The 288,358-nt window shown below is 39.5% G+C and overlaps 1 protein-coding gene and 1 non-coding gene across 5 annotated transcripts; one reads left to right on the forward strand and one right to left on the reverse strand.

Annotated features, from left to right (window-relative positions):
• Positions 1–257: 257 nt before the first annotated feature.
• On the reverse strand, positions 258–230,123 carry LOC134546249 (SNF-related serine/threonine-protein kinase). Of its 4 annotated transcripts, XM_063388939.1 has the most exons (9): positions 229,715–230,123; positions 110,990–111,150; positions 18,041–18,242; positions 17,123–17,522; positions 16,525–16,666; positions 15,674–15,880; positions 15,146–15,286; positions 13,518–13,626; positions 258–9,959 (listed from the first exon to the last, which is right to left on the reverse strand). In XM_063388939.1, exons 3-9 carry the CDS (start codon positions 18,233–18,235, stop codon positions 8,085–8,087), a joined length of 3,069 nt encoding a protein of 1,022 aa, XP_063245009.1. In that variant the 5' UTR covers positions 18,236–18,242; positions 110,990–111,150; positions 229,715–230,123; the 3' UTR covers positions 258–8,084. The 4 variants fall into 4 exon arrangements, with proteins under 4 accessions (XP_063245009.1, XP_063245010.1, XP_063245011.1 ...); XM_063388940.1 differs by lacking the exon at positions 110,990–111,150; XM_063388941.1 differs by lacking the exons at positions 110,990–111,150; positions 229,715–230,123 and adding an exon at positions 87,124–87,143.
• Positions 230,124–260,689: 30,566 nt separating this feature from the next.
• Trnak-cuu (transfer RNA lysine (anticodon CUU)) lies at positions 260,690–260,762 on the forward strand. The gene has a single exon. It is a non-coding gene; the product is annotated as a tRNA-Lys (tRNA).
• The last annotated feature ends 27,596 nt before the right edge of the window (positions 260,763–288,358 follow it).

Here is a 288,358-nt window from a genome sequence, read left to right on the forward strand (position 1 = left end):
ATAGATGTCAGGAGAAGACTGGAAATGGCCAAATTTGAAATTACAAGACCCTTCAATTATGCAAATTCTTTTCAATTATGTACTTATCAACTATCCCCAGCCAGCAGTGCCGACACAAATTTACTTAAGAGGCAAACATATCATAGTTTACTGCATGGGAATAAGCTGCTAACATAAATTATTCTTTAGCTCACAAAATGAACTGCCAGTACTACAGAACATAAATATGAAACAGTGTTTCTGTAATAACAAAAGCATTTATTAGTTATCAATATTATAATGTACTTTATTTATACATCACAGCAAGGCCAGCTTGACAGCAAACAAAAATCAATTTTAAAAAATTAACTATTGTAACTTATTACATTTTTATAGAAAACAAACTTGTACACAGGAAACACTCAATACTTAAAACTATTAAAAATTACATAATACAATACAGAATTATTACAGTTCAGTTAATTTCAGGACCACTCTCATAAATTGCAATCACACATCTTATACGTATAATGATTGCACTTTTTCATGATTTGCTCATATTAGATACATGATGCATAATCTACTAAAAAACTAAAAAAACTTTAATGATATCTTAGCAACAGTCCATGAAACTACTATAGCTTCCAAAATTATACATGTTCTAAGAGAAAGATTTACATTAATAATATGAAAGCTGATTTGAAATTAAACTTAAACTATATCTCAAAAAAAAAATCCTAAGTTCTTCAATAACAAAAAATTACTATTTTCCAACATGGAAATAACTTTCACTGTAAAATTTAATGCAGAATGTAAACAAACAATGCTGTTCAAGAACCATCACAGTATGTAAAGAAAAACAAAAGTAATTATTTATGAGTACTAATGATAATGATCCTTATTAGAATGAGCACCTCCAATTAAATAACAATTATTGTTTGTGAAAAAACTTAACTTTGCAATTAGGTACATAAAACCAGTGAGGGTGGAATCAAATACAGCATTGAACATCTAATTTTCTACAAAACAAAAATACTTATCAGAAACTATGGCCACAGAAATCATCTATAACATGAATGAATTTTACACAAAATGTGAAATTTTTAAAACAACTGGTAGTAATTACTGCAACAGTTAACCAGTTATTGGACTAGATAAAAATACAGCTTTCAAAGATTTCTGCTTCCAAACAATTCCAATATATTTGTGATATTAAATTGAATTCAGCTTGACTAGTTATAATGAAAATCATAAATGATATTCACTGACTCTCTTAGCAAATGTTTTCAGTTGAAACTCCTAAAAAAATTCTAGATTGACACAAAAACAATAACTTACGTGTACAGATGATGAGTAACTTCATGGAATTTAGTGACAAATTTCCTCAAACGACTATAATGAGCATCACAACTTACTACAGGCTAATAATTTGCACTAGTGTGGAGGAGGGAACAATTATAATTGAACAAACATCACAGTAAATAAACTGTTGAGTCAAGAACATCAAAATCAACTAGTACAATTCCATAAACAACAAATGATAAAATACACCCAAAGTTACTGCATATGCTGATTTACAATTTCGATTATTGCTTAATGACAAATTTTATGCAGTAATATCAAATGTTGACGTTAAGCATTTCAATTCCACAAGTCAAGAACATATTTGGAAACTTCGACAAACATAACAAGAGTGAATTTATCTGTCTTGCTATCAACTAAGTGAGAACTTACCCCATTGATTTCAACACTACAACAAACATTACCTTGCATATTTACAGAATAAATATATTAGAATACATGTCTTACATTCACAACACTATTATTTGCTATTTCGACATACAACGGGTACATGCAAACTCAACAACCAATCAATATCGCTTTAACAATTTAATTTAAATATTACTACTACTACTACCCTATGTCACTTTTTTGGAGGAGAAAACAATGATGTATTTCATCTACCAAACTTTTCATCAATGTTACCATACTTTAAAATGCTCAAAGACACATTTTACATTTAAAATATCACTATTTCATTTTTAAATACTTGACATTAAAATTAAATTTTATACACTCAAGGAAACAAAGACGAGTCCAAATGAAACTGGTCTCTAGAGTTTATTTCACAAATAAGTAAAAGCATTTCAGGCTGAACAACTGTGGATACAATGATCTTACCATGCACTTTAAAATGCACAGATAAAACACTTTTGGCACAACCCAGTATATAACCTACATGTAATAGGGCACATATCTACACACAAATTTATACTTATAAAAATCTACATATTTACGTGATACATGCGCGAGCTTTTCAAAACCAGTGCTTGGACAATTTTCAATGACAAATGGAAGACGCATCCCACTTGACAGACTTAGACAGCACACTGGTGACCAGTCTTTGATAGATCATCATCATCCTTGTCTTTTGTTTTATCATTTTACAAACACAGTTTCTGAAACTTTCAACCATCTAAAAACCATCTTTGCAACACCAAAACAATTCCAAGAGTACCAAAGTTGATTGGATTACCAATACGTTTTAGAACCTTGCTTGTATGTGAAACACCATGAACAGATCACCCATGTCCTTATAAACTAAGTGTAGTGCACAAGGGGGGAGTAGGAGGGGACACTAGCACCCAAACACAAAAACTCAAATCCTTTAAGACTGCATTTGAATCCCTGACCATCCCACAAACGAGTGAACTAACCTGACCGCTAGAGAGCATAAAAACTCCACAATTAAAATCAAAAACGTTTCATACAAGAACCTTATCAGCTGACTGCGTGGTAACTCCTCATTGCCAAGCCTGACAGCTGGCGACGTACAATGGACTGCGTGGAACTAAAGTCACAGCGAAACAGTTTGCAGTCCAGTCAAATGTAAATATGATTTTAGATGCAACTGCTGCAACATAAAAAACATATATTTTTGCTGAATCATGCAAGTATCTGAGTAGAAATTTTTCACTTCATAATATGATTGCTGTTTATGCTTCTGCCTTCTACAAACCTGCTTTGTGGCAGTCAGTCCATATCAAGATGTCAACAGGCAGATGTTATGTTACGAAACTGTGGTATAGTAACGAAACCCGGTTTGTATCACTGGAAAAATGTTGTTTAGTTGTAGAGTTCTTGGAAAAGTTGTTAGTATTAATGCTTAAAGCTAAAGTAGGTTTCCATGTAGTAAAAAAAAAAACCTTTTGCCAGGAATGGAATTGTGTATTTAGTATGCATGAATAAATTTCAAAAAAAATTAAGTGAACGAATGATAAATAAATTTATAAAGAATTAACGTATCATTGAAATTAAGATCTTTAGAGGCAATAAAAGGTGATGAGATGAAAATGGAGCATTGACGGGATGGATGGATGAGAAAACCCACGAGAGACTGCAACATCAGCCTAGTTTCCCAATTGCCAAAAATTCATAGTTCAACCCCACCGGTAGTTGAATCTGAATCCCCTTGATGGGATACATGTAATTAACCAACTATGTAACAGAGTTGACTAATAAAAACAAATACAAATTTTACACCCATTCCTTACGTGGGACTCAAACCCAGAACCCCTTGCGCTGAAAGACACATGCACCCAATTGCGCAACAGCTCTCAACTACCGTGGCTTCTTTAAATGTACTTTTAGTGCACATGTATTTATTTTTGTGATATGTTAACCTATTTATTAACTTAATTCAGATTTGTAAAAAAACATTAACATGTTTGGCATAAAATATTAACTAGATGATAACTTGCATACAAAAGTTAGTAGTATATTGAATAATGTGATATAAATAAGGTGTCTACTTTGTAATGTATAAATATGTGAATTTGACATGAACGTTAATTCAAAAACTACCAATGCATAAAAAATAGCCCTAAATATTCTCTCGTAAAATACGTGAACAAAAAACCCAAACCTTATAACATACCTACCCAAAAATTACAGAGGGTTAAGTGGCCACATAGTTCTGAGACCCTGCATTTAGTACAGTACTTGTTATACAATAACCATAAAAGTTAAAAAATTTTGTACACAAAAGTGATCTATGGAAGTTTAGCATGTAGATTTTTTGGCGTGCATCTGTTAAGAAACACTTACCCTAAACTTATAAGTGCAACATGGTAGTGGTGAACCCAAATGGTTTTCGACCTATTCAGATTGTCAAAGCGAATGTGTTGATAAGCCTCAAAACAAACCAACATTGTTCAAAATGCTGCACGTTTCAGAAAATTAAAACCTTATGCAGTCAACCTCACCAATTCAACATTTTGATTCTGCACATTCTATAATCCGACATGGATCACGCTTACGTTCAAATTTTTCCAGGTGGATTGGGCATTTGTTGACCTTGAACTCCAGGTCACGCCATTGCGCTGCCCACGTTCTTAGTTCGCTCATCAATGATGTGCATTTTTTTTTTGCCACAGCAGCAGCTTATTAAGTTGCTTAATTATATATATATATATATATATATATATATATATATATATATATATATATATATATATATATATATATATATATATATATAAAATGGTGTTGTACTTTAATTTCTTTGCTCTTCCCGTTAAAACAGTATTTACGTTTGATAATCCAGTAACATTGCTAATCCAGCATGGCCATGCGCTCTAACGTGCTGGATCTTAGAGGCTTTACTGTATTACACTTGAAATTTAGTAATACACATGCAGCATAGTTAAATCCATATAGCATTGATATTAAAAATGTTGGCTCTTTTGAGCATAGCACGTTATTTGATGAAATGCCTTGGCATTAATAGTGACTGAATGCTAAAACCAGTTTCTCCTGTGAAATAACAATTGGTGTTTAACATTGAATGATTTTTTTTTCTACACATGTAATAAATATGTCAATAGACAGTATTTATTGATCTTTAAACAGTAAAAAAAGTACACTTAAAAATATTAAAACTTAACAATGATATACAAAAATAAGATTTTTAACGTTAACAAGCCGGATATTATCAATCATTTACACTATTGTGAAATTCTTGGAAAAGTCGTTTGATAGAAATACTTAAAGCTAATGTAGGTTTCTGAGCAGTAAAAAAAAAGCACTTATTGCAGATATGGAATTGCATATAATATTATGGATAAATAAATTTTTTGTCCTTAAATGTTTACTTCGTAATTAATAAATATTTGTCAATTAATATTAAGGGTCCAAATTAAAATCTTGATAATGTCCAAAAATAAAAACGGCATAACACTTTGTTGTTTACATGTGCCTACTGGCTGACTTAACTCTGCCTTCTCTTCTCCCTCCATACTTCTCTATCATGAAAGTTTTGGTGAATTGGACTCTAGTATTTCCTCTTTAGTTGCAATGTGGCCGTTCAGGATTGATGGATTGATTGATTGATTCATTGATTGATGGATTCATTGATTGATTGATGGATGGATGGATGGTAAAAATAAATTTGTATGCACATTTTAATAGCTACTATTTTATTGAGACCTAATTTTAATAAATAAAGTAAAATTAGTAAACCTCGAACATTTAAAGATTTTCATTTTACTTTTTCTTTGTTTGAATATTCTATTTTCATGGGTTGAAATTACACTACTATGCTATGCCACAGAAAAATTAGAAGGTGAGATAAATAATTATATTACAGTCATCAGTATTTTTCTGTGAATTTATTTTTAAAATTCATATTGAATTTCGAATGAAATAAATTATTCACGAATGTAGAATATTTTAAGAATCAAATTAAACATAGAGTGAAACTTTTTCTTCAAATTTCACAGGTGTCAGAGGAAAATTAATGCAAAAATTGCAAAATATACAAAATACAGTAAATTTAAAAAGAGCGAAACTATAATAGTATAATGTCAAATGAAAGAAAATAAAGTGACAACTCATTTTCTTGAAACAGTAAAATTTTAGGTTTGAAATTTATTTTGTTGAACCAAGTGACTACATACATAAAAAAAAAATATTTTTAATAATTTTTGATAAAATCAAAGATAATTTGTTGCATATAAAAAGTATACACAGTTTGCACTACTTGCAGAAAACAAATACAAATTTCCCAATTAAGCTTCTTGGCTTCATTAATGTTACACTATGTTCAATTAAATGTTTTGTGTACTAGTCCCACTTGCTGTAGGAAATAATCAAAAAAATTACTTGTTTTGAAATATTGAATTGAATACAAATTATTCATGAACACAGAATAAATGTGGAATATCGTAGCCTGCCGGATGTCGCGCAGTCTCACCAGTCAATGACGACACAGTTTACCGACATGCAGCTGTAAGAACTGATGAGTGATGCATGTATGAGGCCCATGAATAGTGACATGCACCAAAATTTCAACTATTATGATGCTAATCACTTTAATGTTTCCAATTTTCCTACATAATTTCAAATGTAACAAGCATGGCTGCTATAATATTACAGTTTTTTTTAGTGAAGGCCTTCTTTTCTCCAACATCAAAATCTCAGGGCTAACATGTGCGGCGAATCGTGGGTTGGTGTTAACTTTTTAAGATGTTTGAATTTATGTCTACACATTTGGTGTATTAATTTCACAGGAGCATGTCTATATTTCAAATCATTACATTAACTAATAAAAAAAGCTTATTTACTCTTTAAATAGGGTATAACTGTATTACACAAAACACATGGTGGGTCATGGCCTGTCTTGAGTTCACAGAAAATACTGGTTTAAAACGAGTAGTTTTTATGATACTTTGTGCAGGATTAGGATATTGACAATATATTTCAGATTTTGATATATAGAAACTGCAATTGGCTCTGCTTTACAATATGGTCTATAAATTTTGTTTCATTTATTCAATTAAAATTATGTATTTCATTAAATTTCAATAAAAAATTGCTAAAATAAAAAAAAATTATATTATACACAAATGTTAACACAACAGTCATGAAAAATGTTAACATCTGCTGCATAGCGATACAATCCTGTTGCAATGGAAACAATCTCAGCTGATCTACTTTCAGAACTTTCAGAAAAGTGCTCTCTTTCATGGAATGGACTGTATGGGCATTTGTTAATTGAGGTAATTATGATGATGAGAAAGAAACCATTACATGTCCACATTAATTGCAATTCTATGCAAAATCCTCACCATCCTAGTCTTTTCAGACAATGTTTAACTATACAACGAAATTACAGTAGTTTAATTAAAAGCTGCTTATATGACTATTGTTCGCATATTTGGAAATATTTCTGGGTTCTGATATAAATGGTTAGATTTCATTCAACAATTTTTCACTCAAACTTAAAAAGTCAAGAGTTCGTATTCACCTAACAGATAACTTAAAAATTTCCAAAAAACAAAAATGTGAAAAAAAATGTTCAACAAATCCCAACTATGATTTTCAAAACATCTTTCTGAAGGTCTTGCCATTGATTGAAGACAAAAGTTTGTACATTTTTATGGGATGATTTTCCTTGAAGGTACAAGCAAAAATGTGCACAGTGTTTACTTTACGCTACATTCAGAAAAATCATAAAGCTGATGGAATTGTCTTTGTATGTATTTTACTGAACCCTATGTACATTTATTTACCCAACACATATCAACAGTTTTAAATCATAAAAATTTGACTTTCTTTCACTTGTAAAACTGGAAGCATAAATAGTGTACATAAGATTTAAATAAAGTCCACATATCTTTCAATCATTTTCTGTTAAAATGTAGGAAATTAAAGAAATTAACTTATGCTTAACCAGAGTCAAGCATACACAATGTAACAAAATATTCCTATTTTAAATTTACATTACATTTATTTGAATACGTAAAAAATATTTATGACTAGAACATGCACACTTGCAACACTGCTTTACTGCACCAGACAACTAACCTCCACACACCAGCTTTTAATTAAATCACATCCTAGCCTCTTAGTACAAGTAACGGACTTAGAAAACAAAAGAACTTAAAATTTTCAAGAGAGACTAGCCAAATATACCCTACATTATAGGCAACTGGAAATTACAATCTTCTGGCACTTGTACAGTAACAAAATAGTAACAGATAAATTTCAACACTTAAACTTTGTCAACACTAAACACGTTACGGTGTGGAATGGTGGTTTTCTAGTCAGCAGAAGTTGCAGCACTTGGAAGCATTGCCCAGGTGAATGTGGCACATGCCAATGCCCGAGTTAGCAGCAGCTATGCCTTCAGTCGCGACAATGCCCACGTTGCGGTTGACGTCTTCCCCATCATTACTGTTGCCTTGGCCCGCACTGCCTCTGCCCACGTCAGTCTTCCCGGCCATGTGCTGCCATCTGTCGTCCCCGCACAACAGCAACGATGCGGCCGGTGGAGGCATCACCCGATCCCGCACGATCGATCCACACGACTGAGCTTTGTACAATCGACCACGGCCGAAGAACCCGGGCAGAGGGATGCACAATTTCTTGTGAACTTGAAAATAGCGTCCAAGAAGCCTCACCTTTTTTCCACTACCTTCCTGGTGCTTATCCCTGAGAGATTTTGACTTCCCAGACTTACAAAAGTTTTCTTTCTCTTCTGCACAACAACTCAAGACACCTGAGCCAGCATTTTTTGAAGGCATGCCGCCTGTTCGACCATGGACAGTTGCGAGTTCCGGGCCTTCGGTAGCAGGACTGGTCGGGACTTTGATTTTCTCACGGTCGTTTCTAGAAAGTAAACTGCCTACCTGCAATGGACTGTTTTCGGCAGGCACGTTACCTTTTTCTTCGAGAACGGCCGACTTACGGCTACCAGACGTCAGAGACCAGCTCTGCAGCAGCCGAGCTCCAAAGCCTTTGATCTTAGGCGATGGTCTGGCGGCGGAGGAAGACGTGACCGCGCCAGAATGGGCATGAACATTCTGCACCATCACGTGTTCTGCTTCCTGCACCTCTGTGATGCGGTTGAGAGACTGACTCTCTCGCAGGCGAGTCTCCCCCGAGCGCCGCCTGCCCGTGCGGTGCCGCCGACCCAGAGGAGGGTTCTGCACAACCCCGGCACACTGCCGGCCCCCGGTCCCACCGCCAGACATCCGAGAACCCTCCGAGACTCCGGCCACGCGGGTGGACGAAGTGGGCCCCCCACCAGACACAGCATTGTTACTGGCATGCCCTCCGCCGCCGCCAGAGCCCCCTCCCGTACCTCCTCCGGGGTCCTGGGAGTCGCTGGAGTCGTCGTGGGAGTCCCGGCGCTGCTGCAGTGACTTTCCGGCGGCACTCAGCTTGTGGGCACGCTTCTTGCGGCTCTCACTGTCGTCGTCGCTGGCGTCGGACGAGCTGCAAGAGGCGGTGCGGGCCTTGTGGAACTTGCTACAGCGCTGCTCGTACCCGCCCCCACGGGCCTGGGGGCGGCTGATGAAGGCCCTTGTGCTCGGCGATTGGCCCACGCTGTCCCCACCGGGGGTCCCATCTACCTCCTCGAATATCTCGTTCAGAGCCAGCTGCGGAGTGCCGAGGAGGGCATGGGGGGGCCTTGTGGGAGAGGGCATTGTCTTGTACTTGGGCAGCAAGGGCGTACCCGGCTTGGCGGGTCCTGACTGCACTGGTATGGAGATTGTGGACGACTGGGTTATTATCGACGTGGTGGTGGTGGTGGTCATGGGAGGCCTGGCCACCGGCAACACACTCTGTTTCGCTACGGGTAGTTGGGTAGGAGGCCGGGGCTTCGTGTTTCGGCCGACAGGGGCTCGCTGGTTGCTCCCCGCAGTGACGGGCCTGTACTTTATGTTGATGGGCACCGCCTTCACCCAGCCTGCCTTGGTCTTGGCAGTGTCGTCTCTGGTGGGTGCCTTCTCCTTGCGCCGCTCCGACTCCGCTAGCCGCTCCTGCAGCGCGAGGTTGAGCTTGCCCTCCGAACGAGATCCTCGGCGGTTGAGCGAGCCATGGGGCGGAGCCAGCTCCTCCCGGCCCGAGCAGCCACTCATGTCGTCTTCGTCCTCCTCCTCCTGCACGATGCTGCACTTTCTGGCTCGGTAATTCTGCAAGTGAAGGGATGCCTTTAGATTTATGATTATGAGACATTACAGTTGCTCATTACTTTCAATATTTCATTTAAACTACCAATAAATATAAATCTCATCCGAGGTGATGAATCACATCACATAATTTAAATTATATCAATAGCTGCAGAACCAAAATATTAGGGTAATACAAGTACATATTATGGATTGTGCTCTCTATTTAGCAGTTCAGACTGTTTCAGCAAAACAATCCCCACTAATAATATGTGCATTTTAAAACACCTCAAGAGCTTCAATTTTTCCTTGTTAAAATATAAAAAAATTATAAAATTGAAAGAAAAGCTATCAATTATAACTCTTATTGAAATTTGAAGCTGCAGTTTGTGTTTCTCTAACATAAATTTTCAGTTGGAAAAAAAGGTTTGTCTAACAATGCTCGACTGTCATTTGAAGTGACACATTTTTATATGACTTTACATGCTTAAGGAGAGGGAAAGAAGAGGAATTTGTTGTTGTTTTTTTTTTGGGCTAGTAACATGAAGAACTTGGGGGGAAAAATTGACAATTTAAAATCATTGCTATACAGCAGATTTACTATTTACATGTAATTATTGCTACATCAATAGTAGTAACTCATTATAAAGGTGGTATGTTTCAAACAAATAAACGTAAATATACAATTTCTTCAAGCTATTCCTTGTATTCTGCCTGAAAATAAACTAAGTCGTCAAAGAAAAAGTGCAAAAGAAAAGACATATTTTTTTGCGCTCCAATGGTACAAAATAGAATGTTACAAACACATAGCTAGAACTACGCACAAGATCAAAAGCTAGCAGTTTGTCTAGTGTGGTAAGTTACCTTCCCCACTTGGATTTTTGTAGGTTCCTGTTGAGAACAGCAGACACTACAAGGAGTATATTACTACTTGTTAACAATGTTAACTACATAATTTAATCACCCATTATAATATAGTATAAAATAAAAACTTTCTTTTTGACATTTATACACATATAATTTCTTAATGAAATATACTAAACTGATAGTTTATGGATTAACTATTTGATCAAATTCAGCTTCAATGATGCCACAATTTCTAATGACTACAGATAGATGTTAAAAGAAGCCCAAACAAGAATGCCACATTTTCCCCAATGGCACACGAAAAACACAATGCATGCTAAACTATCTTATAAGATTAGCGTATAAATGAGATTTATATTGAATCTGCTTAAACAGTAGGAGAGAAATAAAAATAAACAAAAAGAGAAAATATACTTCATGACTGAGACAGTGAAAAATGTGAACTAGCACTAGGAATTCCTTGACTGCCACGTGTAGCCACAGTGATGCATCACAAACCTAACCAAAATTACATGGCTCAATCAGCTGACACACAGTGTCTCTTCGTGTGTGCGGTGTGGTGTGATATTGTGGTGTTGCGTGGAGTCAAGTGAAGTGTGTAAACTTTGTAATATTATGCTGTGCTACATACAATAGTATAACCTGATTCAATGTGAGGCCACTTGCTGGGCCTCATTCTTTCTGCACCTTTTAAATAATTTCTTTTATATTTTCTTTTTTGTTTTAAATATTGTTCTGATATTTTTCTTGTTCTTATTTAGGTCAATTATAATTTATTTAAATATGTGTGTAATTCTTTTATATTATATTTTTGTTTTGATGTGAGTCAGTTTCTTTTATACGCTAATACGCAATATCGATACTGTTTCCTCGGGCGGCCACTGCGCGCGGTGTCACCGGCGGCTACCTGACGTCACGATTACCGGACGAGAGAATGGGGAGTCTATTGCCGGCGGGGCTGGAAGACACGTCGTGGGACGGCTCCACGCGGACGCGAGAGCTCTCGCCGGGTGGGCGAGCAGAATGCCTGCGGAGATGGAGAGGCCCTTTTGTATAAGATTTTTGATACTCATCTGTATTATCTGCTACTTCTATAATTTTAATGTTTGTAAAGTTTTTTTTTTAATATTAGATGTTTTAGCTATCTATCATTAGCTTCCATATGAGGCGTACTGATAATTATCCTATTTTGTACTAGTAAACCTTATCTAGTATATTTACTTTAATTTGTTTTACGTAGGTAGTTATCCAAGACTAGCCCTTAATACCTTTACCTGCATTTTATGTTTACGCCCGGCTACAGCGGGCTACAAATGAACTCGGAAATTAAAAATACTGGACCAATATAAAAAAGCAAGTGTAAAGAGGTAATAAGAAATATAATATAGGCTTTTGAGACAAAGAAAAAATTCTGAAAACTTTTTTTATCTGCTTGGGAGAGCCAATAAACACGCAGCAGACACTGCAGAGAAGTCTGAAAAAACTGTTTCCAGAATTCAAAAAGAATCGCAATGAGATGATGCGATTGGTAAGAAAATGTAGACATTGGGCAAGAAACTGAAACAAAATCCAAAGTTACGGAAAACAAAATTGAACAAATTTTTGTTCAGCTAGGCGGGGAAGACAGCTCCAAAGGCGATGTCAAAATAAAAATGACTGTGTTGAGGCTTTCATACAGCAAATTTAGGTTTTAGCAGTTTTTTGTGTTTGCAACGCACTTTCATCCTAGAAAATATGTACTCACATAATTCAATATTATGCCCAGTTTCTTGTTATAATTTTTATTCTTTATTTAGTGAGGTGATGAAAATATTGGATCAGCAGTGTTTCAAGACAATGGTTGGCAAGTAATATTAATCTTAACATCTTCCTTTTTTACATTCTTTTAAGACATTTGTAGTGTAATATGGCAATGGCAAGGCAACATTTAATTACAGAAGGTATTAAAGTTACATGTGGCTTAATATACAATTACTATAACATATTCTGAAACAGGCTATACAAACAAAATTATCATTATTTTGGCAACAGCATGCCATAAAGTCTGTGATGGCATTAATTATAGGCACAATAATTAAAGCATTCCCATTTCACTTAGAACTGCAACGTATTTGTAAGCTTGTGCCATAGTATTAACTCTTATTTCCACCTATCACTTCCAAGTGAAACACTACCGTGTCACATTAACTCATGCTACACCCTACACATTTCCCCTCCATATGGCTCATCTGCCCTCCACTCACTGACACACACACCTGAGTCACTCCCCTCCAACTAGACATTATATTACACAATATCTTTTGAAAAAGCATTGTACATGCCTACTTGTAAAGAAAAAATTGTACATGACTTCACAGGAGCATAAAAAGTACTGGTGTGGCATAATTATGTACAGTTATACAAGGCTCTCCCACATGACATGGTTTATTATTTAATTTTATTGTAATTGTTACTAGTTAAGTGCTATTTCTGTAAATTCAACAACACTCTCTTGCATTTGTTGTTCTGTTTCAAATTTTTAAACTGTTATTTACAATGTGTAATATATGGGTGTAAAAAAGTATTGCAAAGTGACGATACATAATTACGAACAATACACCCACTCTATTACAATCAGTGAGACCACACCTCAAGAATATAAATGATGAAGTATGCCAATTACTTGTCCATGCAGCACACAACTACGAGGACATGCAGGTGTGTTGTCCTACTGACCTGAGCCACCTCTCCCGGTGTTCTCGAGACAGTCAGAAGAGACTGATTGACATTGGGTGAGGAATTTTCCTCTTCCATAGAACTGTTCTCAATCTTCAGGTACGGTTTCCTGATTGGAGAAAACCACACAGTGTGTGCCAACACATCACTACAAGCACCCATGCACATATTGCCTAATGCCAGAGACTATAGCTTTACAGCAATTAATTAATCCCCAACATGTAACTACCCATGTCCCAGACATTAACTCTACATAGAATACTATTAATAACCTGCCACAATACAATGTGTAATATATGGGTGTAAAAAAGTAACGCAAAGTGACGATACATAATTACAAACACATTATTAACATACATCATGAATAATATTATATATTACTGAATAAACACCATAAGCAGTTATCTTACAGTTTATAAAATTTGATGATATATTTTAAGGTAACTATTTAATTCTTTAAAATATTACTTGCACAGAAATTTCTGTTTTCTGTTTTTGTTCTGAACACACACATTATGTAAACAAATGGTAGGGCTGTTCTAGGTTTTAATTTGGCATTATTATAATTACAAACATTAAAATATACAATTATATTTCATTTATTACTACATTTCATTATTAATTGGACTAGTTTAGTGCATAATTTATTTTTGTAATATTTTATTGGAATAACTTTTAAAAAATAATATTTTATTAGTTTTGAGTACAAAATATACAAAAATAATGTAACCATAATAAATATTTGTTAAAGACAGTTAAAGTATCACGAAAACATTAACTTAGTTGTACATACATTACTTAGCAGTCAAAGGAAATTTTTCTAAACTTGAAAACAAGGGTTTTGACACATAAAAAAAAATTTAAATTGTATCGACAGAGAAGGTGTAAAAATTACTGCTAAAAATTTTGCTGGCAGATAGAATAAATGGTTATTTTAACAGACACATGAAAAAAAGCTTCTAAATCGAAAGCCTATAAGTCTATCACCCAAGCTATAAAAGTACAGTGGAACACTTGCATGACCTTGCAGCCTATGTAGTTTTCCTGTGCAGTCAGCTTCAAGACAGTGAAAAGTTTCACTAACTAATTACAGACAGTTTTAGCTTCAGCTTGCAGCAACCACCAGCGAAACAACAGACTTACAGGATCTGTATCCAAATCCTGAAGCAGTCATCCTCGTTTTTATTTTTCACAGGTTCCCAAATAATATTGGCCTAATTACCTATTTAGTTACTCCACCGCACGAACTTCTAAATTATTATATTTTGCTCATTCTCTCTAACAAGTCTCTTAATAAGGTACACTATTCTGTGCCTTAGTGTTAATAGTTCTCAATGAAAGACAAGGAAAAAAATAAGACTAAAGTTGCATCTAGATTTCAACAGTTTTTTGGACAAAACAATTTTCTGTCAATTGTTAAAAACTTGACTTTGTTAAAACACAATGTATAACTTAGCGGAATTCCTGAATATAACATTGATTGAATGGCTGATACAAATAGTTTCACAAGTTAAGTCATTGGCTTTAATACCAAATGACTACAGAGTGTTCGACTGTACTCCTGAGCCACAGCTGCGCTCGAGAGAAGGAAGGAACGGCAGTCCCCGACAGCGAGGGGGGGCACTCACCCGGGACTGATGTCGCTGGGCGCGACGAGCCCCTGCCTCAGGCGCTGCTGAGCCTGCTCCTGGCGGTGGGCTCGCAGCTTCCGCTCCGCCAGCAGGAAGTACGTCGCCGTGATGTGGTTGTACTCGTTCTTGTCCAGTGCACTGATCGTAACACACACAGCTCTGCTCACTCGCATCGCCAGCACGACTCGTAAACATTCATTCTTTAGGGCATCGCACACATCACAACATCAACACTATCTCACTTCTCGTTACAGGACATGAAGTCATACTAAATGTGTTGGGTTGCCCATAAGTGGTTTTGAATTCTCAATCCACACAAATACTAATGCAGTCACTGAACATGTACCTTCACCATTACCTACCTTTCATGGTGGTAGCCAGTAATTGGCATCAAGCTGGTATTTATTTATCATTATTTACATAAAAAATATTTCTCGCTTGCTATGTTCCACCAAGCTCTGCTTGAATTTGCAACCCAAGGAGTTAATCATAATTATTTAACAAGTTTTGGTGAACTGGACTCACTCTAGAATTTCCTCTTTACTCGCAATGTTGCCATTGACCATCTTCTGGATGATGAGGGCGTGGTCATCCTCGGACACGTGCTCGCGAGATATGAGGGGCAGGAAGTCTGCTGGCTGGGAGTTGTCCTCCCCGAGCCAAGGGTCCGCCGCTATCTGCTCCAACGTCGCCCTCTTCTCGGGTTCTCGGATCAGCATCCGAGCGATCAGTCTGAAGCACAACAGTTGTTAAGCTATTTCAGCAGAACTGTTAGTTTACTTGCATCACAGAGTTCGATTATAAGTGATGTTACATATAATTGGTGTTTATGCATAAATTAGATGAACTGAAGTTGCCCAACTGAAAATATCCTAATTTACTCATTGAAAACAAATTTCGATTTTTACTTTTTTCCAATTTTTGCCTTAAAACTTAAGCATTATGTCAACGGCCCTGCCTGTATCACTTTTCACTAAACATTAATTGGCCTTACTGCAGTTTATTTGTATTTACTAAAATTTTAACCTAAACACTACGATAGAAGTTCCTTTTTCCAACACCATATTTATACTTGAATTGTTGTTAAAATTAGTTCAGTCATTGTACAGAAAAATTATTTGTAGTAATATTTAAAAGAATATGTCAGCAGTGCATTTCTCTCTTTTAAGACTACAACTTAATAAAAAAAAATTGTCATAAAAAATTACTCATAAAATAAATAATAAATTCTAAACATTAATGAAATTAGCATCCTTAAAATAAACTAAATATAAATATGACAAAATTATATCAGTGGTTTTGAAATTCGTGACTTTTCTATAGTATAAATGAAAAACTTCAGTATCGGAAGACAGTACAGGGGTGTTGGGTTGTACCTTTTGCAGGCGTCCGAGACATGGACGGGAATGGTATACTTGCAGTCCATGATCATAGTGAGTGTTTCACTGTCGTTAGCCTCTTGGAACGGGGCCTGCCCGCATACCAGCATGTACAGGATCACCCCCAGCGACCACACATCTGGACAACCACCACAAACATCATTCTAGCATCAGGTTTGTGGTGACAAATCTTCCCTAATCAAAACAAACTACAACATCTTTGCCAAAACATTTGCAATGCCATCACAAACTCTTTAAAACCAAGTTTCCTACATTGAATCTGTTGCTGAGTGTTTTACGTTACAGAATACATGAGAAAACAAGGTCTGATCACACATCATAAATGTAGACAGATATTACTAATGGTGTAGCAGGAAAACAACTTTAACTAGTTATGATCTAAATGGCCCAGACCATCGAGGGTTACGTCATAACTCAAAAATTGCCATTTGTATAGGAGAGGGGAAAAAAAGTCTAGAATTATTTGTAGATCGACATTTGGACACAACATATTCATAATGTATATAACTAAATATGTAAAGATTGGACTTGATCTTGTGCACATCCTGATGTGACACAACAGAGGAACCCTCACCGACAGCAGGGGCGTCGTAGGAGTCCCCTAGCAGGATCTCCGGGGCGGAGTACGCCAGGGAGCCACACGACGTCTCCAGCTTCTGGCCAGGGTTGAAGCGGTTGCTGAAGCCAAAGTCGGTGAGCTTCACCATGCCCAGCCGCTCAAAGAACACCACATTCTCCGGCTTGAGGTCGCGATGCACGACGTGCAGTCGATGGCAGTACGAGATCGCCCGCACGATCTGGCGGAAGTACTCGCGGGCCTGATTCTCATCCAGGCCCGCGTCATGCCGCATGATGTAGTCGTACAGATCGCCCCCGTCTCCCAACTCCAGGATCAGGTACAGCTTGGTCTGCGTGTCGATCACTTCGTACAGTCGCACCACGTTGGGATGTTGCACCAGTTTCATGCACCTCACCTGCTCAATACACAGATCTTCATCAACAAACATTTGTACATACCAAATTTTCAAAAAAATATGCCTTTTTTAAAAAAAATTATTTTTAGAATAGGTTTCTAATGGGAAAATCTTCCAAATAACACACACACTTTACAAAATTGTACAGATACTATTTTTTACAGTAATAAGTAAAAAAAGAAAACCTCAAAAACAAAATACAAACATTCTTAATAAAGCACTTTATTCTTCTAGTGACTTATTGGAGCAGCATTTATTTGGGTTCTATGTTCTGCTACCTCCTCCCTTTGACTAGAGTAACATACAAACGCAAGACTTATGAAAAAAAATGTCTCCCATGACCATATGTAAAACTGAGAAGCATGTTTCTTTTACCATGAGAATAGTGAAAAAGAGGACATGTATACAGTATAAATATTCTTGTCTATGGTGTCCGTGGTCTGAACTTCAGAGCAAACTGCTGTCCTATATTCTGGAAATGTAAAATTAATAAAAATAAAGCCAACAGTATGACCAACCTCTTGGAACAGATGAGCTCTAGAGACCTCATCTAACTTGGTCTTGTCAATGACTTTGACAGCCACCTTCTCCCCGGTGAAGACATGGCGTGCCAACTTGACGACTGCAAAATGCCCTCGCCCGAGAGTCTGCTCCAAATCGTACAGGCCAGCAATCTTCCCATCATAGCTGTGGCGACTTGCACCACGGTGCATCCTGGGTCTGTGAAAATGAGCGTTAAATAAATCATCGAAGAGTACATCAATTTCAATTATACACAATTTTCACACGTGTTGAGAATTTTAAGAAGAGGAACTGCGTACATAATACAAAAAAGATACAAAGACGAGTTAACATGTGTTATACCCATACAGTGAATATATATTTAGAATGAGCTTAGGCTTCTGCGCACTGTGCCAAGATATAGGAAAAACATAATTTTTATACCTTTACACATGTTTGTAAATCCTGAGTCCAAGTATGAGAAACTAAGGTAGTTCCCAGATTTGTGACCCATATTTTTATAGAAGTTATGTTTTTGTAGATATAATTGCTAATGAGTATATGTGAATATAATGGGAAATAATAAGTTTGGGACATTTTTAAAGAATATGTTTAAGTTTTGTTGCTATGGTCATGATTATACAAAGATTTATGGTATTTATTTTCGATGGGGATTAGTCAAAGAAAAGTGTCATGTGGCATGGCAAATACCGACTATATAATTTTGCTACTACGCAGCCCCATCCAAGCTCCACCACTGAAGTCACTCTCGGTAACCCCTACGATGCTGGACGGAACCAACTTCCCTGCCACAGGGACAAGCCTGTTGTTCCCATCAGCCTGCAGGAGGGGCCAGGTGAGACTAGGTACAGTTGGGATGGTAGTGGCAGGAGGAAATGGAGTGCCCCGAGAAACCCAATGGCCCACTGAAACATCCACCCTTCGCTACTGCCAAAAATCTCAGTTCACATAAGCGAAGATTGGAAACTGGTTTCCTTTCGTAGGATGCAAGTGGCCTGATCATTTCAACACTGTGGTACCTGACCAAGTGTAAATGATCCAAGAATATGTTTAGTTTGAAATTTTAAAAGTTTCAGAGGATGATTTAGTCAGACAGTTTTGTTTATCAGCAATAAACTTTTTTCTTAACTTTAAACTTTTTCTAAATTAATGGAAGATATTATCAAACAGTAATCCAAATTTAATCATAAACAAATATAAAAAAGAAATTTAATCACTGTTTGTTAAAATTAAAGTTTTATTTTTCTAATCCAACAAAAAATGTAATATGTTTTTCAGCCATTAAAAATGGAAAAAGTAATGATTTTTGAAATCATCAGAAATACAATGACTATTCGTTTATTTGGAATGTGAAAGTTATACGAGGTGAATAATAGGCTTTAATTCAATGCCGTATTTTAACTTCAACTTCCGAGAAAAATTCAAACATGTTATAGGTATTAAAAATAGTCCCTTAAATCATTATGGCAATTCAAACAATGAAAAGCAATTATTAGGTCAAATTTTAAATTACTTTTTTCTTTGTTTTCTGTACTACTCCTTTCACTATTGAGCTCATTTTGTTCTAGTGTTTTGTTTACAAAACCCACCCAGTCCAATGCATCAATCACTGACTCAATGATCAGTAGTAACACTTGCGTAATAACTCGACAGAAAAAGTTATTTTTTACAAGGGGAAATTCTCTAGCAAGTTTTAAACACTAACAATCTCTACCCCGAGCCAGGGGTGGTCCTTATCACATTATTCACTTTCAGCCAATTGAATGCATTCTCGCGCGTAACATCACCTCAACCTTCCTCCTTACCTCCAGCTGGTGCACGCGACCTTGCAGCGCAATGACAGTTCAACACAAAACGTAACACCAGCGGGCTCTCACTAGACAGGGCCAATGCTGCTGCTCTAAATGTTTATACCAACATCCATGCTCATTCACATTTAAAGCTGATTATGTGTGTGTGTGTGTTGGTGTGTGTAAATGTGTGTAGGTGTGTGTGTGTCTATATGTATATATAATGTGAAATGATAATTTATGAATCTGATTAATTTGACTGATACAACATTTTAGTGTTAAGGAAAACATTTTAAAAGATTTTTTCTTTTTAAATAAATGTGTAAATGAGCAAATATTACACCATCAGGTTGGTGTCCTTTATATAAATTTCATTTTGTCAGAGATAGATGGGTTTTACATGTGTCTGCATGATGTATTTAAAATTATAAATAGGATGCATAACAATTCAATAATATGTAAGGACCCAAGAAAGTATCGGGAGAGTTCAGTAAACATTAATGTTAAAAAAAAATAATATTTTAATTTTTGTGTGCCCATGTGTGTTTGAATGCAAGTGTTAATTTTTTAAAGATGCTAATTATTAAAACATTGTACATACATATTTATGGTACTTATAGCAATCACTTTAAAATAAGCCAATTTGTGTGTATTGTATTAGACGGGCATTTATTTAAATAAATTAATATCACTATTTTTGAGGCCAAATGTTTAACATAAAACAAATAGGTCTAGGCCTACCTGAAAATCTTAGTTCAGCATCATTAATGAACACAACTTTTTTTACCTTTTGAAAATCCTTATTTTTTTATATGCCTAACAAGAATCAAAATACAAATTACACAGTGTTTTACTAAAATGTCAAAATTTATTTATGATGGAGACATTCTGACATCGCTCAGGACAAAACTAAATTCCTTTAAAAAAGAGAGAGAGAGAGAAAGAAATGTTCAACTTTCGACTGAAAAAACTCTGTTCAATTCTATGTTATTTGCCTAGCACGATATAGATAAAAACTCCACGTTTGGTTGGTCTGTGGTTAAATTACAAGTTTTGAAAGCTCCAATCAATTTTTTCTCCTCCAGTTGTTAAGACGTTGCCCCGTTGTGTATCCTTGCGCCACAATGGACTGGCATCCAAGAGGGAACTGGTTTTAATCCCAGTCTGGCCATGACAATTTAAATATCACATGATCTCCTGAAATCACCCCGTGCAAACCCATTCACCCTTGTCCCAAGCTTCACAATGGTTAGCTCATTCCACTGTCCTCTTCTGGGCAGCGCTACCCACCAGGCTGCACTCCCTCAAAGTTCCATCACAACGCAAATGTGTAACTAAGTGTACCACTGCCATACCCAACCTTAAAAGATGTACCAAACACTATAAAGAAAGAGGTAATTTTTTTTTACCATTTTCTTTTATGAGTTGAAGTTAATTCAAGATAATGAGGAAAAAAAAAAGACAGAATCAACCAGAAATTATTAGTGAACATTTTATTATAATAATAATCAAAAGGAAATTATGAACATTTAACACTTAATTATTCTAAAGACAATCTATTTATATATATAAAAAAGTACTATGTATGCAGAATTCTATTTATTTATTTTTTTTTGGGGGAGGGGGAGGGGGGAATTAAACCATTTTTCATGCTGTTTGCTTTCAAATTATTTCCCTTTGTTGGTGGGAGTAAAAGAATTTTTAGAGTTTTATCTCCCCTCCTGCAAATGCCTCTTATCTGAGTAGCATGTGTCTGTGGCAACTTTATCTTGAACACAAAATAGCTTACAAGTATGATTTCTGCATGCATAAAACTAGCAAGCTACTACAGAAAGAGAGCGAGATTGGCTGTATGTGAATACATACGGTTGTGTCCAAAGCACACACATCTCTACATACCTTACAAATGCAGCCATGTAAAAGGACACATTTTTAAGGGACGGATGGTATCCGGATACTTTTACTCTTAGTACCATCTGTTAACAGTTGGTCGTACTAATTTGCACACAGCCATTTTGAGTCGTAGTATTTACGAAGATTCAGCAAACCGCAAATAACAACGGCCATTGGTAAATACAAATACAAAATTTTAACATACTGTTGATGTTAGTAGTAATGAAGATAAATATTTTATAATGAATCCCAAATTATTAAAAATACTTATAATGAACTTTAAATACCCATATAAGTTGAATTTCACTAATAGATAATACTTTTAATACTTATATTTAATTTTCATTTGTCTATATTTCAGTTATAAATTCCACTATTTATGTTTTCAACAAATGACAAAAACACTGAAGCAACAAAACTATTCCGGAGCTAATGGACGAAAGGACACTTCAGTCGATGAAGGTTGTCACATCCCTAGAAGTATCGAGTTTGGTGGCATCTTTTGTGATAATTCGGAAGCAATGCAAAAGATGGCCACTAACGGATGCAGCCAAAACAACAGTCACAAAGCAAGGAAGATAAAAGAGTCGCAACTCTATGCTATAACTAACAATGTTATTTCTTTGGAAATCAGCGAACTGTAAGGTATTTATAAGCAATCTAAAACCTTAAAAGTCGTTAAATTTCCATAAGTAAAATTTTGGCAACCGTGATTTTTTTTTGTGGTCGCTCGTAGTTGAGAATATTCACGATATATGTTTAGGATTATCTGTTTTTCAATATGGAACAACCAAAACACAATGTTAAAATGATTCATCTTTTGTTTGAAAAATTAAAAATTGCATAGCCACGAAGTATGAATGTTGAAAATCATAACCTCAGTTTCAATGAAGAAAAAAAACTTACACACGTGCACACATCTCCACATGAACACATGGCAATCATGCATATTTTATTGCTACCAAGGTAATTCAACATTGTCAAAAATTATTCATCGAAGTATAACATTTTGCAATTAAAATCAAAAATCCACTCCGTTAATACAGCATTCTATAAATTCTGAACTAATAATATTTGAAAAATTACTTTTATTTTATTTAAGCTATGTCTAAGAAAATTCTATTTTTGACGTGACAACGTCTAATAAATCGATGAACGCCGGCTGCACGCACGAAAAAGTGTCCTGTTACGCACATTATCCCACTACGATGTGTCCCGTTACGCTCATTGTCTTCCGCGGAAACCAGGCACTCGTTAATACATATTTTCCTTTGTTTATCACGAGGGGCGTTATTATTAATGAATTATAAATAAAATTTCGTGCCCGGGGCCACAATTGCATATCATTTTGAGCACTGGAAGACATAAAAACGTAAAATATTCTCGACGAATTTTAATCTCTGTCCCAGCGCACCACGAGCGTCTGGGTTGAGATTAAAGCCGAAATTCTTTCTTAAACTTACTAATACTTTTTTATTAACTGCAAGGGCATTTTTATTAAATTCTACGTTAATTTCACGACGAACAAACTTCGTCGTTGAATGTGTAAATGCGAAAAAGCGTAAAACATTCTCGACGATCTTGAAGTTAGTATAAACATGGCGGCCGACTTGCAGCCGACAATATATTTTAAACCACTATACGAAATAAACATAGCGGACTACATACGTTTTTAAAACTTTCACAACACAAAACAAAATTTTTATAAATATATATACAACATCTGAAACTATTATTTCCAATATGGCCTCGTGGCCGTGCGATTAGCATCGCTGACTACCAATCCAAAGGTTAACGGATCGAATCCCCGCCACCGCAAAACCTTCATTTTTGTACTTGTAAAAATAAATACGGCGCGCGCGACACTACAAGAGTAATAAACATATTTGAATTAATGAGTGTAAATAAAAGTAAATTCATCAATTAAACTGTAGATTTCATTTCACTCCTTCTTTGTATCCTTACAAAATAGTGATGATTCAATTTTATTCATAAAAGTATGCAGAGGTAGATTTTATCATACAAAAGATAGAAAAATGAAGAAAAAAATACTTCCTCAAAGAAAAACATATTTTAAATGCCTAAATAGTTTGGTTGCAAAAACCTATTACGGCTCAGTCTCAGGCCGAATTGGATATTTCATTTTCTTCTGGATCAATAATTTCATCAATGTTTTGTTGTCGCGTTAAACTATCGTCCGTAAACCGACTTTACAGACAACCAATTTTTTTTTAATATTAAAAACTTAATTTATGCTGTTGGCATTTCCAAACCGCACAGCTGCGCCCCTGGAATGCGGCACACCGCCCGCGGCTTGGCACGGCGCGGTTCCCCGGGTGCTGGCGCCATCCTCCCGAATAGCTGGCCCTCTGCCCTGCCCTCTGCCCCGCCGCGGGCTCGGCCTCGTGGGACCCTTTCACGTCACTCCGTGATTCACCCAAACAGTACATCAGGTACATCTTTTGAGTTTGTTTTTATTTTTTAAACTGTAGTCACAGCGGTTTGATATTTTTTTATGTCCTTCAGCCAATGTTTCAACAGTCTTTGCCGGTAATGGCGTGTCAATCGATACTTGATGTGCTTAAAATGTTTTTTTTTTTTTTTACTAACATTACATACAGATTTTCATCGCGAATATTTCATTGGTTATAATTAAAACCTAAGAATTACATTGTGAACCGATGACGCACAGGACGTGTGCATGGTCTGCTATGCGCTCGCTTATGTTTTTTTTGAACTTATACTTCTTTAGAAGCGTTATGAAAAAATGTTGAGTGAATTTTTACGATTGCGTACGCACCACGTAACGATTTTTTCTAAGGATGAAAAAAAAGAGTACATACAAATAATATATATATAATATATATTATGTGTGTGTGTGTAGGTGTGTGTGTGTGTGTGTGTTCTTTTAACTTTTAGATCATATACTCTAGTGATTTATATTTAATACTGTTCCATATTATTAAAATCATTTATTTATGGCGAATATTGAAGATAGAAATTGTGTTCATAATTTTTTTTTAAATGTACTTATATACGTGAGGTTACATTCCCGTATGATTAATTTATTTTTATTATAAATTATTACATTATTATTTAATAGATAATTAAAATTAATAGATTTGGATAAACATTCAGCATATTTATTACTTTATTTAATTTTTATTAAATTTATACTTTGCTAACCGTATTTATAATATCACTCCAGTCTTTTCATTATTTTATTTCTATTAATTTTTGCATGCAAAACTTAAGTTAGTTAACGCGCGTGCAGCACTAAATAATGGTCTTACCTCAGATACCATGTTGGTCAATTCATTTTCATATCGCTGTTAACTAGGAAATTTTTCTGTTTGTTCCTTCCGATAACTCTCTTGTATCAATTTTCGGGTCACAAATTATAGTCACTAAGACATTTACTGAACGTTATTTTCGATCAGTAAAGAGTCATGCTAGTTATAATAATTACTAACACATGTGCAACTTTTTATATGATATGATCATGTTTAGTATGCAAATGCTAGGAAATTTTGAGGAAAAACATAATAACATAACAGGAGAAAAGCTTTCAGGTAATAGTAATGACAACTCGGCGAGTAAGACCGGAATAGCCCGATGTTTTTCATGTTTCGTATTCTGTTATATACAGATATAATCACGAAGAAATAAATTTTATAAATGTAGCTACAAATGATTGGAACGCACTGCCCATTTGTGGAAACAGAAGCGATGAGCTTTTTAATGAGTCACCACGAATGAATTAGTCAAGTAAAAATATATTAAGGCTCCGTCTCCTACGCCATGTTGATTTTTTATTTTTTTTTACTACTTCTATTATTATTTCTAAAATTTTAACTCGGTAAATCCCTTCTTCGTTGCATTTTTTTGTTCTGCCACAAATATTTTCAACAGATATTCACTTAGTGTGGTATCATGGGTGTAAAAAGGCGCACGTTTTCCTAATTATCAACAGCATACATTTTCACATCCTTTATATTACACTAAGTGAATATTTGTTCAAAATATTTGTGACAAAACAAATGCTAGGTACGTATAGAGATAAAATTTAATAAACAGCCCTTAAATAAAAGTAAAAGTAAAACGAAAACATTGGAAAAATTGCGGGTAGTAGTAACACGCCACAAAAAATATGTGGAAAATAAAGGTGTTACCCTCAATTTTTTAATAACTAATTTTTCTACAGCAACAAAATTTACAGTGGTAGTAGAACTTATTAATTCAATTAACAATAATCCAGATGCTCAGTGTCCATCTTGATACTTTTATTATCCTTACTTAATATTGTTACGATTGACCGGGTTCGTAAAGGATAGCCCAATTAAAGATATTATCACTACACAGTTTTATTTATTGCCACTACTTATGTCACTTACAAACAATCTTCTAAAATACCAAATAATCAATTACACTTTTAAAAAAATGTTGCTTCCCCAGTCACTCGTTTCTTACAATCCACACACCTCGCTGGGCCGCACCTCTGGCGCAACTCTCGCCGCAGCACCCCTCGTGGATCTCCGCCGCGGGACTCCGTCGCCGCACTCCGCTGCTGACTACACACTTGCCTTCGCCGAGGATCCGCTCGACGCCTCTATCGGAACTTAGCTCGGGACTCCGCCGCGCCCACGACACTATCGCCCGGAACTGAACTCTCTGCCCTGGAACCTTCATCCAGGGACTTCGCCGCTCTATCGCCTGGAAAATCCGCCGCGGGAAAACTCCCGACTCCACTGAACTGACTCACTCCCTGCCCTGGAACCTTCGTCCAAGGACTTCGCCACTCTGCCGCACCCGCGGAACTATCGCTCCCGGAAACTCCGCCGCGGGAGAACTACCGACTGAACTCCGACTCTGAACTGAACTCTGAGGCCAGCGTTCTCGTGTTATATATCAGCCCAGGCACCTTCTCGAATTCACGAGCGCGGTCGGGGCCAGTCGCGTCATTCCGCGCCGACTCGATGGCAGAAATCTCTCGAAACACGTTTCGGCGACTGCGTAACTCTGCAGCTGTCAGTTGTCAGATGTCTAGCTATCAGAGCCGCGCGGGGAGCGGAGGGAAGGAGGGGGGGGGGAAGCAACAATCCTTGTAATCTTCCAGGCGCGCGCGGCGCATCTCATGTTGCGGCGGCCGCCAGCCAGCTCTGCACCTGCACGTGTCGCGGCCTTGCTCACGTTCGTAACAATATTATAAATGCGAAAGTAACTCTGTCTGTCTGTCTGCACTCTGAAGCGCGGTGGTCTGGTCAAACTACCGGCGAACAGTCTGCCGATGAGACCTAAAGTTGGCTGGAGTACTGGAAAGACCTGGATGACTAATGGGTAGCAGTTTGCTAAGCATGTCCGGCGACTGTGGGGCTCGCTGGACTGTGGAAGCACCTGTCTTGAACCCTTACCTGCATGTAGCTCCATGTGGGGATTTTGGTCTACAGGTCCCTAAGAAGCCACTATGTATGTAGTGGTGGAGGGGACATGTTTTCCTGGATCTGGAAGTTTCAGTGGAAAAGAGCTCTGTATTCTTCAGATCAGTAAGCAGACTCCCAATCTACCCTTAAAGGGCGCACATTTGGGAGGGGTGGTAGGCGGGTGCGTTGGCCTTCGGGCCCTCGAAAACATGTCTGTCTGTCTGTCTGTCTGTCTGTCTGTCTGTCTGTCTGTCTGTCTGTCTGTCTAGCGGGAGTGGACCTGACCCTGCGGTAAAGGTGATTGTCGTCTGAGGTGTCGGAACTGTTGCCTGTTCTAGTATCCGAGACATGATCCAACAGGTTCGCGGAAAGGGTGCAAGGATGCGAATATATAGCCTCTCCGCACCAAGTGGCAATCCTCTGCCTCCACGTGGCCACCGTTGCTGGGGGCGAATGTTGGGATGGGTAGCCTCAACCTCTGGTCATAGCATCGCCTTAACTGAAAAGGACAATGCCGGGCGTAGCCCTGCCGCAGTGCATCCTCAATTGCATGTATGGGACCAGAAATGGTGGATTGGTTGAATCTGCGGGCAACAGCAGATGCGATTGAAACCTTTCTGGGGGGTTCGACTGCCGAGCCCCGGCGTTTCGGCCCAAAGGGCCCCCATACTGAATGGTTCAGGCCTATCGGTAATGGAAGGACTGAGTATGGCGCTGCGGTATTGCGTGCACCTGGGCTTAATAAAAAAGAGCTGTAAACCGCTCGACTAGGTGTGATACATTCCCCTAGTTCAGTGGTCGGGGAAGTAAACGAGGCAACTCCCGAGGCCCTCCTGACCAGCACCGTGGTGTCATTTCTAGTCAGGGCTTCCTGAGATCGTCGCCAGTTGAGTTCAAGCACTTCCGGGCCTTAATCGGCTGTAAATCTGCCGGGCCGAGGTACGGCAGGTCGGAGGGTAATCCGAGGAGACGAAGACATCCTGTGGAGTAACTCTGAAGAGAGGCAATCGGTTAGTAGCTGGCGAACAGTCTGCCGAATCAACGCCACGTTGGTAGTAGTACGGGAAGAATCCATGAGAGATTGAACGGTGTCCCGCTGAGGTTTCCTACAAGGCCCTGGATTCTGATTGGGTAGGACTCGTACTTCGTAGTGGTGCTCCGATCGCTTGGAGCAGGCTCCAAGGGTTCCCTAGCCCGATGCGGAGTCGACGTTGAGAGCGACGACACAGCTCCGGTATTAGCCTGGACAGCTAACCGAGGTTGGATAGGCCTCCACCAGACCACAGGTTCACTGGGTGTTATGAGGGGTCCCAGTGTGATGTGGGAGATTGGGGAAGGCGCCAGCAGTGCTGAGAAAGTCTTAGGGCACAGGACACAGCCAACTGTCTGGTTAGCTGGATGTGGTAGAGGGACTGAGGAGGCGACCATGCTGGTTTGGGACCCCAGCCCTGGTCGTTTCCAAAGCTCTAATACCCTCCCAATCAACAAATAGGGAGCGATCCCTTGCAGTTCTGTATATTTAAAAAACTCTGGAATGTTTTAAAGAAAAGAACTGGAAGATACTCCCATACTAGCCTTCAAGGGCGCACATTGGGAGGGGATACGTGAGCAACGTCGGCCGAAAGGTCGGAGTACATCTGTTTGTCTGTCTGTCGCGCTTTCACGCCAAAACTAATGAACCGATTTAAATTAAATTTGGTACACAGATAGTCTAGAGCCTGAGAAAGAACATAGGCTACTTTTTAATGCGAAAAAAGAGTTGTAAGGAGTTGAAAGGGGGGGGGGGGGGGTCAAAGTTGTATGGAAGTATCGTCAATTTTAGAGCTAGAAGCTTGAAACTTATTGTTTAGGCTATTGATTCGATATAAATAAATATGACATTCAAAGTTTGTAAACGTTTTACCCTCAAGGGTGTAAAATAACAATAGGGAATATGGGATGAAAATTTGTATGGAAATATGTAAGGTTTATGTGAATGTTTTATAAGTTTGCGACAAGAGACAAAATATTAGGGCTATTCTGATGTAACATTTACGGAGTCATTACAAAATGCGAAACTGAAGTTAACGCGAGTAAGAAATTGCCAAGCAACACGCCGTACACAATGAGCGCTGTGTTGATGACCAAGGAGAGGGGGGGGGGGGGGGGGGAGGGCGGCGTGGTACGGCGCGGTGTAGGTGGGGAAATATGCCTAGTGTGAAGTGTGCTTACCCGCACGGGCAGACACGTGAGGGCAGACGACTGTGCCACACGCAGGGATGGGAAAAAAAAAAACAGTTTTTTTTAAAAAAAAATCAAAAAACATGTTTTTTATTGTTTTAAACTGTTTTTTTTTGTTTTAAACAGTTTGTCATGTTTTAAAGAGTTTTTTTATGTTTAAACTTTTTTTTGTTTTTAATATTAATTTTAAACAAAACCACCACAATATGTTTTGCACATATTGTTTCAGCAGAAGTCCCATCAGGTGTACGGTATATTGCTACACATTTTTGAATATGGAATTCCCTGACTTTGCCCGGTTTTCCCTGACTGTAGCAACCCTGATTGAGAGGGGAATGTGGTAACTGTAATGCAGGGAATTTTTTTGTCCATATTGTTGACAGTTGAGATGTCTGGTTTGTTTGTATTTGTTTATGTGCCCAGTAGTGAGTGATACATTTTATTACTTCATAGTGTCAAAAAGTGTGAAAATAAAAGTAGTAGTATATGACATAGTGTAATAATGAGTTCAACTGGTAGAAGAAAGGATCCAATATGGCAACATTTTATTGAAACAATAAGTACTGGTAAAACTATGAGGGCAAAATGTAAGTTGTGTAAAGAAGACATGGTTGGACTAGTTGAGATGTCTGGTTTGTTTGTATTTGTTTATGTTAATTATAGTATACGTAAGAATTGTATAGGTTATGTGTAGTACGAAAATTAAGTGTTGATTTTCTTATAAACAGTTTTACTTTCTTTTTTTGCTGTTTATGGTCATACTATCACTTAACACTTTTAAGTTTTCATAGCAATGAAAATTACCGAAGCCAGCTACTATCCAGGTTTAATAATAATATTAATTAAAAACAATCCAAATTGAGGTCATGTTGAGTTGCAGTGGAATTTTATGAGAGAAAATTAATTTTTAAAAACATTTTAATGTACCATACTACCATAGCCAAGTTATTAAAAAAAATTGTTTTAAAAAATACACATTACATTCAGTCTTGTGTGTCACAGTTGGACTGTGATCAGTGATACAGATGTGAGAGTTTTGTCAGAGCACAAAAATTTCATATAGTAAATGAACAGGATATCATGTATGCTAATGTATTTTAAACTTTTGTTTAATATAGGCTACGTTATAAATTAAATGTTGCCTTGGCAATTTTGAGTAGGTGTAGCATAAAATTTACAAAATGACACTTATTATTAATAAAAAAATTTAATCCCAACTGAGCAGGCACATATTGACAGCTGCTTGTTTTGTTCAAGGACATGTTACAATCGAAATAACAGTAACCATACCAGTGACAGTAAAGTGATAAATCCTTATTATACAAATAGAAATTGCTACAATCCCAAATAACAGCAACCTTTAAAAATAATGTATGTCACATACTAGCCAACTTAAACAAACAAAAGTTGGTCCATGAGAAAACTGATTGGATATGGAACAAAAACTATGCTATTTTGATAGGTAGCAAGTTATTTTTTATGGCTATGCACATTGGTATCAACATTGTCCCTAACCCCACACAGTATTCTGGCAATTCATTTATGTGTGTAATGCTGTGCCTCTCGAGTAACAAAGTTGAATATTTGCCCCCACTGTAAACCACTCCCGCTCCCACTCTCTACCCTTGTTGATAGGGTACGAAAAGCGAAAACTACAACAATGGGGTACTTTATGTTTGTTACAGATAGAGAGAGAACATCAACACTTGGTTGCAAAAGTTCTATTTTATCAAGTTTAGAAAGTAATCTGTCTTTCTCGACAGTAAGTAGTGAAGAGGATTCAACTGTAGGATCTCGAGCTTCTTCCTCTACACATGTACCACATGGATCTACTACCTTGATGGATAGGTTTACCATACGCACCACAGTAAACGTTAAAAAACAACTAGATTTGCAAATAGCTCGCTTCATATTCGGTACAAACTCAGCATTCAGGCATGTCGAACATCCTGAGTTTGTAAAAATGGTTCAACTTCTTCGCCCTGGCTACAAACCCCCTAACCGAAGGCAAGTTTCAAATGAACTTCTAGATGAAATTTACTCTGAGAAATGGATGGAGGTGAAGAAAAAACTATCCGGAAAATCTGTGTGCATGGCTCTGGATGGTTGGAGCAATGTGCACAATAATCCAATTGTGTGTGTGTCCGTGAGTGATGTGCTGGACCAATGCACTCATCTAACTGAAACCATTGACACTGAAGATAACAGTCATACTTATGAGTACCTGTTACAGATAGCAGAAAAATCAATTAAAAACTGTCAACAGTATGGTTGCCGAGTTCGAAGTTTCGTTACTGATAATGCTGCCAACATGGCGAAAATGAGGGAGGAGCTGGCAAGAAAAGACATAAGAGATGTTATAACGTACGGTTGCTCAGCTCATCTCCTCAATTTACTAGCACATGACTTGCAAGTAGACAGCATTATGGAACATGTTAAGCAAATAGCAAAGTATTTCAGAAACACCCACTTTGCAGCTGCTAAGTACAAACTGGCTGGTGGAACAGCTCTCGCTCTCCCTACGGATGTTCGCTGGAATTCTTCAGCTGATTGCATAGAGTCTTATTTGAACAATTGGCACATCATTGCCAAAGTCTGCTCTGAAAATCGAAGTGCCATCGAACCAAACATAAGTGCGAAAGTGAGTAATATTGTATTGAAACAAAATGCACAAGACTACCTTAAAAAACTCAAAACTCTTTCAGTCTCTTTAGATAAGGTGCAACGTGATGATTGCACCATTGGTGAAGCAGTTGAAGTTTGGCTTGATCTACAGGATTTTTTCAAAAATGATAATGATTGTAACTCCAATGAACTAAATTGCTTTATGAAGCGATTTAACTTAGCTGTGACTGATGCCCATCTCCTAGCTAATCCATAGACCCACGTTTTCGAGGGGAGAGATTGAGTGAGGAGCAACTTCACTCTGCAATGGAGTATGCTTTAACATACCACCCAGATGCCATGCCGGATATTATTAAGTACAAGGCAAAAAGTTCACCTTTCAAGGAGTACTTATTCAGTCCTGTAACACTAAAAGAGATTAAACCTCTAGTATGGTGGATGGCTTTGGAGAAAAGTACTCATCATGCAACTCTGAACCTGGCACATCAGTTACACAGTGCAGTGGCTTCGTCAGCTGGTATTGAACGGCTTTTCTCCACATTCGGGTTTGTGCATAGTACTGTAAGGAACCGGCTAGGAACAGAGAAGGCTGCTAAACTTGTAACTGTTTTCCGTGCACTTAACTAACAAAAACAAATTTTAATTAGGTTAGATGAACTTAGTGGAACTGTGACCCTAAGATATGACTGGTTTGACCCCAAGCAGTGCTGGTATTTTATGTTTACGTGAGGAATGTGTTTCACTTCAAAACTTCTCATCCTAGTCTGGATATTTGGATATTTATCACAATGGGGACTTACAATGAGACAGTAATGCTTGTGATGAAAATGTCAATCTGCAGTTTTCGTTTTCGTAAGAAATAAAACTTGTTTTAAAATACATATAAAAAAATATGTTTAGAACAGAATGTTTTAAACATTGTGTTTTAAACTTGTTTTATTCATTGTGTATTGTTTTAAACAGTTTTGAACATATTGTTTTAAACATTTTGTTTTAAACGTGCCAACCCTGGCCACACGCATGCGAATACTAATTTTTTCCGCTGCAAATTCATTATTAATCACTACAAATGGATTACAATTAGATTTGCTTAAACGATTTTTTGTTTATTTAATTAATGTTCTTCGTGAAATACAAATAACTTTAAGTTTTTATGTAATAACATCATTATAAAAATGTACTTAAATAAACTCATATTAATACTTTATACCTTATGTACTAATATACTTAAATAATTTAATAAGCTCTTTGCAGTGAAACACTGCAAATAGTTCTTTAAAGTACTTATACGTATGTGTCTTATTTGTAAAATAATTAGCATAAATAATTAAAAATGCTACCCAAAGACACTATTCCACGCGGACGAAGTCGCGGGCACAGCTAGTTAACAATAAAACATTTTCTTCAGCTCCAACTTCAAAGACGTACACTAACACCAGCCTTGGGAAGCAATTTTGACCATAAGTCGTACAGAGGTTTTCAACATTTTGTTAGTCGGTAGAGTTCACTCTTACACTGTATAAATAGTGAACCATTCGTAGACACTGTCCTGGAACTAAACCAATGATATGAAGCTGCAACTGCCCGACTTCATGGGCGAGGCGGAGCATGCAGAGGCATTATTCACATCTTGGTGTTTTCAAAAACCTAAGCCACACTTGCAGTATCTACAGCTCTTGTATTATACTTTCCCTTGCGCTCGAAAAAACGCAGGAGGCCCCATCGTTGAATACAGTATAATTCAGTACTCGTGGACTATTGTGATTGTATTGGCAGTTTCAGTCACAGTATATAGAGACAGCGAAGTCACTTCCGTGTTTAGTTTGTTCCTTTTGTCATAGTAAATTATAGTCGCACATGTTCAAAAATAAATATATTTTTAAGGAAATGTTGAGCAGCATTTTCATTGATTTCTTTTTCTGACGAAGTAATACTAAACTCAACAATATTTACTCGTTTCGGGTATGTTTTATTGTTTACAACTCACGCCTACATATCTTCCGACCCATTATCGTTTTCCGAAATGAATTCAATTACAATTTTCAAGTAATCTTGCAACAAATGCAACAAAAGTATATACAGGAGCACGACTATAATGATTATTTTGACACACTAAGTTAAATCTAAGTAGCTGTATTGCCTTCAAATTTTATACATAAAAAAATAAAGCTATTTAAGTTGTTGGAGGTGGTGTGTTAATTCTTATCAAAAATAAAAATTCGACTATCGTTGTACTATAAAATAACTGCAACATTGTGTTTATTTTTCTTCTTATTTTAGTATTCTTCCCAGTGGCACGTTCGCACGTTTGACACAATATAGAAAATTTGTTTATCAGTGTGACAGTTTCACATGTGTTTTGAAATACACCTTTGTGATATATTTTTGTGTATTACATTTGCCTTTGTTCGATTTAACCCTAATTAAAAAAAATCAAGACCATGTGAAAATATTGGGCGTGGGCGATTTGTTTTTTATTTGGTACCTACCTTGTCAAAAATATGAATGCAATATACCAAATTACGAGACACGTTCGGTTTCGTACATTACGCGGCTGCTTAGCAAACAAATTTTCGCCAGTCAGCTTGTGTGCGAATTAACTTCTCAAGACGAAAACTCGACACGCAGTTGTAAATCTCGAGCTGGTGGCGCCGGCGTGGTGAGGCGATCAGCTGTCGAAGCTCGGCTGAAGGACTTGCCGCGCAGCGCTACAGGCGGCTGCTAGCGACGAGCATTAAGACATGGCATTAGCGTCACTTAGCGCAATAAGCATCACGACCCATTCCCGCACACATCACGGCACGTAGCCAAGCCGCTGCCAACAAACTACACGAGGGAGAAGAGGGGGGGAGAGAGAGAAGAAGAAGCGGTACGGAGGGAGAATGTCTCATGCTAATGTCACATCTAATAATTACTTACCAAAAAAAGTAACAGGTATTAACACCCTTCTTTGCAGTTACCTTGGTTGTCGTTGCTACAGTGAGGTATTAACGAATGATTCATCTATAAATTAGTTCCTACTTTAAATGACAGTTTTTTAAGAGTTTTTTTTTAAATTTAAATAAATGAGATCACGTGAGATAATACACGACTACAAACTTTCCGCCCTCTCATCCTAAACCTTTACAATGTTTGCGTTTGCACGTTCGGAGACACTTTGCATCCAAGCATCCATTGCGTAACGTAATTCCATTACATCCATCACATAATGTTACGAACAGAGACGGATTCACGCACGTTTGTGGAATCAGGCGAACACTTTGTCCGCTCAAGCGGACAACCCCCCCCCCCCCCCCCCAAAAAAAAAAAAACCCTAGACCATCCCCATATCCCCAGGAACTACCATTTATTTATATATATTTTTTAAATAATTTCCGTTTTACGTCTCTTCGACAACAACACCATTATACATTTTAAAAAATTGTACTTTTACAAGGAAGGAATGGAAACTGAAGTTGCCAACGATACCACTTGTAAAATTGCAAGACATAGCTTTGTACCATTTGGAAATTTAGAAAGGTCTGCCTTGCAGTTTTACAAGCGATATCGTTGGCAGCTGGGTTTCCAAGGATTATCCTTGTAACAAGTATGAAATTTGTACAGTTTGTACGTCGTATGGAGCTGTCTACATTGTACATTGAAGGCGATAAAACTTCTGCTGTAATTGGTGACGAATAATAAGTGTTATGACTTCAGTCCGGTTATTTAATAGCCATACATACCTTGTAAACTATGGCTGATTGTCCTCCGGAGCCTCTGAGCCAAGGGGTCCGGTTGAGTATCAAAATATTTTTATAATGGGTGAGTTCATTGTAATAGCAGGAAGAAGTGTACATGTATATTGCCAAGACCCTGACATACTGTCAGATTTTGTCGCTTACTATGTTTGACAATAGAGTTGGAGGGGTAGTATTGGACGAAACATGGCTTCCAATTCTCTCCATCAAACAAACGTGGACAGATGACCTAAAATATGTTTTAGATAATGTCACACCATCAAAGTTAATTTTTGTTCTGAAATTTCTAAAACGTTTCAATTTTAATCACTTTTTCTATTAAATAACACAAGACAGCTCTGGAGATAAATTTATAACTTGTTATACTTATTTTGCATTATTTAACATCTATAAATATAACTATCATTAATACTATACACATAATAAAACAAAGGTTCTGAGATTTTAGACAAGTTATTTACAAATCATTTGTTTTTAGCATATACAATTATTTTTCATTCACCATTAACATTATTTTAGTTATTTCACCATTATAACCTCTATAATCCAAAAAAAAAATCGCCATTTTAAAGATTGTGACGGAAACGATACGTCATTTCCGTTCTCACTAAGCACGAATATGATTGCCTGATTGCGTTCAACATATAACATAATTTAGAACCCATCCAGCATGCAAAATATTTTATGGAAACTGAAGTCATTCAACTCGTTAAGAAAACATGGCCCCGCTAGTGACGTTTTCGGTGACATCAGAACCATCCAACATTATTTGACAAAAAAAAAAACATATTACAAGGCGTTGTAAGCGAAATGTTGAACTTAAAATTTAAGTGATACGCACAGTTACGGGTTTTAAAAGCAAATTATATTATACTAGCTGTGCCCGCGAATCCATCCGCGTGGAATAGTGTCTTTGGGTAGCATTTTTAATTATTTAGGCGAATTATTTTACAAATAAGACACATACGTATAAGTACTTTAATGAGATATTTGCAGTGTTTCACTGCAAAGAGCCTATTCAATTATTTAAGTACATTTTTATAAACTACCTTATTACATAAAAACTTAATGTTATTTGTATTTCACGAAGATCATTAATTTAATAAACAAAAAAGCTTGTAAGCAAATCGAATTGTAATCAATTTGCAGTGAATAATAATGATTTTGCAGCGGAAAAAATCAGTATTCGCATGCGTGTGGCACAGTCGTCTGCCCGTTCGGGTAAGCACACTTAGGCATATTTCCCCACCTACACCGCGCCGTACCACGCCGCGCTCAACCCCCCCCCCCCCCCTACCGCCTCGTGCCTGCACAGCGCTCATTGTGTACGGCGCGATGCTTGGCAATTTCTTACTCGCGTTAACTTCAGTTTCGCATTTTGTAATGACTTCGTAAATGTTACATCAGAATAGCGCTAATATTTTGTCTCTTGTCGCAAGCTTATAAAACATTCACATAAACCTTACATATTCCCATACAAACTTTCATCCCCTATTCCCTATTGTTATTTTACACCCTGGAGGGTAAAACTTTTACAAACTTTGAATTTCATATTTATTTATATCGAATCAACAGCCTAAAAAATAAGTTTCAAGCTTCTAGCTCTAAAAATGACGATACTTCCATACAACTTTTCATCCCCCCTTTTCAACCCCTTACAACCCTTTTTTCGCATTAAATAGTAGCCTATGTCCTTTCTCAGGCTCTTACTGTGTACCAAATTTAATTTAAATCGGTTCAGTAGTTTTGGCGTGAAAGCGCGGCAGACAGACAGTTTCGCATTTATAATATTAGTAAGGATTAATAACTTTACAAGGCCGAAACAGCTAACAAAACAAAAAAAGGCAGTACAATATTCCACGAACTTGTGCTAAAAACTTCTCCATCTCACGCAAAGGACTGTTTATACTCTCAACACTCTACAGCCTATCATAAGCTTATGTAGAAGTGTCGTTCTGAACTACCTTGCCAACCTGTTTAGGTTAATGAAGTAAACAATGAAGAAAGACCGCAGTGTGTGCTCTGTTTGAAAATTTTATCAACCGAAAGTATGCTTCCAAGTAAGTTAAAGCGACATCTCGAAACCATTCACCCGGCTATGGTTGAAAAATCGCGTGCTTTTTTTTAATAGGAAATTACAAATTTAAAAAAAAAAAAATATGTGTTTACTCAACAAGCCTCAGTACCTAACAACGCGCTGTTAGCATCCTTCAAGGTAGCTGTGTGACCGCACGCTACAGTTGAACAGTTCAGAGTCCCGTCTATGGGCGTGCGCACGCCAATGGGGAGGGACGACCTGTCAGCAGCTGACGAAGACGACACTGCGGCCTGCCTACCCGCTCGATGTGCGACATGCGATGTCAACCGGCCCGTATCTTCACGGAGATATAAGTACATAGAGCAGGTGTCTGCTCCGAAGTTAACGTCACTCCCGATCAGCAATTGGTTAGCGCAATAAACCTCAATATGCCTCAAAGCTAGAAGTTTGTTGAAGGGACCCGAGCAGTCAGGGGTATATGTGTTGGTGAGGTGGTATTATAACGGCGACGTTCGCTGGTGATTCTAGCATGGTATCTATCGTCTCTAAGCGCAAGGCTGTGGACTGGCGAGCAGTCTTGTCATCATGCATAGGGAAAATATGCTGTTTGAGCGGTACACATATGATGAAGAAATGAAGGCAAAGGTGTAATGCACGTACCTAAAGTTCTTTCAAGAATCCGTAACGGATGTTTCATGCCAAAAATTACTCTAATAACACGCGTTCCAGCCATTTTCACCCTTCCAAAAATACAGTTTAAAAACTAAATACTGAAATAAAACTACTCATCCTCCTTTAGCGTATTCTAAAATGATTTTCGTCAACAGACAAACACCCCCCCCCCCCCCCCCCCCCCCCCGAAGTCGCATATCTTGAGCAGTTTTCAAATAGAGTGTTTTTTTCTGAAGTTCTGCAAATCGTATGTGTGTAACGCGCTAGAAAAAAATCAAACGATGCCATCATTATAAGAGTATTGTTAAACAAACATCTTAAACACATCAGCAAGTAATTAGCATAAAAATTCACTATAACATTAAAAAAGTTTGATGTCCAGATAAAAAAACATGGATGGGGGAGGCAAAATTTTCACACACAACTCCATAACTTCTTACCTTAATGAATATTTTAAAACTCTATTCAAAATCATCACAGTAAAAACGAAGTAAAAAATTTGTATTTCGATGAGACTTTTTTTAAAGGTAGTTCGGCATGTAGAGGGCTACGCGTCACAAGGTAGACACAACGTATCTCAAACTATGACACTCCCTTAAAAAATTGCCATGTGTAACATCTTAGCTCTCGGTATAAGGAATTTGGTGGGAGTAATTACGTGAATGCGACAGAAGTCGCATGGAACGGAAATATGTAAGCATGGTGCTGCCATCTGTGGTGATAGTGCAAACTAATTTTCACACAGCCAAAGGGAAAATTTAGAGTATTAACTGTTTAATAAATTTTAACAAGATGGTCAGTATTTTTTTAAAGTCAATTCGCTTTTATCGAAGCCGTCTCATTCTTTATTTTAAAATTTGGCTATGCAAATCGAATGATTCAATAGTCAACGTGACTGTTCCGGCAGCGAATTCTAGCGGCGGGTGCGGAAAATACGTGAGATTTGAGTCCAGATAAATAGTTGAAAATACGATTTATTATATTTATCACGCTCGGTATTACTTTAAAGAATTATAGGTTATATCTCGTCACTGAGTTTCGTAATGTAAGTATATTTGCAACATAAGAACACACGAATTTGCACCTTATCGAGGTTAGATGTTACACATCACTGGCGAGTATTAAAAGACTCTCTCACTTTCTTTTTTTGGTCATGGATATTAACAATGAAAACGCAAATGAAACGAAACCCAGTCACGAATGTTTGCACGGTGACATCGAGGTCAAGAGTATCACCGAGACCCATCGTCGAACTCTCCTTCAACCATGAGCGTAAACAAATTTTCATTTCCGTGGGTGAGGAGGGGGGGGGGGGGGGGGGGGGCTAGAACAACTTTCCCCACTGTTTACTTTTAAATTCTTTCCTTTTGTTGGGAGAATGGTAGATATTTTTTTTTTTGCAATGTGGACCCCCTCCTCCCTTCTTACCCGCAATGAAATTCTACGTACACTCCTGGTGGCAAGATCTATTTCAGACTAACACGGTGTCGTTTTCTCAAACAGAGGCACGCTTTGCCACCACCAGGTAGCGCGACTTCAGGTAAAAGGGTTGGGGGGGGGGGGGGGGGGAGAGAGAGAGAGAGAGATGAGGGACGATGTCCCTTCAGAGTCAGAATTGTATGATTTTGTTTTATTTTTGAGGGAGTAATTTAATGCTTACTTAATACGTCCATTCATGTGTTAAACTTTTCTTTCATCGAAAGTAAAGTTCAGTGTTTGAGACGAGGAATTCGTAATTATTCCTAGGCCAAACTCTGACTTATTTAATGCCGTGTTCTGCAACTGCATCGTTCCTTTGTAGTTTGTGGCACAGCAACACTGGGCGGCGCTGGCCCCGAACCAGGCTCAGCTACGTCTGTAAGATGACAACGTAGATTCCTGACCACGAGTTGAAGTGAAGCTTTCACTAAGGATGTTTCAAAATTAAATTAATTCTAGAAGAAAACATTATAATCAACCCGTTTTTTTTTGTTTTTTTTTACGAATATTGTACCGTTTCCGCAAAAAATTTGAAACGATGACATCTGTAATTTCTTAACCTGAAATGTTCGACAGTGAATAGTCGGAACGCGTTACCAAGAGATCGAAAGAAAAGAAAATGAATTATTTAAATGTTTCGAGCACACTCCTCGGCCACCGATTCTTCGGCTGCACTTCGCACATTCGCCCAGGAACTGCCGTGCTGCTGGACAGTGATTGGCTTCCGACGTGGCGTTCCATTCCATCCCATACTTCGTTGGATCGCGTCGAAGCGTGAAGTACTCTGCGCTATTCGTGTGCTGTCTGTAGTTAATTAACGCCGCGCGCTCCAGAGATCAAACTTCAGCGAGGAGGTGGATGTCCAGAAAATAAAAATAGCAGGGATAGTGATACTTTGCTATTATTTATTTTTTATTATATTGTAAATATTATTAAAGGCGTAGATCTATATGGATTAATTTGTGAAATAAAAACAATAGAAATATACAAAAATGTGGGGGGTACTGTCCACAGTTATGCATACAGGTACATCCGTACCCATCCTAACTTGACATAGGTAGTGAATGTGATCCTATTTAAAAATCTTTTTAAGCATATTCAGGTACGAGTGTGTGTGTGTAGTTGGCCTATGCATTTTATGTGACAAGTTAATTAGTTGAATATGTATGGTTAAATAATGATTTTTTTTTTTTAGTTTTTAAAGTAATACTGTGTAGTTTACATAAGTTTTTCTTTGTAAATTGTTTTGGTTCTTGTTTGTGTATCTTTTTTAAATTTATATTGTGTACTTTTTCAATGTAAGAAATAAGACAATTTAATAGCACATATTTAAAATCAATCAATTAATTAATCATACATTTTTCCGTAGATTAAGTGTGAGCTATTTTCTTAGATTAATCATTTATTAAGTGATCACTTCTTTATATTTCTATTTAATGTTTAGTTTTCTTTGTAAAAATATATTTTTTTAATCTGTGGTTAAGTGAAAGACCAGGCAGTGTCCACGCCGCAACTTCTCCACATGTAAAAATTAGACAAAAGTAAATAAATAAAACTACTATACTTTTATCCACGAGCCCCGAGCTCTTACAAACACGGCACGAGACGTTTTGAAATTGCACTGTTAGAAATAGGAGCAAATGTACGGACTTTACAACGAGGAATTAATCTGAAAGAAACGAAGCGTTCTTCGTGATCTCAGGTGGCGGGATCTTCGTAGAAATTACGCAGATTCCGAATTCTGAGTTCTGCGTTTATTTGTAAACAAAGTAAAAACACACACGTGGAAGAAAAAAAATGTTTTCGCTGTAAACAAGTTTTATAATGTTTTGTTACACAATAATATTATTATTGTTGATTCATGTCCAAAGTAAGTGAACTCAGCACCTGTAAAATTACGAAGATTGCTGGATGATTTGTAAACAGCGTTCTTCGTACAGTGTGACAACACAGCGGATACTGCACGAGACTATTCCGCGGCAGCCTTCTACCTCGAGTCGAGATAAGCACTGACGCGAGTCAGCTTTAGTGATGGGTCGTTCGTTAACGATTCGTTCAAAAAGAACGAATCTTTGAGAGAACGAAATCTTGCGATTCGTTCGCGATGTAAAGAACCGGCTCTTTGAGAGCCGGTACCTTGAAAGATTCGGAGGAACGAAAACGCGGAGAGAACGAGAGAACGAGAGAACGAGATGAGAGAACCGGCCACGCGCCCGGTCCGATTCGTTCGTGAAATGATTCATGACGTCAGGAGTCTGAAGAATTAGTAATCACAGCGTGTGCATGTTCACAAGAGCAAACGATAACTGATCAAATAAAATAGGGTAACATGAAAAGTATCTATACCTGAAAATGTCAACTGTTAAGTAGTGGTTTAAAATTGCTTTTTCACATTCACATACACAAATTTGGAAATAAAAAACTAAAAAAAAAACCAGTATGAATTAAAAAATAACAGGGAAAGTAACTACAAATGTTCACATTTACCATTTTTGGGTTAATTAATGTACTTCATTTGTTTCTCTTCATACTGAATCGCAGTAGTAGTATTAAATTTTTGTCTTTTTTCTCTAAATGTGTTGGTCTACATGTAAACACTTTACTGTCACTAGAGTGTAAATAGCCTATATATTAATATTTGTAACTTAAAAAGTAATAAAATATAAATAATCTTGTTTCATATACGCAACTGTGATTCACTGGTTACGGAAAGCAATGTTCAAATTCAAATACAAAAACACGTACGTAATACTCTAAAGGATGAACGAGTTACGACACCTGATAAAAGAGCCAGATCCTATACACAGAAAAGAACGAATTGACCGAGATGAACGAATCGTTCTGAACGAATCATTACACGGCACTGATCCAAAAGAACCGATTCGGTCAAAAGATCCGTTCTGCCCATCACTAGTCAGCTTGCGTCCGCGACACACTCGTACGAAACTGTTCAACTGTAAGGGAAATAGATATGTAGATATGTGTCTGATTACAATTCGTGTACAGAACAAAATGTAGAAGATTCCAATGGTCATGAATTCCAGCATTACACTCTTTGCCAGACGTTACAATCCTTACTAATATGTATTATAAATGCGAAAGTAACTCTGTCTGTCTGTCTGTCTGTCTGTCTGTCTGTCTGTCTGTATGTCTGTCTGTCTGTCTGTCTGTCTGTCTGTATGTCTGTATGTCTATCTGTCTGTCTGTCTGTCTGTCTGTCGCGCTTTCACGCCAAAACTACTAAACCTATTTAAATGAAATTTGTTAGACAGATAGTCTAGAGCCTGAGAAAGGACAAATAGTACTTTTTAATGCGAAAAAAGGGTTGTAGGGTTTTGAAAAGGGGGGATGAAAAGTTGTATGGAAGTATCGTCATTTTTAGAGCTAGAAGCTTGAAACTTATTTTTTAAGCTGTTGATTCGATATAAATAACTATGACATTCAAAATTTGTAAAAGTTTTACCCTCAAGGGTGTAAAATAATAATAGGAATAGGGGATGAAAGTCTGTATGGAAATATGTAAGGTTTATGTGAATGTTTTATAAGTTTGCGACAAGAGACAAAATATTAGCGCTATTCTGATGTAACATTTACGAAGACATTACAAAATGCGAAACTGAAGTTAACGCGAGTAAGAAACTTGCCAAGCACCGCGCCGTACACAATGAGCGCTGTGCAGCCGCATGGGAAGGGATTTGGGGGTGGGGGGGGGGGGGGGCCGGAGCGCGGCGTGGTACGGCGCGGTGTAGGTGGGGAAATATGCGTAAGTGTGCTTACCCGAACGGGCAGACACGCCAGGGCAGACGACTGTGCCACACGCATGCGAATACTGATTTTTTCCACTGCAAATTCATTATTATTCACTGCAAATTGATTACAATTCGATTTCCTTACACGATTTTTTGTTTAATTAATGTTCTTCGTGAATTACAAATAAATTTAATTTTTTGGTTAGGTTATTAAATATTTTTTTCTTTAATTGGGTCATTGTTTTGTTTATTTAATTCGTCTAAAGTAGATTACTTTCGAATTAAGTTAGATGTTATTACGTCATTATTATTTGTTGTACATTTGGATATTAGCTAGGTACCTGAGAACGGTAATTCCTTTTGTTTATTTTGTAATAACGAACAATCAGTACAATTTTTTTCATAAGATTTTTATTTCATATTAATACTTTTTACCTTATGTACTTATATACTTAAATAATTGCAGTGAAACACTGCTAATAGCTCATTAAAGTAATTATACGTATGTTTATATGTAAAATAAGTAGCTTAAATAATTAAATATGCTACCCAAAGACACTATAATTCCACGCGGATGAAGTAGCGGGCACAGGTAGCAAGGAAAATATTTTACTATCTCACTAATAGAGGGAAGTACGTATATTAACATTACGAGGAAGGGAATACGTTCGTTTTATTTGATTAGGTAACGTATGGTAACATATACTTTAAGGTTCGGTTTGGTTTTTAAACACTATTGTGGATTTTTAAAATTATTAAAATCCAAAAAAGGTTACAGAAGTATAATTGTACGCATTAACCAGCTACGGAACAAACAGAGTTAATCAACTTCTAGTCAGTGACGATGAAGCAATTTTAGTAACGAATCTTTGCCCGGCTTATTAAGACTAGCAGTTAATGCGTGTACGCGTGGTGTCTGTCTGTCTTGATGGGTGCTATGAGAACCTTAAAGGACAATCCATATTTCAATAATATTAGCATGAATTGAGAGCATGAAATTGTGTTGAAACATGTCTGAATTAACGTCTGTATGTAATATTTGCCGCGTAAATATTTATTTAAGATTTCATTTAAAATCAATACAAAATGTTTTTTTAGCCCCTAAAACCCTAGATACAATAGTTTTTCAGGGTTTTTGGGGAAAACCAAATGGTTTACTGAATTATGAATGACATACAAAAATTAAGTAATACACGTCAAAGGCTAAACACAAACGATCAATTTAAAACTGCATACAACACGATTACATGCTCTTAGCTTATACTATGGTTGACATAAAAATTGGCACTTAAGTTTCTGAGAACTAATAGATACGTATTTAATTTATAAAAAAACTTTATGAACAATTAATGATATATAAGTTACGAATTTATTTAAAATAACGAGCAAAAAACACGAAATTATGGAAGCAAATTATTTCAGAGTTGATCTGAAATATTTGAGAATCACACACACCCACACCCACCTTCACCCACATACACACACACTACAACGATGGAAACGTTACGCCACAGTGAAATATTCACTGGAGAGATACGCGCGCCACTAAATAAAACATTCCTCCGGGCGGCGGTTGTACAGTAAAAAAGGGGGCGGGGGGAAATCACCGTGGGAACACGCAGCCGTGGTCGCGCCCCAAGAAAGCACTGCCTCGCGCATTCATTCACAATTCCGCTACTTCAAAAGTAACGAGCTCTAAAACTTTCCACTCCGGCAGAAACTTCCAAGCGCCGGGGCCTTCGCTGTCTTCGAAAAGGAAAGGAAAATATAAAAAACCTCCTTCAAACGAGGATGGTCAGAAAAAACGCGAGTCATTATCCCATCACCAGAAACTGCATACAGTTACGCTTTTAACATACCTACCGTTTTCTATATACAACATCGATTTAATTTCAAGAGAAAATGCAACTCTACTTACTCAGGAAGCACACCAAACGGTGCAAAAAAAAAAAGGAACCATCCTTTATTGTTAGCAATATAAATTTATTAAATAAAAAAGTTTTAAAATATTAAAGTCTCTCACACAGATCGCAGTTCCCGAAACAAGGTGACTGTTTCCTTTTTAGGTACAGAAAGAATCCTTAACCATTCCATAAAAAAATTCGCATTATTTAACGGGACCTAGGATAATTATTATTTTACGGGTGACTTTTAAATCGAATCCAAATAGAAGTGACGTTAATACAAAAAAATAAAATGGTCTGTTATGTTTAGCTACGAGTAAATAATTACTGCAGCAATTTCGACACTTTTTTTATCATTAGCAATTACAATAAACGTCTACTCGTTAAACATAAACGTTCTGGAAGCCAACACCGCCATTACTCCAAAGAGCGCTTCCGCTCGTGCCCGAGAGATACTCGGCATCTTACAGGCAGTCCCAAGCACCAGGTGGTTCGCGTGCCGTTGCGCGGTGGTTGGCTGTTTTTTGGGAACCGTAAGAGGGAGCAGTTTTATGAATATCACATGCTTTTAATAATATGTAGCTATCCTTAAAGTCAACTAAAATTTCCCGTATACATAGAAATTTCTTTCGAGTGTTTCATTGTGTGTCTATTTCTCCCCCCCCCCCTTTTTTTTTTCCCCCTTTCCACAATCAATACTGCCTTCTGACTATTCCGTTTCCTGCAACATAATATACTGTAGGTTCTAACTGCTTTCCATTAACTTTATATGTATATATATATATATATATATATATATATATAATTAAAAAATCGCTACGTGACTGGCTGTGAGCAATACATTGCTTAAGTCACGAAAACAAAACTTAATCCACCGACGATGGCTACAGCCGGTATAATGAAATTTGCAAACGTCTCCAAGTATATCCTAAGGCCATATGTTACAATCTGCGTCTCTTAGAAGTGATGTGAAGCCCGTACTGCTTTCAGTCAACACGGCGAAAGAAAGAAATACGCACATCATCATCACTGGAGTCACTCTCTCTTTTTCCTAGGTATATACAATTTGATGTATAAACTTTTCTCATGGTGACAATAACAACACAGGTAATAAATAACACCGAAAGAATCTCATGCTTTCGATGTGATTTAAAACGCCATGAGCAGGAGTGGTTTCTGCGAGGTAGAGTTATCCTCCATACATTCGAACTCTTGAGCGTCTCCAATGACCTTAACTTCCAATAGACAAGGGTTCGCACGTTCTTGTTCTGTACAAATTCCCAGACTTTTCATAGTTTTCCCTGTCCGCCAAATATTTTTCCCATGTATCATCAATAAAACTTGCAAGATAACCTATAATAAAACTTGCAAGTTAACATACATCTATTCTACTAAGAACACGCATAGAAATACACTTAATCAGAAATTACATTTCAAACTTACCATAAAAAATTAAACAATACATTATTAATTGCGATTGATTGCGCAACATAATGATTATCGACATTTGATTGTGCTTCATATCGTTAAATCAATACACAGTTAATTCTTTAATTATCTTGCTTTCACCTAATGATGTAAACATCTGTGTTTTCAACTTTATATTCATTGTGATTAAGTTACAGACTGGTTTAAATATATTAAACAAACACACCATGATATTAAAAATTACTAATCCAGTTTGTAAAACACATTGTCTTGACAAAATGTTACCAAAGAATACAGCTTTTCAATTATCCGAGTTTTTTCCTTCTTTCCAGACTTATCCCTGTCTGCGGAAACCCATGAGACTTATTTACTAATCCGAACCACTTGATCATTCTGACAACCTGAGCGCAAGTCCATAATCGGCCCGGTCTTCTAGACAAGTCCTCTGTCCATGCATGCGACATACAACTTAACCGATACTTAAACTTCATGTTGTGCCACTACAAAATCGAACCGAAAGTTGCTTTTGTAGAACATAAATCCATTTTTCAGGACTTGTTTGCAGTCACGCCTTCGCGCAGGCAGAAACCTGTAAGCACAATTCAAGAAGTCACTCACCTAAGTTGTGCCACGGCGCTGTCATTCCGCGAGGACAAGACAGTCTGCCTCGCGGTTAGATTGCAGAGTAAAGTAAATGGCGCCCACTGATACCATATTCGCACTGCCCGGCTTGTTAGCATTACAAATCGGATTTTGTATGCCATCTTTAATTTTAGTTTCTATTGTCAGTATTATTGCAATTGTAGTCATTTTTACAAAAAAATATTCTAAACAATTAATATTTCACAGGAGAAACTATTTTTAAAAGTATTGCTATTAATACAGGGAATTCCATTTAATTATGTTCATTGCTAAAAATAACCAACATTTTTTAATATTAAATGATATAAAAAAATTGTTGAGGAAAATAGTTGAAACCAAGATGACGTCCTTCAATTTCGGCTCCTTAGAAATCAAATCTGAATATTATCAGATGAAACTCCTGATGAAATACTACAGGTGTTTCCAAAATACTCAATCCACATTTTACTTCACAAAAAATACAATGTTAGAGATACATTAAAAAAAATTTCATATGTATTACAAAGTTGTGTCTGAAACTTTTGTGCTCTTTAGTGTATATCTAGCAACAGAGCACATCGAAACCACTACAGGGCTAATGGCAGAAGTTGTGCATTGTAAAGAGAGAGTAAATGCCAATTTAAATGCATACTGAAACTAAGGAAGAGACGCACTTTGCCAGGAAACCTAACTATTACTAGAGACCGGATTATATGCAATCGCATATTTGCATAATTGCATATGCATTCGCATATTTAGCCCATTTTCGTTGGTTATCGCATATTTTACCTAAAATTGTGATAACGCATATTTTCGCTATATTTGCAATCTTTCTGGGTATGATAGTTAATGATTGATAATGAACAAATGAAATCTTACGTTGTATCTGGCCGTATCGATTAGCCGCACGGTCCTTCCAGCAGACTTAGCAGCCGCCCGTCTATTGTTTGTGTTGGATAATATTACTCGAGGTTAGTCGCGCCAGCCAATTGTTTCAGAATACAAACCTCTGGGGTTTGTTTTCGTTAGTTCAACTGTTCACAGTTTGGAATATAACCGTACACCACTATCACTAGGCAAATACATTACGCATGTTATTGTTGACGCGCTCTCATTGCATTTGTATAGTGTTTTATTTATTTGTGCAAAGTTTAAAGTGTACCATGCCACCCGAAAAAAAGAAGTTTTTTTTTCGTGAACATCCGACTATCTTAAAATATTTACATATTACGGAAGTGTTTTATACTGTCGAATTTGCGAGACAAATATTCCGTGTGCAAAAAAAAAATTCAAATTGACCAGCATGTCAAGACAAGTCTTCGTGTCGCAGGATTACAAAAGAAAGGCCTAAAACAACAACAGCGGCAAGTAGCAGTAATTCTACTTCAGAAGTCAAACAAAAAAAACCTATTTAATATGGGTTTATGTGAAGCATTGCTTGCGAGTAATATTCATCTTCATAAACTTAAAAATTCTACATTAAAAAATTTTCTGCGAAAATATTGCTTGAATCAAAATACACCAGACGAATCAACTTTGCGTAAAAATTACAAACCAAAAATTTACCTACATTCTGTGGAAGAAATGCGCAATGAACTTCAGGATAGAATTATTTGGATTTGAGCTGATGAAACTACCGATAGTTGTGGCCGTTGCATTGCGAATTTGTCAGTTTGTATCTGGTGGCCTACAAAGAAATTCAAAAGAAAAATCAACAATCACCAGATTTGTAAATGAGGGTATTAAAAAATTATTTCCTGAAGCTTCTGCAGATGAAAGAGAGTTTATATTTATCTCAGGTGCTGCTCCCTATATGATCAAGGCAGCCAAAGACCTTCAAGTATTTTATCCCAATTTGATTCATGTGACGTGCTTTGTTCATGGAGTACATCGACTCACTGAAGAAGTATGATCCACGTTTGGAAATGTAAACAAACTGATTTCGAATTTTTTTTTTTTAAAAGTTGCTTAAGGCACCTGCTCGCATTAAGGCTTATCAAGAAAAACTGCCAAATATCCCTTTACCTCCTGAACCAGTGGTAACTCGATGGGTTACATGGATCGAAGCTGTACTGTTTTATAAAGAACATTACTAGGACATCAAAAGTGTACTAAATGAGTTCGATAGTGCAGAGGCCATGGCAATCTCTCAGTCTAAGGAAGCATTTAACGATTCTGGTATTTAAAAAAAACACATAGCAGTGATTAGCACACACTTTTCCCATATACCTGCAAGTATTAAAAAGCGTGAAACTCAGGGTTTGGCGTTGACTGAATCAATTCAGTTAATGAATAAAATCCGTCAAACGAACTCCACATTGCCAGATGTATTCCCGTGTAAACTTAAAGAAAAGTTTGCAAACATTTTGAACGTAAACCCAGGCTTTAAACCTTTGTGTCAAATTGATGGTTTTATTAATGGGACGGTTGAACTTGAGCCAGAAACAATAAGTGCTAACATAGCACCAAAATTCAAATACTACCCAGTTACCTCAGTGGATGCGAAACGGTCTTTTTCCACTTATAAAAATATTTCGAGTGATCGAAGGCACAATTTTAGTAACGAACATTTGTAACAGTACCTGATTGTCAACGTCTACAAGAATACAAAATGTTCAATGATCGTTAATTTACTGTCGATATCTTACAAATTATATGTGATTTTGAAGTTAAAAAAACTAAAGACTACTATTTTATTATTTAATGTTTCATATTTTGACACTTTTCATGCATATTTCATACATATTTCAAGCTCTTGAAGTGATAACGTCTTATAAATCGATGAACGCCGGCTGCACGCACGAAAAAGCATAGCTAATTATCACGTTCCGCCTGAGATGAGCGTGCAAGAACAGGCCAACCACCGTGAGAGATAATCTTCTATCATATCAACCAGGTTAAGGTATGCAATTTTTCATCAATGTTTTCTTATGACGTTATCACGTAAAACTATCGTCCGTAAACCGACTTTACAGACAAACCCCCCCCCCCCTCTTTTTTTATGTTGCATATAATACGGTCTGTACTAATAACATACGCGTATGTAGAAGAAAAAACTTTACACTTTTACCAACTATTATTCCCAGTAAGTAACAAAAACATCACAGAGTCACTCGGAATATAAAGTAGGTCACATATTAAACTGCAACACCGAGCAGCAAAACACTATTATTTTACAGAATGCCGCACCAAAAACACAATTTTATAAAAAGGAAAATTTTCATTTTGACGGTGTATTTGCAGCAAGGTCAACTTACTAATGATGAAATTCACCAGTCACCGTCGAGTTACAAAAACAAAACGATGAAAATGGCGCAAGATATGTTAATGAAAAAGGACTTCGCAACCTTTCACAACATCAACAGTAGCTCATGCGCAATTTTTAAATGTGTAAAAATATATATGAAACCCAGCCTAAGACACTACGCAATAGCTACTTTGAAAGCAATGCCACTTGTTTCCGAAAAACTAAATTAAAGACATAATATCAACATTTCTTTAATAAGCCATATTTTGAAATAAGTTGCCACATTAGCATTTCACTGTAAGAATAGTCAAATTTACCAGATTAAAAATTTTTTGCTGTGCAAGTTGTACAAATAATTCCCCTCCCGCTCAAAAGTAAAGCATGCTTGATTGATTTTTTTTATCAATAATAGGATTAGTCAGGATCGCGTAAAAAAAAATAGAATAATATGGAATTTGATAACCACAGTATCTAATAATTTGGTGCAGGGTGATGATTTTTAAACCTTTGAAAAAAAAAGCTATCTCGTAAACACTTTTTTTAAAATTCAGAACCGCCATTAATACCTATCAACTGTTCTCGGCTTGACGATGCGTTCTGGGACATCCATGTACATTTGTCTTACAATGGCATCGAAAACCATAAAAAAAACCACATCACTGGCCTTGTCGCACGATCACGTCGCGTAATCACTGGATGTGTTGTGGCTGAACACCGCCTTGCTTCGTGTGACATCTGCTGCCAAGCAACTCCCTCCAAGGCCAGACGGGTTTAGCAAATCGGCGCCAGCCACCGCCTGGTTGATCCAACGTACTTACGCTCAGGAGTGAACTTCGTACAGTGAGCACGACGACTAGTTAGTACGCCACGTCGAGGGTGCCCCGAACAACGGTTAAAGCTCTATAATCCGGCACATTAAAGAACACGGCACGTGTCAAATAGGCGATTTTATCGCACGTGTCGAATAAGCAATTTTACCGGACTACCAAAAATACAAATAAAATTTAAGAACAATAATATGCAAACAAGTGTGACTATCGGTACCGGATTAAAGAAATCGCCAAATCGATGACTACCTGATTAAACTGCGCATACTGTAGTTTCACATTCAATTTTTTTTTAAAATAAATTCACTCCGTCTATACTTTACCTTTAAGAAAAATATCAGATCACACAATTCCAACGACAATAGGATGGTCAAAATGTTATACAAATAAGGAAACAAGACCAAGTAAATTTTATCCTTTCAACATAGCAAAAAAATTCAACCTTGCATACCTTGAAACATAATAACCCTTTACATACAAAACTACGACAGACACAACGAACTTTGAAAACTGTAATTCCAGCATATTTCTTAAATTGCTCAATAAGAAACTGAAAAAAAAACTTAAAAAACCTTCGCACAAATTGAGGGCATTGCTTGAGCTTTAGAGGCGATATTGTATTAAGTGTCCTAACTAGCAACGTACTTAAACCATTCCACGTCTTTAATACAAACAAACCTCTAACTAAGCGGACTGCTTAAGGGCCCCGCCTACCCGGGCACATCTAAGGCGCGCAGAGCTTCACAAGAACCCACTCCATTTCCAAACTGTTCAACATATCCGAGAGCTGTCTGTTTACGGAAAGCATTTATGAATGCGCTGAGGGCGGATGGGTGGTTCCGTTTCCGTGTTTCTCTTTCAAACAGTAGCCTACTTATAGAAGAGTGAAAAGGGCTAAAACGCGTACTTCAGAATAACGTTTAGACTGAAACGCTAGGTAGAGAGATACTTGAAAGTACTTAAGAACCTTGCATTGCAACTTTATCTTCATTTCTACGCCTTATGTTATGATTATCGCTCAAATTTCATAGTTCGTCATATGCACGATGAGAAGACTGCGTGTCAGTTCAGAGGCGACACCGCGCTAGAAACACCAGCGAGCGTCGCACTTATCATCCCGCCTCTCTTAACACAGACACACTCCTGGCTAGCCGGGCCTCTCGACATATTTTTTGCTATTATTTACACCCGGAATAATGTGCTTGTTTTGAAAACACCTTCAAGAACTTTAGATTGTTTTTGGCCATCGAGTTTTCAAAGATTTGCATGCGGCTCGTCATGCGTCGAAGCAATCCAAGTAAGGTGGCTTCCACTTGGTAAAGAAGGCGAAGAATGTTTAGAAGCAGCGCAGCGCGCGTAATCCAAGGAGGTACAAAATTAAATCAGCTTTTTAAGATGAGAGTTTGGAGGGTGTAAATAAAATCTAACAAATAGTGTTAAGTTATTTTAGTTGCCTGTATACAATTTTAAAATACTTTTACTTCATTAAATCAGATATTTAATTATTAATTATGATAATGTAAGGCCTTAAAAAAACAGGTAAGACTAGTCTGAGATTGTAACGATGCATATATTCAACCTTAGTTGGAAACAAGACAAAGTTTCACTGTCACAGTGCAATAATAATTATATTAAGAATAACTAAAATATAAACCCATGTTTCGTGTCAATGTGCAGTCTTATAGGACATTGCGTCTCTAGCATAATGCTTCAAAAAAGAAGACAATTGGACCATGACCCACACAAATCATCACAGAATATTATACGTCGTAACATTTGTGTCTGGACAAATGTTCACTTCCGAAGAAAGCAAGGTTCTGCCATATTGCTTTTTAAGCAGCACACGTACGTGTTACTCGACAGCTCATACAACTGAGACACAGATGACATGGCACAGAATCGTTTGATACCTATCACAGATCGGTGCGGTGTCTGAATCTCTCAATCTTATTGATGGAAAAATGTCAAATTTAGAGTGTTCCAGACTTGTTGCCGCAACTATTCACCGAAAAAGACATGCAGACGAGTGCTGCCAAGGCGGTAACTGCGGCAGGAATCTCACCTACGTCTACGTGCCCACACACAGCGAGTACGTGTACACCTCAGCGCTTATCTCCTCCATATCGCACTACTATCGCGTCGCCGCTCGGGGAAGGTTTTCTACACAACCTGCAGGCCTGCCCCCCCCCCCCCTTTCCCAACCCGGAGACGACCTTCAGACAGCGATGCTGCCCGTTACAAGAGCTCCGCCAAGTTAAACAAAATTTAATAGATTTTTTGGTAATTGCTTGTATTAAGTTTGTCGTTTTACAAAGTCAAAAACCTACTTAATAGTTTAATTAGTACGCCCTACTGTTTTAATAACACAGCCGAGGCCATGCAACATTGTACAATACGTTTCTTTAATTTAAACACATTTTTAAAAACTTTCCTTTGGGATGCATATTGGTGAGTGCAAGTGCGTTAGATCATTAAACGAGAAAAATTATGTTTTGGTAAAAAACCAAACCAGTGTTTTATTTTAGTCTCTTTACAACACATGGTAAACAGCATGAAAATACATTTTATTAGTTGTCTTGTCACCTGACTGACAAATCTGAAAGTCCTTGGCTTACTACATCTACCATATTAAGATATGAAACGCCAATTTTTTTTCAAAAATTACGTGATTTATAATTAAATATTAATATAATTAAACATGATTTATAATTAAATATTGATGGTCTACAAGTACTGAAAAGTACGGAAAAAGACATACACAATTAACGATACGTAGATATTATGGCTCTCTTGTGAAGAAATAGTTGATACGCCAGTCGATGCAACAAAAGCGCATGGTTTTGCTGTGGTGCTTGGCTTAATTATATTTTAATTAATGCATATAGTTGTTAACCCATATACATTCAAGTTGTGCTTAAAAGGACCCCTAGCAGTAAAGTGTAGGGTAGTTTCGAGTTCTTCCATTCTATATGTTGTTGGGGTGCTGAATCCGAATCTAAGTTTTGCTAACAAAAAAAAATTAAGCAGGAAAAAATATTTTAGTCACGAAATCTTATCTTGGAGGCAAACAGCCCTGCGTACAAATGTAGTGAAATTTTTTATTGCAGATTATATTTTATGTATTATATTATGTACTTTCGTTTTCATTACGTGAGAATGTGTACGAAAAGTTGACAGTTTTCGAATTATAAGCAAAAACAACCAAAAAATGAATTTTTTTAAAAACATATTTTTTTCTATTTTTTTAAAAATCTTGTTACTAAATTTTGTTGGATTAGTTTTTTACCAAACCAGATCATCATAACTCATTCGAAAATTTTCTACAGCGTTTAGCGAGAGTTTTAACAGTCAAGTCCAAAACTGTAGTTGAGCGAGATTCAGTGGCCTAACAATAGGGTGACATATCACAAATATGAAATGAAAATAAAGGTGTAAGATAGCTTTCAAGAAACTGTACCGAGCGTTTTATGTCTCTAAACATAAATATGAAAAAACGCGTTTTAGCTACGTTCACCCTAAAAAAAAAAAAAAAGAGTTTAAAAGCAAAATAATATGGGAACACAACTGCTCGGCTGCCCTCGCGGTGATCTGAAGTGGTTTCCGTAAGCAGACTCCGCTCGGATGTTCCCGGGCAGGGGAGGGTTCGGCAGCGACGCCAGGGAGGGGCCGGAGATCTCGCCGCCATGAATAATTCCCGCGCATGCGCCGCGGTTACCTGCGAACCCGGCGCCTGTATTTATAGCGCAGTCCTTGAAGGGCCGGCCGCGCGCCGCCCTGGAAAACAAGCTGCTGGCATCGCCGAGGCCCGCCGGGGGAAACAATCCCGCCTTTCCCGCCTGCCCGGGCGACATTCGGCGCGCGCGGCTCCACAACTACGTCTGTTTACGAGAAGAAAAGCATTTAAGAGTGTACGTCCATTTCCTAGTCATTATTTTATATTTATGTTTTACACGGTTAAACTTGCTGACTTTTTGAGTGCAGCTCGTGTCTCATCGCCACTGCTAGCACCGTGGCGCTTTGAATGAGCAAGCGCTGAAACAACGAAATATATTCCACGGAAGCTTATGTGTGGTTCTCTCCTGCCAATACGGGCAACATTCATGCGAGTTCCCTTAAACTGGCCAGCGAGACAGTCAAACAAATACGGCTTAACATTAAATTCAACATGAAAAAAAAAAGGGCCGGTACCACGCCACCTTGAGTTTCGCGTTTTATGGAAACCCCCCCCCCCCCCCTTTTTAATTATTTCCTCTTTCGTAATTTTTTCGTATTTAACATTACTGCTGAATTTTCTCACAGTTCCTAAATTTCTATTGATGAAATTACGTGCGTTGGTCAACTTTTAACTCATTTAAACACCATAGATCTGGTTGTGAAAAGTCCTGAGTTTGCAAACATCCTTGGCGCGATTCCTCTCGGGGCTAACTTAGCCTAGCTCGTAAGCTAGTTACAGGGCGCTGGGGAACTTCATTACACGCGGCGAACAGCGGAACTTTGAGATGCGGAAGTTCGTCCCCTGCAGCTGCCGGGAACAGCTTGTCGAGCGGGGGGCGTCTGTGGGCCCCCCGCGCGGCACACGCACGCAGGCCCACCAGTCACCACGGGCCACGGTGGCTGCTCGTCGGATCACTCGCCTCCCACACAGGCGACCCGGCGGAGTAGAGCTCGGGTTTTCCGCGAGCGAGAAACGTGGCGGACATTGCTGTTATTGATGGAAAGCAGGCGGGGCCATCGAAAAATATTAAGGGCCAGGGGAAAACAATTTTTTTCGGACACCCTGCCTATTATTTATAATTTTATGTAAAACTATTTCCACGATTTTAAAAAAAAACTGTAAACTTTACTTATATCAGAATTACAATTTTCGTCCTACTATCAGAGTATAAATCCACGCATTAAAAAAATTCTCAGAACAACCGGGCCCGAGCATTTTGTCACCCCCCCCCCCCTTCTTAACCCCCAGCCATTCCTCTGACGCCCCTGAAAACATGCACTAAAGGAAGAAATAAGGAAACCGGCAGGACAAAATGACAAACAAAGACAAACATAGATAAATGCATGAGACATACCAAATATTATTAAGAACACGAGATTTCATGTACTATCCAACCAAGTGGTGGAATAATAACAAAAAATAATAATTTAAAAATATTCTCAATAGATACTGAAATAAATTTAGAGGGCGTAGAGAAATGATACAAATATATAAGTAGACTACATTTTTTTTTCAATGCAATGCTGTAGCAGAAATCTTGATGACAGAAAAAAATATATATTTTTTAGTTTATGGTAACAGATCCTGCAAAAACCTTAGTTGTTTTAGAAAAAGGATCAAAGCCTACACAAAAACTATTAGTTTTATTTATGCATCACTGTAGCAGAGAACTTTAACGGTCCGAAGTGTAGAAAATATCTTTACAACTACGGCTGTGAAATGGGACATTCGGGGACACGATATTTATAATTGCACAGCAATCAGCAATCGAGAAATAGTTTTAAAAAAAAAATATGTATATATATATTTATATATATATTTATATATATACATACACACACACACCATCTAGGGCTCATCACCTACTTTTTAAGAATGAATCTTATGTATTTATAATAATTCTTTATAGTTGGTATTTTGTTTATATGCATGATATTTTTTTCAAAACAAAATCATGAATATTTTCATGTGTAAATTCTCAAGCCGTTTGGAATCCGTTTCCGTGATAAAGCGTTCCATAGCATAAAGCCATGCATAGTAATAATAATGTGATGTACCGTGAGTTGGTGTCGACACGACCCTCTTCCCAGAGTGCTTCGTGCTGGTTGTTTCAACCTTGGAGACGCTACCAGTCATTTAGTCGAAGGCCGCTGCCGAGAGCAACATGCCAGCGCAGATGGTGCGTACAGCTCGAAGCAGATCTCTACCGCGTGTTGAACACGACCCGCTGTGTGGGTTCGGGGGAAGCACGGGCGCCATCTCCGCGTACCAGGAGAAGGATGGGGGGGGGGGGGTATGTTTTGGAGGTTTGTGTTTTTTGAAGCTCATTGTCTGAAGTTTCGCACCGAGCAACGAGCGAGACACGTCGCCGCGCAGCCCAAATGGCAAGCAAACGTAAACAAAGTCGAATCGCTGTGTTTGGTTCGCGACTGATCAGTTTCAATTCTTGAATCGTGGTGATTGGTCTATGGACTAATCAGTACAACTCAACTTCGATTATGTTTTAGTTTTGCTAAACAATATTGGGCATTGGGTAGCAGTAGTGATTGCAATACTGCGACTTAATTTAGTACAAAACTCCATGAAACTGTTAAAACATGAAAGAAAAATGTTTTTTGAGCGTTGTATGAAGTCAGGTGTATTCATTTAAATATCGTACGTATATAATGAAGAAGAACGTTGGATTATCGCGATATGCGTAATTTTAAATGACGGTTACAAACATTGGAAAAATTAAACTTGAGTTTCCCGCCTTAGATGAAACGGAACACATTTAGTGCGACGACACTGCGTGAAGTTGTGTTTGGGTCAGTAGCTCAGTGCGTAGGTGTTTATATTCTGTAGATTAGTTGCTAGGTCGTTAGTGGACCGCGCACATTTTTTTTTTTTACTTATACTAGCGACAGGTTAAAAATGTTGTCCATGTGATTGTAAGTACATATTCGAACATATTTAACATATTGTTACGATCGCGCTTAGCTGCAGTGCTTGGCGTCGCCGCGCTCGTTCGGCCTGTCTGCGCCCCCTTCCACCCACATCCTCTCCCTGGTATCTCGTGTCATACTATCTCGCGACATCCTGACCTTCGCAGCGCGCACCTGCCTCAGATCGAGTTGCGTAAAAGAGGCCGCACTGCGGCATAAAAGGACTCAGATATGTTTATCGGCGCGTTTTGTGGGAACCCTATGCTTGTTGCGTTTATCGGCGTTCTTTGAGCAGCCGCCGCACCCTTCGACAGGACTCACGACGCGTTTCTGGGACTTTCAACGGCGAAGGTCGCGCGATATCTCGGAGACATTCCCGATTGTTCTGGACGGGAACCCAAGGGCTATATAAGGAGGTGGAGCGGACCTTCGAGTGAGTCTGACTCTGAGTGGGGAGTTCTCCCGCAGCGGAGTTTCCGGGCGATAGTGCCGCGGGTGCGGCAGAGTGGCGAAGTCCTTGGACGAAGGTACCAGGGCAGGGAGTGAGTAAGTTCAGTGGAGTCGGGAGTTCTCCCGCGGCGGAATTTCCGGGCGATAGAGTCGCGGGCGTGGCGGAGTCCCGAGTGAAGTTCCGAGCGAGGCGTCGATGGGATCTCGGCGAAGGGTGTGACCAGGGCCGTCGAGAGGGGGTGGGGGGGGCCAAAAGGGGCAAATGCCCAGGGGCCCGGTAGCCTTAGGGGCCCGGGCGCCCGGCTGGGAAGTGGAAAATAAATGGCTGGAAAAACATTTTCCCCCTGATATTAAAACATCTTGTTATATATATATATATATATATATATATATATATATATATATATATATATATATATATATATATATATATATATATAATATAAAAATTGTTTTGTGTGTTCCTAAAACTACAGTCAATAACCTAACCGAGCAGTATTTACTTGTAACATTCAGTTCACACCAAAATACTTGCGTAGTAGCAGAAATGGGATCGTTACAGGGACATCAGAACAGGGGGGGGGGGGGCAGCAGGGGCGAGTCGCACCCGTGCTGTTATGCATGGGGGGGGGGGGGGGCGAGAGTAGCATTTCGCCCCCCTCCTTTTCCCAGAATAAGAATAAATGTTTGGTCCTAGTAGTATTTTTCTCAACCAGTAATTCAAACATTGCATTGGTGATCACATTGATTAGACAAACAAATTTATGATTGTCAATATACTGTAAAATGATTGCAAATTCCTAGATGGTATTTTTTTTTTAATTGTACTACAAATACTGTCAGAGTAGTATTTAATACATACTACGTCATCAAATTCTTGGAATGGTACGTATATTTAATATTTTGGTTCGGAAACTCTATAAATAGCACAATTTTGCACATAAATTCCCAAACTTTTCCGGGGGAGGGCCCCCCGACCTCCCCACTCTATGACTGAGGTAAGTGTGATACATCTGTTTGCCCCCCCCCCCCCCCCACCCCACTAATGAAAACGTCCCAACGTCCCTGGAACGTTATAAATAATTAATATGTATTTAAAAAATTTCAGTGTAATCAATGTGGTTCAGTGTGTTTGATGTTTTCGAAGTAATAAAATTGATTATTACTTTACATTATTTTAATAATATTTACATTCAGAATAAATTATTATACTTATGTATTTTAAACACTCTTATAATAATGCAATTTCTGATTACCATTTAAGATTTTTTTTGTTTTTTTAGCAATATATACATCAAAATTAATTATTATTTGTATTTTGATACGATTAACAATGTAAAAGTGCACTGAGATAATACATGCAAATGCTCTCTTTTTTTGTTTGTGTAACTAGGAAATCGATATGTATGTTCAAATGAAGGATGCAATTTTACGATACCATATATATTTATGGTATAGGCCTACGTAGTAGTGGTATGCAAAAAAAAAAAGGAAGGGGCCTACTAACCCAGCTGCCCAGGGGCCCACAAATTCCTTCAGCGGCCCTGGGTGTGACGGCGGCGGCGGAGTGCGGCTACGGAGTCCCGCGGCGGAGACCCACGAGGGGTGCTGCGGCGAGAGTTGCGCCAGAGGTGCGGCCCAGCGAGGTGTGCGGAACGAGTGACTGCAGAATTGACATTTATTTAAGTGTAATTAATTATTTGCCAATTTATAAGATTATTTGTAAATGACAAGTAGTGGTAATAAATAAAACTGTGTGATAAAAATCTTTAATTGGGCTATCCTTTACGAACCCTCGCGGTAAATCGTAACATTTTGGTGTCAGAAGTGGGTTAGCCCTAATTAATAGATTTAGGGTTCAGTTTTATTATAAGAAAAGTTAAGAAATAGAATTTAGTTTACGAGAATATAGTTAGTGTTTAGAACTTTAGTTAATTTGAAATTTCTATAGTTAGTTTGAGTATACTGTAGTCAGTGTTAGTTTTGAATGTAATAGAGTTATTGTTAGTTTAATTAGAAGGCTCGGCAGGTCATTTAAAATTAAAAACATTATTAGAAAAAAAATTATTTAGGTTGTTTAGTTAGTAAATCCTTTAGAGAGAGATATGGCTGCTGAAGAGTTAAGTGTAGAAGATATCGGGAAGATAATGGTTGCCCTGGAAGAAATAAGAGCCATTTGATTAACTGTACCAAAGAAATTGTAACCAGTATGAAGAACTTTACAGAATAAATGAAGAGTGAAAGGAAGGAGAGTAAGAACCACCATGAAAAGATGAGTGAGTTAAATAATAGCCTAGAGGAAATGAAGAAGGGACAGGAGGAAATAAAGGGTCAGGATGAAATGAAGAATGGCCAGGAAGAAGTAAATAATGAAATGAAGACCGAAGTGAAAATAAGCCTAGAAGTGAAGAACAGAGAAGAGAAGAACAACGAAGAGAAGAACAGCGAAAAGAAAAACAGAGAAGAGAAGAACAGCGAAGAGACGACCAGCGAAGGGAAGACCAGTGAAGAGAAGACAAGCCAAGAGGAGACCAACCAAGAGGAGACCAGCCAAGAGAAGACCAGCCAAGAGAAGACCAGCCAAGAGGAGACTAGCCGAGAGGAGACTAGCCGAGAGGAGACTAGCCGAGAGGAGACTAGCCGAGAGGAGACTAGCCAATAGGAGACTAGCCAAGAGGAGACTAGCCAAGAGGAGACTAGCCAAGAGGAGACTAGCCAAGAGGAGACTAGCCAAGAGGAGACTAGCCAAGAGGAGACTAGCCAAGAGGAGACCACCCAAGAGGAGACTAGCCAAGAGGAGACTAGCCAAGAGGAGACCAGCCAAGAAGAGAACAGCGAAGAGAACAGCGAGGAAAACAACCAGGACATGAATATGAAAGAACAGATGAAGAAAAGCACAGAAGTAGTGAAGATGGGTTACAAAATGTGGAATATAACACAAGAAGAAATGAAGATAAACCAAAGAGAGAGGGGAAAATGCCAAGAAGAACTGAAGAAGAGCCGAGAAGAGATGATCATGAGTCAAGAAGAAATGGAGAGGTTCAAAGAAGAAACGAAGAAAGACCAAGAAGAGATGCAGGAAGACCAAGAAGAGATGAAGAAAGACCAAGAACAGGGGAAGGAAGACCGAAAAGAGACAATTAAAACACAAAGAGTGATGAATATGGTGCAAGGAGTGAATAAGTGTGTGCAAGGAGTGAATAAGATGGTGCAAGGAGTAACTGAGTGCAGTCCAGACGATATTCAGAAGAACAAAGAGGGAATTAGGAACCAAGAAGAGACGAAGAAGAGCTGGGAAGATATGCTGTGTGAACGAGTAACTACGAGAGAAGAAATAGATATAAAAACGGAAGAAACAAGGAAACCATAGGAAGGCAATAAGCAATGCACTCAAGAGTATCGGGTCCATCCAAGGCAACGGTCAGCCCGTCTCGGGCAGCTGGCTGAACGACTTGGGGCATCTGCGATGCAGAAGTGTCACCGGGTGACAAGAGAAGCTACATCTACTGCAAGAGAGGGTTATGTGGTGAGACTGTACAGCCCACGATGGAGGAAAGGCAGGAGGCCTAAACTTCGAGTAGCATGGGGACCTCCAGGAGGAGATGCGTTACCTGTTCGGGACGAACAGGTTTAAGGAGGGGGCAATGTTACGATCGCGCTTAGCTGCAGTGCTTGGCGTCGCCGCGCTCGTTCGGCCTGTCTGCGCCCCCTTCCACCCGCATCCTCTCCCTGGTATCTCGTGTCATACTATCTCGCGAGATCCTTTTCTTCGCAGCGCGCACCTGCCTCAGATCGAGTTGCGTAAAAGAGGCCGCACTGCGGCATAAAAGGACTCAGGCATGTTTATAGGCGCGTTTTGTGGGAACCCTATGCTTGTTGCGTTTATCGGCGTTCTTTGAGCAGCTGCCGCACCCTTCGACAGTACTCACGAAGCGTTTCTGGAACTTTCGATGGCGAAGGTCGCGCGATATCTCGGAGACATTCCCGATTGTTCTGGACGGGAACCCAAGGGCTATATAAGGAGGTGGAGCGGACCTTCGTGTGAGTCTGACTCTGAGTGGGGAGTTCTCCCGCAGCGGAGTTTCCGGGCGATAGTGAGAGTGGCGAAGTCCTTGGACGAAGGTTCCAGGGCAGGGAGTGAGTAAGTTCAGTGGAGTCGGGAGTTTTCCCGCGGCGGAATTTCTGGTCGATAGAGTCGCGGGTGTGGCGGAGTCCCGAGTGAAGTTCCGAGCGAGGCGTCGATGGGATCTCGGCGAAGGGTGTGACGGCGGCGGTGGAGTGCGGCGACGGAGTCCCGCGGCGGAGACCCACGAGGGGTGCTGCGGCGAGAGTTGCGCCAGAGGTGCGGCCCAGCGAGGTGTGCGGAACGAGTGACTGCAGAATTGACATTTATTTAAGTGTAATTAATTATTTGCCAATTTATAAGATTATTTGTAAGTGACAAGTAGTGGTAATAAATAAAACTGTGTGATAAAAATCTTTAATTGGGCTATCCTTTACGAACCCTCGCGGTAAATCGTAACAATATTAATACATATTTATATGATAGTACAGTGCAGAGCAATCTTTGGCTTACCTCCGCTAAAAATATTTCTAAATGGCAGGCGCATGAAAGAGAGGTTAGGTTCAAATTTTTTTAAATTTTTTTTACTGCACTTCAACCGTTAGTTGTTAATACCTTTAGAATCAAATTATATATCAAGTTTGTTATCTTGCCAACGTCAACTTATTAGGTATAAGTTTGTAAAGTGCCTACTTAGGTCGGTTAAGTTAATAAATGAATTATTTTAGTAATAGTACTTTACGTCTATGTATTTTTTTTATTTGATTAGGGTTGTGTAGGTATTTAAATATTATAATGTAAACAGACATACGTGAATTTAAATAAAAAGTGCGTAAAAACTACAAACCTCTAATAGCCCAGTTTAAAAATAATAAAATTCGCTGCTATTCTACATACATAATAAATAAATTCATTGGAATAAAATCAAAGGTTGAAGAGATTTTTCTACTAAGTTAAGTTTTATTCCAATTCAGTGTTTTTTTTTTAATTCAGCTAGGTCAACCAAGGGCTACTTTGAACCTAACCTAAATAGAATAGCATATAAATGTTCCCCTAATTCCCGGTTACCGAAATTTGTAGGTTCAATATTTCATTTTTAAGTAATAAGTAATGCTATTTGTTGTTATATGTTACATTGTAGAATAAAATATGGGAAAAAAGAATAGTTACCGATGAAAAGTCCATGGTTTTTTTAATATTATAATAAAAATTAATTCTTACCGTATATGTAGATTTTCTTAAAATCTGGACAGAAAACCCCGAAAATAAAATCCTGGGTACGCCTATGCCGCATACCATACACACTAAGTGTTGACAAGTTTCCTACACTGTTAGAACTTACAGTAAATTTTAGGGAATTTTCAATGCAGAATTCACCTAAAATAACCGAAGACTTCTTCGTAATTTCAAATAACTGAATCTCCATAGAAACCACGCCGTATTTTGACTTCCCGTTGAATATTTCGTTCTAAACAAAAGGTGGACTCACACACAGACAAAAGAAGAGTGTTCTTGCTGTGGACTTAACCAGGTTTTGAATTTTTTGTTAATATACCAATAATATTGTTTTGGGATATTTTCAAAGTATTTTAACTCAGTGTCGGTAAATTTACTAAGATAGCCATACATTTACGAAGATCCCTGGATAATTTTTAACCAGCTTTATTCATAAATTAAAGGTGAAAATCGTTAACAGTGTACAAACATAATGTGATATTCACGAGTCTTGTGCAGGAAACTTGTTAGGTAGATTTCGGGGCGACTGAAATGCTGCCCCTTGGAAGGGCAGCCCTTCAGGATTTTTCTGACAGTAGTGTTTTTGAAAGATTGTCTGAATTGTTGCCCCTTGGATGGGCAGCCCTTCAGGATTTTTCTGACAGTGGTTAGTTTGTAAAGTGACCTGACCTAACCTAACCTAACCACTGTCAGAAAAATCCTGAAGGGCTGCCCATCAAATGGGGCAACAATTCAGACAACTTTTCCAAACACCACTGTCAGAAAAATCCTGAAGGGCTACCCATCCAAGGGGCAACAATTCAGACAACCTTTCCAAACACCACTGTCAGAAAAATCCTGAAGGGATAACAATTCAGACAACCTTTCAAAAACACCACTGTCAGAAAAATCCTGATGGGCGGCCCTTCCAAGGGGCAACAATTCAGGATTATAAAATTACGAAAATATACACATTTTAAGATACTGGAAGGGCTGCCCTTTCAGTCACTGTACAAACAAACCATTGCCAGAAAAATCCTGAAGGGCTGCCCTTCCAAGGGGCAACAATTCAGACAACCTATCAAAAACACCACTGTCAGAAAAATCCTGATGGGCTGCCCTTCCAAGGGGCAACAATTCAGGATTATAAAATTACGAAAATATACACATTTTAAGATACTGGAAGGGCTGCCCTTCCAGTCGCTGTACAAACAAACCATTGCCAGAAAAATCCAGAAGGGCTGCCCTTCCAAGGGGCAACAATTCAGCTCCCCCTAGATTTCGAAGAAATACTACCTATTGTAGCTTTGTAGCAGTTTCCACGGCACGACTTCCGGAAACATTTTACATAGTTTTTCGTTTTATAGTCCATAGACCTCAAAACCAAAGTAATCTCAAAAATATATAAATCGCTTTTTTATGGACAAGGTAACTGCCGTAATATTACACAAATCACTTCCAAATTGATACATAAAATGAAGTAGTGGAAAAGCTTGGACGAGTTCGTTAATAGGCAAAATATGACAACAGAGATAGACATGGGGAATGTTTTATGAAGAAGCAAAAAAAAAAAAAAACAGAAAAATCGCCCAATTACATTGTTATGAAAAACATCGCATATGTATGAAGTTATTACATCTCATTTGAGTAATATAAACTTCTGCCAACCAATTTTTTTAAAATAATAACTGCCAGAAGAAAAAAAACAGGGGTTGGAAAACAAATATGATTCCCCCCTCCCCCTAGTAAGCAAAACATCAAATCCGTTCATCTGTTTGTAAACCTTATAAATATTTTAATTCTTGTCTGTAACAATTTTTGATACGACGAACCATTGCTGCAAGGAGTTAAATAAAACAGGGGTTGAAAGACAAAAAAATTAATTGTAAAAAATAATCAAAATTTCCGTACCATGTACACTATGAAATCCGTTCTTATTTATTGAAGCCCTTCTAAATATCATCTACAGCTTTCATCCGAAATATGTTTTTGTTCGACAAACCATTATTGCAAGTAGTGGAAAAAACAAGGGTTGAAGGACAAAAACATTCATAACGCCCTTATTAGGTAAACTATCAAATCTGGTAATATTTACTTATTTATTGTAGATCTTCAAAATATTTTCTAAAACTTCTTTCTGATAGAATTTTTGATAATATATTATTTAAATGGTTTAAAGAAACAGGGGTTGTAAAAAAAAACTTAACTTTAGTACCCATGTACACTATTAAAACCGTTCTTATTTATTTCAAACCATCTAAATACTATCTAAAACTATTCCCTGAAATAAATTTTGATACGAAATACAATTACTGCAAGGGGTAGAAAAATCAACGGTTGAAGGAAAAAAATCATAACTTCTTTAATAGGTTCCAAACTTCCTTACTACGTACACTATTAAATCAGTTCAAACATATTGTAAACCTTCTACATTTTATCTTAAACCGTGATCCAAAACAAATTTTTATAAGACCACTTATTAATGCAAGAGATGAAATATAGTGTTTGAAAGTCGAAAAAAAATTATAAACTAGCTTCATAGGTACGTATGGAATTTGTTTTAAGATATTCAATGCTGGATGCTTTGGGTAAAACCATTCGCTGCATGGAATATGAGAAAATGTTTAATCAATCATTCTGTACTATTGGAGAAATTATAGGATGATGTGAACATTAAGTTTGTCCTAATGTTTCAGAAGTTTCTAGAATGTTCCATATGATTCCAGAACATTCCAGAATAAATAGGTACTTCGAAATCTGTAAACTGTGCCAAAAAAAAGATTTTTTTTTTACCCAACATTACGGCACGAACATGGAAGAGAATTATCGCCAGACGAGGCGCTTAACCATCCGTACGTTTTCAATAGTCCAATTTTTTTCATAAAACTCATCATCACTGTATTGTCTTCAAATAGTAACAAGTCCACGTAAGGTTTAGCATTATAGCACACATCGGTAAAGGGACAAGTATCGAATCCCACACAAGGCATTGGAAAAGAAACTCGATATTATATATATATATATATATATATACACACACACACACTAGCTGACCCGGCGAACTTCGTACCGCCTAACAGTCAATGAATGTCATGTTAACTGTTAGCTAAACTTAATTTAGGATTTTATTAACTTAATAAAATGAATACTAAACTTTCAATAAAAGTACAAAATTCTAGTATTTCAATGGCGTGTCAGCCAAGACATTTGCTTTATTGAAGCTATGTATTTTGCTGCATGGGTTGCACTCGGATTGATTCTCTTCAGTTAAGCAACTTGTGATAATACATTTTTCGTTTTGTTATCAAGCGCAAGAACAAATAAAGCGGATGGTTTGCCGACACGTGAACATGCCATGTACAATTGACCATAAGAAAAACATGCATTTTCTAAATTCAGATCACAAACACTTAAGGATTGGCATTGTGATTTGTTAATCGTCATGGCGAATGCAAGACGAATCGGAAATTGAATTCGTTTAAACTTAAAGGGCATATCGGTTGGGATCATCGGAATCCTCGGAATGAGTACTTCCTCACTTTTGAATTTTCCGTTAAGTATCATCGCGTGAATCACATTGATCACCAATTTTCTTATCACCAAACACGTTCCACTGCATAGTTATGGTTGGTTTAGATTTCGAAGCATGATGACTACCGAGCCAACCTTCAGTTTTAAATTGTGCGGTGGTAAGACAGGCATATCCAATGAGTTTAAAAATTCAGTTGGATAGTTGGTGGCTACATCTTGGTTTGTTTCACAGTCAATAGAGTTGAATGAATGAAGAGTACCAACGATTTGATTCTGAATTACGAAGTTTAAGTCATCCACATCTTTGTTCTTAGCCCCCGAAATTGCTCGTTCACTCAATCATTTGTTATTTATGTGGTTAGCAATGATGTTCGGGAACACTTTGTTGATGAGCTCGTCTTTCGATAAGACGAAATCGCAAAATTTCGGAGGAAATTAAATCAATCCGCTCGATTCGTCGACAGGAACACGGCCAATACCGATAGTCAGCAATTGCTTGGAGAAATATTCAGTAGATGGATCGTTCAGCAATGCAACTCTCATGTTTGCTGCCAGCTGAAGTTTCTTCACATAGCGACACAGATGATGATTTGAGGCAAGCGTTTATTTCATCGGCAGCGGTCGATCTTGGAATGACTGGCAGTGTTTGGTGGGAATCGCCAGACAGTAAAATCATTGCACCTCCAAAACATCTCGAGCCATTGCGCATATCTTTCAATGTTCGGTAAAGTGCTTCCAATGCTCGTTTGTGCGCCATTGTGCATTCATCCCAGATGATGATTTTAGATGCTACTAAAACTTTGGCCATTGCAGAGTGTTTCGCAATGTTACATGTCAGTTGTTCAGTAGTTTGAAGGTTTAACGACAATTTTAACGCTGAATGAGCCATGCGGCATCCTTCAAACAATGTGGCTGCTATTCCAGTAGAAGCAACTGCTACCGCAATGTTGGATCTCGCACGAACAATAGCCAAAATCAATGACATGATGAATGTCTTCCCAGTTCCACCGGGGGCATCCAGGAAAAATATGCCACCATTTCCATCAGCAATTGCCTTCATTAATGCATCATACACTTCCTTCTGTTGGGGGTTCAACAGGGGTACATTCGTTTGAACTGATTGGTCTTAATAATGGCAATCATATTCATGTTCACTTTCCAATTATATATTTGTAAGAATTTATGCTATGCATCTTCAAGGGGTTGCAATGATCCAATTTGATGGTGAATCTGGTCTTGAATCTGTAAAGTCGAAAGCGAAGTCAGTATTGCCGATTTATAATCACAATTTTTTTGAAATGTTAGCATGCCTTATTTATTTTAGAGGCAAATACAGAGTAATAAAGTACCTTGAATGCCGTATTAAATCTCTGTTTTTCGATCATGTCTGCCCCAAATGAAGTCATTTGAAAACAGCCAATGTATTTTTGAGTGTTCGCTAGGAAATGTCGTGATTCTGGTGTTTCGCCATGAAGCAATGAATGCAATGGCTCAGGTGGTGGAGTCAATAATGGCAATTTCACTTTGCCATTAAGGCAGCACGATCCAGGCGTTTCTCCAGCAAACTTCAATGCGCCACAATGTTCGCAAACAACGTTCATTTGACCAATGAGAACAAAAGGATGCGAGCTGTACTCAATTGTGCAATCGTATAGAAACGCTGCTCGAATCAAATCAACACTTGAAGCATTTCTTCTTGCGCGTCGAAGATTATCTAGTTGTTGATCTGTGCGATAAGCTCGACGAATGCCCATTGCCAACCGAGCCGTTTCACGGACTGCCTTTTTTTGCTCTTGTTTTTGAGGAGCACGAAGTCGGGCCATACTAACGCAGCCCTCTTCTCTTGCGATTTCTCGTTATTCTTCAGTGGTTTGATTCGCAATGTTCCGAAGCCTAATTGCAGTACGGCTTTGTTGGGAAAGATTAGATCATATTTTTCGCGGCATTGTTAATAATAATATTAGCACAATAAGATTTATTAATACCACACACACAAAACAAACAAATCGATCGGTAACCTTTATATGTTTTTTTTAAACAAATCATTGACAACATGAAACAAAAAAAAATTACACTTTCGCAACTTACAGCTTATATACTGACAGGCAGCGGCATTGGAATGTTCCGAGAGTTTCTCATACATCTGTGTTGTCAATCTTTTTTATTATTTTTTTTCTGTGGTATTTCTGTAGCGTTAATGTGGTTGGGTGATTAATTTTAATTAATTTTAATCTTAAAAGTAAACAATAAATCACAAAATGGGTAACAATAATTGTCCCAAACATGGCGACGACAAACTGTTTAGAGCTTTAGTTTTTCTTATTCTCTCTACTTTATTCGTTAGAATAGCTTCGCGGCTATTGCTTGGAGGGACATACGTCTGTAACTTTGTATGTATATGGTCAACCTGCGTGACATGAACTGTCAATTGCGGAATATGGCGGAGTTCCAAACCTAATTAATGTAAAAATAAATTTCATTCTGTGAATTTTATCAACAGTTTAATAGTTACTCTGATATTCGGGGCAGAGACAAATCAATAAATCAGAGATCATTAAAATCGGTCTAGTCGTTCTTGAGTTATAGGCCCCTAAATGGTGTAACTAATACGACTGTTATATATATACACATACACACACATATACTATATACACACACAGTATTTGATTTTTTAAAGTTTTATTTGGTATTTTTTGCAGCCAAAAAACATAACCTTATGTCGCGACTACTAAGTTTCCAATAAAATTCCCTAACAGTTTAATGTAATTGTGTTTAATTTTTAAATGAAGTATTTTAATTAGTAAATTTAACACAAACTATCCATGTGCCAGACTTCAATACAAACTTTCGTCCCCTGTTTAATCACCTTGGGGGATGAATTTTCAAAAATCCTTTCTTTCTTAGTGTTCACATATGTTATATAAGAGAACTCCTGTGCAAAGTTTCATGCTTCTAGACCCACCGGTTTAAGCTGTGCGTTGTCTGTCAGTCAGTCAGTCAGTCAGTCAGTCAGTCAGTCAGTGTTTTAAGTTTTACCAAGCAGATGTGTGCAATGACGCGGGCTGCACAGCGCACACCTGGGGCTGCCGTCAGCACGAGAGGCGCGCGCGAGCGTGTCTTGCGACGGCAGCAGATGGGAGCCACTCCACTGTCCAGTCGCAGGAAGCCCTACCGCGCACTCCTCCCAGTCACCGAAGCGAAACTTGTTTACAGTCATAAGGGTAGGTCGAGGCGATGCCGTCATCTGAGCGGAACCCAAGTTAGACACTAAGGCAAAAACGAATGTGCGTGCAACAAACAGAAGCGAGCCTCTAGATGGCATGTTTGCATTACAGCACACTCGCGTGCTCGCTCTCTCGCGTACTCGCTCACTAACGTACGAGCACACTCGCGTACTTACGCATACTCATACACAGTCTTACACCTGTGTGAAGTTTTACTTCTAATGAGCTTAACAGCTACGCATCTTTGGTTTTTATTTAATAGGTGGGCGAATTAATACTCTGGCTGTTCACAACTTGCTCCGCTAATTACATTCAACAGCAGACACCTCAAAATTAGTGCAAAAGTAGTTCAAATTCTATGTTTTTAATATAAATACAGTAACACTTGTCGCAGAAGAGTCTAGTGGCAGCAATGCTAACTTCCTGCAACTGGCTGCAAATGCCGCACCGCTCACGCTCGTTCCGGGGCCGGCGGCACGACCATATATGTCATTTGAAACTTCTAATTATCAAATATGGTCTCGTGGCTGAGCGCTCAGCGGCGCTATCATCTGATCGTAAGGTTGACGGTTCGAATCCCGGCAGGTGCGAATTTTTTTTTGTACTTGTAAAAATAAATACGAGACGTAACATTTCAAAAGTAATAAATATATTTGAATAATGAATGCAAATAGAAGTAAATTTATTAAATTGTAATTTTCAGGTAAGGACATGACAACTAATGGTCAATTAGGTTAGGTTAGCTACATATAAATACTTTAAAACTTTGTGGACGGTTGATTTGGTTAGGATAGTTACATTAAAGATACTGGGAAATCATGTAAACGGTTTCCTAGCACTGGATAGCAACATATTAAAAAGTTATTTGCTAAGCAACCATAAAATGATTTTACAGTATTTTTAATGTAGCTATACTTACCTAATATAACCAACCATCCACTAAACAGTCTATGTGGCATTTTTATACTGGAGAGAAAAAACGCGCGCGTGAAAATAAAAAGCATCCAGGGGGTAGGCGCTCCCGATCGGCCAACTTCGGAGAGGATCGGCATTTGCAGCCAGTTGCAGGAAGGTAGTAGGGAACTACTATGGCGCGATCACATAGAGGCGAAAAGAAAAACAGCTTTCACTAGGCTCATGGCCCTCTACCCCGTCATGAGCAGACGTTTAGGTAGCTCTGTTAAAAACGGATTAATAATTTATAACGCACTAATAAAACCAATAATCACGCATGCAGCGCCGGTGTGGGCAACAGCAGCGGAATCTCACTTAATCAAGCTGCAGAGAATTCAGAATAAGAGTATTCGTATTGCGACAGATGCGCCTGTGTATTGCCCCGTAAGGACTATGCACAGAGAGCTCAAACTCGAACTTTTAAAACATTATTATTTCCGAACTGCGCAAAAATTCTATGATAAATGTGCCATAAGCAGAAACCCATATATTTCATCACTGGGCGAACAAGATCCAGAGTTGCATGGAAAATATAAAATGCCAAATTCAATCTTAGCTCACAGACCTCCGTAGTGTGCTGTGGCTGGCTGAGCGATCGGCCAATCAGTCTCCCGCGAGTAGAAATTTAAATTATAGACATTAATGAAATAATTAGCTAATTCAAAATGGTCCGAAGCACGCAGGTGTAGGTTTGGCTCCCGGGAGTTCCACTGCCTGTGCTGTTAGGGCTGACTCCCTATGTCCGATGGGCATGGCCCGCCTGGCAGGCTTCACCTCCAGTGCCGGTTGTGTTTCTGAAAGACATGGGATTTTGAATTGCAAGCTTGCAACAAATACCAAAATGCGAATAGGTCTTGACTTAATTCACCTGTAACTTTATACACCGACAGTTCCTCTATATTTAACTAGTAGTATAGTAGTAGATATTAGAGATTTGTAAATTAGTAATAAGTCCTAGATACTAAGTAATAGTCATAAAAAATATATATTTCTAAAATAATAATTTAAAAAAAAAAATAATAAAAAAATAATAATAAAAATAATATTTATAGTTATTATTGTAGTTTTATCTTAAGCACTGCACGTCCATCCATGAGTTGGGTGTTTGCATATTTCGTAACGAAATGCCTAGTTTGTAAGTCATTTATCTGTTTTCTGTCTTAGTTTCTTAGTTTTTTAGGTGCTGACTGGCGGCGGAGTGAGTGGTCAGTGCAACCACTCACCACCAGGGGCGCTTGCGTCCCTGGTCACTAAATTCAGTACTGGACAATTAGTAAAGCGGACCACGAGTCCAAGTGCCCAACCCCCGCATGGTAGACTCTTTTCTACTCTGTCCAACACTTCATCCAGACCATCCTCTGTCTCCTGTAAATTCCTACACGTAATGCATGCCAATTTGCATCCCGCATGAATGTGCCCAGGGTTTTCCCTGTGTCTATGCAGGTTTTACCTGGGCCCAACCTATCTCTAGTTATAGTCTAGATTTAAGAGTGAGGGGAGTTAGTCATGGCGCCAATCGCTGCCATGGCTGGCCAATCCCCTCCTAGCACATGATGCATGCGACCCTCTCCCTGCATGGCTAATCCCAGCATGACTAGGCGTATAGGCTTCGGCCTGAGACGCACCTAGGTCCCTCCCTAACCCGGACCCCTCCAAAATACACTTAGTTTTAGTTAGGTTAGGAAAAAAAATCAGGAAGGTAGCATTGCTGCCGCTAGACTCTTGTATCGTATATACCTTTCATATTCATTCAGAATTGTTTTAAATCAGCCAAAACCATTTACTCAAATCTCTGTAAAGGTAAGAGAGGGGTTATTAGGCCGGGGGTGCAAATAGCTCCCGGAAGGGATAGATGCCTGGAAGAAACACTGGTTCCAGCTAATTTCAAAAATTTCTGAAGCAACCTCTTTCGGTCGTTCGTGTCAAAAAATCCACAAATTTCTATTTAAATGTATCTCCTTGCATTACATACACACCTATGCCGACTGGCAACACATTTGGATCTGTGATTTAATATTTTAGCTCCTCCTCGACCTAAAAATAGGTACATTCAGCAAAAATTTAAGTGCTCAGTTAGCCGGTAAGTGCGCTGTTGTGTCTACTTCATCGAGTCGTCCTGAGTGGAGGGTGTGTCGAGTTCTTGCTTCAGTGTTCGCTTGTGATGTTTTCATGTGTCGTCCCAGGGGGGTGGCCGTGTCTGCATGATTACTATATTATACGTGCGTGAAGAAGTTATTTTCCTTCAGTTAATTGTTGCGCCATATTGGTTAGACGCCCAGATCAGTGTTTACATTGTGTGAATAGTTTAAAATTACTATTTTTATGAAAGTGTTTATAACGCCTGAGATTCCAATTCATACTTACTAACCATCATCTGACGTTATCAAACACCTTTCTCCGCAGTGTTTTGGGCGGGACAACATGGCGATGGTGAGGTTAAAGTGACTTCAACTGTGTCACAGCATGCCGTCTACTGTCAATTCACTCTATGCGTCGTTCATAGTCTTGTTCACCTCGGTTATAGTTCGTTATGGTCACGAAGCGGGGTGGCGCAGGGGATACGGTGCGGGGACTCTGGGTTCGAATCCCGTGGAAGACATGGATGTAATTTATGTTGTCCTTATCGTCTCCTTGGCGCTTACCCTACACCAACAACTATAACTACAACTTCACAACGACGCGGGGTTTCATTTAAAAAAATACATTAGGGGGGAAGATGAGTGGCACATTGGTGACTGTCAAACTTGCCAATGTGCCACCCATCTTTTTTATATAAAAAAATGGTTAAGATACTTGGCTCGCCTTCCTCAGGGCACGGGTTCGAATCTAGGGTTGGGGCATCCTGATTAAGGTTCACCCGGTTTCCCGAATACACAAGCAAAAGCTGGTACGGATCCTGTTTAATTTTGGATACAAGGTCGAATCCTCCCCTGATATGTATAAATTGTGGCGTGTGTCAACGCCCCTAACGATCTTTATAGTCCTCGAGGTGTTAAATCCTCATTGTTGGTCCATTCAGTAGTCATCAGTATAGATAAGATTTTATTGTTTCATTTTTTGACAAATTTTGTTTTAAAACGGAATAATTTGGTTGTTATTTTTTAATGAATTCTGTTTAGTAATAAGGATAGTAAATTATTCCACAATATCACACTTAAATGTTTCTGGATACTTATTTCACCAAAAACATTTTAATTTTAACTGATACGATATGCACTTTTACAGTAAAATAATTTGTAATAAGCATGCCTAAAACAGAACTACTCGGAACAATAAAAAAAAATTTGTGTGTGTTTGAAAAATGTTCCAAAGTCGTAATCTAAAAATTAGTAACTAATAACAGTTGCAAGATAAAAAAATATATATATTACGGCAATATATCCAGTACATACATTTTTGTACAACTTAATGCTAAATAAATTGCATTAATTGAATTAAATCTATTGAAAGATTACTTTTTTTATGATTCGGGTTAAGTTCTGATTAAAAATCCTGATTAATTTCATAATTTTAGTTGCTTTTCGGTGTTATAAGTTATATTGACACGATTTTCGGCGTTATTTCAGTTAAATCTTAAGTTAAAATATAATCTTGTACCTAGTCATTTGCCCCATTTTTTCTCGTATTGTTTCGTTTTGTCCGACTTAGTTCCGTGGTATCTCTTTGTGCAGGTTAAAGTACATGTTTATGATACTGCTTTTGTCCGATTGCTTATTTATTGTGTTTTGAACACACTGCGGTACATTACGTACATTCCATCCATGCATATTTTACAACCTTAATGTTGATTTTCACCAACCCATACATGCTCTTGCCCGGGTTGTATTCCAAGAAGCATTTTAGACAAGCGGTATAAAACACGGCAGGTAACTGCCCGGCAGTAAGCGCAGTGCTCTCGGAAGCATTTCGTGGCCGACGCCAGTCCGCCCGCCCGATACAGCATCATGCCGCCGGCCGCTCCACGGACTAAATACATTACACAGACCGGTTATTGTCCTCTGAGCATGGCGCTATCGCTGGTTGATGTACCATCTGTAGCGTCGAAAACACGCGAGGGTCACGGAATTAGAACCTAATCCACCTAATAACTACAACCGCACGTTTTGTCACTACGCCATAGAAGCACTATGTAAATTATGGGACTGTATGTAAACAATTTATTAATGCCAGATTCCGAACTTATTTTTAATGATAGTTTTGACTATTTGCTATGAATATTTAAGTTTGCAATATGCATTGGAGAATATTTTTGCTACTATAACACAACAATACGTTCCCCTGATGTTCACGAATCTAAATTTTATATATACGCATATATAATATTTATGCTGCAACACATGCGTCAGCCATGTTGACGAGTTCGGTTCGGCGGTGGCGATGACGGGTTCTCCCGCCTATGCTCCGATTGTGGTATTCTCAAATAATAAGCCACAGGCGGGAGTTCCACCGCAGCTCGTCGCTCATGACAACAGTTCGTCAATTTCCAAGCTCCCGTGCACGAGGCTACAATCACTGGTCGCTAGGATGAACTAGTCAAATCGTGGGCACTGTCTTTAATGGGCGTAGCCTCGCAACTGGGGAGCTTGACTCGTGGCTTGTCAGTACCTGGGAGTGCCACGACACACTCACGCCTACCGCCTGCTCGCAGTGCGCATTTCAGAATCGAGCCCCAGGGCTCGGCGCACACTCCCTAGCGGCGAACAGCTGACTTCGTGGCGTCAGTCGCACGCACTAGCGCTGCGCCTCGGAACACGGTCCAACCAGTCCGACGTAAATACAAAATTAAAACTAAAGGAACGTATCGTACCGTATATAAAATTTACGTAGCACTTTACTACATTTATGTTATTAAAATTTACCAACAGCTAAAAAATACGTATAAAAAAATTACCAACTAACAGCTCAGGCTCAGTTCATAAAATACACTGAATTTAACTTTAACATAAAGGTAAAACCTAAATTAAACCCATTATTAATATAAAATCTAAGAAGCAGTGGCTTTCTCCCCCTTCTCAGCTTTCAGAAATACTAAAAAATTTATAAAAGTATATCATTCCCACCAACAAAGGAAAAGATTTCGAAAGCAAACTGCGAGTAAAGTAGTTCTTCCCCCCCCCCCCCCCCCCCCAACCACAAATTACCCTTTTTTAGTGAGTAACTAATAAAAGCGTGTTTTGTTTTTGTTTTCAAACAATAATTTTATCATAGTGTTTGAAAATAAAACAAATAGTAAGACTGTAAGAATATTTGACTTGCTACTATGGTCGCTCATAAACGAGACAAGAATGCTAATGTTGACAGGCCGTGTGGCATCAGGAGGTACACGCAGGCAGAAGGCGCCAGTGATGCGCCCCGAGACATGGCGCGAGGCTGGGCTGCGCGCAGCGGGTCGCCAATTCTATAGGGTAGGGTGGGGCTATTTGAGTACCCTAACATTAAAATAAAAAATTTTACATCTTAAATCGATTTTAAAAATTTATTTTTGTTAAACATTGTAATTTCACTTATTGAATTACATGTATCTCAGTTATAGAAGTCGTATCTATCAAAACGCATACTACAGAAATAAAAGTCAATCCCATTGTAAAATATGTCAATAATAGAATATGTGGGGCTATTTGGGTTTCGCAAGGGGCTATTTGAGTCGTTAAAATTATATTTAATTCTGGAGTAAATGAGCTGTTAAATAACATAAATTGTGCTTCGAAGTTATCTGCAAGTCCCTTTAGGCAATCTTTCGCGTACAAATGTTTCCTACTAAATAAAATGTCCACTCACACCATGTTTAAAAAGTAAACAGAAACATGAGTTTCCATAGGCATTAAATGCATTTCCCACAAACAAACATTTTCTGACCAACAGCTCCAACACAAACTTCATGATACCAGCGAGCACATTGCTGACAAGCTATCCAGTCACCTTTCTTCAGTGATTCCAAGGAGTTATAACGTAGGCTACAAAAATTACACGGTGTGTTATCAGTTCCTTCGCAGTGCATTGATACTTCGTTTGGATCATCCTCAGAAGATGAATTTGTAGATATTTCACGTAAATCTTCAGCTGGACAGTGAACACTTTTTGCACTGGAATTTTTCATTAGTTTCTTGCATGGTTGTCCTTTCAATAGTTTTATTTGCCTCTTTGCTCTACAGTCAGAAATATTATCTTTTGATGTCAAAAGTCGAGATTTTTGTTTTCTGCTTCCTTGTTTTTTGTTACTATTTGTTTTAACTGGCGTTGAGAGAATTTGTGAAAAATCTGGAGACTTTGAAGACAACTGCTTTGTGGTTAAAGTTACAGTAGATATCTCGGAGGAATCACGATCTTTTTGTGTAGAAACAGATTCTCCAGAAAGTGGAGTCGATGGAATAGAGCTCTCTAGCCCAGGTGGTTCTTGCTGTGTGTAGAATAGTGTCGATGGTAAAAATTTCTTTTCAGGGACTATTTCAGGATTGTATGGATGTATTCCTGTACATTGAAAACCTTTTTCTGCAAGAGCTGGCGTTGCAGTTTTGAGCCAGGCCTTTTTGAACAGTTTCCCAAAATTGAACTTGCTGATTTTTCCACCTGGTTGGCTATGGATATACTGCGTGGCTTCAGCATGATAGTATGTTTTGAGAGTTTTAAACACAGTTCTGTCCATGGGTTGAAGCACATGAGTTGTGTGTGGGGGCAGACAAAGAAGTTCAATGTCATTTTTTTCACAAAACTCCAAGCATTCGAGGGAGCAGTGAGAAGAATGTCCATCCAGCACGAGAAGACATTTTCCGGGAACCCTAAACACATTAAAATGTTTTGACCAAAAGAGAAATATTTCCTCGTTTATGTACCCAGACTCAGACATTTTAACTACTGTTCCTGATGGCATGTGCTCGTTATACTCTTGTCGGAAACGAACACCCTTAAATATCACCATTGGTGGAATATACTGACCACTTGCACTGCATGCTGCAACTATTGTAACATTTTCCCCACGTTCTAAACTGCTGATAGATGTTACTTCTCTTTTCCCTTTTGGAGCTACAACTTTGACTGGTCTATTGTTCATAGGTAGGCCACTTTCATCAACATTATAAATGTTCTGAGGTTTACAGTTGACTCCAATTTTAAGAGTTGTAGTTTGAAGCAAAGAATAAAAGTCATTAACCGCACCTTTATTCACCCCTGCAGCACGAGCCTTTGAAAGTCCTTCGGGTTTTCTCAACGATAATTCAGGATGTCTTTTCATAAATGAAAGGAACCAATCTTTCCCTGCGATTCCAGATTCTCCCCATGGATGTTTTATACTATTTGACACAACATACTTGTAAACAGCACGACGCACTCCTTTAGAATCACATCCTAATCCTCGGTTGGATAAGTTTATCAGTCTCAAAACAAGTTCCTTCTCTTGTTCGTCACTTAACACTGTTGGGTGGCCAATTTTTTTCTTTCTTGAAAGATATTCATGGAGGTGATGCTCACTGTACGATTGTCGAAGTCTTTCTGTATACACACTTCTCCTCAAAGTTTCATATGGTATGCTGAAATGAACTGCTGCCGCTCTCACGCTTAAACGGCACTCCAAGACAGCTTTGGATGCTAAATTAAGCTGCTCACTTGTCCACTTTAAATATGCACCAGTCCTTTTGTAAGTGCGAACCATCTGAAAAAAGTGAGATAAAATTACATAATATGGTGTGCAACAAAACTTTTTCATATAAATGTAATATAATAAATATTAGCAAAAACCATCTTTACATTTAATAAATATATCCTTGGTATCAAAACAATCACTTCTGTGTTGACCCAAATAGCCCCAGAATAACTAGGTACTCAAATAGCCCCAATTAATTTAAATCACAAAATTAGCAAAATATTCAATTCATTAAAAATAATTCTTGCTATGAATATACTAAGAGACTCACAAATGCTTCTTCTTTCGTTTGACATATAACACTTACGATAAAGTTTCATGTTACACTTGGATATCACTATTTCCCCTGGTATTAAAGTTAGAGTTTAATATTTCAAGACAGTGAGATGATTACCTTGCGCCGTTCACCGCCCGTCCGTACACAAAATATCACATAACATCCGCACACAACATGTCCGTCTGCTCAGCACAACCTTCTTCTCGCTTCTGAAGTCCAGTCCGTGCCGATGATGCGCGGAGTTATTGCGCAGTAGCCGAAAGTCTTATTTCGACTCAAATAGCCCCACGACCCAAAAAGCCCCACCCTACCCTACTTTTGACGGATGAATTACATCTACGGTTTCGGCCGCGGCACTCAATTGTCGCCAGAACACAGGCCTGTGGTGTTCATGCAGGTCGTTCAATAACATTGAGTTGCTGTTCTTAAAACCCGTGTCCAAATCACGATTCTGATTTCGAGTGAATACTAACACTATATGTCTATAGAGAAAAACATGGAATTTTTGCAGCACTCATTTGGAAAAATATTCTGACGGGCGGATTAAGTTAAGTTGTAAATCGCTTGACCAGATGCGTGGCGTTGACGGACGAAAGGGTATCGGAAGGACGGAGGCGACTGGCTATTGTAATTCCGCCTTTAGATTGCAGTACACAGCTTATGGCACGCGTTGATGCCATATCCCTTAACAAGTTACGAATAACTTCCGGGGGATGTCCTCCTTTGGAATTCTGAGTGCACGAGAAGCATTTTAAAAATACATATATAAATAAAATAATAACGCTTATAAATCTGTTATAAACTGCAGATTTTTAAATTAAAACAATAATTCACACCCATCCATCGACGCGAATTCATACGAAATTTAAAATCTCAACTTGAAAAAGAAATAAATAATTTCACATCCTTTCAATTTTAAATACGTATGATATTTGGCAACAGCGCACTCAGAAACAAGGACAGCGCTTACGGCAGTCGGCGTGTGTTGGAAAGAGAGAGCAATCGCCCATTCGCTTCCACGCTGGATCTAATGAAAGTGGGACGCTTTATACCAGATTCTCCCCGCGTTTTAACAACTGCGTACCACTTGACATTTTTAGAAACTTTGGTGAACCACTAAGCACTAGGCCTACTTCATCTTTTAGTTTCTAATATATATAAGCTACAGTAATTTTTTTTTAATTTAGGAAATAATAAAATGTCTGTTGCAAAATGACAGTTTTATTTATAACGGATAACTCTGAAAACCAACAATTATAGACAATTAAAATTGAACATTACAAAAAAAAAACTTTCAAATTGAGTCAAAAATAAAGATTCATAAAAAAAAAGCTATTTATAGTGGGAGACTTGTTGCTGTTTGTCCATTATCAAACTTTCATTATCAGGGTTCACGGAACTTAACTTGATAGCATTTGATCGAGTACCACCTGCAACGTTGCCACGAACCACCACCATTAGTGGTACACGTACCACCGCACCGATTGGGAAACCCTGCTCTATACCATAGCTGTTGCACCCGCACTTCGTTACAGGCAGAACACGCCCCACCTCCTCGTTGGTATGCCACACCTCGAACGAAAAAAAAAAATCGAATAAATAATCAATAAATTAATCATTTAATCCACTTTTGAAAATTAACATATACTGGGAGAAATAACAACCAAATACACTATCTTTGATTCCACAATTAAGACTTCAAATATTCATTAATTTAACAAACACTGTGTCAATACCATGGCAAAGATAATTTCAGCAAGACTGAATCAAGATCCGAAAGTCAATAAAGTATCACATTATAATAGCCGTTGCCAGGATAAGATAGAAGAAAGAATCACCAATGCAATAGCCGTTGCCAAGGTACGATAGAAGAAAGCATCACCAATGCAATAGCTCTTGCCAAGGTAAGATAGAAGAAAGAATCAACAATGCAATAACCGTTACCAGGATAAGAAGCCAGCATTAACAACAACATAGCCGTTGTCAGGGTACGAAGAAAGTATCAACAGTGCAATAGCCATTGCAGTGAAGATTATCGAAAAATGCGATAGAAAATCGTTAAGAAATTAAAATTAAAAAAGTAAAACTAATTTTGAAAAAGTATTTTTGAGGTACAAACGAACACCCTCCCTCTGGAGAATCTAGTACCAAATTTCACGGCTATAGGCCTTACCGTCTCCGCGCTAAGACAACTACAAGTGGTCACACACTATTTAATTAATGCACACATGGCACACAACAGGGCACAGTCCGCCGGAAACAGTTTTAAGATATGAAGTATTCGAAGTTCAAAATCTAATTTCCATCACATTTCCCTATAAACGAAAGAATTTCCACTAATTGTTGAAATCAAACGTTGTTATTCCAACATAATGTACAAACGCATCAAAATGCATAACCTACGTACAACATAGTACCGTTTATAGATACTCTTCAGATTTAAGATTTTCTAAAATTAATTTAATACAAATCCCTGTCGAAACTTTAATTATTTGACATCCTTGGTCATACAGTTTAAGTTAAAAAGTAGATTACCCATAGAAACGCGTTACGAACTAAAATACCAAGATTTTCGGCGGATTAAATTATTTATAACAAAAAAATTGCAAAAAAATCCGCCAAATACATATGATTTTTTTTTCCTTTTTAAATAGATATTTTTATTTTTAAAAATATTTGCTTTCGAGAACGGGTGTTTCTAAGACACGTGCCGCGCTCCCTGGATGACCGCAGGACGTGACTCGAATAGCAGAATTGCACTCCTATCCCCCCCCCCCCCCTCCAACACTCACACACATCCCGCCGAACCTGTTTGTTACGCTGCCCACGCGACGCTCGACTACGGTCCCCGTTTATCTTCGCCCCGAGAGTCCTCTGCTCCGGGCCTTGTTAGCCGCATGTAGTCATGTCGGCTCACGTGATTTGTTCCAAAGTACTACCAGCGGCACCCATTTCCGAACTGTCACCTGCAAAGCAACACATGATGCTTGCTTACGCACACTTAAACCAAGGGCGTCGAGAAGGGAAAAAAAAAGGGGGGGGGGGGGGTAATATCTCCGGGGCACCGATGAGTTTCGAGATTTTTCATTAATCCATGAGTTGACCCTAATAGCAGTGAGAAATTACAAGTTTATAGGTAATAGACAAGTTACGTAAACCATGCAGTTCAAATTTACATTTATTTCCACGGTGATGTTTATTCATTATTATTTTTTTTAATGCGGTATTTTAAAAATTGTACATTAGTAATAGGGAAAGGGTCTAACCAGATTATTTGTCCACGGGCAGTTAGTTTTTCTCGATGGCCCTGAAATCAACCACTGTGGCAGAAGGATAAATACATTGACCACTTTGGCACTGCTCTTGAGAACTGTCGAATGCGAGACAAGTTACGTGACACAGGCTACAGCACCCTTACGCCACGATGGAACGTAGAGGCGCAGGCTCCAATGAGACCTGCCAACACACCTGCTCGCCCAGCTTGTATACAGAAAGCCTTGGAAGATCTTGTGGAATAAACGAACACACTATGCTTCGCGTAGAGCTTCTGCAATACTAGTTTGTGCAACTTGTCGAGTTCATATATTGAGGAAATACATTATTTTGTCCATGCGAGAAATAAATGTTTACGGCTGATGACTGAATGAATTATGGCTAAAGAGACCCGTCTAGTCATGGGTGCTAGTGATACGGGATGCTTCTAGCGCAGTATCCCCTTTAAACGCAAGGATGTGTACTGGCACGCAGTCTTATTTATGGCTTTATAGTGAAGTTAAGTCTAAGTCTTCTCTTACACTCATCATTAAATATACAAACTCACATTACATAACCTTATAATAATACTAAAACTTAACCTAAAATAAAAACTTAAAAACTAAAGACTAATTATAGTTAACATACATAAGAAATAAGAAATGTGATACCATAATAGAACAGAAAAGAACATTACACCTGTATCTAAACGAAAGTCTGCCTATGAATTAACCCGGTGTGGTTCTGGAGTCGTTGGCGACACTGAATGCTTTACTTTGCCACTTCGCGTTTAAACTTTACGAGTATTTCTTAGCTTTGCAACTCTGGGGGAGTCTATTCCAATCTTGTGACACAGATACGGTGAAAGAGTTGGAATAATACTGTGTTTTTTGGGCGGGAATACAAGGTTTAAAGTCCGATTTAGAGCATGTGTTAAATCTGATCACTCATTGCCACCTTTCGGTCGCACAAATAGTCTGGGATAGAATTTTTCAAAAGTTTGTAAACATGGTTAAGCGATTTTAAATTCGTCTTTCGTGAAGTCGTAACCAACCAAGCTGGTTATAATGTGCCGAAAAGTGATCACAAGATTTTTAAGTTAAAGATTGTTCTAAGACATGTATTCTATAAACATTGTAGCTTTGATGCCAGATTTTCTGTTAAATTGGCATACACTACTTCGCAATAGTCAATGATGGGCAACACAAGAGACTGCGCCAAGGTCAGCTTTGCAAGAAACGGGAGAAATTTCTTTAGAGGCGAACAGAATGATTTTCAGCACACATTAGTTACATGTCCAGGCCAAGGCAGATCTTTGTTAAGTAAAACGCCTTAGTTTTTACTTATTTTTTTAATGTTGTGTTTATGCCTGCCAGAGATATTCCTGGAAGTAAACCATAATCCAGTATACTCAACATATGTTTTCACCCGATTAATATTGACTGGGATTTATCTGGCCATCCTCGCATGACCATCCATCGGGATTTTTGTTATTTACAGCAACATTAGGCTGGTTTACAGGGACATATAAGTATACCAGGAAGTCGTTGGCAAACAGATGGTGCCTGCACTTGGCAAGACATTGATGAACAAGAAGAGCGGCGTCCCAGAGCCCTCTGCCCGCCTCGAGATCGACTGCCGTTTATTACAACGCACTGCTGGCTACCACTCACATAACATCGTAGTCACTGCGTTACATTTTCACAAAAATTGAAATAACACCCTATTTTAACCAGAATAATGTTGCAATTAACTGTGTTGAATGCTCTACTGAGGACTAACAAAAATAGTATTTGTTATTACATGTTTGTCATTCATAGCCATATTTATATCTGTAATGTTGATTAGGGCAGTTCGTGTAGGCTACTATGCCAACTACGAAAACCCGATTGGTAGCTAGCCAGAAGATAATTATTTCGTATTATAAACAAAGAAATTTTCTGGTAAACTATAAATTCAGGAGCCTTGGACAAAGCAGGTAATATGCTAATAAATTCGAAAATAATTGAGTGGCATTTCTATACATAGCGAGAGGTTTTATTATGGAAAGTTTCCAAGAACTGGGAGATAAATTAGTTTGCAACGATTGATTAGATGTATCTGTGATTGTAGAAAGTCCATGATGAATAATTTTCTGAACACACCAGATGCTGACACTATCAAAACCTTCAGCTCTGGACTGAATATGCACAATGGACTAATACAAGTATGCGAATTTAATGGGAGTGAAGTTGAACGTATCGAAATGGTTTGTCTACGCATTGTTCCGCGTTTACCAAAACCTAACCCATGGCATTTTCACTATAGAGTCTTTGACGAGCGACAAACGTTAATTGAATCAAGGGCATACATCCTTTTAGCATTCCTTACTACTTGCGTACATTTATTACAAAACTTTGTCACTTTCAAAACTAGCTTCTGTACGTAGCTTATTACGATGATGACGCTTAAATATAGAATAAGCACTGTCCCGATGCTTCATTAATATATATATTTTTTAATCAGTTGTAAGCCAAGTTGCTGGGGGGCTTTGTGACCCGTCTGATTTTCACCGAGGCTCCGGCATCATGAAGATTAATTATCATAGCGTTCAACACAAGGAATCAGCATTAATTATATCATCCCACGGAATATTTGCGCCCAAATCCTGCATATCTGTGTCATTTATTAATTTTAAATCTCTGTACTTAACAATTTTTGGTTTATGCTTAGGTGGATATATATAATATGCCGAGTAAACAAAAAAGGTGCCTTGAAATCCCTGAGACGCCAGTCTGGCAGTGAACCGTTACAAAGTCAGGAATATTAAATCTATCCTAGATTCAGATGTCGAATCTTGGTGAGTAGCCTCAAGAGGACATATAGTCAAATTTAAACCACTTTAAGTTATTTACGAGTGTCTGGGTTTGTGTTTATCGACTGTAATTTGAAGTTAAAATCGCCAATGATAATACGGTGCTCGCAGCTCGGAAGCGCTAGCAAGCGCATCTTCCGAGTTCTGACAAATCAGCTGTCCTCGGCGGACGATATACAGCACAGACTAAGATTTTTGTCAAGCTAAAAGTAGTTCAAGGGCAAGGTATTCAGGTTCCGCAGCATAAATTGGGTCAGATGAGAATAACATTCTGTTTGATGTCTCTTACAAAGGTAGCTATGCCTCCACCACGCTTATTCAGACGATCATTACAAACAATAGCGTAACCTTGGAGATTAACCAGGTTTCGCTAACAAGAATGACATGCAGGGACTTAATAAAGATCACGTGTTGACATGTGCAGCGAGGAATTCATGAGAACAACAGGTAAACGCTGAACGTAAACCTGTTTCCGCTCTTGAAATGACCGACCTACGCGTGATGAGGGTCAAGAGGGACGGCGCACCCCGCGGTCAGCGCTCAGACACACTTTTATACCGTTAGGAGAGGACATTGGGTTAGTACAAAAATGATGTACTCATCTATCGAATTGTTGGCACCAACGGTTCCTCAAGTATAATGGTATTTGATCTTGATGGCACTCGCAAAATTTTACATAAACCAGACACTATTAACACGGACTTTAACAGAAGGAAAAAATTTAAAAAAAATCATTACCAGTAATAAAATAGCTACCTATTCTAACCTTAACATGAAACATTACATAAACAACAAAAATAACACTGAGGGGGAAAAAAACAAACAAATCTGGTGATAAAATTAACCCTGCAATCCGCAGGGCCTCCGATTTTAATAAATAAAGACTACGTGTTCCCGTGTTCACACCGATTTTACAGTCTGCCATCCACACATTCTTCAAGCCGTACTTTTGGATGGCGGCATTCAACATGTACACCAATAAGGGATTCCTCCCGCTTTTGTTTTGTTGACCCAGGGCTCTTAAGTCGTTAGGCCCTGCTGCCCTGAGGCCACCTAACTCCCTAGCTCACCCAGCTAACCAGACTGGGTCCTTGCAGCTTCCAAACACACTAGGCGACCAGACGTGTCGCGCGACCTCAAGGTGGTCGCAGCTGCACACGCGACTTGGTCGCCTAGTGTGCGGGAGCTGTTCGTCCGTACACCTTATCGGCACTGCTGGCACCTACCCCGATCCACCACACCATTCTGGGACCCCTCAGTCACCCAGAAAACACTTGGTCCGGCGGAGGCCTATCCAGCCTCTCCTAGCTGTCCAGGTTAGTGTCACCACTCACCACGTCCGCTCTTCACAGGGCCAGGTAACCCTCCGAGCTGCTCCAAGGATAGGAACACCACTACCAGGCGCGAGACCTACACCAATCCGATCCTGGGTCGACACAGAATACCTCAGAGGTTATCCATTCACTTCAAGGATCAGCCCGCACTACTACCAATTTTTAGTGGCGCTAGCAGGGTTCGACTAGAACTAACCGCCAGTGCCGTTGCCAGATACGCAGGAGGACCTCGGCATGCGCCTGTCACTCCCCGACCCCCTGTACCCTGGCCGAGGGTTTGCAGGCGATTAAGGCTCGGGTACGCATGGCCCCGCCAACAGCGTTCTCACCAGTGTTGTTAAGTAACGAATTACAAGTAATCGGATTACTTGTAACGATTACTTTTCAAGTAATTTATACTTGTAACGAATTACATTAAAAAAATGTAATTCGTACTTGTAATCGGAATACATAACATTAATTGTAATCTATACATTAAGGTAATCGATACTTTATATTTACTTGCCGTTACTTTTATTCTCGGAACGTATAATGAATACAATTATGAACAAGAAGATCATACACTTTTTATTAGTAAAGTTTATAATTTTACGCTTGTAGTGCTACGATCGTATACACAACATCTATGATCAAAAATGAACAGCCACAGTGACTTGCAGTGTCTCCAACATTACCCTATCCTAAAATCTGCATTTTTAAAATTTAACACATCGCTGCCGTCAAGTGCTCCCGTTGAGCGTCTTTTTAGTGTTGTTAAAGATGTTTTGGCCATTAAGAGAGGGAATCTATCTGATGAGAAATTTAAAATGCAATTCTTTTGTAAGGTAAAATCCAAAATTTAAACAGTGTTACTTTTATTACAGGTAGCTACTTGTATGAAGTCTTTTGATGTTATTCAAGCAAGTTTGTCCTCAAATGATATTCATTTAATTAAAGATAATAAATTTAATCATTATATGAAATCATTTTTATAACAAAACATATATGTATGTGTATTGATGTAACAAAGTGTAAAAAAAAATTGAATCGTAGGTCAGTTTTAAAATGGTAGCGGAAAGTAATTGTAATTGTATTTGTAATTTTACTGATTACTTCTATGTAAAGTAATTTTTACTTTTAATTAGTTACATTATCACTTTGTAATTGAGGCCAATTACTTTTTCCGAATACTTTTAACAACACTGGTTCTCACTCCTCTCCTTTCCCCCTTAGCATTTGGCTCTTCACGGCGAGACAGGCCTTTGGGACCCGACACCACCAGGGCTCAGTAGTCGAACCCCACAGAAAGGTTTCAATTTCCTCAAGGAAAAGGAGGCGCGATGATTGAGTGGCCAGTACACTCGTCTCCCACCACAGCGATTTGGGTTCAATTCCCGCTGGGGTCGAACCCGGACGTTGCCTTGGCCTGTACTCTATCTGACGTCAGGTCTTCAGGAATAGTGATTCCTGTCTTCGTGCCGAACACCTCACTTCGCTGCCGATTGGACACGAACTTTACGGTTAGTCAAAAGTCTTGCCGCTCTTTTTAGACGATCAATGTCATCAATGGTGATGTGCGTAGCTTCAGTTTGTTGTGAACCACGTTCAACACCAAAGCATCAGTGTTTCTCTTACGTTCCGTTACTCCAAAAACTCTTGAGACTCGGTCGCTGCTCGTACTGCTCGAGCTCATCCTGGGATTGGAACAGGTCGCGTTTTGCGGTTTGTAGTGAGCCTTCTTCTCACCCCATCGAGCAGTTTTCTGATTTCCTCCACGTTGAAGGACATACTGTCCTCGAGTTCACGGATAACGGGCTCCGATACAGCGGCAGTTACGGCGTCGGCAATCATACTCACTATGAGGAGCTCCTTGACCCGCTCTTGCGCTAATAGCTCCAGCTGGCGCATCTCCACTGGTTTGGCGGCCATGGCAATGTTCTGAACTATACGAGAAGAGACAAACTAAAAACTTCTACAGTAATACAATGTTTACACTTATAAGAATGACAATTTGAACAGACTGACACATTTAACACCTTTCCGATTAGCCCGAAAATTACAAAGGAAATCAGCAATATTCACCTACACGAGCCATAGAAAGCAAACTTTTCACCAGTCTACCCGCTGCCCGCCATATGTTCACACTAAAGGGCAACTATGGAATGCGAGTGGTAACCTAACACTATATGGCGGAGAAATGGTGTAATTTGAGTCCCTTTAATGCTTGCAAAAATATGTACCGGATGTTCCAAATCTAAAAATAGTTTTGAAAACATGTTTTAGCCATTTATAATCTTCTAAAAATTCAGTTTAAAGACTGAATACGGAGACATATCTACCCATACGCCCGAAGCGTTTTTTTTTAATGCTTTTCGTAAAATGACACCAATCTGATATCTTGAAAAGTTTTCCAATCGCGTTTTTTTCTTCTTCTGAGGCTGTGTCCAAGTAGCCGTGGCCCGCCTAGCGTGTCGAGTGATTCCAAGCGCAAGGCTCCAGACGAGGTCGGGGGAATGCCTGCACATCGTGGGAAAGGCACGCGGGTCCGGTCGGCGCGGCTAGGAATAGCCGCGCGAGGGAAGGCGGGGGCGTGCGTGACGCGCGGCGGCGCGAACATCCGATACTATCCGCGCGGCACGACGGCTAGTCAGCTATCCGCAACGGGCCGTGCGCGTGGGCACGCCACACTCGCTGCCTGCGCGACACTGCACATCCGCGTGCAAATAAACATCTTTACAAAGTTTTAGTTATGCTTCCTGACAAATTAAAAACAAAAAAGAATTCAAATAAAAAAAATATGTAAATCTTTGGATCGATAATTCAACTGATAAACTGATTTCTTTAATATTTAACAGGGTGGCCACTCTTCTGGGATAATAAAATTACTGGTTTTTTCCAGGTTTTTTCAAGGGTGGTTTTTATCAATATTTGCATACAATTTGCATTTTTGTTACACAAAGCACACACAATATGTTTTATTGGCGTTAAACAATAGACAACTTACCTATAGGCTTAAAAATTAAATCAATGAACTTGCTTAAAACAAAACCTACCACCAACAAAAAATTTATAATCTCACGTCACAAAAATTACTTGACACCAAACGCACGTGTTTTGCCTCTCTTGCGTGGCTGGCTAATGCTGTTCTTCCCATCCATGCTACCGATATTGATTTTAACATTACACAAATTGCAAATAGCGTGTGTCCTGCACTTTGGATCTTTCTCCACCCATTCAAACTCTTCCGTATATTTGCCATTGTACGTGGTGACCGAACTCGTTGACATTTTGATAGTCTGCGCCAATTACATGTTAGATTAAAAAATTCAAAACAACGTCCCACACAACTAAACTTTTAAAAAAACTCGAGAAAAGTATCCGTGATACCGTGACGCAACAACATGAGCGCAAAGTAGAAACAAATATACATACAAAACTAGTGCTACCAACATGCCGTGCGAGAAATTACTACCACCCTACAACAACATTTTCAGCCAAAATGCTGTTGCTTTTGAATACAGAAACATAATAAGTATGGAAGTCTGAATTGTTAACGGTTTCTTACGTACTACAAAAGTTTTTAAATGCAATATGAACAAATTAACTTTCACAAAATATAGCACACGAGCACGCTGTCGTGCTTCGACGGGTGGTGAACGTGATCATTTAACAGCCGTATGTTATTGCGATCGTTACTTCATAAAAAAATTCCCGGTTCTAATAAAAATTCCTGGTTAATTCCAGGTATTCCTGGGTTTTTTTTTAAGAAATCCTGGCTATTTCCCGTATTTCCCGATTTCCCGGTTGGCTGGTCACCCTGTTTAAGTAGTATTTATATACTGCTATAACTTATATAATTGTATTTTTTTTCCCTTTAAAAATTAATTCGACTTTATAAAATATATACTGAAACAATGTTATACTTTATTTTGTATTTAGATTAATTACTCTTAATTTCAACTTTAATGCAAGTATTCTTAAGTATTTCTTTTATTTATTTGTCAACTGTTAACTTTTTAAAATGTTTACATCAATGACAATGTCGCACGTAGATTAAAGTGACAATAGGTATGCACTCACACGCATGCTTGCTTTGGCTAAATTTCTTTTTTAATTTAGTGAATTGTCAAAATTGTAAAAAAAAAATCAAATAAAAAATGAAAATACACAAGTAGTGTCCTGCCTGGATGGAACGAGGCTGACACACAGGAGCCGGCTGCCCCACCCGGGGGACAGACCTGACGTTCCGACCAGCCTGGAGAATGCGTGAAGAAAGGAGAGGTGGGGTGCGGAGCAGCGACGGAATGAATTGGTGGGGGAAACGGGAGTACCCCGAGAAAAATTACAGGCCACGGCAACGTCTGTGAAAAATCCGGGTTCGACCCCACCGGGACTTAGAGCAGCTACGTCGATTATCGAATCATTTTATTAGCAGACTGAAATTCTGAACTATATAATGAAACGGCTCCGATAAACGCGAAAAAGATTTGAAAAAAATACTAAACCCTGCTTTGGACCTGATTTTTAACAAGGAATTTTATTTAAAAAACTGCCCATCTTGTTCACATTAATTACACAGTTTCCTTTTGGCTGTATGAACTTTGGTTCGCACCATCCGCAACAGATGGCAGCATCGTGTTTACATATTTCTATTCCATGCGACTTCCGTTCATTCACGAAATTACTGTCAGTATACCGAACGCTAGGATGTTACAGATCAAGAATAATTTTTGTATTCAAAAATATTACGTCAAATACAAGAAGTTTGGGCAGTTTATCATTCCCAACATGCAAAACTGTCTTTGAGGTTTGTGATTCCCGATGTTGTAACAACTAACTTTACATCACTCAAAATAACACACTGCCTTCACAGATTTTTTTTTTTTGCGTCTGCCAATGGATGTACCTGTTACGGAAGTCTAGAAACAGAGCACTCTCACTCTGCACAATATACACGTAGTCCACGAAAAATAATTTCTTAGTGCTGCTCTATGACCTAAGATGAAACTTTGTACCTATGTTAACTATTTAATTATTTTGTATCGTAACACGTACAACGTAAAGAGTCTTACAGATGTTAGCTAAATAATAACAATAATAAGTAAATCCAATTTTTAAGAAAAAAATAGCTTCATGGTACACACACGACTGCAATAAAGAAAGTAATGAAATGTTAAAGTGAAATATGATGCAAACATATTCGCACAATTGTAACAAACACAGCACAGAGTTTAGTGTCGTCCGACTACTTCATTCTTCACTTCCGCGCGCGGCCGGAGAAAGCTCAAAGTGGGGAAATGACGGCACGGCCGTAAGACCCTGGGGAGAAAGAGAATTGGGGGGGGGGGGGGGGGGCATTACAATAATTAGCCGCATGGCTCACGACGAGGGCGGGCATGATTCCCCCGGGCTCAAAGCTCGCCCGGTTAGCCATGCACGAGCCCTCACGCTCCACTTAGCCTGCCGGCGATACCAATCCGCAGACCACTTCACCCCCCCCCCCCCACCACACTCCCAGAGCCACGCCCCCAGAGACGACGTCACGTCTGGCCTCTATCGGACAACCACAATCGCACGACTGTACAGGCGGACCTTTCCACCGCGACCATAACTTTCATATAGGCTTATAGGCAAACACCGAGGAATTTCGCATGCTTATTTCACTACAGGTTACCACGTGTATGTTTTTGTGACGTCTTCAATTGCTCACGCCCTCAAGGCAGCCCACTCTAACAAAGAACAGAACGGACGAATCATTCAAAACTAAAATGTGTTCACAAGACGCCAGCAGCCATTTAACAAATGCCTAAGGCTCGAGCCAACACAGCAAACACAGCAAATACGGGTTTCACCTCCTAGTACTAACTGAAATTAGCGAACTCCCTCCAAGGCGGGTGTCGCATCATGCATTCTGCCGCTGTGGCTCTAACGTCTGCAGCTTTTTGGCTGAATATTCTTTCGAACGCTTTTATTAATCTCTCTCAAGAATGCACAAAGTAAATTGATCATAATCGAACATGTAAACAGTCGAACTAGAAGAAATCACCGAGTAGAAACTGGCAACCGCTCCGGTTCAACCGCATAGTGTGACACCGGCCTAAATGAGGAAAGCCAATCAAAACAGTTACAACGATCGGAAAAATCAATAAGACAACGTTGGATTTGTATTCCTGCATTTTCTGGGCGTGTCTGCATCATTTTCGTGCTCTAGTCTACATTATACTTGCGACGATTCCAAACTGTTCACTTCGCGAGTTGTACAGATAGTATCGTTGAGAAATCAATTTCCACAGTCCTGACGTTGTTTAAAAATTGAGACCACAATTCTGCGTTGCTATTAACCCTCGTAATGCATTTGTTGATTTCTTTCCCCTAAGTAATTTTGATTTCAACACTCATTACTGGGAATTTTTTTTTCAGTCGCTAACATGATTTGAAATAACTTAAAGTTGACCTTTATTTCATCACATCCCTTCACCCCTCATGGTCTGAAGTGACCACGTTATAGACAGTTGTTAGCCCTAAAGTTGGACTCTCAATGATCCGTCCGTCCGTCCGTCCGTCAATTCACAATGATCCGCACGTCCGTTAATTTCTCTTTTAAATGTTTCCAGCCTGACAATCGCGTACGCTAAGCGCTTATAAATGATTAAACAAACTCTAAAATCTTTACTTTAATTTATTTTCAAACCATCTAGCATTATTATATACTTTGGTGTCGGGCAATTTTTGTTTCAAAAATCAAACATAAAAAGTGTTCATAGGTAAGTTAAAAACACAATACGGAAAAATCTAAACAAATAAACAAACTAAAAAACCTTTTGAAATAAAGGCAATACTTTTCAGGCATTTTTGATTTTATAATTTAATCCGTCCGTCGAATGTTAAAGCTGGGCAGGGTTTTGACGGACGGATGAGACGGATCATTGCTAGTCCACCTTTACTCATTCATTTATTCACTACGTTGTACATATGTTGCCAACACCGCTGACGAGATACACACACGACACACCCATGCCCATGGTGGAAAGGACAGGCGAAAACCCAACTCGTGCTTTACTGCGCAAGACGTCACCATGGCTGTCGGCAGCGCGCGGTCATAGGAATACTGCGCCGGCAAGGCTGACACACAGTTTTTAAAAAAAATTAACAGTAACAGTGGGTCGCGTGTACAAGATTTAACCGTCATGTTTACGGACATACTGATCCACAACTACGAACACGACTGTCGTAGGCACAGGAGGGAAATAAATAAAATTAGTTTCTGTTACCTATGTACGCATGGAGCATAACAGGGTACCCTTTCGACAGGAATTGAAACAGTTTATATTTGTTTATCATATGGTGGTAAGATATTATCCAGATATAAATTGTATCAGGTAATTCTTACTTTAAAAATTAATCAAAGTTTATTTAGATACGTGATTCAAGTACAAAAACTTTTTTTTTAAGGTTCCTTAAATATTGTTTATAAAATTTTAGCTCAACTTACCATAACTTAATATAATTTAAGAGCTGAAAAATAGTGTTAAAATAGTGTTAAAAGGCTACTACTGGTCAGCTGTTGTAAGAGAATCAATCATAAAATAATTATTTACTAACACATCGCGAAATTTCATTGGCTAAAATTAACGCATAAGAATTCATTCGCCAACCGATTCCGCAAAGGTCATGTGCATGGCCTTCTAAGCACTCGCACATTCTTTACGGAGATTTCGGAGAAATGCTACTTACTGTAGCCGTTACTATGGTACGACTTCCGGAAAACTTTATATTGTTTTTTCGTTTCATGGTCCATACACACGAAAGCCATCGTCCACACAAAATATTAAATATATATATATATATATATATATATATATATATATATATATATATAATTTTATGGACCCTATAACCGCCGTAATTTTTCACAAATCACTTCCAAACTGATACATAAAATATAGTAATTAAAAATCTCGGTCGGATTCATTAATGGGAAATATCCTACCAAAAGGGGTATAAATTGAGGAAGATTTTTGAAACAGAAAAATCGCTGGAACTCCGATACTACGACGAATATCACATCCGTTTGAACATATTATAACTCGAAGGATTAATGCCAAAAACATTTATTTAAAAAAAATTTAATACCAACCATAACTGCAAGGGTTGTAAAAAAAAACAAGGATTAGAATTCCCTTGTAGGCACTCCATCGAATCCAATCAGATTGTTTGTAAATCTTATTTTTATCTAACACTGTTAACTGAAACAATCTTTGATAATACAAACCATTATTAAAAGGGGTTGAAAAAACCTGGGAGGTGGAATAAGAAAATAAATAAAACTTCCCTACTAAGTACACTATAGAATCCTATCTTATTTTTGTTTAACTTTTTAAATAATGACTAAAACATTTTTAAATAATTTTTTAGGTAACCAACCATAACTGAAAGGGGTGGAAATAAATGTTGAAAGTAAAAACAAAATCATTTTTAAAATGAATATACTATCAAATCCTTTATTATTTATGGTATATGTTTTAAACGTTATCTAAAAATTGTGCCAAAACAATATTTTATGAAACTTATTATTACAGTAAAACAGGTTTGAAATAATAATAAATATAAAACTTCCTTAGTATTAAATTCGTTCGAATTTATTTCAAACCATCTTAATATCGTAAACCTTGGTGCAAAGCCAATTTTTATACGGCCACGTTATTAATGCAAGGAATAAAAAATATGATTCCATGTATTTAATTAAACATAGCTCACAAAAAAAAAAGTTGGCGAGTGTTTCAGTATTCGCCAGAGATGTGTAACATATGCCCTGGTAACGAGCAAATTCATGTTTTATCATGTTGCAAATACCCTTATAATGAAACTCGGACACGAACATTTACGTAGAATTCTTTAAAACAATGCCGAGCGTAATAAATATACGTGAAATGTGATAATTTTATTAGCAGACAAAAATTTAGACATAAATATTGAACTATATAATTAAACGGCTCCGATAAGCGAAAAAGACTTGAAAAAATACTAAACCCAGGGTTTGAACCTAATTTTCAACGAGGAATTTCATTAAAATACCGCCCATTTTGCTAAAATTCATTAAACAGTTAATACTTTAAAATTTCCCTTGGGCTTTGTGAATTTTGGTTCGCGCCATCCGTTGCAGAAGCGCAGCACCATGGTTACACATTCCAGTTCCATTCTACTTCCGTCCATTCGCTAAATTACTCCTACCTAATGCCGTATACCGAGATTTAATATGTTACGCATAAAAAAATCACAAAAAAAATGGGTTTCCGTGAGCACGTGACGTAACTGAAATGGAGTGAGCTCGGAAGACGAACTCCAGCTACACAACCAAGGTGACGTGGAATAGAAGGTAAGGGGCCCTCCCCCCACCTCTCAAACACACACACACGTACATATATACAATACATTCGACCCAACTGGATGAATGGCCCTGCCTTGGTTCCGCAGCCGATGGGGAGTGTGAGTGACAGGGGCTTTACTAGAGTAGTGTGTGGAGCTGGAGGGGTGGGGGAGGTAGAAGGCGCTGTACGCGCACAGCTGATCGATTAATCCCCGTTCCTTTCCTCCGGACGGATAATTGCCCTGGAAACGAATGACAAGTCCCCCTCGATGGGAGCAGACCACTGCGAAGGTATTTCCTGTAATTACTTCGCCTTGCCGTTTCAATGTATTCTGCAAGGGGAAATAATTCGGGGAGCTGGTGAAGTGACAGAGGGAGGAGGGAGGAGGAGGGCGGAGGAGGTAGGAGGGAACGTAACGGTCTTCTCGTACCCTGATGATTAGACACTGCAATGGCTGAAACCAACCCAATACGCTAGATAATAATATTCTCGATTCACAACACAAGCGAAAAAGTGAGAAATAATCTAGCGGCAAGGTGTGTTTCTAAATTATGATTTTTATTATCTAGTGAGACACATTTTTCACTTTTATAAGGACTTTTAATTGGTGGAAACTTTTTGAACAATATACTGTCGATCTTGATACTGGGCATATCTTCTGTCTATTAGACTGGCGTGACAGCAACGCCAGAATTTCGCACAAGCATCTTGGACTTTTCCGGTATATTTATCTAGCCCATTTGATTTAAATGCATTAAACATAAATAGCTTCCGGCAATACTCCGAGTAATATTCTTGTTTTGAATTGGCTAGCCGTTGAGAATCATCGTTATCAGATTGGATTAGGATTTAGTTTAAACTGTTTAATTTTTTTTTAACATGTTCAATTACGATTTGAAGTTTTGCTGTAACACATTTGTAGAAAAAAAAATTCTGGCTCTGAATTAATGAAAGGATATCCCAGATGATGTACATGTAATTTTAAAAGATATCACTTCAATGGTACAGGTCTTTTGATTTTGAATAGCCAGTTAAAAGTGAAGTTTATAAAAAAAATTAGCTTATTCAAAAATGATTTTTGGAACGATTTGCTCGGAAAAGTCAGCAAGGATTGAAACCGAAATACTTAATATTATTTTTAATGGCTTTTGTGACATACTAATTTATTATCGCTTAATATTGAAAATTTGCCTTCATTAAAGACACAGATCACACATCAAGAGATTTCAAAGACCATAACATAGTGTGTATTGACAGTATTATTACAGTTGTAATAATTTCCAAATATGAATTCAATAATTAACACGAATGACTTTGCGGGATAAATAATTTGTAGAAGCAAGTCACTATTAATTTCAGGCATTTGATAAAAATATATATCCTTTCACGAAGCCAAATAATGAATATTAATCGAAAAGAAAATGGTTATGGTGTAAAAACTATTGATACCGAGATGTTTTTCAGTTCACAAGGATGTTTCGTTTGATCGCCAAATAAACACTACAAGGGTCCTATTTTATTAAAGTCAAAAAGGAATTAACATTTAAACCATTTTGTTTGACTAAATAATCCTGTTAAGATAACTCACTAGGAATTAATTTTATTTATTAATTTTAGCTATGAAATGCATTAAACGTATTTCCATTTTTTTTCGAAAATGATTAAAAAGTGACAGGAACTAACAGAACATTTAGCACAGCGGGCAAGACCAAATACTAAACTCCCAACCACGCGTGTTATGTGCATGACCATTTATACCGAACAAAAAAACAGACATACAAGAAATGAAGTTAATAAAGTTTCAAAATACTCTCTATATCACCACCTCTTTCCTGTGTTCCATACAAGTCGTCAAAGGCATAAATGCAAAATATTGTTACTAACGCAGACAGGACCGCGACACGCGCCAGGTTCAGTGCTGGCTGGCGGCCCTGCCAGGCCACTGGCGTCACGCGCCGTGTCACGTGCGGTCCACTGACCTAAGGCATTCCACGCGCGCCTGGCCGGATTACAAGGGTCGTCGCTAACCCTCTCCCCCCACACAAAGTCCTGCCTCGGCGCTGTTATCTATCGCTGAGCGGTGTTGGAGAATTCCGCGGGTCGCCGCGCGAAGTGGCGTGAACAAGCGACGCTATTATTGATGTTTCGGGCGTCGGGTCGGCCTGGGATGACGCGACTCATCACAGCCACTCTCGTCAGTTCTGGAAAGACAACCTACCAGTACTTAAGCAGCGACGTCGGCCTCCGCGAGAGTTCCGCGAAGTGCCGCGTGAGTGCCGAGTACCGAGCGAGTTCCGCGACAGTTCCGGAGTTCCGAGAGTTACGAGAGTTCCGCGAGCGGCCGAGACTACGTGTGTGGGCAGGCGCGAGGAAAGGGGAGATCCACTGTTGAGCCTAGCTCCAGTGAGAAGTGCAAACTGTGGAAACTTTACACACAGTGAGTAACTTGTGAATAAACATTTTTAATTGACAGTGATTTGTGATCGGACATTTTTAAGTACAATTATTTATTATTGATGTAAATATTAGTCATTTATAAAACTGTAATAAAACTTAATTGGGATATCCCTTAGGAACCCAGTCACCCCCCCCCCCCCCAACCACACACACACACACATTAAATCGTAACAATTGAACTAACTAAAACAAGTCTTGGTAAAAGTACAATAACGCAATAGTATTGTCCACTTTGTTGGCTGTATTGAATCATGTGTGTAGGTCGAGGCTGAAACTTATCGGAAACACAGATTCAGTGTTAACTCGAGTATCTGCGAGTAAGCATCCACCTGCAGGGTAGAATAAGCAAGACAAGAGAACGAATGGTTGTTGAAAGGAAACGCTTCATCCGACTACATGCAGGCGGAAAACACAGTAATACCACGAACATCAATACGCCTAGCTAAAATTATCACACGATATAAAACTAGTTCGTCTGTGACTAATAAACCAAATTGCTGACGAGAAAGGAAGCTAACGACCAAGAAAGCTGATACGATGAGGAGAGAGAATCACTGTGCAGTCGGTGCAGCAAAATCTCATGTATCTGGCCGTGCACTTAGAGGCTGCTACGGGGAAGAACATCAGCAGCGACAAGTAAGACGGGTATTATACATAGCTGGACAAGTTGGATGAATAATCCGTAAGAAACTCTTTATAAGGAAAGAAAACAAGGGAAAAGAGTCTTGCTGCGCAAAACAGTACAATGGCATGCCACTGTAGTTGTGGAGGTAGGTGATAAATGCAAATGCCTTATATCTGTTACATCGGACAAGCGGTGTATGTGAAGAAAGAAGAACGAAGCGCTCCAGATAAGAACCTGCAGTTTACATTTAAGCATGGCGGTTGAATCATACTGGTATGGAAATGTATTTCGGCAGCTGGGACAGTTAATTATCATGCAATACCTGCAACTTTGGATAATATAGTGTACCTCAATGTATTAAAGCAGAACCTAAAGCCTAGCGTACAGAATCTGGGAAATGATATCGCCTATTACTTTCAGCAAGATAATAATCAAATGAATACAGTTGGGGTCGTGAAGGAATGACTTTTGTACAATTCACCTCACGTCCTGCAAACACTACCCTAGTCGCTAGACTTAGACCCCATTGAACACTCATGCACTATATATGGGCAGATACTGAGAAAAAAACCGATTACAAGTAAAGAATATCTTGAAGAGTGTTTTTTTTTTTAAGAATGGATCAAAATATGCCCAGACATCACACAAAAATTCGCAGAAGCAATGCCAAGATCACTAAAAGCAGTCATCACTTCAAAAGGAAATGTCCTAAAGTACTAAATTGCTGTGAGTTACTGAATTGTTTGTGTTACTGTACTGAACAAACACTTTATCATTGTCCATTTCTGCACGAGTTTCTATTTTTGTAGCTATATTTTCAGAGCTATCGAATTGAGAGATATTTTTAATAGTAACCTTATCTACCGTGTCAATTAAACCAAATGATGTTTATCAAAAGCACTCACTTCCTTGTAGCATTCACGAGTCATTGTTCTTTTCATTGTCAGTGGACGAATACTTTTGCGACGAACTAGTCCGCATGCGCAAGATGTATGGTATTTTTGTTTTTTCAACCCAACATTAAACAGCTTATTTGCCAAGAGAACGTCGGTTTCGCGTGTCAAAGCATGATTAAGATATACAGATTTTCTGGTATTACACACCACAAAATATGTGTCTACCAAAACAAAGTGAATTGATTTTCACTGGTTTGTTTTCCTAATAATAGCTTATGCATTACTTATCAGATTCAATGTAGCTCTGTTGAAACTATATTATGAAAGCTACTACTACCTAGCGGGTGGACCCGAAACTACTTCAAACAACTAGGTCTCGCAATTAAGAGTTTCTCCCCCATGGTCGGAGCTGCGGTGCAGCGCTGCGTGTAGCCGGCTGTCTGTGCGCGACAAGAGGCCAGCAATTGGGAAGTTCTCGTCCAATGAAGAGGTACGGACGGAGTGACAATGACGTGTGATCATGTAGAGGGTACTGCCGCTGGGAGAGAAGAAGACCAAGGGGTGAGAGAAGGGGGGAGAGAGCAGATAGCGAGGAAGAGGAGACTTCTCGCCTATGGGTTGCGATTGTGTGAAGAGATACCAGTTGGAATTGGGTCAGTCGAGTTTGACGAGCAATTACAGCTAGCCGTCAGCGCAGACGAATCGGAACTCGCAAGCGACATCGTCCAGAAAATCCAAACGAATTACTCTGGCTTTTCTATATACATAAGGATTTTTTGTATGACAGAATATTTTCGTGGCTCTATGATTACACACACCAGTATTTCGCGAAAACGTTTTGTACCGAACTATATTTCTAAACACTGGTGCTTCTTCTAATTGCATATTATTGTAGATAACAAATCTGCATTCTGATTGGCCCACTCTAAACGAAAAAAAAACACCTGTCACTGATTACAACCAGTAATAAAAGAAGCTGTAAACCATGAGCACACCGTGTCCAAGTCATATAAAACCTCACATTTTTCCCGCGAACTAAACTATCAGTTCGTATTTACCATATCGAGCAGGATCACCGTGGTCTTTTTCATTCTATCACTCAAATACTATTGTGGATATGGTGAAGAATTTATTTTAGTAAACGAAGAAAAAAAAGTAGTATTCTAACTATCGATGGATTTGTTTACTAGTGATGCTTTGTATATATTTTTTAAATGACAAAAACACACAACACTGAAGTTAAACTTCAGTAAACTCGGAAATGACTATTTGAACATAAAACCGTAGCAGATTATGCCCTTGTTTTTCTAAACGTAATCTGTCAGAAATGTGTATGGTCACAGCGTCAAATTTTATTCACTTTACAGACACAACTTCTGGTAATTTCACTCTAAAAACCACATTGACCTTGAACCATTTAAACACTCTCCAACACTTAAATTTAGTTTTGTAAACGGAAATATTTCATACACTCGATACCGCATAGCAATATTTCATTTCAAAAGTTAGAGGGTGCTTTGCGCTCCCGGGCTAGGGGCTAGGACATGCGAACATTATTTATTTAGTTAGTTGATCCACTAAGTCTTCTGCGAGGCTGTGGACTATTCACACAACAAATCGTGTTACACTCACTCTTAATTAAGGGCCCCGCCTACTTGGGCACACATACGGTGTGCAGGCCTTCAGCAAAACCACGCGATTTAGAAACTGCTCAATGAGAATGGTGTCTGTTTACGAAAAGCTTCCAAGAATACTTTTGAAGGCGGATGAGTAAATATGTTTCCAGATTTATTTTTAAACTGCATTTTTAGAAGAGTGAAAAGGGCTAAAAACTTGTGTTTTAAGAACAGTTTTTACGCATGAAACATGCCGTACAGATTTTTGAAAGCACTCAAGGGACCTGTATTATAACTTTATTTCTCTTTTATTTCTCTATGGTTACCGCTAAAATATCATAGTTGTCCGATTAACGATGAGAAGACTGCGTGCCAGTCCATAGCCTTGCGCTTAGAGGCGATACCGCACCAGAAGCACCAGCGAGCATCACACTTATCATCCCAACTCACTAACAAAAAAGACACACTTGAATACGTGGGCCCCTTAAAAAACGTTTGTTTATAAGAGAGTTTGAAGGCATAAGCAGGACAAAAGAAAGTACAGAAGGAGGCGTAACACAGGCCTCTGGCCGGCTGCGGCCCAAGAGTGGCAGATGTGTCCACTCGAAGAAGCGTGTGTGTCTCTTGAACCTGGGGCACGGGGTCATCGTAGATGGCGTGACCAAACACCCTCCCCCCTTCTTTCCCGACACACACACGGGTCACATCTCGCCACACAATACATCATCCCACAGAGGCTATGTGGTGGGGCCAAAGACATTGCTAATGTCCTTAACATATGGAGCACGTGCTAGCGATGCAAGCGAAAGTGAAGCCATAAACAAACTGGACCGTTGCTACAACCGAAAAATTGCCCTTAACATGGCGGTCATTGGTTCCATTCGATGCTTCCTTATGGACAAAAATAAAAATAATTTTTAATATGGCACAACATATGTATTCCCTCCCCCCTGGAGATGAAAGATACAGACTGACAACTATAAGGGCAAAATAGAGCCATTTAAGAACACACTTTCGAGTGATTTTTACCCAACGTTTTATGACTAATATACCATGAAAGTACACAACATAGGTACTTAATGCTAATATAGGGCCAACCTATCCCCTTCGGTAATCGTACGGGAAAAAAACATTATTAATTTTCGTAAATACTTATTCCCTACAAATTGCTGTGCAATTTTGCTTTTTCGTATATTTGTTAACTCATGTCATAGGTATAATAAGGATAGCATTATTTTTGCGTCCCTTATCAGAGGTGGTCTTGGCTTGTGGGTTTTAGCAGCGTCAAAAGTGAACCATTTGGAATGTTTCGGTCAAGATTGAAGTCCCCCACCATCGGGGCAACAGTCTCAACTGTGGCTGTACAAGCCGGCGGACAGCTTGGCCGTGTTGGCGGTGCGTGCGGCTGAAGATCGCGATGGACCGGGAGTTTTAGCTTCCGGCAGGCCTCAGTAAAATGCTTTAATCCACTTAATTAATATTTGTTCCAACGAAAATTGTTCTTTAGTGAGCTATTTTCGTTTAACTTCATCCGGTAATAATAAAAAATATAGGTATTTTTTTAAACTATTGGGATTCAATCCAAAAAATTAGTTTGGGTTTCACGAATAGTTTCACTGAGGAAAAAAACTTTTATTTGTATGTGATTGTTTATCTATGTCGAGAAATATATATTTTTATTTAAGAAGTTAAAAATATAAACAACACGCTATATGTTTTATATTTCAAAACATTTTTAAAGATGTTATTTTATTCCAACATATCAAATCATACCATAATTACAAACATAATCATTGACTAAGTGTGTGTATTTCATGCTAAGCTATGTTTAGTGTTATGATACTTCATTATTTTATAGTAAAGATGTCTGTACAGTGTACCTAACTATCGTGAACGTCTTTTTAAAAAATTTTAATCTCAAATCAATACTTTTAAATAGTTGTATATTCATCTGAATGTCAGTTTATTTATGCATCACGAATATCGACTAAATGAATTTTAATAACATTTACTTGTTTATAAAGTTTCCTGCAAACAGAAATATTGTGATATGTATCATTACACAACTCCTGGACAAGAATGTGAAAATGAGGAAGCTTATTTTGCAATAAAAAATCATACTTCCTAATTAACTGAAGCGGGCACGTACTAGAAAATCGGGGACAAATAATATTCACCCGCCCAAACCTTCAACGCTTGGTGCCGGAAGTGCCGACCGCCATCTTTAATTGTGACATCACAGCGACCATCTTGGACTTAAAATTCTTCAAAATGACTCAAAAAAGAATAAAAATAATTCAAAGTAACTCAAAATTTCTAAAATTTTCCCTATTTTTAGGGAAAAATTCCCGTTTTGAGGGAAAATTTCACGTTTTATTCTTCGAAAATTCAAAAATTCTGAATTCTTAAATCTTCTAAAGAAATTTGCCTTAAAAAGAACCCAAATTCCTAGAAATGGCTTAATACACCTAAAAGCAAGCCGCCATAAGCCACTGATATCAGGACCTTGACCATAAAATTCGAATTCTTAAAGTTTCATCCAAAAAACCCAAAAATACCAAAAATGTTTAGTTACTTAATCGATTTTTGTCCTCGCTTTAATTCACGGCGAGAGAAACATATAATTTATTAATAATACATTATAAACTTCTAAATAAAAATTAAAAAATTCATAAAAACATTTTACGTCATACCCGCCATCTTCAATTATGACGTAACCGCTGCAATTATTGCTACGGCTGCTATATTGAAAATCCATATTTTTACGCTAGAATATCGGGAAAATTAAAATAAATATTAATTAATAAAATTTTAATAAAATATTTCACTATCTTTAAAAAAGACATCATCGTTGCACATTTCGTTACAGTTGCCATATTCGATTCTAGACACGTTGCACTTTTCGCTATGCTCGCCATCTGGGATGTGTATGACGTCACCGATGCATGTTTAGTTACGGAATCATCTTGGATCCTAAATCATTGCAAACTTTTGTTTCGGTCGCCATCTTAAAAATCCATAATTATTAAGAAAATCAAGAAACATTTTTAAATTTATAAAAAAATTTAATAAATATTTGTATAAAAACACTCCGCCATCTTGGATTATGACGTCATGACCACCATTTTAAAAGTTAATCATATTGAAATGAGTAAATATTAGATCTCTTTTCCAGCTAAAATCATTTCCACGATGTTTTCAAGACTGGTCAACATAATGTTCACAAAAAAAATACTATTATAGAGCAACAACTATACAGACGATTCTGAAAATATTTGTGAATACCCAGAATTCTTCAGAAGTTAATGTGTACTCTCAAAAGAAACACTTGCCTGTATTAAAATCTCCTACCCCGATTCCATGAAAAAATACTTTAGTCATTAGAGTTCTGACAATTCTTTAATTACAAAACCAAAGTAAAAACCAATCAAGAACTTCCGAAAGCTTCAAAACTACACACAGAGAAACCAGGGCTTTTAAAAACCGAAGTAAAATTACGGTCGGGTATAAACTTAACGAAATACTTGTTTCATTATAATTCCCAAATTCAAATAGGAAAACTTCGCGGGGCACCATTCATTCACATTATGACTTTTAATTTATAACCTCGACTCATTAATTCGACTGATTCATTAAAAACATAAACCTAACAACTCAGCAACTGAAAAAAATTTAGAGACCAGGGGATGGATGTACCTACACGAGGTTTATACATATATATAATATGTCAAAACAAAAATGTATGTCCTCGGGGCAATACAGCTAGTCTGAAATGACTACACATAGGCTTGCAAAGATATTAACTGACATGAGTCCTCGGTGGTTGTGGTAGCTAATGCGTCACTATGTAGTAAGTGTCGCGGTTTCGATCTCAGAACATTCGGCACATGACTAATATTTATAAGCACTGAGTCGGTAACAAGTGGTTCTGGTTTGAAGTCCGCTATAACCTTGGAGGTGCCGTCGTACTAAGCTTCTATGCATAGCTGTGCGACGTAAAAACTTATTAAACGACAATAAACATAAGTAATAGCTTCGCCAACGGGCCATGCCACGTTGCACGGGCTGTAATTACATGTGCGCTTGCTTCGCCAGCGGGCCATGTCACGTTGCACGGATTATAGCACGCGCACTCGCTTTGCCAGCGGGCAATGCTATGTTACACAGGCTGTACCCACACAAGCGAAGCTGGAGCACCAGCGGGCCATGCCAAGTTGCACGGGCTGTACCCACACGCGCGCTTGCTTCGCCAGTGAGCCATGTCACGTTACACTGGCTGTACCCACACGCGCGAAGCTGGAGCAACAGCGAGCCACGCTAAGGTCGTGTCTCAATTTAAAGAGTTCCCTCGCCGCAGAGCGTGTCATCTGACGAGAGAGCTTTTTCGTGTTCTTTCGAACGAGGGCATCCCGCGCCACGACGAACAAATGAAATACGCACGAAAAACAGCGCGAACATGCGCGGCCCGATTAAAAGGTTTTTTTTACAGTTCGGTACCAAGGACGTACTAACACGGGCTCTTCCGCCTCCCAAACGTTTTAAACTACCACTTATTTCCAATTTCAGGGGTAAAGTGAAAAGTTTCATAACTTTATTTTTTACTCCTGCAAACTTCACGTAGTTATTTACACAACACATATTTACTTCGTAAACATGCATGTGTATGTGTGCATATATATATATATATATATATATATATATATATATATGCGCGCACATCACATGCAAAAAATGCATAGAACTTGGTAGCTAGTTGTATTATCCCCACATAAACAATTACGGAAACATTGTCAGACTGTCCAGATGTCACAGGGTAATATGTCTTTAAATCAACTCAAAAACGTATTCAAAATATTTAATTCAATTTTATTTACTCCATATAACTAAAAAATAACTTCGAAAAAATTACCCAGGAATGTGGGGGTATCTTAGCAAAAAGCTGGTTTGACAGAACATACAGAATTACTATCATTATTTTTGAAGAATAATTTTAACGAGGCGAGTGGTTTTATAATAGCCCTGACAATAGTTACATAAGACTTTTGGAAATGCGTTAGTACATATTCTATATTCGAAATGACAAATACTAAGGATAATACCGTTCAAGTTAGTTTTTTTAAGTTGAGCGCAAGCCTTTATGTATGATTACGTAATCTCTTGACATGCGAGTCAGTCATATATATTTCTACCAACACATGAGAGAAAAAATAACCAGCTGTCGACTTGCTGAAGCCTTCCTCAAAAATTTTAAGAAGATCTGACAAGAGCAGTACTTAAAAATAAGCTTTTATCGCTCCAAAATATTGCAAATTATTCTCGTTTGAAATAAAACATAGCCTATGAAATGAAAGTTAATGCGAGACCATCTTGCAGAATTTGCAGCACACAGTCATCATGTCGCAAAGCATCACGTGATACTTGTTGACAACCACATGAAGTTGTTCACAAATACATTTTAAGAAACACCGGTGGCAGGACCAGAGACGCAGTGTGTGCAGACAATTTTTGTAGACTATGAAAAGTGTGAAAAACGCGAATATAAAAAATAAAGTACAAAATACCACCTACATTTCGATTTTATTCATTTTAATTAATCATGTTTTAAATGGAGATATTTGTTAATCTGTTTCTAGTGACTTTATTTAATTACAATTTCACATATAATGTACACGGATGCAAAACAAATTATGTCTGGTACGCTACTGGAGTCCCTGGGCAGGAGACACGCAGACAAATCTGAGACAAGTTGCGCGACACAGACTATAGATGTCTGAAGTTGTCGATAACACAATGCTGCACGTAGGAGTTCGCGCCTGCAGCGAGTGCATACTCCCAGTCTCTCCTGCCTGCGAGTTCTGTTGCGTGTGAAGTATCTGGTTCGGCCAGAGAGAACACATTACCAATGCCGTAGGCACGACGTACAGAGAGCGCAACAGTAAAAAATAGGCCTACCCAAGGCAATGTTGCTCCATGAACACAATATTCTGGCACCACACAAAACATTCGATTTCATTAAAATGCAAGTATACCAACTCAAACGTTCGTTGGGCTTTGTTAAGTTTTCATAAAGTATATGTGTGTGTGTGTGTGTGTGTGTGTGTGTATATATCGTACATCTTTTTTCGCGGTATTTATATAGTTTTGAAGAACATTTTATATTTTGATTTGAGCTACGCTAGTTCCAAAATATAAGGTATTATGGTTCATTTAAACTCACTAGTGGTTTGAAGAATCAACATCTGCAGTGGTTTTAAAATTTCTTAACATTTATGTGCCACTCATCATTTTGCAGAATTTTATTTTTGAGTGGCGAGTACTGTAGCGTTCGTCATTCACGAACGCTACAGTACTCGCCACTCAAAAATAAAATTCTGCAAAATGATGAGTGGCACATAAATGTTAAGAAATTTTAAAACCACTGCAGATGTTGATTCTTCAAACCACTAGTGAGTTTAAATGAACCATAATACCTTATATTTTGGAACTAGCGTAGCTCAAATCAAAATATAAAATGTTCTTCAAAACTATATAAATACCGCGAAAAACGATGTACGATATATATATATATACATACATACACACACACACATACACACACATACTTTATGAAAACTTAACAAAGCCCAACGAACGTTTGAGTTGGTATACTTGCATTTTAATGAAATCGAATGTTTTGTGTGGTGCCAGAATATTGTGTTCATTCTAATAAACATGCAAAACTCAAGGTTTCCATACTCTTACACTATACAATGTCTATGAATTTTCCCTGTTTTTCCTGCTCAACCAAAAATATATTTTTCCCTGTCTCATTAATTAATTTTGCAAGTAACATATTATATTACTCTAAAAATTCGTATCGAAACACGTTTCTATCACACGTATAATGTCAAATGGACCATAAAATCATTTTCCCATACACAGTTGCACTGTCATAATTTCCATCAATGCTATATAACTAATGCTGCCAGTTCGTAATATAAAACCACTATATTTAGTCTAACTTTTAAACAATACATTATTGTGACAAGGTGTATGACTACACACATTTTATCGTGTTTCAAATCATTAAATACACAGGTGATTCATTCGTTGTTTTTACGTTTAATTGTTAAACTATTAACTTGACTGTGTAAAGGCTGGTTTTAATACACTAACGAAACACACTACAATAAAAAATTTACCAGTAAGTTGAACAATTAAAATTATGTCAATTTCCCTGAGTTTTACCGGTTTCCCAGATTTTCTTTGACTGCGGTAACCCTGAAATGACACCAAAAATAACATTCACGGCATGCGCGTCAGAATTTCGGTACAAGCGGTGAAAAAATTGGAAGAGGTGGGTAGACGCAAAGAATAAAGAGGCAGAGGCAACTGAAACCATGTTTCACGGACATGTGAATATCTATTGGGTGGGCCCATGACTACTAGAAAAAAAAAAAAAAAACCTGCCGGGAGGTTCAAATCCAACAAAGTGTTAGCTTTATAAAGATAATTTAACTACTCGACGACTAATTGCTTAATAGAAGACCCTTACTGTGCCAAAAAAATACTTATTTCTGGTTTGTAATAAAAAAATTATGTTCTGTATTTATGATTAGGTGTTTCAGTATTTCTGGTATGCCACACCACAAAATAAGTAGCAACCAAAATAAAGTGAACTAAATTTTCACTGGTGCATTTTCCTGATAATAGCTGATACATTACTTCTCACACTCCATGAAGCTACGGTAGTAATATATAATGAAAGCTACTATCTAGCTGGTGGACCCAAAACTATTGAAACTAGGTCTGAGTTTCTCCCCTATGGACAGACGGAGGCACGTGACCGCCAGCGGTTGGCGGAGGAAAGCCCCATCGCACAGCGACGTACCCGAACCGCGGAGCCAAACAAGTCCCGCTCCGACCGGATTTAGACACGATTGGAATGAGAAGATAGCAGGGAGGGGAAAATACGTATATAAAAACCGGGAGAGCGGGAGAAGATGAGACGGAGATGGTTGCGTAACGCCGCTGCACAAACATCCTGCAGCAGGAACGGGAAAGCGCGCCAGATGGAATGACAACAAGCGGCGGCGGGCCTGGTGACACACCTCGGCGCCTTTGCCCGCAATCAATCTAGCGGCAAGCCAGGGTCCACGAGCGAGCCTTCCCACCTTCATTTATAGCCTGGCGAGAACATCAATCGCTCAGCGCAACTGCGCGAATGCTAACAATAGTCCTTGTTCAGGCCAGGCCTACTGAATTGTAGCCTCGCATTTTTTTAATGTATTAGTCAACTGAAGTAAGTTATTTGCAAATGGATACAGGGTTTACTATTTAAAAAAGAATTCATACGAGATGATTCACGATGAGTTATAGTGAAATGTGCAACCTGCTCCCAAAATTTACTGAGTCATTTAAAAAATCATAATGACAAATACCATAATAAAACCATTTAAAAGTAAAATACAGTCATGTATTAACATACCGCATTGTTTTGCAAGTGAGCACCACAATTGCGTGTAACAAGCGATAAGAGAAGTATAAAAATGTTTCCGCTTCTTCGACATGTTGACAGAGGGCTTGGATCATAACTGTCGCACAAAAACATAAATATCTAAATGTTACAGTACATACTCAGTTACGAAAAAAAGACAAGAATGAGGGTTTTGTGGGAAAGGAGGTTGGGGGAAGAGGAAAGAAATGCACAAGGGCATGGCTTTTGAGACTTCTTTCATAAGCGTCACTAAGCCAGGCAAGATTACGATATTCTGAAGAAAATAAATTTAGAATGAGGTTTTAAAGTTCTATGTTATAAGCTAATGCGTAAGCGTGAAACATTAGAAGAATACCACAACTATAATTGTACATAAAACTCTAGCGATCTTGCCTGGGACACGAATCGGGTGCATTTGGCCTGAGTCTTTGTAACGAGGATCAACTCACCGCTTTTATAATTTTCAAGTACGTCGACTCATCCTGGGCTCGCTTCTCTATAGGTCTTCTAGCACGCTATGTCCTCTGTTCCATTTCACATGAGGAGGGGGGGTTGCCTGCAGCCCACAGCGAGCGCATCGCAGCGAGATGCACGGAGGACGGTTCCGAACCTGCAAATGAAGGCAGCGTGACAAGCACTCAGGACTTCAAGCATACAGCTTTGCTCCAGTTCTACACAAATCATTACTATGTTTCAATGCCATGCATTCGCTCGCGACCCAGCAAAACGTGGCAATGCCTGTCGCCTTACCACACGGGTATTGCGCGAAAACACCTGAAACTTCGTGGTTCATGAGTAGCGTGGGAACAGTTTTAAAAGGTCTCTTTTTATGGGAGTTTCAGTTTGAACGACGGAAATTGTAAATAACACTTGCTAATAATCATCACGCGTGGTCAAGTATAAATTCAGCAATGTTTTGAGTACGTTCCTTAAATAATTAATGCAATGGTAAATTTTGATTTAATGCAGTTTTTTAGACATAGTTGTCACTGGAAATCGTCTGTGTTCGTCAGTGCTATCGTTGTTGTTTTGTTTTGTTCATAGTACTTCATCGTTGTGTTTATATGTTTGCTGCATGATCCAGGTTTGTTGTCTGCCTGCATTAATCTATCTCATCGTTGTTATCTCACTGTGTTTGTCTGTGTTGTTATATTATTTTTTCCATGGCTAAGTTCCTTCAACGGAATTCTTGTGCTGTATGATATTTATATGTTGAACATTTTTTGTCCGTGCTTTCGTCGTTGTGTTGTCCATAATACTTGTTTAGTTTCATCGTTGGTTCCGTTTGTCCGACATCAGCTGATTCAATCTTATTTTCTACGTCACAGCATGGTATAACCTGATAATGTAACTCCATGAATGTACTGCAGCCTCGCTCAAGCCGCGGAATCTCTTACTTTTAACACTGGCACGATTTACGGAGTGGTGTGAACGAATACTACGGGAACGACAATGCAGGATTACGACAGAATTGTAACATTTTAAGAAATTCAAGTTTAAATTTTAAAGTTCTCCTTTTCTTTTCAGTTATTTTAAAATTAGTTTTAAAAATTTGATTCGATATAGGGTGTGTCCCTACGTTACATAAAGTTTTCTGTATCTGTATGTATAATTACAACCCGCTAGGGCTTGTAAGATTTTTTTAAAAATATATATATATACAATTTGCACACGTATTTAAATTGCCTGGAAAATATCCCATAGAAATAAGCCTACAAGTTTCATAATTATGCGTGAATGAATATGTAGTGTCGAGAAACCTTGAAGCATTATAAGGCCCTTAAAGGCTAGGTATTACACTATTATGTGAACTTATCACGAAAACTTTCTCGTATTATAGTTTCATAGAGAATGTTCTTAACATATGTTTACTAAATATATTCTAATAGCGGTAAAAATATTCACACTCATCACTTTAGTGTACTGGAAAAATTTCTAAAATATCAGTAATGACCAGAAAACGAAATGAACTAGGCGTGTGAGACCTGGTCTTAAGGTCAGCTCTATAAATTCGACCACACGTCATTATTCAGTAATTTTGTTGATTTAAAACAGGGAAATGGGAACCCGGGAGGGGGGGTTGGTTGGTTTGTGGAATAAAGAGTAAAGAGCAAAGAATAAGAAAGGAAAAGGAAAGCACGGCTGGGGCAGGAGAAGCAAACTCGAGCGATGAGGCGAGCCTCATTTCCGCTTGTATTGTTCCCTCCCGTCGCTGCCGACATCGACAGAGGCGCCGGCTGACGAGTTAATATTCTCGCCGAAGCCCTGCGCGGCTCGATATTCACTCACAGCTCCCCGCGGCGCGACAAGCGACGGCAACCAGGGACACGCTATCACACTGTACTCACGAGTAGTTTCGAAAGAAACCCGTCCTACTCATACAAAGTAGGTATATACTTTGAGGTGACAATAATGTTTTATTTAAATACTTCGGGTTGATTTTTCAAGTGAAATAGTTAAAAACCAAAAACAGTTCAATAATCAATATTTTATTATAAATTAGAAACTAATTTTAAAAAATACATTAAATAAGACGATACATTACGAAACATTTATCTGTGAACCGATTAAAAACTAAACATAAATGGACATTAAGAAAATCTCTACCTTTTAAACTTCCCACACTTCCTCTGACAGCCACTCAAAAAAATATATTTTATCTAATCGTTTTGTTGATAACATGTTCCGTGTATATTTTTGTGGTTCTTAATCTTTAAATATTGTTGTTTTAATTGTAATCACATAAGCAAACCTACGGCAACACGTGTAAATGTCTTTAATGTGAGGCCAAAATGCAGTTTTAATTTATTTATTAATACATGCGATGCCCGACATTTTACAAATATCAGATAACTTGAAGCGTATGTCTAGCTAAAAATTTTGCAACAAAATATTATTTGCAATTAATTTGCATTGGAGCACCCGTAGGAGTCACCGGCAAACAAAAATGACATGAAAATGCAATAATCCAACAAGCACTGATTTTTTAGATGTAAGATAACTTTTTCTCAATCCTTAACATTTCCATTTGCGTTTAAGTTTTCCCCAAAATTTCCACGTGAAATGCAATTAAAACGTTGTTTATATTTAAGAAATTTCTAATAGTTGGCCATGTTTTATGACGTCTCTTTTAACCCCAGTACCGAACACCCCATACGTCCTGGAACAGACAAAACACTGCGTATAAAACATAATAAAACTACATCGTGATACAAGGCCCTTTTACCTTTTTTTTTAATTGAAAAACGAAAAATATATTTTAACTATTTATTTCGGCAAATAAGTTCTATGTAGGATAAACCGCTAGAATTTTTTTTTTGCCTGAAATCTCTTTGTGAGACCTTTGAATATATATACTGTATAGAAGTCGCCAGCCCAGGTTAAAAATTCTAATACGGTTTTGAGGTAGTTGGTTAATTCACCGCCGCAATCGCCACCATCTCTAGGGCATCGACTTGTGGTGGTCCCTAGCGGACAAGTGTCGAACTCTTCAGACACCCCTTCCCCCTCCTGTTGAACGACGTTGAGCTGCAGTGAATGCTGGATGAGGGGTGCGGGGAATGACAGCGGGCGACAGTGCTGCGCTCTAACGTATAAATAACAACTAAGACGATACAGGGCGTTACGGCAGCGCACTGCAGCGGTGAAGTTCCCAAGCTGCTCATTATACGCTTCTGAAAAACGTAGAGTAAATCCTATCCACTCGCGACTTCTATACAGTATATATATTCAAAGGTGAGACTGTGTGTTTGCGCTTTCATACATAGTAACACATCAAAATATATACATATTGAAAAAAAATTTAAATGAATAAAAACTTGGCTTCTTGAATCTTTAAATTTATTTGCAACTAGTTGTTTTGGGCCAGCGAAAAAAAAAAAAAAAAAACTTAAATACTCCTGAGTGCGATCTCTCTTCCCTCCGAGCACCCAAAATCGGCGCCGTCAGTTAAAACAGATTGCAAGGAACACGTTCGGCATCTATGAGTTACTTTGTTCTGAGCCCAAACAAGCGTAATAAGGCACAGGTGAACAATTTTTTAATCACTGCCGGCTTGCACAGTCGTGACTTGAAGCGAATTAAAGCGTTTCTTCGTTTGATTAACCTGCACAGTTTTTGCTTACCTGACTCTGCAAGCGGCCCTAAGTGTCAAACATCCAACGAACATGTGCACGTGACTAGAGAGAATAAAAATAACAGCAGACATGAGACAAGAAAGGACATGTTTCCTTGTAAAACAAATAGTGAAACGGACTAGAGGATCGACCAAAAAGAAAGACACCTCTAAAAATACCTTTACGAAAAGAAAGGCCTCGGAAAACTATGTCTAGGACCAGGAAGCAAATTAAGATCGGTCCGAAAAGATGGTGTGTTCTTTGTGGAAAGTCTTTTGAAGAGGACTCGCTGGGTTGGCTCACACTGCGTGAGCTGACAGTGAGTGATCCACGGCCAACTTTGTACCTGGACATAGCACTCGGTTTAGAACTTAACACAGAGTAAAGAAACTACTCACGATCATGTAAACTCACCCAATGCTTTTTGAGTTTTGCAGGCTCTCCTGTGCACTACCAACGCGTTTTTAAGTATCGCCGTACGTATTCACACATGAAATAAATTACTTTTATTAATTACATCGTCAATACACTAGTTCGCCAACTCAATAAGGAATTATGGACATGCATCACAGTAACAAACTTTTGAAGCTCACCCAATTATTCAATCACTAGCTAATAACCCGCGGCTTCGCTCACATAATTGCCGAGTATTGCTAAAATCTTTTTAAAAAAATTATATTCATTCAACACATGTTTACTGAATAAATATACATAATAAATTATCAGACGGATAAAATATTTAATTGATAACATAACAGTTTAACAATAATATTTTTGGAGTATTTATGCGTAGGCCCTTTAAAAAAAAAAAGATTAAGTACCTGATATCATTTGTTTCATAGCGTTCGAAGATATATTTTATCTTGATGAAATCACAATTACCTCCATTTCATTTCTGGAAGTAGAAAATTTAAAAAAAAATTATTCTACTTGCACCTAAATTATTTTAACAAAGTTTATATCATCGTTTACACTGAAACTTTCATTTACTGTGGTTAGAGATATTTTAGAATTATTAAATAATTTCATCTTATTACAAATACCCCCCATTATTAAGGATATTAAATTTTAATACAATCACATCTTTATTTGTAATCTATACTAATATTATAAAGCTGAAGAGTTTGTTTGTTTGAACACGCTAATCTCAGGAACCACTGGTCCGATTTGAAAAATTCTTTCAGTGTTGGATAGTACATTTATCGAGGAAGACTATAGGCTATATTATATTATCAATAACATTAAAGATCCTTACTAAAAGTCCAATTTAGAATCAAATGCGTTGGAGGGGGTTAGATACAACATGCAGTACAAGTACGAAGTGTGTGTTGATAATGCCGCAGGCGCTAGAAGTTTATTTCCTATTGCCTATTAACATTGTTGCCACGCACTAGATGCCTTATCATTCTTAATTTTCCCATACCCTCATAAGAGTTCGATTAGTATTTAAATACTTTTTATCACTTCAAATCGCAAACCTAAACTATTCCTCTCTCTGTGTTTAGTTTGTTTTTTGATTGCCATTTTTTTTCAAGTATATATATTTTACAGACTTGAAACTTCACAGTAATGTTCCTTATGTTAAACAGGAAGACATTTTCCGAAAATTATATCCCATGGGTGGTTAAAACCAGGCAACAGTGGGTACTTTGTCTACATGAGAACAGGATTTTGCATTGTTCATGCCTTCTGCGTCTCCATGGCAACGGGCATCGCGCGGCAGTGGCGTACCCACAAGGAGGGTCATGTATAATGAGCGGCGCAAGAGTGATCTGCCTGTAGATTGCCGTAGCGAAGTACGGGTACATCAATTGTACGTTGCGTGCACGAGTCGGGAAACCATCGGTGCTATTCATTTTCTCTCCGGTACATTATACTGTATTTTAATAAATTTTCACTGAATTTTTTTTAATTTACCATTACTGTAAATGGGAGATGTGGCTTAATTTTTTCCATTAGTATAGCCGTGCGAAGCCGGGTCGGGCAGCTAGTATAAAATACAGATATCAAAATTATTATACAACGTATTAGTTGACTTATAGTTTACTAAGTATTACTTAAACAAAATCCTCAAATTTTTACCCCTTTTCCCACAGGGATACCAATATAATTTAATTAAATTCGGAGATAAAATTATTAATTTTTTAAATATACTTACCCCTTTTTCACGTTTTAGGAATTGAATTCCGAAAATACAAAAATTGTGTGTGGAAGTTTTTGTATGGTCATTATTGCTACACAAAATCATACAATAAATCTAATTAAATACGGAGTTGTAATTATTAATCTTTAAAACATACTTACCCAGTCATCCCTTAAAGGGTGAATTTCGAAAATGCAAAAAATTTGGTTGGAAGTTTTTGTAGGGTACTCTTTGGTGTCCAAAATCATTCATTACGCTTAATTATTTTCGGAGATATAATTATTAATTTTTACAACACACTTACCCTTTTTTCACCCCTTAGAGTTTTCATTTCTCAAAATATAAAAATGGTTATTTTAAGGTTTTGTATGTTTATTTTTGGTTATCAAAATCATTCATTACGCTTAATTAAATTCAGAGATAGTATTATTAATGTTTAAAATATACTTACCCCTTTTTCACCCTATAGGGGTTGAATTTCGAAAATACAAAAATCTTGGTTGGGAGTTTTTGTATGGTGTTTATTGGTACCCAAAATCAATCATTGCGCTTCCTTAAATACAGAGTTATAATTATTAATATTTAAAACATACTTAGCCCTTTTCCACCACTTAGGGGTTAAATTTCGCAAAGTATAAAACTTGTGGTTGTAAGTTTTCGTATGTTAATTATTGGTACCAAAAATCATTCATTGCACTTAATTAAATTCGGAGATACGATTAATAATTTTTAAAACACATTTTCACCCCTTAGAGATTTTTTTCACTAAATAAAAAATTGTGGATGAAAATTTTCGTATGTTTTTACTGGTACCCAAAATTATTTATTACGCCTAATTAAATTTGAAGATATGATTACTAACTTTTAAAACATACTTACCCCTTTTTCACACCATAGGGGTTGAAATTCGTAAAATATAAAAATTGTCGTGCGTATTTTTCGAATGTTAATAATTATTGGTGCTCATTATATTTTACTAAGCTTTATTTGTTTCAGTCATATAATTATTTATCGTAAAACTATATTTACCCCTTTTTCATCCCACTAGGGGTGGTTCTGTATTTAAAAATAGCCTAGTGTCTTAGTAGGCAAAGAGCTTTTTATTTTTAAAAAAACAATGTAAATAGCAGTTTACAATAATTGTTTCATAATTTCATCCAAAGTACAGACTTTTTGCCTCGAACAGTTTTATTATTAGTAAAGATAAGCTTTGAGTGCATTTCTATTAGGTTCTTCATTAACCTAACATCTAATGAACTGTGTTTCAATATAAAAGATTAGCCTCTCACGGCAATTAATAGAGATATTAGTTAAATAAGAAATTAAATAACTTTCAACTTGTTTACTTACACATGTCCTCTACACCATAATAATTTTTGCGTGCTCCATTGTTTTGGACTAAGAACCTAACAATATAAGAGAACAGAGAAGTAAGTTTGCCAGAACAGTTACTTAAGCTATCTCTCAAGCCTTAGTAGCGCGTTAGGGCTGTTTTACACATATGCGGTTCCGTCCGTTTTCGGTTCTTTTTCGGTCGCTGCCGACAAGTGTGAAACGGAGATTCGGTTTCTATTCGGTATCTAATAGAAACCAGTAGAGCACCGAATACCTCGACACGAACAAGTTTCATCAGATTTCTGTAAGGTACGAACACGTGTCCAGGGAACAGAAAGCAATCAACGCGTTTAAACACCGCGGTTCAGTTCTGTTTTAACCTAATAGCGAGTGGATCTCTATTTTTGAAAGTGTTGCAGTTTTTCTGATATATTCTGAAGTAATTGAGGCACTGACATTGAAAAGGAGGTAAGTGCCATTTTTTTACCAAAATGACATTTACCCAGGAAATCATTTCCAGTCACAAGGCCAATAGCTCTGAAAAGGAGGCAAGTGCCTATGACGTTTCATTATTTGTATGCAATAAGTCGTAAAGCGACACTGAGGTAACTCCATTACAGTTGGCATAGAGAAAGAGGTAAGTGCCATAACACAACTAACAAGCAATAACCTCCATGCCACAGTTATTGTTTGTATTTATAATGGTATCTATGACATTCACACGTTCACCTACTTTATTAATTATCTATGATACCGATTTGTTTACATTTAATGTGACATCTTCCTTGTTACACTATCTATGATATCAATACCGTATGTTTACATGTTTACCTTCCACTTGAAGATGGCACGAAAGAAAACTGATTACCGTTTACCAGATAAGGTAAGTGTAAGGGAAATATTGTTTTATTCATTGTACGTATGTTCGACTGTATTGTATTCAAATATAAGTAACAGTCAACTGTACCGATTGTTACACTTTTGTTTTAGGCCAGTTGCAAATGTCGCTACAACAAGTGTCATTCTCTTACAACGAATGATTTTCGGATTATTCATTCTGAGTTTTGCAGTTTAACACCAGAAGCACAAGGTACATATCTATGAGTCGCATTAATGTGACGAACATATCACGGAGGCGTCACGGTAAATATGACGATGCTTCCCAAAGTAGAAGACAAACATCCGCAACATATACTGTTCCATCAAAAGGTGGAAACATACAGATGTGCAACAAAACATATAGAGATATATTCATGATTACCAAAAATAAAAATAAAAACATTTTGACACGTTTGAAGAAAGGTTATGTGGTATTCAAAGATGGCCATGGAAAGAATCCTGCTTCACGAAGAACAAAATATACACATGATGATAAACATCTAATTAAAAACAATATACTTTCATTTCCAAGAGAAGAGAGTCATTATTCTCGCCACCAGTCCTCAAAGGAATACTTGAGCCCTGACTTAAATATACATCGCATGTTCAAAGCATTTAAAGAAAAATATCCGAATACAGCTATAGATGAAAGGTTTTATCGTAGGTTATTCAAACGGGAATTTCCCAAGTTAAGTTTTAAAAGGCCAAGGACGGATACCTGCCGAATCTGTGATAAGTTAACATCAGAAATAAAGTCAGCAGTTGGGGTAGCAAGATTCCCCTTAACTGCTAGTCGAGAACTTCACCAAAGGAAGGCAGAAAAAGCAATGAAACTTCTTTCTTCCTCGATTCTGCAGTGTCAAAATCCTTCAAGTTAGTGACAGTTGTAGCCATCGACATGCAACAAGTTATGTTCACTCCTGCTTTGACACATAGTGATATGTTTTATTCGAGAAAGTTGTCCAATTACAACCTATGTATAAATGTAGGGAACACTTCAAGAAGTTACATGTGTATGTGGCATGAAGGTATTGGGGGGCGAGGAGGAAACGAAGTTGCATCCTGTTTGCTCAAAGTGCTCACATCAGAGTTCACACCAAACAAAAATCTAGAAATTTGGTGTGGCAACTGTGCAGGGCAGAACAAAAACTGAATGGTGTTGATTGGTCTTATTTTTCTTGTAGTGAAAGGGCACTTTAAAGAAATTGACCTAAAATTCTTGGTCTCTGGACACTCTAATATGCCTTGCGATCGCGAATTTGGTGTGATTGAAAAAAGGAAGAAGGTTTGTAAGTGTACGGCGCCAGAAGAAATTCATCAGATGGTGAAAACAACAAGACTTAAAAACCCGTTTATCGTGGTTCCGATGGAAAGAAGCGATTTGTTTGATGTTGGAAAAGCATGTGACAATTTCATAAACACAAGTTCATTGAATATATCTTCGAAATCCTGGATAAGAGTGTCTGAGGTAGATCTGCCCAAGATAAAAACAAAACAGAGCTTCAATGAGGTGGAAGATTGGGAGAACATCATCATCTTCAAGAAGGGAAAGTACAGTAAGTTTAAAGACATAAGTGAATTTGACATGCAAGAAAAATCTCTATCACTCAATGAAGGAAAAAAGAAGGATCTACTGAAGAGCTGCCATACATGAACCAAAAGTACCACAAATTTTATCAAGACATTTGTAAATAATGTTACAAAAATGTCGGTATTATGATTATTCGTTTAGTTTTTAAATACTAAGGGTATAATAAATATTTGTCACCATTCTACATATGTGTCTGAAACGACAGTTCAGTCCCTCAGACAGGGCAGCTGGCTGCTAAAAACCTTCATGTCGATATTCATTTATTCTATATATATTTATATTTTATATATATTTATATATTATATATTTATATATTATATATTTATATATAGTATATAATTATATATATTTATATTATATATTTATATTCCATATATTATATATTCTATATATATTTATATTCTATATATGTTATGTACCTATGCATTTATCTATATATTTATTTTGTCTCAATTTATACTCCTCATTTGTTTTTTAATTCTCCTGAACAATTTCATCAATGGCCTTTACCTCCTTTTCATTGTCATATTTATGGCTAGATGGTTTTTTTGCTTCTCCTGAAAAATTTCATTAATTGCACTTACCTCCCTTTCAATGTCAGTGCCTCAATTTAAAAAATATATATATATATCTTCATGCTCCCTTATATTCGGAAAAATGGCGTACAATTCTCCTAATTCCTGCCGTAAAGTGATGAGGGCGCTCCCAATGAATTCTAGCATTCCTCATTCGTTTTTTTTTTTTTTTTAATTTTTCTATAGAGAAACATGGCAACAGCTTGCCTTCTCTCCATGATCGCTACTGAGTGTACGCAAGAGAACACAAAACCTATTACGATCCGTATGAGAACAGTGTTTGTATGAAGGGGTTTCATTCGTTTTTTGTTTCAAATGAAAACGAACCGAACCGAACCGAATGGAACCGCAAATGTGTGAAACGGGCCTTAACGAGTGCGACGCCTTCGCGCCGTCCGCGTGACTTAGTCTCACACACACACACACACACTCACACACACACACTCACACTCACACGCACACCTACACACGCACGCACGCACGCGCACCCCCCCACACACACACACACACACACTCACACACACGCACGCACGCGCACCCACACACACACACACACACACACACACACACACCGGAAGCGACGTCAACTTCCGACAGGAAATTTCGTCTGTTCCAACCTTAAGAGGCCCACCTAGTCAGGGGGATTCTGTGGCAGTGAGGCGGGATGATAACTGCGGCGCTCACTGGATCGCCTTTAGCGCAAGGCTCTGAAGATTCGAGCGGTAACCATAAAATTAGATGGAGGAGAAAATAATATAAAGATGTAACGCAAGTCCCTTTGGGTAGTTTAAATAATCTCTACCGTGAGTTTCATGCCTATAAAATATTCTGGAAACACGTGTTTTAGCTATTTAATTCTTCTAAAAATACATTTTAAAAACGAAATGCGGAAACAAAACTACCCGTCTCCCTTAGTGTATTCTTGAATTATTTTCGTAAACAGACTCCACTCGGATATTCGGGGCTGTTTCCATACAGCGAGGTTTCTTCTTTAGCTCTGCACACCGTGTGCGCGCCCGGGTAGGCGTGGCAGAGACGCGCGAATGCCCCTTTGAAGGCGAAGGATGGTCGTACGCTATAACCAGCTAATCTTCAACTCTTGGAAGACTTCTGGGAATTATTATTGTCAACGAATGCACAAACGGAGTGGGGTGACGCAGCTGTAAGACACTGGACTCGCATTTCAAGAGGACGCGGATACGAATCTTGGTTCGGCCATTTTCAGTTCAGTTTTCCATCTGTGCTCGATATCGCTCTAGGCAAGTGATGGGATGGTTTCTTACCGTAGGTCATCCTCTATTCCTTTCCCGATGTCCCTTGACTTTATTTTTTTTTTACTCTCTCTAATTACCTCACACAAAATTAAACTTATTATAGGGTCTATGTCCGATTGGCTGGAACACCTTATGCGACGAAGAGACAGCACCGTGTTGGTTAGCGCCATCTTCAGCGTGACTCACAGGCCGACTTCCACAGTCAGGTAAAATAAACGTTAAAAAATAATAAAAATAATTTAAACGGAGAAATACTTTTCCTTTCCTTAATTTACGACTGTGTATGCCGGGCATAACGTTAAATGCAATACGACGGTAACTCAGTTCTTGGATACATTTAGTAAATAATACAGTGAACCAGAGCTCAACTTCACGCCGAGAACAGTTGTTAAGACGATACACCAATCAATGATGCTTCTGAATAAAAAAAGAACAAAAAGTGTCGTTTTCAAGTTAGTTTTTTTTTTAATCCTCACCTACCCAATTTATTATAACTACAAAATGTCCGTATTAACCCATTATAATTTTTGTAACGCAATTTTGAATAAACTTAATATTTATCATTCAAAATGAAATCAAAATAGTAACAATTTGGGGGGGGGGGGGGGGGATAGTAGTCCTGACTATTCATATTGTAAATTTTAAAAAAATGTACGCTGCTGCTAACTCGGCAAGTTTTTTTAAAAGATATCAAATTTCAGAAAAATTTCACAATCGACATGAAATGATTTCCCAGTAAAGAGCAGAGAATTCGTGGTTGGAATGAGCGTGGTACACGTATGAGCCGGTTTCCCTGCATAAGAACAAACCTGCTTCAGCCTAACCTGTAGAATGCTTCAGGGCATGGAGCTTGAATCAATAATAGATAAATGAAATAATGAATGGAGACTTAAGGGGTATTTATAACCTAAATTATTTTCCTTCTAATATTTGGTGTTTTTGCACATGATTTTAAATAAATTCATAACAACCACATTAAATTTTTTAAAAAAGGATTTTTCTGCTGACTAAGTCCTTACTTCATAGTTTTGATGAACTAAAAAGTAAATTATGTCAGTTATTGCATGTACTGAAAGCTTAAAATCATGTGATAACCTATACAGTTTTGGATTAGCCTTTCGTATGTAAGCTTCGTCTTAAAACTCTTATTTTTAGTATATCATTCAAAACATCAATTAAATAAGGTTTTCCAAATATCATAGAAACTTTAGTTTTATTGATTTATGTATTTTATAGTACAAATAAAGATTTTGGAAGACGAAGGCTACGAACGAAACGTTAATCCAAAACTATACAACTCACGATTTCATGCTTTCAGTGCATGCAAGAAATGACGAAAAAACTTAATTTTCAATTAATAAAAACTATTAAATAAAGACCTGTTTAGAAACATAAGTCATTTTAAACTACTATGGCATTGTTATGAATTTATTTAAAATCATGTGCAAAAACACGAAATATTATAACCAAAATAATTAAGGATAGAACAGTCTTAAAGTGGCGTCGACAACGAGGTCACTAGAGGCCAGATAGGAGATGTCAAATCGAGCATCGACGGAACGCACGGGCGGGGGAAACGAAAGTACACCGGGGAAACCTACGGGCTCACGGCAACGTCCGACACGTTTTGCACTCGCCAAATATCCGGGTTCGATCCCGCTTGGTTCCCACATTAAAATCAACAGTGAAATCTCTTTAATCCGGCACGTACGGCCATTCCGGATTAGCGATTTTGCCGAATTATCAAACTATAGAGTTTGAAAGTATTACAAAGAGTGGAAGTGTAATCCTTTGTGAACAGGAAACACTGTATTGAAATTAATACGTCCAAACAGATAAACTCTAAGTGAACTTACAGCGCCGGGAGCATAATAGAGCAGCAACCTGGCGGTCAAGGTGAACAGAGAGGATCCACCCAAAAAAAAAAAAAAAAACGCGACCAACTCAATTGGTTCCGGATTACAGAATGCACCAAACAAAAAAAAAAGAACGGATTTCAGTCCTTTCACTGTATGATAACTAAATAAACTGTTGATATCGTGCAACTCAGTAGTTAGCCATTGCTTGCAAATAATATCTGGACGCTGATGGCCTCCCTTCTTCAGGCTACGCTTAACCTTGGGGTCAAAACCCCAAGGCTACAACTCTGTTGCTTGCTCAGTGCTGCTGTAGTGGCGATAGTTCTCAGACTACCCACTCGTTGAAAGCACTCGAGAAGTTTACAATCTAAGCCTCACTTTCCTCACATCACTGATATTAAGTGAGATAAAAAAAGAAAAAAATACGCTTTCATCGCTTACGAGAAATGTGATTTATCACAAACACGTGACATCGATTACTGACAATGCTATAATGTACATCAAATTATAGTACAAAAATTGTTTCATGTTGGTATATTAATATATTTATTTATATTATAACAGACCTTTACACTTTCTTAACTAAAATTTCGGAAAAATTAAAATCAATAGATTAAGAAACCCTAATATACTATTACACAATTTACAGTTAAATTGGTTTTGTTTGCTTGTATAAATGTACACTCATATAAAATAAACGTACAATACAAAAAAAAAGTAAAAAAAAAAAAAAAGACGCGGGAAGAGAGTAGTTATCTGACGCCATCCAATGCACATGGCAGTTGAATTATGGAGAGGTAGTACAGAATGACACCATGATAAATTAACCCTATAACGTAATTAGCTTTTAGTATCAAACTCATTTTTAGGAATGACTACAATTTTAATAATACTCTTAATATACACCATTATATGGTATTCGTAAATAACTAGATACGGCAATGCATATATCAAACGATATAAAAATTGTTACTACATCAAAACTGTTGAAACCAATATAAGTTCTTTCGGTTTCTATTTCCCCCTTTAACGTAACGAAACTATAACAAGTAGACAGACTTAGAGCAATCAATTTGGTGGAAAAGTGTTACCAACGCAGTTGTTCATTTATACCCTAATTAAAATACACACTTGTACCCGCACTTCTAAAAAAGTAGTAGTAGTATAGTTTTACGCTCGATAACATGGAACAAAGGAGCAGTGAAACTGAATTTTCCTGGAATTATAACTATATGATCATTTAATGCAAACATTGAATATATATAATCCACATTGTATATTCAATTATGCAAATAAAAGGTTGGAAAATTATTTGTACACTCAATTGAGGATAGGATGTACTTATTTTGACATTTCTGCTTTGACATCTGAATAAACTTATCAAATAAACAAAACAAACAATTCTACATGTAGCAATAGCCTAGCCAACCATGTGGAATTGTTTATTTGGTTTGTATTATAAGAACTGAAACCTTGAACGTTAAAATGTTGGTTCAAATACATATATATAAATGATTACTACGTGTGCTGAGATGCACTGATAAATTTTCATTTATGTATGTATAATGAACAAGGTTAGATCTGGAACACATCCTTCCAAAAGTTATAGTAAAAACTTTGTCCTTTATTCCTAACTTCAAAAGTGTTATTTCGTGTGGTGCAAAAATACCCTCGTTTAACCCGAAACCTGCGAATACTCGCAGTTTTCCCCGCAGTAGTTTAAAATACACGAAATTTGGAGTATTACCCGCCAATTGGCAACACTGGTAGAAACAGGCCTGAAGGGATATTTGGGCATTTAGTGGATGGAAGGGCGTGGCTTAGTTCGAGCGAGCACCCCCTCCCCATTCCCCACGACAAACAACTCTCCCTCCCAGAGCCCACGTCTTGCCTTGCACGACAGAGACCAGTCAGGAGCAGACAGGAAGTGAAACTGGGGAGTGAAGGGAAATATAGAGGGGAGGTGGTGTTGGGATGGAAAAAAAACAATCTACCATTCTCCTGCTGTCCCTTCCACCTGCCCTCTTCCTGTTCAACTGCGCTGCGAGCTTCCGACAGCTGCCTCGAGACAGGATACTACGGATACTCGGAAGGGGAGAGAGAGTCCACGCCCGACTAGCTTGCCACATGCCACAGTGCTAGCCAGCTAAAACTGAACATTTTCAAACTCTCGCCAAGTTATTTTCGGTCAGCAAGATGCTAGAAAGCTTAATTTTGTCATGATATTTCGGCAACTGGAATATTTAGTTATTTGTTGTTTTGTTGTTTTGTTTTTTTTCGTGGCTCTCACATAGAGTTGTGTGTTACGGTATATAGAACATGTCCATATATATATATATATATATATATACACACACACACACACATATACAAGCTGAAGTACCCGACGTTGCCCGGGCTTAACACATAATATAAGAAACAACAGTACTTAGTTTCAAGTCTGTAAGAAATACACTTGAAAAACGGGGAATTTTGATTTTAAAAGTACCATTGATAGCACAATCTCGATGCATCAAGGCTACGCATCGGCACAACCGGGACGCCAATCTCCAGCTTCATTTTGTGAGAAGACGGGTAAATCCTAGGCAAGACGTGACAAAGCATCAAACGACAGCGCGTTACAAATTCAAGGCAACGCCATCTATTGACGAAGTTATAAAATAAAATGTTATAAGCGCCTTTAGTTCGCTAGCAGCCGAGATCTTCACTAAGCGGATGTGTTTCGCCAAGGAGAAGGATAGGAAGTTGCCAGACCTTACTACATGACCGCGTGTGGCTGACATAGAGAAATGACATACTCACTGTTCGTATCTCTATGGCCTACCTCTTACGATTTTCTATTATAAAACTGAATTTACCCCCTTTTTAACTCCCTTCAGGATGGAATTTCATAATTATAGGTAGTCTATGTCTCTCTCCGGCCCATAAACTATACATATGCAAAAATAATCATGTCAATCCGTTTCTCAGTTGCTGCGTGAACGGACGAAAAGACACACACTTTTGCATTTATAATATTATCAAAGCAACAAGAAAATTATATATTATATAATAAAGTAGGGATACACATACATAAACATTAACATTTGAAAATATAAGGTTAGGAAAATCTTATTAAAATACAATACAAAATAAATTACATGAAACAGCGAGTACATAAGATTGGTATGTATTATTTTGTCATATAGAGTATTTTTCATAAACAATGAAACTGCTGTAGTAAATTACTTTTTGATAAAAAATCAACTTAACCACAGTAAATTTGTCTATCTTCTATTAGAGCTTGTTTAAGTGTATTTAAGAATATTGGTAAGCGATTACGTTTTTAATATTTTTTGATAGCAAATTGTTGTTTTATTTCCATGTAATTTAAACTTCTTTTTTTTCAAACTGACTGGTGCTAAGGTTTAGGTTTCATACCTAGTCTTGTAATCTTACATTTCTTCAGATAAAACCTAATTAAAATTATTTATACTAATTATTGGCACGTTAAAGGCGGAACTAATATAATTATAATACCATTCACGTTGTTATAGTTTGCTACTAAGATAAAGGCACCAGTCTTTGAACTTAGCAAATAAATGTTGTTTTGTTATGATATAATCAGAGCAATAAGTTGCGCAAGTGATAATAATTACGAAACTTACGAGGACTTTGTACACCCATTATATTCCACATAGGAAATATATTTTTAAAATATATATGTGATAACATAGAAGGGAGGTGTCGAACTAAATTTCAGTTGTACTTTTAGTCCTTAAATAATAATAATGACGAAAAAATGCAAAATTCAACATGGCGTGTGAGACAGTTTTAAGATGTGTAGCAAGCAATATGCCTAAGTGCACATGAGCAAGAAGCTTACATATTCGATTATTTTATCTGAAAAAAAAAGTGCCCCAGAAATCAATACCATAAAAAAATATAAACATACACGTACAAATATCTACGCGTATGTACGTTGACCTGCAATGTTAGTTTTCGTACTGTTATGTGTAATGGAAAATCGTGTAAATGCCTTGATTTAATACATCCGCAACAAGTGAGGACACGCTACGGCGCCATAAAATTATACGGTCACACCATAAATTCACACGGTTGCGCGACTTTGTGCACGCAGGCGATAAAAATTCTTTACAGCCGTGTCACGCTGCTCTAGCTTCGGCAAGCCGCCGCTAGTGGCGCCTGCTTCGCTCTGATCAGGACATAACCTTAAATTTCGAAAGGCGCAAATGCATTCCGTTCAACTTCAAAGCCTCAATGTAAAACGAATAATTACTTTAAATGTCGAAACATATTTTGAAATTGATTAAACTACAGTTAGTAGTATTCGTCCACTGACCACTGACAATTAAAGAAACAACGAATATTGTAAAAGTTACAAGGTAGTGGGTTTTGATACACGTAATCTGACTTGACATTTTAGATTATACAACTAAACAGTACCTCTAAATTTAATACCTATAAAAACAAACATAAATAGAAACTCATGAAGTTATGGAAGATGCTGAAGTATTCGTCCAACACAAAAACAATAACAGTTCACAGTTATACACAGCAATTCAGTACTTGGTTTTTTTCTTTTAAAGTGATCATTGCTTTTAGTCTTCTTGGCATTGATTCTACAAGTTTTTGTATGATTTTTGGGCCTATTTGTTCCATTCTTTAGCAAAATACTCTATGATTTTCTTTACTTGTAATAGCATATTTTCCAGTATGTTTTATAATATCCCATTAATGCAAATTGGGTCTAAGCCAGGCGACTGGAATGGTGTTTGCAAGACGTAAATTATAGTGTACAACAGCCATTTCTTGGCGATCGCAACGGTATCAATCTGATTATTATCCTGTTGAAAGTAATAGGCACTATCACAATCAAATAAATAGAATTTGAAAATATCAGTAATTACCACCTGCCTCAAGAACTCCGGTGGCATGCCATATGATAAGGAGTACTCAATATCAACATTTTTATCAATAGCAATTGACAAAAGTCGTCCGAAAAAGTCTAGCTCCATTTTGAATATGCTTTGTTAGCTTTGTTGTTACTCTTAATTTTTGTTTTTACACAATCAGATGCTAAGTTATGCACAGTATTTCGTTTGATGAGTTTCACAAATCTTGTAGGATCTTCAAAACAATTCTGAAAAGAACCGTAGATTTTTCTGATGACCTAATGGCTTGATGTTAAGCAAAAAACTCAGCAACACTGGAGGATGCCGTTTTACCAGCTGAATAAAAAATTTTATCTAAGTTTTCATTATAAGCATTCATAGTTTTTTTCTTTATTGTTATCAAGAATACTGCTCAAAGTTTTGTTGTATTTTTCAATTTCATTCTTTGCCAAAGAATGAGAATTATCATCTGTATGAGATAACCCGATTTCCGCCTTTACTACTGATACAATTTTAGTCCCCATGCTGCGATTGAGAGCCCATCTTTGTCGCGCAGTTATACAGTTCGTAAAATGGCTAACACCAGCCAGGGTATTGCGAGCATCAGCACTGATCGTCTGCTCTAACGTCAAGTCCACAGGTCACTTACCCAAACATGACTTTGTACGTCTTACATCGAACGCACCTTCACGAAATTCAATAACGAGAGCTGAATAGTCAGTCTTGAGCTTGATTAAGTTATTTAAATACATGACAGTTCATTAGAATAATTTGTCACCTACAACAAAGACGAATTATTAGTTTTAAAACGACGGACAGATGGCAGACTATTACATCCTTGTCTGATGGATGGTGTGGTGCACCTACTCTTTCTCGCGCTTATGTAACGTTAACAGTTAGCAACCTTTATTTGCGTGTACTTTTACATATGCAACCGTATACCATTGTAGAGAAAAAAAATCTTTAATTTGATATACGATTCATTCAAATACGTTATGAACGTATAAATTCAATGTTGTTATACATGTTTAAACCTGGTTGACAATACGTTGCGGCCAAGTGAGAAGCGGCAACCCCCACTTTTTAGTGCTTTACATACTTCTCTTTGAAATTATAGAATATTTATATTACAAATGAACTAAATAGTTAAAAATAATAATTAATAATAGCAAATTTGAAATACTTGCGGCCATACTTTGATAGGCAACCCGGCAGAACCATATTCTTATATTAATAATTATCTGTAAAAATTGTATTTTGATTAAAAAACAGATGGACGTAATAATCACGCGGCGGGATCTCGTACTATTAGGATTACCTATTTATGGGGGAAAAAAACTCATATATACATAGCAGTTCGACCAACTGCGATTCGTTGACTTACTTGCAGTTTATTTTCTGCATTTCCACAGATGAAGAATGCAAACAAAAACATATGTAGTTCCATTTTAAAAGCATTTCTTCATTTGGACTACAACGTATAATGAATGAAGCCGCAGTTTCAAACGCCATATTTGAAATTTTATTTTCGCTTATTCCGTATCTTTCTCAAGAAATATTTCGAAAATGAGACTATAAAAGTTTTGTACTTTACCCAACTGTACAGACTTGACTAAACTTTACTCCACTGAATGACCATGATGCAATTAATCAGGCAAAAAGCTTGATTATAAATATTTTCCTGAAATACTTATATGGGACATATATAAAAAAATAATAATAATTTGAAATGCTTGTATAGTGGACCTACGTGAAAATAGCAATGAAATGACAATCATTACAAGAAGATTAAAAATAACAAGATATGGATGTGGACGAGTCACACGTATAGGTACGAAAGAATAAAAACACAGGAGAGATAGGAATGTGTTAATACAATGAGAGTAGGCCACAGAGAGTACTTCTCCCGGTTTGGTGTGTTGGCTGACAGCTCGAAGCCGATCACCGGCCGGCATCTTGGGGCGAAGGGATGAGGAAGGTGCGTGTTAACGAGTTGAACCAACATTAACCTGGTAAAGAAAAAGGAGGTGGGGGGGGGGGGGGGGGGGAGAAAAATCACTTGGGGGACAGAAGCCTTCCCCAGCGCAGGCGGCCCGAACGAAGATGGAACGCGCGCAAGCCAAATAAGGCCAAGATAAGCAAAGCTCGTAGACAAAAGGCGTCTAAAGAGCTCTTCAGCCCCCCCCCCCTTTTTTTTATTCAAAGCACATTCAATTTTTTTTATCAGATTCAATTCCTTCAAAATCACATGACGTCACGAATACATCCAAACCGCGGCATTTCATAGTTTAGGGGATTTTTCGTTTCGGACATGTTCCCAATTTTTTGTTCGCTGGAATTTTTCATGGATAATTGGGGATGCCTTTTGCACGTATGTAACTTATATGACTCCAAAACTATATAATTATTTTTTTTGGAATAATACAACGCTATATTTGATCAAATAAAATACAATTATAGTAACCTAATATACGGGACTATGAAAGCAATTAATAATTGTTATAATAAAGAAGCCACTTTGAATAGTTTCCTCCCTGTAAAATTAAATAAAACAAATCAAACCAAGTTTTGGAATATAGTATGTGTTATTTAATAATGTAACAAGTAAAATAACAGAAGTCCCTTTCGGCACAGTCTACAGGCGTTGGTAGATTTCGAAGCACCTATTTCTTCTGGAAATATTTTGGAAACTTCTATTAACTCCTATACCATTTTAAGAAGTTTATGTAGCCGACATAACATCCTCTTATGTTCGTCAATATACAAAAAAGATCGATTTAACATTTTTTTTATATTCAATGCAGCGAAAATATTTTGAATGTTTTTAACTTAATGCATCCAGCATTTAATGTATTAACGAGTTTCATAATGTGCCTACTAAGGTAGTCATGAAATTATTTTTGATCATCAAAGACTATTTTTCATCCCTTACACTAATTCATAGTCGCATATATATATATATATATATATATATATATATATATATATATATATATATATATATTTGGACAAAGAGTTAAGGTAATATTAAGATGTTTTTTAACAAATTCCAACGATTTGATACTAAAATAATTTTTTTTTAATTTCAACCTTTGGTTTTACGATAATAGCTCGTTTCATAAAAAATTGTTACAGTCAAATGTTTTAGATAAATTTTAGGCGTTTTACAATAAATTATAATGGATTTGAAAGTAAATATATTTAAAAAAAAAAAGACATTTCGTTTTTCTACCCTAGTTATTTCCACCCCTTGTGCAGTAATGGTTTGTATTATCAAAAATTGTGTCAGACAAAAGTTTTAGGTAAAAATTATAATATTTACAAACAATCTAAACGAATTTGATCGTGTACCTAATAAGGGAGTTATGAATTTTTTTTTAATCTACACATTCATTTTTTCAACATCTTGTAGCATTAGTTCGTCTAATAAAAATTGTTTCAGACAAAAGTTTCATATTTAAAAAAATATAGGATTTATACATAATGTGAACGAATACGATGTTATGCCTACGAACAGAGCTATGATTTTTTTTTGTCCGCCAACCCTGGTTTATTCCAACCCCCAACCCTGGTTTTTTCCAACCCCTTGCAGTTATGATTGGTCGTATCAAAATCTTATTCAAACAAAATATTTTGGCATTACTCCTACGAGTATGCCTTCAAATTGATGTGATATTTGCTATATTACGGGAGTTAAAACTTTTTTTTTAAGCTTCCCTATTTCTAACCCATTGATCGGATATGGGCTATTTACGAACTCGACCGAGATTTTCCACTAATATATTTTATGTGTCAGTTTGTAAGTGATTTGGACAGTTATTGTGTGCATTAAAATTTGATGTATATAGATGTATAAATAAATAAATATATATATATAAACTTTTGAGTTGAGAATGGTTTTGGGGTCTATGGAACATGAAACGAAAAACTATATAAACCTTTTCAGAAAGTCGCATTATAATAGGTAGTATTTCTTTGAAATCTACCTAAGAAAATCATCTTATTGTGTGAAATACCATACAATAAACTCTTTCAATTTCACTGAATCAACTCTATGAAGAGCATTCACACGCACAAAGGTATTAAATTCAATGGAGTGAATTCAATAACTGTTTATATGGTGTTGCGTGGTAGAGCGTTATCAACGAATAATACATTGTTAAGGAGATGAAAAGATTATTTTTCAAACCGTGTTTGAAAAATGAATAGAGTTAATAGAATATAGAGTTATTAAATGTGAAGTATTTTTTAGCTTGAGATAAAAAATAAAACGTAGTTTGATTCAGATATTTAAAAAAAAAACAATATAAACTTAAGTGAAACGCGGAAACGTCTGCCGATCACACAAACCAAAACGTAAAGGTTCAAACACTGGTCCTACACAAATATTCCTGCACTTGAAACCATTTGTAACTAATTTAAATAGCAAACAAGCATGGCTACCACCGCAGCCAAGTACTCGGCTTCTATTGGCTGCATGGGAGTAACGTGAAGGGAAGAACTGGACGATGTCGAGCTGAAGACCCGGACACAAACAACGTAGTATCAACACAACGGCACTCACAGGGTGCACAACACAAAACTAGCACAGCGGCCTGGCTAAAACGAGCAAAAAAAAAATTCAATTTATTATTTTTTTTAGTTGCTTCAGCCTTAGAAAAATTAAGGGTCCTCTAGTTGTTGAAGTTGGCAAGCGAACTCTAGATAATTGTAATCCCGGGCATGCCAGATAGAGCGAGCGAAGTGCGCGCGGGGGCGGACTGGCAACGCCGCACCAGATGGGCGAGGCCCATCTTGGTCGGCGCAGTTCGCCGCCGGCCGGTCCGCACCGTTGCGTGCACCGTTACCGCGCCGCCGCCACCGCCGCCACTCGCCCACCTCACTACCGCGCTGTCAATAACAGCTGTCTCCAACTGCATCTGACTAGCTTCCCATTTACTCCATCAAGGCAATTTGGACAGATAACCTCAAATATGTTTGGTTTTTTAAGTCACACTATTTAAAGTTTATTTTTGGTATGAGCTATCTCCAACTTTTTAATTTTAATCTCATTTTGAAATTAAATTACGCATCATAGTGCTAATTGGAATCTTTTTTATAGTGTTGTGTTATTTGTGCATTTTAATTTTTTAACATGTATGAATTTAATGCACAATTATATTCGTTACATAATAAAATTAATTCACAGTGATTTTTCTTTCAAGTTATAGAAATATAATTTCCTTCTTGTACATACAATTATTTCGCATACTACATTCATAATAACATTATTTCAGTTACTTCACTTGTACAACCTCTTAGCGATTTTTCAAATATTAGTTGTAACGGAAAGGGATGCCATTTCAGTTTTCGATAGACATGATTACGATTGGCCGTTTGCATCCAGCATATTTTAGAACCCGTCCTATATGCAAAATATCTAATGGAAACTCAAATTATCTATCTCGTCAAACAAAGGGTGTGCTAGTGACGTTTTCAGTGACGCCATTCCTTCCAACTTTGATACAAAATATTGGAAGGTGTTGGAAGAGAAAGTTTGACGGTGTTACAGGGCCTTCAGGGTTTTTAGTTACTGCCAGTTTTATTTCAGTATTAGTGTTTCCATCTTTCTAGCGGGTTAAGTTTCATATTTTGAATTTACGTTAAAATTACTGTCCTTAGACAATCCGGCATAGCCGTGGTCCTCCACACGTCGGACTGTACCTAGACCTTTCACAGTAGTATGCCATTAAGAAAGGACAATATATTATACACAGTTCTACTGTACACGTGCTTATTATATTCGGCGGGAAGTCAGATTTTTTAATGAAAATGTTTTAATTTATACCTGTATTCAATAATTGGGCTACAAATTATGAACAGTATTTGTCCACACCGGGCTTGTAGTGTTATTCCACCATCACACGTGGGACAGATGAACTCTTTTTCCACATTTACTTTACCTTGAGCATTAAATACCATAACAATATTTTAGAAAGATAATTCGATGAAAGCATATCATAAGTTATAATTACATTATTTCTAAGAATAGAGGAAAAAGAAATAAAAAACAGTTGTTATGTGTGGGACATGCATTTCCTACCATTTATTTACAATTAAAACTTTAGGCATATATTCAGCAAAAAAAAATTGGTTGTCTGTAAAGTCGGTTTACGGACGATAGTTTAACGTGACGTCATAACAAAACATTGATGAAAAGATTGATCCAGAAGAAAAATAAATATCATATTCGGCCTGAGACTAAGCCGTAATAGGTTTCTGCAACCAAACCATTTAGGCATTAAAAATATTATATTCTTTGAGGAAGAAAATTTTTTTAGTTTTTCTATATTTTGTATGATAAAATCTACATCTGCATACTTTTATGAATAAAATTGAATCATTTTTATTGAATTATCACTATTTTGTATGGATACAAAGGAGTGAAATGAAATGTACAATTTAATTAATAAATTTACTTTTATTTGCATTCATTATTTCAAATATATTTATTACTTTTGAAATGTTGCGTGCGCCGTATTTATTTTTACAAGTACAAAAAAAAATTCACAGCTACCAGGATTCGAACCGACAACCTTTGGATTGGAAGTTAGCGATGCTGACCGCACGGCCACGTTTTTATAACACGATTTTATAACAAATACGCATCCCAAATACACCAAACTTATTTATAATGTGTTACAATATTTTTTAAAACATTGTGCAAAAGATCCCGGGTGTAATTTGAATTATTATGTGTAACTGTAAAACACCATTGTTGGTTCAAAACGTATTTGAATTTTCAACATTACTTTTAAATAACCGTACCGATTGTGCTGAAAATCGGTGGACGATCGTTAAATTACATAATATTAATAATTCAAACGACGAAAATATGATTGAAAAGTCAAATCGATGGTTGTTCCAATCGAGTGGAAGAGAGATGCCACGCATGCGTACAATGAGCATGAAGAGAGATGCCACGCATGCGTACAATGAGCAAACAGGACACATCCGTAGTGGGACATCCGTAGTGGGACACTTTTTCGTGCGTGCAGCCGGCGTTCATCGATTTATTAGACGTTGTCACGTCAAAAAATAATGAAGTCTTTTCAGTTTTGATATTTTGTCATTTTCTTCAGGATATTTTTTATTTAATCAGGCGTACAAAAAAAATCAAAGTGAGAATTTTTGAGGGGTTACATATTTTTATATAGTGTCACCTGAGGGACAAAGTTGTTACATATTGGAACTCTGTACACCCAGTGAAATATTTAGTACAATCATTATTACCAAATAAGTAGTAAAAAATAAATGTTTAATACTCACTGCTAAAACCAAAGAAGGTTATTTATAAACATATAATTATTAAATGTAAAAAAATAATTAAATAAACAAAATTATCAATTTCCATGGAATCGCCCTCTCAAGAACAATACTAAAAAAAAATTGAACCGTCCCTATAGTAGTACATAGGTCCTTGTACACTATTCGCTAGCATACACTGCAACTGTTCATGCGACACAGGTTTAACCAGTATGTAAGGTGTGCCAGTAGGAGGCGTATGTGTACTGGGCTTTATACACCTCAAAACATTGGTTTGCGTTTACATCACAACTCTGGAGAACTGCGTGTAATTATTCCCCAACTTTAATTTTTTTTAAAAAAACTACACACACGCACACACATATATGTGTGTTTTTGTGTGTAAAGGAAAGATTACAACAAGGCTGGCCAGCAGACAGCGCGCAGGCCAGCTGAAGGTGCGCGATGCAGGTAGAGCCCGACAGTCTATCACCGCTGCATGGTTATCTGATAGCAGCAACGAATACCTACCCCTACCTTCCCATTGCGCCTGGAGATTGTCCGAGTCTCTCGAGGGTTTGGCACATTCTCAGAGCCCTGTCTGCGTGAAGTGGCGTAACTAAGACGCCATTGTTGTCGGAGCTTCGTAAGATTCTAATGACGCGACACTTCGAATTGCTACGAGACCTTTCCTGGGCGGGGCTGAGCGATACATAAACGAGGAGGATGATCTGTGAGAGCAGTGAAGTGAATAGGGCGAGTGACCGCGTGGTGGGAGATAGCGGACTTCGTGTGCGAAGACTGGTGCATCCGAGACCGAAGCACCAGGGTGTATGTTGAGACAGCGGTGCGCGGTAAGAAATGAGTGGAGAGAGCCACTGTCGAGCTGAGCTCCAGTGGGGAGAGTAAACTGTGAACATAATTAAAGATGGATTAATTTCGGGACAGAAAATTAAGTTGTAACTTAATAGTGTAAATATTTAGTCAATATAAAACTGTATTATACTTAATTGAGCTATTCATTCTGGACCTGTTTTCACACACACACACACACACACACACATATATATATATATATAATATTACGAACGTGAGCAAGGCCGCGACACGCGCAGATGCATAGCTGGCTGGCGACCGCCGCAACATGAGACGCGCCACGCGCGCCTAGAAGATTACAAGGATTGTCGCTTTACCCCCCCCCCCCCAACCCCTCCGCACCCCGCGCGACGCTGATAGCTAAGACACCTGACACCTCACAGCTGCGGAGTCCCACGCGCCACCTGGCAGCTGCCAACACGTGTTTCGAGAGATTTATGCCATCGGGTCGGCGCGGAATGACGCGACTGGCCCCAGCCGCGCTCGTGAATTCGAGAAAGCGCCTGGGCTGATATATAAGACGAGGATGCCAGCCTCAGAGATCAGTGAGAGTTCAGGCGGGAGCTTTCCCGCGGCGGAGTTCGCGAGGCGATAGTGCCGCGGGTGCGGCAGAGTGGAGAAGTCCTTGGACGAAGGTTCCAGGGCAGGAGTTCAGTGGAGTCGGGATTTTTTCCGCGGCGGAGTTTCCGGGCGATAAAGCGGCGAAGTCCCTGGACGAAGGTTCCAGGGCGAAGAGTTCAGTTCCGGGAGATAGTGTCGCGGGCGCGGCGGAGTCCCGAGCTAAGTTCCGAGCGAGGCGTCGAGCGGATCCTCGGCGAAGGCAAGTGCGTCGTCGGCGGAGGCGGAGATCCACGAGGGGTGCTGCGGCGAGAGTTGCGCCAAAGGTGCGGCCCAGCGAGGTGTGCGGTGTGTGAAAACGAGTGACTGAGAAGCAACATTATTTTTTTTAAGTGCAACTGATTATTTGCCATTTTAGAAGATTAATTATTGTAAGTGACATATGTAGTGGCCATCAATAAAACTGTGTAGTGTAATAAAATCTTTAATTGGGCTATCCCTTACGAACCCGCGGTAAATCGTAACAATATATTTGTGAGTGTGTGTGACCATATATGTAAATTAGCTGTTTTGAGATGTTGTCAATACCTACATCCTGGAAATAAACTAAGTAAATCTATTTGATCGCCTTATCACAAAAGTGAAGTGGGATTCCCTTGCATTTTGGAGGACCCTCGTTCAAATCAGGTCCGGTCACCCTGATTTCTGTTTTTTCTTGGTTTCCTGAAATCAGCGCAGGAAAATTCTCGGATGACTCATTGCACTAGGTCATAAGACAAAGTAAAAAAAAACTTTGGATGTCGTGAAATGTTTGAAAAAACATGCGGCGTATTTCCTCATATATTCTTAAATTTAATATGGTATTCGAACTCTTATTTTTTAACATGTATAATTTGAACACATCATACGACAGGCACTTGAACCTGGCTGTAGAAGGCCGACTCGCAAGTAACTCATTTACTTACCTATTTGGGGCTGAAATAATTGGGTGTTCAGCGTGCGACAGTGATTTTCCTCAAGATGGCGGCCATACCGCCAGGACAATAGGGAATTCAAACCGAACCCCTGCGCGCCTCCTCCCAACTCCCAGCAGCCCACGGGTGTGATCAAAACTACTGTCCTCCATCACAACTCAGTTACTGTAATTTTATTAGCCACTCAACCCTGAGAGGGCTGTTCTCCATGTCTGGGCGCGCTATCCTCCAAGAACTTTGCACTTCTCCAGAGAGGAGGGAGAGGGCTTGTGTCCCGTTCACAGCACGTCACCACCACTACGTATTCTAACGTAACACCACCAGCTATAGAGGACAGGTTTTACTGCATTAAACCAAAAAATCCCAAAGAAGCTTTGGAAATATGTTTCTAGTTGTACAAAAAAAGTTTCAATAAGTCCGCCAAGACATTCAGTGATTACATCGCACTCGACTAACTGGTCATAATTTGCACGCGTTAACGCTAACAAATAATTATCGATGTATATTGGTGTTTTAAAAGGGAGACATAGTAATTGACAGACGCCATCTTAGTTTCAAATTGGTGTTTATCTTGGAATCAACAGTTTTTATGCCATAATTTTAAATAATTAAATTTTCGAAATTTGGCTTTGTTAAAGCATAGTGAATAATTAAATTAAATGGTTGAAGTTAATAGAGACTGGTCGATACTAATAGTTTCTCCTGTAATGTCCACACTGTAATAATACTGTCAAGACTTTGATCTTTGCCTCAACGAACATATATGTTCAATTTTAAAAGGTAAAAAAAGAGTTATTGTAAAAAAACTGTTGAGATTAATACGGCTTCTTGCGGGAACTATATCTCCCTATAAAAATCAACGTGACCACACGCTACAACGTGTAGGCAGGACTCATATTAGCATGTAAACATAACTTTGACGAAGGCACTTCATGCAAATACACACACACACACACACACACACCTACACACACAAAAAAGCCGAAAAAAATAATGAAAAAATTTTAAATTATAATTTTATATGGGAATTGCCACTTCCGATTACATTCAATAGATGGCGTACGTGGCGGAAATTTCGTTTGATCGCTGCGCCATGCATAATTGTTTTTCCTCTATGTGATTTTCATTCCGTGTGGTTGTGTGAAATCTATTACATTTTACAACGTTTTTTCGTAAAAAAAAAAAAAAAAAGAAAGTGGTAGCGAATTCAATTAATTACATTTTGCAAACATTCTTTTTGATCAGCCATTCTATTAAGGCAAATTGACTTTGCAGGCTTAGACATAACAACAAATTAATTCAAATGGGTTTTAGAAAACTCGAGGAATAATTTTGAGGTTAATAAGTTTCATTTATTAACAAAAAAAAACCGTACCCGATGCGGCTAAAATTCTCGATCTCAATGAATTATAGTTGGAAGGTTGATTAAGGATTGATAATCGCTTATGAAGAGTTAGAATCAAATTAACTTGGGTGGTACGAAGTTTACCGGGTATTCTTGTTTGGTATATAAATCAGGGTACGGAAGGTTACCTGATGCGTGTACAAACAACTATGTTGGCAAAACAAAATGAGTTTTGTGTGAATGCGGAAGCGGAGTGGTAAGAGGTTGAAGTTGGGTTTTAAGAGCTTATGTCCCGTTCCACAAGGTACTCTTGCCGACTTTTTGAGTGGCTAAACGGTCACAAAGGGAAATTATATACATCTCGCATACTTTTGCATTAGCTGGAAAAATTACATTATAAACGTTTTTGTGCAGTATGGATAAGGAGAGTGAAATTGAATATAAAAATGGAACATTTTTAGGGTTAAAGTCAATTTTACTGGCTATGTGAAACTGTTTAATTTCTTTCGTAAAAAAAGTATTTTATTTTAGCTGTACTTAAAATCATCAGAATATTTATGATTTTAAAAATAAAATAAAATTGCTTTCCGAAAAATGTTATACCATACCACGCAGTAGCCATCAGTCTGGCCTTTAAACCAAAACGTGTTCATTTATTATTCCATTTGTTTCTCTTTATCCATACTGCACAAAAACGTTAAAAATGCAAATTTGCCAGCTAATCATGAAAAAGGTATTGACATATATTGGTTTTGTTGAAGTTTGGCCACTCAAAAAGTCTTCAAGTTTAACCGTGTTGAACGTAAAACTAAAACAATGACGTGGATGGGGACATAGCGGTGACCCTCGCGCCACCGAGGCCCGGGCGCTGGTTCCCGCGGCTATCCCTGGCGACCGGCTCGCTAACCTGCCGCGCTCGGGGCTCACCCTCAAGTCACGTGTATCGGTGGCCGTAGCTACTCGGGTTTCATACCGAACGATCTGGCGAAAAGGTATATTGTAGCGGTTCGAATACCGGTCCATTCAATCCTTATTTCCCCAAATAACTCCTTGCAAATCCTGGGCATTGGCGGTCTTTTGCCGCCCCGCCCCCCTCCAATAACTCCCTAAAACTATCAATTACTCTAGATATTTAAAAACAAATAGGTACGTGTACTTATGTTCGCGCGTTGGAAGTTATACTTACTTTGCGTTATAAAAAAAGTAACTTCAATTTTGCATGCAAATAATTAATATAAATAAAATAATAAAATTACTGGAGTTTTATTACCAATACGGCTGAGGAAGTATCAAATCAATCAAATTAAAAAATACTCAGTATTCAATATTAGTATAAACATGTGCATAAAATTAAATATTTCATTTAGAAAAATAATTTAAATAAATTTTCATTAATAATGAAAATCAATAAATATGCTAAATGTTTAATATAATTTTTTTATTTTAATTATTTACTAAGCAAATTAATTTACATACGGGAACAGAACATAACAAATACTCTCATGATAACGGCAAGGAGACTACTAAACCTTCCACAGACACTCCCTGCCAGGGACAATGGAAGCTTACAAGCAACCTGACAATTATACATACGAGAACATAACCTCACTTATATAAACATATTTGAAAAAGTTATTAAACACAAATTCTATCACTAATATTCACTGAAAATAAATGTTTCTAGTTATATTTACCAGTATTCAATATTAATCACAAACGTATAAGATTTAAAAGCACATACATGATATTTATTTGTATGTAGCTTTTTTTTAATGTATAAAGCCTTTTTTTAATGTAACTTTTTTTATCCTGTGAAAATTTCGTTGCATGGTACGCGCATCGCAAAAATTCAATCATCATTTTTTTCACACAGCATCTAAAGAAGTACAGCTTAAAAAAATTACCTTCAGGGTGTCAGAACTGTGGGAATATAGCCCAAGGGGCTGCAAATTTTCAAAACTTGTGATTCCTCATTTAGCTGGTTGGCACCCTAAACTGTCATCCGCCCCCCTCTCCCCTTTTACAATTCACCCCTTCAAAATTGGTCCACTCGTGAGCATGGGATGGTTCCTTACGATAGCTAATGACTGAAACCTTCCCCGATTTCCCTTACTTTAGGTATATTACGTCCTTCTGTAATGACCTTTTTGCAGACGAAACATAAAACCACAAAATAAATATAAAAACATTAAGGGTAAATAGGCTGGACTACCTTGAAGATACAGCCATATAATATCATTGGTGGTTTGCCATTGACTTTTGTAGTTTTAATATGAACTACACAACACCTCGTGCTAAACCACGGCACTGGTGGGATCTACCACTCTCCACCACGTGTGGTCCTAATCTTAAGACAGCTAGTCGGACACGCTCAGGGTACAATAGTTATCCGCTCGAGTGGCAGATGTCTTCCCTGAAGGTGGCGCTGGTTTAAGGGGCCCGTCTAGTCTAGGTGTGTGTGTCAGTGAGGCGAGATGATAAGCGAGACGCTCGCTGGTGCTTCTAGCGCGGTGTCGCCTCTAAGCGCAAGACAGTGAACTGGCGCGCAGTCTTCTCGTCGTCACAGGATAACTGTGAAATTTGAGCGGTGACCGTAACATAATATGGCATGGAAATTATGGTGTAAGTGTAATGCAAGTCCCATAAGTGCTTTCAAGAATCTGTACCGGTTGTTTTACGCCTAAAAACTAACCCGAAAACACGCCTTTTAGCCATTTTAACTCTTCTAAAAATACAGTTTGAAAACATAACTCGAAATCAAAAGTACTTAACGGCCCTCAGCGAATATTTAAATGTTTTTCGTTAACTGATCCTACTCTGGTATCTGGAGTAGTTTTAGGTAAAATCGCGTTGTTTTTCCTGAAGCTCTGCGCACCGTGTGTGTGCCCAGCAGACAGCGCCCTTAATCTAATTACAAGTAATAATGATTTTCTTCAATTACGGTGTTAAGATGTAATAATAAGTCATATAAGAAAGTGTAAAAAATAATTTGTGATGGACTGGAATTGTATCCCATCTGCTTAAAATTATCAGTTAAGCATAATACCACAAAGCTAAATATACCAACCTAGAATGACAGTAAAATATTGGATTATTGATGTATTTTTTAAGTTGCTACTATTTCTTTGTGTGACTATCAAGGACTATAAAACTTATTCCAGAATATTTTTATTATCACAGAGATTTATTTATCACACGCCCATCATACGCCCCCCCCCCCCCCCCCCCCGTGATAATGTAAGTGAATATAAAATAGGTTCTTGCCGGCACACGCAGACGATTTCGGAACCAACGCGCATAAAGAAATACAACTTCAAAAAACGACTTCGAGCAGTTAGCAACATCATAACTGTTGTAACCAAACATTGCACGAACGTTTCCAGCCATAATAACTAAGATCAACTGCATAAAACTGGAAAGCAACGTGCATTCAAAATTGCCAAAATACCCTTATTACTAATGCGCTAACACGGTAGGATCAGGCGCTCCCGTTAGAATGCGCTGCGTAACGTGTCTCCCGTTTTTTTCGACGACTTTCCTATATTGTCCTACTACAATATTTGATATCAGAGTGATGTCTGCTAAATGAAAGCACTCGAGAACGCGCTGAGGACGGATGAGTAATTACCGTAATTCGTTTCCAAACTGTATTTTTTAGAAGAGTGAAAATGGTTAAAACGCGTGTTTTCAAAATGATTTTTAAACATGAAACGCCCATTAGTTTATTGGAAACATTTCACCTTTATCTTCATTTCTCCGCCATATAATGTTATGGTTACCACTCAAATCTTGTAACTGTCTAATGTACTACGAGAAGACTGCGCGCCGGTTGAGAGTCTTGCGCTTAAAGGTGACACCGTAGTATGTGCAACCGAAAGTTTGTTGCACTTAAAATCCTATAACTAACACACACACACACATGCATGACTGGCCCCTTAACAACGTACACACAATACATATATATGTAATGTTTCTTAAAAAAATTTATGTCAGACTCGACAATAGAATGCACCGTCATTTGCCAATAACGGACAGCTTTATAATTCTCTACGCGGTCATAGATACTACAAGCAGGTGGTGTTAAAAAGAATATGGTATTGAATCCCTTCGCAAATATCACGTTTAAATAAACTCCCACTTCGGAAATGATGGAAAAGCTATGGTAAGGAATCGGCTATAACATTTGGAATTGGTGAAGAACCATCCTATCATTTGCCTCGAGTGGTTTCTGAAAACCACTAAGGCTTACATGAATCACGATCTCCACTGCACCACCTTAGCTCGAAGACAGAACATCTAAAAATCCCGCGCACGCATTCACAAGATGGCTTAGCGAAAAGCCGATCAAAGCTTCAAGACGAACTTGCTAGGCTCCAAGCAGGCCAGAAAGAAATCATTTCACAAGATGGTGTAATCACACAAATGGCTGCAGTACCCACATTTACTTTAGCAATCAATATCTGTGGTTGAGCGTGCCGTCAAAGAAAACGGGTGTGACCTTTGAAACGGAGTTGAGGTGGCGCAGTGGCTCCCAGAGTACAAACCAAATGGGAATACTTCAGCTGGACGCGTGTATAGAACATGGCGGACGTTGAACTACCAACAACTCTCCGAGCGTCGGCATACGCATTCATATTACTCCTACAAAAATTAACACACGTCATATTTCCCTGAAAAATGACGATCGTTGTGAAACATGTGGACATTGTGATACAACAGTTCACCGAGTCACTATTCGTGTCTATTCGGAACCCCTTTGGGTTTGGTGTAGAAGACATGTTGCAAGACAACTCGCTGTCTCGAGAAAACGTGCTTTCTTGAATTTTTCAGTGTTTCCCAACGTAAAATGGGGAGTTATAATCTGGCTCGTAATGAACCCAAAAACCTTATTTAGCACATTAATTTGTAAAACATTTCGAAGTGCCCGATGAACTATGACCAAAACTCTTCAAACAAATTTTGGGCCTTAACTCGTTTTCTTTTGATGTGTAAATACGACCATGAAATGTTAATGCTCATGTATATGTAAAATGTGAAAAGTTTGGGCATACTCACTTGAGCCTTTGACCACAAATGTCCCAATTTACAAGTACGATTTGGCAGTTGCCTAAGTTATTCATCAATGAAAATCAACTGAAAAAATGGTAGAACTCTGGAATCGCACTCCAGAGGGCTGACACTCCAGAGGACCCCCATTACAGAGGCAAACACTGAGACGGTTCGCTACTAAAGGCCACGCCAGTTCAAAAATATATACCCCTGAATGCCTAACAACCACTAAGCTGTACACACTGACTTCACCTTTAAATTCTAAATAGGTATGGAGGTACTGATATAAGTACCATAAATATTCCCCCAAGGATAATTTTTGGTAATTTTTTTTCTTTTAAATAGTGCACAAATTACGAAAACCCAAACGCTAATTTGGTTTCACACTGAATAATTTAATACCCTCGCCAAGTCAGGTGTGTATGTGTTAGTGATGCGGGATGAGAAGTGCGACGCTCGATTCTAGCGCGATATCCGGTCTAAGCGCAAGGCATAGGGCAACTATGTTATTTCAGTTGTAAACATAATATTAGATGGCGGAGAAACGAAAAAGGTGTATAGCAAAGTCCTTGAGTGACCTCAAGAATCTTTTTCCGGATGTTTTGTGTCTAAAAATTATTATGAAAAAAAAATTTAAGCCCTTTTAACGCTCCTAATAATACAGTTTAAAAACGAAATACGAAAACCTAACTACTAATCCGTCCTCAGCGCATTCTTAAATGGTTGTAGTAAACACACACACACCACTTGGATATCTTTGGTAGTTTTCAAATCAAGCGGCATTCTTAAATGGTTGTAGTAAACACACACACACCACTTGGATATCTTTGGTAGTTTTCAAATCAAGCGGTTTCTTCTGAAGCTCTGCGCAACATATGTGTGCCCACAGGTAGGCCCTTCAGGACTGAATGAAAGAAACTTAAAACCTAAATAATACACCGGCACAACGAGTTGCCCAGACTAGTTACGGCAAGAAGGGATACGCCCACTTAGACAATACCGCTTCAATTACGGAGGTGAAAGCAACGGTTCGTTAAACCCACGAACTAGCTGCGGGCAAAGACCTCTCCTGCTCCTGACACGAGCACCGCATCGGGCGTCAGAAAGATGATTAACTGAGCGAGACATCTGGCCAGCTGGAGAGCTTGTCTGCACTGTAGATCAAACCAATAATCACAAGCGCTAGTCTATTCGATTCTATAGATCCGATTCCGTAACTTAAAAGATACTGCGGCTTAGGTAATGCTCTCAACAATTACTAAGACTGGGTTAACACAACTTTTTAGTTTAATCGAATGCTAGTCATTTTTCATTGATTACGAATTACGTTTTACTTGAAAGTTTGAAAAATTAATTTGACGCAGAGTGCATTTTCATGTACCATACTCACGTTTTCTAATGAAACTGACAAACTACGTACCGTTGTACTTCATAACGTCAACACTGTATCAATTGCGTAGTACATAACTAATTGTTTTTAAAGGTTCAATTACTCTGATCGATTGTGCCCGATACTCGTAGGAAAATCTACTCATTTCGAGAAAAAATAAACTCGCTCGATGTAATCACACTTAACTCGCGAACTCACTGTGCGCTAACTCGCCAGTAAATGACGTGACAGTTTACTTTTCTCGATCTTAGTTTCCCACTGCAATGTTTTGATTGGTTGTTTACGACTAAGTTTTGTTTAAAAAAACTATATTGGTATAGTTTCATTCTATTATAACGAGTTTTATTCTCCCTGTGTAATTAACATTCGCTAAGCTAGTGAAAGGGCGCAAATCTGTTAGGATTCGCAAATAGAGGTTATGGTGGGGAGGGGGGAAACGACTCTGCAGCACACTAGGCGGGTCTAGGCCTATATGCATGCAATAAGCGGACAACTTTATAACATTTAAAATATTTTCCTTAAAACAAAACTTTGGCGTTATTATATTTATCAAACCCGTTTCACAGTTACAATTGCCTCCACCTCTTTAAATACAGAGAAGGGGGGGGGGGGGGGGGGGCTGCCCAGGATTTACGCCCATGCCTCACACGCATGAATATTTACGATGACGAGTAGCTAATAATTTTGTTTGAAGTTCGACGTTGGAAACATTAATTGGGTGCAGTGTATACACTACACCGGACGCTCATGAATTAATAATGTGTATTTTAAAATGATACGCAATTTTTTTTGTTTAAACAATGTTATTGATTTAATTAAAGCAACAGTATTGACAAATGTTAAACGCGCCAGTTATCGTGGTCTATACAATATTGCAACGAATGGGAAATATCGGGTTCGAAAGATAACCCAATGGATTTTAATCTATGTTAATTTTTTATTCACTAATATTCATACTTATCTTCTTCACTATCTTGCTTGACTACAATCGAATTAAAGCAATCAGTCTAAAATCTGTAAAAATAGGAATATTAACCTAATTATGCTATTATTAACATGTGTCGCTGATGCATAGGATAGTGAGTGAAATGTGGCTCACTACTACAGAAAACGTATCAAACACGGCCAGGCAGATCAGATGCGTAAACTCAATTGTAGAAGGGCCCTTTTCACTAGGGAAATAGTGTATCAAAGACACCAGTCCATTTCAAGACCGCGTTCGTGTATGTAAGGGCGCGTAACACTGGCGAGCCGAGCGGTACGCGGACCGCTCGTGAACCACGTGCTCGCTAGTGTGTACGGTTCTCTGAGCGAGAGCCGAGCGCTGTATGAACCGCTCGTGCACCGCTCGCGTCGATCCGAAGAAAGTCGGTTTTTTCGACGAACACAAAGGGATTCGCAGTGCTAGTGTGGACGCGTTTGTGGCAAGTTTGTCTGTTCGGCAGTGCCCGCGAACCTGTACTGGACATTTTGCCTGTAGTCGGTGTTAAACATGTCGCAGTGGACAGATGAGCAGTCTCTTCAGCTCATTGAAGTGTATAGAACAAAAACAATTTTATGGGACCCAAAGCATAGTCTACGTTATAAAAAGAATCTGAAAGAAGATGCGTGAAGGGAGATCTGTACGTGACATCCTCGCAAAATTTTTATACATACCACTCATACTTTGTGTCTAATCCAACATCAGTTCTCCGCCAAGACGTTTTTTGTACAACTCTGTCCGCCACCAACGGCGGCGTTTATTTTTCTTAACCTTAAAACCAGCCATAACTAAAGCCGCACCACCCATCACCAACAAAGCTACATTTTCCTCGTGAAAGGACATGACCGCTGCCACTGCTAAAAGTAGACTATCATCCGTTCGTCGTTGGTTCGCTTGTCCGATGGATCGTGGGATGTTCGTTTAAACAAATTGTTACCGCGAACATGTACGAGTGATTCACGAGCGGTCCGCGCACCGCTCGGCTCGCCAGTGTGCACGCGCCCTTAGGTGTTTTTGAAGTTATACTTCCTTAGCAGCGTTTTGAGGAGAGAAAAAATGAAAGTTAACTTTTACGATTCGCGCGTACTACGCAACGAAATTTTTACAGGATTAAAAAAAAAACCTACATACATATAAAAATGTTATATGTACTTTTAAATCATATACTTTTGTGATTAATATTTAATACTGAATATTGATATTGAATTAATATAATATTTAATTAAAAACATTTACTTTCTGTGAATATTAGTGATAGGTATTATGTTTATTAACTTTTTCAAATGTGTTTATATAAGCGAGGTTATGTTCTCGTATGTATAATTGTCAGGTTGCTTGTAAGCTTCCATTGTCCCTGGCAGGGAGTGTCTGTGGAAGGTTTAGTAGTCTCCTGGCCATTTTCATGGGAGTATTTGTGAGGTTATGTTCCCGCATGTATGAGTTATTTAAATAAGTTATAAAGTATTACACGAATTAATAAATAATTAAAATTAATAAATTAGATTAAACATCTAGCATATTTATTCATTTTAAATATTAATTAAAATTTATTTCGATTATTTTACTAATTTAGTTATTTAATTTTATGCATGTGCTTATATTATTATTGAATTCTGAGTATTTAATTTTCTTAATTTGACTGAATTTATACTTCGGCCATATTTATATCACTCCAGTTCTTTTATTATTTTATTTATATTAATCATTTGCATGCAAAATTAGTTAGTTTTTTATTAGGTTAGTTAAGAATAACTTCTAACGCGCTTACATTACTACCCGCACCCATTTTTTCTCTTATAGGGTATTTGGGTATAAGTTTTATGCTGGTAATTCTGAAGGAAAGTCACATTTCTGAAAATTAAAAACAAAAATCCAAAAGGCTAGTAATTTACAATTTTAAGGTTTCGTGTAAATATAAAAAAATTGTGATATAGTGAGAATGGTTGGTTAGGTTAGGTTACGTTAGCTACATTTAAAATACCTTAAGAGAGTGGATAGAGGGTTATGCTAAGTTACCAACAAAAAATTACTGTCAATTTTAAATGGTTAGTTAGGAATTTCCAATTTAAGATTCAGCTAACTTATCATAACCAATTGCTCTTATTTTATAGTATGTATTTGTAATGTAGCTAACCTAACCAACAGTTTACACGATTTCACAGTATTTTTATTGAAACTAACCAAACATAATCAACAGTCAACACAATTCTTTAATTTCTCCGTCACTAAAATCTATGAAAGACGATCTCTACATCTTCCTGCGCGTTTTTATCCTGTGATGTGTGCTACCGAAGTTGCACGAGCGAGCGGCGAACTTGGGTGAACTTCGGAACTCGGAATGGACTGGTGTGAATCTTCGGCTTCCCCTCAAAGACAGCGGAACCCTATCGCTGGGCGAACACCTGGGGCGTCGCACCACCCACACACCGAGCAGACCGGCCGTCTCTGGAAGTCAAGTTATGAATTTATACTGGCCACGGTTTAGTAAAAAAAAAAAAAAAAAGAAAGTTAAGGGAGAGGGATAGGAACAGACCGACTCCATTTTCGGTTCAACCGACTGAAAATTTGCCTTTGTCAAGGCAAAAATCACACATTGAGATTTTCTGACCTATAACCCAGTGTTTCTTGAGTGTGTTGTCAGAGTAGTAGTAATTCTCAAATATAATTTTAAAAATAAACGTCGGCGTCAAGGGTGTATCTGTGTTAGTAAGGCGGGATGAAAAGCGCGACGCTCACTGGTGTTTCTAGCGCTTTCCTCTAATCATAAGGCTCTGAACTGGCGCGCAGTCTTCTCGTCGTCACACGATAACTTTGAAATTTGAGAGGTGACCGTAACATTATATGGTCGAGAAATGGAGATAAAGGTGTAATGCAAGTTCATTAAGTGCTTTCAAGAATCTGTACTGGTTGTTTTACGCTTAAAAATTACTCTGAAAACCTGCGTTTTAGCAATTTTAACAGTTTAAAAACTTAGTCCGTAATCAAAAGTACTTTTCGGCCCTCGGCTAACTCTTAAATGCTTTTCGTAAGCAGACCCCACTCGGATATCTTGAGTAGTTTTCAAATCGCGTTGTTTTTCCTGAAGCTCTGCACACCGTATGTGTGCCCAGGTAGGCGGAGCCCTTAACATAGGAAGTTATTTGTAGCAGTCGGCCACCATTAACTTAAGATACTACAATACATTACCTTAATACTACGCCAAATTTTGAAAATCAAATGACAAAACTGTTAAGGTCTGAAAATGTTGTAACTAATATGACGTCTCCCCATACCTATCTCTCTCTTCCCCCCCCCCTCGCCCCAAAATTAACCAGCAAGTTCTCAGTTTATCGTTACTGTCGGGTTTCATTACAGTGTTTACTTTCTACACTCTTGGTATCCCATTGGAACCATACTGAATTCGACATGCAGTGTTCCGGCTAGGGCAGGGACTACATGAATTCAATGGGGCTGACACACACAGAAGCTGCTGCCCCACCCGAGGGACAGACATGTCGTTCCGACCAGCCTGGAGGATGCGTGAAGTGAGGTGAGGTGGTGTGGGGTGCGGTGCAGCGACGGAATACGGGAGAACCCCGAGAAAATTCACAGGCCAGAGCAACGCCCGCCACGTTCCCCACTAACGAAAATCCGGGTTCGATCCCGCACGGAATCGAAACCCGGTCCCCTAGGAGGGAGGCGATTGTTCTGATCACTCGACCATCGCGCCTCTTATTGCGACCATACTGACGTTCTATAATCCGGCAGGCCTTCTCAAATAGGCGGCCCGCAGAAAAGTTTCTGCTCGCCCGCCATGAATAACAGGACGAGCCATTTTTCACACCTAAGTGCTTTCAGGTTGGTTGGTTAAATACTATTATTATTATTAATAGTATTTGTGGTGATGATGATTCGTTTTTGTTTGTTAGAAATTAATTAAAATGAGGTTTATGCAAAACACGTAGTATATTTGGCCTCGGAACCCCAGGTAATTGTAAAATGCATGCAAGTGGCCCAAAGGTAAATGTAATTGTGTATGGCCGCGCTCCAGAAGGTTGCTGGTACACTGCACGTGCCACGGCGACTAGGGCGTCACCCCGCGACCATTCTTCGGCACGCGGGTCGATCGCGGCGCCTCCCGGTCGGCGGCGGCCCGTCGCAGAGCTGCCGGCCCCGTCCCGCTGTCGCGGAGCACTGCTTGCTGTTCCCCAGCTCAGTTTTACACTCGTACTAACCAACTTAACATTGCCATCGTTTTACCATTCCTGGATTATTCTAAGACCATAAAATAGTGCCTATTGACAGAGAATTATTACAGCTGTAGTCACTCTGGGGGGAAAAATTCAATTATAACTTCATGGAGGAACTATTTGTGACAGTCGGTCTCTATTAATAACAAGGCATTATCGCTTTTATTTTGTTAATTTGAAAGCTATTAAGACTAAGAAAAACAGAAAAACACCAATAAATCTATCTGGTCTTTACACTATTTTTTTATTTGGTATTACTACTTTGCGCACCCTTCCCTTTTCTTGAAATTATGAGAAGGTCCTATGCAAGGTGGTATACACCATGGCTATATATAAGTATTGCAATTTTTTTTTTTTCATTTTGGGGCAAGATAAGCTATATTCTACGCACGTTGTCTATTGTACGTAGTAAGACAGGAAAATATACCAATACCTGACCTCTAGCGTCTTTGACACTTGTAAGAAGTTGATTTATGATTCATTAAAATTTAATTAATGTCACACTTTTACAATTTTAGTGGGGAAAAACTAGATAATTTGTTAGCCACTTAAAAAAAAAATCTTGTTAATATTATTTAAGGATTTTCCTTGTAAATTTGTCATTATTGTATGTTTTAACCCCATATTTTTACTACATAAATTAAATAATGGTGATGAAACGTCATGCAAGTTCTCATAATTATGATCATTCACGCGACCTTTTACATCTCGAAAATAACTTTACAAAACACACAATTGAGAAAATTGTGGCCAAACCACAAATAAAAGATAGACTTCAAATGAACTTAATTAAAAATCCTTATTCAATAGCAATAATAAGGAAACCAGATACCCAACACTCATGTGACACAGAGTCCACAAATCGGTTTCAAACGCTATCGCGCAAGAGCGAAAGCCAGCTACAGAGGCGAACAAGCGCAAGCGTGACAGTCGACCTTGAAGTCATTTTCCCCCGGACAAGGCCACATTTAATTACCATTCATCCACTTCCAACATCATGCATGCAGAAGTAACACGCTCACATGATTAGTCTAATGAATTTGTGTCCAAATGATACTGCTCATATTCATCGCGGAGAAGACAGCGAAAAAAGAGACCGTTTCAGCAATTTGAAAACTCGCCTCATTACTCTGTTGCAAAAAATATATCTACTAAACACACACACAAACATAATACTATCGACACCAGGATATTCTGCATAGTTTTTAAATAACAAAATGTTTTCTAACATTTGGCACTACCCTAGGGCCGGGTTCATAAACTACGCAAGGAACGCAAAGACGTAATAACGCGACCAATGCAAGAATATCACGGTCGTTCATAAAGCACATGTGTCTAAATACGTCCCCAACTTTAAAACTTGAAATTGTAAACAGCAGATTAATTCGTCCCTGGCTTCTTTTGACAAATTCATGTTTATCAAGAAAACTTGCGCAATTGTCAATAATTTGATTCAAAAGTGTTATTTGCTTTTACTGTGAGAAAGTTTAAGTGAAACCATCATGTATATAATAAAAAGAAGATCGTGGCCTACGCGCATAACGGATGAGTCTTTAAAAGTTTTCGGAACACTCCACTTCATATACGGAAGGCTGAAACGCAAGCCAAAACGCAAGAAGTTAAAGGTTGGCCGATGCTTGCGTTACGTTTTTGCGGGTTGCATAGTTTATAAACGAGTGTTTGAGAACGTCGTTAGTGAACTTTTCGTGCCTTGCGTTTCTTGCGAATTTTTATAAACCCGGCCTTAAAGATACATTAAGATTCAGTAACTAAAAACCCGACGTTTAACCTTAAAAAATTGTTGCTATCTTTACTCTGCACAGACTACACAAAGAAAGAAAAAAAACTGCCTCTGCGCACGATGAAATGGCTATAGTGAAAATGCGACTTTCGTTATCAAGTGGCCTAGAGCGTGATTAAGAAATGTACTATGACCTTTATAAGATTAATTTGCAATAAATATTAATATATCATGAATGACTCATGGGTATGAGAACTTCCGTCCAATGGATGACGTAGCAAGGGAAAAGTTCGGTTAATGAGTCAACTACATGGTACAAGAAAAATATATTTATTGCTAACACTTTTGCAAAGCTAAAATGTTCTAAAAATGTATAACTAGCTTACTATAAAATTAGTAATACTCAATATTTCCTTTAAGAATAGTCTTCAAATGCGCGCAATATGTTACTGACATGTACCGGTTAAGAATAAGTTAGAGATTTAAAGTTTTTTTTTTTTTTTTTTTTAATGCAGTCCGTTCACTCACAAAATATACTGCCTTGGGGATCACGATACAGTTCTGGGGCATCGGACGTGATCTGCACTTCTTGAGCTGTGGCGCTATCTTACGAACCACCTGTTGCAGTAGACACAACTGGAAGATGCGCCATTGACACCATCTGCCCGCGATTCCACTCCTCTTGGTACTCGCTGGCGATTGCACGGGACGACTTGCAAAAATGCACCGGTTTTGCGGGTGGCGAAACTGCTCACTCGCTATGCTCAGTGCACCAGCTGATCACGTGCCCCGGCCATCGTCCACGACAGTAACCCTACTGCCGTCCGCCGAACTCCAGTGGCTGCACAAGCCGCGCAAGTTACCCCTTGTAGCGCTCCACACCCGCCGAGTCCTTCAGGTTTCCTCGCGCCGCCGCACATCCTCTCCCCAGCGCTAGCGTCGCCTCCTGACGTCACCCTAACTAATGGGATGTTCGTACCAAACTATACGAGAGCTAGATAAATAATACCTTTTAAAATATATAAAAAGATAAATAAGTACTCTAAAGTAAAATAATATATATATATATATATATATATATAATAAATTCGTGGAAACCAAAATAAATATTTTCCACAATATACCTTTCATAGGTAAACCGCAGAGGCGGACTGTTCGTCGAGCTATCAGGCTCAGCTGGTGAACAGCCATTTCAATGAAAGTACAGTAAGAAAGAAATCGTATGCTGTTACGAGATATGATAAGAGGACAAGCGCGAGTCACCGAGAAACCATCTTGATTTACACTTCTTCGTAGAGGATGCTAAGCCTGGAACTATCTGCGCGCAACAAGTATTAATGCGCAAAACTGCCATTCCTCTATGTGCCTGTACGTACACAGAAACACTGCATATTAAACAAATGTTATTTCTTAAAATTTACCATTAGTGTGAACATTATAATTAAAATACAGTGTATTTGCTATGCTTCTAACTTCATAAAAATGGTTCAAAAATATTTTCAACAGCAATTCACCGCAAATATTAATGTCTTTCTTCGCGAGTCTGTGGACGACGCAAGGGAACGTGTTTCATTTGCAGCAGAGCTAGTGTTGGTCGTATGCTATTCTTCAAAATTAGAATTTCGAAATAAATTCTTAAAATATCGCCTTGAATCCGAATACAGATCTCAAAAAGTCAGAAATAAAATAATATGGGGGGAAAAAAAAACATTAATTTAAGTTTTGAAGAAACACTTCACCCATATTGTTTTAATAAAAGAAACATATTTACAAGTTTAGGATAAAAATAATTTCCTTTTTGTGTCAAAAATGTTCTCTGAAGCGCTTAAACATTGCTTTAAGCATTGTACCTGGTGGCAGATACAAATATGTATTTGCTATATTCTGTTACAAATATATAATGTAGTCCTTGACAAGTGAAATGTGCTAGTATTTGAACTTCTAAATTTTCCTTCTTCAAATATTTTTCCTCGAATATCAAATATTTATAATACCTAATATTTCATGGGATTTGAGGATTTGATTTCCCTATCCTCAAGCAGAACCAAAGGTGAACCCTGTGGCCTACCTAAGATCTGTCTGAGAATATCGTCCCTTGATGCGGTGGACTTAGAAGACGAAGAGTTTTCCTTGGCGAGTTTTCCTCGTCTTACCCGCGCTTTATTATACTCAAACTGTAAATTGAGACACCAATATTCGTAATATATGTTCTATTTGACATAAACGATTTTAGATTTTACATTAGTGTATCCTGTGCTGGTTAAAATGCAAGACACCAGCCCAGAGTTAGGGAACATTCCTCACAACTTAATTATGCTGTTTAAGACCCTCTCTGGGACTGCACTCACAAACAGTGCTCTTTTAGTAGACAGGCTGTCTGAAGTCATACAGTTGCAGACGAAAATAAATTTACGTGATAACATTTCCTGCAAGTTAACACAAAACCTTTTCGTAGGTCATCACAATTTTATCATAACCGCAGCCTCTTGTTACATTTATAAATCAGCTAGAAACCAAAGCAAATTCTTTATTAGGTAAAGATGTGTCGTCTATGGACACCAAAGGTACTTTATATCTAAGCGCAATGTTTTTTTTCCCCCCATGAAATAATTAGAACACTCATTAGACTGCAATATGACAAGTCCTCGCCAGCAGTTTTAACCTCTTATGTAATTGGCGGCTGTCTGCAAGAGAAACCTTTGCCTTATGTAGACATGCTACTTAAGATACGTTTTCTTCCGTAACGAATTGCTTGATTCGTGAATTAACAGAACATGTATTTGAAATAAATTCGACGACCACGATATACAGATGCTGCTATACAGGGTTTTAACACACAGCTATTCTTGGGAAGCTTTTCGCGAAAAAAATAATAATAAATAAAAATACATGCTGCTACCTATAGCTCCAACCTCTCCAAAAATGTTACAACTTAAATCAGGCCAAATACAGGATGAGTCTGATTCGACCCACACACTTCGGCTGTAAGTTTATCATGAAAAATAAATAGTTGGTATAAATGAATAGGACTTAAGGTCCGAAGTGCTTCCCAATGTTAGTACACTTCTTCAAAGTTGGAGCTAAATAACGCGTGCATTGCAAACAAAGAAAGTATTTAAGTAAGAACACTACCCATCTCGACAATGTAAACTGAATACAGTTCTAAAATCACCGCAAAACTTATCGTTGTCGTACAAAGATTTCTTTAAATTAATTTACGGGTAACCACGCTCATTAAAATGTATGGGAAATAAAGTTCTTATCCCAAATAATTTCAATTAAATCATTTTACGACGGCAACAAGTTTTCCGGTGGATGTAGAACTTAGTTCAATTAAATATTATCCAGCCGCACAGTGTCTGTATTATCTATACTAATATTACAAAGAGGTAAAGTTTGTTTATAAGTTTGTATGTGAGGCTATCTCTGAATCTACTGATCCTATTCTGACCATTCTTTCACTAATATGAAGCTATATTATCCCTGAGTGCTATAGGCTATCTTTTATTCTGAAAAAGATGTGTTTTCAGTAAGAAATCACAATTACTGTAATTGAAGTCAGAAAAAAACTAGCCGTCTGGTCGATTCATCGGCAGGCGCTGCCTAAATGTTTTGAGATAAAATAAATAAATTGTATAGCTAATTAAAGAAATAAAATATATTACAAATATTGAACTTTATTATCTGTACAAAAAAGTCCGCGATACCATATGTCCAAGTTCAATATTCCAGCCACAGACTGTTTTAATGTTCACATTCAAAGAAATTTTGCAAGTTGAGGACTTCAAGTATTCTCAATGAATATCTCTATGAATAGTTTAATCAATATGGAGTGAGAGAACATTATGACAGACCTTGTTTGAATTTGAAAACTCATTTACGTTAGGTTGTTTATCTTATTGAATATTTATGTAAAATTATGTGTAAAGTTTTCTGTAAAGTGTTCTGTCAAGTTTTATGTACGTTATAGTCTGTAACTGTATAACAACAACTTGCCTAAAATAAAATAGCAACTTCCACGAATTACATCTCAGGCGAGAGCAGCAAGGTGACGCCGACATCATGCAGTGAACAACTGTGCTGACATCATTGAAGCGTGCTTAAAATCATCTCGCTTATGGAGTTCCATTTAAAGACTGGATTTGCGAACAAACATGATAGCCAGTCTTAGCGGAAACGCGGTTGATAATTTTCCACAACTACTCAACCTTGAAGGAGCATTTTCTTCTCCAAACTTGAACGCTAACGGTGCTGAAATCGTTTTTAAGGAGACATTAGGTCGAATAGTTCACAGCCTGCAGCATCTTATAGATGCAGTATGACCTTGAAAAATCTACTCGCTAGAGACTTTCATTGGCTGTGATCAATGATAATAGTGTCGCCTAGGAACGACACTGCCGATGAAATCAACAATTTAATTCTAAAAAAAAGTTCCCGGCCGAATCAAAAAGTCGGTTGACACAGTCTGCAATGTCGAAGATGTAGTCCACCATCCACAATAATTATTAAATTCACTGAATCAATCTGGCCTGTCACCTCAAGAACTATTATTAAAAATCGGCACGCCTATCATGCTCTTAAGAAATGTAAGCCCACCTAATACGTGCAATGGCACAAGGCTGCTAATAAGACATCTTAATTGTGGCGACCATCCTCACCAGCCAGCAGCCGGCCAGTTGGCGCACATCGCGAGGATTACAATGATTCCCAAGGACTGGTCAATATGTTTCAAACGGCTCCAGTTTCCAGTAAAAAACTTTATTTGTGCTGACCATTAATAAGTCTCAGGGACAAACATTCTCTTTTGTTGGCAGTGATTTACAAAAAGAGTGTTTCTCCCATGGTTTATCACAAGTTGGAACTCCTGAAAACCGATAATTTTGCTACCAGAACATGAAACGACGGCTAACATCGTGTACAGAGAAAATCCAAACCACTAGTTACTTTGCAATTAAAATATGCATTAAATTGTTAAATAGACCGTTTCTGTGGAAGGTTATAGGGGAATATGTAGAACTAATATAATTCGAATTTAACGCGGGTTACACCGCGGGGCTCTGCTAGTTTGCAATAAAACAGTTGTTTGCGTCCAACTTCAAAGGCGTATCTCAGCACTAGAAAGAATGTAAATATATCTAAATTATTTTTTCGTGATGAACCTGGAGCCGACGTTCATCTATCGGATTCCGAATAATCCAACACATGCACAATTGCTTCTCATTAGCAGTTTCTGCAACCGTCAGCGTTTCGGTGCCGAGCGACGAAGCCGGCGAGTAATTAAAACGTACATGCGGCGATGTCGTGCTACGTCGGGGTGTGATTAGATTTATTTTCCTGTCATAACTAAAACCAAGGCCGGTATTCCACGACACAAAAACACGGGTTTATGTGTTGAATATGGTACACATGCACACTAACCGTATTCCTAGTGCAAGCTAGGACACGGCCAGTCCCTTGTTTTTAGGGAATTGATTTTGGTGTCCTGTCCTTTGCCGACCTGTTGCCCAAATTCCACGCATGCGCACAGCTCACTTTTTCTTTGATTTCGTCCGGATGGCGGTCCCGCGTCTGGACCGATTAACTCTAATAGTCACTTTTTTTTATCATCGGAAGACGTATCAAGCGTGTTGGTGTGCCTAATTAAACTAAATGATAGCGAAACTATCCTGGAATACATTTAGTACACTTTAATGGTCATATCATGAAATAACCTCAACAAAAAAAGTACTTGACAAAAATTAGAAAGGCAGTTTATTTTTATCTCTAGAATTTTTGCCATAACATTTGTATCGATGGTTGCGAAACTTCGGCTCGAATGCGCTGAAACCAGTTTCTAGCCTTGCGCGGGGTACCGTTTATCAAAATGGTTCCCGATTTGTTTCCTTACTGAGATTAGGTTTGGACACGTTCTGGAATACGGCCCTCGTGTTAGGTTACTGTTGGGTCCCAACACGCGGCAGTGCTTAATCGCTACCTTACCCGAACGTATTGGAATACCGCCCTTGGTGTATTTGGTAGGAGGGGTCGGGTTAGGGGGGCCTAGGTGAGTCTCAGGCCGAAGCCTGTACGCCTAGTCATGCTAGACTGGCCAGCCATGGCAGCGATTGAAGCTGTGACTAAATCCCCTATCTCAGATCTCGCTCCCAGGTAAAACCTGCATAGTTCCGCGGGTGCCTTCCCAATCCGCTGCAGCGAGAAGCGACGGTTGGCAAACACCGCCATCGCGAACTGGGTCATTGATTTTGCCGGTCGGGATTAGCTGCGCTGCCTAGCAAGACGGCGCGTCGGAGTCGGACCGCGGACAGAGCAATGCAGCCCTCGGCTATAGCGTGTCTCGTCAGCTTGTATTGCGCACTTTCATGGCCTTTTACTCTCTCTTTCCGATGCACTGTCTTGTTTCGGTGTGCTCTGTTGCCATATATACGTCATGGAGCACAACAGTTTCAGACACAACTTTATAATGTAACTAAGATTTTTTTTTGTTTCTGAAACTTTGTATTTTGTAAAGGAAAATTTGGAAACACCTTTTTTTGTATTTTATTACTTCTAAGGATAGGTACTGAACTGAGATGCAATCTTGGTTTCAACCATTTTTGTCGACAAACGTTTTTATTATATCATTTAATATCTTTTTGGCTTCGTTTGAGCAAAGTAGGTACACAATTTATTGTAACGCCTTGTAATTAATGTTATTAATAGATAGTGACCGACAGCTACAAACAGATAATCTTTAAAATAATAATTGCACTCTATTTTTCTTCCAGAATGATTACAACGGTAATAATGTCAACAGACGCTATTTTATGGTCTTACAAAAACTAACAAATAGTAAAATTAAACACATTATAAAGCCATGATAATAAAATCGCATGAAGCGGAGCGAGGTGTGGGCAGTGATAACCCGGGCTCGAGTAGCGGTCCTGCCTGCCATCCTGATTTCGCGTGTTATGTCGTTTACAAAATTCGAAATTACGGAGAGCTAACACTGGGATGATTCCTAGCTCAACCTTTTATTTCTGGTCTGTGTCGCGTGTCTACGTTACTGATGACCATGGGCGTAGATCTCACGGGGGCCAGGGGGCAAAATCGTAACTGTGCTGTCAAATTTCTCTTCAAGCAACCAAAAATTATCTTTCAAACATCAACTTTGCCTTTCATACGAAAACATTTGTAAAAAAATTATAATAAAGTTTGGTTTTGGCCCCGTTGACCGGTTAAAACCTGTTTAAACAATTTGACCATTGCCCCGGACTATTAAAAAAACGTTTTTCTTTTGTCAACCCTGGTCTACGAGCGCGGATTCTGTGCGTAGTAACAGTTCGACACGAAACCCAGCCTTCCTGTACCTCACTACGACGCGTCTGAAGCTGTTCTTATCGAATTAGTACTGTATCCGATCTTACTTTTCCAACGCCATTCATTTGGCTTGAGCGTGTGAGCAAAAACAATGGACGGCGTCCAGAGCAGGAAGTTGCGTAAAATGACTTTCCCAACGGGCGTTGCACGCGCTTATTTTCTCTCGGTCTATGCGACGCCGTTGCTCTCGCCTGATAGCCGGCCGTTATCGCCACGTTCTATAATGGAACTCATAGGAACAGAAATAAGCCATATTGGTTTTAACATATCTCATGCAATATCAAATTTTTAACTTTTAACACTTAATTTTTGCCTTCGTTAAGTGTGTATGTCCCGTTACAGGTCATTATTTTACATTTACGTTCCACACGGTTCAACTTGCCGACTTTTTGAGTGGCTGAACTTTCACAAATGAAAAAAATATATACATCTAATGCTTTTTGCATAATTAGCTGAGCAGTACGGATACGGACAATGAAATGGAATATAAAACTTTTTAGGTTGATATTGTGATAGGATAGCTTAGTTTCTTTCAGAAAAAAAAATATTTAATTTTACCTGGCCTTTTAAAATGATTAGAATTTTTATGATTTTTAAAAGGCTAAGTAAAATTAAATAATTATTTCTAAACGAATGTTAAACCATACCACCAGCACTGCCTTTAAACCCAAACCCTCCTTATCCATACTGCACAAAAAAGTTAAAAATTTAACATTTCCAGCCAATTGTACAAAAAGTATACACTATATATATTATATATACAGAACATATATAATATAGTATGTATATAAAATATAATATATATATTCATTTTGTTGAAGTTCCACCACTCAAAAAGTCTACGATTTTAACCATGTTAAACGTATAAATGAAATAATGATCTGGACTTACACCCTTAAGGCAGAACATTATGGAATTTTCGAACTCAATACTATAGTCTCTATTAACAGTATTATTGTCATTACCGAAAATTTATTCAATACTAAACGCCACTGACTTCACAGGGAAAACTATCTGCAGCAGCTGGCCTCAATTAATTTCACACACATCACTAAATTATACACTATACTTTAACGAGGCAGTATTTTGAAAACTATATAACAGAAATATGTTATTGCCTTAAAACTTTTGAAACTAGGATGAGTCTTTAGGTAACTATCCCTCCCCATTAAAGTTAGTTCAAGCGTTTTTGTGCGTACATAAAAACCTCAGAATGAGATCTGATGCACGGTTTCAGAAACAGTGAGTGATTAGCGCGCTTATCCATCAACAATTATAATATCTATATCTTTTATTTCACTTCGCCAATAAGTGTTTTCAAAAATATGAACAAATTATTAGTATGTTTATTCGCTGTTGGCTAACGGCCCTGTGCACACTGTCATAAAATAAAAATTTTGCAATTTTCCACGTCTACAAGTTAACACTTGGTTTCGCAAGTCACGTTGGTTACTTAACTTGTATGACATCACTTTATCACAGTCGCAAATTTTGTACACCCATTACACACATACACATAATACTAAGGCGTATGATTAAGTTTTATTTAATGATAACTCCATAAATTGTGTGGCTGCACAGAAATGATTGCATTGAAATGGTAACACGTCACAAAAATATGTAGAAAATAAAGCGCTACTCCCAATTATTTCAATAAAATAATTTTGCTACAGCCACAAAATTCGCGGCGGTTGTAGAACATAATTCAATGAAACATAATTTTGACGTTCAGTGTTCCGTTTTAATAATTCTTTATTTTTAATGATAAAAATGTTGTTTAGCTCCAACTTCAAAGACGTATGCCAGCCTTGGGAAGCACTTTAGGCCGTAAGTCGTATAGATATTTTCAACTTATTTTGTCGTGATGAACCTGCAGTCGAAATTTGTCTGTCGAATTATCACCCATTCTGTATGATCACATAAATAATGTGTGCTTGATATATATATGTGTACCTATGTTATATAACACTATATGCTTATATATTTTAAATGAAACTAGAAAAAAAATTAAGTAATGTTATTTCAAATTTGTCATGATAAATTGTAAAGAAAAAAATTAACTTTAGAAAATTTGGTAGTATTAGTAATTTAAATTTTACACACACCATGAATACCGATTTAGCGCACGATGTTTCATACACGTTTCAGAAACGAAACGATACCTTACTTAAACAGTGTAATGTTCCTACAACATTACATAAATGTGGCTGAAACATCGGTGCTCAATAAGGATTGGGCGTACATTAGTGAAAAAAAAATAACCTTATATCTGCTAATTCTGAGCAAAAACGTCTTGAGGTGTGTACTTATTTATAATCAATTTTTCTCTAAATCATATATTAAAATCTCTACAGGTTTAGTTGGAATTCGTCATACTAACTTCGACTGAAGGTTTATCACGAATGTGCTTCCCACGGCTGGTGAACGCATTTGAAGATGGATGATGAACAACTGGTTGATTGCAAATAATAGAGGAGTTTAAGATGGAACACTAAGTTTAGTGAACAAATTTCTCTAACACCATTGCAAAACTTATAGCTGTCGTGAAATGATTTAACTGGAATTATTGTGAATAAAAGCTTATTTCCCATTAATTTTTGTGACCTGTTTTTATCCTCGACTATTTAACAGTAACCATCATAATGACAGCGACAGATTTGCTTTTGCTGAAGGACTTTATTCAATTGAATTATTCCGACGCTTAGTCCGGCTTCAAAGTCGTGTAGCAGTCTTAGGAAGCACTTTATACAGAAGGTAGTGATGAGCGTGGTTGCCGCCTCGAAGTAGCTGACGAGCTGGGACAGAGGGCGCGCCGATAAAGGGCGCCTGTTGCGCTGCCGGCGAGGCGACAGGCCGGCAACACCACGGCCTGGACACGCAACCGCCGGGAAGGCCAAGTGCATTCTCCGAGGCCCGTGCATTTCATTGAAACCATTCGCACGTCGATTAATATTGCATGTTTACAACTATTGTCTATGTCATGTTCTCTACGGTGACTGATAAATAACATAATATGTGGTATGTGATCAAGTAACGAAAAATAAGTATTTTGAAAAATTGCATTTATAAAAAGTAAAAACCTAAAAATATAAATACACTAATAATAAAAAAAATATATATTTCATTAATACAAATATACCGAGTCTTCTAAACATTTTACTCTACATATACGCAAAAAAAGATTACACACAGTATCGCATTATATACTACAATCCCTCCCGGTTTAGAACATTTTATGACACAATTTATAAATAATTAGTTTATAAATTATGGTTCACACACGCCACAATTTCTTTGTTGAAGTTGTCTTTGGGCAGGCCGAGCGAAATGGTGCCACGGCCGGATCCAGATGTCACCAGTGGTTCGCAGGATGTAGTGAGCTATTTTTTTTTTCAATCGCTATACGCTGAATCGAACTTTGTAAAAATAGAGAAAACTTTACGAGCATCTGCATATTATCAATATTTAAACATAGAATATTGTTAGATCGCAGTATTTTGAGGCCAGAGTCACTAACTAATTTGCTCCTTCGCTTCTGGATTGCGACCACGTCCGTGGAAATAAGGGATTGCACGACGTTTCGGCATGCCTTGTTGCAGCTATCTTCAAAGGTGATTACCATAGGCCAAGAAGTAATTAAATTAGTTGTTTCTATTTAATGTAGCGCTAGAATTGTTATTACTCTAAAATAGGGGGAAAAAGTATAGTATTTCCATAAAAGAACATACCAGTTATAACATTTTATAGTATTATATGTAAGCGTTGTAGAGTGTTGGTTCAAGATCACAATTAAAACGTTAACTCAAACAGTTTTAGATAAGCGTATGCGTGAATACTGCTTTGTTGTTTTCTCGCTCGCAAAGAATGGTTCTTTCCCTGAATAGTGGAGGGTGAACTTGTAAACTTTATTTGGCAACAGGATGGAGCCTCCCCACACTGGAATCTCTTTGTACGAGAGTGGTCCCTGACCGTTAGATTGGTCGTAATGGTCGAGACGACAGAACTCTTTTTCGCTGGCCTTCATATTCATCTGACATAACTTTTTTCCTTTGAGGCTTTATAAAGTATCATGTCTACGTTCCGTCGCTACCTAATTATTTTTCCAGAGTTGCGATACAGAATAAATTGAAGAAGCTATTGCTTCCATTATTACTCCGGACGTGTTAACCAAAGTGTAGGAAGAATTGGACTTCAGGTTGGATGTGTGCCGTATAACTAATGGTGCACATTGAACATTTGTAATATAAAAAAATATTTTAAAAAACACTATTTAATTTTACCTACATTTGATGTATGAATTGTTGCAAATAGTATAAATTAAACTGTTATATAATCCATTGGAACTGGGACATTCTTTTATTGATACTCTGTATTATGAATGTTTAATTTCTTAACACTCGTTGAATCTCGATAGTGACCCGGCGCGCTTACTACAAGAATCTCATACAGCAGTCAGAATTTTTTTTGAAATACGCGCGTGTTAAGATGCAGTGCTGCCAACTGCCAGGCACGCCCATCAGTCATTACATTTATGCATTCAACTCAACACGTGCTAAACCAACACTACGAAGTGTTTACACGAGATACTAGACTAAGAAATAATTAACACCACTTCTACACATTGACAAGATAATCCAGCCATCAAGCAGTTAAATAATTTCGCAGGTATGCAGACCACTTAATAAACAAAAATCTAAAATAAGTTTTAAGAATCACATTTAAGTTAAGTACTTAACAAAATATGTACCTTCTTATTACAAGAGATATTTATCTACGAAACGCTGATTTTAAGACCTCCTTACGTTTCTCCGTTTTCGTAATAAATACATACCAATCCGTAGTTCCATAACTGGACGTCTACATCAATAATTATCCCTGAAAATTTGTAATACTTGGCAGTACTATAGATGTGTAATGGTTGCCATGCCACAAGGACAGAAGACTAAACTACTTTTGTTTCCTTTTCTGTACTCTCCTGTCGTGATATCAGCCAAATAGAATGTCAAAAAAACCCTTGGAACACCCGCGACCGCGCCGCACGTCACGCCGGAAACACTGTGGTCACTGTCTCATGGCACACAACATTAAAAATGACACTTCATTTGCATAAACAAATTGCTCATTATTCGCTTTAATTTACAATAATTCTTAAAAGATCGCCATACCTGTCTCTCCTGCCCTTGAATACTTTCCTCGTTTCTATGTTGAGCCAATGCAGAGCGGTGAGATTTTTCCTGCACCATTTTGTTGTAAACGTGTAAAGACGTTAATGCGCATTTAAATTCTGTTCGAGTAACATGTGATACATCAAGGAGTTGCACTAGCGTTCGCATGGACGTAAGGGGGGGGGGGGGAAATTGAAAACAATTTTTTGGGGAGATAACCACTCCCAGTAGACGACAGGGAGCGAACCTACGATCTGAAGGCGATTCGGACATGTTGCCGCATGACCACACACACTCGATAAAAACTTCTAACACTGCTTTTCACTCATGGGCTGAACGCTCATAAAATACATATACTTACATCGCAGCCAATCTATTTGTTTCATAGCGGTTAACGTAACACTATTGTGCACTGCCTTTCATATGACAGTGGGTTCTAGAATACCTGGGTACCCACTTTATGCTCATTAGGTTTTAAGAGTTGCCGAACTGTTGGGACAAACACAAGACTATGACGTTAGTGCCGACAAAGAATGATTTAATTCATTTTTTGGACATACGCCATTGCTGTTTTGCAATGTTTGTCATGGAAACAATTCAAGAATGCAAAATAAGAAATAAAAATGAAAACATAAATCCACATAGAACCAGCCTAAATCAGTCCATGTCGAACAGATGGACCCAACGATGAGAACAAACAGGTAAATTGGACAACACAACGACGACAGCACCGACTAACACAGTAGGTTTCCTATGACAAAACAGTTGTGAAGTTTCGGGAACTGGCATCTGTTCCCGTCATCTTGATTCTTGAATTTTTCCATGAAAAACACTGTATTAAATGAAAAATTCCCCATTACATGAATCATGTAAATAACAGACAAAGAATGTTACGTACCACGGCTGCTTCTCCGTGGCTTACGTACCACGATGATGGGACGTCCGATATCCATGCGTGCAACACTTTTTGTTTCATATTCTTAACCGGTGTCACGAGTATTTGGCGTACTTTTTCCGCTCCCGTCTATAGTGTGTCTCAGTCTTAGTTTGCAGTACAGAGTAAATGTCGGCCATTGTTTCCAGATTAATATTATCCGGCTTGTTAAATTCAGAGTCTTATTTTATATACCATTGTTAATTAAAATAAGTTTTAAGATACTTTTTAATTTTGCTATTTGTAGATTTTGTAAATCCATTAAATTGTGTCTATTGACAGTATTATTACATATGTAGTCAATTTGAAATAAAATAGAATGTTTCAAAAATAAGTTATTTTTCACAGAATTTGTAGCAGTCAGTCACTAATAACAAAACATTCAATTCCATTATGTTCTATGTTCAAAAAGAACCTAAAACTTCTAAACATTTGTCGAAAAAAACGTTGAAACGAAGATTAGATGGAGTCTTTCAGTTACGTCTCCTTGGAAGTGAAAATTTAATATTATGAGAGATGCTTTTTATCAAATAAAACAAGAAAATGCACTTCCAAAATTCTCATTCCAATTTTTACTTTAAGAAAATGCATTGTTTCAGTAACATTTTCTAAAAATTATATTATATTTTATATATATATATATATATATATATATATATACCTTCATAATGTTCAGTGTAAAAATGTTGTGTTCTATGGCGTACATATGGCAACACAGCACATCCAAACAAGGACAAAGCTAATGCCCGAAATCGGGCACTGGAAATAAAGAGTAAATGATCATCAAAATGCACACTATAAACTAAAAATGAGAGCCACTTACAGACTCAATTCAACATTCAACTTCAGTTGTGCTCAATGGTCCATGCCAAAGTCAACAGCGGGCTTCTTCCATCCTTTGGCCTGGATTTAGGGTTTGACCACGCCAAAAATCAAACCTGGGTAGGCGACTGATCTGACCTCTGACTTGTCAAGTCCACGTTCTGAAATCTGGTGCTTGTAATGACCAAGCCGAAGAGAGAACTGTTTCTATGTCCATAAGAAGTCGGGAAGAGCAAAGGATATTTATAACAGATGATCCAGGCATTAGAATCTTTTAGCAAGTACAATTTTAGTTTAACAACAAAATACTTGTACCCGTTTTTGCTATCAGCAAATCGAAGTGCTGCTGGATATTGCCTGGAAGCACTTGACGAGTAACTCTCGCGGAAAACAGGAAATTCAGGCCACATTTCGGCTCAATGCAACCGCCAACGCGCCAAGAGACGCAACGGATGACGCTCACTGTCGATACATCACACCCACGTCAAACCAGTCCACCTTGAATATGCAAAAGGAAATAAAATGGTGCGCACTTTGAGCAACCGCCAACTCTGTACCACAAAGTACCAACCAGCCTAATCTGCTGTCTGCAAGTCATGTGCCTATGCACTTCAAGGACATAATGAGGCAGTTGCGTTATTAAGGCCATGCAAGGAAAGCAACACGCGTGCAATGCAATAAAATCATGGTCGTTATAAAGCACGAAAGTCGCAAACGTCATCAACCATAAATCTTGCAATTGTAAACAATAGAAAATAATATATTTCCCGGGCTTCTTTAGATAATTCATGTTTATTAAGAAAACCTATGAAATTGTCAATAATTTGATTTAAAAGTGTCATTTCCTTTCATTGTGCGAAAGTTTAACAAGTGAAAATGTCATGTATATAATAAAAAAAAACATCGTGTTGTTTTATGCACACGTCTGAGTCTTCAAATATGAGAGCCTGAAATGCAAGAAGTTGAAAGTTGTGCGATGCTTGCGTTGCCTTTTTGCATGTTTTGTAGTTTATAAAAGAGTATTTGAAAATGTCGTAACCGAACTTTTTGTGTATTGCGTTTCTTGTGTTATTGCGTTGATTTCTCAGATTTTTAACTCGGCCTAAGTGTTGCCCTCCGGAGATATAAGTTAGTCGCAAAGACGCGATGGAGTAACCGATGCTGAAGATCAAACTACCTATTAGAGAGACTCGGGATCGAAAAGAGAAGGCGTGGCTTCGCAAAATGGACGTTTGCCCAGCCCCAACTTAGCTAGTAACAATTACATGAAATTAACAAGGAATTTCAGCACAGTGTATAACAATTGTACACATGTAAAATAGAACTATGTTTTTTCAGAGTGGAATGCACTAGCAGATACATAAGCTTCATGGCAAAGGCCAAAAAAGGTATGTTGAATGACAGGAAAAGGGCGACTCGAGACGAAAAACATGAAACAATACAGAGGGAAATCCCAAACTAATCACAGAAGAAGACACAAGGAGAAAAAAACCAAAGAAATTAACATAAAAAGACGAGCCAATCGTAAAGGATCTTAACTTACGTGTCTTGAGACACTGAAAATTGTCTAGACTTAGTAAACTAACAGCAGCACAGGAAAATCACCTTATCACAAACACACACAGAAAAACACCAAGCCATCAGAATCACAACCACAACCACAACTACATAAACTTACATAAAGTCATACGAAACAATAGCTCGACTCCATTAAAACCAGCGATGTTTGGGGTGGACCATTTCCGTCCCAAAACTGCTCCAAATCCCTGAAATGTAGTCCTAAAAAAATTAAATTTAGCTGCTCAAACAATTTTCACAGTCAATAAATTCAGTTTACCCCTAAAATATTTAACTTTCAAATATACTTTCCATATTTTAGACAATTTGTAGCTTACCACGAAATTGTTTGGTTAAATGATTGCTGCTGCAGTTTGGCTCTAGTCCGGTGGCATCAGACCTCCCTTCTTTCCTCTAACACTCCTCCTGAAGTGCACCACATTCCTTGTCAATACACACTCTTCAGCCAAAACCATTCCCTTCCCCTATTGTTCCCATGACCAGCGAGTTAATCCCCCTAACACCAGAGCAGAACTACGAAGACAAGATAGAGAGAGTATAGAGACAGACGTCACAATGTTACATCAGAGCGCAATGACGAAAGTGGCCGGTGCTGCAACAACTGTGCAGGTCTGTCTTTAGTTTTCCTCGCGGACACAGTTCACTGCGTCCCTGCATATTTAGAGACCCCGTGGTAACACTCGAGGAAACGAAGTAGAAGCCACGTTTGTTTTATCGATTCTCGACATGGAAATTATGTATGACCTGAATTTTCTCCACTTGAAAATCATTGAGAATTAAGAATTAAAAAAAAAATTATTACATGTGTAATCATAGTCCAAACAGTAAGAAAATATATTACTGTCGCTACATTTCCCAATCTCAAAGTTATAAGCTTCCTGCAATAAATTTACAAATTAAAATGAGTGACTGCTTCTCAACTTTAAGATGCCTTCATCCTGCCTGCCTATCATGTCCAGTGCTACAATAATGTATGCGCCCAAAACTTGCCTGATACAGGAAATCCACCCAAACCCCCAAATTTAAATATATTACCTGCATGATTATTCTCATTGAAATCAAAACTATCAACTAAACGGCTCAAGTCACCCCCCCCCCCCCACACACACACACACACAATGTTAGGAAGATTTTATATAGATATTTTTTGAGACTAGTTTCTACCACTTGTTCACACTAGACACATCGAAAACGACACCTTTTATTTCCATATCACTGCCAGTAAGATTCTTAGTGTTACTTCGTTATTATTCAGTCCGCTCCGGATTTAAGCGTTACCATATAATAATTGATAATATCGAAGCCTACTGTGTACAATTTGGGGAACTGACTATCGTTAGTTCCATGAAAACACTTTTTTTTAGCTTAACGTTTTGTCGACAGCGAGACCATTAGAGGCGATAAACACACAATTGCACAAATCAGGTATTGGGGAATAAATCGACCACTGCCTATACCAGCATTTTCCTGGGAGAATCTCAGGAATGGGCAGAGCGGGATTCGAAGCCGGGTCATCTCGGGAATGCGAGTCCAGTGTCTGTAAGAGGACTTGGCAGTCTGACGAGAGAGCGAGCGAGTTTCCGTCCTCGGCAAGGTCAGCTGGCCAATCGACACCATGTACCTGGACACTCTCCAAACGTCCCACCAGGCCGCTTCCAGCAAGAAGGCGCGCCCCTCCATTTACATGAGGAATGCGTCGAGTGCCTCCGTCAAGCTGCTCGTGTCGTGTGGGATCGGCTACTACGCCGCCTCGGATACCTGCCATTCTTCTTTTGAGGATTTGTTGGACTTCTATGCTGTTTCCTAAGGCTGGATTTTATAAACTCATTGTAAAAACAGGTTCGTACTTTTTACAAGCAGAATCCTTAGAAACTCAGTTGCTAACGATAACACTTGTAAACCTGCAATGCAGAGCTTTGTAAAATAGCAAATGGTACAAAGCTCTGCCTTGTAATATTACAGGTGATATCGCTGGCAACTGAGTTTCCTTGTAAAAGTACAAAAAAAATTTACAGTGTTCGAAACAAACTCAGTGACGCAACGCAAGCTTTGGCCAACTTTCAACTCCTTGCGTTTAGCCTTGCGTTTCTGCAATCCATATTTGGATTGCAGAAACGCAATCCAAAATATTTTGAAGACGCAGACTTAATGTGCATAGAAGCCCACGAAATTCTTTTTATTACATCACGCTTTCACTTGTTAAACTTTGCACAGTGAAAGAAAATAACACTTTCGAATCAAATTATTGCCAATTTCATAAGTTTACATGATAAACATGAATAATAAAATAAGCTCTGTGAGGGTGTATTTACTAATGTTTTACAATTTTAAGTTATATAGGCTTGGTGATGTCTTGCGACTTTCGTGCTTTATAAACGACCGTGGATCTCGTGCATTGGTTACGACTTTGTGTTCCTTGCGTAGTTTATAAACACATCCTGATGCATCCTTGAAAAAATCAATTTGAATTATGTCAAGCCATTTTATTGACCTTCCAAATAGTTACAAGAAACGTTATAGAATCGCTGATGAGGCCTTTCGTGAAAGAAAGAGTCACTCGCGTCCTTACATGCATCCTGGTGGCCTTTCATGGGCTTGTGGCTCTATCCTTTGGTAAAAAATGTAACGATAGGCTATCGCCTAGTGTTCAGCCAACCGCAGTCTCAACCCTTTTGTATATATCTATTGCTGTCATATATTGAACATATAACTGAAAATTTTCTGTATATATTGTGTGAAAATTTTTTACACACACACACACACACAAAATTAAATGTCAAAAAAAGTATTTCTTTGATAACACACCATGTTGTGTTAACAGTCGAAATAATTCTGATATAATTTCACAGCTAGTTTCTTACTGAACGCAGCTTCGAAACTGATGTATTATTTGGTTATGGTTGCTTTCATAAAGAACATAACCCTACTATTCGGAAACAGCACTGGTGTACGCGTTAGCCTGTCATCAGAAACGCCCAGATCGACACATGCCCATACCTGATACAATAAATACAGTGCTAGCATTCCATACATAGGCCTACTATACATACATAAATATGTCAACACATTCACTGTTGGATAGGTCAAGTTCATAACACGATACTGTGCATTACAAATTGTTTTTATTGGGTGGAAAGAAATTAGGGTAAAAGTATGACGTCATGTAACTTGGTCAATAATGAAAAACTAGAATGGAGAAACGACCCAAATACAGTATGTAATATTGGTAACAGCGAAAGACTGAATATCGTCTGAATGATAGTGTAAGTTTTGGAGCGAAAATAACGGTTGTGGTACGGATAGGAGTGAAGTAATAAGTGGAATGGAATATCTTGATAACAGGTACCTACGTATATGATACAATAATCCGGTAATTGCTTCTCATTGCGTATCCAGTTGTATTTTAACATAAAATATTAAAATAAAGATAGGAATTGGATATTTTGTTATGCAAAGCTGTATAATAACCAAAATATATTTGATTTTAAAAATATGTATAAAACTTTGAGGAACATATTCCCGGGAGCAATTGTTCCGTGTAACTTATCCAACTGAAGAGCTTTTGGCAAAAACATTAGTCCAAAAATGAAATTTTTCAGAAGCAAAATATGTTCCTCCTTTACTCATTTAGATTTAATTAATGTGAAACTTATACTGTAAAACTTCATCACTCCCCTTTGATGTTTTAATCAATATTGATGTTTAAATCAATGCGAATAGATTTCAAAAATTAGGCTTGAAACTTTCTTGGTTCTGGATTAAGGTTTTTTTGACAAACAAATTCGTCAAGAAAGTACAAAAATGAGTATTCTTTATTGATAGATTATTAATGCAAGGGAAGCAGTTAAAAGCAACAAGTAAACAACGTAAATGTAAAAAAAAAGTTTGGACATAAAAACTAAAAATGTACCAACTAATACTAAGGACAATTGTTATTTTTGTTTAAAATACTGTAAACAATGGTTTTTTTTTCTCTAAAAAAATACTGTTTAAAGTGGTTATTTTTGCTTAAAATACTGTAAACAATGTTTTTTTTTTTGCGGAAAATATGTGCAAAATGGTTATTTTTTGCTGAACGCACCAGATTTCAGAGCCTCGTATCAAACACACTATGGTTAGTAGTTAGGTTATGCCGATGCGGGGACAGAGGCTGGAGGCAAAGGATTCAGGATTCATGACCTTTGACCCCTGACGTCACTGTTATGACCTTTGACCGATGACATCATCATAGATTTCCTGGAAATTTCCCGATTTTCCGCCAATTTTCCTCAAAATTTCCCGTTTTCCCCTATAAATTTCCCTTTTTTCCCTATAAATTTCCCATTTTCCTACAAAATTTCCCTACAATATTTCCCCATTCCCGACATTTTCTAACAATCTCCCCATCTCCGGATAGAGGCTTGGCATCCCCCTTACCTAGCCTCCCATATCCGGATAGAGGCTTGGCATCCCCCTTACCAAGCCTCCCATATCCGGATAAAGGGTTGGTATCCCAACCCCCTTACTTACCCACCCATATATATATGAGATCACCGCACCCCCATCTTGGATTATGTCATATCCGGTAACCATCATTTCCAACCGCCATTTTGGATTCAATTTTCTCATTCTCTATCATTCCATTATTATTATTATTATTATTATTATGCAATCATATAGTATTACATATCTGACCGCCATATTGGATGACATCATCACCGCCATCTTGGATACATCACCACCGAAAAGACCTATGACTTGAGGCTTCGGATTTAGGATTTTACCATTATGCAATCACCATCTTGGTCTGGCCGCCATTTTTAATTCTGGAACTTTCTACTGTGTAATTTCCGGCCGCCATATTTGTTTATGACATCACAACAGTCATTTGTTTTCGTCTGCTGAAGGCCGCCATCTTGGATGTTGTTACTATCGCCATCTTGATTTTTTTTCTTCTGTGCTGGGGGCCGCCATCTTGATTTCACATTATGTTCTGCCATCTTGGATTTCCCCATCTTTGTTTCTGATGTTTGTTCCTAGACAGCATCACCATCGCTCTATTCATACACACAAGGTCGATATTTCATTACATACCAATGTTATCATGGTCCTTATCAATATATTAAAATATTGCTTTTATACAAAATACATTCGGAACTGCTGAGATTCGAACCATCACACAGCTCTGACCTTTAGGTTGGAAAACATACGCCTTTAACCGCTCGGCCATCAAGACAATTACCGATCTAAGAATTAAATAAGGTATATATATAAAACATTAACACACACATATTCGGTCATGTAATATTTTTATTGAAAGTAATAATAGCATCATCTTTTCGAGAATTATACGACATATATTTTTATTATTGTTTTCAATATTCGCTACCAGGAGCGCTAATGTCTAGACAAGTGCAGCCACCATCTTGTTTTCAATATTCACTACTAGGAGCGCTAGTATCACTTAGTACACACACATTATCTGCTAGAGGGTGTTATTATTAGTTTAATTCTGCCCTGCTGGAGTGTAGTACCGTCTTGACCTTTAACATCTTAAATATGTCCCTCACCTTGAACTTTCCACTATATTGGATTATAGCATTTATGTTCGCCATCTTGTCGCCAACACTATCTTGGCATCATCACATTTTACATTACCGTAGATACCCTGAACTTCCCGCCATTTTGAGGTATGTCATCACATTACTGTAGACACACTGAACTTCCCACCATCTTGGACTATATCATCACATTTGACTTATAACATATCCACACCGCCGCCAACTTAGATTTTGTTATCACCCACTTTAATCTTGACCACCAACATATTGTATTATCATCACATGCATGCACCTGCAATACTTGATTATATAATCGTACTAATTTTCATCCTCTGCTAGAGTATGTAGATTAATTATTCGTAATGAGCATCACGTGATCATCTCAAAAACTAAGATAAAAAAATTTATTCCTAGTATTACTATTAAACTTATCACAGCCCATATACCAAAGTCATACTGCAGGACTTGTGCACTGTGGCACTCAAACTGACTTACATAGCTTATGTTTTCTTTACGTGCTTTCATTTGCGCTTACAATTTCCTTGAGGGCTTTCATTTGCAACTACAATTTCTTTGAGGGCTTTCATTTGCGCTTACATTTTCTTTATGTTCTTTCATTTGCGCTTACATTTTATAAACATGCTTTCACTTGCGACTACAAGTTCTTTTAGGGCTTTCCTCTACACTTATGTTTTCTTTGAGTGTTTTAAGGTTCGCTTACATTTTCTTTATATTGTAACTCAGTATCTCATGTAAACAATATTTAAGTATCCATATAAATATCATTAATCGTAATAACATATTTATTGGAAATTATTTCATTATATTTATAATTTTTACCATAAATTAAGCAGGATAAATTCAGGGAATAACAAAACATAGTATACATGACACTTTTTATTTTATTTACAAAGTTTATTATACATAGTTCTACACAAAGATATAAACATCTATTTATCTAGTGGGTCGAAATGGCTAATTCTCAGCTCCAGACGGTTCACCGAATTCAGCGTCCAACCAGATCCTTTACCCATATATTCTTCTTCTTCCGTGCAGAGTTTTTCAATACTCTGTTTAACTGACTGCTTCACGTCGTTTGAAGTATAAATTACAGCAGCCGATGTCTTGAAAGCACGCTTGCTCACTCGATTCTCGTGTTGCTCCGGTTTACCATATAGACAATCCAACCATAAGTTATATTTTAAAGGCCCATGCGATGCTGTATCGTCCATAAGCTGTTGTATTATATTCTGCTCAATATCACTCAGAAAAGTGCAAATATCTTTGGCCTCACTAAAAGTATTTAGATAATAATAGTCTTTCAGAACTCCTCCAAATGCAGATTGCGCCAAGTAAAATCCATTATCAGTTGTCTGTAACTGACCAAGCATAGTGTTAGATTTATGTCCAGATGACGATACGGGTGGTTGTTGCTGCTGATCTCCTTGAATGCCGGAGCCTGTGCACATGGGTACCTCTAGTTTAAATTGAGGAGTCGTGACGTTCACATGCTGTTCTACAGGCAAGCGAACTGCACCTCTACAAATCTTCATATGTCTTTTCAAATTATCTTTGCGAGTAAACCATTGATTGCACTTAACACACTGAATCTTTATACGAGAGGGACTCTTCATACATTTACTTCTCTCATGCCTTCTTGTATCATGAGCAAATGCAAACATCATGTCGCAGTAGTTGCATGGATGTCTATTTGATGTGCCTTCCATGTCTCGGTTAGCTGTGTCCAAGACCGATGGTGCTTCACTTAAGCTTGGTGTGCTATTTTCAAAATCAATGTAACGCTGTTGTGCTGATGTCCTCACTTTCGACCGCTTAGCTCTTCATTTGCATATCTTCAGGTGTTTTTTCAAGTCATCATTGCGAGTAAACTTCTTCCTACATTCATTACAGAAAACAATAGTGCGAGATGGATTCTTCAGACAATTACTCTTCTCATGACGTCTCATGTTAAAACTTGTTGAGAACATCATATTGCAGTGCTGGCACTGATGCTTCATTGGTGGTGATGGCTCCATGCAGGATTCCGAAGAACTAGGGGTAGGATCCATACTCTCCCCAGATGTCTTTGTAGTTAAACAAGAAAGAGAGCTCCCAAGCGATGTTCATTCTTCGGAGTCAGGATGACAACTAAGCTACTAATTCCGTCCACATCCCTACATATAAAGCCAACCCCTACCCCCACAACGACACTCTTCACATCATCAACATGTTTACTTAGGACTCAGCTTACATAGGGTCTCTCTATCTTCTACTCCAAATCATTCTACTATCCTAGAAGTCTTGAAACTATCCAGATGATGCAGATTCATAACCTGATAATGTAATCACAAGATCATTCTTTATATGGTAAACACAAATAAAAATAAATCTTCTCCAACTGTCATGATCTATCATTAATAAAAAGCCTAGCATCCTCTTAAATATTAACATCCGTATAGGACTTTGCACACCTCATTTAACCATAAATCATTAATACTATTTCAAATCACAGTCTTAAGCCGGCATATTTGTGTAATATTATCCGCTGTATTATTTCGTATAGTTGCCATTCCCACCTAACCTACTGACATAATACTTACATAATATAAGTGTTATGTAGCATTCTATTCCTTTATATCAGTCAAAGTCGTAATCGTACATAAATAATTGTATCCTCGCTTACCATTATTCCAAAGCAACCAGAATTTAATACTATCAAGTACCAGCCCATCATCATACTACTTACTATAATTCCATAAATATTTACCATACACAAACATTAACTACATCATAGTAAATATGTACTAGGTCCACCCAACAATCCAACATGAACAGCAGTCAAAAGACAATTTTAAATCTACGAGCCATAACATACAATCCTATTCCTCAGCCCCGCAGTACCCAACATTCATCAGCTTACAAACTCTTTAAATTAAACATTTAATTATGTATTTTCTTTCATGCTTTGAATGTTTCTTGCAGTAAAGAATTTTTTTTTGAGTCAAATACCACTTACAGACATAACCAATCACAATACAAAAAATAAGAGCACATCTCGACTTAACCACAGGATAAACCAATATAACATCTTCAAATAAATAGATAATACTTAAGATATGAACAAAGTCCGATCTAACATTCTGGTCGAGTCATTGCATATGAATACAAATAGGAGGAGGGACCATAACATATGGATACAAATATGAGGAGGAGGAGGAGGGATCGTAGCTTATGGATACAAATATGAGGAGGAGGGATCGTAGCATACATAAATTACACCAAACTTTACTCAAATACCAACTATATCAACCAGAAAGTAAATTATAAGAGGTATGTTTCCAATTTAAATTACTTTCCGATCGATCATTCAGAAACCCAGGCATAAAACACATAAATATCGTCGAAGATCAAAAGAACTGCAAAGTCAACATATAATATCACAGTCTAGGCCATAAGATCTATGTCCATCGCATTTATATCAGCCTTTTCCCTTATCCACCTAAAGTGTATGAAATGTAAGGCCAGCTAAAAGAAATACTCGATACATATCACCCATTTTAATTGTCCTTTTTCACAATGAAAATACTTGTAATGATTATGCGTAGAGATTCCGAAACCAATTTCTTACTTAAATAACAACTACTATGCCACCAATTCACATTATAAGTACTGATAATAACTCTCCTTACCCACATAATATGAACGTAAAGACAAAAATTACTCAACATGTTAGTAGATCTACACAACAACAATATATAAAGTCATATGTATAAGCATTTACAAAACTTGCACGAATCGAGAAGTTAAAGCATACAGGCTAAACATTACTTTAAACCTTAAATATGTAGATCATAAATATATTATTTTCCGAAGGATTGAACATGTATTTGGCATAAGCATTGCCGCTAAGCTACATACATACAAGTTAATGGCATTAGAACTCATACGATTATTGAGTAACAATATTGAAGCAACATCTATAATGTAATGTTAGAAAAAAGGAGAAGTAAATGAAATGAGAAGGATCTAGAATTAACAACAAATGCTGGAATTTGGCTCACAGCTTTATTTTACTATATATATCACTGATACAGCTAGGTAAATTATACCAGGATCAAGTTTTACACTTTCAATTACGTCCAACAATATTCGGTGATTCTGGATTCAGCTGCGAAAACATATCATGAAAGAAAATGTTCTTTATCAGGTTCTTGTAGTCGGACATTACGCCATGCGGTATATCCTCAAGTTAAATCTCTTTAGGTGAATATCTATTACACACCGTTAGTGAACAATCATTTCCAAATGCTTCACTTGAAAATCACATCAACATCCCGAAGCTGGTGATATCATGTAAACTGGAGGCCAGTCCCATAGTAGTTTGTGCTGGGCTGGATGCTTTCATAAGAATGAAATTATATGCTGCAGCGACTCATGTGCACATTCAAACTATCGCCTCGCGAAATCAACTTTCCACACCTATCACACTGATGTGACTTGGAGGTAGGATTCACAAGGCAATGATGTTGTTCATGTCGCCGAGCACTACTGCTGCTTGCAAACTTCTGCTTACAATATCTACACAAAATTTCGGATTTGCATTTAGTTTTCCCGTTACACTTCACAATATAGAAGTTAAAATTTTCTCGCCCCGCCAAACACTTTCCACATTTGTCACACAGAAGTATTGTATCGGAGGAATTATTTATACACCCATGTTTTCCAGCACGTGATGATTCTGGTGACACTATAGGTGATGCAGGCGTTGGTGATGACGGGTGCGATGACTTCGACTTAATTTCCTGTGTAGTAGAATGATTCACCGTTAGTGATCTACCACTAAATATTTGACCCATTGCAGGAGAAAAAATAACCTGGAAAGGCTATCATAAAGAGTCTCCGCTATTTAAAGTACAGAAACAAACTGATGGATTGCTATTTACATCGCGCCTTATATACTCTTGAAACCATGATCACATCATATTAACCAATTAAAAGAAGCCAAGTTCTCTTACATACATAAATATGTATTCACATGGACATGCACAGCACTCACTGAATACACACAGTGGCCACACATGTGACTAAAACTAGCTCCAACTGGATCCAAATACCTTCAGTAGCTATAATAGCTCCAACTGCTACCATAGCTCAACTATCTCCAATAGCCCAAATAAGTTCATTAGCTCCAACTAGCTCCAATAGTCCAACTAACTTCATTAACTTCAAACTAGCTCCAATAGTCCAACTAACTTCATTAGCTCCACCTAGCCGCAATAGTCCAACTATCTCCAACTAGCTCCAATATAAACAACTGCTACAATATCTCCAACTAGCTCCAAAAGTTCCAACTAGCTCCAATAGTTCCAAATAGCTCCAATAGTTCCAACTATCTCCAATAGTTACAACTATCTCCAATAGTTACAACTATCTCCAATAGTTCCAACTTCTATAATAGTCCAACTGCTGCAATGACTCAAAATGAATTCAACTGCTAAAATAGCTGCAAACGGCTCCAACTATCCAAATAAATCCAATAGCTCCAACTAGCTCTAATAGCTACAATAGCTTTAACTAGCTTCAGTACTTACAATTAGCTCCAACCTCATCTGAATCTAGCGCCTCAATTGCCCCATAGACTCCAAAGCACCAACCGATTTCAGATATAAGATTACACGAAATAAAAAGTTTATATTCATATTAAAAATTTATTTCACAATTTTATACACGTTTCGGTAAAACATATTATTGTATGTAGCATGCTCTCCTTAGTTAACGAAGTAGAGTCAATGTTTCTTTGGTGATGGATACTTTTTCAGCATTTTGAAAAGCAAGTAGAAGCCTTAACCTATCGACCAATACATTAGGATCAGCCCATGATGTTTAATCTATCTCGCCTGCTGCTGCAATCTTCCTAACATGTTTGTTATTAATATTTTTAAGCTATCTGAAGTCTTCTGTTTTAACAACCATCTCATTGTCTTCCACGCAGTGATCATCATAAGAATGACCAGGTTTATTTATTTTAACACGACGTTTCCATCGTTTAGGTCTCACCGCTTCAACATATTCTTTAATAGTTTTATCTTCGGGTGCTTCATCAAAGTCTTTGATGTTTTCAGTAACTCAACACTTCCCTTGTTTAGATCTCACAACTTCATCACATTCTTCAATCTTGTCAGTTTCGGGCACTTTATCACATTCTTCAATCTTGTCAGTTTCGGGCACTTCATCAAAATCTTCGATACCTACGGTTCCATCGTTTAGGTCTCAAAACTTCATCACAGTTCATAATCTTGTGAGCTTTAGGAGCCGCATTACAGTCTTCGATATTGCCAGCTTCGAGTGCTTCATCGAAATCTTTGAAGTTGTCAGCTTCAGCCTGTTCTATGTTGTTCATAATTTAGTGAAGGCAACTTAAATTTGGTGTAAATAATTTTTTTATTTCCAATGAAGACACTACTTTCTTCATTAGATTTCAATTCTATTTCATTAGTGATATCTAGGTTAGAGTTGGTAGAACCAGCATTTTCAACTTCGAGTTCATAATAATTTTTAATAATTTTTCTTCTGTCCTCTTCTTTGCTGTTGTAGACCAGACCTCGTTATCATTAGATAGCCTGGTTGCACAGATCTTGTGATGTTTATTCAACAAATATCTTCGACCAAAGTATTTCTGACACAGATTGCAACTAAAAGGCTTTTGGTAAGGACTTAATGTACACTCTGCTCTCTCATGTCGCTTCGCATTTTTTTTTTCCTCAATGTGAACTCCTTGTCACAATATACACACCTGTGTCCTTTCGATAACATTGCTGGCAACGACTCAGAATACAATCATATTAGCTTCTACGGCTAATACGAGATGCATATTGGGAGTTTTAATTTGTAACAAATACTTAAATATTATTTTTTAAACATGCCATCAGCGGTAACTAATTTTCCTTTTTTAAAATATGTAAGTTGCAAGTAGTTTCGCTTCATGCTAACATATATCACCACATGCTGCGTCAAAGTAAAGTTTGCGTATAATTATGTAGGATGCTCTCTCACAGTCACAAGAGATGGAGAGAGATTCGCTAGACCTCTAGGGGGGAAGAATTCTTTCTCAAGGAAAAGATCAGGTAACATACCGAACTGATGCTGGTAGCGATAAATAATCCATGTTAGCTTCTACAGCCAATACAACTTATATGTTATTTTAATAGTAGACTTATAAAATTCCAACACCAAGAATAAATGTTTCTACTTAGATAAATAAAATCATAAACTGGAGAAGGAGATGTATCAATGTATTTTAATATAAGAATATGTCGTTGCGGATGAATGTGTGTTGACAGATTTTAACATTTTAATTTTTTTATAACAACTGCCTGCAGTCAGCTAAAGAAAAATCAAGTTATAATAAAATAAATTATCTCCCACGACGGCCAATTTCTTTTCTGATGTAGGTGGGCACCATATATATAATTATAAATGTATATATATAGTATATATAACTTATGCTAAAGCATATAATATGCTTAAGCATAAATAAATTTTAATTTTAGATATGTTAAAATATATATATATGCTTCAGCATATGTTTTAAATATATCTAATACAAATATGCAAGCATAAAAGATATGGTGCCCACCTACATCAGAAAAGAAATTGGCCGTCGTGGGAGATAATTTATTTTATTATAACTTGATTTTTCTTTAGCTGACTGCAGGCAGTTGTTATAAAAAAATTAAAATGTTAAAATCTGTCAACACACATTCATCCGCAACGACATATTCTTATATTAAAATACATTGATACATCTCCTTCTCCAGTTTATGATTTTATTTATCTAAGTAGAAACATTTATTCTTGGTGTTGGAATTTTATAAGTCTACTATTAAAATAACATATAAGTTGTATTGGCTGTAGAAGCTAACATGGATTATTTATCGCTACCAGCATCAGTTCGGTATGTTACCTGATCTTTTCCTTGAGAAAGAATTCTTCCCCCCTAGAGGTCTAGCGAATCTCTCTCCATCTCTTGTGACTGTGAGAGAGCATCCTACATAATTATACGCAAACTTTACTTTGACGCAGCATGTGGTGATATATGTTAGCATGAAGCGAAACTACTTGCAACTTACATATTTTAAAAAAGGAAAATTAGTTACCGCTGATGGCATGTTTAAAAAATAATATTTAAGTATTTGTTACAAATTAAAACTCCCAATATGCATCTCGTATTAGCCGTAGAAGCTAATATGATTGTATTCTGAGTCGTTGCCAGCAATGTTATCGAAAGGACACAGGTGTGTATATTGCGACAAGGAGTTCACATTGAGGAAAAAAAAAAATGCGAAGCGACATGAGAGAGCAGAGTGTACATTAAGTCCTTACCAAAAGCCTTTTAGTTGCAATCTGTGTCAGAAATACTTTGGTCGAAGATATTTGTTGAATAAACATCACAAGATCTGTGCAACCAGGCTATCTAATGATAACGAGGTCTGGTCTACAACAGCAAAGAAGAGGACAGAAGATAAATTATTAAAAATTATTATGAACTCGAAGTTGAAAATGCTGGTTCTACCAACTCTAACCTAGATATCACTAATGAAATAGAATTGAAATCTAATGAAGAAAGTAGTGTCTTCATTGGAAATAAAAAAATTATTTACACCAAATTTAAGTTGCCTTCACTAAATTATGAACAACATAGAACAGGCTGAAGCTGACAACTTCAAAGATTTCGATGAAGCACTCGAAGCTGGCAATATCGAAGATTGTAATGCGGCTCCTAAAGCTCACAAGATTATGAACTGTGATGAAGTTTTGAGACCTAAACGATGGAACCGTAGGTATCGAAGATTTTGATGAAGTGCCCGAAACTGACAAGATTGAAGAATGTGATAAAGTGCCCGAAACTGACAAGATTGAAGAATGTGATGAAGTTGTGAGATCTAAACAAGGGAAGTGTTGAGTTACTGAAAACATCAAAGACTTTGATGAAGCACCCGAAGATAAAACTATTAAAGAATATGTTGAAGCGGTGAGACCTAAACGATGGAAACGTCGTGTTAAAATAAATAAACCTGGTCATTCTTATGATCACTGCGTGGAAGACAATGAGATGGTTGTTAAAACAGAAGACTTCAGATAGCTTAAAAATATTAATAACAAACATGTTAGGAAGATTGCAGCAGCAGGCGAGATAGATTAAACATCATGGGCTGATCCTAATGTATTGGTCGATAGGTTAAGGCTTCTACTTGCTTTTCAAAATGCTGAAAAAGTATCCATCACCAAAGAAACATTGACTCTACTTCGTTAACTAAGGAGAGCATGCTACATACAATAATATGTTTTACCGAAACGTGTATAAAATTGTGAAATAAATTTTTAATATGAATATAAACTTTTTATTTCGTGTAATCTTATATCTGAAATCGGTTGGTGCTTTGGAGTCTATGGGGCAATTGAGGCGCTAGATTCAGATGAGGTTGGAGCTAATTGTAAGTACTGAAGCTAGTTAAAGCTATTGTAGCTATTAGAGCTAGTTGGAGCTATTGGATTTATTTGGATAGTTGGAGCCGTTTGCAGCTATTTTAGCAGTTGGATTCATTTTGAGTCATTGCAGCAGTTGGACTATTATAGAAGTTGGAACTATTGGAGATAGTTGTAACTATTGGAGATAGTTGGAACTATTGGAGCTAGTTGGAACTTTTGGAGCTAGTTGGAGATATTGTAGCAGTTGTTTATATTGGAGCTAGTTGGAGATAGTTGGACTATTGCGGCTAGGTGGAGCTAATGAAGTTAGTTGGACTATTGGAGCTAGTTTGAAGTTAATGAAGTTAGTTGGACTATTGGAGCTAGTTGGAGCTAATGAACTTATTTGGGCTATTGGAGATAGTTGAGCTATGGTAGCAGTTGGAGCTATTATAGCTACTGAAGGTATTTGGATCCAGTTGGAGCTAGTTTTAGTCACATGTGTGGCCACTGTGTGTATTCAGTGAGTGCTGTGCATGTCCATGTGAATACATATTTATGTATGTAAGAGAACTCGGCTTCTTTTAATTGGTTAATATGATGTGATCATGGTTTCAAGAGTATATAAGGCGCGATGTAAATAGCAATCCATCAGTTTGTTTCTGTACTTTAAATAGTGGAGACTCTTTGGGAGAGCCTTTCCAGGTTATTTTTTTCTCCTGCAATGGGTCAAATATTTAGTGGTAGATCACTAACGGTGAATCATTCTACTACACAGGAAATTAAGTCGAAGTCATCGCACCCGTCATCACCAACGCCTGCATCACCTATAGTGTCACCAGAATCATCACGTGCTGGAAAACATGGGTGTATAAATAATTCCTCCGATACAATACTTCTGTGTGACAAATGTGGAAAGTTTTTGGCGGGGCGAGAAAATTTTAACTTCCATATTGTGAAGTGTAACGGGAAAACTAAATGCAAATCCGAAATTTTGTGTAGATATTGTAAGCAGAAGTTTGCAAGCAGCAGTAGTGCTCGGCGACATGAACAACATCATTGCCTTGTGAATCCTACCTCCAAGTCACATCAGTGTGATAGGTGTGGAAAGTTGATTTCGCGAGGCGATAGTTTGAATGTGCACATGAGTCGCTGCAGCATATAATTTCATTCTTATGAAAGCATCCAGCCCAGCACAAACTACTATGGGACTGGCCTCCAGTTTACATGATATCACCAGCTTCGGGATGTTGATGTGATTTTCAAGTGAAGCATTTGGAAATGATTGTTCACTAACGGTGTGTAATAGATATTCACCTAAAGAGATTTAACTTGAGGATATACCGCATGGCGTAATGTCCGACTACAAGAACCTGATAAAGAACATTTTCTTTCATGATATGTTTTCGCAGCTGAATCCAGAATCACCGAATATTGTTGGACGTAATTGAAAGTGTAAAACTTGATCCTGGTATAATTTACCTAGCTGTATCAGTGATATATATAGTAAAATAAAGCTGTGAGCCAAATTCCAGCATTTGTTGTTAATTCTAGATCCTTCTCATTTCATTTACTTCTCCTTTTTTCTAACATTACATTATAGATGTTGCTTCAATATTGTTACTCAATAATCGTATGAGTTCTAATGCCATTAACTTGTATGTATGTAGCTTAGCGGCAATGCTTATGCCAAATACATGTTCAATCCTTCGGAAAATAATATATTTATGATCTACATATTTAAGGTTTAAAGTAATGTTTAGCCTGTATGCTTTAACTTCTCGATTCGTGCAAGTTTTGTAAATGCTTATACATATGACTTTATATATTGTTGTTGTGTAGATCTACTAACATGTTGAGTAATTTTTGTCTTTACGTTCATATTATGTGGGTAAGGAGAGTTATTATCAGTACTTATAATGTGAATTGGTGGCATAGTAGTTGTTATTTAAGTAAGAAATTGGTTTCGGAATCTCTACGCATAATCATTACAAGTATTTTCATTGTGAAAAAGGACAATTAAAATGGGTGATATGTATCGAGTATTTCTTTAAGCTGGCCTTACATTTCATACACTTTAGGTGGATAAGGGAAAAGGCTGATATAAATGCGATGGACATAGATCTTATGGCTTAGACTGTGATATTATATGTTGACTTTGCAGTTCTTTTGATCTTCGACGATATTTATGTGTTTTATGCCTGGGTTTCTGAATGATCGATCGGAAAGTAATTTAAATTGGAAACATACCTCTTATAATTTACTTTCTGGTTGATATAGTTGGTATTTGAGTAAAGTTTGGTGTAATTTATGTATGCTACGATCCCTCCTCCTCATATTTGTATCCATAAGCTACGATCCCTCCTCCTCCTCCTCATATTTGTATCCATATGTTATGGTCCCTCCTCCTATTTGTATTCATATGCAATGACTCGACCAGAATGTTAGATCGGACTTTGTTCATATCTTAAGTATTATCTATTTATTTGAAGATGTTATATTGGTTTATCCTGTGGTTAAGTCGAGATGTGCTCTTATTTTTTGTATTGTGATTGGTTATGTCTGTAAGTGGTATTTGACTCAAAAAAAAATTCTTTACTGCAAGAAACATTCAAAGCATGAAAGAAAATACATAATTAAATGTTTAATTTAAAGAGTTTGTAAGCTGATGAATGTTGGGTACTGCGGGGCTGAGGAATAGGATTGTATGTTATGGCTCGTAGATTTAAAATTGTCTTTTGACTGCTGTTCATGTTGGATTGTTGGGTGGACCTAGTACATATTTACTATGATGTAGTTAATGTTTGTGTATGGTAAATATTTATGGAATTATAGTAAGTAGTATGATGATGGGCTGGTACTTGATAGTATTAAATTCTGGTTGCTTTGGAATAATGGTAAGCGAGGATACAATTATTTATGTACGATTACGACTTTGACTGATATAAAGGAATAGAATGCTACATAACACTTATATTATGTAAGTATTATGTCAGTAGGTTAGGTGGGAATGGCAACTATACGAAATAATACAGCGGATAATATTACACAAATATGCCGGCTTAAGACTGTGATTTGAAATAGTATTAATGATTTATGGTTAAATGAGGTGTGCAAAGTCCTATACGGATGTTAATATTTAAGAGGATGCTAGGCTTTTTATTAATGATAGATCATGACAGTTGGAGAAGATTTATTTTTATTTGTGTTTACCATATAAAGAATGATCTTGTGATTACATTATCAGGTTATGAATCTGCATCATCTGGATAGTTTCAAGACTTCTAGGATAGTAGAATGATTTGGAGTAGAAGATAGAGAGACCCTATGTAAGCTGAGTCCTAAGTAAACATGTTGATGATGTGAAGAGTGTCGTTGTGGGGGTAGGGGTTGGCTTTATATGTAGGGATGTGGACGGAATTAGTAGCTTAGTTGTCATCCTGACTCCGAAGAATGAACATCGCTTGGGAGCTCTCTTTCTTGTTTAACTACAAAGACATCTGGGGAGAGTATGGATCCTACCCCTAGTTCTTCGGAATCCTGCATGGAGCCATCACCACCAATGAAGCATCAGTGCCAGCACTGCAATATGATGTTCTCAACAAGTTTTAACATGAGACGTCATGAGAAGAGTAATTGTCTGAAGAATCCATCTCGCACTATTGTTTTCTGTAATGAATGTAGGAAGAAGTTTACTCGCAATGATGACTTGAAAAAACACCTGAAGATATGCAAATGAAGAGCTAAGCGGTCGAAAGTGAGGACATCAGCACAACAGCGTTACATTGATTTTGAAAATAGCACACCAAGCTTAAGTGAAGCACCATCGGTCTTGGACACAGCTAACCGAGACATGGAAGGCACATCAAATAGACATCCATGCAACTACTGCGACATGATGTTTGCATTTGCTCATGATACAAGAAGGCATGAGAGAAGTAAATGTATGAAGAGTCCCTCTCGTATAAAGATTCAGTGTGTTAAGTGCAATCAATGGTTTACTCGCAAAGATAATTTGAAAAGACATATGAAGATTTGTAGAGGTGCAGTTCGCTTGCCTGTAGAACAGCATGTGAACGTCACGACTCCTCAATTTAAACTAGAGGTACCCATGTGCACAGGCTCCGGCATTCAAGGAGATCAGCAGCAACAACCACCCGTATCGTCATCTGGACATAAATCTAACACTATGCTTGGTCAGTTACAGACAACTGATAATGGATTTTACTTGGCGCAATCTGCATTTGGAGGAGTTCTGAAAGACTATTATTATCTAAATACTTTTAGTGAGGCCAAAGATATTTGCACTTTTCTGAGTGATATTGAGCAGAATATAATACAACAGCTTATGGACGATACAGCATCGCATGGGCCTTTAAAATATAACTTATGGTTGGATTGTCTATATGGTAAACCGGAGCAACACGAGAATCGAGTGAGCAAGCGTGCTTTCAAGACATCGGCTGCTGTAATTTATACTTCAAACGACGTGAAGCAGTCAGTTAAACAGAGTATTGAAAAACTCTGCACGGAAGAAGAAGAATATATGGGTAAAGGATCTGGTTGGACGCTGAATTCGGTGAACCGTCTGGAGCTGAGAATTAGCCATTTCGACCCACTAGATAAATAGATGTTTATATCTTTGTGTAGAACTATGTATAATAAACTTTGTAAATAAAATAAAAAGTGTCATGTATACTATGTTTTGTTATTCCCTGAATTTATCCTGCTTAATTTATGGTAAAAATTATAAATATAATGAAATAATTTCCAATAAATATGTTATTACGATTAATGATATTTATATGGATACTTAAATATTGTTTACATGAGATACTGAGTTACAATATAAAGAAAATGTAAGCGAACCTTAAAACACTCAAAGAAAACATAAGTGTAGAGGAAAGCCCTAAAAGAACTTGTAGTCGCAAGTGAAAGCATGTTTATAAAATGTAAGCGCAAATGAAAGAACATAAAGAAAATGTAAGCGCAAATGAAAGCCCTCAAAGAAATTGTAGTTGCAAATGAAAGCCCTCAAGGAAATTGTAAGCGCAAATGAAAGCACGTAAAGAAAACATAAGCTATGTAAGTCAGTTTGAGTGCCACAGTGCACAAGTCCTGCAGTATGACTTTGGTATATGGGCTGTGATAAGTTTAATAGTAATACTAGGAATAAATTTTTTTATCTTAGTTTTTGAGATGATCACGTGATGCTCATTACGAATAATTAATCTACATACTCTAGCAGAGGATGAAAATTAGTACGATTATATAATCAAGTATTGCAGGTGCATGCATGTGATGATAATACAATATGTTGGTGGTCAAGATTAAAGTGGGTGATAACAAAATCTAAGTTGGCGGCGGTGTGGATATGTTATAAGTCAAATGTGATGATATAGTCCAAGATGGTGGGAAGTTCAGTGTGTCTACAGTAATGTGATGACATACCTCAAAATGGCGGGAAGTTCAGGGTATCTACGGTAATGTAAAATGTGATGATGCCAAGATAGTGTTGGCGACAAGATGGCGAACATAAATGCTATAATCCAATATAGTGGAAAGTTCAAGGTGAGGGACATATTTAAGATGTTAAAGGTCAAGACGGTACTACACTCCAGCAGGGCAGAATTAAACTAATAATAACACCCTCTAGCAGATAATGTGTGTGTACTAAGTGATACTAGCGCTCCTAGTAGTGAATATTGAAAACAAGATGGTGGCTGCACTTGTCTAGACATTAGCGCTCCTGGTAGCGAATATTGAAAACAATAATAAAAATATATGTCGTATAATTCTCGAAAAGATGATGCTATTATTACTTTCAATAAAAATATTACATGACCGAATATGTGTGTGTTAATGTTTTATATATATACCTTATTTAATTCTTAGATCGGTAATTGTCTTGATGGCCGAGCGGTTAAAGGCGTATGTTTTCCAACCTAAAGGTCAGAGCTGTGTGATGGTTCGAATCTCAGCAGTTCCGAATGTATTTTGTATAAAAGCAATATTTTAATATATTGATAAGGACCATGATAACATTGGTATGTAATGAAATATCGACCTTGTGTGTATGAATAGAGCGATGGTGATGCTGTCTAGGAACAAACATCAGAAACAAAGATGGGGAAATCCAAGATGGCAGAACATAATGTGAAATCAAGATGGCGGCCCCCAGCACAGAAGAAAAAAAATCAAGATGGCGATAGTAACAACATCCAAGATGGCGGCCTTCAGCAGACGAAAACAAATGACTGTTGTGATGTCATAAACAAATATGGCGGCCGGAAATTACACAGTAGAAAGTTCCAGAATTAAAAATGGCGGCCAGACCAAGATGGTGATTGCATAATGGTAAAATCCTAAATCCGAAGCCTCAAGTCATAGGTCTTTTCGGTGGTTATGTATCCAAGATGGCGGTGATGATGTCATCCAATATGGCGGTCAGATATGTAATACTATATGATTGCATAATAATAATAATAATAATAATAATGGAATGATAGAGAATGAGAAAATTGAATCCAAAATGGCGGTTGGAAATGATGGTTACCGGATATGACATAATCCAAGATGGGGGTGCGGTGATGTCATATATATATGGGTGGGTAAGTAAGGGGGTTGGGATACCAACCCTTTATCCGGATATGGGAGGCTTGGTAAGGGGGATGCCAAGCCTCTATCCGGATATGGGAGGCTAGGTAAGGGGGATGCCAAGCCTCTATCCGGAGATGGGGAGATTGTTAGAAAATGTCGGGAATGGGGAAATATTGTAGGGAAATTTTGTAGGAAAATGGGAAATTTATAGGGAAAAAAGGGAAATTTATTGGGGGAAAACGGGAAATTTTGAGGAAAATTGGCGGAAAATCGGGAAATTTCCAGGAAATCTATGATGATGTCATCGGTCAAAGGTCATAACAGTGACGTCAGGGGTCAAAGGTCATGAATCCTGAATCCTTTGCCTCCAGCCTCTGTCCCCGCATCGGCATAACCTAACTACTATGGTTGTTTTTGCTTTAATAGTCGGTTCTCGGCATTACCCCAAGGGATCACCACAGGATGGGCCAAACAAATGCCAAATTGTATTTTTGGGACTATGGTTGTTTTGACTAAAAGGTCTTCAATATTGTATTTTAATATAAAATATTAATATAAATAGGCCTAAGCAGTTGAACGTATTTGTTTTAAACTTTAATATAAACTGGGCACCCAATAAGGAACATTTAGCGAAATATATCTATCAATCAACTTAATAAATACCAGCAGTAACAAGAGATGCTGAATGATACCGGGGTAGGAACAGCCATAGCTGTTAGAAGTCACGATGGAAAAGGAATTTATTAACTGAATTTAATGGTGAAATGTCTAATTTTTTGCCAATAATTATACATATATATAATACTGATACTAAATTATTACTGTCATATAGCCATGAAATGTAAGTGGATTTTTAAATGTTTTAGTGATTTGTAGTAGTGTTTTATGTACATTTTGATTGCTGTGTTAAGTGACAGGTGTTAGGAGAAGGATTTGTTTTCTGTTAGGTAAATCATTAAGTTTTATTAGGTAATGTTACGTTAGTTTTGCTCTCGTTGAAGGAATGGCAACCAAGCGAAAAGTTTGATGAGGTTAGTTCAACTGCATTAAAAAAACTTTTATAAGTTTGCATGGCGATATGGTAGCAATGTTGACGAATTTGTCACAAATATGGTGCTGAAGTAATAACGACCTGTACATCCTTACAGTACAAGCGCGGGAATAAGGCGTTTTGAACGGGAAAATTTCAAATATTTGTTTTGTAGATTTTTGTTCTGTAGTACTATTTACGATACCTGGGACTGTCAAAAAATAGTTAAATATTAATAATAATTTATAAACTAATTATTTATAAATTGTGTCACAAAATGTCCTAAACCGGGAGGGATTGTAGTATATAATGCGATACTGTGTGTAATCTTCAGTATCGTAGTATCTAGTATGCTTTACGATCCCCGGGACGTTTAAATCATACTAGAATATTGAACTATATAAAAATATTATCGCAAAATACACTGCACCGGGTGGGTTTGTAATATAGAAAACGATACCCTATGAGACTTTCGGTATTTTATTCTAGACTAGAATAGGTAGGGCTGTAGTATATTATACTGTTACGAGTGGGAAATAAAGGCCCGAAAAAGATAACCCAATTATCAACAATTATTTACAAAATTAATTAAATTATTTAACAATTTAACTGATGCTCTCTCTCCATCTCTCCATCCCTCCCCATCACTCAATCCCTCCATCTCTCCATCCCTCCATCACTCCATCTCTCTCTCCCCCTCCCTCTCTCTCTCTCTCTCCCCCTCCCTCTCTCTCTCTCTCTCTACTGTTCGTCTCTTACCACTGATTTCGGTCCAAACGCTGCTTTACATTACTCACTCGTCCGCCGTACATACAACACAATCCCGATGCACCAACCTTCGTACACGAAGCCCGCTCATCGCCCGGTTATCGCTCGCAAGGGGTCACTCACCTCACATATCAACCTCCTCGTATACACACCTCTCTTCCCCGCTCTGGAGAGGTCTCGTAGTCCTTTAAAGAGTAGTGTAATCAGAATCCCCGACTTAACACTCGAAGCTTCGAGCACAATGGAGTAGTAGTTATGCTACTTCACGCAAACGCGCCGAAATAGAGAAAGAGAAAAGAGAGACAGAGAAATGTCACGCTAATTGGATTACTGATACGGGAGGAGATAGCCGGTGCTACCTGCATCTTGTCCCACCTGTTTGCTGCGACGTAACACAGGTCCCTTCTTACACCTGTTCGTCCCGAAGATATAACAAATCTCTTCAAGTGTATTCCCTTAATCTTTTTCATTCGTCTCCTCTTTCTTCTGGATGAGGTAGACTACATAATTTAGTTACTTCAACACTTCATACGGGCCTTCCCACGCCGCTTGAAGCTTGAGGCACCTGTCTTTCTTTCGTTGTGTGTTGTACAGCCACATTCAATCGCCTTCCTGAACTCCGGTCGAGTTAGCCTTCAGGTCAATTAAGTGTTATTAACTACAATCAAATTTCACCTACGACCTAGACTAACTTATCACTTAAACTCAAAACTAACATTAACTTTAATTCACTAAAAACTAACTTTATTAAACTCAAACCTAGCATTATTATCGAATTGCTAAATTCTATTTTTTTTTTCCTATTCTAAAAACTTAAACCATATTTTATTAATTGAACTCTCTCTACTTCGGACTACAAATGTTAAAAGTGCGAAATAATTGTCCGAAAAGGATAGCCCAATTAATTAAAATATAAATATTTGTTTGTCCACAAAGTAATCAAACTTTTAATAAGAGGGTCAATCCATACCAAGTGGTCCAGCACTGGTTGCTCGACCATTTTAAGAAAATTTGATAATTTGTGCCTTGTTAACATTATGTATTGGCAGTTCAAAACTGGCACAATTAAATTTTTATTCTCACTGGTTTGGTTATGGCAGCCATTTTGTTGCCATGGTGCGAGACAATTTCTACAATTACAAGGGTTTACCTACATTGCCATATCTTAGTTTTGGTAGGTCATAGCATGATGAAACAAACTCTGAGGTGTTAAGCACATTTTATACAACAATTCTGATCATTAAACCATATTTCTAAAATCACTCAATCTTTACAACTTTGAAGGTATAACTTCTGCCTCACAATTGCAAAATTTTGCATTTTCATAATAATGTTTGCATTTTCATAATTTTTTTTCAGAATGAAGGCAGTATGTGTTGGGCATCAAAATATTTTTTGAAGTACTTATGTAATAGCAGTGTAAACACAAATTATTTGGAGTGTGAGACTTTGTTACTTTTTTACAAGCTTGTAAAAATAAGTTTTTTCATATTTTTGCTTAATTTACGGCTTAATATTTCTGGTGGGCAGTTATCTAAAAATCTGAAATGTGCACACAATTAAGTACTCCATGGTACATAAATGCTGTTAAAATTTTGACTTCGAGATTCAATTGGTTCATAAGTTACAGCCTTGCCAAACTTGTGTAAAAATGCATTTGTTTGCAACAATGAAAATATTAATAACATGAAATATTTTTTTTAAATGCAAATATTTTAAAATTAGCATTTACTATGTAATTGAAAAGAGTTCCTGAACTAAGAACATTTAAAAGTATGCCTGAGATGTTTGCCAAGTGTTTGAAGTGCGCAGGTCTCAACAGGCACGGACTTGTTCTGGTATGGTCTGCTTGTTAGTCTGCCAGCAGCTCTGGTATAGGAATTGTGGTTTGTGTTTCCATGCATGGTTTTTGTTTTTCAGTATGGAGAAAGAGTGTTCAATAGGTCATTTAACAAACGAACAATGCCACAAATGTGTTTATGGTTCAATGCCACAGAAATTAAGAAAATCAGTGAATTTGTTTAGAACAGCAACAGCTAATATTTTCCAGAGCTTCTAGTGTGTTAAGTCTGTATGTATGTATCATGAGATTAAGTATCTTGTTAAATATCATCATACATTTGGCCGGTATTGCAGTGATCCTTTACAATCGCATAAAAAGACAATCACAAAAGGACCGAGGGAAATACTTACTGAAGATATGCATAAAGAAACAAACTACAATTGACTGCTTGTCCCTGGTAAGTCCTTGTGTCCTACATGCTACAAAAAATTTTTTATATCATTAGCAAATGATGGAACAGAGGAAAAATGTGAAGACTTTATTCCTGAGAGTGAAAATTTGGAAAAAGTGGACAATGTATGTACTCAGGGGTTTCGCCAGCATCTGAAATAAGGAAATTGCGTGTACATAAAAGACCACAAGCAATAGCTGACAAGATTGGTAAAGTTTCAAATGTGTTGAAAAGAAATCATGAGAAATCTTTTAATGAGGTGATGGAAAACAGAGTAGCAAGTGTATAGCCTGTAGACGAGTTTGAAGAATTAATCATGAAACTTAACCAGGGAAAATGTGCTGTTGCAGAAAAAGAAGTGAAAGTGAAAATAATTAGTTTAGTTCCAAATTCATGGGGTCGACCAAGAATAGCTGACGAGTTCAATGTATCAGAGCGTTTGGTAAAACTGACAAGAGGACTAGTGAAAGATCAGGGAATTCTACACGAGTTGGGAAAGAAAAGGGATTTTGGCATTCAATCAGAGGTGGTTACTACAGTCCGTGAATTCTATGAAAATGAGGAATACAGTCGTCTTTGTTCCGGAAAAAAAAAGACTGTTTATCTGTGAAAATAAATAACATGAAATGTCAAAAGCAGAAGAGGCTGGTGCTGTGCAATTTGAATTAATTGTTTGTGAAATTTAAAGATCAACATCCAAACTGTAAAATTGGAAGATAAAAATTCACAGAACTCAGTCCTAAGTGGTGTGTCACAGCCGGATCATCGGGAACACACTATGTTTGTATTTGTACTTATCATCAGAATGTTAAGCTAATGGTGTATGGTGCAAAGCTTATGACAAACTACAAATACCTTCTTGCCATACTCGTTTGTGATATGAAAAGTTACAACTGTATGATGGGCAAATGTGTTAAATGTCCAGGAAATGAAGCTCTACTATCTCTGTTTGATGAATTTGAAGAAATTGATGCCATTCCAGACAACATAAATTTCAACAATGGACCACAACAGATAGAGCTAAAATGATAACTGTTATTCAGCCAAAAGAAGAATTCTTTCAGTCCCTTATTGAAAAACTTGATTCACTTACAACTCATCATTTGATATCAAAGATTCAAAGTCAATAAATACCTGAGAGGGAAGAAGAATAAACTTATGGAAACAGAGTGCATTGTTCTTTCAGACTTCGCAGAAAACATAACATTCGTTATCAAAGACGAGATTCAGAGCTACCACTGAGTACATCGCCAAGCAACTGTTCGTCCCTTTGTATATTATTACAAAGAAAACGATAAGCTTCTAACTCAATGTGTTTGTGTAATCAGTGATCATTTGGACCATAACTCAACAACAGTGCATACATTTCGATTTCATCTTATGAAACACAACATATAATTTACTTCTCAGATGGATCATCAAGTCAGTATAAAAATAAAAGGAATTTTATGAACGTCTGTCACCATAAGAATAATTTCGGCTTGGTACAGAGTGGAATTTCTTCCCAACATCACATGGAAAAAATGGCTGTGATGGTGTGGGAGGAACAACAAAAACGGAAGTAACAAAGGCGAATCTTCAAAGAACAGTCAAGGATCACATTCCTTCCCCTGCATATATGTTTATGTACTGTACACAGACAATTAAAGGTATTATAATATATATATATATATGTGTGTGTGTGTGTGTTAAAGAGAGGAAATTACTCCTCGACAAGAAGAGCTCAAACCTAGGTTTAACAACTGCCAACGGCTCCCAGGAAAACGGAAATTTCACCACTTTGTTCCACTCACTGAGATTATTATGAGATGCTATGCAACATCCAAACCAGAAGAGTATGAGGATCTTCCAGTTTCAACCAAGTCTGCCCCCTGAATCTTCGGAACAATTACATTGCTGCATATGTGTATGATGAACAGTGGTGGCTAGGAGTCATTCAGGAAGTTAATTTTGTGAACAATGACATTTACGTAAAATTTTATAACCCAGCTAGACCTAAAAAGTCATTTAAGATGTTATGTGCAGACAGAGTGTGGGTGCCTCTTAAGAATGTGTTGAGAAAGCTCAGTCCATCAGAACTATCCACAGCAACCGGACGTTCACACAATATTCCAGCATCATTATGTGATGAAATTTCAATGCTCTTTAACAAACATATAAGATATGATGAACAAAGTAAAATTGTAAATCATTTGTAATATCAAACAAACATATTGTCTATTTAGAAATGTGATATAAATTGACTATTGTGCTTCATAATTTGTACATAGTGTTTATTTGTTTTGATATCAAACTTTAATGTAATATGTAATCATACTTTTTATGATTTAGTACAGTTGTTCGGTAAAATAATACACGTGTTGTGCTTATCGTGGGATTCGGCGGATGGATACTACTCCTGTAAGTAGTCATCTGGCAACACTGTCCATTGGTAGAGCAGTGGACTTCAAGATGGCACCGCGGTAAGCTGCTTGGTAATTTTTTCGGTGATCTGGCACAGTTTTTAAGTATATACACAACATTTTTGGTCCTCCGGGCCGGATCATCGCACGATTAAGTTCCCGAACTCGAGTTGGTGTGTTCTTTGGTCTCTGTGTGCAACGTTAATTATGTTTCAAATCGTGTTTGCGGGTGAATCTACGTCATCGCCTGAAGCTGCATCATCGCCTTGGAATCCACTCAAAGCTACATCTCACTAGACCACAAAACATTTCTCAAATATCTTCTTCTAAACAAAACATAAAATATGGTGTGGAGATGGCACTTTTTAGGTTTGGGTCTAAATTGGTTGAGTGCATATTTCACGCATAGTATCGGACACGTGGGTGAGTACTTTGGTTTTTTTTTTGTTGAAGTCTTCATCAAGGTTTTTTGATGAAAAGCAGATTAACTGTGCCATATTTTCTGTATCCAAGACGTGAGGATGTAACCTAACCTTGTTTGTCATTTTGTGCTGGTATCGATCTCGGTCATTGTTTCGTTGCGGCCATTAGGCATACGGTATTACGTTTGGCATTCTCGTATTTCTCTCTTTGAAATGGGTTTCAAAGCATTTGTGCTCAGATTCAATCTTCAGGAAACGCAGTTAAAGCGCATAAGTGAAAGGATTCGGGCAATAATAGCACCTCCTGATGTCACTATTGAGGCTGTGCATAATATTAACGCTTTGGGTCTCCAACTAGACGCCGTTGAAGCGGCCGACAATTCTCTATGCAACGAATTGTTACAGTCAGATCCTCTTCCCGAGGAGTTTGATGAAAGCGTCCTTTCTGCTAAACATGATAGTTTTTTCACCTTGTTGTCTGAAACATGTTGCCTTGTTAATTCCTTCCTCACTCGACATGTTGTGCAAAGTGAACCTAGTCCACCTGGAGCTGATAGTTCTGTGAAAGTAAGACTTCCGAACATTAATATGCCTGTATTTTCGGGACAGTGGGAGTAATGGCCCATGTTTTCTCAACTCTATCAGGCTTCCATTCACAGTAACAACTTACTGGCAGATGTTAAAAAATTTCAGTATTTGGTGGGCTGTCTCAAAGGAGAAGCATTGCAAGTTGTGAGAAATCTCCCTATTACGTCAGAAAACTATTCTGTAGCTCGGGAACAGCTGCCCAATCAGTATCATAATCTCAGAAAATGAACAACATTACACATAAACAGGATCCTCGACTTACCCCCTGTGAACACAGCTAATCTGAAATCGTTGCGGCATTTCGTAAATACTTTCAACGAATGCTCGAGCCTTGAAGGGCTTAGACTGTGACATCACTACAAATAATACACTGCTTGCTATTATCCTCATAAGAAAGTTAGATTTGGAAATTCGCACAAAGTTTTAAACTTCTCGTGCAGGGCGTAATGACACAATACCCAAGGTATCGGAAGTGATAGATTTTCTCCATGCAAGGGTCTCCACCATGGACTGTGCAGGTGATGCAGGGACCTGGCCTGGTACCGGTCAAACAACACATCGAACAAACCAGTTCAAACCATCCTACTCTTCCCACCCACCTAAATATGTATTTGTTGCCAGTTCTGAACCCCAAATGCCAAGGCCTTGTGTGGTTTGCCAGCATGTCATTCTATTTATCGATGTCCTGATTTTGTCAATTCTTCACTATCAGACAGACGTGCGATTGCACGACACAAGAAACTCTGTTTTAATTGTCTTGGAACGTCTCAAGCGGTAGCCTCTTGCTTGTCAACACAAACTTGTTTCCGATGTAAACAGAAGCATCATACATTGCTTCATATTGATGGTCAGACTGATGTTGAAGGTCAAAACCAGAGTTCAGATGGTATTCACACGGCCTCTGAACAATTTGGTGGTGTCTCGTCAGCTCAAGGTAGCACTTCCATTTTACTGTCCACTGCCTTGGTCATTGTTTATGATTCAGATAATGGTCCCCATGTGATGCGTTGTCTTATGGGCAATGCTGCCCAAGCATCATTCATTACTGAGCCGGCTGCTAAGATTCTGTCGGTGCCTATCCAGAAGGTCAGAGAAAGGGTGTTTGGATTATCTCAAGCAGTCCAATTGACTGGAATTATTGATTGTACACTTCAGTCATCAGTAAAATCAAACTGTACATTCAACCACTCACTGTATGTTGTATCCAAGATCACAAATAAACCTACCACGAACGACAGTTTATCCATGCATTCGTTCTTGGTTAGGTTCCCTAGCATTGGCAGATCCTCATTTTGATAAGCCTGGTCCTGTTGATATACTACTGGGTGCCGATGTATATGCGCAGGTCTGCATGAGTGGGTGCGTGGATTTAGGTGACCACATGCCTGTTGTACTTGAGTCCAAACTTGGATGGATGATTCTGGGTGAACACCCTGAATTACATGCGACTCCAGATTTGGGGCTTGTATCCATGTTTGTAGGGTTAGACAGTTCTCTTGATCTCATCCTGTAGCCATTCTGGGAAACGGAGGAACCACCTAGTGTGACGTCAAAACAACCAACTGAGGATTATTGTGAAACCCACTTCGCAACCACACACTCGCGAGACGAGTCTGGCAGAAACAAGGTCCGGCTTCCTTTAAACCCTCAAGCACAACCTCTTGGTAATTCTCGTGTTAATGCTGAAAACAGATTCTATGTTTTAGAAAGAAAATTAGCAGCCCAACCCACTTTGAAGAGTATGAACCAAGAGTTTATGGACGATTACATTGATTCAGGGCATATGGAACCTTTTCGCTATTCAACCCAAGGTCGGGAGGATCAAAAACATCCCAGTTGTGTCATCCCTCATCAAGGAGTGTTAAAAATGTCCAGCTCTACTACTAAATTATGGGTGGTTTTCGATGGGAGCACTAAAACTTCAAATGGAGTGTCATTGAATGACATCTTGCTTACCGGACCAAAGTTACAAAATAATATATGTGATGTTATTTTAAGATTCAGGCTGTACAGTGTGGCCTTTTCCTGTGACATAAGACAAATGTACAGGCAAATATTGATCCACAAAGAGTACAGGCCATATCGCCTGATCTTCTGGCGTACTGATCCCTCTCTTCCACTATCGGTTTTTCAGCTGAACACTGTAACATATGGGTTATCGCCTTCACCGTTCCTCGCCATTCGGACGCTACACCAGCTGGCATCTGATGAGGGTACCAAGTTTCCTCTAGCTCAAAATGTTATCTTGAATCACATTTTCATTGATGATATCGTCACAGGTGCTCCTTCACTGGAGGTAGTCCACTTGTTAAAGGCTCAGTTGATTGAACTCTTAAGTCTAGGTGGTTTCGAACTCAGAAAATGGTGTAGCAACCAGCCTCATCTTTTGGATGATGTTCCTGAACTACATCGTGAAACTCCAAAATTGTTGGATTTGTCATCTGAACCAGTTGTCAGCATTCTTGGTTTACAGTGGAATCCTGAAAAGGATGTTTTCTCCTATTGCCTTTCTGTTAGCACTGGCGTCGCAACAAAATGATGTCTTATCACAGATAGCTCTGATATACGACCATATGGGCTGGTTGTCACCTGTCATAGTGTGGACAAAAATCCTGTTGCAGTGGCTGTGGACCCAAGGGTTGGGTTGGGATTAAGTGCTACCATCACCGAGCAAGGAGAAATGGGATCAATTGCGTGATAGTTTGTCCAAATTGGAAACCCTTAATATATCTCAGTTCATAGGTCCTTGTGAGAATACAGTCGAGTTGTATGGCTTTTCAGATGCTTCAGAACGAGCATACACTGCAGCTGTCTATCTGCGGAGTAGCAATACTCAAGGGGAGGTATGTGTTCGTCTTCTGTTGGCTAAATCACGTGTGGCCCCACTAAAACAAGTCTCACTTCCTGATCTCGAATTGTGTGGTGGCCATTTATTAGCCAAATTATTACACTATTGTCGGGCATTCCTAGTCCAACACTTAAACATTGCTGTTATTTATGCTTGGACTGATTCCACCATTATCCTGTCGTGGGCAAGAACCCAACCCTATCTTTTGAAGACCTATGTTGCCAATCGAGTTGCTCAAACTCAAGAGTATGTCCCCCCTCAGTGTTGGAAACATGTGGCGTCCTGTGAAAACCCAGCCGATTGAGCTACTCGTGGGTTATTGCCTTCAGAGTTTGTGGCTCATGACCTGTGGTGACGTGGACCTGAATGGTTGGTTGACCCTCATGATCAGTGGCCTGTGTCTGCTATGACCCATGATGCCAATGCAGTTCCAGAACTAAAGGCATCATCATTTGTTTTGGTGAACACCAATAAACCTTCTGAAGAATTTGCCATGTTATGTAAACTGTCATCTTGGCCCCAACTGGTTTGAGTTATTGCCTATGTACTTCAGTTTATCAACAACTGTCGCAAACATTATCGTAACTCTGGAAATTTATCCACAGCAGAATTGTAACTAGCAACACTTCAAATATGTAATTATATTCAACGTGAATGTTTTCATAAAGAGTTGAGACAGCTACAGGGGCAGGAAAATTGTTCCACGCGACTACAGCATCTGGCCCCCTTTTTGGATGAACAGGGTGTTGTCAGGGCGGGCGGATGGTTGTCTAATGCTGATATTGGATTTTCAGCTAAACACCCTATTATCTTGCCTAAGGACCATCCTGCTGTTAAAGCCTTGGTGGATCATTACCATCTGAAGCATTTGCATGCCCCACTGCAACACCTTCAGTCCCTGTTATCGCAAAAATTCTGGGTTTTGTCAGCCCAGTTTCAGGTTCGATCCAGAGTGTTCAAATGTAATCGCTGTTTTCGATGTCGGCCTGTCAATAAATCCCCCCTGATGGCCGATTTACCTGCTGCACATGTCACACCAGCTGGCGCATTTGAGTGGGCTGGGATGGACTATGCTGGTCCACTCTATATCCGAACCAACAAGCTGCGGAAGTGTGCTGCCCAGAAGGCCTATCTCTGCATTTTCATATGTTTTGTCACAAAAGCTGTGCACTTAACGGTGGTTACCGACCTGACTTCAGATAGTTTTGTTGCTGCTCTCACTCGATTTGTGTCAAGACGAGGTCTATGCCTTCATTTGTACTCTGATTGTGACACTAATTTCATCGGTGCTTCGAGACAGCTGGGCCAGATTTTTCAACAGTTTCTTAAATCCCCCTTAGTGGAAAGCTTCGATATGTCGCATGAGATCACCTTTCATTTTTTGCCTCCTGCCTCTCCTCACCAAGGAGGACTCGGAAGCTGCGGTCAAATCAGCAATATACCATCTAAGGCGAATCATTGGCAGCCAAGTGTTGACTCTTGAGGAATTGATGACGCTCACTACTGAGTCGAGGCTGTTCTGAATTCTAGGCCTCTCACTCCCGTTTCTTCTGACCTGCATGACATGGCTGCCCTTACCCCTGGTCATTTTCTAATTGGTCGGCCTCTGGTCTCGCTGCCCGAGCCTTAAGAAAAAAATGGAGATAGCGATCTTTGTTTATCTCGGAGATGGAAAATGGTATGTGCACTTGCCAACCAGTTTTGGGCACGATGGTATCAAGAGTACTTACATCAGCTGCAGCCTCGGGGTAAATGGCACACGACACAGCCTGGTCTTCAGGTGGGAGAGCTAGTCCTGGTGGGAGAAGAGAGTGTCCCACCCCTGTCATGGTGTCTAGCGAGAGTCGTCAAACTCCACCCTGGGAATGATGGCATCACAAGGGTGGTAGATGTACGCACACAGAAAGGAGAACTGCGGCGTCCGGTACATAAGTTGTATCGTCTCCCACAACAATAGTGATGGTGCATCAAGTGACATACAATACTGTATATAGTGTAAATTGTGTTCTGATTATGCTGGAGACCTCAGCCGGTCTCGGCGGGCGGTAATGTTCGGTAAAATAATACATGTGTTGTTCTTATCGTGGGATTCGGCGGATGGATACTACTCCTGCGAGTAGTCATCTGGCAACACTGTCCGTTGGTAGAGCAGTGGATTTCAAGATAGCGCCGCGGTAAGCTGCTTGGTAATTTTGTCGGTGATCTGGCACAGTTTTTAAGTAAACAACAACAGTACTTACAGCATTATATTAAATTTAATTAAGAAAATAAATACAATTATTAGTGTTGCTTTTATTTATACAAATAAATAAATTTTTTACGAGTTCGCAACAGGCTGTAACTTAACAACCAGTTGAATCTCAAAGTCAACATTTTAACAGGAGTTATGTGCCATGGGGTACTTAATTGTGTGTATATTTCAGATTTTTAGAGAACTGTCCACCAGAGATAGTAAGCCGTAAAGTAAGCAAAAATATGAAGGGGAGAAAACTCATTTTTACAAGCTTGTAAAATAAAAAGTATCAAAGTCCCACACTCCAAATAATTTGTGTTTACACTGCTATTACATAAGTACTTCCTAAAATATTTTGTAGCCCAACACATACTGCCTTTGTTCTGAAAACAAATTATGAAAATGCAATTTTTTGCAATTGTTAGGCAGAAGTTACACCTTCAAAGTTGGTAAGATTGAGTAATTTTAGAAAGCTGGTTCATCAAAATTTTAGTACCAAATGTGCTTAACACCTCAGATTTTGTTTCATCATGCTATGACCTACTAAAGCTAAGATGTGGCAATGTATGTAAACCCTTGTAAATGTAAAAATTGTCGCACGCCATGGCAACAAAATGGCTGCCATAACCAAACCAGTGAGAGTAAAATTTTAATTGTGCCGGTTTTAAACTGTTTACGAGGCACAAAATATTAATTTTTTTTTAGATTGATGAAGCTACCAATATATATATATATATATATATATTTTTTGCTACTTCATATGGATTGACCCTAAGACCATTATTCATTCTCCCCACTGGAGTTCGACTTAAAATGGATATTTCAAGTGTTCGTCTCTTATCACTACTGCTTACTGATCTCGGTCCCGACACACTGCTTCGCACTACTCGCTCGTCCGCCACACACATAACACAATCCCGATGCACCAACCTTCGCATATGAAGCGTGTTCGTCACCTGGTTATCGCCCGCAAGGGATCACTAACCATCTTATCTTCACTGCCCTCAGGTCAATATCGTAAATCTCTCATTTCCGCTCTGGAAGGGTAACTCGAAGTTTCGAGAACAATGGCGTACTAGTTACGCAACTTCACGTAGACGGATCTCTGGGAACATGATCAACCTCAAAGAGAAATATAAAGCGAGAGAAATAGAAATAGAGAGAAATGGAAATAGAGAGAAATAGAATTATAGAAAAATATAAATATAAAAAGATAAATGGAGAGAAAGAGCACGCGTCGCGCTACTAGGATTAATGATGCGGGAGACGGGTGGATGTTGGCGCGACGGCTGTCCGTGGGTTTATTCTAAGTTTTTCGTTTATTCTATCGTAAGCTTTCGATGTCAATTCCTACATATTGCTCGCTCGCCGATTGGAACAAATCAGTTTTACCGACGTTCAGGGTTGGCTGATTTAAACCACTATATAAACATTGTTTAAATCAAGTGTTTTTTTAACAAATGGTTTTTAATGAGTTTTAATGAAATGTTGCATTCCACTCTAACAACAAAAGTTTGCTCATTAATGTTTGTTATTTAAATTATCTTAATATATTGTGAATATACCCAGTTAATACTCCTCTAAAATTAAATTAATTAGTAAATAGTAAGTAAAAGTGTAAAAAAAGAGGAAATAAATAAATGTATTATTAAAAAAATTCCTATTTTGTGGGAAATCCCTGACTGTACTGTAAATCCCTTTTCTGTGGGTAACATTCATTTAATGGAAAATCTTCCTCCTGTGGGGAAATACCCTTTCTGTGGTTAAGTCCCAGTCAGATGTGAAGATTTGCTGGACTTTGATGTTATAACTTATCTGGTTCAACATGAGTGACAGAAAGCGGGATGTTGTATGGCTTTTATTTGAACATGCTGAGAACCAAATTTACTAATGTACACTAGGCGCAATATAACTCCGAGCTTGAGCTACATCACACATGAGGAGTAGGGACTGAAACACGTGTGGGGGGTCGGGTGGATGAGGAGAGGGTATAAGCAGATACGGCGACCTTTCACAGCAGGTAGAGAAAAGCAGAAAACATTGACCACTTACCACTGACGTTCCAAGCACTACCTCAGTTCTTCAACGCCACTGACGGTTTCTTCCGAAGAGTCTGATGTGTAAACGTCACTGCTGTCACTGTTTGCATCACCTAACTGAACAATCACTTTATCAATTTCAATGTCAAGACGCACATCCTTATCCCAGTATTCTTTCTCGAGTGTCTTGACGTGATTGCAAATCGGTATCCAATCTTCTGGACCCATTCGGTTAAATATCTCCTCGCAAAGTTTTTTTTTTTTTTTACATTTGCCAAATTGCAAGTAACATTTCTTGAAGCGACTTCTCCTTTAACTTTAGCCCATATGCTTTCAAACGGATTCAAATCCGGATGATAAGGGGGCAGACGAAGTAATGTGTGGCCACTATTTACCAATAGTCTGTCTGCCGAGTACTGCACTTGCGAAGGTTTGTGCTTCTTTATGTGGTTATACAAGTTTGGTTTGAGCATGTCGCTAGTAAAGAAAAAAATATTCTCCTTACTTAACCACTGCTGCATTTACAATTTTGTCGAGCTGAAGGTAGGCGTTTTATTTATTTTTACATTGTGATAGGGAGTATTATCTATCACAACAACACTGTTTGGTAGAAGATTTGGTATTAATTGTTCGGTGAGCCATTTTTCATAATTATCTTTATTCATGTTTCTGTGATAATCCCCTGTTGCCTGGTGCGACTTTCACATTGCAAGAGCATTTGGGATAAAATGTTTTTCGCCACCTGCGTGAATCATTATTAATCTTTGACCCTTCGCGACAGACACTAGTAAACCATTTGAGGACATGCCACTCCACATTTTATTTTTTACATGAGACGACAATATGTACGACTCATCCATGTATATAATTGTGCGTTCATCGTTTCTATATTGATGCATACTCTGTATTGCTACCTTGGTAATTTATGTCATTCTTTAGTTTACGTCGTACAGTTTCGACAGTCGGCACACGTTTTTCAAGTAAGTAAAAATTGTACACAGTACGTCGTACCACAGCTTCATCAAAGGTGTCAAGTTCGTGTTTACATGTTTTCTTTCGCTTCTTGTTGGGCGTCTCGAAAGATGTTCCTTCACCAGCTTCATTCCTCTTAGCCTCCCTTTTAATTGTTTGTACAGTCGTGCGAGACACACCCGTCGCCTTAGCTGTTCTCAGCTGAGCTTTCTCTAGTGAAATGGAGGGTTGCTGCAATCGCGCTTCATTTTCCATAAACTGCAGAACGTTATAGACGATTTCCCGCGCCTGCGAGTGCAGTTTTAACTCTTAACTTTTAACAACACTGGAGGCATTTTATGTATAAAGTTGTACTTTACTGAAGTACTGCACTACATATGTAACACTGGCTCTGAACAAAAGTGATACACTACATGCACACAAACCTCAGATCCAAACTATAAACGAAAACGTTTAGTAAGTACCACGGATGTGTTAACGAACGCATTCGTCGGATTTCACAGAAGGACTAAGTTTTCACTCTGTGCAGTAGCGTGTATCCCCTGTTATCAAGTTACGCATTATCGCTCGCCGCGCCACATCTGCCTTCACCAATGTCGTGACTCACATTCACACATCCATTTTCTAACCGTCACCCAGGCTCGGAGTTATGTTGCATCTACTGTAATACTGTAATATGTAAACTGGTCTAAGCAAAAAGAACCCGGTTTAAAAAACTGATTCAAACAAAAAAAAACCTGGTTGAAACAAAAACAAAAGGTTTTTTTTTTTCCCAACCCTGCCGAAGTTTAAAATACTATTCTAAATGCTCTATCGGTACGAGGGCCCGCTCTCTCGGCAATGTTCGGGGCTAACGATTCCTCACCACTTCTCCTCAGCCTCTTCTTCACGTGTGTTCCAGACAAACCTGACACTAAACAGCCGTTTAATCTTCAAAATGTATGACCAAATTGTAGCTATTTATATAAACTCTACGCTTTCAAATTAGTAAAATACTGTAAAAACATGGAACAACATATATTATTTATAATACCGTATCGCAAAAGAAAGAAACATCTTGTCTTTGTTTAGCACGAAGCAAAGAAAATTTAAAGAGAAGTTTTCCACTATATTCTATGTATCCACACGTGTACTTTTGGGTTATAGAAAAATTATATTCGTCATACGAAAAATATTGTGTAGTTTACACAATAAACATGTAACTAAATTAAATGTAAATCAATAAATTCATTATTTTTTTATAGCTGAATGGTATTAAAGTTAAACAAAGTTTTTACGCTACTAGGCGAATTCGTACATTAAACATTGAAACACTTAAATAATAAGCCTTTTAAAGTTTAAAAAAACTAAAAATAAATATGTGCACTCTTATTCTCAAGCATATTCTGCATTATATCATTATATATTATAGAAGTGATAAAATTGACATCGATTGATTTAGCTTAGTGGTTAGAGTGACTGTATCGCATGCTAACAGCGGTGTGAGATTGTTTTGGGTTCTGTTCTCCAACAAATTAAAATTTTAAATATTTTTTATTCTTTAAAGTGATTTTATATTCATTTTCATTGGCAAAAATAAAAACTTAAAAAAGTTAGTTGGGTTTTTATTACATGCGACTATATCCTTACTTTATCAGTGCAATCTCCGGTAATCTCGCATAACAAAATAAATCCTTTTAACTTAATTGTTTAAATAAATATGAAGTATTATGAGCATAGGTAGTTCAAAACAAGATATAATATTTAAAATATAAGTCTTGAAAATATTAATCACAATATTTAATACGAAAATAAAAACACTAAATATCTAAGTATGCTAATAAAGCTAGGCCAGCCAAGGTTTTATTTTTTTATTTTTTATTTGTATTCCATTGAGCCTTCTTTTGGTAGAAACCATAAGGCTATGGAACATGTCATTTACATATTTACAGATATACATATACATACAGTTTTACATGTACACAGTTTTAAATAAACATAAATATTTAGTTTTACACACATATAACTTTGAAGTAAAAATTAATATTCTAGGTACCTTAAAAAAAATTTGAGGTCTTTAATTGTTTGAACAACAATGAAATCGACTTAATTTCGAAACAAAAAAGTTATTTTTTTTTTAATGAGAGAACTGAACTTACAATTTTTTGTTCCATTCTGGTTACAACACCATAACCCAACCCAATCTGCCACTTCTTCCTTAGAAGAAAATTGTGTACACTGGAATAATAAGTAGTTAAATAGAAATGCAATAATGTATTTCAATTTACTTTAAGAATAACTTAAGTAGTGAATAAACAGTGAGTGAACATCCAGCCTACACGTAACTGTAGTCACAATGCTTCCAAGCCGCCAAGTTTGAAAGCGAGTTGCCGATATTGAAGTGATGTTCCGACAACCTAGAAGCAGTCGGGCTCTTCCGATCGGCGGTCACCGAGAATCGAGACACCAAACGTAACTTAGAATAGCAAAATAGTGAGATCTTCCGATAATCGTAATTTTACGATCGGGAACTCCCGAGTAATTCAGAATAAACTCACTGGCCAGCTTCGTCGCTAGCCGCGGCGCAACAATAAGATGCCCGACAGTTAGTCGCGTCTACTGCTAGACAAATGTGCTCGCACTGTATCTGTGAGATACATGATAAAATATCTTGTACAGAAACTAATTTCTGGACTGAGTTTTCAATAATGAATATTAATATATGCAAAATAATTTAAAAATATTTTTTTAATGCAAAAAAAATCATATTTCAATTGAAGCATCTGCAATTTTGGAAGACCTAGTCCTGTAACTGTTTTTAGCATTTACAATTAAAATACTACATTGTGTTCATGTCAAAGAACATCTAAATTTCCTCAGCAGTAAATATAAAAAAAGCAAAGATACAGTGAAAAAAAAAGATTTTAATAAAATACATATCCTTATATATACAGACTTTACATACAGAAAAAAAAAAACATAAAATTGTTTGTATTGTGTATGAAACAAATTAGAAAATTTTGGTGGCATTCTGATCTCACAGTATACCACTGTTTGGAAAAGGCACTGCAATATAACTTCTGTTACTATCACGAATCACTTATCTTGATTTTCAACGTCACTTGGTACACATCTGTCAGGACACACAAAAGCACAGTGCTGCAGACAAAGGTACTGGCCGCAGGTTTGACACGAGTATCGCGTCAGTCGAGTTGTTTTACTTCTCTGGCACGTCATGCAATGCTTCCGTGTTGCATATTCTTTGCTAGTGCTGCTCTGATTGCTCTTGTCTCTCGCATTAGACTGTTCAGATGTCACCAATATTTCTTTCAGTCTGTTTGAAATCGATAGCAGCAAACAGCTAAGAGTTGATCTTTTCACCAGTTGTCTTTCAATGAGTTCCCTTCCCAGGCGCCTGAGGAACAGTCGACGAGGTGGAACTTCATTTCCGTTTCCCAAAAATATTACTTGAGAATTTATTCCAGCGATGTTAAGCATCGAAAAGAAGACAACCATTGGCCACCGTCGTGTATTCCTGGCAACATTGTAAGCTGAACACATCTTATCCACAATATCAACACCTGCTTTGTGCTGGTTATAAAAGGTAACAATTTCTGGTTTCTTTTTTTCTCCAGTTGTCTCGTCGATTTTTCCATCCAAATGCAAGCTTGAAATCAGAAGCACATTCTTCTTTTTGTTCTTGTTTTTAGGAACATATGAAACAATTGTTCCTTCTTTTCGATAGCCAAAAACACTTGAGAAAATCTCTCTCTCTTTAATGTCTCTCATTGCATGAGGGATTTGCCACTTGTTCTTCTTTAGCGTTCCTACGAATGACAGCTTATGATTTTCTGCTAATTGTTTGAGAAGTGTTACATCACTGAACCAGTTGTCAGCTGTAATGTTACGACCAGAATTGTGAACAGGTGCAATCATGCGTTCAACAACATTCAAGCTTTTATTGCTTACCTCATATGGCCCTTCTGGCTGTTTACCTGAGTAAATTTCCAGATTAGCAGTGTAGTATGTCTTCGAGTCAACAAGAGCGAAGATTTTTATGCCATACTTTGCTGGCTTGGATGGAATGTACTGAATAAATGAGCATTTGCCCCTAAATGCTTCAAGTTTTTCATCAAGCGTAACAAATGCACTGAGAGAGTAACATGACTGGCAGTTAGACACGAACTGTTGAAACACATCCCGAATAGGTGCTAACCGATCTGATTGTTTTCTTTCTAATCTCGTGTCTCTGTTGTCAAATCTGATACATTGGAAGATAAATCTGATACATTGGAAGATAAATCTGAACCTTTTCAGACTCATTGTAAGTCGGAATATTTCAATACCAAACCCATCAGTGTCCCACAGATCCTCAAGATTCAACCTACCTGCTTTATATTGGCCTGCCAAGTATAGAAGGCCGATAAAAGACTATCTCAGTTACATCTGTGGGCAATGCATCTCTAGTACGGGAATAGTTATCCTTTATATGGTCAATATACTGGTTAGTGTATTTTACTATTGTGCCTACTATTTCCTCATCGAACAAACATTCCCAGGTTTCTAGAACTCCATTCACATGCTGTGCCTTACCTGTCACACCTGGAAGCTTGGTGAGTAAATTGTGTTTAGCAGTTTTTCTTTGGCTAGTGTACGGAGTTTTTTTTCCAGGAGAAAGAATCATTAACTTTCTTACCTTTTTTCCTAGCAGAGACAAAATATTCTTCTTCATCTTCATATCCACTTGAATCTGTATCACTTTGTTCTGTGGTGGAGTCTTCTACTCTTTCTTCGACTTGTTCTGAGGCATCTGTTTCACAGTCTTCTTCAACATCAAAGGGTGTAATCTGTCCGTGCTCCTTGGTCCTATTTTCGCTAACTTCACTGTCTGAATCACTCTCACTGTGGTCAGAATCTTCAAATAAAATCCTGTGGATTTCTTTTATATGTCCAGGGTCATTCAAATTGTATATTTTTTCCTTTGATGCCATTTTAGATCTGCAATAATGAAAATCAACACAATTGAAAAATAGTTAAATCATTGTGTGCATTTAGCAAAACAAAGATGCTCGCATAGTATCTCTGAGATAAAATGGCCGAAAATTATTTTAAAAATAATTAAAAAAAAATAAACATTAAATCATCACTATGAAACTCTTACACGAAAATATAAAAATATATAAAACATCATAAGGTAGAATACATATTACCATTGAATATATATAACTTATAGAAGTCGCGAGGGGATACGATTTATTCTGCCAGTTTTGGAATCAAAACTGAGGTAGTTGCAAGCTCCCCCGCCAGACAGCTCTGCTTTCGAAAAGAAGGCACTCGTGGTTAGTGTCTCCCACGCTAGAGCGCTTTAGTATCGCTTGTCTCAAGGTCGCGCGCGTATTATCTCTCTCTCTCTCTCTCTCTCTCTCTCTCTCTCTCTCTATCTATCTTTTGTATTTTGTTTCCGTTGCTGTATGGAGGGCCAGCGCATTGACAAGGCGGGAGGTTATGCTCGTCAAAACGATACATAAATATATTGAACACAACTGTATTTTGTTTAAAGAACCGAAAGTGAAAAAATATTCCTTGAAATATTACACAATTATTTAAAAAGAGCCACATATATCAGTACTTCATTGGTGTTGGATTCCAGATGGTGTAATAATTATTGTATTTGAATAAAAATCGGTCCAATTGGATATAAAATAAATATTTTATTCACCAAATTAATTAAAGTACCTCAAAGAATCCACTTTAATATAAATTCAACCAAATGTATGCAAAGAGGAAATTATAAAATACCAGACACTGTTATATAAATAGTTGATCTGTGCACGAACTTAGTCATACATTAATAAAAACTTTAGTAAGCTCTAACACAAGAAACTCGTTTTTATCGGGGAAAATTTTGTATGTTAAAGAAATAACTAAACAGTAAACATGTACATACATAATATTTATGTTCGCATACGTGCAGTGAGTATTATTTTGCAGTGATATATTAATATTTTATTAACATGGCTAGATCTAAAAAAAGTTTATACAAAATTTTAAAAATATTTACTACCTATATACTTTTCATAAATAAGGTTGGTTTGTAAATTCTCCTTCAGGAGCATTATACAACACAGTGCATTAAATTGCATTTCAAGTCACATAAAAAAAATTAAAAATGGGTGGAAGTAAAATAAAAATACCACACACAAATGATTATACGTACTATTTTATCATCTTTATAATTTACAAATAATTAGGGCCCAATAACTTTGAGTTAAGATGGTGTATAAAACTCTAGCGAAAAACAGTTCTCTGTATTCTAGAGTTGTTTGAAGAGTTTATTTACATGCACAAAAACTTTCAATGTAAAAAAAGCCACATTATCATCCTACCATAGTAGGTGACATTTTTGACAGTTCGTACAACGAAATTTGTGACTTTGACATATGAATTATGTGAAGCATTAAGAATTTGTGAATCAATAAACAAAACTAACACATATTCATGTAGTGCAAGACTAGCTAATCATGTATTAATAATTTTTGTTTATTCTACAGTAAAATATTCAGCGGCCAAAGACTTAAGCCGTTGCAATAAATGTAATCTAAAGCCATCTTAAGTGAAACAAACTGTTGCTAAATGAGGCCCAGTAATTTTGAGCGAAATTGTATTCGTGCAAGTTCCCATGTACCACAGCTGTATTTACCTTATATTATATGTATATGCATAATAAATTTAAATATCACTTAAGAACTTTAAGAAAAAATAAAACAGAGTACAATATAAATTTCAAAGAATTATTTCATTCTAAATATCAGTATATAAAACTCTTCCATTGCGTATAAAATTTTTGTAACTTTTACTTCCGTACATTCATAACGATACGAAACATGCACAATGCAATTTAATGCCATTTAACAAAACTATTGTGTTATTGTCCCTAGGTATTCGTTACTTATACGTTTTATACGTTAAGTAAAATAACCTCATTAGTAAGTACTATTTTTTACAACATTAACTAATGTAAAATATTTCATTGTCGAGCTTTAGCAAACGACTTACACACGTGCAATCACTGACACGTATAGAGGAAGGTTTATAAATCAATGACTCGTTAGAAAATGTACGTGTTTGTTTCATCATCTGTGAAATATGTAAAAATATGATCGTGTAAAACGCAGACTGTCATATGTCAGGACTGAGATTATTTGTCAGAAACGTTTGTTGAAAGCTTTCAAACTAGCAATAGTTCTAATGAAGGAATAAATAGCCCAGTCAAAATATGCTAACATTTCGCTCGTAGTCGAATTAATTTGTTACACTTTGCACGTATTTAGTAGTGTCCAGGGGAATTAAAATCAAAAGTCATGATGAATAGGAAGTGAGGTAGTCAGAAACTAGAAAGGATTATAAAAAAAAGGCATTTTTTTTTTTTTTTAAATATCTCGTAAATGAGTAACCTTAAAAGAAAAAAGGTTTTAATAAAAAAAATGAAAGAGTATTAAAAATCCTATAAAAGATTATTTTCACTTTTTCATTTCTCCAATATTGTTTGAGATAGTCTCACTTAAAAAATGAGTTTTTTTTATTTATCTCAAACATTTTTCCTATAGCAACTGACCTATATATTTGTAAACCGTGCCTCGATACAGTGATCCCAGTAACTGTCTTCTCCGTTCTTCCGGGGTTTCGTGGCTCTCAAAGGCAGTGGTAAGGAATACTTATCGTCAAGGTCGCCGAACGGTGCTGATACCAGCTTCCCGTGTATGGGAGGGTGAAGGGAGGTGGCATGACTGGCTGGTTAACGTAGTACGTCCTAAGACCGCTAGGGGCGTGCGCTGTCGATACCCAGCGATTGAAGCGATCGCAGCGGCGGAGCTTGGAACTACAACAATTCTTCTGGGAAACCGGACAGAAAATTTAACCTGGGCTCGCGACTTCTATACATTATATATATTCAATGATATTACTTACATGTATAGTCGCGCTGTATCTCACAGATATGAACAGTAACTGTAGCCACACGTGTTCATCCTTTGAAGGACTAGCAGTAACTAACAACTCTCTTTCGATAAGCTAGGAAGATAGGAGGAAGTGCGTTATCTGAGCTCCATGCATACTCATGTATCCCTCAGATAAAGCGCAAAACAAGCATGAGAATGTTCCCCGCCAAAAACCAGCACATTGCCGCGCTTGTCCTGTAAGAATATGCGGATACTAATGACGTGAACGCCGCCAAGTTGGTGACGCCATCAATATTGACAACTCCCTAATTTTTATATCGTTATTTTTGTGAAAATGTTTCGTATTATATGATCATATGAACCTGTAAAAGCGTGACAATTAATACTATTTTTGTAATTATTATAAATGAATGGAACTATAAACGATCTTGATTTAACATGGAGAGCTATTGGCTTCAGGTTTTAGGCATTCCGTTAAATTATATGCACTAATTTATGCCTTTATAGTCCAAATTCTCCCTATTTAAACTCCAATAAATTAGCTGATATTGCCTAAAAACCGTGAATCCTGTGCGTTTCAAGCGCAAGATTGTTCATGGTTAAAAAACAATAGTTAAAGTACCCGGCATTGCCCGGGCTAAACACATCATAATATAAGGAACATCAATACCGAGTTAAAAGTCTATAGGACATACATTTAAAAAATGGGGATTTTTTTTAAAAAGTCCCATTGATGTGCCATCTCGGTGCATCAGGGCTACGCATTAGCAAAACCGAGACGCCAAATCTTCAGCTTTGTTTTGTGTGAATGCATGTAACACCTAGACAAGATGTGACTGACAGACCAAACGATAACGTGTTACAAATTCAAGACAACACCATCTATTGACGAAGTTCTAAACTAAACTGTTAGCGCCTTTAGTTCGCTAGCAATCACGAGCTTCACTAAGCAGATGGGTGTCGCTAAGGAGAAGAGCAGGAAGAAGCCAGACCTTTCTACATGACCGTGTGGCAGAATAGAGAAATGACACAAACTCACTGTGTGTGCCAATGACCTACCTCTATTATTTTCTTTTATAAAACTGAATTTACCCACTTTACACCCCTCAGGGATGAAATTTCATTATTATATGTAGTCTAGGTCACTCTTTAGCCCATACACTAGTGATAAACCAACATAGAGATGCCCACAGGAGAAACACTATTTTCGTAACCACAGAGAATGTTTGTCCCTGAGACTTATTAATGGTCAGCACAAATAAAGTTTTTTTTACGGGAAACTGGAGCCGTTTTAAACACATCGACCAGTCCTTGGGGATCATTGTAATCCTCGCGATGTGCGCCAACTGGCCGGCTGCTGGCTGGTGAGGATGGTCGCCACAATTAAGATGTCTTATTAGCAGCCTTGTGCCATTGCACGTATTAGGTGGGCTTACATTTCTTAAGAGCATGATAGGCGTGCCGATTTTTAATAATAGTTCGTGAGGTGACAGGCCAGATGGATTCAGTGAAATTAAAAATTCTTGTGGATAGTGGACTACACTACAAACTGTGTCCACCGACTTGTAGGTTTTGATTTGGCTGGGAACTGTTGTGTGATTACATTTTTTGACTTCATTGACAGTGTCATTCCTTTGAGACACTATTGCCTTTGAACACAGCCAATGAAAGTCTCTATCGAATAGTTTCTCAAGGTTAAGATATACTGCATCTATAAGATGATGCAGGCTGTGAATTATTTGACTTAATGTCTCATTTACTATTTCAGCACTGTTAGCATTCCCGTTTGGAGAGGGAAAAAAATGCTCCTCCAAGGTTGAATAGTTGTGGGAAATTATCCGCATTTTCGCTAAGACGAAATCAGTCTTTGAATGGAATTCCATAAGCGAAATGATTTTAAGCACACTTTAATGATGTCTGCACGAGTCCCTTTTGTAACCACACCCATGACGGCATCAAAGTTTCTGAGGTCCTGTAACGGTCGGTCAACAGCTACAACATGGACTCTATGACTAATGGCACATTCGTCCCATATTATCAATGATGCGTCCTGTAACAATTTGCCGAGGGGCCCACGTTCGGTGCTGGTCTCCCTAGCACGAGCTTACGAAATGTTAATATCTGTGACTCGCGAGACGCTGCGTAGTCTCAGAAGAAAACTCTTCCGTTCGGCGTAACCTCGCTGCTTTTGTCTGAGATGTCATTCGTGAGAGTTGCCATTTTCTTTAAGGCATGTTGTTATTATACAGTAACAGTTACTATAAATTTACAGAAAACTTTACATATAACTTTACACAAAATTTCAATAAGATAAAAAACAACCTAACCTAAATGAGTTTTCAAATTAAAACAATGTCTATGTCATAGATGTACTCTCCGAAGCACTCTACACTGATTAATTTATTCATAGAGATATCCATAGAGAATACTTTAAAACCTCAATTTGTAAAATTTCTTTGACTTCTCTGTGGCTGGAATATTAAACATATATATATGTATATGTATATATATGTATATGTATATATATGTATATATATGTGTATATATATGTATATATATGTATATATATATGTATATGTATACGTATGTATATATATGTGTGTGTATGTGTGTATATATGTATATATATATGTGTGTATAATATATACACACATATTACATGTGTGTGTATATATGTGTGTATATAATATATACACACACATATTATATGTGTGTATATATATATGGTATCAACGGGCTTCTCTGTAAAGTTCAATATTTTTGCTATACAATTTAGTTTTTTATTTCAAAATGTTTAGGCAGCGCACGCCGATGAATCAACCAGATGGCTATTTCTTTTTCTGACTTCAATTACAGTTGTGATTTCTTACTGAAACCACAACTTTATCAGAATAAAAAATAGCCTAGGCCTATAGCAAAATTATAAAAAAAACTTTACCTCTTAAAAGTATTAGTAGGTGTGGATAATAACCTATATTTGGTACGTACCATAAAAGCATTTGGCAACAAAAAAAAAACAGAATTCTTCCTAATTTTCATTAAACCCGGCGGAGATAAGAAATTCCAAATATTTTAGGAGATAACAAAGTTTTTAATTTTCATCACAATACCTGTGCATTCATGCGGCGTTCACCATTGTTTCTTGTTTACGAGTATGATTTTTTTTTTCTTGCAACCGCCTCTAACTTAGGTGAGTTTTTAACGTTTCAAATTTTAATGTTTTATTTGTTATTTGGATATTGTTGCGCAAGTAATAAGTAAAAAAAAAATTACGTAAGTTTGTTGTTATCTTTAAAAGATTTGTACAATGGGAGTGCATGACTTGATGTAAGTTTTTGGACATACGCCATTGCTAAGAACTTTTTCTGTTGAAGAAAAACTAATAAATAAAATAAATAAATAAATAAAAATACCCAAAAAAAACACACAAAATTAATCAAACAATTGCTGTTGTCAAGAAGGATATTAACACCGCTAAATTTTCCGAAACAGGAATATGGTCAACAAACAAAGAAAAACAAAGAAAAATGCACTAAGAGAACGAAAAAAAAAAAAAAAAAACCACAAATGATAACACAAAAATATTGAACCCAAAATAATTCAGCACAACAGTTGAAACGAGACAAAAACACGACAAAACGAAAAGACAAACAAACACAATAGTTTTACCAAAACAGAAACAAGCGACGTTTCGGGAACTGCTATCTGCTCCCGTCCTCAGGCAGGCTGGAAAATGAGGGTATTTAATAGAGAAAGGGCTACATCTTGCTCAGCCAATGGCAGACGAGCTGTCTCCCCATTGGCTGTGCACCATGGAGTTAAAGCGGATTGGTTATGGGTTGAGTCACTCCTGCCCTAGCTTCTGACGGATACGGACCTGTCCTGAGATCCTCAGAACCATGCCCAAGCCTAAGCGACTAAGCTTTGAGGCTCGCTTCGAGAGCGGAGTCGACAAGAGCTACGAGGGCCCAGTGTTCGCTTGCGAATTGCTCATGTCGGGATCCATTCCAGTGGACAAAAGGGCGCAGTTCCAGGAGCAAAACGCGAAGTGCGGGGCCCGCCTCATGCCCTTCCCGGAGGACAAGCGCGGGTTGAGATTTTGGGTGCGGACCTATCAACAGATGCGCAGCATCCAGAGCTACATTCAAGAACAACTAAAAATGCTACAAATCGAAGATACTGCAGTCCGCATTTGTTCGCGTCCTGTCCAGTATGTCTCGTGGGCCACCTATGAGAAGATGCTGGCAGTTGAGGCGGACACTGGACTGCATTCCCCAGGAAGCCCACCGCAAGACGCACCACGGCAGACGAGGGATGGCTGCACGCAGTCCTCAACAGCCCCACCTGCCCCAAGGCTGTGTCACAGCAGCACCCAGACAGACCAGCAAGCGGGAATACGACACAACTCGTGTCAGACGCCCGCCCCAGCCAAGTGGAAACACTCTGGCACCCAAACCGCCGTTTTTACGGCAGAGAAAGGTACCAGCACTGCAACCACAGCACCAGCACCAGATCAACAACAGCTGCACACGCCACGAGACCGCCCAGTGAAGCCGGCCGCCCCAGACAAGAAGAGGGAGGCGGCCGCCACTGCTGCGCGGGAACCAAGACCACAACTTGCTGCAGAAGATCGCCAGCAGCCTCCGCAACTGAAGAGAGTGCCCTGGCACTTTGTCGTCCTTCGGGGTGGCGGAGGGGCTGGGGTACCGACCGAAGAAGTGGAGTCTGCACTGCGCGAGGCCGGCCACAAACCGACCAAGTGCTGGCGCATACGCAGCAAGGCAACAGGGCGCCCCACCGGCCTTCACCGAGTGGCTTTTGCTACACCTGAAGAAGACACTCGACTCCTGGAGGCCGGCCTAGCCACCAAGGGCGCCCAGCTCGCAGCTGAACCAGCTCACGCCAGACCGCAGCTCCCCAGGGCCTGGGGCCGCACCGAGCTGCAGTCTACTCCGCGCGGCGCAGTGCTGCAGTTGGCAGAAATGTTAGCTGCGGTTCTGAGCCGCGTTAGGTACACACCGAGCCAGCCGTGGGCAGAGGGGACTCGTCCCCTCCGCCGGCCTAGCCCCTCTTCCCGTTAAAGGGAGGGGGTCAGCAGCCCACGGTCTAGGAACCTCGCCACACACACAACACACTAGCTAACACAGTAAATCAGTACAGCCTTTGCCCACACGCAAATAAATAAATCAACACGTTTTTCAAACTAAATAAAACCAAAACAAACTGAGCAGCCAAGGCCAACTGCTCAGCTTAAATTAATATTCACCCCCCTTCCCCCCCTCCTTGGAATTTAAATTTTAAACTTAAAGGGAGGGCTGGACAACACACGAGTTTAAAGTAGAGTCACCACACGAAATTAAAGTAGATTACGCCAGGCCATTTGCATCAAAACACAGCTTCGCAGCTTATTTAGAAAGTCATTTACAAAAGTCAAAACTGAACTCACATAGGTCAAAACAGGAGGTTATGGGTCGGCAGGACGCCACCTGGTACTCCTAAAGGGTCGCGGAGTTCGATGCCAAGTTGCGGCATTCGGGCCCCGCGGCCCTCACTGGCGATGATGTTATCCCTTTATCAGTCAGACGAGAGTCTGCTGGGGGGGTGCTTCATTAAGCACTGATACTGAGCCATGGTGGGTTGAGTATTGGCTATTGTTTTGTGCTGCAGGGATGTTTCTCTCTTTATCAAAGAGATCCACATATTTTTTAATTCAATGCTCTGCTGGCTGAAAATATTTTTATTGCTAATAATGAAGGCTGATTCTTTGATTTTCCTTTTCCGGTTTGTTAGGTCAGGTCAGTTACATTATAAATACTTTAAAACTAAACAACCATTAAAATTAATTCATATTATTTTAATGTTCGCTTAGTTTGATAGTATTTATAATGTAACTGACCTGACCTAATCGACCATTTTAATTAATTAGGCATTCACGAACACACGGCAAAATAAAAAATTGCACCGATCGAATGATTGCACAGGTCTTGTATTGAAAAATAAGAACGGCTATATTTCCTAAAGTATTTGTAATTTCTTATCTCCGCCGTGTTTTATGAAAAGAGGAAGTTAAAAAGCATAGAATAAAAGTATTTTCGGAATTTAAAAAAAAAAATTTAACACACATCGCTCAACTACATATTCACCCAATTTTGACCCTTCCCAAACACAAATTAAAACTTCAGATTGGAATTATATTATGTAGTAACTGTGATAAATGTGTCAAGACAAATCACACCTAGCCTACCAAGCTTCTATCTCAGTAATTTAGTGTAGGGGCGTAATTATAAAGAAACGAAAATTGATTTATTCAGTTCCTTAATTTATAATTATTATATCGACGCGCATCAAGATATTTTTCAAAAATTTCACATGTCATTAATTATTTTAGTCCATCTGTGCGGTGACTAGGCTGCCGCCATGCTCGAGTCCAGGTAAGCCTTTAATGGTATTTTCAGGTAAAGGGATAGTGTAAAATTATTGTTAAGCATTACCTGTAATGTAAATATGACGTCAATTGGTTTTGTGCTTTAATTGCGTAGCCGAGACTTTTTTCAATTACAGATATTCCTGATCCTGTTATCGCCGCCCTACTGTTTATTTGATACTAACTGATCGTGTGGTTCTCCAGAGACCCTTAGGAATGTAGCGACTGTTTTCAAAAAGACAGATATATGTTTAATGTCAGTACGTTTCGACCGGGTTCAAGACTGTTTTCCACCCTAACAAACACCCCTGCCTTTTTTGAAAACAGCCTCGGCTACGTTATATTACTAAGAATCTCTGGGTCATTCCATGCCATATCAACCAGAAAATAATAATTTTTGGCATCACCATCTCCGAATTAAAAAAAACTTGGCGAATTAGCAGTAGGTGTGCAGAAAAGTGCATTAGCAAAGTTACAGCCCCCTGTGAATAATACTTTTTATACAGCAGGGTTGCCAACTTGTGGAAAAAGTAGAATTTTTTCTGCGCAAGGTCCAATAAAAATATTTGTAACTTCCTTTGTAGTTGAGTGAGAACCTTGATGTAGGGCTCAATAGAAAGCTAGAAAAGTGTACTTTGAGATAAAAATAAGTTTTACGAATTTTAAAAGAAATTTGTTTCAAGGTTATGTTCATGTAACCTGTGACCTTGAAAATTTTGAAAAGCATATTTTTGAAAAATGTGAAAAAATTATATGTTAAGAAGTGCATTATTGGCTATAAGTGACATAAGTTTCATTTTGGGATGGATCTGGGAACATAAGCTACATCTCAAATACTGACTAGGAATGCAGTGAAATTGAGCCACTTTTGCACCCAATGTTCTTAGAGCAAGTTCAGACAAGTGTATGTAATCACGTCAGTCTCACAAAGCAAGGTCAGTATTAGTGTAGTTTTGTCATTGACAACAGTGCTATACATTTGGTGTGAATTTCTTAAGTTTAGCCGTATTGATAAATACTTTGCAACAATGGAAAATAATTACATAAATACACAGTGCTGTAGTACGTTTAATATTCAGGGTCACAAAAGCAGCAGAAAACAGTTGAGAAATGTTCTTCAGTGGATGATACAGAAACAACCACACCTGCAGACTGGACAGAAGGTATGTCATTCATGTCGGAAACAAATCTCATCAATAGCAAGTGCAAGTACTACACGGGAAGAAGAGTACAGTGAAGAGGAAAGCTCAACTGATAGTTATGAAGAGGAATCAAGCATGGATGTAGTGTTGCACACATTTAATAACAGTCTACCAAGTATAGGGGAATCACCCATAAGAAAAGAAAAGTGAGAACAGCAAAATATGCGTAATGAAAATATCGTCTGCAAATCAAGAAAGAATATTTTAAATCCCTGTACCAGAAGTAGGAGTGTCACAGGAAAAGAGTTATATGTAATGAAAATATATTAGAACAATTGAAGGAAAAGTTTGAAGGGTGTACAGAAAGAAGTATGAAGGTGCAAATTTTGACTATTTAACCTAAAGATTGGAGTATTTGCAGAATACAGAAGGAATTTCCAACTGCAACGAAATACATGATACGAACTTCAAAGAAGTTAGTGAAGGAAAGTGGAATAATGACATAACTTAATCCAAAACCAGGGAGAAATCTAGACTGCAGTGTCGTCAATATTGTTCAGATGTTTTATTCAAACGACAATGTATGCAGAATGATACCTGGTAAAAAGGACTTTGTAACTATTCGAATTGGCGATACCAAAGAACACAAACAAAAGAGGCTCCTACTAAACAATCTGAGAGAAGTGCATATATGCCTTGTTCAAACAGGAGCATCCAAGTGTCAAAATTGGTTTCTCCAAATTTGCATCTCTACGGCCTAAATATGTGGTTTTGGCAGGATCTAGTGGGACACACACTGTATGTGTCTGTGTAACACACCAAAATATGAAGTTGTTAATAGATGGCTGTAATTTGGCCAAACTCATGGAAAGAGAAGATCTGTTAACATATCACCACTATGTGGCTCAAATGATGTGTAATCATCCCCAAATTAAATGTTTTTTCCATGAGTGTGCAGAATGTCCAGGCCCTGATAACATACGAAATTCACTGGAGACTACATTGGAGCAGAATTCAATTGAAACTGTAACATTCAAGCAGTGGGTTGCATCAAAAGTTTACACACTTGAAGTTCTTGTGAAGTCATCTGATGATTTCATAGAATTGTTCATTTCTAAATTATTAATATTACAAACTCACTCATTCATCGCATACCAGAAAGGGAACTACCTAAAGGATCTGAAAAAAAATTAGATGTTGGTGAGGTAGTTGTTGTATGAGACTTTGCAGAAAATTATTCTTTCATTATGCAAGATGAAGTTCAGGGATTCCATTGGAACAATGCACAGGCTACAGTTCATCCATTTGCAATATACTACCGTGATGAGTCAACAAAGGAAATAATTTCTACCAACCTAACAATAATTTCTGATTGTCTCCAACATGATGTCATTGCAGTACATACTTTTCTTACACATCTTATTCCATTTTTGAAAGAAAAAGTTACTTTATGTAGAATATATTACTTCTCTGATGGTTGTGCTGCTCAATACAAGAATAAAAGTAACTTCTCAAATTTTATGTATCATGTAAATGATTTTGGAGTTGGAGCTGAGTGGCACTTTTTGCCACCTCTCATGGCAAGAATACATGTGATAGTCTAGGGGGAACACTGAAGCGACTGGCAGCCAGGGCAAGTCTGCAACATCCTTACAAGACCAAATTATGACCCCACTGCAACTGTTTGAATGGGCTGTAAGTAGTTTGCATAACATGAATTTTGCTTATTTCACTCAGGAAGAGGTAATGAATGAAAGAAAAAAGTTGTCTGAAAAATGTGCAAATGATAAAAACCAATACCTGGAACTCAGAAGCGTCATGCCTTCCTGCCTGTTTCATCTGAGGAAATAATTGTGAAGAGATTTTCTAGTGAAACTGAAGGTGAAACTCACTACATGAATAAAATTAAAGAGTCATTCCATATCAAATCAACCAAAGAAAAATTAGTTTAGAAACTTCATGTTTCAGATTTATATGATTTTTTGTATATTGGTAATATCAACTAAATACATTATAAATCTATTTTTTTTTTTAAAAAATTTTTAGTAGTTTTTTTTGTATAAATTTTTGAAAATTGCAAAAATAGCCATTTTTAGCAATGTTTTGGATCACTCAAATACTTGTAGGTTTCCAACTAATGGTGCTAGAAGGCTGTTTGACAGCTCATTTTAAAGGTCATTGAATGGGCTTCAATTTGATATGTAACATGACCAACTTTGGAAAAAAATAATAATTTTTATTTGTTTTCAAAATTTTTAATATTGAATTTCTAAAAAACACCATTTTCAATTTTTTTTAAAAAAAAGTATGTTATTCCTACATATATTGGTTAGATTTGTGCCAAATTTCAAGGTGGAGAATCAATGGGATCATGAGTAAATAAATGAGAAGTTTAGTAGATGCTTAAGGGGGCATGGTAGATAAATAAATGCTTTAAGCATCAGTTGGACGTTATTGGTTTTTGGAAGACAACATTGAAAAACTGCAAAACAACAATCCTACATAATGTTATTTGCCAACTTTATTAGCAGACGTCCTAAAAAGACAATTCTCGAGCGTTGTTTCTTCCGCAGCAATTAAATGTTCAAAATTACCAAGGCAGAAGTTTTGGCTTCAAGTAATCTTCAGTTTTTAATTAATGCATTTAGCTCTGGTTTAGATACCATTCCGCCTTAAGAAATAGTTGCAGCAAGGAAGAGTAGCATAATTTTACATAAAATTTTGACTTAGTAAAGTATTCAAATTTTATTGTTATAGACTAAATTTTTTTTACAAATTATAAAACACGGATAACAAATCTTACTTTACATTCATCCAGTGTTCTTTGATTAAACATTTGATCAATATGATAATACAAAGCACATGATCTTGCTGAACAGATGTAGCCTAAGTTCAAAGCACATGATCTTGCTGAAAGGATGTAGCTTAAGTTATAACTGACAAAACATATAATTGCTCATGAAAAAAATCTGTTTAGTATATATTTAATTATTTACAGTTTTCACTAAGGTTGTGGCATACTTCGTTCAAGCAGGTGTGATGTCTCTACAATCTCTTTTTTAGTGAGTGTAAAAGTTCTCCCAGTTGCTGTACAAGGTTAAACCTTTTTAAGAAGATCTTCAGTTCTAATGTCTAGTATATCGGCTCTTGGTGTTGGATAAAAAAAAGGAAGCAGCAGGTCCTTTGGGATGTAAAAAACTGACTTTAACTTCATTATTCTCATTATTTTTAGCCAATATACATGCAAGCCACCAAAAGTTATCGTATTTCACAGTAACATGTTTTGTCAGTTATAACTTAGGCTACATCCTTTCAGCAAGATCATGTGCTTTGAACTTAGGCTACATCTGTTCAGCAAGATCACGTGCTTTGTATTATCATATTGATCAAATGTTTAATCACAGAACACTGGATGAATGTAAGGTAAGATTTGTTATCCGTGTTTTATAATTTGTAAAAAATTTTTAGTCTATAAAAATAAAATTTGAATACTTTACTAAGTCAAAATTTTATGTAAAATTATGCTACTCTTCCTTGCTGCAACTATTTCTTAAGGCGGCATGGTATCTAAACCAGAGCTAAATGCATTAATTAAAAACTGAAGATTACTTGAAGCCAAAACTTCTGCCTTGGTAATTTCGAACATTTAATTGCTGCGGAAGAAACAACGCTCGAGAATTGTCTTCTTAGGACATCTGCTAATAAAGTTGGCAAATAACATTATATAGGATTGTTGTTTTGCAGTTTTTCAATGTTGTCTTCCAAAAACCAATAACATCCAACTGACGCTTAAAGCATTTATTTATCTACCATGCCCCCTTAAGCATCTACTAAACTTCTCATTTTTATTTACTCATGATCCCATTGATTCTCCACCTTGAAATTTGGCACAAATCTAACCAATATATGTAGGAATAACATACTTTTTTTAAAAAAAATTGAAAATGGTGTTTTTTAGAAATTCAATATTAAAAATTTTGAAAACAAAAAAAAATTATTTTTTTTCCCAAAGTTGGTCATGTTACATATCAAATTGAAGCCCATTCAATGACCTTTAAAATGAGCTGTCAAACAGCCTTCTAGCACCATTAGTTGGAAACCTACAAGTATTTGAGTGATCCAAAACATTGCTAAAAATGGCTATTTTTGCAATTTTCAAAAATTTATACAAAAAAACTACTCAAAATTTTTTTTTAAAAAAATAGATTTATAATGTATTTAGTTGATATTACCAATATACAAAAAAACATGAAAATCTAAGGTGTAGAGGTTAAGGCCTCTGGTTGATTTCATATGGAATGACCCTAAATGTACATTGTCTGTGAATGAAGTTAAAGGTTTTGTGGCATGCATGTACAGAAGTGGGTGGTGGTTGGGATGTGTTCTGAAAGTAGAAGAAAGTTCTCATGAAGTTCTTATTAGTTTCCTGCATCCACAAGGTCCCTGCCCATCTTATGTATATCCCCAGCATCCAGATGTTATGAAGATTTCAATTGAAGATGTGCTCACAACTGTAGATCCAAGAACAGCAACTGGAAGGACATACGTTTTAACAGCCATTGACACAAAGACCTCGGAAAGCCAACTAAAGGAAAGGAAGCAACAGTAACCTGCAGTATTGGTAATGAGTAAATGAATCATATAGGTACCTATAGGAATTAATTCAGTGTTAAATCCACGAATGACTTAAAGCTACGCCATTTTTTTAATTGTATTAATGCCTTACTAGAGTAGTTCTAGTGACACAAATGACTTAAAGCTACACCATTTTTTTAATTGTATTAATGCCTTACTAGAGTAGTTCTAGTGAACATGGCCTAATTCACAATGTTCTCGTGTTTGATCCCAGATCCATCCCAAAATGAAACTTATGTCACTTATAGCCAATAATGCACTTCATAACATATAATTTGTTCACATTTTTTCAAAAATACACTTTTCAAAATTTTCAAGGTCACAGATTACATGAACATAACCTTGAAACAAATTTCTTTTAAAATTCGTAAAACTTATTTTTATCTCAAAGTACACTTTTCTAGCTTTCTATTGAGCCCTACATCAAGGTTCTCACTCAACTATAAAGGAAGTTACAAATATTTTAATTGGACTTTGCACAGCAAAATTTCCACTTTTACCACAAGTTGGCAACCCTGCTGTATAAAAAGTATTATTGACAGGGGGCTGTAACTTTGAGAATTCACTTTCCTGCACCTGTACTGTTAAAACCCTAAGTTTCATTGAATTCGGTGTTGGTGATGTCAACAAGTGTGTGAAATGGCATGGAATGACCCCTCTGGAGAACCACAGGTTCAAGAATATCTCTAGTTTAAAACAGACTAGGCTAAGCTATTAAAGCACACCACAAATTTACGCCACTATATTTACATTACAGATATTTACAATAATTTCACACTAAACCTTAACCCAAATTTGGGTAAATATGTAGTTGGGCGGTATTTGCGAAAAAAAAATGTTAAAAATCCGAAAATACCTTTATTAGACGCTTTTCAACTTCCTCTTTTCATTAAAAGCGGCGGAGGTAAGAAATTCCAAATACTTTAGGAGATATCGAATTTTTAAATTTCATCATATGTAGTTGAGCGGTATTTGCGAAAAAAAATGTTAAAAGTCCGAAAATACCTTTATTAGATGCTCTTCAACTTCCTCTTTTCATTAATAGCGGCGGAGATAAGAAATTCCAAATACTTTAGGAGATATCGCCGTTCTTATTTTGCATAAGACCTGTGTTTATCATTCGACCGTCGCCATTTTTTTATTTTGCCGTGTGTTTGTGAATGCCTAATTAATGAAAATGGTCGATTAGGTCAGGTCAGTTACATTATAAATACTTTGAAACTAAGCGTACATTAGAAATAATATGAAATTATTTCAATGGTTTTTTAGTTTTAAAGTATTTATAATGTAACTGACCTGACCTAACAAACCGGGACAAAGGATGAACAGAAAGACTCACGTAAATTTTTTTTGTTACTTATTACTTGCGCAACAATAACAAATAAATCTTTAAAATTAGAAACGTTAAAAACTCGCCTAAGTTGGCTGCGGTAATTAAACGCCGTTTTAAACAATAAATGAAGTAAATAATCACGTATTGGTTAATTTGAATTCTGGCCTATCACGAACAATCACGTGACATCATTATCCAATAAAAAAATAGATGCTCGTAAACAAGAAACAATGGTGAAAGCCACATGAACGCACTGCTATAATTGTGATGAAATTTAAAAATTCGATATCTCCTAAAGTATTTGGAATTTATTATCTCCGCCGCTTTTAATGAAAAGAGGAAGTTGAAGAGCATCTAATAAAGGTATTTTCGGATTTTAACATTTTTTTTTCGCAAATACCGCTCAACTACATATGATGAAATTTAAAAATTCGATATCTCCTAAAGTATTTGGAATTTATTACGTCCGCCGCTTTTATTGAAAAGAGGAAGTTAAAGAGCATAGAATAAAGGTATTTTCGGATTTTTAACTTTTTTTTCCGCGAATACCGCCCAACTACATATTTACCCAAATTTGCATTTTTCGCATGTGGCTCGGACAGTAGAAATTAATATTCAACGTTTTCCGGGTTTCAAGTGTGACTGCGGCCGAGTTATCGCACAGGCTAATGTAATATGGTTAATAACATGTGAAGTTGTTGAAAATAACTGAATAAGCCTCAACAGAATCATTAGAAATAAAACAAGGAACTAGGTATATGAGTGAATTTTATGGTGTTTTAAGGAGATGCCCCTACACCAGACAATTACCCCTGTTTCTTCTCTTAAAATTTGTTAGAAATAAAACAAGGAACTAGGTATATGAGTGAATTTTATGGTGTTTTAAGGAGATGCCCCTACACCAGACAATTACCCCTGTTTCTTCTCTTAAAATTTAAGATGCACGAGAAGATATGACAAAAAAAAAGTACCATCGATTACATTTGTTGCGATTTTGTTTCCTTGGTGAAGTATATTTGGACTTTTTTTAACGAGGTTTTTAAACCAAAAAACTCATATGAAACTTTTAACAAAATACTCTAAAAAAAAATAAAAAAATGACTGGGCTCGTATCATAATGTTGAAGACCCCCGATATCTAAGTCATTCATGATTCTAACATAAATCACAAGAAAAAAGACTTTCTTCACTTTTACAGTTGTTAATAACACCATACTGCCTAAAATCTTCATGTATCACCAAAATACGTCGGCTCTTACGTGCTGAAACTATGAAAGTTTTAACTAGGCAGACATTTCCTGCAATGTATACATTTTCCAAAATGCCGCTAATGTTATAATTTGGTGAATAATGTTTACCTCTTTCAAGGTTTATCTCAATTATAAATCAAACATCTATTTAGTTTGTGTTTTGTCAGTAAAGTAACACGCCCACTAGTTACACCAAAAATGCAAGGCCTACAACTACAACAAAATTATTCTGTCCCCGAAACGGACTGTCATATAGAGATTAATTAACTCTGCCCGAAAATATACATCTAGTAATATATTTATTATTGGTTGATAAAATTGTTGGGAGCCATTTTATAGAAATAACAAATTTTTCACTTACCAATAGGAAAATTTCCTCTCCTGAAGAGAGCAGCCTATCCTTTTATTGACGTATTTCATTCAATTATCTTGCTGAATGATACACAACACAAACACGCGGCATTTAATTAAAAATCTGTTCCATGGAGTAGCTGAAGACACACCAAAACTACTTTAAACATTTTTACAGTGCTCCTAAAATCTTGCGCATTTCTTAGCGAAAACAGTTATGTGACAACACAATTTAACCGTGCCGAAAATAAACCTCAAAAGCTCTGCACAGAAAAACAATAAAGTCCACAAAACGTATACCAATACAAAACCTTCCTAACTGCATTTCCAAACATCTTTACTAAACATATACAGCTCGGCTTACAGCCACCTAATGTTTTTCTTCACTCTAGGGTGTTTACGATGCTGGAATAATAAAATAGTTCCTGCACCTGTTTGTACTTTTTCACTCCCAGCACTTTCAGCCTTCAGTATAACATTAACAGTAAAATACTAATGTAAAAATGTTATATCTTTCATATATAATTTAAATAAAGTTAAATAAGAAATTATTTTTTATGTAATTATAAATTCAAATTAATCATTTAAAAAGTATAAAATAATGCATATTAATAAATGTGTAAGCCATAATTGGATAATCTTTTTCAGGATAAGGAAAATTGTAGGTAGCTAAAAAAACTTTTTTAGCTACAAAAAATAAAAAAATAAAATAATTTTTGACTACTTCTCAAAACATAGCTTCGTCCGATCAAATTAACTAATTTAATAAAATGTATGAAAGTTAAAAATCACTCCTTCCCTACAAGGTATTATCTCTGGAATGCCTAATTTTTTTTTAAGGAAATACCACCACTGTAATAATAATCTTATTAGTAAAAACTATAAGTAATATCGGTTTATTAAACATGAAAATTTAATAATAAAAAATTCAATTTATAACTTTGAAACTATTGAATCCAAAATGGCTTCGCGCGATTATTTATCACTTATTCTAAACAATAAAAAAAATCTGTTTAATTTTTAAAGTTCTTATTCAAAGTATTTGGGAACATCAACCTAGGTACTTGTTAAAGTTTTTTTTTTTTTTTGCATTTTTTGCTACTTTATTAATTCCTGAAAGCAAATATTATGCTCTCATGTGTTTCCAACTTCCTACAATGCACAAGACCTCATTCCAATGCACGTGTCCATTCCGAATATCTTGAATAAATAGGTTCAAAAACCTAGTAAAACATTCACCAACTCCCTGATCACAGAGAGTAAAAAAAGCTCTATTTTACTAGGACAGTTAAATAATGCATATACCCTTTTTAAAGGACCACACAATTGACTGTAAGTTTTAAATTATGATACAAAATGTATTTTAAACATTCTTAGCAGTATGTCTGGAATTTATGTTTACAAAAACAAATTTCTTAATGTGACTGTCACTCAAAACGTACTAGCATTTCACTTAAAAAGCAAATACAACACACACTGTGGTTTAATGTTATCATTCTCTACGCTAGTTTCTGTGACACGCAGTTGCCGAAAGAGAAATGTAGTCGGGCGAAGGAAGAATTCAACAACTCCGATAGAGATGGTTATGGAAATTACTGCAAAATATCAGTAACTGTGCGAGAAGCCATGTCACCTAAAGCTACTACTGTAGGCCCATGTGTCTGTGTCAGTAAAACATATATAAGTTGTCATCTGCTGGGCTGTCCCATGGGTGAAGTTAAGAAAGTTTGTGCTCGGTGAGTTCTTAAGGAGGGCTCCTGGCAACCTGGTGAGAGACAGCAATTACGAAATGAAGAACAAAAGAAACAGAACGAAGTTGTTTAAATGCAGAAAATATACTTTACATGGTGCTACCGCAGCACTCAGCCCATTGTGTTTCAGTGTCGGAGCATGGCCTTGCATACTTACAGATCATGAACATTACAGTTAGGAATCAGTACTCAAAATTAGCAGTTTTAAGATGTCGCAGAATGGAGGTCTGTGACAGACATTACGTGGTTATGGATTAATTGACATACGAAGTTCGTGACATAGTACACAATGAATACTTTTACAATAAGGCAGAGCACTTTAGGATGACAAAACAAACACTAATTAAAATTACAAAATGATAGAAAAACATATGGACCGAGTCCCAAAGAAGGTGCGCGGAGAACGGAAATCTGATACATCTCGCGGGAATAGAGTTCAGTTCGTTTACATAAGAATTAACATGGCGATGACAATGCATCGGATACTAAACGTATCGATGGCTAAGCATGGGTGAAGGTTTCAACGTTCATGTTCCTCATGTGGTAATGCAGCCCACAGCAAATGTTCCATGAAAGAATTAATACGAATTACACTTGACGTCGACCCAAATGTCTACCTAGCTTCCGCAGCCCGTTATGCCACGCCAATGCCTTTTCCTGCCCTGTGTCGCTAGTGTGCCATATTGTGCAGTGCAGTACAGCTAGAGCAGAGGGGAGAAGACTCGCGCGTCAGGGGGGCCAATGGCCGAAGAGGAATTTCCTTTGAGAAGACTCGGAGGTTGTGTAAATAATCGTATTAATTAATAATTGTAATAGTTCTGTAAATATTCTTTGTTAATTCCTTTTTATAGTGTTTTTATTAATATTGAAGGGTTTGTGTTAATCATTGTTCACTGGGCGACCACGTCACGGTCTCCTGCTTGCGACATGTCAGGGGAGGCATGGGACGCGAGGGAGAGGGAGAGAGTTATTCGCGCACGGAGTGCAGAGCGGCTGTCGCCGATAGGCCTTCATGGCGAACAGACGTGCCACGCAGGACGCCGAGGCGCGCAGCGCGTAAGTGGACGCCGGCGTTGTGATGTGGGGAGCGTCAACGGCTTTCCAGACTACTGGGGACAGTGCCCTGGTCTGGGAGCGAGCTCGGTCGGCCAGCATCGTTAGCTCAATAGGTCAAGCAGCAGGTACGGGCCAATCGCGGCACGCGGACAGCGACAGGATAGACTGCGAATTACAGGCACGTTAGCGTGGGATGGGGAAAGGCCAATGATCGGACCGCACGCTTTACCAAGGAACAGTCATCTCTCTTTCCCGCTTAGTTTGTACATATATGGGTTTAGAGTTAGATATTCAGTGTTGTATATAGTTTGTGCAGGACAGTGTGTCAGTGGTGGAGTAGATGAACAATACTTGCGTTGCAGTGCAAAGATTAACACTGTCGCAGGGGGAGCCGGGCCAGCCCCATGTAAAGAGTCTCTGTGCGAATAAAACAGATATTCTGATAACACAGGCTTTGAATAATTACGTATTCGAGCTGGTTCCTCCCGGGCCAATCTTGCCGAACCCTTCTCTACCTAGAGCAGCTGGGCAGCTGGACATAAATCAACAAGGGAGGGACAACCTGGCGACGTCACACTGTTAAGAAAGTATCTTAAACATTCTGTCCGTGGACTGCCCAGTGCAGGCGAAAGTCAACAGTTCACAAATGCAGCTTCCTGCCCGAGGAAAGGTTCGCATGCTGCACATCGACTACAAGAGTAGTGAAGCTAAAAAACGCGATTATGTGGTTGCGAAAGAAAAAGTACATGTAATATGTGCCGGAAATTAGGCATTTCGGCACGTTTTTATAAAATTGTTATTGTAATTTTAAATTATTTTTGGATGTTTTATTTTTCTTATAATCTGGTTACTAAAGGGGTGATTTACAATTTGTTAGGCTGGTGTACGCCATGTAGTTAAACTTTGCGGCAGTGGACCAAAGCACCTTTCTAAAGGACCTATCTGATATTTTGTTAGTCTAATGTGGATGTTAGCAGCCTTGTTGAAATTTCTCTCGCTTGCAGTCACGTCCCGGGTTTGTAATATTAATTCCCTGCATGACTAAAATTGCATAGAGCAGCATCTGGCCTGCAAGCTGCTACTTCTCAGAGACCCGCTGAGAGTAGTGAGTCTCGGCACGAACGAGTCTCCCGTGGACCTCTGTTCCCAGCCTAGTGGTGTTTACTGTCCCCCTCCCCTCTCCACACCTCCAGTTCTGAGAAATTAACCCAGGACCATTGACCTGACGTGAACTCGCCAAGACGATGGCCTACTCCAAGGAAATTCTCCCTTGCCCTAAAGAACCACTCCACGACATCTAGCGGCAGAAACTGTAACGTCTTCTCTTGGCTCCAGCTCGGGGAGCTGACGCCCGCGACACCTGTGGGCGATCTTGCTAACTCCCCCCTTTATGTCTCCTTTAGGCCACCAGAGTGCACCACCAGCTACACCATAAGGCCCTATGCTTCCTCCTTGTGGTCTGTAATAGTCGATTGTATGTGGCTTTCTGTACCTGCCGGTAGAGACCGCAGAAGTCGCTCTTCGGTGCGAACAACTGAAGTCGTGCTTACGACTGCTCGGTCACCTCCGGATGCCTTCGGCCTAGAACCGAACCTTCCCCCCCCCCCCCCTTTTTCCCTAGGGCCGACCACCCATTTTAATTAGGAGCTTTGTCCGCCATCGCCGCACTTGGTACTCTGACTTCGGCTACTTACCGCGTGTGTTAAGAGGCTGGTCTTCGGCAACGATGTACTCGTTCGAATCAAGAATGTAGTCATCTGTCTTAAGGGATGTGATCCCAGCTAAAAATTTAGTAGCCAGTCAGTAGGAACATTTAGAACAAGTCATGTCTTAGTTAAAATTTTTATTAATTTTTTTTATTTCACTTATCGATGATTTTGGTCGCGTCATCCGCGCTATTCTCGGTCCGCGCCATTTGGATGTCGGCGCGAGACATCTCCTGAGCCCTGGAACTACACCCTGTTTGGTGAGTCACTTCGATCTTTTTCCTCCCCGAATTACCATTTGTTGGCCTTCGCGCCGACTGTGTTTGACTGTCTGGAAGCAGGTCTAATTCGTTTGGAATTTGGCTTGTGTTTCAGACAGGGTCCAACAGTTGGGTGCCGAAATTACACCCATCATGTGCAGAACCTCCAGCTGCTTTCCCCCCTAAGAAGAGCTTTCATCCCGGCCCGACGTCATCCCTTGGAAGACCCGGGTGATATTAAAAATATATTTCCCCCTTACATACAATATAACTATATAATATAACTAAGTAAATAAATTGCATACCAGTAACCAGGGACTTAAGAACTTAATCGACGAGAATATGTAAAAGCAATGAGAATATTATCTTTGTAATCAACCAAAGGATCTAATAGGGTGGAATATTTCAATTTTTTTGTTTCTGTCATGATGTGTAATTAATATAACATAACGTGTTATTAATAATATCGGGCCGGCCCTCCTACTTGTTATGTGTTAATATCTTTAATTGTAATTACAAATCAAAGAAAAAAAAGATTTAATTTACCATTCTAAATAAAACAGGGAACCTATAGACCAAGCTAATTATGTAGTGTTTATTTATTATATACCTTATTCTATTTAACGATCCACTAGCTCCTAAGTTGCTTGTGTGCAGGGAGTTTAAATTTGTCTTGTTCACCACCTCGTGCCCCCTCTGGTAAATAACTTTATTCTTCTTAATATTTTGCCCAGCAGTTTCCAAGGTTTATTTTTTATTAACTTAAAATAATTTAATTTTGAGGCACGAGGGGCGTATACAAAGAGATGAACTCTTTAAAGCTGCACCGCAATAATGCCAGCTACGGGCCGATGAAAGAGGATTAGGGTGTACCTAAACTATCTTAACTATGTCAGACAAACAAAGTGGTGAGGACCTCGTGGCGCGCGCGGACACAACCAGCCTCTGAGCCAGGCAAGTGACGACTGGCGTGCCTCCTGCAGCTGCCACCACAGAAGGCGATGTTTCCTGCCCATAGTACACAGAGTGTGGGAACGATTAGGGTGAGTTTTGTGGCCTGATAGCTCAGTGAATAAACTTTAATTAATTTAGAAAGACAAGTGAGTTGAGATACCATAAAATAAAAAAACAATTAAAGAAAACACAACACAGTTTGGAAACTACGTTTAGTGAATTGATACCCACCTGGCACAGTGAAGGAACGCATGGACACTTGATAGCTGCACAGACGGCTATCAACACATCGATCACGGGGTCGTTCTCCTCACCGCACTATGTTTGCACCAGACTGCCCCGGGATGTGTTTGTGACACTCACATGCTACAGGCAGGCATAAATATGGCATAATAGTCTGTGTGACAGAGGAACACCGACGGTTGGCATTAAATTTTTTCGAATACACATGTTTGATGTCATATCTCCTATGACTTTAAAGCCCAGCCTTCACTCCGCCCAGTATGGGAGACTAGGGAGGTTTAAGACAAAACTAAAATTTAATTTAATTTTGGGCTGTGTAATTTACATATAAGTTTAAATTTATTTGTATATTTAGTATACATTCATGATCACTTACTGGAATTTTTTTTACATCATGTGGCATCAATTGTTTTTACAAAAGTAACTTATTTGTTACAGTGCAAATTGTCTCAAAACACCCTTTGCTAGGGAGGTCTGAGACACAGCCTGGGAGGTTTGAGACGTTAGCTTTAATATTTTTTTGTGTAGGTACATAATAATGGTTGTTGCATGTACAGCCCAATACACTTTATGATGTAATATTAATTGCATTTACTATTGACATAACGTCTCATATCTATAAAAAATTACATTAATTGCATGTAACTTACTACCATATTATAGAGCCATTGACAATTAAAATTTGCAATATAAAATGAGCTAATTACTTTTGACAATTCTTAGCGAACACAAAAGTTTTTGAAAGTCAAAGGAAACTTGTAAGATGTTCTCATTCTCTGAGTTCCTCCTGTTGGCATAGGAGGAGGTAGCTTAAAGACAATGTCAGCAAATGAAATTATTGCATCAAGATTATAGGGAAGGACAAAGTGATCTCTTTTTCGTCGCAAAAAACTAACACCAAATTCATTACTCTCTGGAAAACTTTCTGTGACACGTGCAATGTGTTGCACAGTAGGCCTGCATTTGCTTGTGGTAAATTTTACTAAGATAAAGTCACCAATCGAAAATTCACAAAATGATTTCAAGCAAAGTCCACTATAGTCAACCTCAGACTCCGATGTGGAGATGTCTGTGTCATTTGTTTTAGCATCACTTACATACATTGAATCCTCACTAGTATCTTCATCAATATTGTCTTTGTTACTTGGAATTTTTTTTCTTTTTTACTGTTGGATCAAATAACATCTTGTTTGCAGCAGCTTTTTTCCGTTGTTGGCGAGCCATCAGTTCGGCCTCAATTTGTGTCTTAATTGGTGTGTCTGTTAATACTTTTGTACTCGCAGGTTTTCTACCCGAAGCCTTTTTTCTTGCAGCTGCATTGGGTAATGGACACACATCTTCTGGAGAAAGATGCTTTTTGGATCCAGTTACAAGAATCTGATTACCATTCTTACCAGGTGTGTTTTCTTACAATGATGTGGATGGCACAGCATTTAGATTCACTTCAGATGTTGAAGTTCCATCAAAAAGCATCTGATCTTTCCCAATGCCAGAGGTTTTGCCTTGCGAATTTGGAAGTGGTCGATTTGTCACATCAGAGCATAGGAAATCTTCATCTGAGAATATATCAGGGTTGAAAGGTGAAATTCCTGTGTCTTTAAATACTGATACTATATTCTTTGGCGTGAAACTAAGTGGGAATGAATTTCCAACTAAAGCAGCTATCTCGTAAATGGAAATAGTCTTTCCTGGATTCGATGTAAGCCACGAATCTGCTGCTCTATTGTAGAAAGCCTTAAATGAATAAAATACGGACTTATACAGAGGCTGCAGCTTGTGGCTTGTATGTGGAGGCAGAGTCAACAATATAATACCATTGTCTTTTGCAGTTTTAAGTGAGTCAATGATAATATGGCTGTCGTGGTTGTCCTGAAGTATCGTGATGGGGAAGGGGGGGGGGGGGGGTACACTTCAATATACCTCAATTACGTTAATAAATAAATGACAAAAAAAGCATTGGCCCTAGTTATAGGGTCAGGCAGAGCACCAGACGTGTTGTGCGAAAAGTTAAGCCAAAAAAAAACCCTAAAGAAAAAGCATAAATATCGTGGCAGAAATACACAACTTTATTATTATTTAACTCAAGCCCCATATGAATATGGTGGGACAACTCATGACAAGTGAACTGCCCATAAAGAGGGAGCAAAGTTAAGTACAAAAAATTACGTATGTACAGTGATCAATACAAATAGTTAGTATACAATTTACATGCTATCGTTATTTAAAATCCATACAAGAAACTCCAGAGAGAATGCTGTCTGTCCGGCCGTGAGAGGTGCGGCGGAGAAACCGGCATATGCCTGTCGCGTACCCGTCTCCGTAGAATACGTGGAGACGTGGCTGACGTCACTCGGCCGTTTTCTTGTATTGCCCGGCGCCAGCTCTCTCGCGTAGAGCAGCCTCCTGCGGGGAGGCAGGGGTGGACCGTCCGGCCCGTGTAGCTGCCGAGGGACGTCTCGCGCGCTGGAGAAAAGTGTGGTGCAGGCTAGTTGTGTTAGTCCACGTGTTTTGGCCTGCGGACACGCCAGATACAAAACAACACTCACGCACACGGTAAAGGAAACGATAAAAGAGATTATAACACACTATAATACAGAAAACAAAAGCGATAATAGCGCGAGTTTATGGAGCATCTCGCGGCGGCATCTAGCCTCGAAGGTGACTCGCACGGAACTGGAGACCAGGACGCAGGCGCACTGCTCTCGCGCGCACGGAGCGGAAGTGACGTCATTCCCAAAGCCGCGGCGCGATGTGGACAGGGCTGTGATCCGGGCTTTAACCCTGAGGCACGGAGATACGATGTCAGACCCCCCCCCCTGGATAAGCCCGGGTCAAGGCCGTCTGTGCTTCCACCCGAGGAAGCAGGATCGGGACGCCCTCTCCCGCGGCGGTCGTCGGGGTTAGGGCTGCCTCTCTCGCCCCGTACTCGCCGGGCCCATCCAGCTCCGAGCCTGTGACATAGTCTGCCAAGTAACGTGCAACTCGGCGACGTCGTCGGTTGCGTCTCGGGGTCGTCTCAGCCGGCTCCTCAACTGTGACTCGGAACTCTACATCGGCGAGGGAGGCACCATGTCCCCATCCACCTCGAGTGGGGGAGAGTGGCTCAGCTGCCTCCTCCTTGTCTGGATGGGTCATCAGAGGTTGTTCGTCCGCCGCATCGGCGCCCATCTCGGGCATCCCGGTGATGTCACCGATCTGTGTCCGCATCGTGCGTCTCCGACGACATTGCCTCGGAGTTGTGGCCGAGCTTCCTGCTGTTTCCAGGGTCGCTGTTTCTGGGCTGGGGGTGGCATGGAACAGGCCCCGCATGCCTCGGGGCGTGATCGAGTCGTCTGAAGTAGGCGTTTCGTCCACTTCTACTAGGGTGACATCTTCAGAGATCAAATTTTTCCTGGGAATGTTGTTCTCCGTATGGTGTCTCGGTGCACTTTTCGCACCCGCCGTCCATCCAGGTGGACTAGATAGGTGCTCCTACTTAGCTGTTTAAGGATCGGGTGTGGTCCAGACCATCTGGGGCTCAACCCGGCACTAGTTCTTCGGCGCACTGGACAGAGGCTGCATGTGCACGTATACCAGTTCTCCAGGTTGGAGTTCCGGTGGCATCGGGTCGTCTACGGTGTTATCTGGCGAGTATAGGCCCTCTGGTGTTCACACACTGTTGTCATTTCTGCCACTCGCCATTGATGGCGCTCCTCTGGGTCTTCTTCATCGGCTACCCCGTGTGCTGTCCATTCTCCTAGCAAGGGCAAATTGTGGCCTTGGACCATTTCCACCGGGGTCATTCCTGTGGCTACATTGGTTCTGAGACGGATGCAAAACAGAACCTCTGCAAGATAGTCGTCCCACTTAGTATGGTCGCTACCCAGCCTTATGCGCATCTGGACTTTCAACTCTTGGTTTCGCCTCTCCGTCGGGTTGGCTCGGGGGTGGTAGGCAGATGTGGTCCGGTGTTCGACATGCTAAACGGGCCTTCTCTATCAAAATGTTTATTTCCTATTATAAATCGATTTGACTTTGAAAGACTCGAAAGTAATTAGACTCGTTCTAATGTATTTATAGAATAAAAGCAAAATAACTAATCATTTTATATTAATTTGTGGGCGCCAACAACTTTTAAGAAGTTGTAAAACTGAGTAAACATTTTAAAAATATTTAGATGAGTCGACTTGAGTATGAATGACACAATATTCGCAACGTGATTGGGAAATAACCGTTATCAATTTTCAGTGACATTCCATAATTGTCAACAGATATTCATAATTTGTTAATACCAGTAAAATAGTATCAAACACTTTGAACCAGTTTTATTGCAAGTCTTCACTCAGCTAATGTTTACTATACAAAATTTATTTAGATTTATTTATTGTCCTGACTATTCAGTAGGTAGAGTGAGGTATTTCGTGGAAAAATTCGTAAGTTCATTAGATTAGTTGACATACAAACTTTTAACTTTAACTCAAGTTGTCACTAGTCTTAAACAGTATGGTATTGGTTTAAAGAGTATAGAAAACGGATTTCTCGTGATGTTACTATTCCGGGGTGTTAGTTTCTGCAAAGCTGGTAAGTTTGGTAAAATTCCTTTACAAATATCTGACCGACCTGTTAGTATAGTTCAGTAGTAACGAACTATGCATTACGATGTCTGTCTTCGATGTACGGGAACTCAGCAATGAAGATTCCACGTCTTCATCCTTGAAACACCCTTCCGCTGTTTCATGTCTTCGTCCTGGGAACGCCTATCGTCGATTCCAAGCCTTCGTCCTGGAAACGCCTCTCGTTGTTCGTCTTCGTCCTGGGAATGCTTCTTGTTAGTTGTATTCGTCCTGGGAACACCTCTCGCTGTTTCCGGATGATCTCGTACAGTCAATTATTCCGAATATTTCATTCTTCGTCCTGGGAACGCCTCAATATTACTTCCAATCTTCGTAGTCGGGTTTCATAATCTTCATCCTGGGAACGCCTCGATGTTTCTTATAATCTTCTTACAAATAATAATTCTTCTTCAATTCAATAAATATCTCCAAATTATCAATATTATTAATGTCTACTATTATTTCTTGCCATTCTTCAACATATTCTAACAGTTGACGTCGTACCGACGCTACCTTCAGCCGGTTCTCACCCGATCAGTGACCCTCCCGTTCGGAGCGCGTCCCAGCCACATCCGGAACGAGTCAAGTGACGTAACAATTAAAACATAAGGTTCTAATTACGAGGATATTTGTCAGTGCCATTAAATGAAATCCAGGATCTCATCAGTGTTAATGCTTGTAAACAACAGTTTTCATGTGACTATATTTTCAAACAGTTAATTATTAGTGATAGAAATATTAAGCCCTCAGCAAACAGTTTCCAGGTACTAATTTTTAATTAAGTACCTGGAAGGATGTATTATATAAAATTATAACTTTAAGATAAAATAATGGTGTTTGCGCGTGGCACGGAGGGGAGGGGGGAGGATTCCTCCCGCCCCCGCGTGGCGGCTATCTTCGGCAGTCTTCGAACACTCGCGGCCGGGGCGGACGTGTGTCCTGTGAGTAGCTTACATTTTAAGTGCACCGATAAGTCTTTATGTTCAGTAAGTAAATATTTCACAACCTCGCTTTACCGCTGCTCACGTGTCCCCGGACCATTTTTGGCAGAGCCGGGCCTATCCCGACCGCCTTAACAAACACCCCGCGCAACCGCGTCACGGGTTAAATCACGGTACTGGCCGCCTCCAGTAACCATACCGACCCGCGAGACTGCCGCGGATATTAGGGTAGTAGAGTAACGGAATCATGTAGTGCTATGTAGTGATATGTCATAAACGTGTACCAGTGCTGTGTGTCAATCGTGCATAACGGCGCATTATTAAAGTAATTCAGTCCAACTCGTGTGTAATTTCAGTGTCACATGCATAGGTATGCAGTCTCCTACACTGCCTAGGGCGCATCCTGTATCCACTCAGTAAGCCAATCACCACTGTAAGCCGACGTACCTAGCGGGACACGCTGGGGCAGCGAACCCACGAACCTCCTCTCGGTCTAGTTCTTCCAAGCTAGCCTGGCGCCCACCGGACAACGAATCTAAAGCTACGCCCTTAGGTCGCTAGGCATCCCCCGTAACTATTCCATAGGGACGGGTGATGGCAAATGGCGCCCGTGCGTGTGGCGTAACAAGCAATATCAAAATCAGAAAAATCATAGAAGAAACAGGAAAGGACGAAAGTGAACCGCCATCTTGGACGCGCAGGGCCTAGACTTACTGGCACGACGAAGAAGGCCGACAAAGGGTTCCCCCCCTCCACCACGCGACAGTCTGGCGGAGCTTGTGACGCGGGCGGGTGACGTCACGACCCGGTATCCCCCCCTACTCAGCGGCCGTTTTCGCTCTCCGTTTTGTGTGGCCGTCCGGGCATTCTTTCTTCCCACCGGTCGCCCCCTCTCTTCACTTCGCGCAGCCATCTCGGCGACCCCGTCCACCCAAGACTTGGTTCGGCGCGCGCAGCACAAACCACCGCCATTCTCGGCCTCCGCTGTGTGCGGCTGTCCGAACAACCCCTCCACCCGGCTGTCTGAATCAGCGCGCGCAGCAAACTTCGCCGAAGCGGAACAACACGGCCACGTGCGCGCGGACGTAAACAAACACCGCAACTCCGTGCAGTGAGATGGCCTACCAACCGAAGACCGGCACGTGTGAGATCTGCTTCTGGCCTCAGGGCAGGGACCTGTTAACCGGGGGGAGACCACCACTACGTACGTGCAAGTGTGCACCGGGAGGCGGAGAAACGCAGTTGAAAACTGAGCCCTCCCGAAATCAATGGGACACCGATGCGGGACAGGCCCGACCCGCAGAGCCAAGAAGGGAGAAACCTACAGCAATCCGCCTGACAGCTGACACGCCATGGACGACACCTGCTGTCGGAGCGGGGCATCGGACCAAAGGCTCGTCGCACGTGCCGGAGACCACGGTATCCAGGGGCGGGAGAATGTCACAGGACAACCTCATACGGGACCTACCACCCCGCAGGGCGAACCTGCCAGAGTTCACTGGGGCCCCGCACGGGGATCCACACACGTTCCTAGTGCTATGCGAAGAACGCCTGGCACAGTGCCACAACCATCAGTCAGAGTGGGCGGAGCGGGCCAGTGAGCAGATGCGCGGAGACGCGCGAGCGTGGTGGAGCATGTGGGGGAGGTTCGCCATGCCCTGGGATGAGTTCGCCGACGAATTCATACGTCGGTTTGACACTGGGTCGCCTCTAGTCGACTGTTTGGCGCAATTCTATGGAGCTCGCCAGCGAGAAGGAGAAGCAGTAGAGCCATTCATCGCCAACAAGCTCCAGCTGTTCCGCCGCATCGCACCAGGAGTGGAACCCACCCAGGCACTGCCTACCATAACGAGCCTAGTGAAGGATGAACTCCAACCCTTCCTGGGTAACTGCCACCCCACAAATGTCTCAGAATTCGTGCGGGAGGCCCGGGACACTGAACGGAATTTCCACCGCGCATGTCGGCGCCAACCGCCCCCGGCAGCACGGGGCAGATCAAGTCCCCCGGGAAACCGACTGGTTGTCGCACCACAAACGCCACATCCAACCAGTGGAAGCAGGGCCAGCGAAGAGGCAACCCCACGCTGGAGAGCAGACCGACAGTCGAGAGGCACGGCCAACACCGGACAACCGCCGCAGTGTCAGCGAGGTTGCCCGCAGGGAGTGTTCCACTGGAACAACGAGTGCCCGAGATGGTCGCGGCAGTCGCCATCGTACCCACCGCCGCCCCCCATTGGGGACACCACCGCGACACCAGCAGCCACCCGCCAACCCTACCCTGGCGGGAAATGGTCAGCGGGGGGACCGGAACTAAACGGCTCGCCCCCCACCAACCGGATCTGCACCATGCCCGACCACAGACCCCCCCTCCCGACCTTGGGGCAGCTTGGGCACCCACTTGACCGGCTGTTCCGCGTGCCCGTGGAGGTCAACGGACAGCCCGCTGATGCCCTGATCGACACAGGAGCCAGCACAGTCTTCGTGCGGCCTGACCTCGTACCACCCGGCGCGCTACACCCGGATGATGGCGAGCTGCGCCTGGCCACAACCGCCCACGCCGGGCGGATGCTAGGACGCGCGGACGTTGAGGTAAGCCTGCGAGAACTAACTACTAGCGTATCCGCCATTGTTGTGCATGATTTGTGTGAGGAAATAGTGTTGGGGCTGCCCTGGCTCACACAACATAATGCAGTACTGGAGTTAGCCCCCCCTCGACTAAATGTCGGGACGGTGGAGAGGTACGTAGTGTACGCCATAGGCCAGACCCCCACCTTGGGACACACCATCTTAACCTTGAAGGATATGCATCACAATGTCCTGCCTGCTTACCAGGCAAGAATAAATGCAGTCCTGGCTGAACGACCCGAGGTCCTCGCCGTAGACGCGCCATTGATAAGAACCACAGTGGCGGAACACCACATTCCCACCACCACTGACGAGCCTGTGTATGAACCACCCCGTAGCTACAGGTTCTGGGAGCAGCGGGTTATCCGGGGGCAGATTGACGGCATGCTCCAGAGCGGGGTCATCGAGCCATCACATAGTCGCTACAATGCTTGCATCGTGCTGGCATCCAAGAAGGATGGCACGAGTCGCTTTTGCGTGGACTTCAGGCCGCTGAACGCTGTGACGGTCAGCGCCCCTCCCCATCAAATTAGCGTCGAGGCCGCCGTAGCCAGCCTAGGTAGGGCACGCGTGTTCAGCACCCTGGACCTGAAGTCCGGCTACTGGCAGGTGCCCATAAGATGCGGGGACCGGAAGAAGACAGCTTTCACGGTACCGGACGGGCGGAGGTTTCAATTCCTTTCTATGCCCTTTGGATTGAAGTATGCCCCCGCCACCTTCCAGTCAATGATGACCAGAGTCCTGGAGGGATACATTGGGAGGTTCACCCTGGCATACTTAGACGATGTCATCGTCTATTCGGAGAGTTGGGAGGACCACTGCCGGCACCTGGCGCTGGTCATGGAAAGGTTGGCCACCAATCACCTAACTGCCAACCCTGCCAAGTGTCACCTTGGGACGACCGAGGTCGAATTCTTGGGCCACGTGGTGAATGCCGAGGGCAACCGGCCCCAGATCGGCCACCTACGACTAATTGCCATGGCAGAAGTTCCTCGCACCCGGAAGCAACTTCAACGCTTCGTCGGGCTCATCAATTGGCTGCGGAGTTATATCCCTAACTTCTCACAGACCATCATGCCCCTAACCATCTGCTGTCACCGCAAATCCGCTACCGCTGGGGCGAACCCGCCCAAGCAGCCTTCAACGCTATTCAGGAAGCCTTCACACAGTGCCACACACTGGCCCGCATCGACCCGGACCGACCGCTTGTCTTGCAGACGGACGCGAGCGCTCTGGGTACCGGGGCAGTGTTATACCAGGTGGACGGCGCAGGCGACCGGCAGGTGGTCGATTACGCCAGCGCGAAGTTCGGGCGCGCCAAGAGGCGGTACCACAACAACGAGCATGAGTGCTTGGCGGTCGTGTGGGCCGTGAAAAAATACCGCCCACACCTGGAGGGCAGGCCGTTCACTCTCCGCACCGACAACCGCTGCCTCACCTGGCTCCACACCATGCAGGGGAGGAAGGGGAAGCTTATCCGCTGGGCACTATTCCTACAGTCATTCGACTTCACGGTTGAGCATGTGCCCGGGGCAGATAACCAGCTCCCCGACCTACTCTCCCGTGATCCAGACGAAGGCCAGGAGGTGTTGGACGACGACGAATGGGATGACATCCTGCCTCCCGCCCGCGCCAGCTCGACTGGCGCCGCCGGACACACGTGCGCTCACATCACGGTCAATGGAGAAGGGGCCGAAGCACCCCCGAATACCGAGGCCGACGTGGAGCGCCGTATGCTCACTGCGCAGCACCGGTCCGCAGACGCGGACAGACGACGAGAGCATGCCAGCGATTACGGTCACCCAACCTGGCGGATCCAGGACGGCAGAGTCATGAACCGACCACCCGGAGTAACTGAGGCCTGGAGGACGTATGTCCCCCCAGAGGCCCGTGAGACGGTGCTCGTGTTCTACCACGTTCATGACCTCGCAGGACACCCGGGTACGGATCAAACCAGCCGAGCAGTAGGACAGTACTACCACTGGCCCGGAATGAGCCGGAATGTCCGCGACTACGTCAGGGAGTGCGAGATCTGCCAGCGATGCAAGGCCCGCAGGGGGGACGGCGTGCAACAACAGCAGCCCCGGCTGCCGACGACCCCGTTCCAGACAATCGCCTTAGATGTGATGGGGCCCTACCCACGTTCACCGCGGGGTAAACGGTTCCTCGTGGTAGCCACGGACATGTTCACCTGCTGGACCGAGGCCTACCCCTGCGGCAACGTGAGGGCCACCACTATCATTGAAGTCATGACCCGCGAATTCATGGCCAGGTTCGGCTACCCGGAGTCCATTTTGACTGACAACGGCAGCCAGTTTCTGAAGCCCGATGGAAGGACTGGTGCCAGGAGGCCCACTTGGAACACCACACCACACCTGCTTACCACCCACAGTCAAACCCCACCGAGCGCCGCAACCAGGAGTTGAAGGTCCAACTGCGCCTGCGGCTGGGCGATGACCATACTCATTGGGATCTCCACGTCGCCGATGCCCTATTCTGTGTCCGCCGAAGAGTAAATGCGGCCACCGGGAGGACCCCGGCTGAGATGGTCCAGGGCCACAACCTTCCGCTGCGGGGGGAGCTGGCCGTCCATGGAGTGCCGCACCAGGCAGAATGCAGAGGAGATAGCGACCAGCGACGCTCGGACGACCACGAGGCGGCACGCACGTGACAGGCTTACTACACCCAAGTCATCACCCCCCGGACGACGAGGCCCCCAGCCCCCTTCCAGGCCGGTGACCAAGTGTATGCACGAGTTCACCCCCTGTCGGTGGCCCCGCGTAACTAATGCGCCGGACTCACGCCACGGTGGGGGGGGGGGCCCTACCCAGTGCAACGGCACCTGGGGGCGACGACCTACATGGTGAATGTAGGGGGCCGCCGCACCCAGAAGATCCACCGAGACGACCTGCGGCTAGCAGCAGTGCCCGGGGACCCCCCGCCCGACGAACCCGAACACAACGACATCGCGGGCAGCCCAGCCACTGAGCCCGATGTACTCAGTCCCGAGGTAACCCCCGGAGCCGCGACGTCTAATGAACCTAACCACACCGATGCCGCTAGCCACCCGGCCGCTGGGCATGATGCAATCAGCCCCAACATGCCACCGCCATGTAGCGAGGGCTCCGGACGCGAGCACTCCTCGCCCCAAGCGGGCTAAACGGCCGATGACGCTACACCACAAAGACAGAGGAGAAACCGGCAAGGGCCACCCAGACACCGAATTACGGAGGTAACGTCCCCAGAGCTCAGGGACCCCAGCAAAGGGCCGTTTGACGCAGCCCCTATAGTCACAGAACCAGACGAACCCCAGAGTGAGGGCGCGAGCAGGCCCCGACGGAGGCGTCGACAGCCGGAGAGGAGACGCCGGGCCCTGGCACACCTGGCCGACTACGTCCTGGGCATCCTCACCTTTCCATGCGCTGCGGCGCCGCTCACCGGCCCAGCTGCCCCCGCAGCGGCCGAGGCGGCGCCCGCCCGCGCCATCACACCATGCGCCGCGGCGCCGCCCACCGGCCCAGCTGCCCCCGCAGCGGCCGAGGCGGCGCCCGCCTGCGCCATCCCACCATTACACCATGTATTCAGGTGCTGTATCTACCTAACGTTACCACCTGGCGTCGGGGACTGATAGGGCAGAACCGGGCTTCTCTGGGGGAGGCTTTTGACGTCGTACCGACGCTACCTTCAGCTGGTTCTCACCCGATTAGTGACCCTCCCGTTCGGAGCGCGCCCCAGCCACATCCGGAACGAGTCAAGTGACGTAACAATTAAAACATAAGGTTCTAATTACAAGGATATTTGTCAGTGCCATTAAATGAAATCCAGGATCTCATCAGTGTTAATGCTTGTAAACAACAGTCTTCAATGTGACTATATTTTCAAACAGTTAATTATTAGTGATAGAAATATTAAGCCCTCAGCAAACAGTTTCTAGGTACTAATTTTTAATTAAGTACCTGGAAGGATGTACTATATAAAATTATAACTTTAAGATAAAATAATGGTGTTTGCGCGCGGCGCGGGGGGTGGGGGGAGGAGTCCTCCCGCCCCCGCGTGGCGGCTATCTTCGGCAGTCTTCGAACACTCGCGGCCGGGGCGGACGTGTGTCTTGTGAGTAGCTTACATTTTAAGTGCACAGATAAGTCTTCATGTTCAGTAAGTAAATATATCACAACCTCGCTTTACCGCTGCTCACGTGTCCCCGGACCATTTTCGGCAGAGCTGGGCCTATCCCGACCGCCTTAACAAACACCCCGCGCAACCGCGTCACGGGTTAACTCACAGTACTGGCCGCCTCCGGTAACCATACCGACCCGCGAGACTGCCTGAGGAGATTAGGGTAGTTGAGTAACGGAATCATGTAGTGCTATGTAGTGATATGTCATAAACGTGTACCAGTGCTGTGTGCCAATCATGCATAACGGCGCATTATTAAAGTAATTCAGTCCAACTCGTGTGTAATTTCAGTGTCACATGCATAGGTATGCAGTCTCCTACACTGCCTAGGGCGCATCCTGTATCCACTCAGTAAGCCAATCACCACCGTAAGCCGACGTACCTAGCGGGACACGCTGGGGCAGCGAACCCACGAACCTCCTCTCGGTCTAGTTCTTCCAAGCTAGCCTGGCGCCCACTGGACAACGAATCTAAAGCTACGCCCTTAGCCCGCTAGGCATCCCCCATAACTATTCCATAGGGACGGGTCACGGCACAGTCATAATTCCAATTTCTGCAGTAATAAAATGTCACGTCTAGCTTATCCGAAGGTTCCTATTTCAATCCTTCCTTTTCGTTTTCTCACTTAAAATTCCAAACAAAACTTTTATTTTCCAGCAATAGTTTTTGTTATACATTTTCGACAAATACCAGATTGTTTTACAAACTCTTAGTCATATAATATTAAACATGAACTTTGAAAATACCCTCCTTATTGGTTAAACAAAATATCTCATTCCTTGAGCAAAGAAGTTTTACATTAAAATATATAAATACAAAATTACTGACTTATGGTTAATAGAGAAATAAAGAAATGTGCTCAGAAGTGAAATTATAAAATATGATACATTAATTTAGTTTCTCCATCTTGTATATAAAGTTCACAAGTTCAACCTTTATAGAATGCCCCTCCGAAGAATGTCTACACTGTGTATGGTGATACTATAAACTGGAGGTATTTTTCCAATAACACTAATACCTTATGGACAAAATTACACTTTAACACATATCATAGTTAAATATATACAATAATTACATACAATCAACACTCAAATAACGAAACAACAAAACAAATCTCCATTTAATATGTACATGTTTTCTATTTTAAATATAGTTAAACAATTGTATCATATTTTTGTTTAGTACTCAGTACATACATTTGTAATAGGTTGGGGCCTATTAGGGATTGAAGGAAGACCAGAGCCTGGCTAGGACTGCGGATTACGTGATTGGAGCAGTTGGGTAATCAAGGTTAAAGGTTTCAGGTACACAGACATTTTATTCAAATTCAATATTAATACATAATAAATATTACGTTAACATTTCTGACAAAACGAGTTAGTTGACAATTATAATTTGCATGGGTAAGCCGGCTACACAGTGAACGATCCAATGAACGATCGTCAAAAAGGGACATAATTTCCTTGTCTGAAGTTATATTACAAAAAAAGTTACATTTACAAAACTACTGCAATGTGCAGGTACACGAAAGAAAGAAGTTACATTATTCTTTAAAAAGCAGTACCAAACAAATACGTGCGACGACGTCTCAGGGGGAGACAGGTAGAAACAGAAAAATGGAAGCGAAGGTTTAAGTTAAATTTAAATTTAAAGCAGAAATCCAAACAATTTTTGATGGTGGCGGCCGAAAAGGAATTTAGACAGAACAAATTTAAACAATACTGATTTTACATTAGGGTGAGGGCCACCGCCTCAATGACGACTCGATTCAACTTACATTTCTCCCCTGAGGTCGCACACGCACGAAGACTAAGTCGAAGCTCCCGGACTACATGCTAGTGAAATTAACAACTGGTCAGCTACTGCTGACAACCAAGCCTCACAAAGGCTACCAGTAGAAGAAGGCCCTCATCATGTCTGCAGCAGATTTTATAAACTCGCGCCGCTTCGCGCGCATGCGCATATTGAAAGGGTGGGGGAAACGAGTACAAATTGAACAAACACTAGGAGGGGGAGAAAAGGAGGGAGAAGGATGAGGGGAGGGAAGTGCCGGAGGCCCGCGATGACGCGCGCATTTCAAATCGCTACAACTCCCCTGCCCTTAAACCACGGTACCCGCCGCCCTTTTCCATCTTCTCCATCTTCATAATGTTACTGTAATGTAATGATAATGTTTATTTTCATGACGAACACAATTTCAACTGTCAGTCTAAGTCTAAACATACAAAGTTTACACGCCATATATAATGGCCAAAGATTCTTGAAGGATTACATAGGTCTAGTACAACGACCAAAAGGGAGCATCTTCAGCGCTGAAGACTTTTCTTGATCTTGAGGGACGTCCCAGGAAAGTTCATTTTTGTTTCAAATTGTAGCAACGAGCTCTCAAGCTCGTTCGTCGACAGACAGACGCAATTCCGGACGTAACCGAAGCAGGCGTCCCCGCAACAGCTGACGCCGATGGCGCCTGGCAGGGTCGACTCTTCACCTCGCTCCCCTGTCGAGCGGGTTGCATGCTCACAGGGGACGAGGGCTTCCAGGTGCCATTGCCATCGTACAGGCTCGCATGAGGCATGCATCACGGCTCGAGGCTGGCGGGACAAGTCTCACGCCAACACGCCGGCACACCAGCACGGCAGAGCAGCCGGCCGCTCGCTCACCGAGGGACAGCATCCATCAACCGCGGCGACTCAGAGCGCCTCGGGGCGAGCCAGGGAAGAGCCGCACAGAATCATGCTGATGCGGAACTCCAAATGACGGAGTCGCATGGACGCATCCACGGACTCGGACAGCGAAAGAGGCGGGCGGCCTCGTAGACGCAGCAAAGAGCGGGCGGGCACCAGTGACCACGACGGAGCGGGCAGGCGGAGGAGCCTCAGGTCCGTAGCTGCGCCGATCCTCTTGAGGGCACCGGCATCCGCGACGTGGAAGGAGGGGGGAGGAACGATAACTAAACCAAACTGAAAAAAAAGAAACACAAAACCAGACGCGCACGCCAAAACAGCAAACCCTTTAATTAAGTATTAAACTTTTTCAATTGCCACACATGGGCCTTTCTAAATTTTTTAGATCCAGACGCACTGTGCATCAAGACAGTGTTCTCACCAAGGAATTTATTAATAATAAAGGGTCCCACAAATGGTGGAATTAATTTAACATTAATGTTATCAGCCTTCTTAGGCAGTACAAAATTCTTTACCAGGACCAACTGTCCAACAACAAAGCCATGAGGCCTCCGGGAAGCATTATATGAATTTGCAACAGCTTGACGAGCCTTCGTGAGATTGCATGCCACACTATCCAGGACGGCCTCCAGTGACTCGTCATCCGAGGCAGCCTCCAGGGGCGGCAGTCCCCACAGGTTAAGGAGAGGGTGGGTAAGCTCCCTACCTAGAAACGGAATTGAAGGTGGGAACCGGGTAGCGGAATGCACAGCTGAATTAAGGCCCACGTTTATAAAATCAAGATCGCTGTCCCATAGCGACTGATCTTCCCTGTAGAAAGCAGTGAGAATGCTCTTAAGCACTTTATTAACACACTCTGATTGGTTTCCCTGGGGACAGTAAGGACTACTGTAAATAGGCCTAATGGCCCATTGAAAACACATGTCTTTGAACAGTACAGAGCGGAAATAACGTGCGTTATCACACGTGATCATGGCTGGAGCACCAAAAAATTTCCATACCTGATCTCTTAAGGCTTTAACAATACTGTTTGCTTTCATGTTCTTTAAGGGGATTAGCAACACAAATTTCGAAAAAATGTCCAGAATAACCAAAATACAATTGTTACCTTTTTTATAACGTGTTAAGGGACCAAAAATGTCAATGTGAAGCACATGCCAGGGGGCAACAGGAGCATCAGCACAATACAAGCCGACTTTGGCACACTGCGGCGGTTTCGAGACTTGACAATCTCGACAAGTTCGCACGTGTTTTTGTACATCAGCTCGCAATTCAGGCCAAGCTAAATGTGCACTAATTCGACGGAACGTTTTGTCGATGCCCAAATGTGCACCTAATAAGGAATCGTGCAAATACTTTAGAACCATAGGGCGTAGGGATGCAGGAACAACAGCCTTCCTTTGTCTACCAGTTGTCCCGGTATAATAAACAACACCCTGTTCCTCAACATATGGCACGGCTTTACCGGCACTCAAATCCTTCCTGATTTGAACACACAAAGGATCCTCCTGTTGACATTGACGAATGCTAAGAAATGATTCCGGAAATATTTTGCAAACAGCTGCACATATCGGCTGTGTTTCATCCGCGGACGCAACACAAGTCGCAAATTCATCGGGCGAAAACATTCGCGAAAGCGCATCTGCCACAACTTTGTCACTACCCTTAATATGATGCAGTTTGAATCTGAAGCGGGACAGTCTTAACACCCAGCGCCCTAGTTTACCGAGCTGATTCGGATGGTTAAACAGCCAACTAAGCGCTTGATTGTCCGTAAAAAGATCGAACTCGTGACAATCGAGATATGACGCAAATTTCTCGACGCCAAACAAACATGCTAAGGCTTCCTTTTCATAGGTGCCCAGACGTCGTTCCCCGTCAGTAAGTGTTCTACTGGCATAGGCAATAGGGCGCAACCTATCGTTTTCAATATGCCCCAATACAGCACCTACCGCGATGCTTGATGCATCTACCTGGAGGGCGAACCTGCGTTGAAAATCAGGTAGAACCAAGACAGGGGGGGAAGAGATTAAGGCCTTAAGACTGTCAAAGGCATTCCGTTGAGCGTCGCCCCACTCAAAAACCACATTCTTTTTACGTAAATTATTAAGCGGACCACATACTGCGGCGTAATCGGGGATGAAACGAGAATAATATCCAGTCATGCCGAGAAATCTCTGAACTCCTCTGACATTCCTAGGAGGAGGAAAGTTTACGATGGGGGAAACTTTATCGGGATCCATTATGAGTTTGCCTTGTGAAATAATGAAGCCTAAAAATTTTACGTAATCTTTTCCCAGATGAATTTTGTCGGGATTAACTGTCAAGTTAGCGGCTCTGAGACGATCAAACACCTGACACAAATGTTGTTTGTGCTGTTCCAGGTTATCACTGTAGACGATAATATCGTCGATGTAATTGAAGACTGATTTAAATTTTAAGTCGCCTAGAATATGATCTAGCACTCGGCTCATAGCCTGGCTACCAAAAGACACACCCATAGGCACACGATTAAATTGAAATTGCCCCCACGGGGTAGAAAATGCAGTATATTTACGACAGTCAGGATGCAACAAACATTGGTGGAAACTAGCATTTAGATCAATGACGGAAAATATTGCGGCTTTCCCTAAATGTTGAAGGGCGCTCTCTACGGTCGGCAACTCGTAGCTGTCCTCCTTAATTTTGTCATTCAGTTCCTTGTAATTGTGTACCAGCCGGAATTCCCCCGCTTCCTTTTTAGGGACTAAAAAGGAAGGCGAACAGAAATCGGAAACAGACGGAGCAATAACTCCTGCTTCTAGGAGTCTATCGATAATGTTTTTCAACTTTTGCAATTTAGGAGGAGTAATTTTATGTCCTTTAGCCCTAACAGGAGTCGTGTCCTGTAAATAAAATTTATAGGGCATGATGTCACACCTGCCTATCCGGTTGTTAATTACGTCAGAATACCTGTTCATGACGTCAGCAATGACCGCGTCCCTACTTATGACGTCAGACTTGTCGGCGCACGACATGACAATAGGAGCGGAGTCATGATGAATAAGTTTAATTTTACGTTCAGGATGAAAACCAAAAACCAGTTCCTGGTTCGCGACGTCTAACAAACATCGCGTCTTTCCCAGAAAATCTAAACCTAGAATAAGCGGGTGACATAACCCGGGAACAACATTAAAGTGCCAGTTCCAAGAGAAACGCATTTCAACTTCGACGTCTTACGTAACAATTACGCCGTTGGCTACACAAATTTTCACGTCAGAGCCGGTACAAACACGGCTTAACAAATACGGATGTTTGATGCAACATGCATCGAACAATTCGGAACTAATCAAGGAACGGGTAGCACCGGAATCAATTAAGGCCGGAATATTATTTCCAAACAGACGAACGTGTACAAAATTATGGTACGAGTAATGAGCGGCTTTCCTCAAGCGACGACCGTGGCGACCACTCGCTCGCCCGGTCAGGGCCCGTTTCCCGGACATTGATTTCTGTAATGTCCAGTGCGCTTACAACGAAAGCATGTTCGCTGCTCACGGCTCACAGCGGGCTGCGTGCACTCAGACACCGCGTGGCCGTAAGTACAGCAGTTGGCACACCTGGAACGGTTAGAGGACGGGCCGGGCGCATTAGCCGACTCATGACGTCTGCCGGCGGCAACACTCGCCCCGACAGAGGCACTTACACTAGCCGCACACTCAACGGGCCGCGATGCGCGCACCGCGCGAGCGGGTACGGTGTTGACTTGAGACGTAAACTGAACATTAGGAGAATTGCATTTAGGAGAATTGAATTTAGAATTAGAATTAAAATTAGAAACAGGAACAAAACTACCTGGCGAGGCCTTTGAGTGAAAATCCTCGTGGTATTTTTTGACAGTTAGCAATATATTTTCCACTTCTGCGCTCCACTTACGGAGAGTACTCAGATTGGAGGGAGGGCTAAGCATGGCGCTATGCTGTAAGACCAGCGGAGACACGTTGCTAACAATAGTTTGCGTTAATTCCGCCTCAGGGAGGTTCAACTCCAGTACCTCAGCATAGGCCGCAACAGAATTAATGAATTGCAACAAGGGCTCCTCAGGCCTCTGAAACCTGAATACAAGTTCACTTTTACACGTTTCTAGCACACGAGGCGGACAGGCAAACTGTAGCACAGACGTCTTGAACTGTGCGAAGGTCTGATTCTGATTCATGACGTCAGTGAGCAGTGGCAAAAATGCCGGCCCACACAGGCTCAGGAGAGCTTTCAAAAACTCCGCCTCACTGACCAACTTTAAACCAGCTAAACGTGCCGCGGCACTCAGAAAATCAAGAACCGCACGCGGTTCACAACTATCAAGACGTGGGAGAAGTTTCAAATTAGAAAAAAAAATCTTTTCATTAAACCTGGAATTATTCTGAACTGGATTAGCGGGGGTGGGGACTTGCCGTGACGGTACCTCGTCTGACGACTCCCAGGCGCCGCGCACGTGCCTGACCAGCAATCCACGAAGGGTCGCCACATTTGCGTCCTCCTCGAAAGGAACGGCTTCCTCCGTCAAAACCTGGATGAGGTTGTCTCTCCGCAAACGGTAAATCCACCCGGTTGCCGGAGTCCCCATGGTGCATGAAAAAAAGAACAGAAACACGTAGGTACACACAGTCCTGCAGCAGAGTAGCGCAGTTGTAATAGGTTGGGGCTTATTAGGGATTGAAGGAAGACCAGAGCCTGGCTAGGACTGCGGATTACGTGATTGGAGCAGTTGGGTAATCAAGGTTAAAGGTTTCAGGTACACAGACATTTTATTCAAATTCAATATTAATACATAATAAATATTACGTTAACATTTCTGACAAAACGAGTTAGTTGACAATTATAATTTGCATGGGTAAGCCGGCTACACAGTGAACGATCCAATCAACGATCGTCAAAAAGGGACATAATTTCCTTGTCTGAAGTTATATTACAAAAAAAGTTACATTTACAAAACTACTGCAAAGTGCAGGTACACGAAAGAAAGAAGTTACATTATTCTTTAAAAAGCAGTACCAAACAAATACGTGCGACGACGTCTCAGGGGGAGACAGGTAGAAACAGAAAAACGGAAGCGAAGGTTTAAGTTAAATTTAAATTTAAAGCAGAAATCCAAACAATTTTTGATGGTGGCGGCCGAAAAGGAATTTAGACAGAACAAATTTAAACAATACTGATTCTACATTTCTCCCCTGAGGTCGCACACGCACGAAGACTAAGTCGAAGCTCTCGGACTACATGCTAGTGAAATTAACAACTGGTCAGCTACTGCTGACAACCAAGCCTCACAAAGGCTACCAGTAGAAGAAGGCCCTCATCATGTCTGCAGCAGATTTTATAAACTCGCGCCGCAGCGCGCGCATGCGCATATTGAAAGGGTGGGGGGAACGAGTACAAATTGAACAAACACTAGGAGGGGGAGAAAAGGAGGGAGAAGGATGAGGGGAGGGAAGTGCATTTCAAATCGGTACACATTAACCTTTCACGTTATACAGATATTATGCATTCATATCATCAGTGCGTGTGTAAATAAAACAAATTTTCAAATAAACGATTACTTTGCCCCTCCAAACTTTAATTAATGGGATGCTTGTCAATCAAGATGAAAATTTAACTCTTTATCATGTTAGGGTCTTTATAAATTCTTAATTGTGTTATATTGTAATGACCTATTATTTTCCCTGTGACAATATCTGCTAATTCGTAACAATTTTCTCTTATAACCTTAGTTATGCGATACGGTCCTTCATATAATAAGAAAAGTTTCTTTGTAACCAATTACAAAAATTGACTAGGTACTGTTGTTAGTTCTCTTTAGTACTAAGTCGCCGCAAGATAAATTAATTTTGTTTGCAGATTTCAGTCCTCTTCTGCGCGCGTCGGCGGCAGCTATTAAACGAGCTTTTACCTTGTTTTGAGTTTCTTTCCATGTTTCTTCCTCCGTAATTTCATTTTTAGGTTTGTTAAGTCTGGGTTTGTCAGAAAAAGTTTCCCTAAGACTTCAAATAAACGTCCTTTTAAGTTTTCGTCATTTAATGAGATACCTACTGTAGCATTCTTCAAATCTGCTTCCGAAGCTATTGAATCATTAATGTTAATACAACATATTTGTTCTTCCCTTCATTCCTTCTTTAACGTGCATAAACAATGATCAGTAAATTTCCAATTTTCCGCAGTGGTTGATAATCCGTCGTCATTAGTAGTTGCCGTCACCCGACCTCTGTGAAAGGCCCGGGGGGTACCTGACGGGCGCTACGGGCGTCGCGATGCTCTTGTTGTCTGGAGGGGCGCCAGGCTAGCGGGCTGCTAGGCCGTTGGTGTGGGGTCGTGGGTACTCTGCCCCCGCGTGCCCTGCCAGTTACACGGCTTGAATGTAACCTGAATGGTTCTACGCTTGACGGTGAAGGCCGCTCGGCCGTGTGGAGGACGGGGTATTACGTAAAATGATATACGTGTTGGCGAGTATACATTTAATTTGGGAGTTTCATCGGGGGTCCATGTGGGTACACGGTACACTCTACAAGTCCGCTCCGCGGTTCAGTCCCGCTACAAAAATTCTCACCAACACTAAACACAACACTACGTGACAATGGTTACCGCGGCAGTCTCGCGGGACGTGGGTCGATGCTCGCTGGGGACGGCCAGCGCCGAAAGTTAACGGGTTGCGGGGGGGGGGGGGGGGGTCGATGAGCGGGCTCCTAAGTTCGGCGAAACACTTACGTGAGTGATACGATCCGCAGCGCGGTATCACGATGAAGACGGTCGGGATAGGCCCGGTTCCGTAAAATACGCGCCGAGTCGACGTGGGCAGCGATGAATTAATAAGAGGTTTTAAATTTAAAGATTTAGTATAGAATTAAATAATCAAAGAAAGAAAACTTGGATGCTGCCCACGGACACACGTCTGTTCCCGGCGCGGAGTGGTTGGAGACTGCCGGACATGGCAGAGAAGAGCAAGGAAGAGAAACTTTCTCTTCTTTGTGAGTCGGCGTCAAAAAACTTATATTATTGAATTTACTCTATTAACAGTTAAAACATGTTCCAGGTGCCCAATTAAAATGTAGTACCTGGTAATTGGGTGCTTAAGGCTTAACAATGGTTTTAATGTATTTAATTATTTAAATTGTGACATCAAGTTGGCGACTGTAAATTTACTAACATATTGTCCCACTGTGAATTGTTTTAGAGGGATTTCTCCTATTCTGACTTGATCATAGTCACAGGCATTTTAATTAAGGCCAGTGGCAGCGGTGACTGTTAATGAGGTTTGTTGTCTGCTCCGTGCGTGGTGTACTCGTCCGGAGTGGCTACGACGCACTTATTACATGTCGGGTAATTAGTAATTTCGTACTAATGGCTTTTCCCTTAATTGAATTATGGGTTCGAGCCTCCGGGGTTCCGTACCTTTAAATATCATTATGTCTATTGGGGTCACGCCCGAGGCGCTCGCCTGACTCAATCCGGCTGGGCAAGGGGCGCGCTCCGAAAACGGGATACGGTACTGGCGGTGCGGAGCACGGGCTTAAAGGCCATGGTCGGTACGACGTCAAATGCCCTCCCCCCCCCCCAGTGGAAGCCCGTCTCCGCCTCGTGTTCCCGCTCCCGCGGTACGACGACCCCCTAGCTCAGCCGGCACCCTTCGACACGCGATCCCATGGCGCGTGGCGCCTTAGCACCGGCGGCGCATGAGGTGCTGGCGCAGGCAGACGCCGCCTCGGTCGCTGCGTGGGCAGCTGGGCCGGGAGGCGGCGCCGCGGCGCATGAGGTGCTGGTGCTGGCGGACGCCGCCTCGGTCGCTGCGTGGGCAGCTGGGCCAGGAGGCGGCGCCGCGCCGCATGAGGTGCTGGCGCAGGCGGACGCCGCCTCGAACGCTGCATGGGCAGCTGGGCCGGGAGGCGGCGCCGCGGTGCATGATGTGTGGGGCGGCGTGACGAGACTGCCCAGGACGTACTCGGCCAGGTGGGCCGGGGGTCGGCGCTGCCGTCGGGTAGCTATCGTTGGCTACTCCCCTCGGGGCACTTCCCCGCGACCTTCATTACCCGGTGCCGGGCACGGCGGGGTCGGCCCCTTCTCTGCCGGTGTGGCGTGGTGTATGTCCCCGCGGGCTCCTCTTGCCTCGGGGGGGGGGGGGCTTGCTCTCGGGGGCTTCCCCCCATGTCGGGGCTGCTGTGGAGCAGGGGACCTCGCAGGGGTCATGTTCTGTGTCCGTTTCCGGTCCTCCGGGCAGGTGTGGGGGGCAGGATCTTGTTTACCTCAGTCCGTGGAGCGGGGGGGATGTCGTGGCGCACATCCACTAGGGCCAGTACCGTGTCCTGGTGGAGGGGCGTCTGTCCTAGGGCGTACACTACACATCTCTCCGCCCGCCCCAGGGTGTGGCGGGGAGGTTCCAGCGCTAAGACCGCATCTTGCTGTGCTAGCCAGGAGAGTCCCAGCACCACCTCCTCGCGCAAATCCTGCACCACCACCGCGGATACACAACTGTCCGATTCTCTGGTACTCACCGCGATCTCGGCATGTCCCAGCATCCGCCCGGTGTGCGTCGTGATGGCCAGGCGTAGCTCGCCGCCGCCCGGTCGTAACGCGCCTGCGGGCACGAACGAGTGCCGCACGAAGACGTCGCTCGCTCCGGTGTCGACGAGTGCGGCGGCCGGCCGTCCGTGACCTCCACGGGGATGCGGAACAAGTTGTCCAGCGGGTGGTCCAGCTGTCCCAAGGTCGGGAGGGCGTTTCCCTCTCCGAGCGCCTGGCTGTGGGCGGGTGCGGGGGGAGGGCGCCCTATACCTGGGGCCGGCGGGCTGGCGCGTTGCTGTGGGGGTGGTCTCAAGTGCGCCTTCTGGCGCAGCGGCGTGCGGGTTGCGCCGCCCGGAATTCCCGCGGGCACTCACTGTGCGAGTGATGTTCGCCGCGCGGGCACCCCAAGCGACACATAGGGACGTGTTCCGGTGCAGTGGCATCCTGCGGCGGTCGCTCCGCCCGCCAAGATGGCGGCGCCTCAAAGGCTCGTGGTCCTCTGGGCTGGTATGGGAGCGTGTGCGTGGTGCCGTGTTTCGTCGGCCTTCCGGTGGGCTGTCATTCCCTCGGGCGTTCACGGCGGGTCGCGCTTGCAGGCCCGCTGAAAGTTGCGCTCTGTCTCGCGTGCTTCCTGCACGTAATCTGCTACATCACCGGCGTGGTAGCGGCGCAGGAAATGTTGCAGCTCGTCTCTCACCAAGCTCGTGATGACGGGCAGGGCCCCGGACAGGTCGGTGCCGGGTGAGATGCGGCGGAACAGTCGTATTTTCGTGGCTATGAACGCCTCGACCGCTTCTTCGTCCCTCTGCCATGTACCATAGAAGTGGGCGGAACTCTCGACATGGGGCGATCCGGTGTCGAATCGGTGGCTGAACTCGTTCGCGAATTCGCTCCACGGCATTGCGAATCTGCACCACATGCTCCACCAGCTCCGGGCGGTACCTCGTAGCTGATCGCTAACTCGCTCTGTCCATTCGGACTGGTGCATCCGGCACCCGATTAGGCGCGCTTCGCACAGTCTCAGGAAATCCCTCGGATCCTCATGCGGGGCTCCGATGAACTTCAGCAGAGTCACTCTGCTGGGTAGCAGGGCTCGTGCCAGGTCCTCCAGGGCGAGCCACGCGCATTTGGCCTCGGTCGTCCCCGGGGTGTGCGTCGCGTGGTCGGTGTGCGAGCTCCAGTCGCTGGTGCGGGTGGTCGGTGGTGCAGGGGTCGCCGGTGTGTGGTGGACCAGCAAGGGGGTGTTGTTCACTGGTGGTGTTCTCGCCTGTGCCTGCGTCTCCGTGCTGTTGTGCCACAGTTCCAGAAGCTCTTCGGTTTTGATCCTGTCCGCCATCGCGTTGCGCGGGGCTTCTGTGTTGACAGTCGCTTCGTGCGCGCACGTGGCTCTGTTTACAAACAGACTCCCGGCGAACGAAGAGGGGTGAGGGGGGTTTGCGCGCGCGTTGATTTGGGCCGCTGGCCGAGAGGCGCCCGGCTAACTCAGTCGGTAGAGCACGAAACTCTTAATCTCGGGGTCGTGGGTTCGAGCCCCACGTTGGGCGCCATTTGCCATCACCCGACTTCTGTGAAAGGCCCGGGGGGTACCTGACGGGCGCTACGGGCGTCGCGATGCACTTGTTGTGCGGAGGGGCGCCAGGCTAGCGGGCTGCTAGGCCGTTGGTGTGGGGTCGTGGGTACTCTGCCCCCGCGTGCCCCGCCAGGTACACGGCTTGAATGTAACCTGAATGGTTCTACGCTTGACGGTGAAGGCCGCTCGGCCGTGTGGAGGACGGGGAATTACGGAAAATGATATACGAGTTGGCGAGTTGGCGAGTATACATTTAATTTGGGAGTTTCATCGGGGGTACATGTGGGTACACGGTACACTCTACAAGTCCGCTCCGCGGTTCAGTCCCACTACAAAAATTCTCACCAACACTAAACACAACACTACGTGACAATGGTTACCGCGGCAGTCTCGCGGGACGTGGGTCGATGCTCGCTGGGGACGGCCAGCGCCGAAAGTTAACGGGTTGCGGGGGGGGGGGGGGGGGGGGTCGATGAGCGGGCTCCTAAGTTCGGCGAAACACTTACGTGAGTGATACGATCCGCAGCGTGGTATCACGATGAAGACGGTTCGGATAGGCCCGGTTCCGTAAAATACGCGCCGAGTCGACGTGGGCAGCGATGAATTAATAAGAGGTTTTAAATTTAAAGATTTAGTATAGAATTAAATAATCAAAGAAAGAAAACTTGGATGCTGCCCACGGACACACATCTGTTCCCGGCGCGGAGTGGTTGGAGACTGCCGGACATGGCAGAGAAGAGCAAGGAAGAGAAAATTTCTCTTCTTTGTGAGTCGGCGTCAAAAAACTTATATTAATTGAATTTACTCTATTAACAGTTAAAACATGTTCCAGGTGCCCAATTAAAATGTAGCACCTGGTAATTGGGTGCTTAAGGCTTAACATTGGTTTTAATGTATTTAATTATTTAAATTGTGACATCAAGTTGGCGACTGTAAATTTACTAACATATTGTCCCACTGTGAATTGTTTTAGAGGGATTTCTCCTATTCTGACTTGATCATAGTCACAGGCATTTTAATTAAGGCCAGTGGCAGCGGTGACTGTTAATGAGGTTTGTTGTCTGCTCCGTGCGTGATGTACTCGCCCGGAGTGGCTACGACGCACTTATTACATGTCGGGTAATTAGTAATTTCGTACTAATGGCTTTTCCCTTAATTGAATTATGGGTTCGAGCCTCCGGGGTTCCGTACCTTTAAATATCATTATGTCTATTGTGGTCACGCCCGAGGCGCTCGCCTGACTCAATCCGGCTGGGCAAGGGGCGCGCTCCGAAAACGGGATACGGTACTGGCGGTGCGGAGCACGGGCTTAAAGGCCATGGTCGGTACGACATCATAGTAACTAGACATTTTCCAAAATCTAATATAACGTTGAATTTAGTTAGATAATCAGTACCTAGAATAATGAGTTTCGCCAATCCTTTCACAATTAGTACTGGTACTAACTTAGTTGTTCCAAGTCTATTCACTTCTAGTAATGTCTGTTTGTTGATGATCGGGCTAAATTTAGTCGTCACACTTATGATCTTTAAGTTCGGTACTGGCAGAATAGGTAATTTTACTCCTGTACTTTCAATCATTTCGTCGCAGTCAGAACTGATGCAAGAAATTTCAGCCCCGCTGTCTAATAATACCGGAACTTTTACTCCGTTTATCATTAAAGTGATTTCAGGACATAAAGCTTCTTTGTCGTTAATCGCGGTTTCTTCACTCGTTTCATCGCTTAAAAATTCCCTGTCGTTGTTATTTAACATTATTGTGTGTAATTGTTTAGTATTCCTTCCCATTGACATATTCACAGTTTTCTCGCTATAGTTATTTTTGACTCCATTCTCTAGTTTTTGGTTAGACGTTCGGAGTCTATCATCTCTAACCCTACTTAGTTTAACGGTTGTGTATGTTTGTTATTCTCTTGTGAATGCTATGTCGCGTTTGAATTAAACTCACGGTTGTTAAAACCCATTACATTACTTCCTCCTTGTACTTTCTGATGTGTTGAATTTTCAAACATAAGTTTCGGGTTTGGTATCCACTCTGGTGTTTTACCTACATTACATGCAAATTGATCCCTTGATTTGTTTCCTTGTGTCGGAAATCTAGTATTTGTCTGTTCCTGTGGCGTATTTTCAACTGTATGCACATCTTGTGTCATCTGTGTCACAGCCCCTCCTGCGTTCTGTGTGTTCTTACAGTAGTCGTCATTTCTTCTCCAATTTCCCTTCATTTGTTGTCTTGAAAAATTATATTTCCTATCTGATTCCTGATAATTATTATTATTATAATTCTGGTTACCATATTTCCAAAAATTCCTCCTATTGTATGGGTTTCTGTCATACCAATTTCGTTTATAATTATTGAATCCCAATGTGTTAACTCGCGGTGGTCTCTGTTCTCCTGTATTTTCAAATTTTCTTTGGTGCCAATTTGAATACATAGGTACATTCGATTTAATATTATTACGATTTTCATTTGATTCTCTACGTTCGTATGTTTCCCTGTTTGCCGTCGTTCTATCTAGCTTTTCAAGTTTGTCATACACTAATAGTTGTTCCTTGAATTCTACAATATTTGAAAATTGTCTACCCGCAAACTGTAATTGATACTTAATAGGTAGTTGTGATAATATTAGTGCAACGAACTCCGCATCCTCCATTCTGCAATCTAAATATCTGGTTCGTTCGTACATTTCACTAACATGTGCTTCTAAACTTTTATTTTTCTTGTCGAATTTTTCCGCATGTAACTGGATTCTTAGATTACTCTGAACCCTAGTATTCCAAAATTGTTGTGTGAATAATTTCCTAAATATTTCATACTCAGTAACAGTATCTTGTAACATTTCCCACCAAAAGAAAGCTGTATTCTTTAAACAATGACTCACACATTTCAACTTTTCTGCTTCGTGTAGTGCGAAAGTTTTACAATATTTTTCAAATGCTCTCAAGAATCGCATGGGGTTTTCCGTGCTAATCCCGGAGTAAATTGGTGTACTATCTAACCATTTCTTAGCTGGATGATGTAAAGCTAATATCGGATCTGTTATAGCTGTTTGAACGATGCTATTATTCATATCCGAACCTCGAATAATTCCTGCGGAATTAGTCAAATTAATAGTTTCCGGTATTGTAGTTTGTGACTGTACTACATCTACTTCTCTATGAGTTCTGACGGTATTTCGCAACTGCATTTCCTTTTCTATTTCACCAATTCTTCCTTCTACTCCCTCAAATCTCACTTCATTACGTCTGTTGGTTATGTCTATCTTTTCCTCGACTATATTTACCGCTATATTTTGAGATTTACTTTCACATTCTTTCATTTTTTCGTCTACTTTCTCTTCTACTTTAGATAGATCCCCTTCTATTCCTTCTAACCTTTAAAAAAACTATAGAAAATTTTCTTTCTGTGTCAGTTACCATTTTGCTCATGGCTGTATTAATCTGCCTAATATTTCTAATAGTTCCTGATTTTCCTGTTTACGTTTCTCCTCCTCTTCATATTTTTCCTGTCTACGTTTCTCCTCCGCTTTGCGTTCTTTTTGTTCCCGTTTCTCCTCCGCTTCGCGCATGAACCTAAATATTTGTTCCATTCCTGACGTGGTAGTTTCCCTTATTCTCGTATCTACTTCGCCTGTTTGCGGTGTTGGTACGTCGCCCTGTCTGATGTTTATGTCTATTTCAGTTTGATCTGTGTTTTCCGATGGATCTGTTTCTGATGCAGCCCTTGAGTTATTTCCCCTTAAGAAATAAGTGTTCTTGTTTTCTTCTGACATCATGTATGTGGGATCTCTAAACTTGAGTTAAAATTTCCACGTTGTTGTAGTCAATATACTTTGTGCTAATCTTTCGAGCTATAGCCCCACGTTGTGGTATCCGATCTAAACGGGCCTTTGCTATCAAAACGTTTATTTCTTATTATAAATTGATTTGATTTTGAATGACTCGAAAGTAATTAGACTCGTTCTAATGTATTTATAGAATAAAAGCAAAATAACTAATCATTTTATATTAATTTGTGGGCGCCAACAACTTTTAAGGAGTTGTAAAACTAAGTAAACATTTAAAAAATATTTAGATGAGTCGATTTGAGTATGAATGACACAATATTCGCAACGTGATCGGGAAATAACCGTTATCAATTTTCAGTGACATTCCATAATTGTCAACAGATATTCATAATTTGTTAATACCAGTAAAATAGTATCAAACTCTTTGAACCTGTTTTATTGCAAGTCTTCACTCAACTAATGTTTACTATACAACATTTATTCAGATTTATTTATTGTCCTGACTATTCAGTAGGTAGAGTGGGGTATTTCGTGGAAATATTCGTAAGTTCATTAGATTAGTTGACATACAAACTTTTAACTTTAACTCAAGTTGTCACTAGTCTTAAACAGTATGGTATTGGTTTAAAGAGTATAGAAAATGGATTTCTCGTGATGTTACTATTCCGGGGTGTTAGTTTCTGCAAAGCTGGTAAGTTTGGTAAAATTCCTTTACAAATATCTGACCGACCTGTTAGTATAGTTCAGTAGTAACGAACTATGCATTACGATGTCTGTCTTCGATGTACGGGAACTCAGCAACGAATATTCCACGTCTTCGTCCTTGAAACGCCCTTCCGCTGTTTCATGTCTTGGTTCTGGGAACGCCTCGTAGTAATTCTTCGTCTTCGTCCTGGGAACGCCTATCGTCGATTCCAAGCCTTCGTCCTGGAAACGCCTCTCGTTGTTCGTCTTCGTCCTGGGAACGCCTCTTGTTAGTTGTCTTCGTCCTGGGAACGCCTCTCGCTGTTTCCGGATGATCTCGTACAGTCAATTATTCCGAATATTTCATTCTTCGTCCTGGGAATGCCTCAATATTACTTCCAATCTTCGTAGTCGGGTTTCATAATCTTCATCCTGGGAACGCCTCGATGTTTCTTATAATCTTCTTACAAATAATAATTCCTCTTCAATTCAATAAATATCTCCAAATTATCAATATTATTAATATCTACTATTATTTCTTGCCATTCTTCAACGTATTCTAACAGTCATAATTCCAATTTCTGCAGTAATAAAATGTCACGTCTAGCTTATCCGAAGGTTCCTATTTCTTATCCTTCCTTTTCGTTTTCTCACTTAAAATTCCAAACAAAACTTTTATTTTCCAGCAATAGATTTTGTTATACCTTTTCGACCAATACCAGATTGTTTTACAAACTCTTAGTCATATAATATTAAACATGAACTTTGAAAATACCCTCCTTATTGGTTAAACAAAATATCTCATTCCTTGAGCAAAGAAGTTTTACATTAAAAGATATAAATACAAAATTACTGACTTATGGTTCATAGATAAATAAAGAAATGTGCTCAGAAGTGAAATTATAAAATATGATACATTAATTTAGTTCCTCCATCTTGTTATATAAAGTTGACAAGTTCAACCTTTATAATCCCATGAGTTGCACATCTTCGGCCACTGCCTCCCGACGAATTGGCTGGCGTTGTCCGTAGCAGGTCTCTCGGGTAGCCCCAACTCAGGAAGAATTCCGTTTGTAATATTGTCCCAATGGTGTTGGCTCGAACGTTGCTGGTGGGGTAAACGTCTACCCAACGGGTGAAGAGATCGGTCACTACCACCAGGAATCTCTTGCCCTGGGCTGTGAAGGAATAGGACCCCATGACGTCCAGCGTGATAGACTGGAAAGGGGTAGTGGGAATGCGAGGCTGTTGTTGCTCCGTCCCGTCGCTCTGCCGCGCTTTCCGCTCTTGATACGTCTCACAAGTCCTCACGTACTCCCGCACGTCCCGGGCCATGCCAGGCCAGTGGTAGTGTTGACTGACCGCCCGCTGTGTTTGGTCCGCCCCAGGGTGTCCAGCCAGGTCGTGATCATGCATAAAGCACAACACCGCTTCACGTGCTTCCGGTGGGACATAGGTACGCCACTCCTGATCGGGTCCCATTCCTCATGTGTAGAGCACGCCATCCCTCGTAATCCAGGTCTCACAAGGTTCTGCTATTTGCTTCGCTTGTCTGTGCTCAGCGTCCTGAGAGGTGCGTTGGGTATCGTGCACCCGATGTTTCAGCTCGACCAGGTCCGCAGGAGGCGGATCGTCGTCCACACCTAGAGCAAGCAGGCAGCAGGTTGGGTCCCTTGGGTGGTAGTGTTCCGTCTCACAGCCAGGTGGCAGTATCTCGTCCCAAGATACCTCGTCCTCCAGGCACGATCCCTCATCAGGGTCCTGTGACAGGGCATCCGGCAGCTCGTTTTATACTCCTGGGACGTGCTCCACAACGAAGTCGAACGACTGTAGAAACAGCGCCCACCTCACGAGTTTGCTTTTCCACCCCTGGAGGGTTCGCAACCACGTGAGGCATTGGTTGTGCGTGCGCAATACAAATTGCCTACCCTCGAGGTGGGGATGGTACTTCCTCAGTGCCCATACCACTGCCAGGCACTCCTGTTCATTGCTGTGGTAGTTCCGTTCAGTCCTGCCGAACTTCGCACTGGCGTAGTCGATTATGCACCTGTCCCCATTTTCGTCTCATTGATATAGCGCCGCGCCCACCCCCTCGGCGCTCGCATCCGTCTGAACGTACAGCGTCCTCTCGGGGTTTATCCATGACAGAACGTGGCATCGGAGAAAAGCCGCCTTCAAGCTGTCCAGCGCCTTCTGTGCAGCCGGTGTCCAGTGGCAGCGCTGTCGTGGTGACAACAGATCTTTCAGGGGGGCAGTGAGCGTGGAAAACTGCGGGATATAGTTCCGCAGCCAGTTGGCGAGGCCCAAGAGCTTCTGCAACTGCTTGCGGATTCTAGGGGGTTCAGCTTCTGCAATTTTCGCCAGGTGCATCGGGTAGGGACGATTATCCTCAGCATCCACCACATTCCCCAAAAACTCCACCTCTCTCCGTCCAATGTGACACTTCTATGTGGCACAGGTCAGGTGGTGCGTCTCGAGCCGCTCCAGGACCAGGGACAGGTGCCGCACATGGTCCTCCCAGGTCTTGGAGTACACGATCACGTCGTCGAGGTAGGCTGTCACGAACTGGCCAATGTACCCTTCCAGTATGCGGGCCATCATAGCTTGAAATGTGGCCCAAGCGCACTTGAGCCAGCAGGCCATGGCACAGAACTGAAAGTGTCTACCATCGGGCACCGTGAACACAGTCTTTTCTCTGTCACCTGGGTGTATTGGCACCTGTCAATAGCCCGAACGTAAGTCAAGGGTCGTGAACACTCGCGCATTGCCCAGGCCTGCCAAGGCCTCGTCCACACTGATCTGCGGTGGTGGAGAACTGATGGTGACACTATTCAGGGGACGGAAGTCCACACAGAAGCACATGGTCCTATCCTTCTTGGCAGCTAGGACGATGTGTGAGTTGTATGCACTGTTGGAGGGTTCAATGACACCATCTCGCAACATTTCGTGCACTTGCTCACATATCACCCGTTGCTCGCGGAAACCATATCCCCTGGGGGCCTCATACACTGGTTGGTTGTGCATAGTGGGGATTCGGTGTTCTGTCACTGTTGTGCGCCTGAGTGGGTCGGCAGTGGCGAAGACGCTCTGCCTTTCCCTTATGAGCCGCCTGAATGCATCCTGATACTCTGGGGGTACATCATTGTCCACATCTTCTAACTTCGTGGGATCTCTCGGGGGAGGTGGTGCTCTACCTAGTGAATACACTGCCAGGCGCTCATGTTTGCCGACATTCACTAGCCCACAGGGCGTCGCTATCACTGTGTCATGCTTTACCAACCAAGGCTGTCCGAGCACTAAGTCCTCCCTGAGTCCATCTACTACAACTGCTGCCGTCTGTGTAACCATTTCCCTCACACTCACCATTATGATGGCGTCCCCGATGGCTGTCCTGACTCCGGTGCTCGTGGCCAGGCGCAGCGCACAACGTCTCGGTGTGACGTCCGCTGGCGGTTCTAAGTGTTGGGCCACAAACACGTGGCTCACACCTGTATCTACGAGAGCGGCCGTCGGTCTCCCGTTTAGAGTGACGGGTACCCGCATCAGCCGGTCGTCTGGGGTGGTGAGCTGTTCCAGTGTTATGTGTGTCTCGGCCGTGGCTTTGGAAAGGGGGTAAGGTGGTGTGGGGGGCAGAACTGTTGGTCCTACAACCCCTGCTGCCCGTTTCCCGCTGGATGTTTTTGTCTCTGGCAGTCCTGATGCCAATGGAACGTGTCCTGCGGGCATCCAAGGCGACACTGGGGTGGTCGGCCTCCATCCCGCCGATTCTCCACGTTCCGCCACTCTGGTGCGGTGGTTTGTCAGCTGCCACTCGGTGGGCCTTCGATTGCCCGTGCTACCATCTGCTGTGGACGTTGGGGCTGTGTGTCTCCCTCTGGGAGAGTGGGCGCTCTGTACTGGTGTCTGGGCTCTCGTCCGGGAGTGGTCGTAATTGTCCGGCACCCCAGAAGGTGCTGCAGGTTGCCCTCCGTGGCTACGGCCTGTCGTACATATTATTCAACAGACCCGTTGCAATACGGCCTGAGGAAGGGTTCTAATTCTTCCCGCACTAATGCGGTCATGTCCAGCAACGCTTGCTTCGGCGCTTCCCCTGGGGCTATGCAACGAAAAAGCTGCAACTTGCCCGCCAGGAATATCTCCACCGATTCCGTGTCCCTCTGCGCCTCGCCGTAGAAACGGGCCTTGCAGCTCATGTCTGCCTGGCGGTCGTCAAATCACTGCATGAGACGCGTGGCGAACTCCCGCCACTGCATATCGTATCGCCCCCATAGAGTCCACCACTCACGAGCCCGCCCACGCAACTGTTCGCTCGTGCGTTGTGTCCACTCCTCTACTGGCACACTGCACTGTAACATAAGTCTCTCACACCGTCGCACATACTCCCGTGGGTCTTCGTGCATAAGCCCGCTAAACTCCGGCAGCACTATATGCCCGGCCCCTGTGGCAACCCGCACAGCGTACGCGACTGGCGGTGCTGCCGAGTTCGTAGGCATGTCCCAGTCAATTAGGTTCAACGATGGTGGATTCTGGTTCGGTAACATCGACCCGATGTGGTTGCCCGAGCAGCCTCTACACTCGTCACAACCCCCTTTTTCCCGGTACACGGACCCGCTATGTTCGAGGCTACCCTATGCATCTGCTCTGATGATATATCCCTGTCCCACAACAACACACCCTCAGCAGTTTCTGTCTTCACCTCACTGCGCCTCAGTGGCGCGCACGTGCACGTGTTCCGACACTGCCACTCTCCTGTCACAAGGTCCATGCCTTTCGATAGATGACACGTCGCGCACATAACTGTCAAACGGCGCGGCAGCATTGTTTACAAACACGGGGCCACGTATCCGCTCCGTCTGTGCAGCCTGCCCGCGCAGACTATTACCGCGCCCGCCCGAACATCGCCGGCGCGCCACGAAGATCACCGATGGCAGAACGGCGAAAGGGAGGAATAGGAGGGGGTACCACGGTGCGTTATCACGATGAAGGGGGAGGGGGAGTGAATCGACGGGAAATATAATCTGGTTGCGGGACGGGAGACGGCGATGCGTTATCAACTGAACCGTGAAACTGATAGATGTTGGAAATGTGGGAAATGAATGGTTGCGTCCTCGCGTTGATGAGTTCAGAAGTACTGTCTAGTGGATAAGTGAATCCATTCATTGTCCCAGGTGTATTTTCACGCTGTCTGATCACTCACTGTACACTCTTTTCCCGCACTGCACGCGCTCTCTTGTGGACTTGAAGTTCGCCACACGTAGTGGCGCCAAATGTCGCGTACCCGTCTCCGTAGAATACGTGGAGACGTGGTGGACGTCTCTCGGCCGTTTTCTTGTATTGCCCGGCGCCAGCTCTCTCGCGTAGAGCAGCCTCCTGCGGGGAGGCAGGGGTGTACCGTCCGGCCCGTGTAGCTGCCGAGGGATGTCTCGCGCGCTGGAGAAAAGTGCGATGCAGGCTAGTTGTGTTAGTCCACGTGTGTTGGCCCACGGACATGCCAGATACAAAACAACACTCATGCACACGGTAAAGAAAACGATAAAAGAGATTATAACACACTATAGTACAGAAAACAAAAGCGATAATAGCGGCGAGTTTATGAAGCGTCTCGCGGCGGCGTCTAGCCTCGAAGGTGGCTCGCACGGAACTGGAGATTAGGACGCCGGCGCACTGCTCTCGCGCGCACGGAGCGGAAGTGACGTCATTCCCAAAGCCGCGGCGCGCTGTGGACAGGGCTGTGATCCGGGCTTTAACCCCGAGTCACGGAGGTATGACGTCACGGACCAAAGGAAAATGGGTCAGAAGCAAGTTAAAAACTCGATGTGAGCACCAGGCAAAAAAAAAAGAGGCCGCGAAAAATTTAACCTTAACAAAACACATGGCCTCGAAGAGAACAAAAAAAAACCTAAGGAAAGCCAAATAATGCAATTTAGATGAAACACACTGGCAATGCAAACCAGATAATTACGATATAGAGTCGGTGTCCTGCAAGCATTAATTTATGAGCCCAAAAGAAAAAGAAAGCAAACATGGATGCAGAAGGCAAACTACTGAACTATCAGGATAATATAAGACACCAACCAGAAAGCACTTCCTAGCTATGTGTAACATGGCAGAACGCCGAAGCACCCCTCATGGCGATTGCTCCCGGAACAGAACATAACGAGCAAATGTAAAACAGCCCAATATATCAAAAATCCAGATGGTGCTAGTGTTGCATTCAGTAGGCCTGGAAGGAGGTGCCTACGCCACGCAGACATTAAAAGGGATGGCAGGAGGGGGATTTAAGGGGTAGGAGGGAAGGGGAGGAGCCGGCGGGCGTCTGAGCCATCGCGCACGTTGCAGTCCATTAAGTGCAGCACTTTCCTCTCTTTTGAGCAACCAGAGAACTTGATGAAATGGTTGAGGAAGAGAACAAAATTTTCCCTGGTCATCCATCCTGAGGTGCCAGAAGAACCCCAGATAGCATGTGTTCTTTGAAGTGCACTCGTGGGAAGATGAAAAACAGTGGAACACTGTTACCTGTAGCATTCATACCACAACAAACTGCCACCAATGAACCTCTCTCAGCTGAAGTTGCTTTTCCTACTTGTTTGCATACTTTCTGTGCAATTACTTTTGGTGGCCTGTGAACTGTTGAAACCCCAGTTTCATCTATTGACATCGTACTGCCGGAGGCCATCCGAGCCTGGTCTCAGCCCGCCAGTATTGGCTCCCGCTGGTGGAACGCACACCTAGCAAACCCAACCCATTTCAAGCGCGGAGCTGTGACGCAAGTACTCCCAGTGTTACAATTTTGCCACAGAACTCCACCTAGCGCGAACAACCGTTAATTAATCGTTAAACGCACTCGTAAAACAATCCCATTTAAACAACGCATAATTCGAAAAGTGTGTCGTAGCACACGAGTCAAGCCCCCTCAGGGCACAGTAATTAACGAACGCCCTTAATTTTCATCACGGGCTTAAATTAAGTATAAGGTAAAGTGGTGAAGCAACGTCCAGGACAAACCACAAACATAAACAGAACCAGTGGTTTTCAATATTTAATTGCGAGTCTTTTCTTTGACTCATTTTTTCAAATAATAAAGTTTCAATGTTAGCAATTAAAACTTTAGTCAATGTTTAGAAATTAATTTATCACCTGAATAATTAATCACACAAGGGTCATGTACATTTAGCGAGTAAGTTATCAAATATTAAACCGAATAACGGTGTTCTCTTTCTTGACTCGTGGCTTGGCGCGCGGCAGAACTGAACCCCCCCCCCTTCCCCCTCAAGACAGCTCCCTCCGGCAGTTCTGATCAGCTCGCGACACGGGGCGAAAGTGTTCGTTCCGTGGGGAGCCTTCAACTTGCAATTCTAAGATTCTTCACACTGGTAATTATAGTCATGTCTCAAACCTTCTTTAACGTCAACTCCCCACACGACCCCGGGTCGGTTTCTACGGTGCAGGGATTATATTAACCCGGCTATAATAAATTTCTGCCTTAAGGCCACGGGCCACATAGCCGCCTTAAGGACAGCCATTACCGGACCTGGCTGGCTCCAGGAGACAGAGCTTTAGTTAACGCAGCCGAGAAAAAGTCTGCCGGCCTCAACCACATCCTCTCGGGATTAATTTAATGTGAATAATTCGCACACGTGAATTAGGCTTACCACCTGTTATTTTTAATATACAGACGTGGCCGACTCCAAGTGACCACTAAACCTCCCCTACGACGAACTGCCCTAGGGAGAGATATTCGTAACACAATCAAGAGTATAGTGTCGTGTAATTCTCGTGTATCCATTTCTGTCCTAAGAACTAATCAAGTCTAGTGCCATGTAAATCCATGAGTAGGTGTATTTGGTTCATATGGGGACAGGGGAGGGGGGAGGGGGATTCGGGGATTCGAGGCGGCCATCTTGGATGACGTCACTTCCAGCGGCCATCTTGGATGACGTCACTTCCGGCGGCCATCTTGGATTACTTCACTTCCGGCGGCCATCTTAGATTGCGTCCCTTCCTGCGACCATCTTGGATTACGTCACTTCCGGCGACCATCTTGGATTACATCAAGTCCGGTGGCCATTTTGTTTTCTACAACATTCCTCTATTTTGAGTTTCGTCCGCCATCTTGAAAATCTTTATTTATTATCCGATTTTAATGAAAAAAAATTTAAATTTTAAAAAATTAAATAATCAAAATTTTAAAATAAAATTAAAAAAATATTATTTAATAAAATTTTAATTAAAAACCTACGTATCGAACACCCCACTCCTCTAAATTACAAGTACATCATCTAGCACCCCCACCCCTCTGTTACAATGGCATCGTCATCGAACACCCCACTCATTCATGTTACAATTTTTCATTACATCCACCATCTTGGAAAATCATAATTATTAACTTAGAAAATCAGGGAAAAAAAAATATACCATCGTTGTCTGCTGGAGGGACCATCTTATTTAGTGGAGACTGCCATCTTGATTTCATCTGATGGATGTCGTCATCGGCTGTAGGTTTATAAAATATGTTAGTGTATGTAAGGTCGAGTTACAATTCTCTACCAACATTGTTATGAACCTTATAGACCAAAATCCACAGAATCCACAAAATCCACAAAATCCACAGTCATTTTGTTGTTGTAACCGACAGTTTTTTCTTAAAGTCTTATCACTTATAGGTTTTAACTAAAATATATGTTATCAATACTATCGTTGTGGATGCGTTAGTTAAAGTAATGATAATTTAAAAAAAACATTTATTACTCCATCTTAGCTGGCCAAAAAATTTTCAGAGTCCTAACTCACAAGTAATAATCTCTTCTCATGTTTGCGTACACGTGTTTTAAAGCTGCATGGAAGCAGATATTTTTAATGTCTGCGTTCAATTTCACTTTTATAAACAAGTTCATGTTTGCGTACATGTGTTTAAAAGCTGCATGGAAGCAGATATTTTTAATGTCTGCGTTCAATTTCACTTTTATAAACAAGTTCATGTTTGCGTACTCGTGTTTTAAAGCTGCACGGAAGCAGATATTTGTAATGTCTGCGTTCAATTTCACTTTTATAAACAATTTCATGTTTGCGTACTCGTGTTTTAAAGCTGCACGGAAGCAGATATTTGTAATGTCTGCGTTCAATTTCACTTTTATAAACAAGTTCATGTTTGCGTACTCGTGTTTTAAAAGCTGCATGGAAGCAGATATTTTAATGTTTGTGTATAATTACATTTCACCATTCTGTAAGACATTTATAAGTATCAGTACCTCGTGGGATATAGGTTCTATATTAAAAATAATAAACAATATGTAGGTAAAATGGTATTTATTAAATTAAGAACATATTTTACACAACAAAAATGGAGCAAAAACAAAAACTACACATAAAAAAACTGAAACTTTACAACAAAAATGGAAACTATAAATCAAAAACATAAACTGTACAGCAAAAACAGAAAAACTATACAACAAATGGAAACAACTACCAAACTGCCAAACTATTTAAATCAAAAACTATTTACAGAAAAAAAATTATTCGCCGCCTCCAACATATCCGTGGGGTACTGTGTGGATACCATCTTCGCAGATCAGCCGTTTGTCGTCCTCCCACGTTATGGCCAGCTTATTGCTGTACTCAGTATAGAGTATGTGCTGATGGGAGCGAATTGCTCTAACGCCTGCCCTCATTGTGCGGTGGTCTTGCAGGGCTTCCAGGTAGCCATCGAATGTTATGTGGTTTTTGACCACACATCGCTGGATGCCCTTGGCCTTTTTCTCGCTCTTACCACCACACCTGTAGGCGTAGAGTTTGGCCCGTAGGCTTACAAACTCCTCCATCACTTCTCCCCCACATTCATCTTTGAATTTACCGACAACTTTCTTGTTGATGGGGGAGAAGCATGGGTGGTCGGAAGGGTAGCAGCTGGTGTCGAATTTAGCCATCAGTGTAGGGTCGGCTTTGAGGTCTGAGTAAAAGTCTGTTGTCTGGATCTCATACACAAAACTGTCTGTATCCATATACATCAGGTGAATATTGTCATGGTAACGGGGTTTCATGGTATTGTAGTGGAAGTCGTACATGAGAGTCTTTGAAAGATCTAGTACGGCCAGTCCGGCATAGATCGGCTTGTCGAAAATGATGGTCTCGTGATTAAGGTGGACTAGAGACAAATTCGGTTCGTACATTGTACGGTCCTTGAAGGACGGACGACACACCAACTTCTTGAACCTCTTCTCAGAGCACACCAACTCCATTTTGAGCCTCCGTCTTTTATTTTCCATCAGTTTACCAAATGTCGAGTTCACAGCGAGCTTAAAGAACTCCTTCTCGAACTCGTTGGCTGCTGCTTTCCGCTTGTTGGTATTCAGCCGAATATAGGGCTCCAACCATGCCGACTGCTCAAACTGCAGGACTCGATGTATCTTAGTCACTCTCAGCCCATGAGATACCGCTTGCTGGAGGTTTTTGTAGTGAACAATGTAGTGCTCTTTATTTTCAAGTGTTGTCATCAACTTTGATTGATTTGAGCCGGGCGGACACTGATTTATGGGGAGAAATGGCAGGTCTTTATGACTTTCATGGAGCTCGGGAGGGTACTCCACATCACACTCAATAATGTAGCCTGTAGGAGAATCATCTGGGACAGACACGACATCAATTGATGTGTCTGCCCATTGGAAATGCCGAATTGGAAGCGGCAGAGACATCGCCCACCCGTACAAATTATTTGCATCAATGTACTCCAGGAATGTGGATGGCTTGGATGCATCATATGTCTCAGGTATGTAGGAGTTATTGGCTACGCAATGACGTTTAATGCTTTGCGCTACTCCCCCCCTAATACCAGCCTCCACAAACATGTACATATCATAATCGGTAAGAAGCTCTAGCTGTACGCCTGTGGTTCGAAGCATCGCATCGAAAGCGAACCCTGGACAAGAAACATAGTGAGACGGATCTAGGCTGTATGTCTCCAAACATATGGAACGGAAATTCTCGAATACATCCGCCAAAATCAGGACATCTGTCTTTAGATACAAGTCAGCGTACTCCCCCAAAGTAGCACACTGAAACTTGTCCCAGACTTTCACTGCATGAGCGTACTCCATCTCTGAAATCATGGAATCAGTCAGACTATTGTAGAAATCATCGATGGATGGAAGACGAGTATCATCTAGTCGAGCAAAAGAATCCACAAAATCATACGGGAAGACACCCTTGCGGGTAACCAACTCCAACTCATCAGGCGCGAAAAACTCAGTAGTACTTATAAACTTGTCTGCAGGCAAGAACTCAGCGAGCGAAGCAAGACCCCGACTCATAAAACGGAACGTATCGACAAACTGAATGCTGAACTTATCATGTAACTTCTTGGAAAAAGTTATCAGCTTCTCCTCTGAATTCGGAATGATGAAGATGTCTTTACTATCATACCCCAACTTCCTGATAATGAAGTTCTGATCGTATGCCAGGTTGTGGAAGAACACAATCAACTTTTTCGGTCTGCGCCTGAGAAGGTTGCAGTCATTACATGCAGGCCCAATAAATTCGCCGGTGAAGTGATTGTGGTCACGAACTTTCTTTACAGTTCCTCCGAACTTTCCTCCACAGTAGCAACAACACCTTGCTTGCAGAAAAGCAGTGTTTTGTGCATGTGTGAGCGGAGTCATAGGAACAGACGTAGAAAATATTTTCTGTACGTCATGTCCAATCTCCACAATGCGGGATATGAACTTATCCTCTGCGTCACAACCGCGATACAATTCAGGCTCTGATGGAAGTGCTGAAGTGAGGTGTGCAGGAATGATGGTATTATCAGCTTTCACGTAAATACAGTAGCTGTATGCTTTATGCTTTTGGTACTGCAGCGTGTATGACTCATCAGTATTCGGGTGACATGTATGGATTTTCTCTAGAATAGCTTCAAAGTCGCAATATACCACGATGGGCATCTTATCACTGTGATGGAAGTTTTTGAACTTCAGAACAGGTGGCTGGCCGTTTTGATCGGGCGATGGCATCTCCATCCTAACAGCAGCATGCTGTTTGCAGAGCTCACGGTGTTTTTCCAAACACTGAAGACCAGTGAGCCCGCTAACCCTACCCCGATCATCGTAATGCTTGAAGCATCTTTTACAAACATGAATAGCATCATGATGTGTAGTGATTTGGGACCGAACCAGAGCAGAAAAATTAGTGATGTAGGTGAAATGGGATGAATCGTCATTGACCAAGAGCAGAAGATCGAAATGATGTTCTTTTTCTTCAGGAGCGACTCGTGCAGGAACAACATTCAGATTCTCGTCGATACTGTAGATGTTGATGGAGACTCCGGGGTTCTGTTTTTCAAACAGTGGTATTTGCTTGATTGGAGTAGGGAAGTCAGTGTTGTTGAAGTTGAACTTCCCCTCCAAGTCATGGTAGCGCTGGTTGACACGTTCAGGATGCTCACCTTCCACGTACTTCACAAGAATCGACCACTTAAAGCACATGTGGTCTTCGAGGTTTTGCGGATTTATCACTGCGTATTTGTCTTTGATGGAAGTAGGTAATTCGATGTAGGAGCTGGCACGGAGTGGATCGAGCTTGTTGATTCTCAACTGTAGTCGCTTAACGGCCGACAAAGTCCATCCGGACCCCTTACCCATGTAGTCTTCCTCCTCCTTGCAGATCTTAGAGATGGACTCGGTAACTGCCTCCTCCACCTCATGAACTGCGTAGAGGGGGACATTCATGGTTTTGAAGGCCCTCTTGTCTTCACAGGCATCTACGGGTTTTTTGTAGGCGCACTCGAGCACGATATTGAATTTGAGAGGTCCGTTCTCTTCTCCTCCACAAGTTGGTTGATTATTTTGTTCTTGATGGAGTCCAGGTACGTACAAATATCCTTGGCAGAACTTGACGTATTTTCTGCCACGTACGTCTTCAAGTTACCCTTGAAACCCACTTCGGCGGTGATGAAGCCGTGGGTATTGGCCAAACCAGTCCCGGTCACCACCTTTGTTCGGCTGGTCGAAGGCTTGGGCGTAACTGCAGGCTTAACTGCTACCATCCTCTGCTTCTTTGTTGGAGGCGGAGCAGGCCCCTTGCATACCTTGATGTGGGCTTTTAACTTATCAGCCCTGGCGAACTCCTTAGCACAGTTGTCGCAGGTATGTGATATGCGGTTTGGGTTAAGACCGCAAGCCGACTTCTCATGGCGTCTTGCAAAATCAGCACGGGCGAAGGCCTTGTAGCAGAAGCTACACCGCATGCCTGATGTCGTAGCGACAGCTCCAGCACATGATGCAAGGTGCTGCTGCATCTTATCGCTGCGTGCGACCATCTTTCCACATAGGTGGCACTGTTGGTGGTCACGATGCTGGTTCTCAGCACACTGACGCTCGTGCCGGTAGCGGTTGTGGCCTGCCGTGAATGTAGCAGAGCAGAAACGGCATTTCTGAACGGTAGACGCCATCATCACGACACTCGGTAGACTGGTCTCAACGTACGGAACACACATCGGTAGCTCGACGCACGGAGAACTATAACAAAAGAATTAAGAATACAATGTAGCTAGATGTTAACACGAAAAAGTTGCAAACATAACCTCAAAACTCTATCCCTCAAGCTTATTAACCTAAACTGATAGCAATGTAACTAAATAAAAAAGTTACAAACATAACCTTAAAGCTCTAGCACTCAAGCTTACTAACCTAAACTACTAGTAATGTTACTAAATAAAAAAAGTTGCAAACATAACCTCAAAGCTATTCCTTCATGTACAATCCTAAAAATGGTAGAATATTTAAAGTACCTACTCATAAAAGTTAAAGCTGAAAAAGTAACAATGTTAACTCAAAATCATTGATTACATAACCTCAAAACTACAATAATGCACAACTCAAAAATGCTAGAATATTTAAAGTACTGTTAAAAGTTTAAGCTAAACAATTCCTGGTTACCCATACATAAGTGTACAGAGAAAAAACTAGCTATCAGATAACCTACGAAAAAGCTGAGAAACATAAAAATATTAACGAAACATGTAGCATACCTCAGAAAACGATGAAGTGGAGCTGCAGAAGATGATGTATCGGTGGCGGTAGGAATCGTGGTAGCAGCGAAACTCACACACGAACTAGCTCACTCAAACTCCAAGAACACAATGAAGCTCCGACAGTTAATCCTGGCCTTTTATAGCCTCGGACCTGCCTGTTCTTGGAAAAACATTAGGAACAGAGTATTTCTGTTGTATCCGCCAATAGGAATGTAGTACATGGAAGTACCATTGTCTTCGGAAAAACCCAGCATGACTCATGTGCATGTCGTAGCAGGTCTGTGAGTGGTGGTGGTAGAAATGTAACCTGACAGCCAAACATGGGAAACCACACTCGGGTAAAACCACGAATGACCTAGGTGATTAGAGATTAGGGCGCGAGGCACTGCCTGCATCGTGACTCATCACTCAGGAATGTCATCTCACAGTGTCCAGGGGACCCAAACAATAGACTTGACCGTGCATGTCACAACTGGTACATTAGTCCGCGACTTTGTGGCGCCATGAGGCGCTCATGAATGTCTGAGCCTGCCACCAACAGCTCGTCAAAGTGTCATCACGAAGCACTCGAGCTGCAGTCATGACGCGCATGCTACAACAGGCCCGTTAGTCACCGACTTCGTGGCGCCAATCTGACACTCGGGTAGACAGGTAGCTAAATGGTAATACTAGTAATGCAAGGAAATAAAAAAAATCGGGTATGTTTAATACATTTATTAAAAGTAAGAACACATTACAAAACTAAAACATTAACAATTTATTCTACATTTATTATGACCAACATTCGTTTATAAATTTTTAGCATTTCATTGCGAACAATCAGTTGAACATCCACAGAATGACACATTTTGCTGATGTTCCAGGAACAAACCCTTTTCACAAACATTTAAGGAGACTTACCTTAAGCTTTCTTTTCATTGGTCAAATAAAACATCTCCCTCTCTTCCCCTTTTACAATGATGCTGCTTCACCATTACGCTAAAATTCTGTAAGACCAAAAAAAAAATATACTTCCCTTAAACCTTACGGTAGAAATTTCATCCTAGGATGCTGTTACTGCATCTAGAAATTAAAAATTATATTATCTCATACAGGTTTTATTTACATGTTAGGCTTAACCATCCTACCACACACACACACACACACACATGCGTGCGCATGCGTGCACTGAGATGAAATACATACTTGCCCAAATAATGTACTTTTATTTACAAAGGCAACATATTAAAACACATAATATTTAAATTTTGTGTAGATTGGATGGTACCAGAAACCATACTACAAAACGAGCGGACAACACTTGATTCTTTACTATGATTGGGCTGACGGATTGCCTCTGGAATGCCCTTGTTACCTTCAACGACTCAGAATTAATACTTTTATCCATCAAAAAACAGCAACAGTTTAACTAAGCAAACATACACCCCACACCCCTCAAAAAATTGTTATTACACAAGGCATTATTTACATGGTAGGAGACCGCACATACGAAGTGCGAAGCTTCAGGTTAGAAATATTGATTAAAATAACTACTAAAGATGCTAATTTGTTTATGAAAAAATTGCACATGAAATACAGACACTTGCTTATTTACACACACATACATACATACATACATACATACACCCTGCATGGCTTCAGAAGTAAGTACGATATTTTGAAAACCACTCAAGACTTACATCTGTTTATGAAAAGGAGCTAAATATTAAAAAAAATTCAAAGTTAATTTTAGAGATGAAATATCATGTGCAAGTCCTTGCATGCGAGAAGATTTTATTACGCAATTATCTTCATTTTCCCCAAACCATAGGTCTGATGTCTGGATACCACACAAATCCCACACCTAACATATGCAATACGAGATGACTGCACGCCAGTCCAAGCCCCTGCGCTTAGAGACGAATCTGCACTAGAAGCGTTAGCAAGCATTGCAATTATCTCGCTTCACTAATGCAGATTCACCTCTGACTAGGTAGACCTCCTGAAACAGTAAACATAGGACGGTGAAACACATTAAAATAATGCATTTCAAAATAATTGAATAATATAAAACACTGCATATTTCACGAAAATCACCACGCAATTGACAGCCCTTTCAGTCACAATTCTGCGAATGCTATCACAGAATGCTAGATTTAGAAAGAAAGGATCATTCATTCCTTCATTATGGAACAAAGTAATACATCACATGAAGAGAAACAAAAAAGGCACACACTTCGTTCTTAGACTCGTGCCGCCTCCTTGACAGAGAGAAAAGATTGTACACATAAAATAGTATATATTTCATTTCCAGCGATGAAGCTGTACTAATATCACCTTGACAAGCTTAGATGATCTAGGGAGAGATAAAGTAAATATATTAACAAAAAAAGTCGACTAAAATTCATTTACAAACAAAATACTTAACATTCCTTCGATTACATATTTTTCTCAATTTAATAAATGAGAGAACACAAACATTTGCTTAAATCACTATTTATCAATTTTAAACTCTCTTGTACATCAGGAAAAAATATATTGTATCATTCATTATTAGTTGTAATGTAAAAAATGCAAAACAGTTTCTTTGTGGGATGTGGAATGCTCACTCACGATCGAAAAAAAGAGGGGCTTCGCTGTAACTCAAGGGGAGGGGGGGAAACCATCTTGAAAGTTGAAGTTTCTCATATATTTGGATGTATAGTAATCAAGTAAGTAATAACATTTGGTGGTATAATATCCGTCTGATTAAAGTTTATTTGCTAACATGAATTCACAAATTAAACGAATCTCTGAGTACATTTGCTTATCTTTTTAAAAAAAAAATGCACAGATTGATTGTTTTATCATGAATAACCAGGAGCACACTAAAAAAACAAACGAAATTCTCGCCAATAATAACCAACAGCACACAAACAATAAAAAAAAAACCATGTGTCAGTAATAACATGCAGCATGCGGAGAAAATCACCAAAATATTGTCAAGAATAACCATCAGTACATGTAGAATACCAATAAAGTCTTGACATGAAAAAGGCTGAAGTGCACGGAGAAAATCATCAAATGCTCGTCAGGTAAAAAAAGCAGAAGCACATGAAAAAAAACCAACAATATTATAACACAGTAATGTTGAAGCACACGTAGAAATCTATCGAAATTTCATGTGAAAAAATAGGAGCACTCAGAGAAAACTATCAGGGAGAAGATTAAAAACTCATAAATTATCAATTTTTTTAAAAAAGTTCAATTTAAATCCTGCTAGAACTCTCATGTTGCTTAAGCAAAGAGTTCACAAGCCGAATTGTGCCAGAACTCTCATGTTGCTTAAGCAAAGAGTTCACAAGTTGACTTGTGCCAGAACTCTCATGTTGCTTAAGCAAAGAGTTCACAAGTTGACTTGTGCTAGAACTCTCATGTTGCTTAAGCAAAGAGTTCACAAGCTGACTTGTTTACTCTTTGCTTAAGCAACATGAGAGTTTGGGCAGGATTTAAATTGAACTTTTTTAAAAAAATTGATAATTTATGAGTTTTTAATCTTCTCCCTGATAGTTTACTCTGAGTGCTCCTATTTTTTCACATGACATTTCGATAGATTTCTACGTGTGCTTCAACATTACTGTGTTATAATATTGTTGGTTTTTTTTCATGTGCTTCTGCTTTTTTTACCTGACGAACATTTGATGATTTTCTCCGTGCACTTCAGCCTTTTTCATGTCAAGACTTTATTGGTATTCTACATGTACTGATGGTTATTCTTGACAATATTTTGGTGATTTTCTCCGCATGCTGCATGTTATTACTGACACATGGTTTTTTTTTTTATTGTTTGTGTGCTGTTGGTTATTATTGGCGAGAATTTCGTTTGTTTTTTTAGTGTGCTCCTGGTTATTCATGATAAAACAATCAATCTGTGCATTTTTTTTTTAAAAAGATAAGCAAATGTACTCAGAGATTCGTTTAATTTGTGAATTCATGTTAGCAAATAAACTTTAATCAGACGGATATTATACCACCAAATGTTATTACTTACTTGATTACTATACATCCAAATATATGAGAAACTTCAACTTTCAAGATGGTTTCCCCCCCTCCCCTTGAGTAACAGCGAAGCCCCTCTTTTTTTCGATCGTGAGTGAGCATTCCACATCCCACAAAGAAACTGTTTTGCATTTTTTACATTACAACTAATAATGAATGATACAATATATTTTTTCCTGATGTACAAGAGAGTTTAAAATTGATAAATAGTGATTTAAGCAAATGTTTGTGTTCTCTCATTTATTAAATTGAGAAAAATATGTAATCGAAGGAATGTTAAGTATTTTGTTTGTAAATGAATTTTAGTCGACTTTTTTTGTTAATATATTTACTTTATCTCTCCCTAGATCATCTAAGCTTGTCAAGGTGATATTAGTACAGCTTCATCGCTGGAAATGAAATATATACTATTTTATGTGTACAATCTTTTCTCTCTGTCAAGGAGGCGGCACGAGTCTAAGAACGAAGTGTGTGCCTTTTTTGTTTCTCTTCATGTGATGTATTACTTTGTTCCATAATGAAGGAATGAATGATCCTTTCTTTCTAAATCTAGCATTCTGTGATAGCATTCGCAGAATTGTGACTGAAAGGGCTGTCAATTGCGTGGTGATTTTCGTGAAATATGCAGTGTTTTATATTATTCAATTATTTTGAAATGCATTATTTTAATGTGTTTCACCGTCCTATGTTTACTGTTTCAGGAGGTCTACCTAGTCAGAGGTGAATCTACATTAGTGAAGCGAGATAATTGCAATGCTTGCTAACGCTTCTAGTGCAGATTCGTCTCTAAGCGCAGGGGCTTGGACTGGCGTGCAGTCATCTCGTATTGCATATGTTAGGTGTGGGATTTGTGTGGTATCCAGACATCAGACCTATGGTTTGGGGAAAATGAAGATAATTGCGTAATAAAATCTTCTCGCATGCAAGGACTTGCACATGATATTTCATCTCTAAAATTAACTTTGAATTTTTTTTAATATTTAGCTCCTTTTCATAAACAGATGTAAGTCTTGAGTGGTTTTCAAAATATCGTACTTACTTCTGAAGCCATGCAGGGTGTATGTATGTATGTATGTATGTATGTGTGTGTAAATAAGCAAGTGTCTGTATTTCATGTGCAATTTTTTCATAAACAAATTAGCATCTTTAGTAGTTATTTTAATCAATATTTCTAACCTGAAGCTTCGCACTTCGTATGTGCGGTCTCCTACCATGTAAATAATGCCTTGTGTAATAACAATTTTTTGAGGGGTGTGGGGTGTATGTTTGCTTAGTTAAACTGTTGCTGTTTTTTGATGGATAAAAGTATTAATTATGAGTCGTTGAAGGTAACAAGGGCATTCCAGAGGCAATCCGTCAGCCCAATCATAGTAAAGAATCAAGTGTTGTCCGCTCGTTTTGTAGTATGGTTTCTGGTACCATCCAATCTACACAAAATTTAAATATTATGTGTTTTAATATGTTGCCTTTGTAAATAAAAGTACATTATTTGGGCAAGTATGTATTTCATCTCAGTGCACGCATGCGCACGCATGTGTGTGTGTGTGTGTGTGGTAGGATGGTTAAGCCTAACATGTAAATAAAACCTGTATGAGATAATATAATTTTTAATTTCTAGATGCAGTAACAGCATCCTAGGATGAAATTTCTACCGTAAGGTTTAAGGGAAGTATATTTTTTTTTTGGTCTTACAGAATTTTAGCGTAATGGTGAAGCAGCATCATTGTAAAAGGGGAAGAGAGGGAGATGTTTTATTTGACCAATGAAAAGAAAGCTTAAGGTAAGTCTCCTTAAATGTTTGTGAAAAGGGTTTGTTCCTGGAACATCAGCAAAATGTGTCATTCTGTGGATGTTCAACTGATTGTTCGCAATGAAATGCTAAAAATTTATAAACGAATGTTGGTCATAATAAATGTAGAATAAATTGTTAATGTTTTAGTTTTGTAATGTGTTCTTACTTTTAATAAATGTATTAAACATACCCGATTTTTTTTATTTCCTTGCATTACTAGTATTACCATTTAGCTACCTGTCTACCCGAGTGTCAGATTGGCGCCACGAAGTCGGTGACTAACGGGCCTGTTGTAGCATGCGCGTCATGACTGCAGCTCGAGTGCTTCGTGATGACACTTTGACGAGCTGTTGGTGGCAGGCTCAGACATTCATGAGCGCCTCATGGCGCCACAAAGTCGCGGACTAATGTACCAGTTGTGACATGCACGGTCAAGTCTATTGTTTGGGTCCCCTGGACACTGTGAGATGACATTCCTGAGTGATGAGTCACGATGCAGGCAGTGCCTCGCGCCCTAATCTCTAATCACCTAGGTCATTCGTGGTTTTACCCGAGTGTGGTTTCCCATGTTTGGCTGTCAGGTTACATTTCTACCACCACCACTCACAGACCTGCTACGACATGCACATGAGTCATGCTGGGTTTTTCCGAAGACAATGGTACTTCCATGTACTACATTCCTATTGGCGGATACAACAGAAATACTCTGTTCCTAATGTTTTTCCAAGAACAGGCAGGTCCGAGGCTATAAAAGGCCAGGATTAACTGTCGGAGCTTCATTGTGTTCTTGGAGTTTGAGTGAGCTAGTTCGTGTGTGAGTTTCGCTGCTACCACGATTCCTACCGCCACCGATACATCATCTTCTGCAGCTCCACTTCATCGTTTTCTGAGGTATGCTACATGTTTCGTTAATATTTTTATGTTTCTCAGCTTTTTCGTAGGTTATCTGATAGCTAGTTTTTTCTCTTTACACTTATGTATGGGTAACCAGGAATTGTTTAGCTTAAACTTTTAACAGTACTTTAAATATTCTAGCATTTTTGAGTTGTGCATTATTGTAGTTTTGAGGTTATGTAATCAATCATTTTGAGTTAACATTGAATACTTTTTCAGCTTTAACTTTTATGAGTAGGTACTTTAAATATTCTACCATTTTTAGGATTGTACATGAAGGAATAGCTTTGAGGTTATGTTTGCAACTTTTTTTATTTAGTAACATTACTAGTAGTTTAGGTTAGTAAGCTTGAGTGCTAGAGCTTTAAGGTTATGTTTGTAACTTTTTTATTTAGTTACATTGCTATCAGTTTAGGTTAATAAGCTTGAGGGATAGAGTTTTGAGGTTATGTTTGCAACTTTTTCGTGTTAACATCTAGCTACATTGTATTCTTAATTCTTTTGTTATAGTTCTCCGTGCGTCGAGCTACCGTTGTGTGTTCCGTACGTTGAGACCAGTCTACCGAGTGTCGTGATGATGGCGTCTACCGTTCAGAAATGCCGTTTCTGCTCTGCTACATTCACGGCAGGCCACAACCGCTACCGGCACGAGCGTCAGTGTGCTGAGAACCAGCATCGTGACCACCAACAGTGCCACCTATGTGGAAAGATGGTCGCACGCAGCGATAAGATGCAGCAGCACCTTGCATCATGTGCTGGAGCTGTCGCTACGACATCAGGCATGCGGTGTAGCTTCTGCTACAAGGCCTTCGCCCGTGCTGATTTTGCAAGACGCCATGAGAAGTCGGCTTGCGGTCTTAACCCAAACCGCATATCACATACCTGCGACAACTGTGCTAAGGAGTTCGCCAGGGCTGGTAAGTTAAAAGCCCACATCAAGGTATGCAAGGGGCCTGCTCCGCCTCCAACAAAGAAGCAGAGGATGATAGCAGTTAAGCCTGCAGTTACGCCCAAGCCTTCGACCAGCCGAACAAAGGTGGTGACCGGGACTGGTTTGGCCAATACCCACGGCTTCATCACCGCCGAAGTGGGTTTCAAGGGTAACTTGAAGACGTACGTGGCAGAAAATACGTCAAGTTCTGCCAAGGATATTTGTACGTACCTGGACTCCATCAAGAACAAAATAATCAACCAACTTGTGGAGGAGATTGAAGAGAACGGACCTCTCAAATTCAATATCGTGCTCGAGTGCGCCTACAAAAAACCCGTAGATGCCTGTGAAGACAAGAGGGCCTTCAAAACCATGAATGTCCCCCTCTACGCAGTTCATGAGGTGGAGGAGGCAGTTACCGAGTCCATCTCTAAGATCTGCAAGGAGGAGGAAGACTACATGGGTAAGGGGTCCGGATGGACTTTGTCGGCCGTTAAGCGACTACAGTTGAGAATCAACAAGCTCGATCCACTCCGTGCCAGCTCCTACATCGAATTACCTACTTCCATCAAAGACAAATACGCAGTGATAAATCCGCAAAACCTCGAAGACCACATGTGCTTTAAGTGGTCGATTCTTGTGAAGTACGTGGAAGGTGAGCATCCTGAACGTGTCAACCAGCGCTACCATGACTTGGAGGGGAAGTTCAACTTCAACAACACTGACTTCCCTACTCCAATCAAGCAAATACCACTGTTTGAAAAACAGAACCCCGGAGTCTCCATCAACATCTACAGTATCGACGAGAATCTGAATGTTGTTCCTGCACGAGTCGCTCCTGAAGAAAAAGAACATCATTTCGATCTTCTGCTCTTGGTCAATGACGATTCATCCCATTTCACCTACATCACTAATTTTTCTGCTCTGGTTCGGTCCCAAATCACTACACATCATGATGCTATTCATGTTTGTAAAAGATGCTTCAAGCATTACGATGATCGGGGTAGGGTTAGCGGGCTCACTGGTCTTCAGTGTTTGGAAAAACACCGTGAGCTCTGCAAACAGCATGCTGCTGTTAGGATGGAGATGCCATCGCCCGATCAAAACGGCCAGCCACCTGTTCTGAAGTTCAAAAACTTCCATCACAGTGATAAGATGCCCATCGTGGTATATTGCGACTTTGAAGCTATTCTAGAGAAAATCCATACATGTCACCCGAATACTGATGAGTCATACACGCTGCAGTACCAAAAGCATAAAGCATACAGCTACTGTATTTACGTGAAAGCTGATAATACCATCATTCCTGCACACCTCACTTCAGCACTTCCATCAGAGCCTGAATTGTATCGCGGTTGTGACGCAGAGGATAAGTTCATATCCCGCATTGTGGAGATTGGACATGACGTACAGAAAATATTTTCTACGTCTGTTCCTATGACTCC

Source organism: Bacillus rossius, chromosome 1, assembly GCF_032445375.1.
Source record: "Bacillus rossius redtenbacheri isolate Brsri chromosome 1, Brsri_v3, whole genome shotgun sequence".
NCBI lineage: Eukaryota > Metazoa > Arthropoda > Insecta > Phasmatodea > Bacillidae > Bacillus > Bacillus rossius.

What these genes read in the sequence shown, in the direction of transcription:
- LOC134546249 (XM_063388938.1), bottom strand. Translation starts at nt 21,810, where the DNA reads ATGGTACTAAGAGTAAAAGTATCCGGATACCATCCGTCCCTTAAAAAT. An exon ending in GTCTCGGACGCCTGCAAAAG is followed by an intron (nt 15,881 to 16,524) that starts GTACAACCCAAC and finishes GTTGTGCTTCAG; the next exon opens with ACTGATCGCTCGGATGCTGA. An exon ending in AGTAAAGAGGAAATTCTAGA is followed by an intron (nt 15,287 to 15,673) that starts GTGAGTCCAGTT and finishes TGTTACGATCAG; the next exon opens with TGCACTGGACAAGAACGAGT.